Raw genomic sequence first — 250,516 nt, 5'->3', positions numbered from 1 at the left:
GAGGAGGAATTTCCTCCCTACTCCCTCTCTTACCACACTTGCCCTCTTCTTAGTTTAAACCAAATCCCAGCAGCTTGTTCCCAGGCTATTAATGAAAACACTAAACAAGTACTAAACCTGCATTCAAACCCTGCAAGACCTTTAGCATGTTTCCTCCCAGGTGCCTTTGAGCTGTTGGGTTGTTTTCTGGCAAGCAAGGATGCACATGGAGCATGGTGGGATCTGCCTGGATTTCCCTGTGAGATTGACCCACAGCCTGGCCAGCTGGGAAGATGCTGCCCAATGGGAGCAATGTGCTGTGGGATGTCATCGAGCTCTTGCTTGATCATCAGGTAAGGGGTTCTGATATGGTCCTCAGCTAATGGCTTTCTCTTGGAATGACAGAAAAGCTGTCCCCTAATTCCTGCTTGACTTCTCTTCCCAAATGTGAAGAGGAAGACCAGGGGGATTAGAAAGCACTCAGCTGTGCTTTGATGCCTGGAAAGCTGGAGTACAGAGGGGGGGCTTTAAATCCATGTAAGCAGCTGGAAGATAACAAGGTGATAAAAAGCAGCCAGCGTGGGTTTGTCAAGAGGAGATCACATCAAACCTCTCCAATTTCCCTCTTTGAGGAAGAAACTGGCTGAGGGAATGAGGAAGGAGCAGAAAACAGGGTATATTCTGCTTTCAGAAGGGTCTCACATCACATTTGGGGAAGAAAATCAGGGTTTGGACACAGCTCCCACCACCCAGCATAGCTCACCCCAAACATCAACACAAAGCTCCAGCCTTCAGATCCATGCAGGATCTTCCCTTCACGACCTACACAATCCTCCCTCCTCTTCCTCCTGGTTTAGTTCCCTGACTTCAGTCCCCTTGTACAGAGAACATTGTTTCAAAGAGAGGAACCAGTTTTGGTGTTTGAAGAGTCTCCATAAGATTCAGTTTAATCCCAAACACAGGCTCAGGACTGCAGGGAGAGCCAGTGGTTAAATCCCTGGGCAAGGAGCCTGTGCTGGGGTGTCAGCTGTGGGTGAGGAGCTGGGGACCAGGACCGGGAGGAGTGGAGAAGGCTGCCAGTGGAGCAAGAGTGCTCAGGGGCTGGAACAGGCTGCCCAGGGAGGTGGTGGAGTCCCTGCCCCTGGAGATGTTCTAAAAACCTGTGGATGTGGCACTTCAGGACATGGTTTAATGGCCAAGGTGGTATTAGGTTGATGGTTGGACTCAATGATCTTAGAGGTCTTTTCCAACCCAAACAATTCTGAGTCTATGGAATCTAGCAGGAGAATCTGTAGGTGCCTGAGGACCCCAACATACAAATCTCAGTGCTGTCAGGTACCTCCAGCTGAGCCAGGCTTGCTCAGATCCTCATTTACAATTCAGAGGGCAGGTCCCCTGTGAGCCAGGCTTTGTGGATCTGAAGGAGTGATTTGTACCTTCCCTAGCCGATCATCAGTGTGCAACCTTCAGCCTAGAGCCCTCTTCCCTTTGGGAAACATCTTCTCCCACCTGAGTTGACAGCGAGCAGCACTGCGGATGGGGACAGAGCAGCATTCCCATAGCAACAGCCCAGGTGGCTGCAGGAGGAGAGGTATGACTTTGTTCCCTGTGCTGGCACCAGAAGCTGGGCTTTGTGGGATTAGGCAGATCCCAGGTCAAACATCCAGGGTAGCACTGGAGGGAATAAGCAATAGTGATAGCAGAAGGAATGGCTTTTGGTGTAAGGCTCTGACCAAACACTGCTAACAACTCACCTGGTTAAACTGGGTTGATGCTGATGTGCTTTCCATGCTCAGTATGAAACCTTCTGGGGGTTTGGAGCGTGTCAAACTGTGACCACCCAAACCATCATTTGACACAGCTTTCTAAAACTGACTCCTGACCACTCTGATCAAGACAGCAGCAGTGACCAACAACAGGATCCAGCCCCAAATGTTCTGCTCATCACAAGTGCTCTGACACAAGGATTTTGCCTGAAACAGTGGATTTCTGATCAGGTTGTGAGGTGGGGATTGTAAGGGACCTCTGGAGATCATCCAGTCCAACCCCCCTGCTCCAGCAGGGCACCCACAGCAGCTTGTCCAGCAGCACAATGGCCAGGGGGATTTGGAGTCTCACCAGAGAAGGAGACTCCACAACCTCTCTGGGTAGCCTGCTCCAGGGCTCTACACCCTCACACCAAACAAGTTTCTCCTTATGGTCAGATGGAAGCTCCTGGGTTCCAGTTTGTGCCCATTGCCCCTTGTCCTGTCCCTGGGCACCACTGAGAACAGTCTGACCCCATCCTCTTGCCCTTCACCCTTTAGCTCTTGCTGATACTAAGAAGATCCCCAAAACTTCTTCTCTCCCCTTGTTCCTCAAACCGAGCTCCTTCCTCTCAGTTTTCCCTTTTCTCCTGGCTTTTCCCTCACTGTTTCAAGGCCATACTCACCCCTGCTTGTCCCTCTTTCATCCTCTCAGGGTGGCTGCTACTTCCCACCCAGGGCCTATCATTTGCCCCAGCTCATTTCCTTCCAACTCACCACCAATACCAACTTCTCAGCACCACAACAGCCCCAAAACAGCCCCAAAACCCTGAGCCCTGCTGAATTTCCTTCCCACAGGAGCCACCATCCCTGGCCAAACCTTCCTCTGCTCCCAGCTCTCCCTTTCCCAGTATCTGTTGGTTTTTAAGCCATTCCTGCTGGGATTCGATTTCTGTGCAGAATGTGAGGATTTAGCCACACAGCCACGTTAATGCTAACAGGATTTGTGCAGCTAAACCCCAGACCTTCCCCACCAAGCTCACTGCCCCTCCTCATTTTAACTCCTCTGCTGCTCAACAGGTACCCAGCTGATGGCCACCAGAGGATGGAGGGGCAGATGCTCCCCAGCGCCCATGCAAGCTTCAAAATGGAGGTGCTGAGCTCTAATTCATCCCTGCAAGCCATGAGATCAACCAGAAGTGAAAGGGTGATGTCCATATGTGTTTTGCTTCTCCACTTCAGAGCTTTCTCATAGAATCATAAAACTGTTTCAGTTGGAAGAGACCTCTAAGGTCATCGAGTCCAACCGTCAGCCTAGGACTACCATGGGCATTAAACCACGGTCCCAAGTGCCATGGCCATCCACGGTCTTGCTCCTTGTTCTGCTGGGACCTCAAACTACTGCAAATAAGGAGTAAAATACAACCATCAGAGCTGAAAAAAGTCTCCAGGTGGGATACTGAGTAATAAGTGATAGGACGAGAGGATAGGACCTCAAGTTGTTCCAGGGGAGGTTCAGGTTGGGTATGAGGAACAATTTCTTCCCCTTGAGGGTTGTCACCCAGGCTGCCCAGGGCAGTGGTGGAGTCCCCATCCCTGGAGGGGTTTCCAGGCTCTGGAGAGGCAATGCTGAGGGACCTGGTTTAGCAGTGACCTGACACCACCAGGTTAAAGGTTGGACTTGATGATCTTAAAGATCTAATCCAACCACAATGATTCCTCATAGTGCCAAGTATCTCTGGGAGCTTGGGATGAGCTGATGAGGCTGGAGAGAGGCCTTGAGCACAGCCCTGTGAGGAGAGGCTGAGGCAGCTGGGGTTGCTTAGCCTGGAGAAGAGGAGGCTCAGGGGAGACCTCATTGCTGTCTACAACTACCTGAAGAGAGGTTGTAGCCAGGTGGGGGTTGGTCTCTTCTCCCAGGCACCAGCACCAGAACAAGAGGACACAGTCTCAAGCTGTGCCAGGGGAAGTTTAGGCTGGAGGTGAGGAGAAAGTTCTTCACAGAGAGAGTTGTTGGACATTGGGATGTGCTGCCCAGAGAAGTGGTGGAGTCACCGTCCCTGGAGGTGTTCAAGAGGGGATTGGATGTGGCACTTGGAGCCATGGTTTAGTAGTCCTGAGGTGTTGGGTGACAGGTTGGACTGGATGATCTCTGAGGTCTCTTCCAACTTTATTGATTCTGTGAAGCACCCAGCAATGGAGGTTTGTTCCACATCAAATACACATTAACAGAGGCTTAGAACTCCACCAGACCTTTCAGCCTTACAGGCTCGATGGGTGCTGCAGGTTTCCAACCAGCCTGTGCTGGGTCCACCCCAGCAAACGGAGTGGATGCTTTTGGGTCCTTACTGGCCATGCTCCAAGTGTCAGGAAAAGGCGGTGGGACCATGGGACAACACCGGGAAAACCTCCCCAGAGTTGCTGCTGGGGGTGTTCGGACTGGGTGGGGGTCCCAGGGACTCCGCTGCTAAATCCAGGCTTCTTTTCCCTGAACCCCGCCCAAGGATGCACCCGGGGCGTCCACCGCAGAACCCCCACAACGGAGGATGTGTAGCAAAGAAACTTCTGGCTACGGTGTCGGGGGAGCAGAGCCCTCCCCGCTCCCTCGGTCCCCTCCTTAGTCTTCACTCTTCGGGAGGCGAAACCGCCGCCACCCCGCACCCGGCCCCGCTCCCGGGCCGCGGATCGCCCCCGCCCGATCCGGTTCCGCCCCTTCCCCTCTTTGTCCCAGATCTCCCCGCCCCGGGCACCGACGCCTCCCCCGGGCCCTTCTCGGCGCCTGCACCGGCACCGCGGGACCCCCGCCCCGTCCCTATGGAGCATCTTCGTCCTGAACCCCCGGGACCCCCGCCCCGAATCTCCGAGCATCCTCATCCCGCGTCCCCAAAGCATTCCCACCTTGAGAGCCGCCAGTACCCTCTCCCTGCTCGACCTCCCCCCCCGGTCCCCCAAGCGTCTCTGTCCTTTCCCCTGAAGCATCCTCTTCCTATCTCTAGGGACCCCTCCCTGGGCCCCCTCCAGACCGCCAGGAGAGGCTCAGCCCTGCCCACTGCTGCTGCAAAGCCCCAGGCCCTTGGGCTGGCCGGTGCAGCGGCGGGGGGAGCAAAGAAGGGGCCACCCGCCCTGCGTGGAGGGCAACAGGGAGGCCTTTGCTGAGCTTCTTTATTTCAGCTCCTCGGTCAGAATTTGGTTTCTTTACAGCGATTCTGTAGCCCCCCCGCCCGGAGTGTTTTTTTAGATGATGTAGGGGTGATGCCTAGGTGGTGGCACTGACAATGATATTCCTATAGCTGCAGACTTGAGTGGTGCCACCCTCGCCAGCTCAGCTCCGTGAGCCGCGCTGGAGCCGGCCCCATCCATGGCGCTGACAAAGCCTCTGCAGCTCAGCCGGCTGGTTGCTCTTTCACACCCTCTTTTACTGCTGAGCAAAGAGCTGCTGTCATCTCCTGCTCCAGGATCCTGCTGTGGGAGTGGTAGGGACCAAGGTCCAGAGGGAAAAGGCTCTGCAGGGCCTCTCCAGCTGACAGAGCTGCCTTCAATACCACCACACTGGGTAGGACCAAAGAGTCTGGGACAAGGCTGGACAAGTAACAGAAGCCTGAGGTTTGGGGGGCTTTGGGTACTCAGATACTCGCAGTAGGAACCTCCAAGCCCTGACACTGGCTGTGGACCCCTCACTCAGATGATGGTTGTTATCACTGATTTTGTCCCATTGTGCAATCTCATAGAACCATAGAATTGTTTGGGTTGGAAAAGACCTCTAAGATCATCAAGTACGACAGTCTGTCTCCAGGTGCCCTGGCCATACATTTGTTGAACACCTTCAGGGAGGGTGACTCTACCTCCTCCCTGGGCAGCCTGTTCCGATAGCTGACACCTCTTTCAGGAAAGAATTTTTTTCATGCTATCAAACCTAAACCTCTTCTGGCATAATTTCAGGCTATTTCCTCTTGTCCAAGGTCCTCACAGACCCCACCAGGTGAGACTTCCAGGAGTCACTGGAAGCAATGGGTTGTGAGGGGGGTCAGGGGTGGTATTTTTCTCATGCCAAGGTAGCCCCAGGTGCTGCTCAACATGCCTGGAGCTCTAAAGCTTCAATGCTGAGGAAGCTCAAGAGCATCACTGTAGATAAGATGCTTAAGGCAGTTCCATGGAGGACGCATGGTGGGTTTGTCCTCCAAGAAGCCCCATAGCATGGAGTTCTGTGTTAATGAGGACCAGAGACCAAATATGCTCAGTTTACACCCAAATTGTGGTGCACTTGCTCGAATCAGGTGAGCGGAGATCTATTTTAGCTGCATTTTAAATCTTTGGATGTGTCTGAAGCTTGGTGTGAAGCGAGGAGCAGTGGAGGAGGAGCTGCTGAGCAAGCCCCAGGTTTGCCATAAACCACTTTGGGGCTAAATTGCTTTGGAAAGGCTAAGCCACCTTTAGTCAGAAAGCCTGAGGAATTAATCCATGAGTAAGAGCAATCCAGAGATAAATGCATTCCCTGCATGCTCAGCGGGCTGCAACTCAGGGAATAAGGAAGCTGGGGAAACCATCCCCAGCTTCAATCAAGGCTCCAGGATTTCTGAGGCCACCACATGCAAAACTCCAGACTGGATTTTCTCTGAGCTTGAATAAACATCTCCAGTTTCAGAGCTGTAATGGTTTTCATGATGTGAGGGCACTCTGAAGGAGATGCACCACATCAGCTTGGGTTTCAGGGGAAAATCAGCTTCTGGCCAGGCATCAGCTGAGGAATGTCCCATTCCAGGGAGTTTTTATTTCAGATGGTTGTCAAGACCACCTGAATGCAAATGGACTGAAAACTTCAAACTACTTCTAAATACCAGGGAACCATCTAACTCCTCCTGTGTGCAAAGCCTGGCAGGCTCTGCTCACCCCTCTGCTGACATTTCACGGAGTGAAGTCACCTTAGAATTAGTGTGGCCAGCAGGACCAGGGCAGGGATCATCCCTTTGGACTGGGCACTGGTGAGGCCACACCTCAAATCCTGGGGTCAGTTTTGGGCCTCTCACTCCAAGAAGGACATTGAGGGGCTGAAAAAGGTCCAGAGAAGGGCAACCAAGCTGGGGAAGGGTCTGGAGAATAGGGCTGGTAAGGAGCAGCTGAGGGAACTGGGGTTGCTCAGGAGAGACCTCGTTGCTCTCTACAAGTCCCTGAAAGGAGGTTGGTTCCAGGTGGGGGGCAGGCTTGATGAGACAAGAGGAAACAGCCTCAAGGTGCACCAGGGCAGGTTTAGATTGGACATGAGGAACAATTTCTTCACCTTGAGAGTGGTCAAGGCCTGGCCCAGGCTGCCTGGGGCAGTGGTGGATTCCCCATCCCTGAAAGGGTGTCCAAGCTGTGGAGATGTGGTGCTGAGGGTCATGGTTTAGTGGTGACCTGGCAGTGCTGGGGTAAGAGCAGGAGTTTATGGTCTGAAAGGACTTTTCCAGCCTGGGTAGTTCCAAGGTTCTGGTCCCTGAAGCTGTCTGGGCTCAGCCATCTCTCGCAGCTGCTCCTGCGCTCACAGCCACCCAAGCCCTGTCCTTCAGCACTGCAGATGGTCACATAATCACTGCCTGCTTTCCCATCATCTCTTTTTGGGACATGTGTTTTGCATTGGGATTTCTGCAGCCTCCCTGGTTTTGTGAATCACACTTCATCAAGTAATGGCTGCCCAGGGACTCCGAGGCACAGTTCCATTCTTCTCCTGCAGATGAATTTTTCACCACAGTCCTGCTCCTAAAACAGAGTCCTCAAGTTTAATCCTTGCTTTGCAACATACTTAAGCCCACACCTACACTCCCCTCCATCCCTCGTTAACACTTGAGCATGTTTTTAACTCTTCCTCCTGTGATTTTCTGCTTTTATTGAATCCAGATCTCATTTCCTGGTCCTCACCAAGCTCATCTCAATCAGAACTGATCTTCCCCTGACTTTTTTCTCTCCATCAATAGCTATGGTGGATGTGTTCAGACATTTGGAGTCCACATCCCTGGAGGTGCTGAAGAGATGTGTGGCCATGGCACTTTGGGACATGGTTTCATGGCCATGTGGTATTGGGTTGGTGGTTGGACTTGATGATCTTGGAGGTCTCTTCCAACCCAAACAATTCCCTGATTCTGTGGTTCCTCACTAAAGCACTCTGAAGTGTAAAGGTGAGAGGTGAGATAAGAAACAGCACAGCCACTCCCCTTCTCCTGCAGTGCCCATGAGCTGGGCTTCCCTGCTGCTGTGGCTTGGTAGACATCTGACACAAGCAGCACCAACTTTTCTATCCTAAAACTAGAGGGAAACTCAGACTAAAACCCTTACAGCAGCAACAAAGCTAAACCCTTGCAAATTACTCCCTGAGACAAGGAGATGATTGGCACAGGCTGCCCAAGGAGGTGGTGGAGTCACCATCGCTGGTGTACAAGAAACACATGGCCATGGTGCTTTGGGACAGTGTAGTGGCCATGGTGGTGTTGGGTTGATGGATGGACTCAGTGATCTTAGAGGTTTTTTCTAACCAAACATTTCTATGGTTTGATGATATACAGAGAGAAGAGGGCAGAGCCTTCTCAACCCAAAGGAGGCTCCTGTGCAACCACAGCTGGATTGCTGCATCCCAAAACACTGACAGCCAATTTGCTTTTTTGGTGTAACAGAATTCCAAGACAGTCAAGAGAGAGCCACCAGGAGCTGCTGTGGCCTCTGGTAGTGACCAGGTTAGCCCCAGAGCAGGGAAGGAAAGGAGGGGCACAACTCAAACCATCTCTTTTGCCACTGGAGCTGACCCAGCACAAGCAGTTTTCATGCTGAAGCTCAGGTGACTGGGACCTGGGGATACTTCCTTGGTGCTTCCATTTAAGGACCTGGAAAAGGAGCGAGTTGCAGGGGATGCAGCTGACACCTGCTGAAGCAAAGAGGAACTTTGGAATCCAGCCCTCTCACTGCAGTCAAGAGCCACCTAAAGACAGGAGCCACCACAGGGATCCACAGGATGGGTTTAATCCTTCTGCAGCCACTGAGGCTGCCTGGGAAGGTGGGAGGCTGGAGATACAGATCATAGAATCATAGAAAGGTTTGGGTTGGAAGGGACCTTAAAGCTCATCCACTTGTCCAACCCCCTGCCATGGGCAGGCACACCTCCCGCCAGCCCAGGTTGCTCAGGGCCTCATCCAGCCTGGCCTGGAACACCCCCAAGGAGGGGGTAGCCACAGCCTCCCTGGGCAACCTGTGCCAGTGTCTCCCCACCCTCACTGGAAAGAATTTCTTCCTAATACCCAGTCTCCATCTGCAATGCACCATGCTCTGCCCTGCAGCTAAGTCCTTCCTCAAGGCCTGACCAAGGAACCAGTTGGTGCAGGATCCTCCTGACTGCACCAAGTTGTACTTTCAGTGGGTGAGCTCACTGGGCTTAAGCCTGTTGCTTAAGTTCTCTGCCTGGTTGCAAGCTGCCTGTGGAGTGGGAGCTTTCCATGAATCACGGCATGGGTTGGGCTGAAGGGACCTTTAAAGGTCATCTAGTCCAACCCCTCTGCAGTCAGCAGGGACATCTGCAGCTAGAGCAGGTTGAGTCAGCAGCAGGGCTGTTGGCAGGTGCCTGGGGTGGCCAGCAAGGACAACCTCAGCAAGTCACTACCATAGCCCCAGCAATGATGTTGTCCAAAAAATAGATTCACCCACAATTTCACTTGGATCACAATGAGATGGGGAGTGAGGGCTACAAAGGTGCTGAGGGGCCTGGAACATCTCTCTGAGGAGGAAAGACAGAAAGAATTGGGGCTTTTTAGGCTGGAGAGGAGCAGACCAAGGGGGATCTCATCAATGCTGATCAATACTTCAAGGGAGGGTGTCAGGAAGATGGTACCAGCCTGCCTTCAGTGGTGCCCAGTGACAGCACAGGGGGTAAGGGGCACAAACTGGAATATAAGAAGTTCCATCTGAACGTGAAGAGGAACTTCTTTAATGTAAGGCTGGTGGAGCCCTGGTGCAGGTTGCTGAGGCTATTTATTTTAGCTCTGGGGGGTTTTGGTGTGTTGTGGGTTTTTTTCTGCTGCATCACCAAGGATTGGGGTTTGTTTCAGGAAGACTCCTGGTTTATTTCTGTACCATGCTGAGATGCTGCTGGGCACCTCCTCTGTGAGCTATGATGGGCCTCCTCCTCTTCTAGGGCTCTCCAGAAACATGATGGTGGGCACAACTATCAGCCCAGTGCTTGTTCATCCAGATACCATCAGGTACAGACCAAGTGAGCAAGAAAACAGTGCCACGCAGGCTTTTTGCAGTTCAGTTGTGTTTCAAGCAGACCCTTGGGGCTTGGGAGGGGTTGAGTTCATGGAGTTTCTCCCTCCTGTTGCACTTTGGGTTGCTTGTCCTGTATGTCAGTTTCTTACTTCTCAGGAGTTTCCCAGGCTTAAAAGGAAGGGAACAAACAAAAAGCCATTCTGCTGCTAAGGGAGAGGCTTCAGTGGCAGGGGACTGTAGTCCTGACAAAGGTACCACATCATTGCAGGAAGGCTGGGACTAGATGATCCTTAAGGTCCCCTCCAATTCAAACCATCCTGAGATTCTATGATCACTGATTAAAGACTTCTCAAGGCTTGTTCCAGATCCTATGGTTTTAAAAAGCATTTTTCAGGAGAATATGGGGATGCTCTTCTACTTGGGAAGAAGAGGCACCATCCCTGGAGGTGTTCAAGAAACGTGTGGATGTGGCACTCTGGGACATGGTTTGGTGGCCACTGGGTCTTAGGTTGATGGCTGGACTCGAGGTTTGGGTTGTAGGTCTGTCCCAGCCCAAACAGTTCTGTGATTCTACAAGAAATCCCTGTTGTGTCTCAGGCCTCCTGGTGGAATCCATGCAGACCACGTCCTGGTGAGGACTCAACGCGTCCTGATAGGGACAGGCTGCGAGGGGACGCTCTGGGGCCGCTGGTCACGGAATCATGGCCTGATCTGGGTTGCAGTCTCAAGTCCAACCTTGCTGCAGTTGAGGGGGACGGAGAATCACCTGATGGCCTCAAAGCAGTGGGATGCCAACCGGTGCTGAGCTGCTCGCGGAGGACAGCAACCAGACGGGGAGGGTCCTGCCATCCTCGGCTCTCCGGGGACGACGAGGGTGAGCACAACAGGCATCGACCCTCCCGACACTGTCACCATCTCCTCGGCGGTATCTCCCACCGCCCTGCTCCTGCCGTCTGCCGGGACGCCAAACTTTTGCAGAGTTAGAGTGCATCAGCCCGGTTTGGGATGGCGACGGGGAGCACCGGCGGGGTGAGCACGGGGGGATCCCGGTGGCGACGGTGCAGTGGGGCCCGGCCGTGGTCACCCACCGGGCCTCGCAGGCCGCCGGTGCCCAGGCGGGGAGGCTGTGGTAACGACCCCAGGGTGTGAAGGCGTCTCGGGGAGCGCAAGGGAACGGCCGGCGCTCGCCGCGCTGACAGCGGGTCGCCGTCCGGCGAGCAAAGCGGGGCTGCCCTGGTGCCCCTCGCCCGATGTGCCCTCCCAGGGGAAGAAGGGGGCGGCACCCCCGGCACCGCGGCGCCTCTGCCGGTGTCTGCGGGCCGCGGCGTGAGGCTAGGGGCCGGGCGGGGCCGGAGCCGAACGAAGGAGAAGGTGAAGGGGGAAACCGGGACCGGGGCGCGGATAGCGGGGGGGGAGGGAGGTGTGTGTGAAGTGAGCGGGGCTGTGAGGGGGGGCAAGAGGGCGGTGACGTGCGCGGCGATTGGTCAGTGCGGCGGGCAGGAAGGCAGGTGATTGGCTATGTCGGCGGAGCGGCGGCTGATGATTGGCTGTGGACGAGGAAGCAGGAAGGAGGCCGGAGGGGCTCGCGGCTTGCGGGGAGTTCGCGGCGGCGGCGGCTGCGCCTCCTCCTCCTGCTGCCGCCGCTGCTGCCCGCGGCCCCGGCGCCCGCCCCCGCCCGCTCCCGGCCTCTGTGCGCCGCCTGCCCGGGCTGTGCCGGATCACGACGCCCTGAGAAAAGGGCGGGCGGCGGCGACAGCAGCAGCAGCGGGGGCCGCCTCATCCCCATCCCGGCTGCCGGAGAGGAGGCGGTGGCAGCAGAGGAGGAGGGCGGCGCTGACGCAGCAGCGTGGAGCCCGGGAGTCGGGCGCCCCGGGAGGGCTCCCGTCGTTGGATCTCTCCCCAAGCGGGGCCTGCGGCAGCCCAGCGGCGGCGGGAGCGCGCCCCGGTGAGTCCCCACGCGGCAGTGCTCGACCTCCCGGAGGAGCCCCGCGGCGCCGCCTCGTTCCCTCCGCCCTTCCAGTAAACTCCGGCGGGCCGGGAGCAGGTGCTGCCGCCGCAGGGTGGGAGGTGGCGGGGGGGAAGAGAGGCCACCGGGAACTTTCCTCGCTGATGGAGGTAGGCGGCCCCGGCGGCGGTGGGAACCCTTGGGAGGGCACCGCGGGCAGCCGCGGCTCGGTGCCCGGCGGGCAAGCGGCCTCGGCGGCAGGTGAGCCGGGCCGCTCTCAGGTGCGGTCGGCGGTTGGGCAGCCGTTAACTTGCGAAGTCCCGGTGGGGTGAGGCTGAACCTTAACACCCCACACCCCCTCTAGTTCCCACCGGCCCCGCCAAGCTTCCTCCCGGAGCCCAGCGGTTCCCTCCCCTGAGGCGAGCCCGTCCCGGCCCCCGTGGCTCGGCAGGACAAAGGCGGCGGGGCCGGCTGACAGGCGGGGCGGGGGGGCCCGGACCTGCGGGCCGGGCAAGTCGCGGGGGCCGGAACCGGTGCGGGCTGAGGCTAGGGGATTGTTGCCCCCGGGGGTATTGCACAACGGGCAGGGGAATGTTCCGCGGCGCAGCGCCGGCTTTAGGGAGGCGATTCCCGGGGAAAAACGCCGGTAGCGGGTGCTGGTGGAGCTGCTCGCCCCCCGGGCCGGTCCCTCCCGGTGCGGAGTGGGCTCGGGACGGCAGAACGGGCTCTGCCCGTCGGGAAGTTGGCGGCGGTGGGATCGGCGTTCTGGGGGGTCCCCCCACGCCTGGACGTGGAAATACCACCCGCGCGTCCTGGGCGCCGTGAATTGACCGGGCAAGTTCCTCGAGTTTCTTCTTCTCGCTGGCTGCTCGGTGTGGGCAATGTCGTGACTGTCGAGTGTCATGTCACTGTCAGTGCAGGTGCCATCGAGGAGCACGGCACGGGGGTTTGCGTTCCCATCGTGTTTTCATGCCGCTGGCCGCACTTTGCCACCCGTTTCCCGTGGCCATCTCTCCCTTGCCATCGGCAGCTCCCGGTGTCTCGGAGCTTGTTTCCTCTCCTCCTTTTGTGTAGTGGTGGCTCCTAATGGAGGCAGCTCTGCTGGCTCCCTCTTTTCCAGCTGCTTCTACCAGGCGCAGGAGCCAGCACATGTGACTGGGCAGATCTGGGCAGACTGGTGAGTGCTTACCGGGTGACTGCTCCACAGACAGCCACGGCCAGGGGATGTCCGTGCCCCACCACGGGCAGCCATGGGCATCTCTTCTCTTTATCAGGAGCAGCCTTGAGAACTTGGAAAATAGGAGCAATTGGGATCTATTCTCTTTGCCTTCTGTCCCCTGCCCTCCTCGTGTCTCTCTCCTTCCACAAGCCCTTACCTGAAAGGTTCTGGTTTGGTTTTGTGGTGAAGAACACAGCTGCCCCTGGTGCTTGCTTTCTATCTGAAGTCATCATTGTCAACCTGGGAGCAAGAGGCTTGGCTTAGCTGGGCTCTGGCTTGCCTGGTTAATTGATCTGTCCATCAGTTTGCCACAATTAGAAGGTGCTTGTGCCAGACAGGCAGGCTCAGCGTGCTCCTGGGTGCTGTGCTTGCAGGGCTCTGTCCTGGGGGGGCTCTCGGGGGGGTGGTTTGAAGGTTTCCAACCGTTTGGTTGTGAGAGGCAGAGTGACACAAGCTGTGTGATCGACTGATGCTTCTGAAATCTTAATGTGATTTAAATACCAGCATGCTGCTGATGGCTTTAGCAGAAGTACCCTGCTAACATATTCATCCCCAGCCATCCTTCATGTTTGGCATCTCCTGGCTACCTGAATCCTTTGCCAGCTTCAGCTGGAACTGTCTAAATATTTGCTGGTGATGGGAAATGGGGCCTCAGTCTGACTTCACGGGACCCTGTTGGATTTAAGCATTGATTTCTACTTGTTTTCCTAATGAAGTCAGTGCAGGATCTCAAATGGAGCAGCAGCAGAGGTTTCCCAGCTGCTGGTGCTCAGATTTGCTGCCCCAGTGAGGTGCAGCATCGCTTCTAGGTGTAAAATCGGCTGAAGAAGGCCAAGCCTGCAGGTGACAGTGATCCACTTAGCTTTGGGAGAGTGGCTCTGCTCTGGATGCTCTGTTTGCTGTGGGTTGATGGTGGCAGTCTCACGGTACAGCACAGTGTCACTTGGAAATGCAGTGTCTGGGGGAAGCCAGCCAGGGTCTTGGTTCTGTAACAGCAATCTTCTTGTTTCTGAAGCTGCTGAGGTTTCCTCCTCCAACTGCATCAATTAGTCTGCTGGTGGTGCTTTGCCCTTCTTGCCAGTCATCTCCATCACCTTTCTGTCTCCAGTCTGGCAGCTTTATTATTTATTTGGTTATTTTAGCCTCTCTGGGCAGAGTGCTTAAGCTAATTTTGTTTGCTGCGATGGTGTTAATTGCTGCTGTGTGATTGTGGAGCCATTGGGAGTGTGGGACACATGTGCTGGAGCTGGCTGTGGCTCTCTGATTTAGATAGTGATTATTTTGGGGGTAAGACACCCTTCAGCAAATGCTTTTCTAATATTACCACAGCACCAAAATAAGCCCTGAGCAGTAAATCTTTCAAAAGTCAACAAGTGAAAATAATTAGAAATGGTGGGCTGAGGAGAGCTGGCTGCTCGGCATTGAGCTCGGGTCAGGAGAGCATGAATGGATGGTGCTGGCTGCTCCTTCAGGAGTGGGGCAGTCTCGTCAGACCCTCTCACCTGCAGATGCTGCATCCAGAAGGAGATGTATGGGACTTTATTTCTTTATTTATTGCTCCCACCCCCCATCAGGTTAACCACAATGATGCACCCCAGTGAAGTAACCACAGGAGCAACTCCCACTTTGCACCCAACCAGCCAAACTAATAAGTCACAGTTATCACATTGTTAATAGCATGAACCAGCAGCTGAGAGAACTGGGGAATACAGAAAAGATCATGTATATGTATATCTAGTTATAAAAACAACCAAACAAAACCTGGAAACAAGTCATAAAACTAAAAAGGCTTCAAACAGAAGCTGTGTGTTGTGCCGCAGGCTGGGCTGGCTGTGTAGATGGTGGCTCGGGAGGTTTGGTGTCCCCAGGGGCTTTCTGACCCTCTGGTTTGGTCTCCTGCTTTACTTTGTGGTGTCTCTCCATACAGGCAGGTTGTAGCTGAGCTGTGAGTAAATTGGTTGTATGGCAGCTGTAGATGGGTATCCATCTTCAGATACTCCCTCTTGGCGTGATGGCTGTTGGGTGTTCTGGGCACAGCTGTGCTCCTGGGGGCAAGAAAAGGGAGCTGCTTTGTGGCTGGTGCTCAGCAGGGATTGTGCCCCTTGCTTCAGGGTGGGACTGCTGTAAGGCTTGGGGCAGAGGAGGATTTTTCAGGAATGCTGTGGCTGTCCAGCACGGCATCTCTGTTCTCAGCTGGACCAAAGCATGGCTTTTAATGACAGAGAATATTGAAATTCATGGCCATCGAGCTCCTCGGAGTTACCTGTAACGAGACCATGGTGATTTAACCCTCAGAGCTCTCACACTCGCAGCTCCTGTGCTGACAGACAGCATTCCTGATGTGGGGAAGATGCACTGAAAGGTAAAACTAATGGGTTTGGTTTGTTCTCGAGATGGAAAGGAACAGGGTTGTAAAACCCACTGGGACCTGTGCCGGTGGGATGAGGCAGAGAGGTGAGGATGGCAGTTTCCCTGCTTGCTGCTTCCCTCTCGAGGGCAGGAGTCAGCTGGACCTACAGAAAGGACCCTTCACATGCGATGGGCCTTGACCCAGCTACTGTCAAAACTTGATACTGCAGCACAAAGCTTTATCACTGTGACTTTACTTTCTACTTTCATATAATAATTCATGTGACTAAGAAACCAAACCTTCCACTAGCAGAGCAGGACCACAGAAATCTTTCTGTTGCTGTGAAATGAAATGAGAGACTGATGTTATCGTGTAAAAGCTAAAGCAAAGCATGTCATTAAGAAGAATAAATATAAATCTGATTTAAAATCAATTCATTTTGCCCCTGTTCTGTCCTGTCAATATTTGTGCCATTGGGATTTAATTCCTCTTGCCGTGTCTCTTGCGATGTGGATGAAAACCCATTCGAAGCAGGAGAGAGCACGGAGCTGGCAGACGTGGAAAGCACAACTTGAACCTCCTCTTAAAATCCCTGAACTATTGATAGGGCAGGAATATCATTTCCAAAAGAGATTTTGAGTTACATTGTGGTGGAAGCCAGTGGGCTGGGGAGAGCAGTGCTGCTCTCTGGTTTGGATGAAATGCAGCTGAAAAGGAGGGTGACTTGCCTGGAGAAGCAGCTGGTTGTCCCACGCTCAGCTAATCACTGAGGTACCGATGGAGTTTGTTTAGATCTGGCTCATTGCCTTGTCCCACATGTGAAGGGTCCTTTCTGTGCTGTTTGTCAGCACAGGAGCTGCAAGTGTGAGTGCTCTGAGGGTTAAATCACCATGGTCTCATTATTGATTTGATCTCCATTGGAGTCAGAAACAAGAGATGCTTCTGACTTTGGGCTTCTCTAGCCGTGAGCCTGCTGGCAGCTTAGGCAGCTGTTAATCAGGCTTTTACTGATGGGGGACTGGACATAGAACCATGGAATTGTTTGGGTTGGAAAGACCTCTAAGGTCATTGAGTCCTATCATTAACCCAAGACCACCATGTCCATGTCTTGAACATCCTGTGACTCCATTCCCTGGGCAGCCTGTTTCAACACCTGACCACCCTTGCAGGAAAGAAATTCTTCCTAACGTCCAACCTAACCCTCCCCTGGCACAGCGTCAGGCCATGGCCTCTCATTCTGGTGCCAGGGAGAAACATCTTTCCTCAGCCACTTAAATGCCATGGGAGTGCTCAGCATAACCCACCCCAGGCCAGAGGCACTGGACAGTCTCACTGGGCCCCCCAGCTGTGCTGCTAGTGTGGAGCACAGCACATAACCCCCAGGAAGGTGCGTAGAGGATGTGTGTCAGCTTGTGGAGAGCACGGTGTGTCCAGGGCTGTAGCTCTGTGCTTTTCACACGTGGCACAGCCAGAAGTGCTGTTTTTAGCACCTGATTGGCACATTCTGAGATGGTTTGGAGGTGAAGGTGCTTGGTGAGATACTCCCTGAGGGCTGCTTTTCATCTTTGGGTTTGTAGTTCTCTATCCTTTGCTGTCCCAGTGTGTTCAGAGGCAGGCAGTATGGGCTTTTGAGAGGGGTTTGCTGGGACACTTTCAGCCAAGCACTGGGACTAAAAGGTCTCATGGCAGTGGTGTTGGCTCGTCCCAGAATCATAGAATTGCACAATGCACTGGGTTGGAAGGAACCTTCAGAGGACATCTTGTCCAAACCTCCTGCAGTCAACAGGGACATCTCCATCTAGAGCCCCGGCAGGTTTGACCTCGAATGGCTTCATGAATGGGGCCGCTGCAACCTGCTCCTGTTGGGCAACCTGTCCCAGCATCTCCCCACCTTCACTGTGCACAACTTCCTCCTGATGTCAAACCTAAATCTGCCCTGCTCCAGTTCCAAACCATTGCCCCTTGTCCTGTCCCCACAGGTGCTTCTAAACAGCAGTCCCTCCCCAGCCTTTCTGTAGCCCCCTTCAGATACTGAAATGCAGCTCTGAGGTCTCCCTAGAGCCTTCTCCAGGCTGAACAGCCCCAACTCTCCCAGCAGGTCCCCATAGCAGGGCTGCTCCAGCCCTCTGACCATCCTGATGGCCTCCTCTGGACCTGCTCCAGCAGATCCACATCCTTGTGTTGTGAGCCCCATAGCTGGACACAGCACTGCAGGTGAGTACCTGTTGGGGTGTTAGCTTGTGCCATCCCCTGTGTTGGGTGCTGAAGCAGGAGGCTTTAAGGATGATACAGGTTGTGGCTGTCTAAGGGTGTCATGGAGCCCGAGTGGGCCTTTTCCTGCTGCCACATCCCCCTGATCTGGTGCTGTCCTGTGCGTTGTGGGTGTCAGTGCCTCTGGAAACAGCAGATGGAGCAGGTGGCTCCTGCGGGGCTGACCCGGAGTGGGGTTTGTGTTCAGTGTGTGTTGTTCAGGAGCAGGGTGATGCTTTGGTTCAGAGCTGCCAGTTGCTGTACTCCTGGTGTCCCACTTCCCTCGAACAAAGGTGTGACTAAACAACCAAGTGATGATTTATTCCCCCCTCTTTGTAAGCCACATCAGAGGAGCGCTGCTGCACCCATTGTTCTTCAAGCAGTTCGGAAGGGCTCTCTCATGCTCAGCTTTGAAACTCTGCAGCTCAGCAGGCTGCATTTATTTTTTATTATTATTCTTAATAAAAGATCTTGGCTTTTAGCAACTGCATGTCTATCAATATTGCAAATTATTTATGGTGCTCTTGGAAATAAAGAGGAGGCATTTCCCTAGTGTTGATTGGAATAAAAGCACTTGGCCAGCAGCTCATCTGGGGGGGAATTATCATTTTTTAAATGAAATCACAGCACTGGGGAGGCATCGAGATGTGCTGGCATCGCTGAGCTGTGCTGCTTCATCCCTGCACACCATGCATGGCCTTCTATTGTTCCTGGCTGTGGCCTGTGCAGAGCCCCGAGCGCTGCGAGTCTCGCTGCCTTCGCATTCTCCTCTGCTGCTCATTGTGTCCCCCAGCGCCTGCACAAGACCTGCAACAGCCTGGAATTGGCAGCCAAGAAAGGATGGGGAGGTTGGAGGCATGAGGGGGAAGGATGGGTTGAGTTGACTCTTTCTGCAGGCTGCTGCAGGGAGCAGGACCCAGCTGCAGCAGTGTGGTGCCGGCAGAGCCAGGAGCATCTGCCTGGGAAGTTCTTAAACCAAAGAGTCTTTTAACTAAGAGACCCCAAAAGAGAGAAGGCTCAGCATTTCCTTAACAAAGAGGTGTGATGGGAGTCCTGGCTGGGTTAGGGCAGTTGAGCACATTCCTGCTGATTTAGGTTAGGGGAAACCATAAAAAGGGTTTAGTTAGGGGGGTGGAGAGAGGGACTGAGAACAGGTCTGGTGCGGAGCAGCTGAGGAACCTGGGGTTGTTCAGCCTGGAGAAGAGGAGGCTGAGGGGAGACCTCACTGCTCTCTACAGCTCCCTGACAGGAGGTTGGAGCTAGGTGGGGGTCAGACACTTCTCCTTAGTATCAGGTGATAGAATGAGAGGCAATGCCCTGAAACTGTGCCTGGGGAGGGTTAGGTGGGATTTTAGGGGGGAAAAAAAAAAATTCCTACAAGGGTGGTCAGAGCCTGGCACAGGCTGCCCAGGGGGGTGGTAGAGTCCCCATCCCTGGAGGCATTCAAGAAACATAGACATGGCTCTTGGGGCCAGGGTTTACTGGCCACGGTGGTGTTGATGCCTGGACTTGTTGGTCTTGGAGGCTTTTTTCAACCCAAATGATTCCCGGATTCTCTCCCCCACTGCAGGGGTAGGATGGAAAGGAGTAACCAGCAATAATCACAGATGGGTAAGAGGAGAGCACAGGCTTGTGAATGAAACTGGAGTGCAGCAGGAGGGTTTAAATTTAAAACACATCAACAACAGCAAACCCACACCAACCCAAAGCAAGCACCTAAAACCATGCAAGAGGCAAATTTGGGTTGGTTTCTTTGTTTGAGCTCAGCCAAAATCAGTCCATGTGAGCAAGGCTGGGGGTGGCTGAAGAGTAAAATGCCGTGGATCTCTCCAAGGTGAGCAGGATGGCAAAGGCGAAGGGATTTGGCAGTGATAATCAATTTCCTTTTAAAGGCCTGTTGAAAGGGCAGTGTCAGGGCAGGTGTGGAAATCCTGACAGCTCACACAGGTAAATTCCAAACTGGAAATTCCTGAGAGCTGAGGAAGTTGGTTCCCTTCCATTCCTTGTGCAGGCGTTTCAGGGCTTTGTGCCCTGAACAATCACTTATTAACCCCAGCTCTGTCACACAGCCCTAATTAGCTGGGGGTGGTACCTACAATAATGAAGCACGTGCTGGGCAGAGCACATGGCAAGGCAGCACACACCAGGGCTGCTGTCTGCTCTCCTTTCCCCTCGCCAGAGCACTGCCTGCTTGCTCTTCCTTCCTCAGATGATGGGTTTCATGAAAAATCTCTAGGAATGCAGTTCTTTGGGATTTCTCCTGTCCTGCTTGCAAAGAAGTGAATCCTTCCAAATCCTGTTAGAGAAGACAGAGTGCTTGGGAAGCACTGCAAAAAAAAAACCAAAGAGCTATTTCCATTCCTTGCCATTTCCATTTCTGCCCATAAAGTAGAAGAAGAGCCAGGGAATAATTCCCACTGTAGAATAAATCACCAGCTTTGCTGAAATTGCAGCCTTGGCACCTGCAGGGTTGTAAAGCTTTGATAAAGCCTCTGGGTGCTGGGGAAGGAGGGAGCTGCAGGTCTGGGTTGTGGTTTGATGGCCATAGTGGTCTTAGGTTGATGGTTGGACTCGATCTTAGAGGTCTTTTCCAACCCAAACAATTCTACAAGTCTGTGCTCAGGGGTAACCTCAGCTCCTGCCCAAGTGTTGGATGGAAGTAAGCCTAATCCAGTGTGGATGGCACATCCCTGCCTGCCAGAGGCTCCTCTGCGCTCTGCACAAGTGTGATTGGCATCAGTTGTCCTGCTTGAAGCCACTAATGAGCTTAAGAACTCTTGTGTTTGACAAAAATGAAATCCTTCCCTCCACACAAGGTCGCGTGCTCGGCCTGCTGCTTCCGCGCCAGCACAATGGGCAGTCGCTGACCTTGCTTCGGATGCCACCTCCAGGCTCATTGCTGAGTAATTAGGGTAACCTTCCTACGAAGTTTGGGGGGCTTGGGGAGCGCAGAGGGGTGGGGGTTGTGCTGTTAATGTGGCATATCCCAAGACTTGGCCTTGAATTTCAGGCACTGGGCTGTTCCCAACTCCATCTGTCCACTAAGTGAATGTCAATCCAATTTAAGCTTGCATATGTTTCCAGGGAAACCATTGGAGGCAGTGGGGGGAGCTGGACCATGGAGGGGCTGGGAAGAAAGCACAACAGCAGCGTTTGTACTTTCAGCTACTTAAACATGATTAGAAATCTCGCTGGCTGCAGTAACCCTTCCCAGAGCAGTGCTTGCAGGACTCCAAGGTCAGATAGTTCCTCCTGGAGGAGGCTGTGTTCTGTGTGAATGAAACTAGCAAATTAAAACAAACAAAAAATAGAAGGGGACAAAGCAGCTTCAGGTGCTGTCCCTGTGGCCTCATCCCAGCTCTTGGAGCTCTGCACTTTCCCATGCAGAAGCTGAGAATCACAATTCATCTGAATTTTTTGTCCTTCCTAGCAGGGTGGAAGGCTCACACAAAATGCTGCCTGGTCCCACAGCTGAACAAAGCAGCTGTAGATGCCTCTCCCTGTCCCACCCAAAGGAGTCTTTCTACCAATAATTAAACTCCCTTAAAAATATAAATTGAGAGTGTTTAGGTAAACTCAAGATCAGTGTCCTGGTGGCGTGAGAAGAACAGCATAGTGTGTTGGTGCTGTGTGCTGGGGCTGTGCTGGTTTGAAGGGGGGTGTTGCCTGAGTTCCAGGAGATCTGTGGGATGTCTGCTGCCTGAGAGATCTGTTGGGATACCTTTAGTGGTCAGGGACTGGAACAGGCTGCCAAGGGAGGTGGTGGGATCACTGTCCCTGGAGGTGTTCGAGAAATGTGTGGGGACATGGTTTGGTGGCCATGGTGGTATTGGGTTGAGGGCTGGACTTGATCTTAGAGGTCTTTTCCAAGCAATCAAATGCTGTGATTCTGGTCACTCAGACAAGGTGAAGGTGCTGCAGATCTCTGAGGGTTCATCTTGCACTCATAGCATGAGATTCCCCAGACACTTAGGAGCTCAAGGATGCTGAGTCTCCCGGAGGTATGAAAGCAAATGTGTAAGGTCAGACTGAGCATGAGGCCATTTGGGCTTCCTGGTGTTCAGTGTCTTTGGCAGATCATAGACTCACAGAATGGTTTGGATTGGAAGGGCATCCAGTTCCACCCCCCTGCCATGGGCAGGGATGCCTCCCACCAGCCCAGGCTGCTCAAGGTCTCATCCAGCCTGGCCTTGCACACCTCCAGAGAGGAAGCAGCCACAGCTTCCCTGGGCAACCTGTTCCAGTGTCTCACCACCCTCACTGTAAACTATTTCTTCCTAATCTCCCCTCTTCCACTCAGAGCTTCCCCCTTCCATCACTGCAAGTCCTTGTAGAAAGTCCCTCCCCAGTTTTCTTGTAGGCCCTTGCAGGTACTGGAAGGCTGCTGTAAGGTCTCCCCAGAGACTTCTCTGGGCAGATCGTATCAGTGAGGAGAGTCAGCCACAGCAGAGACCAAACAGAGCTCACTGCATGGATGAGAAGCATCTCTCAGCTCTGTGTGGCAAAGCTGTGAGCAGGGCAGAAAGCAGCAGAGCAGCCTGGGGACTCCAAGACAGAATGTGCAGTTGGTTTCTGCTCAGGAGGAATGAGGATTGGTCTTTTACCTCCACGTTTAGAGGAGGAATTAATCTTTACTTGAGAGCTGAGCTTCAGCAGAAGCTGGAACTGTAAGTCAGCCTGGCTTCTTGAAGAGGGCTGCATTTCTGCCTGCTGTTGCAGCCACTAAATGCAATGTTTGTCTTGGTTGTTGAAATGAGTAAGGAGGTGCTCACTTTGGAGCTCTAAAGTGGGAGAGTGTCGTTGTAGTGTCCAGGATGCTGCTGGCATGCCTGGGCATCAGGTGCTTCCCTGTGGCAAAGAGCTGGAGCCAGAGATGAAGCTCTGCTGCCTGGGGACGTCCTGCCTGGGTGCTTTGTGCTCTGACTGCCACATGAGGCAGAAACTCTCAGAATCACAGAATGGTAGGGTTGGAAGGGACCTCTGCAGATGGAGTCCAACCCCCCTACCAAAGAGGCATCACCCCAAGCAGGTCACACAGGAACACATCCAGGTGGGTCTTGAAAGTCTACAGAGAAGGAGACTCTACCACCCCTCTGGGCAGCCTGCTCCAGGGCTCCACTACCCTTAAATTAATGTTCTTCCTCATGTTTAGATTCAGCTTCTGATGTTCCACTCTGTGCTCATTGCCCCTTGTGCTGTCACTGGGCACCACTGAACAAAGCCTGGTCCCATCCTCCTGACACCCACCCTCAAAGTGCTGATCCCCCCTCAGTCTGCCTTTTCCCAGCCTAGAAAGCCCCAGTTCTCTCTGTCTTTCCTCATCAGCTCAAAGCTCACTGCTTTTCTTGCCCAGCATCAGCTCCTCTTTGAATCAACTTTCCTGAGATGTGGGTTGCCAGCAGCAAAAGTGGCTCTGGGAAGGTGGGCAGCAGGCCATGGAGTTGTCCTTGGGGCTGTGGTTGTGTGGCAGCAGGCTTCTTCAGACAGCACAGGGGGAGTTTGTTACACATGTGCCCTTATCGGCTGTTTACCCTGCCCTGTCTGGGCACAGCCTGGGAAAGCAGAGCTTGCTGCAGCTCTCCTGGATCTTCCAGCAGCTCCTGGAAACTTTCTGCCAGTTCTTCTGCCCTTCAGCCAGTAGCTGCAAGTGTCTCCTGCTGCCACTTTGGCTCTGCTTCAGCTGGCAGCTCTGGCAGCTGCAGGCATCCCTCTCTGCTCAGATTTATGGTACTCTAGCTTCAGACTTGGTCTCCTGTACTGCAGCCCAACTGGAGTCTAGCTCTGAACTGCTGCTCTTACCCAGGTGTTCTTGTGCTGGTGGCTGGGATGCACCAGGGCATTTTTCTCCTCCCCATCCATCTGCCCCATATGCTGAACATCTCCATGTTCTCAGGTTCTGTAGCCGATACTCAGGGGGTGATACTGATTATTTTGTTCTTCTACTTGCTGGTGCTGGGAGTCCCTCCAAGGTTTTGCTCTTCTTGTTGTAAATCCACTCTCCATGAAGCCATAGTTGGAGGAAGCAGAGGGGGCTGTCTTCAGTGTCTCAGAGCACCCATCTGTGAGGAGCAGCTTGCACTTGCAGGACTCTTGGTCTTCAGCACTCAACACACTTAGATGTTCTGAACTACAGCCTGACCTCAAGGAACCTTCCTGAAAGTCCAGTTAGGTTGAACTGTTGGAAGGCTCTGTGGTTCCCAAGAGTAAGTTGTAATTATGCTCCTTTGGCAGAGATCTGCTGGTTTAGCCTCTAGAATTCACACTGGCTTCACGGTGACCTGCAGTGATGTGAAAATTGAGGTCTTCAAAGACTTGTGGTTGCTGGGTTCTCCTTGAAAAGAGATGGTGCCTTTGCTTCAGGAGCAGATGGGCCTCTCTGTGGCCTCAGGTCTGCAAGTGAAACGTCCAGGTATGAATAAACATGGGATAACTGTGTGTGAGAGTTGTGCTGGAAGCCATCTAATGAGGCTGGCTTGGTCTCAGAGCAAATTGTGGCTTTTGGTGCTCAGGAGTTTGCAGAGAACAGGTCTGTGAGCTGCTGGGGTTGTTGTGTGAGACCTGGTATGGAGTCAGCGCAGCACTCACTTGGGGTCACCAGCCCCTTTTTGGTGCAGCCTCATGAGAAGTGCTGTGAGCCTGACACCGAGGTGCCAGGTGGATGTGGAAGCTGCAGAGGTGTGATCTGAACCTGCCTGCTCTGACAAATACATGGTGTCAACCTCACTCAAGCTTTACAGCCTCTTCTCCAGCTCTGCGGCCCCACGCTCTGTGCGCAGCCAGGAGGACCTGGGGCGGTGGCGGTCACCCTGCTGTGGGCAGGGGATGAATTACTCCAGGATGCTGCTTGCAGATCTTCTTCACTTTGTGGTTTTTTGTTTGGGCTTTTTTAACCTCAATTTCTGTAGGTAATCTTCTGCTCTTTGTAGCCCAGCAGAAGGCTGTAGGAAAAGACTTCTGCACCTCCCTAAGTGCAGTCTGGGTCCTGTCCTCTCATTCCCTGGAGAATGCCATATCAACATCTTCCACGGTCTGAACTTCTTCCCCACCCTCTTATTTTTTCAATCACATGATGTAAGCTCCTACGCCCTCTCCTTGCCGGTCACCTCCAAGTCCTTGGCTCCTCCAGCAGTACAGAGCAGGACAGACATGGGCCAGCTGGAACCTGCTCCCTCCTGGACTCCTTCCACGCTGCGCAGTGTGGCTGACATGCAGCTCTCTTGGGCATCTACCCCAGGATGATGCTGATTCTTCTCACAACAGAGGGATGTTGTTGACTCATCCAGCTTGTGCTCCTCAGCAAACCTCAGCTGCTGTCTGCAGAGTCCCACCTTGCTTGTTCTGCGTTTGTGTAACTGATGATTCATCAGACTCCAGCACAGGGGGGTTGGAAGGGACCTCTGGAGCTCATCCCAGGCCAACCCCCCTGCTCCAGCAGGGCACCCACAGCAGCTTGCCCAGCAGCACAACGGCCAGGGGGGGTTGGAATCTCTCCAGAGAAGGAGAGTCCATAGCCTCTCTGGGCAGCCTGCTCCAGGGCTCCAGCACCCTCACACCAAAGAGGATTCTTCTCATGGCAGGTTGGGTATTTCTCCCTGTTAATGGCCTTTTGAGACTTGGAATGCTTTTCAGGCCCATCAGGATCATTTGTGACCCCATAGCTTGTCGTCTGACTTGCTTGCTGTCCCTCCTGTGGTACCTGCAGGTGAATCACAGTCACAGTTTGGGTTGGAGGAGCCTTTCCAGGTCACCTATCCCAATCGCCCTGCAGTCAACAGGGACATCTGTAACTAGAGCAGTTTGCTCGGAGCCCCAAACAACCTGACCTGGAATGGTTCCTGTGACCAGCTCTGAGTGACCCTGCTGCAGCAGGGGAGTTGGACCAGATGATCTCCAGAGGTCCCTTCCAACCCCCATCACGCTGGGGTTGTGTGACACACAACATCATCCCTCCCTCCCTTCTTTCCTCCCTCCCTCCCTTCTTTCCTCCCTCCCTCCCTTCTTTCCTCCCTCCCTCCCTCCCTTCTTTCCTCCCTCCCTCCCTCCCTTCTTTCCTCCCTCCCTCCCTCCCTTCTTTCCTCCCTCCCTCCCTCCCTTCTTTCCTCCCTCCCTCCCTTCTTTCCTCCCTCCCTCCCTTCTTTCCTCCCTCCCTCCCTTCTTTCCTCCCTCCCTCCCTTCTTTCCTCCCTCCCTCCCTTCTTTCCTCCCTCCCTCCCTTCTTTCCTCCCTCCCTCCCTTCTTTCCTCCCTCCCTCCCTTCTTTCCTCCCTCCCTCCCTTCTTTCCTCCCTCCCTCCCTTCTTTCCTCCCTCCCTCCCTTCTTTCCTCCCTCCCTCCCTCCCTTCTTTCCTCCCTCCCTCCCTCCCTTCTTTCCTCCCTCCCTCCCTCCCTTCTTTCCTCCCTCCCTCCCTCCCTTCTTTCCTCCCTCCCTCCCTCCCTTCTTTCCTCCCTCCCTCCCTCCCTTCTTTCCTCCCTCCCTCCCTCCCTCCCTCCTTCCCTCTCCCTTCCTGGAGAGTTTTCTCTATCAGATTTCTGATGACACATCATGCCAGCTGCTGGGCACTGCAGATGTTCTTCTAGCTCTGCTTGGGACCTTTGGCAGTGTAAGTGTTGAGGCCCTTGGCTTTCCTGGACTTGGACTACCAAAATCAAGTTTGTGTGGGCATGGTGACTCCTCTGCCTCAGCCAGATGTGGCAGCTGTGGTGGTCAGTGTGGTGAATGGTGCGGAGGCTGTGCTTGGGTTTCTGCAGCCCAACCCCACCTCCCTGATACCTCTGGAAAGAGCCATTGCTGGGCACTTAAACCTGAGAGTGCTAATTGTGAGCTAGTGAAAAGTGTAATCACCAAGTAATTAACTGTAAGCACTTACTGCTGGTGGAGCTTCAGGCTGGTCTGATGAAGACAGTAATAACTTCAGGTTTCAGACTAAAATCTCCTTCCTTTCGTCTACCACTGCACCTTGGGACTTCCCCCACACTCCACGTGGATGTGCTGTCTGTAAGCATCTCCCACCTTTCTCCCCACTCACAGACTGGTCATTGCCTTCATGGAGAATCAGTTAACGAGCTGCTCTTCAAAATCACAGCAGCAGCAAAGCCACCCCAGTCTGAGCTCAGTCCTGCAGGTGAGTGCCTTGCCCCCACCTCAGGGATGGAGAACCTGGTTCTGCCTTGTGAAATCAGGTGCTGCAGCACCGTTCAGTCATGCTTGATGATTTTTTGACTGGCCTAATACATTAAACCAGTTGAGTGGTGACATTGGAAGAGGCACTCCTCTTAGCTGGGACTCATTTGGCAGTACTAGTGTTGTACATTAAAGAGGTGGGGAGAGAAGAGGGCACAGCCATAAGTGTGCTGTCTGAAGATGGGTGGATGTACCCTGGATGGGAGGTGTTGGGTGATGCTGTGTCTAGTGAAGGAAAACAATGATTGCATGTGGATTCTCAAATGCCTTGCAGTGCAAGGCATTTGTGGCCACCTTGCTAATTTTTAAGTGTTGGGATCCAAGAATCCCAGCATGGTGGGGGTTGGATGGGACCTGTGTCCATCCCCCCTGCTCCAGCAGGGCACCCACAGCAGCTTGCCCAGCAGCACAATGGCCAGGGAAGTGGTTTGGAAGCTCTCCAGAGAAGGAGACTCCACAGCCTCTCTGGGCAGCCTGCTCCAGGCCTCCAGCACCCTCACACCAAACAAGTTTCTGCTCATCTTCAGGTGGAACCTACTGGGGTTCAGTTTGTGCCCAGAGCCCCTTGTCCTGTCCCTGAGCACCACTGACAAGAGTCTGGACCCAGCCTCTTGCCCCCCCACAGCCCTTGCTGAGCATTGCTCAGATCCCCTCTGGGGCTGCTCTGCTCCAGGCTCTCAGCCCCAGGGCTCTCAACCTTTGCTCCTCACAGAGCTGCTCCAGGCCCCTCAGCAGTTTTGTTCCTTTAATGGGATGGGAATGGTGTCCTGTAACTTCACACTTCCCAGTCTGGATCTCCCTCTTACAGGACCTGTAGAAGTTCTGCCCAATTTGGTGAAAAGATCTTTTGAGATGCATCCACACCCGAATTTTCACTCCATAAGTTCAGCTTCAGATTCAAGCTCTGCTTAGTGTTCAGTGCAGTGCTGTGGTCTGTAGGACTGAAGGAGAGTGGTTGGTCATAGGGTTCGTGGTGGGAGTGCAGGAGCTTTGTAAAGCCCTTGACTTGAATTCTGGATTAAGACTGAAGCTCTCAAATGGGAAACTGCTCAGCAGGAGTTGTCTTCTGTCCTGTGGCCTCAGCTGGGGCAGTGTGGAGGATCCTGCTTCTGTAAAGACTTTCAAGACCTGTCTGGGTGCATTCTTGTGTGACCTGCCTTAGGTGATCCTGCTTTGACAGGGTGGTTGGACTCTATCCAGAGGTCCCTTGCAATCCCTACCATTCTGTGATTCGATGATGCTGGCAGGAAAGTGGGGATGAAGACACAGAAAGTCTCTTTTCTTTTGAAAGGTCTGCTGCAGTTTGACTGTAAGGAGGAATTCAGACCTGTGGTGGAGGAAATGTGAAATCCCACCAAGGTGTTCTGCTTCACAGACAACTTCCAGAATCATAGAGTTGTTTGGGTTGCAAAAGTGCTCTAAGACCATCGAGTCCAACCATCAACCCAGCACCTCTAAACCATGTCCACATGTTTCTTGAACACCTCCAGGGAGGGTGACTCCACCACCTCCCTGGGCAGCCTGTGCCAGTGCTTGAAATGTGCTTTGTATGTCCCAAGCTGAGGTTGCAGTAACCTTGGCAGTGCTTTAAAAACTGGTTAGAAACTACAGGTTTGTCCAGCTGGGAAGTGATGCTGTCCTGAGGAGTTACTCAGGAGCTGACAATCCCTTCAGATGAGAGTTGTAGGCTGAGGTGGTGCTGGTCAGTGTGGGGCAGCTGGGGATGAGTCAGCAGACAGGAATCCTCACAAATGCTCCATCAATCTCTTATTTAACATAGCCTTTTTTTTTTTCCCTGTTTGCCTGCTTCTGTAAACTTCAGCTGAGGTTATAAACTCAATGTCTTTTCAATGCTAACATCCAGGCTCTCCTGTTCTGAGTGATGAAGGCAGTACCTGCAGCTGCAATGCCAAGTCTTCTGGCACTGAGGTTCTGAGGGATGCTCCAAGCTGAGGAAAAGATGGAAGATTATAGAAAGGGGGGGAAAGCCCCAGAAAATGTAAAAGTTCTTAAAGTTGCCTTTTGGGGTCAGATTTTAAGGGTGGTTAATGCAATGGGAAGCTGAAGGAATGCTTTGTCTTTCCTGGAATTTCCTGCCTTGTTTTTCTCCCCTAAAGCAGCTTTTGCTGAGCACTGAAATGTTGCCTTTGGATCTCAAGGGTGCTCTGCTGACAGTCTCTAACCATCACAGAAACACAGACTGGTTTGGGTTGGAAGGGACTGTGAAGATCATCCAGTTCCAGTCCTCTGCCATGGGCAGGGACCCCTCCCGCCAGCACAGGCTGCTCAAGGCTTCATCCAGCCTGGCCTGGAACACCTCCAGGGAGGAGGCAGCCACAGCCTCCCTGGGCAACCTGTGCCAGTGTCTCACCACTGTCACTGTCAAGAATTTCTTCCTAATCTCCAGTCTAAACCTCTCCTCTTTCAGCTTCACTTCTCTGTCCTTGTGTTGGAGGCTCCAGGTTCAAAAGAGTTGGGAGGTTGGGCTGGATGATCTCCAGAAGTCCCTTCCAACCCCTAACATCCTGGGATCCTGTGAATGTGAGTGGAGACAATTGTGGAGAGAGATGTACCAGAGAGAGGAAAAGGGAAGTCCAGATCTTGAAACAGGATGGCAGTGACAGCTTCTAAGTAGAGAGGAGCTGGCACGGATACACCTGCCCTCAGAATTTCCAGAGGCAGCAGAGTTTACAGGTGTCAGACATGGAGTCATGGCACAGCCTGAGTTATTGAAGCTGAGCAGCTTGGAGGAGGTTCCCAAAGCTGTTGCAGAAGAGTGTGACTGAGACATGGAAGAGCTTTCCTGTTTACTGTAGAGATCTTGCACCTTGCCCTTCAGAATAAGGCCTGGGAAACAATTAGTGATTCCACTTCATCCATGGAACCAGGAGTGGTGCCAGAGCTCTCTGAAGGAAGTGACACATGATTGATATTTTCCCAGACTCAGCGGTCTGAATTTAGTTTGCATTTTGCATTCAGGGAGGATCAGATGAGCTGGGCTGGGTTTATTTTTTGCCATAAGCCTCGATGAGGTTGATTGGCAAAGCTCTGCTCCTTCTCAAGACATGGCTGTCAGGGCTGTCCCAGGATACTCCTGACCTGGGTTTTCAGGCTGCTTGCAGGCATCTCGCAGGGCGGTGCTGGCGTAGCTGGCACAGGGGCAGCTCTGCAGAACCTATTTGAAGTTCTAATACTCAGCTTTTTGGCAGCATGTGGTGTTTCATACCTCTGGTACTTGACCTGTAGTTGCTGCTGCTCTTCTCTGGGGTGTTTCAGAAGAAATGCAAAATCCATGGAAAGTTTGAACCTTTCCACATCTCGAGTGGTCCACTCTGTGCATCCCTAGCCCCCTCCAGGGCACATCTTGCCTGCTCTCTGCCTGCTTCCATTAAGAGCAGATCATGGCAGCAAGGTGTATAAAGCACAGCAGAGACCCAGCAGAACTCATGGCACAAATGAAAACCATCTCTGGGCTCTGTGGGTGTGTTGATGGGTGAGAGAAATGAGGCAGCTCTGCAGCCTAATGAGCTCTGTGCAAACAGCTCTGATGGAGCTTTGGATGGGCCTCAGGAGGAAAATTTGGGCTGGACTCTGGGAAGACAAATCACAGCCTGCAACACGTAGAGGTTTTGTAAATGTTTGGGATTGGGAAGGGCTTCTGCTGCTGGGGCTCCTGTGCTGTGTGGGCAATTCCAGTCGGGATGCCTGACACTGCTCTCATTTATCCAGGCTTCCCAGTGCTCCCAGGGTGCTGCCTTCACACAACACCTTCCCCACAGCACCAGGACTGATCTGCCTGTAAAAGCAGCAGGGAGGAAGGAGCCAATCCTCCAGACACTTAAAGTTTTAGAGCTGTTGTCACAGCCTAAGCTGCACCACTTTAAGTGGATAAAACTTCCCTGAGCAGACAGAGGCTGAGTGTCGGCGAAGCGACGCTGTGTGGAGAGGAAGAGCTTTGTCACCCTCACTCCTGGTGCCTCTCTGAGGTGCCAGATGGATGAGAAGCTTTACAGGCTTTGCATTTCTGTGCTTTTGGCATCATCTCCTTGCAAGGAGTACACCTCTGTAGGAACCACTGGGGAGGAAATAGTGCTTCAACCACTGGCTCCCTCACTCTGAGAAGGATATTGAGATGCTGGAGCAGGTCCAGAGAAGGGCAACACAGCTGGGGAAGGGTCTGGAGAACAGGGCTGGGGAGAAGCAGCTGAAGGGACCTGTGGGAGTTCAGCCTGGAGAAAAGGAGGCTGAGGGGAGGCCTTCTGGTTCTCTACAGCTCCCTGAAAGGAGGTTGGAGCCAGGTGGGGATTCTCCTCTTTTCCCTTGTGTCAGGTGATAGAAGAGGAAATGGCCTGAAATTGTGCCACGGGAGGTTTAGGTTGGAGATTAGGAACAGTTTCTTCACTGCCAGAGTGGTCAGGGATTGGGACAGGCTGTCCAGGGAGGTGGTGGAGTTCCCATCCCTGGAGGTGTTCAAAAAACCTGTCCATGGCACTTGGGGCCATGGTTTAATGGCCGTGGTGGTGCTGGGTTGAGGGTTGGACTCAATGATCTTAGAGATCTTCTCCATCCCAAACAATTTTCTGATCCTAAGGGGTGGTCCCAGACTAGTTTCTTCTAATTTCACTTGTAATCAAGTGATGGAGAGGCAAGACAGATGCTGCAGCTGCATGATTACTGAAGATGCAGCTGTTAACACACTTGCTTATTCTCCTGCTAATGAGGCATCAAGTCTCTCCTGATTCTGCTGCTTGGTAGTGGCTTTATTCTAGCAGAAAATTGGACCAATATTGGGGTCTTTTAATTTTTCTTTATACTCATCTGGTTAGGGTTCAGCAGCTGTCAAGAGAGTTTCTCAGCACTAGTCCACTTTGAGGAAGGAGGCAACAATTCCAGAGAGCTTTGAAATGCTCCATGGGCTCTGGATGAGGGTTTTTAGTCCAATCTGCTTCATTGAACTTGGAGTCATATCTGAGTGTCTTCTCACTGTTAATCCAGGGCCTCAGCTGCAAGCAGTGACTGGGTGGCTCTGGCATGAATATGTTCACTGAGTTCTTTGGCTTATCCTGAGATTTCTTGGAAGCTTCTGGGCACCATTGGGCTTTCTTCTTTGCTTTATGGAGTGATACAAAGATGGAAAGAGGATGCAGAGACCTAGCACTCTGCAGTGAGTACAATGCCTGCTGGAGCCCAGCTCAACATGACTCTGGTTTTGGAGGCAGGAAGCCCTTGGCTGTCAGATGGTTTTGTTGTGAGCAGCCTTCAAAAGGGGCTGCTAGATCAAGGCAAGCCACTTGTCTTATCTGCTCCATGCTTTGTGCCAGGAAGGGAATCACAGAGTGCCGGCTTGGAAGGGACCCCAAGGATCATCTGGTCCAAGCTTTCTATGTAACAGTAGAGCTGAAATGAGATGGAATAGCAGGGGCCAAGCCAGCCCTGCGATGCAGGGGACTTGGGGTTGGACTGAATGATCTCTAGAGGTTCCTCCCAGTCCCACCATTCTGTGATTGATCTTGTAGGCATGGAGAGGCTTCTTGGTAGTCCCAGCATGCTCAGGATGACTTCAGTTCATTACTGCCTCAGTTTGGTCTCTTCTGCAAGAACAATTCCAAACTTGAAGGAAATTGGCTGGCTGACTTGATAAGCATCCTCCCAGTTCAGTTTTCAGAACCTATTTTTCTTCTCAGAAAGACAGAGCTCCTCACAGAGCACTCTCCTCCATGGAATCACAGAATAGCTTGAGTTGGAGGGGACCCCAAAGATCATTGAGCTCCAACCCCCTGTCATGGGCAGGGACACCTCCCACTAGCCTCATCCAGCCTCATCTTAAATGCTTCCAGGGATGAGGGATCCACACCCAAATCTACCCTGCTCTAATCTCAAGCCATTGCCCCTTGTCCTATCAAGGTCAGCAGACACTAGCCAAGGAAGGCTTCCTGTGTGTGACAGGATGTCAGTGACACTTAGTGTCCCCAAAACACGTTGGGACATCAGGGAAAGCTTGTCCACACCACAGGGGCTTTGAGTCGCCGGGTCTCTGGTAGTTAATGCACATATAGACAAGGCAGTTAAACACAGGGGGCTTATTTCAAACAGATAATCTAATTATCAGCTTGATTAACCCTTATCAAATGAACAGTCCTTGGGTTGCTTTGTTCTCAGTGCCGCAGAAGCAGTTGGAGCTTTAATTAAGAGCCTCAGAAGTGGCAGAGCAGTGTGGATGGCAGGAGGTGTGCCAGCAAGGATCTCATTGCAGAAAGGATCAAACCACCCCTAGGTTGATGCCCATGTGAAGATTGACTCTTTGGTGCCAATAAAGGGGATCTGAGTGGTTGATAAACACCATTAGGTTAAGCACTTGGCCTGTCCTGTGCTGCTTTCTCTCATGCTCAGGTGCAGGCTTCATTAATTCTGTTCCAATACCACTCAATTAGGCTGATTGGTAATGTTTATAGGTGGCTCTTATCTGCCTGTCTCCCTCCTTAGCATCACCTACCTGGGTGAGTGGCTGCTCTCCAGACTGCTCGCTTTGGCTTTCGGAAGAGGAGGCTGAGGGGAGACTTCATCACCCTGTACAACAACCTGAAAAGAGGTTGGAGCCAGGTGGGGTTGGTCTCTTCTCATGTGCGGCGACAGCACAAGAGCAAACAGCCTCAAGTTGTGCCAGGGGAGGTTCAGGTTGGATATTAGGAACAACTTCTTCTCAGAAAGGGCTCTCAGGCATGGCCCAGGCTGGCCAGGGAGGTGGTGGGTTTAAAAGCTGCATGGATGTGGTGCTGAGGGATGTGGTTTAGTGGCTTAGCAGCAGTGGTGGCATTGTGAACTCCTGGTGAGCGTCTGGGCTTGATGAGCTCAAAGGTCTCTCCCAAGCTCAAACATCTGACACAAGCCTGCTGCAGGTCATTTGCTGGAGTTGAGGTCAGAGACAGACCACTTCTGTGATGTTCTGGCTGGCTGGGGAGGTCCAGATAGCCTGAAGCTGTCTGGCTTGCCAGGGCTGCTGTTGGGATGCCAGGTACTGGTTTGACAGCCCATGCCTTCAGCAGGCAGTTCCTGGTCCAGGTTCTTACCTCTTCCCATCCATATTTTGTGTTGATTTTCAACAATGACTTGACACAGGTGAAAAGTGAGAAACCTCATGAATAAACCCCCCTAGACCAGTACAGGTGAGGGGTGATCTGCTGGAAAGCAGCTCCAACGAGAAGGACCTTGGTGGACTGGTGGACAAGGTTAATATGAGCCAGCATTGTGCCCCCACGGCCAGTGTGGCCAGCAGGAGCAGGGAGGTCATTGTGCCCCTGTACACTGCACTGGTTAGGCCACACCTTGAGTCCTGTGTCCAGTTCTGGGCTCCTCAGTTTCAGAAGGACATTGAGAGACTTGAAGGTGTCCAGAGAAGGGCAACAAAGCTGGGGAGGGGTCTGGAGCACAGCCCTGTGAGAAGAGGCTGAGGGAGCTGGGGTTGCTTAGCCTGGAGAAGAGGAGGCTCAGGGGAGACCTTCTTGCTCTCTACAACTACCTGAAGGGAGGTTGTAGCCAGGTGGGGGTTGGTCTCTTCTGCCAGGCACCCAGCACCAGAACAAGAGGACACAGTCTCAAGCTGTTCCAGGGGAGGTTTAGCCTGGATGTTAGGAAGAAGTTCTTCCTAGCAAGAGAGATTGGCCATTGGGATGTGCTGCCCAGGGAGGTGGTGGAGTCACTGTCCCTGGAAGTGCTTAAGAAGAGCCTGGATGAGGCCCTTGGTGCCATGGTTTAGTTGATTAGATGGTGTTGGGTGATAGGTTGGACTTGATGATCTCAAAGGTCTTTTCCAACCTGGTCTATCCTATCCTATCCTATCCTATCCTATCCTATCCTATCCTATCCTATCCTATCCTATCCTATCCTATCCTATCCTATCCTATCCTATCCTATCCGGCTGAGAGCCTGGAGAAGAGCAGCCCCAGAGGGGATCTGAGCAATGCTCAGCAAGGGATAAAGGAGCTGTAAGGGACAAAGGGCTGGGGCCAGACTCTTGTCAGTGGTGCCCAGGGACAGGACAAGGGGCACGGGGCACAAACTGGACCCCAGGAGGTTCCATCTGAACAGGAGGAGAAACTTTGGTGTGAGGGTGCTGGAGGCCTGGAGCAGGCTGCCCAGAGAGGTTGTGGAGTCTCCTTCTCTGGAGAGCTTCCAACCCCCCCTGGCCATTGTGCTGCTGGGCAAGCTGCTGTGGGTGCCCTGCTGGAGCAGGGACGTTGGACTGGATGCTCTCCAGAGGTCCCTTCTAGCCCCCCTGTGCTGGCCTTTGGTGAGTGACATGCAGATGAGTATCCCTCTTTTCTATCTCCCTTACATGTATGTTTTTGGGCCTCTCTGCCATGTGTGATGATTTGGTTGCTTCACGTGCACGGTGCTGGTGCAGGGAACCCCAGCAGCCAGGTTCTAAGCTGGATGGGGATTTGCATGTGACCATCTCCTCACGTTGGCAGCTCTCTGCCTCAGCCCAAGCTTGTTTATCACACGAGTAGGTGCTTTTCTCTTGTCTGAGTGTTTTGGAGCGACGCCCAGAGGGTCTGCCTCTGTCGACACACGATGAACACTTGTAGCGTTAGAAACAGCCTTGGTGTAACAGGGAATGTGCTGGGGTGCGAGCTGGGCAGAACAACCTTCTGGGCTGTCCCAGCTGCTGTGCCATTGGCTGTCACCGCCTCGCCTTTCATTGCTCTTGTGTTCTGTGGCCTAATATTGAAGCGCAGCTCATGGCATCCTGTCTCTTAATTGGCTTAACTGGCCAGCACCCAGGAAGACTCAGCTGTGGATGGAAACAAGCTTCCCAAACATTTCCTCATTGGCAGTTGGTGCTTCACGCGGAGATGGCCCTGCGATTGTGCCGGGGAGGGTTCGGTTGGATGCCAGGAACAATTTCTTTGCTGCAGGAGTGGAAGGGGCGGCCCAGGGAGGTGGTGCAGGCACTGTTCAGGAAAGGTGTGGCCGTGGCACCTGGGGACATGGTTTGACGGTCATGGTGCTGGGTTGGTGGTGGACTGGATAATCTTAGACAATTCCATGCATGTGTGGGTCCCTCTTAACAGATGTTTCCTTCTGTCCCTCCCAGGGCCGGACGGTGATCCTATGACGCATGCCCGGAAGAAACAGCTTTTCCTCCTGAAGCACCCAGCCGGTTCTGCTGGCCGCGCTTCCTCGCCGGCAGGCAGCAGCAGGATGGAGAGGGCCGAGGCTGAGTGTGATGAGCAGCGAGATGGAGGCGGCAGCGAGGCCCCAGCCTGTCCCAGCGGCTGCCTGGGCACCAGCAAGGCCAAGGGCCTGCACGAGGTGCGCAAGACCTACCCCCTGCGGCGCCGGCTGCTGCCCTCGGTCAGCAAGAAGACCTGCAAGGTGCTCCTCACCCGGCTGGAGGACGTGGCTGGCTCCCTGTCGAAGCAGGCCCAGACCTGCCAAAACAAGGACCTGCCCCACAGGGTGCAGGGCTTGGCACCCGCGCTGTTCCCCGAGCGGGCGCAGCCCCTGGGTGCAGGGGAGAGCAGCGCCCCCGGGGAGGAGTGCAGAGGGACTCCTGCGGGGCTGGAGCAGGAGCCGGGCGCCGCCGCCGCGGAGCCCCGGAAGCGCCGCCTGGCCTCGCTCAACGCCGAGGCGGTCAACAACCTGCTGCTGGAGCGCGACGAGGCCCTGTGCCCCGGCCGGCGCCTCCGCAGGGACCCGGCCCGGCCGGACTGCGCGGCCAGGGGCTTGCTCTGCAAGCCTGGCGACGGCTGGCCTCCGGCAGGCAGAGCGGTGCCGGCCAGGCCGGGCAGGGGCAAGAGCCGGCACGAGCACGGCCAGAAGTGCAGCAGCTGCGATCGGGCACCGGGCGAGGGCTCGGAGGATGGGGCTGTCCCCTACCATCCCACCCCCAAGAGGCTGGCTAGCCTCAACGCCACGGCCTTCCTGAAGCTGACCCACGAGAAGGACCAACCCCTGAAGCCCAGGAGTAAATCGGAGGGGGACGGCAAGTCTGAGAACCACTGCTCGAAGTCAGCGCTCAAATGGGCCAAAGCTGGTCGGAAGAACTGTGTCAAGGCCAAGAAGGAGGGGGCTGGCTTGAAAGTGGAGGGTCAGCACGGCTGGCAGGGACTCACTCTAGGAGCTTTTGGGCAAGGAGAGCAGCAGGACTCCTCTAGGCTCTATGGGACAGCAGAGCCTGTCCCGTACGAGTCACTGTCTAGCTCCTATGCCGGCACAGAGGGTTTCTACCACAGACTGCCTTTGCTCATGGGTGGCCAAGCTTCCATGAAGCCGGAGTACGGAAGACCTGGAGAGAAGTCGCCGACCCCCAAACAGGAGCTCCATCAGCCTTCCTTTCCCGTGCAGCAGTTCCCTGCCCTGCCCGTGCCCGGCAACCACGCGGACTGTGGCTGCCTCTTTGAGTCCTCGGATCTGCCGCCGCTGAACGGCTTCTACGTCTGCTACGGCCAAAGTGGGTACAGTGGCTACCCCCACTGCTCCCTCAAGGACCAGCTGTCACAGCCTGCTGCCTGCGAGGGGCTCTTGGTGTCACCCAGCTCCTTGCCCTCGGGTGCTCATTTCCAGCCGCTGCACTGGTGTAGCTCCCCGTACTGCTGCGGGGAGGGCACAGCCATCGGCAGCTACAGCGTCTGCGGTGTGCTGCAGGTGCCCGAGGGCAGGGTAGGCAGCCTGCACACAGGGCGCAGCACCTACCCCTACAAAATGCCTTTTGCAGCAGGTAAGGTGCAGAGGCTGAGCAGGTCTTAGCAAGGAGTCAAGGAATGGGTTGGGTGGAAGGGACTTTAAAGATCATCCAGTTGCAACCCCCCTGCCCCAGGGCAGGGACACCTCACACCAGCCCAGGCCGTTCAAGACCTCATCCAGCCTGGCCTTCCATATCTCCAGGGATGGAGCACCCATGACCTGCCTGAGCAACCTGTTCTCACCACCCTCACTGTCAAGAATTTCTTCCTCCACTCCAGTCTCAAATCTCCCCTCTCCCACCATTGTTGCTCTTATGTCACTCGCAGCCCTTGTTCAAAGTCACTCCCCAGCTCACCTGGAGCCCCTTCAGGTACTGGAAGGCTGCTCTGAGGTCTCCCTGGAGCCTTCTCTTCTCCAGGCTAAACAGACCTAACTCTCTCAGCCTGTCCCCATAGGGAAGGTGCTCTGGCCCTCTGTTAATCTTCATGACCTCTCCAGCAGATCCATGTCCTTCCTGTGCTGAGGACATCAGAGCTGGGTGCAGTACTCCAGGTGAGGTCTCACCAGTGGCAGAATCACCTCCCTGGTCCTGGTGGTCAAGCTTCTTTTGATGCAGCCCAGGACACGGTTGTCTTCTGGGCTGCAAGCACACATTGTGCTTTGAGATTTTCAACTGATGGTCCCAAGTCCTTCTCCAGACTGCTCTTGAGCCACTCCTTGCCCAGCTTCTCTTTGTGCTTGGGATTGTCCCAACCCAGGTGCAGGACCTTGCCCTTGGCCTTACTGAACTTCCTGAGGCTGGCATCTTGTTTGATGTTTCTAGGAGAGGGTGGTTGAGAGAGGGCTCTGATTGCCAGGAAGCAGGCTCAGAAAGAATCCACCTCTCACCTCCCCTTCCCCAATCCTGATTCCTGAGGGGTTTTCCCACTGAAAGGTCTCATTGGTGTGGAAAGCAGAGAACTGGTGAAAGGATTTGAGTGGTGAGAAGGTGACTCATGACTTGTCATGTTGGAGCTAAGCACCTAGCTTTGATCTGTGTGAAATGAGTGGGGCTGAGCTCCTGCATGCTCTGCAGGACCCCTGCCCATGCTGCTGTGCTGTTCTGAGCAGAGAGACTCAGCACCTGGGGCTCAGTTTCTCCTCTCTTCCCCACAGCAGGACCAAAGCATCTTTAGAGGGTCTCCAGCGCATGGGGCTGAATTTCTCTTCCCTTCCCTAAAGCTTGCTCTCAGGGCCTTTTGGAGGGCCCTCCAGCAGGTGGGGTTGGACTAGATGATCTCCGGAGGTCCCTCCCAACCCCTACCACTCTGTGATTCCCAAAAGCTTACTTCTGGCACTGAAGCATCCTTAGAGAGTCTCCAGCACACTGGGCTGAGTTTCTCCTCCCTTCCTCAAAGCTCACTCTCAGGACCCAGGTGTCCTTGCAGAGCAGTGTGAAGCAGCAGTGCTGCCTTGGTCTTTAGACTCTTACTGGTGCATACTGGGTGGGGGCTGCAGCCTTGCAATTGTAGATAAGATCTGCAGGGCTGTAGTGGTTCTGTGAGAGGCTTCTCCTTGAGCAGGTGCTTGGATGTCACCCTGGTGATACAAGTGCCAGTAAGGCTGTGGGTTGGGTGAGTGGTGGTCCTGTCTTTGCTCTTGATGTCTGAAAGTGAGACCAGCAATGGTGTCAAGAGGTGCCCCAGCTGCCTGCATCAGTCCTGTCCCCAGCCTGGTTTCAGACTCTGCTTTATCTCAGAGCTTTGCCTTTGCTGGTGACAAATCTCTTGAAACTGGGAGGTGGTTACCAGACACCAAGACGTTGGCTGGAAGCCACTCAGCTGTTGCTGCAGGGCCTGGCCCTTGGCCTCATCCCATTGACCTCAGCCCATTGATTGCAGCCTGGTCAGACCCATGTGCAGAACCTTCTCACCCACCCACGCAATTCAGTGCCATCTTCACACTGGCTGAGGGTGCACTCAGGCCCCTTGTCCAGATCATTGACAAAGACATTGAAGAGACTTGGTGCAGCCAGGAGCACGCAGGTGGTGCAGACCAAGGGTGCCTTGGTGCTCACTCAGCCCTCCCGGTGAGCTCCTGGGCTCTGCTGGTGCTGGCAGGGGCAGGGCTGGCTCCAGGGTCGTGTTGCCTAGCTGGGTGTCACCCTGCTGCTGAGGCCTTCCGTGGCGTGGTTTCCTTCCTGTGAGCAGCTCTGATTTAAAAGCCTGTGACCTCTGAGTGGTGAGGGGATTGAAGTGCACAGGGAGGTCCCCTGGAGCATTAACAGTGAGGAGACATGCCTCTGGAACCACATCCTTCCATAGACCTGCTGAGAAGCTGCTCCAAGGAGAAGGACCTGGGAGTGCTGGGGGACAACGAGTTCACCAGGAGCCAAAAATGTGTTTTTGTGGCCGAGAAGGCAAATGGTCACCTGGGGGGCATGAAGAAGAGTGTGGCCAGCAGGCTGAAGGAGCTTCTCCTCCCCCTCTACTCTGCCCTGGTGAGGTCACATCTGGAGCCTTGGGCCCAGATCTGGGCTCTCCAGTTCAGGAGGGACAGGGAACTGCTGGAGAGAGTCCAGGGGAGGCTCTGAGAATGCTGAGGGGCCTGGAGCAGCTCTGTGAGGAGCAAAAGGCTGAGAGCCCTGTTGCTGAGAGCCTGGAAAAGAGCAGCCCCAGAGGGGATCTGAGCAATGCCCAGCAAGAGCTAAGGGGCTGTGGGGGGCAAGATGCTGGGTCCAGACTCTTGTCAGTGGTGCCCAGGGACAGGACAAGGGGCACAGGGCACAAACTAGACCCCATGAGGTTCCACCTGAAGATGAGCAGAAACTTGTTTGGTGTGAGGGTGCTGGAGGCCTGGAGCAGGCTGCCCAGAGAGGTTGTGGAGTGTGCCTTGTGTGGAGAGCTTGCAACCCCCCTGGGCACTGTGCTGCTGGGCAAGCTGCTGTGGGTGCCCTGCTGGAGCAGGGGGTTGGACTGGATGCTCTGCACCATGCTGGGGTCTGGGGAGTAGGAGTGTGATGTATCTTGGTCTCAGGGCTTTCTTCAGCCCCTGTTGGACAAGTTAGCCTGGTTTGAGGGCTTCCTCGGTGCCTCCTGCAGCCTGTGAGGAGTTCTGAGATGCTTTTGAGAGGCAGCCTCAGCCAGGCTGCTGGTCTGGCGTGGTTCAGGAGTCTGCTGTAGGGACAGGGCTCTGCTGGAGGCAGCAGCCTGCATCATTTTCCTGCCTTCTCTTCACCTTGTTTCATGTTTCTGGAGCTAATTTGGAGAATCTCCTCAGTTTTCCCTGATTAGGGGAATTTGGCTGTTGGAGAGAAGCTCTGGCAGCTTCTGCTGGTGTGGTTTAATCCTTCCCAGCCTTGGGATAAGCCTTTGATTTCCTTTGTGCTCAGTGACAGGCTGGAGCTGCTTGGCGCCTGGCCAGGCTCCCGTGCCGCGCTGGTGGGCGCTGCCCGGGGGACTCGGGCGGCTTTGTTGTGGCATCGGCAGCAGCGTGCTGGAGCGGCTCAGGCTCAGGAATGGCTTAGCTCTGGGAATCCACTGACAGTGCAGAAGGAAATTGCAGCCTGCAGGGTCTTTACTGCTCTCAGAGAACGGTGGGAATGGAAGGGACCTCTGTAGTTCAAGTCCAAGCCTCCTGCCAAGGCAGGGTCACCTCAGGCAGGTGACAAAGGAATGCATCCAGATAGGTCTTGGAAGTCTGCAGAGGTGGAGACCCCACAACCTCTCTGGCAGACAGTCTGTCCAGAGGCTTGACACAGTAGTCCAGCTGTGGCCTCACAGGGCAGAGTAGAGGGGCCAGAACCTTCCTCCAGCTGCTGGCCACATTCCTCATGCTCTGTAAAGCAATAAAGGGAGTTTTGGGGGAAGGTGGTGGGAGTGTTGGACAGCCTGGCTGGCAGTCAGCTGCTGTTCCAAGTGGGATCCCTGTCTCTTCTTCCCTCCTGCCAGAAGGCTGCAAGTCTCTGGACCAGCTGAACCTCACAATCCCCGTGGCAGGACACCCCGCATCACCTGCCCACCCGCTCTCAGGATGTCCTGTACCCAGCGTGCCACCGGCTGCAGAACCTGTCCCTCACCTGCAGACCCCCAACTCTGACCCCCAGACCACGGCCCGAGAATGTCCGCAGAGCTCCAAGCCTCCCAGCGGCTCCAAGTCCGGGCTGCGGAACGCCCCTGGCTGCCTGCACACCGCAGAGAGCAAGGCCGCAGGGGCTCACTGCCACCCCAAGCAGCAGCGCATCGGCAGGAGGAGAGCCACCAACGGCTGGATGCCCGTGGGCACCGCCTGCGAGAAGGCTGTCTATGTGGTGGTAGGTGTCTGGGAGCTGCAGGGCTGAGGTGGCCACCACCAGTGCTGTGTCTTCAGGAGAATAAGGCCCTGAGAGTCTTTTGGGTCCCTGTGTCAGGGTGGAGGTGGCACCTCGATGCCACGTGGAACCTCTTGCCCAAACAGACAGTTTGGGCTCTTCAAGGCCAAACTGCTGTTGGCTTTGCTTTTCTCCTGTGCCCTGACAGTACCTTGCACAGCACGACAGGCAGGGCAGGAGAACCTGCTGCTCCTCTGCTAGCATCAGCCAAAATGTCACAGTGATGAATGGTGCTGGCTTCAGCCTTTGTAGGGGTGGCACCAGTCACAGCTCTGAGTCCATCACAGAGGCTGTCCTCAGCTGCCTCCTCCTGGGTTGTGTCAGACTGTGTGAGAAATGAGGGAGGTTTTGGCCTTGTCAGGGGGAGCACTTGTCTAGAGCTGGCTCTCTTGAGGTTGCTCTTCTCACCGGTGGTGTCTGTCAGCCCAGCATGGATCTGGAGAGCACAGAGGACTGAGGCAGTGTCCGGGCTCCCAGGTGGAATTTTTCTAGTACCTGATGCCTGCCTTCTTGTCTCTTCTCCAAGTATTTTTGGTCTGTGCTTTCCCATTTGCTGTGTTCAGGGGCAGAGAATGGCTCCTGCAAGATGGGACATTGCAAACCTTCCTGGAGGTGTTCCTGTGTGACATCTCCAGGTGACCCTACCTGGGCAGGGGTTTGAAGTAGGTGATCTCTGGAGGTCACTTCAAACCCCTACTGTTCTGTGAAGCTACAGATGAGGTTTTTGCATCCACAGCTAGGATTTTGGCACTCTGGGGGAGCAGCACACCCCTCATTTCCTTAGGTCCTGGCATGTAATGCTTCCAGCTCTGCCTGGCTTGTCTAGCAGAGGTTAAACCTTTCCTGTCAGGCCTCCTGAGATGAGTTTTCAGAGCAAAAACCAAAACAGTCCCCAAAGTGATCATTTTCTAACAGCAGAGGGTACAAAGGCAATGTCAGCAGTGACATCAAGCAGAGCTTCATGGCGTGGCCTCTGCCATTCCCTGCCCAGGTGAAATATTTCGTGGTTCCTTTGTTTTGTGGCAGTGTATCAGTGCACAGCACTGCAGATGTGCCCTTGGAATAGGAAAGAAGTGCAGACCTTGAGGGAGGCAGAAGTGGTGATTCTTCTGAAGGTCAGGGTGGTTTTGCCTGCAGAGCTGAAGGAACCACTGAGCTGTAATTAGAAGTAGAAATCAGAGAGAGCTGCTTGTGAGACCTGCTGGCCTCTGGCAGGCTGCTCCTCCCTCCAGACCGTGCAGGAGGAAGAGTTGTGTCTGGGTTTGTTCAAAAGTGAAGGCCACCTGCGCCCTGTCAGCTCTCAGATGCTGTTCCTTGGTGAACCTTCTTTGCCTGTGATGTTCTTAAAGGGTTTGACATAGAATCATAGAATGGTTTGGGTTGGAAGGGATCTTACAGATCCTTTAGTAAAACCAGGCTGGTGGGAATGGAGGTACCCTGAGTGGTCTCATGCTCCGTGGCTTCTCTTGGAGTGGAAGCACTTTGCTCTGAGGAGTCTTAAGTGTGCTTGCAGCAGAACCAAAGACGTTCTGGGTTGGGGTGGCAAATGATGAGTAACTCTTTATCCAATCATGGAATCATAAAGGTTGGAAAAGGCCTTTAAGATCATAAACCCCAATGCCTCCATGACCCAAAGTGCACACCACTGTTTCTGAGCACCTCCAGGGCTGGGCAGGGCTCGGTGGTCGTGGCAGAGTCGGGCAGGGCTCAGTGGCCGTGGCCAGGGCAGGGCAGGGCTCGGTGGCCAGGGCAGGGTGGCCGTGGCAGGGTGGCCGTGGCAGGGCAGGGCTCGGTGGCTGGGGCAGGGCTGAGCTGTTTGTGTTGCCCTGGTGCAGAACGAACCGGAGCCAGCTGTTCGCAAGAGCTACCAGGCCGTGGAGAGGGACGGGGAGGTGATCCGGGTGCGGGACACTGTGCTGCTGAAGTCAGGGCCCCGCAAGAAGTCCATGCCCTATGTCGCCAAGATCTCGGCGCTGTGGGAAGACCCCAAAACAGGTAGGTGCCTGCTGGGGCTGCACTGCTCAGGGCTTGGTGAGGATGAGCTGGAGCCTTGTTAGGCTGCTCCCCTGCTGCCGGACTGGGAGGTGAAGAGGAAGAGAGGAGCTCTGTGTCACACGTCCCAGGAACTGGAAAGCTCTTTGATCGCCAGCCTGGGACTGCGTGGCAAAATCCTGCTGGTCACAAAAGCTGAGGTCTGCCAAGGGCCCCTCTTGGCAACAGTCTCCTCCATCGTTTCATCGCAACAGATGTCCCAGGAGCTGCTGCTTGCTCACATGCTCCATCCAGCAGCTGGGCTGGGAGCTGGTGTGGAGCACAGGCTCGGCTGCAGAAGCTCCTGCTGGGACCTGGGTGGGGACGTAGTGACTGGAGGAAAGTGGTTTTTGTGTCAAGGTCTCCTGTCTGACCAGTGACACCCGAGCCAAGGAAGCTGTGCCAGGTGAGGTAAAGCTTGCTGAAAAGTGAAACATGAAATAAAGTGAGGTGTAAAAGAAGTGGCCAGCACAGGGTGAAACCCATCCTGGTCCTGCCATCCTGGCACTGACCTGGGAGCTGATGCCACAAGAACCAAGCTCTAGATGAGCATCTCCAGCTTGTGGTCTGAATGGCTGCTGTTGTCAGGTGGAAAATGGAAGAAAGTTGATTTTATTCCCTTTTTTTTTCCATCTTTTTGTGGGATTTTTTGGTGTCTAACTGCCCTCCTTGATGTAACACAAGAAGGGGATGAAGGTGTCGGGGAGCAGCAGCGTGGCTGACTTCACTCGGCATGAAATCTTGATGGTGGCATGGCACAGCTGCCTCTGCCTGGGCTCTGGGGGGTGGCAAGGGTGGAGCAGGAGCGGGGTGGTGCCGTGGGAAACACCAGGAGAAGGCTGAGGCTTGATACTCTTTGCTGGCTGTCCTTGCAGGGGAGCTGATGATGAGCCTGCTGTGGTACTACAGACCCGAGCACACTCAGGGAGGCCGCAGCCCCAGCATGCACCAGGTGAGCCAGCCCGGGGCCTGCTGGGCTTGGGGGTCTGCAGGAGGAGGGATTAACCTGAAGGTCACAGAATCATTAAGGTTGGAAGAGACCTCCAAGACCAAGTCCAACCATGACCACTAAACTGTATCCTGGAGAGCCACATCTGCAGCTTCTGGAACACCTCCAGGGTTGGGGACTCCACCACCTTCCTGGGCAGCCTGTGCCAATCCCTGACCACTCTCACAGCAAAGATATTGTTCCTATCCAACCTAACCCTCCCTGGCACAATTTCAGGCCTGCTGTTTGGAGGGAAGCAGAGCTGTCTCTTGGCTCTGAAGAAGCTGTTCCAGATGTGAGGAGTGGTGGGGTCTTATTCATCGGTCTTTCATAGAACCACAGAACTGTTGAGGTTGAGAGAGACCTTTGAGATCATCAAGTCCAACCTGGAGCTCACAGTGCCACTGCTGGTGCTAAGCCACTGCCACTGAGCCAGGGCCCTCAGCACCACACCCATGAGTCTTTTAAATCCCTCAGGGGTGGTGGCTCCACCTCCCTGGCAGCCTGTGCCAGTGCCTGAGAGCCCTTTCTGGGAAGAAACTGTTCCTAATGTCCCACCTGAACCAGATCTGTTGAGTGGTGGGGTCCTGTTGGTGGCTTTTCCCCTACTTTCTGTCACCTGTGGGAGTTCAGGGCTGTAACAGAAGCTGCTGCATTTGCTGCTTGGCCAACTCTGTTAAGTTTTACTGTTTCTCCCTTAAACTCCTGTGCAGTAAGTGTCCATTTGCTCTGCCTGCTGCTTAAGGGTGAACTTATCCTGCATCAGAACCCAATACCTTCCTGATTCACCCAGGAAATGCAGAGCTTGGTGCAGTCTCCCCCTGCAGTTCTGCAGGACACTGTTACCTGTGTCCTGTGCTGCCTTTTTCTCCTGAGTCCCTTCCTCTGCCCCTCAGGCTCCAGGAGCTTGTTCTGTGCTGCAGTGGGGCTGCATCCTGCTTCCCCTTGCAGAGATTTGGGGTTGGTGACTGGGGGATGCTGTGCCTCTCTAAGACTTTGCTTTCTCAAGGGAAAAAACATGTGGGTCATTGAGTTCTGACCCCTTGCTCTGTTTTGCATGGCCTTGTGTGGGTTGGCAGCAAGCTGGTTTTAAACTGGGAATAGAGAATTTACTGCTGGCTTCCACCCTTTGTGTTTGCACTCTTTAAAATAAAGGGAGAGGAAGGCAGTGAGAGCAGCACCAGGGAGCAGGCAGGGAATGGGACCTGCCTGACTCCCAGGCCACAGAGGAGTTTCTGCACCAAAGTGTAGCCCTCTGGTCCCTAAGCAAAGTGTGACTGCTTCCAGCTGTACTTCAGTGCAGAGCAAGCCCCAGCAGCCTGGCCAGCAGGAGCTCAGCCAGCTTTCTGCACATCTGCTTTGTTGCACAAGACTCCAAGCACTGGGACAGGCTTGCTAAGGATGACTCAGTCCCGATGGAAGGAGCAAAGCAATCCTTCCAAGGAGCAGCAGCAAGGTGTGGCATTTTCAGTTTCTCCCATTAAGTGTCCCCAAACAGTGACCCTTTGGTGAGTCTTCCCTTCCAGCCACCTTCCTCAGGGCTGTGAGGAGAAACGCAGCCTGCAGGTAATGCTTCCAGGCTTGTGCAGAGGTCGTCTCTGCTGATCTAACCACACCTGAAGTTCTGTCAAGTGGCTCCATCTGGGCTGTCCCATATCCAGCAGAGCCAACTTCCCTAAATTACCTGGGAACAAAAGCTGCTGCCACTTCCCTTCCTGAGCAGCCTTTTGAGCTGTGCTGGGGTGAAGAGAGGGGTGGAAAAGGAAGACTTTGAGACTTTTGACATCGAGATTAATTCTTTCAGCTTTGAGATGGAGATGAATTAGAAGGCCTGGTCCTGTGTCACAGGGTAGCAGCAAAGACAGCAAAGTGCTGTTCAACCTCCAGTTCTTAGCTGTAGAAATGATTCAGGAGAGATTCCAGCACAGGAAAGGGAAAATGAGTGAAGAACATCCCCTGGAGACTGGAGGAATGAGGCCCTAATGAGGTCACAGCTGGAGTCCTGGGTCCAGATCTGGGTTCCCCAGTTCAAGACAGACTGGGAACTGCTGGAGAGAGTCCAGGGGAAGCTCTGAGAATGCTGAGGGGCCTGGAGCAGCTCTGTGAGGAACAAAGGCTGAGAGCCCTGGGGCTGAGAGCCTGCAGAAGAGCAGCCCCAGAGGGGAGCTGAGCAATGCTCAGCAAGAGCTAAGGGGCTGTGGAGGGGCAAGATGCTGAGGCCAGGCTTTTGTCAGTGGTGCCCAGGGACAGGACAAGGAGCAGCACTGGGCACAAACTGGACCCCAGGAGGTTCCATCTGAACAAGAGGAGAAACTTGTTTGGTGTGAAGCTGCTGGAGGCCTGGAGCAGGCTGCCCAGAGAGGCTGTGGAGTCTCCTTCTCTGGAGAGCTTCCACCCCCCCCTGGCCATTGTGCTGCTGGGCAAGCTGCTGTGGGTACCCTGCTGGAGCAGGGACATTGGACTGGGTGATCTCCAGTGGTCCCTTCCAGCCCCCACCATGCTGGGGTGCTCTGAAGAGTGTGTGGATGGGTGGTACTCCAGCTGCTGCCTGCAGGAGCATTGCCCACCCAGCTCATCTGCTGGGACGCTTCTCAGGAGCAACCACAAGCTGTCCATCATCCCCAGGGGAAAGAGGCTGAAAGATACAGCTGGTGGTGGCCACATGGCTGAGTGCCTGTCTGATGTTGGCATCTGTGGGAGAGGGAGACTTGGCCTCTCAGTGTGCTGGGCAGTGCTGAATGAGGGGAGAAAGATCTCTTGATGCTTTGCCCACCTGTTGCTGAGATAAATTCTTCTGCACACTGTAAGTCCCGGAGGGTGTCTGGGTTATGTGAAATACTTGTCCTGCCAAAGCAGATCCTCCTTAGAGTCTCCTTTAAGGTGACATGTGAGGGTGTGGAGCTTGTCCTGCCTCTCTGGGGCTTCTGGCCAAGCTGAGTGACCTTCTTCTTGCTGTTGCAGAATGAGATCTTTGCATCCCGGCACCAGGATGAGAACAGTGTGGCCTGCATTGAGGAGAAGTGCTACGTGCTGACCTTTGCAGAGTACTGCAGGTAGGTGGTGCTCTGAACCTGCTGTTCCTGAGCCTGAGCAGCCCCACACCAGCATCCCCTGGCAGTCCTGCCCCAGCCCTGCAGGCCTTGATCGAGCTGCACCTGCATGAGTTACAGTTGCTCTGCGCAGAGGTTTGGAGCTGCAGTCTGGGTGCTGCTTCCCCCCATGTTCACCACGTGTCTGGTTTCTGGGAGATTTGTGCTTCAGGGGGCTCAGAAATGTTTGTTCTTGTGTGACCCTGGTGCCACAGCATGTGGACATCATAGTGCCCAATGCCCATAGCTTGGAGCTGAAAGTGGAGCAAGGCAATGGATCTGTCTGCTGTGGCACACCAGTGCTGAAGCTGGCTGGAAAGCCTGCTGAGATGCTCTTGTCCTTGCTGCTGGACACTGGGGAGGGTGCTCAGTGATCAGAGGTGTTCTGGCAGCAGCACTCAGAGTGCTGTCTCAGGCTTTTCCTGGTAAGCTCTTGCTGATTGAATTGAAACTTCATCAGTAAGAACCTCTGAGCATCCACACTGCAGCATCCTTGGGTGGGTGGATGCTCAGGGACAGGGTGAAGATAGAGGCTGAATGGCCACACAAATCCATACTGCAGAATGGTGCTTTGGATCTCCTCAGCTTTGCTGGGTGCACCTTGTTGACCCTGCAGCTTACCATGGAGAGCTGCTCTGTGGTGCACTCGTAGCCCAGGGCCTTCGCTCTGAGCTGAGTTTGCTCTCCTTTGAAACCTGGGGGGGAAAAAACAAACAGACAAAAATACAGGCTGGGAGAGGTTGGAAGGGACTACTGGAGGTCATCTGCTCCCAAGATACCCAACAGCAGTGCCCAAGCAAACACAGCTTGGCCAAACAAACCCCAAAATGCCAAACAAGCACCCAAATAAGCCTCCCAAAAACTTGTCCAAACAAACAAACATCTCCTGTCCTGGGCAGCCACACCTGCAGCTGCTGCTGCGACAGACTGTGGGGTACAAACAGTGCCACAGACTGGCTGCTTGGGTTGGAAGGGGCCTTAAAGATCATCCAGTGCCAACCCAGCCCCCACAGCTCCCGCCAGCCCCATCCAACCTGGCCCTGAGCACCCCCGAATGCCAGCCCCCCGCTGACTCCCGTGCTGTGCTGTTGCAGATTCTGTGCCTTGGCCAAGCGCCGAGTGGAAGGCATCCCGGGCAGGAAGGCCGTGATGGTTCCTCCCTCGGAGGAGTACTCCACGCCCCTGCACCGCAAGGTGCCCGAGGACACCGACCCCGAGCTGGTCTTCCTCTGCCGCCACGTCTACGACTTCCGTCACGGCCGCATCCTCAAGAACCCGCAGTAGCGCCGCGGGGGCCGCAGGCTGGGGGCCTGGGGACAGCCTGGGGACAGCTCTGCACTGGGGACGCCTGGACCCCAGCTCCCGGCCCCAGAGAGCCCGCGGGAGGCCAGCGGCGCCTGGGGAGCACAGCACTTGCGGAGGGCATCGATGAGAATCTGCACCTCGGGAGCGGTGCCTGCAGAGCTGGGTGCCTGCTGCTGGGGATCTGTGTCTGTGGATGGAGCCAGAGGGGGATGAAAGCCAGGGAGCTGAATCCAGAGCCGTGGCTGGGGGGTGGGACGCTGGGGCGGTGCAGGAGGCTGCTCTGGGGCGTTGGATGAGTCGCGCTGGGACAGCTGGGTGGCTCTGACGTGCAGTGTGAGGCCGAGGCAGAGTCTCTCCTGTGCTCTGCCACAGAGCAGAGTCTCCTCCATCCCACGGGACAGGCTGTGAGGATTCCCAGGTGTAAGAGGAGCTCCAGAATTCAGCCCTTGCTTTGGAAGCTGCCTGGATGTGGAGTGGCCTCGTGTGGTGCTTGGAGAGGTTTTGCTCGATCAGGGGAGGAGGTGACCCTGGTTTTCCCCTCCTCTTTCTCTTCCCCTCACTGCCCTCTTCTGTGATCCACCACCTGGACTGGGGCTTGGCAGCCAGGCTTGGGAACCTGCTGCATAGCAGAGCAGAGAGGGAGCCAGGAGGGCTGTGGGCTTCCCGTCCCAGTGCGGTGTCCCAGAGAGCTGGGTCTCCACCATGGATCCCTGACCTTGCCCTGGAGGATCTCCTTCCCCATGACACAGCCCCAGCAGGCCTGTGTGTCTCTGGAGCTGGAGCACAGCGTGGGCTCCACTGCTGAGAACCATGTTTCTGAGTCTTGCTCTTCCTCTGGTGGCATGGGGGCTGCAGTCACAGAAGTGAGTTTACTCTTTCTTCCCAGTTACTCCCAGTAACACCATTTACAGTCCCTGTTCCACCCCATGCAGAATCACAGAACCACAGAACTGTTGAGGTGGGAAGAGACCCCCGAGATCATCAACCACTTGCCTGGAGCTCACAGTGCCACCACATCTCCAGTGTGAAGCAGCTAGAGGCTGGAGGTGACACAACAAAGCCTTTTCTTGAGTGATTTTTGGCTTACTTTAAATCTTAACCCCCTCCCCTGTAACTCTTCTGACCCTGGTGACACTGAAGCCATCAGCAGTGCTGGCTCACCACTGCCCCACAGCTTCTTCCCCTCCAAACCCCTCATGGTGTCCAGGCCAGCCCACCTGAGTGGCTTTGTGGCTCCTGGAAGGAACTGAGCACTGGGAGGTGTTCTCATGGACAGATGTGCCCCAGGCCCAGCAGCATTGCCTCTTGCCTTAGTTCAGAGCCGAGGTAGACCTTGGTCATCTTCACACAGTCTGTTGGAGGTGATGCCAAAGCAAACCAAAGGACAGCACTAACATCCAAGCCGTTCCCCCCAAGCTGATCCAGGTCTAGATTGCACTATCATGAAGAAGGACAACTGGCAGCACCTTGGCCCACAGCCCCGCTTGTGGAGTTGCTTGTCCAGGCCTGAGATCTGCATCTCTACATCTTTCTGAGGCTCCTGAAGTGGTGGAAGTCTTCATCCTGCTTTAATGTTGTCCTGCCAGTGGAACTAGCACTGCCCCGGCTCCCCACAGACTCCAGCACAGTGGGAATGGCTTCAAGCCTGCCTGGCCTGGAGAGGAACTGCCCCAGCACCAAGTCCCTTAGATGGAGAGAGTTCAGCACAGGAGTTCTCCAGAGATTTGCTCTACATACCAAAGAGGGGAACCTGTCTAGAAGAGAGGAGATGACAACACCTGGCACACAGCTCCCTGGTGTCAGAGGCTGATTCCTGCTCAGTGTCACAGAGTCAGAGTGGCAGGGGTTGGGAGGGACCTCTGGAGATCACTGAGGATGCTGGAAAAGCCCTGTTTGTCCTGCCAGGGGTAAACACCCAGCTCTAGGAGGTTTTATCTGGTGTGCAAACAAGAATGTGTAGGTGAAGCATCTGATTTATACCTCAAGGTACTGCTGGTGTCAAAGGAATTGCTCAGATTTCTCCTCAACAAGTCACCTGGGTACTGGTGGTCCCTTGGAAGGGCATGGTTGGGCTGCTGTGCCAGGATGGGAGCCAGGAGCACTTCCAGGGTTCTCAGGTGAAAGTGCCACAAGGGTGCCAGGGGATGCTGGAGAAAGTGGCCTCTCGTGCTGCTGGGAGGAGATGTTCAGTGGTTCTCTCTCTTAGCAGGGAGAGAGGGCAGGCACTGGAGGAGCAGAGCTGCTACTGCCCACCACAGGAGAGGGGATGGTGGTACCCAGTGTGGCAGGGCAGCAAGAAAGGGGATGGAGCAGCTGCACCCTGGGGCTGTGGCACACAGTGGTAAGGGTGGAAGGTGACAGGAAGCCCTAAATGCACACACTTGAGACTGCAGGGACACCTCTAGCACCCAGCCTGGAGCAGGCAAGCTGCCCCTGGCCACCTTCCTCCAGCAAAAGTGCCCTCAGGTGCAGGAAGCTTTGAGAGCCACCCAGCAGGCAAACCCTGAGCACTGCTGCACAGTCAGGGCAGGGTTTGAACCACAGCAACTCCTGAGCCCTCTCTCCCTCTGCTCCCACCTCTGTCCTACCTCCTCTCCAGGTAGAAGAGAAACTGTCCTTGGCCTGGGTGTGGAACAGGCTTTAGCCCTGGAGAGGGCACCTCCTGCCTCTGCTCATGCTAGAATCTGCTGCAGGCCAAGGCCCTCGTGCAAGGTTCCCGTGGTTGCTTCATGCTGCTGTGCAGGCAGCATGTAAAAGAGTTGAGATGTCTTATCCAGAATGAGAAAATATTTCTTGCTTTTTTAATCTATTAGATATGGAAATATTTTTTGAAGCTGAAGATGCAGTGGGTAGAATTTAAATGGAAACCTTCAGACATGTCAAATATATTTTAGTTGAGAATTTTTGTAAAATGCACTTTTTTGTGTCTCTTCCCTGGTTTCCCAGATCTGTATTTCAGTGTTTACAGATGGAATGAGAACATTCCCTATGCCCTCCTGTGAGAAAGAGATATTAGAAGTAATTCTTAAAAAAATAAATTTGACAAATGGTATTGATTTAGAAACCAGAGCAAGTGCTGAACTCTGCTTCTCCTCCACACCCCAACCTTCCTCCCGCCCCTGCTGGGGCGTTGGAAGCGCTGGGAAGGTGCCGGCCGCGGGAGCGAGACTTGGGGGCTTGGGGTAAGCGAGCTGGGCACAGCCCAGGGATGAGCTGCTCTTGGAGTTTCCAGTGAGAATCATGGAACTGTTTGGGTTGGAAAAGACCTCCAAGGTCATGGAGTCCAACTCTCAACCCAACACCACCACAGCCATTAAGCTGTGTCCCCAGGTGCCATGGCCACAGGTTCCTGGAACCCCTCCATGTGCTGTCACTGGGCACCACTGCCAAAAAGTCCCTGTCCCCCTGCCAGCATCACAGCCTGGCTTTAGCAAGGCCTGAGCTGGACCTCTTCATGGGGTGAGGGTTTCTGCTGGAGGATCTCTGCCTTTTGCACCCACCAGGTTTAATGAGAAGCCTCATTGCAGCACAGCTCCTCCTGGGGACCTCCGGGCAGCTTAGGCACAGGGCTGGAGAACTGAGGCTGGGAAGGGCACCTGGCCTGCTGCTGATGTGGGAGGAGCACATCCTGGGACATGAAGATTCACAGGCCAGTATGGGGTCAGCAGCTGACCTGCAGCCCTGGGCTTCTGCTGAGGAACCAATCTGACCACCTCCAGTTGGATTGAAGGTGACTCAGCTGCCCAGAGGCACCAGCAACCTGTGCCCAGTGTGTGCTCCATGCCTCTGGCCAGCTCCAGCGCTTTGCTGGGCAGGGACAGACACTGGTGAGGGTCAGCTGAGCACCAAGAAGCAGCTTTCCTGTCCCAGCTCTTCCCACATGGGGAGCCATCCTCAAAAGGATAATCTGTGGCTGACTGAGAAGTTGGGATTAATGTCAGGGCAAATTGGATTTGCTGCTGAAATCTGCAGCCCCAGGGAGCAGTGCTGGGTTGCATCCAGCTCTCCTGTATCCCATGTTCAACAAACCTCTGCTCTTGTTCCGTGTCTGATGCTGCCAGGGACTTTCTGCTGCCACAGTGATGGAATCCTGCTGGCCTTGGAGGTGTTGGCAGAGGTGGCCTCACCCAGCTGTGGAGCAGGGAGTTGTGTTGCCAGCTGATTCTGCACTGCTTTGGACAGCTGAGGGCCTTCTGGTGGCTCCAGGTCGGTTTTGATGAGCAGACCAAGGATGATTAAGGTGGTAGGTGATGAAGCCAGACTGCTGCATTACCTCTCCCCTCACTTCCACGTGTAGTGTCTGGAGATGATGGACCATCACCTGCCTTGGGGGAACTGCAGGGGGAAGGTGGCACTTGGGGTGCTGGCAAGGAGCAGTCAGGGCTTGCAGGCACCCATGAAGGCTTCAGGTAAGGTTTGGGCACTGAGATGAGCTTTGAGAATTCAGTCCTTGGAGAAGCAGGGGTAGGTTTGGCTGCATCATTGCTGTGGTTTCTTGCAGCTTGAGAGATGCTGTTGTAGCTCTTTGCTCCATGGCTTGATGCTTGGGTTTGGAGTAGTTCCCTGTGCCAGGAAAGATGCCAGCTGGGCTCCTGGCACGTGCTGCTGTGCTGGGGGGAGGCTTTCCCACCACATGCCTCACTCCCTGCATCTCCCAGCCAAGCAAACCTGAAGCAGCATCTGGGACTTGCTCCACTTGCCAAAGTCTCTTCCCACCCAGAGCAAAAGCCACAAGCTCCTGGTTCCATTTAACTGCTGCTTTAATGTCACTAATTACAGCTGACTGGAACTGTGCCAAAGCCACCCCAGCCAAGAGGCAGCAGCAGCCTGGCCTGTCACACCAAGGTGACAGAGCACTCTGTCACTGTCCCAGCTCCAGCCCTTCACGCTGATGAATGGGCTTCTGGCTGCGTGGGGGTGGCAAGATCAGCCCCCAGCAGAGCTGGGACCACCCAGGGAGCAGAGAGGCACAGCCCCACGTTAACCTGGCATCCCCAGGGCCATTTCCCAGTCTTACTGTGTCCTTCTCACCCCATTAAGACAGGGGTGAGCCACTCTGCTCACCCAGCTGGGGCTTCCAGGGGAAGATACTGGGGCAGACACTCTCTGCCCCTGCCAAGGTGATACCAACTCCGCCACCACAAGGTGAGTTCTCTGAATCCTTCAGCTGGTTGGCAGCAGCACAAGCAGGGTATCAGCCCAGGCTTCATCCAATGGCAGCATCCACAGCCTCTGAGTCACCTTCTGTATTGCTTCTGTGCTGGCTGCTCCTCTTCAGAAGAATGAGGTTGAGCTCTTAATGCTCATCTCCAGCTGCTGCATCCCTGTGCCCATGCTGCTGGGCCCAGGTGTTGAAATGCTTCTCTACAGTGGCCTCAGGCGCTGGGAGGGGCTTCAGAGCTGTGGAGAAGTGGTGCTGAGGGCTGTGGTTTAGCAGTGACCTGGCAGTGCTGGGGTAAGGGTTGGACTCCATGGTCTGAGAAGGCTTTTCCAGCCTGGGTCATTTGGTGCCTCCTTGAAACGTGCAAGGCCTGCACCCCTCTGCTCAGCACAGGATGGAACCTTTGCAGAGGAGCTGCTGTCAGAAGGCGCTGAGCTCAGGACCAGCGAAAGGGAGGGCATCCCCAGGGGAAGGGCTGTAATGGGGATATTGAGAGGGGACATGCAGTGGCTCCTGCCAGGGGTGTTTGTGTCACCTGTTGCTATAGGGACGTGGTGGCTTTTCCGTCAGAGCCCCCAGTGAGAGCTGTTAATCCATGCTGGAGAGGGAAGGATATTTAATAAAGGAAAGCATTTAGACTGGATTTACAAGATAGGCTGAATGGGAGCCCCATTTATTCTGTGGCTCCCTATTTAATTTTAATATCTCTATAAACCTCTCCAGAGTGTTCTGCAAAAACAAGCTGGATTCAGAGCAGCTTCGTCTGCCCAATAAATTCTGAACAGCAAATCAGTTTAACAATGCTGGGGAAAAAGCCCTCTGCATCTCAATGAATGTTTTAATGAATATTTTTCTGCTCTCTGTAGCAGCAGGGGCCCTAGGGCACATATCTTGGAAAACAAACAACCTGCCCTGCTGGAGGGGTGGTTGTGAAAGGACACCAAGCGAGAGCTCAGCAGAGCAGGGTGGGGAGGGCCCAGGTTCAGCAGCCCTGCCCTGTCCTGCCAGCTGGGCAGGATTTCACAGCATGGGAGGGGTTGGAGGGGACCTCTGGAGATCTTTGAGCCCAAACCCTCTGCCAAGGCAGAGACACCTAGAGAAGGTCACACAGGAATATGTCCTTATGGGTCTGGGTGGGAGACTCCACCACCTCCCTAGGCAGCCTGCTCCAGCCACCTACCACCCTTAAAGAAGTTCCTCCTCCTGTTCAGAGGAACTGCTGACATCCCAATCTGTGCCCATTGCCCCCTGTGCACTGGGCACCACCGCTGAACAAAGCCTGCTCCCATCCTCCTGACTCTCACCCTTGAAGTATTGATCAGCATTGATGAGGTCCACCTCAGGCTGCCCTTTTCCAGCCTAAACAGCCTCAACTCTCTCAGTCTTCCCTCCTCACAGAGCTGTTCCAGTCCCCTCAGCACCTTTGTAGTCCTTTGCTGTACCCTGAGACTGAGGAGCACAGAACTGGATATAATACAGAGAAGGGCAACGAAGTTGGTGAGGGGTTTGGAACACAAGCCCTAGGAGGAGAGGCTGAGGGAGCTGGGGTTGCTTAGCCTGGAGAAGAGGAGACTCAGGGGTGACCTTATCACTCTCTACAACTACCTGAAGGGAGGTTGTAGACAGACGGAGGTTGGTCTCTTCTCCCAGGCGGCCAGTACCAGAACAAGAGGACACAGTCTCAGGCTGTGCCAGGGGAGGTTTAGGCTGGATGTGAGGAAGTTCTACACAGAGAGTGATTGCCCATTGGAATGGGCTGCCTGGGGAGGTGGTGGAGTCGCCATCACTGGAGGTGTTCAGGAGGAGACTTGATGGGGTGCTTGGTGCCGTGGGTTAGTTGTTTGGGCGGTGTTGGATTGGTTGATGGGTTGGACGCCATGATCTTGCGGGTCTCTTCCAACCCGGTTTATTCTATTCTACTCCAGATGTGGCCTCACCAGGGCAGAGCTGAGGGGGTGGAGAGCTGGGGAGGGACTTTTGAGAAGGGCTTGCAGTGACAGGATGAGTGATGATGGCTTTGAGCTGGCAGAGGGGAGATTGAGTCTGGAGATTGGGAAGAAGATCTTTCCAGTGAGGGTGGCGAGACTCTGGCACAAGTTGCCCAGGGAGGCTGTGGATGTCCCCTCCCTGGAGGTGTTCAGGGCCTGGCTGGATGAGGCCTTGAGCCACCTGGGCTGGTGGAAGGTGTCCCTGCCCATGGCAGGGGGTTGGAGCTGGATGATCTTGAAGGTCCCTTCAACCCAACCCATCCTGTGAGTCAAAGCCATTCCACAGCTGCACAGGATGGAGCAGGGGCAGTGCAACAAGGCTCAGCTGAGGTCTGTGTGAGTTCAGCAGCTGCACAGCAATTAATTTGCAGTGCAAGATAAGCAGAGCCTTCAGCACTGCATCTGCTTGCAAACAGTGGTCTCTGTTACAAGGCAGACAGACCAAGCCTAGCACAACAGCCTGCTCTGGGTTATTTACTGTATACACCCAGAGTGCTTGACTTGGTCTGGACAGACTTCTGGGCTTTCTCTTTCCTAGTGCTGAGTGAGCCGCTTGGGACCTGGCTTCTGGGCTTATCCACTGGGCTAAGAGGCTTCATTAGACTAAGTTACAGGATAATCTCTGGACACACAACCACAGCATCAGATCTCTTCTTCCTTTGCTTGCCTTACTTTTTGATCCAGAGAAGCTGAGGACCATCCAAGGGCTCTTGTTTGCCTAAAACAGAGAATCAGAGAATGGTAGGGGTTGGAAGGGACCTCTGAAGAGCATCACCACCCAGGGCAGGTGACACAGGAACGCAGCCAGATGGGTCTTGAAAGTCTCCAGAGGAGACTGCTGGAAGGACAGGGGTGTCCCTCAGGCTTCCTCTCTAGGAACTGGCACTCAGAGCTGCATTTCTGAGAGCCAAGGCTGAGCTGCTTTAAACCTGAGCATGCTCCACGATGGTGGTGCTAGGGGAACAGCTCTTTAGTGCATTTTAATGGCATTTTTCTGCTCATGGTAATTAGTGAGGAAGAGGTCTAGAGGACTGTTCAACACCAGCTGGTGGTTCCCTGGGGCTGGACATCTGCTGCTGCTGTGGTGCTCTTAAAGCAAAGGCAAATGTTGAGGTCTGAAAGTGTTTTGAAGTGCTGTGAGATTCAAACCCCTTTCTTATCCCTGTAAGAGTAGTTGTGAGGACGGGGCTGCTGCTGCACCCCCAGGTAGATGAGGATCACCCTCAGATCTGGCAAAGCATCTCCATGGGGAAGGTTCTGCAGGTTTCCCATGTCCCACATTGCTGCAGGTGTCATGGGTGGTGGAGTCTCCATCCCTGGAGGGGTTGAAGAAATGTGTGGCCATGGTACCTGGGGCCATGGTGGTGTTGGGTTGATGGCTGGACTGGGTGATCTCAGATATCTTTTGTAACCAAAACAATTCTATGACCTTAGGGGTGGATGGTCCAAGAGAGGACAGGTGGTGCCAGGCTAATCTGCCTTCCAAGAAGCAGAAATCCACTTGGCTGTGCTGGCACCAATATGAATGCCTGTGCTGGACCTACTGTGCAGAGTCCTTCAGAGGAAGGCTTTGCCAAAAGGTCTGATTCTTGTCTGTGTGCCACAGGTGCTATAGATTGGTGCAGCTTCAGCTTATGCTGGTGCTGGCTGAGAACAAGATCAGGTCCTTGGACCTGCCCTCAGGAGCCAGAGCAGAAAGCTGACACCACCACAGAGCGTGCAGCTTTACAGCCGTGCTGCTGGTGGCGGGGTAGAAACTGCCATCCCTTCCTAGAGCTGCTGCTCTATTTACATCAAAATAAAACTCTGGAACATGAAATAATCTTGCTGCAGGCTCTCACGCTCTACTACCAGTACTTTGTCTGCCTTGGCTGACAAAATGCTCTTGGCTTTGCATCAAAAGAAACTAAGTGGAGGCTGGTTCTCTATTGATGTTGAGAGAGCTTTTGACAGAGTCCCTGCAAGACTACTGAAGAAGCAGAAGCCTCCTGGTAGGCTCTGAAAACACAGTGAAGGGAATTATGCAGAAGGATGGCAGAGTGAATGATTCCTGTTCCAGGAAGGGCTGTCTGTAGATGTGGCATCCTTACACCGATGCCATGGCTGGCGCTGCCCAGGCTGCCCACCTGGCTTCAATACCAAGCTGCTGGCTATAGCTTGTTGCTGCTTTGGCCAAAGATGCAGCACCAAATGGTTTGCTGTAACCAGAGGTGGTGGTGGAAGAAATCCACTGGAGTCCTTCCAAGACAATGGCTTGGGGGAAACACTGACCAAGTTTTACAAGTCCTTCAGCTTTCAGAAGGTGGCACAGCCATCCTCAGCCCAACTTGCTGTGGCTCTGTGCCCACTCACCGGGGAACTCACATCTCCTCCTCTGGGCTGCTCAAATGTGCAGAAATAAAGTGATAACCAAGGCAGGTTTATCCAAGTATGGCAAAAGTGCTGTGGCCACGTAATTAAAGCCTGTGGCACTGGGCATGGCACAGAAGAGCCAACAGGAGCTGGGAAGCACTGGGCTTCAAACTGTGCTGTGAGCACAGCAAACCCTGCAGGGGTTCCTCTCTTACAGGTCTGGTGAGGACAGGCTCAGGGACTTGAGGTTGTTCAGCCTGGAGACATTCTGTTGACTTTTCAGAACTTAAAAGGGCCAAGAAGAAAGTGGAACAGACTTCTAGCAGGACCTGTTGCAACAGGACAAGGGCTCAGGGGTTGAAGCTGACAGAGGGAGATTGAAAAGAGAGAGCAGGAAGACATTTCTGGCACTGAGGGTGGTGAGACCCTGTCCCAGGCTGCCCAGATGGCTGGGAGCTGCCCCATCCCTGGCACTATTGCAGATTAGGTTGGTTGGGGCTCTGAGCAACCTGCTCTGGTTGCAGATGTCCGTGCTGCCTGCAGGAGGCTGGACTAGGTGAGCTTAAATCCCACCCAAACCAGCCTGGGATTCTATGAGATTATCTGAGTTTCTTCCGCTTGAGGACTGTCAAATGCTGGCCCAGGCTGCCCAGGGCACTGCGCCCCTGGACGAGTCTCCAAGCCGCGGAGATGTGGTGCTGAGGGGGATGGTTTGGCGGCGCGCTGGCAGTGCAGGGTCGCTGGTTGCAGTCCTTGATCGGAAAGGTCTCTTGCAGCCGAAAGGCTGAGTCCGTGCTACTAGGGTGACATTTAAACCGGCCCTGGGGAGAGAGGGGCGCAGGGGACTCCTGCCCCTTGCCCTGGCCGCGATGGCGGCGCCGGTTAAACATCCCCCGGGCTCCCTCCTGCTCACGACGCCACCCGAAGACGCCGGGCCGGGGGCGAGGCGGTGTCCGCCCTCCCCCCGCGCCCTTCCCCGGCAGTCCCGGGGCGAGCGGCGAGGCGGAGCCGCCGCGAAATGGCCACCGCCTCCCGCCCGCCCCCCGCGCCCGTCACTGCCGGCGCGGCCGCCCCGCCTCGCTCCGGGCCCCGGCAGCCGGGCGGCAGCCTCGGCCCGGCCCCTGCTCCCCTGCTCCCCGGCCCCTGCCCCGGCTCTCCTGCCCCGGCTCCGCTATGCTGCCTGGCGGCGGCTGAGCCGCCGGCTCCGACGAGGCTATGCTGCCCCGACCGCCGCTGCCCGCGGAGGGCAGGCGAGCAGTGCCCGCGGGCCGCAGCCGGGCCCGGCCGCGGGGCGCCGGCGGCACGGTGCTGCTGCCCTCCATGCTGATGTTCGGCGTCATCCTGGCGTCCAGCGGGCTGCTGCTGATGATCGAGAAGGGGATCCTGGCGGAGGTGAAGCCGCTGCGCCCGGCCGCGGCGGAGACGGCAGGGCCGGGCCGTGGCGGCGGCGAGGGCGCCCACGCCGAGCTGGAGCTCCAGGTGCTGCGGGACATCCGCAACCGCACCATCCGCAGCGTCTGCGGGCAGCGCGCCATGCCCCGCAGCGTCTGGGACCTGCCGGCCGGGCAGCGGCGCACGGTGCTGCGGCACCTCCTGGTCAGCGACAAGTACCGGTTCCTGTACTGCTACGTGCCCAAGGTGGCCTGCTCCAACTGGAAGCGCATCCTGAAAGTGCTGGCCGGGGCGCTGGAGAGCGTCGACGTCAAGATGAAGATGGACCACAAGAGCGACCTGGTGTTCCTGGGGGACATGAAGCCGGACGAGATCAGCTACCGCCTGAAGCACTACTACAAGTTCATCTTCGTGCGGAACCCTATGGAGAGGCTGCTGTCAGCCTACAGGAACAAGTTTGGGGAGATCAAGGAGTACCAGCAGAAGTATGGGGTGGAGATCGTCAGGCGCTATCGGAAGAGCGGCGGGAGCTCGGCAGGAGACGATGTGACCTTCTCCGAGTTCCTTCGCTACCTGCTGGACGAGGACGTGGAGCGGATGAACGAGCACTGGATGCCCATCTACAACCTGTGCCAGCCGTGCGCCGTCCGGTACGACTTCATCGGCTCCTACGAGCGCCTCAACGCCGACGCCAACTACGTCCTGGAGCAGGTCCGGTCGCCCTCCTCCGTGCGCTTCCCCGAGCGGCAGGCGTGGTACAAGCCTGTGACGGCCGAGACGCTGCAGTACTACCTGTGCAGCGCCCAGCGGCGCCTGCTCAAGGAGCTGCTGCCGAAGTACATCCTGGATTTCTCTCTCTTTGCCTACCCCCTCCCCAACATAACCAGCGAGTTCTGCCGGCAGTAAGGACACTTGGGGATGTGGCTTAATGCCCGTGGTGGCCTTATGCTGACGGTTGGACTCAATGGCCTTAGAGGTCCCTTCCAGCTGAAACAATTCCCTGATTCAATGACTCTATGAGCTCTCCCTTTTGGGACCTGCTGTGCATCACAGAATGCATCAGGTTGGAAGGGACCCTTGAAGGTCATCTTGCCCAAGCCTCTTGCAGCTGGTGGGGACACCTCCATTTAGGTCAGGTTGCTCAGGACCCCATCAGGTCTGACGAGCTGTCTGCAGGGATGGGGCCTGCACCCTGCCATGGCTGCAGGGAGTAGCTGAGGGGTTGCTGCCAGCCATGCACTGCTGCAGGGGCTGTGAGGCACACTCTTCTATGCATTACTCCCTAAGTTTATACTTCTCAAACCCTGTTTATATGAAATATTTTATATTGCCTTCGCTACCAGAATCCTTTTTGTACTGTTCTGCTTTTACTGTGAACAGAACGCTGCTGGCTGGAGCCCAGTAGCCTTTTGTATATCAATTCTGCTTGAAGTTCTGTTGGGTTTTTTAGGGTGCAGCAGGGAAGACATCTGTAGGGAACCTGAGACGCTGGCCTAAGGATTCTTTTCCCCTTTTTCTTACTGGTGGTTGGGACTAGAGTTGCCATCGTGGCATAGAGGCTGATGCGCTGACAGTGAGCGCTGTTGAACCTGCTCCTGGGTTAGTTCTGTGGGGTATGGGTAGGGAGAAAAAAGGCTTTCATAAACCAGGCTGTGTTTGTCCTTCATGGTGGTCACATGAAACTGGTCTCTCTTTTTCCTGTGACAGTAGTACCTCTGTGGGTTATTATTAATTATTATTATTTACCATGGAATTAGAACTAGTGCTGGGACAGTGTTCACCTTCTTGTGGTTCTAAGGTTTGAAAGCCCCAGCTCTTTACCCAGCACCACACACCAGATGCAATATCAAGCCATAATAACTTGTTCTTCCCTCTCTCTCTCTTGGAATTCAAGCAATACCAACTTCTGATGAGATCAAAACCCATCCTGGGACAGAAAGCCACAGAAACAGAAAGCCCCCACAGGGTACCAGCTCCCAGCCTTGTCAGGTGTCTTGTATGCCCACCTGCCTGCAAGCCACCCTGGAAAAATGCTTTCTGCAGCCATGCTTGGAACAATGGTGATTTGAGGATTGGTTCTCCCTCCTTTGCATAGCAATCTTGTAGCTCCCTGTATTTAATGATGGCTGTTAAGCTGTGAAAGTTTGGGCAATGAGGTGAGCTGTTGTTCCCAGGGGGCTGCAGTCTCCTTTCTAATAAAGTTTTGTATTAATTGGCCTGTTGCTTAGTGCTCCTCCTTCTGTGTTAGTGTGGGTTGGCATTCATGGAGCAGCCTTCTGCCCCTCATACTAAAGCAGGGTGTGGAGGTGTGATGACTGGGGGAGGTCTGCCTTGATTAATTTGTGTTTGAAGAGCCAGAGCAGCAGCAGCAAGTGGAGGAAGAAGCCCCCAGGCCGAGATGACTGCGTGACACAGGCAGCAGCAGGCAGCAGCAAAGTGGGGGCCTCATGGTTGTGGAGGGCAGCTGGTGGTTTCCTGGGATTCATCCCCAGAAAAGGAGAAGCAAAGCGGAGGAGATTGCTTTAGGATTTGGGAAATTGTCTGGAAGAAGGGCATGAAGCCAGGTCCAGGCAAGGTGAAGCGGTGGGGTGGGAAGTCCTGCCCAGGGCATGACTCAAGGCACTTTATAGATTCACTGTGTCTATAACCCCCTGGAAGGAGCCCATCTCCCTCTGTAGAGTCAGAAGCCAGGAGCACCTTGAGTTGGGTGCCCTTTGCCTTTGATAACAGGAGTGTGGTTGGGCACGAGAGCAGCAGCTGGCGGCTCCTGCACTTCAGCTCCTGGCTGCACTCTCCCCTGCCCTGCACAAAACCGGAGGCTTTGCTCTCCCTCTGCGTCTCTCTGTCCATAACTATGGCACCAGCACAGGAGCGCTTGGTGCCCAGAGCTGGAAGAGATGGAGATCTGTCTTATTCTCAGCCAAAGGCACCAGAGACCAGCTGGGAATCTGATTTTCATTTATAAACCAGCTGCCAGCGGTGGGGTGGTCTGAGTTTTAATTAAGCCTGACCTTAGGCTTAATTAAAGCTAAGAACAAGCTGGTTGGGGTTTACCGTCTTCGCCTGCTGCTGGGAGGCTGAGGGAGCCGTTCCTGCTCGTGGAGCGACCGGGTGTGTAATTAAATGCTCATTTCTCAGTAGTTTTAGAGGTTTGTGCTGCTTGTTTGTTAATCTGCTGCAGCTTCTGTTCCCTACATTAAGTTTTCTGTCATCCCCTCAATCAAATTTATTGCACACAGGAGGATTTTCCTTTTCTTTGACTGTCTCTCATTCTCTTACACGATGTCATTGATCACCTTATTAAATAGAAGCAAATGGCCTCCCAACTGCTGTACCCTCCTGTAAGGAGAGGTGCCATGCAGGAAAACCCTGCAAAACCTCATAGCTGGGGCACAAGTTTGTCCCATGCCTGGCAAAGAATGTATGGAGTGTGGGAGAGTCCCCCCAAAGCTGAAGTGGGGGCATTAGGTCACATACCCCTAAGCCCTCTTTCTCTGCCTTGATGGAGGCCATGGCCTCTCTTTGGTTCTCTCTCTTTACTGCAAGCCAGCAAATGAGAAATCAGTGAGGTGCTGCCCTTCCTCCCTGGCCCATGACAATTTCCTGAGAGTACAGCTCCAGCAGCTCTCTCCTTTCTGTCTTTCAGGTGCTTCTCTGCTGTGGAATAAATCAGGAGCAAATTCCCCAGCTGACAGCAGGTGCTGGAGGTGAGAGATGCTGAGTGGGATCCAACCCTGCCTCTGTGGGGACGTGGGGAGCAGGGAAGGGGCTGAAGTCCAGGAGCACAGAGGGGATTTCATAGCAGCTCAAGCACAAACAAGGAGGAAACTATGAGGCTATCAACTGTTTTGGTTTAATCAAACTCTCTTAACATTTTTGCTCTGCTCTGCTCCAGCTTGGCAGCTCCCTTCCCTGCTCTTCCACCTCCACACTTGCAGCCAGCCAGCAGCATAAAAAGGTGATTTCTTTCCTCTTGTTTTATCTGCAAAAAACATCACAGAGGCTTTTAGAGCCCTTTTGTGTGTGATGACACTAGCCAGGATTTGCCAAGCCATGGGGCTGCAGTACCACGCTCAGACCCACAAAGCTGCCAGCAGAGCCTGTGTTGGAGGCTGTAGGAGAGGTGGTGGGGAAGGGTGAGGTGTTCCAAGCTCTGCTTTGTCAGGCTGCATCTCCTGGGTCTTTTCATTCTTCCCAGGATTAGGATGTCACAGATACTTCATTGCACTTTTCTGGCCAGGCTGGATCCAGGGGCTGAGGCCAACAGGATGAGACCCAGCAAAGCCAAGTGTCGAGGGATGCACCTGCAGCCCAGACAGGTTACAGCCAGCTCTGTACTGCTTCGCGTTGGAAGCTGGCAGGAGAAGGGCTTCAGGGCTGCTCCTGGCTCTGGGCTGCTGCAGAAGTGAGTGGTGACAGGACTGGATGCACGAGCATGAAATGCTTCTTGCTTTGGCTTTTCTGATGGACAGTCTAATTACTTGGGCAGGCTTTGAAGGTAGGTGATCCTGCTCTAGCAGGGGGATTGGACTAGATGATCTTCAGAGGTCCCCTCCAACACCCACCATGCTGAGATTCGACACCCACCTGCCTGAGGAAGCTGGGAAAAGCTGTTTGAGGTGAGACCCAGAGAGGAAGCTCTAGGCTGAGATTTGGGAAGGGCTCCCATCACGTCCATGGACTTGGATCTGAGAAGGAGCCAGGTATGAGATGGTGTCCCTCTATCCCAGCAAGGAGCAAGGGAAGGCAGGGGAGCAGATGTGAGCAGGAATCTGCCATGTCCCAGCAGTAACAGCCCTGAGGGCTGGCAGAGGAGCAGAAGTGCTAAGCTGTGTCTCTTGGGCTGGAGTTTTGCTGTACCAAGTGCTTGGCAGCAGCACTGGCACCTGAAGTGTCCTTTCCCTGTGGGGTGGCACAGAGGATCTCCCATGGCACCTTTCAGGCTTGTTGAGAGCTGGGCTACAGCATGATGGATGCTGATGCTTCTTGTGAGAAGGGGACAGGGAGCAGAGGACCCCTTTGGGCTAGGAAGGGGCTGGGGGCTAGGAGGCATCAGCCACATTCCCAGGAGACCCCAGGGTGGTTTTGACAGAAGCAGAGCAAAGCTCCCATTGAGGCAAAGGAGCCTCCTTTCACCGAGGCCAGGGAGATCTCATTCAGGCACATACCAGCTGGGCCTGGCATTGTCTGAGTGCCCCAGAGCTCACCATGGCTCCCACGAGTGCCACGGGATGAGGTTCTTTCACCAAGCAAAGGAGGAAGGGCTGGATGAAAAGCAGCATGCCCAAGCCATGCCCCCCCAAGCACCCGTACCCCCCAGCTATTATTGCAGCTATTTTGCATCTGAATCAGAACTTTCCCCTCTGCAGCTCACTTCTTCTGGGGCTTGAATTGGCAAATGGAGCTGTTAAAAACATCTCCAGCCTTGAGACCTGACAAGAGATGGTTGCCATGGAAATAATGGAAGTTGCATCATGAGCAAAATATCTTCAGGCCCAGAGCCAGCAGGAGGGAGGAGGGGGACACCTCGCTGGTCCACAACTTCTGCAGGAGCCCATGTGCCTCCACGTGATTCTCCTCTTGGCACTTCGTCCTGTGGCTAAAGAAAAGCCACAAATGCAGAAATGGGAAATACCAGCTTCAAGGAAAGGGCTTGCCCAGGCCTCAGCTGCTCTTTCTGCAGTGCTGGGCCACCACGTTCAGCAGAGCTGCCCTGCAGGCAGCTTTCTCCACCATGACCGGCTGCAAGTGCTGCCTGTGCTGTCTCCTTGGGGTGCACTAGCCAAAAAATCTCCAGCATGCAATCACTCAATCCCAGACAGAATTGGGTGGGAAGGGACCTCTAAAGCTCATCCAGACCAACCCCCTGCAGGCAGCAGGGACATCCCCAACCACAGCAGGTTGCTCACAGACAACCTGACCCGCACTGGTGCCAGGCATGGGGCAGCTCCCAGCTCTCTGGGCAGCCTGGGCCAGGCTCTCACCACTCTCAGTGTCAAGCATTTCCTTCTCTCCAGTCTGAATCTCCCTCTTCTAGTTTCAAGCAATGTTTGGGTTGGAATCCAGTAAGGAAAACACAAAAGTTGATGTAGAGACCAGAAGAAGCACTTGGCAAAGCAAGCCAGGCAGTGCTGGGAGCTGTTTGGGTCTGGTTAAACTGGGGCTGCGGAAACCTCACTCTGCTGCAACAGGGACTGGGAGTGATGCACTCTTCGGTACGTGGGGTCTGCTGGGAAGAGCTTGCACAGGGAAAGAGATGAGGAACCTTGGGGTGTCCTTCCCTTCTTTTCCCTCCTGTCCCTCACTGCTGGAGTCCCACCTTCCCCTCCTGCCCCACCACACCAAGTTCTTCACCCTAGAGCCATTTCTGGCCCCTCTCTGTGTGCCCGAGGGCACTGCCCAGCCCGGAGGTTGTTCTGTGCCCCGGTGAATCACCCCTCAGTTCCCAGCCCCCTCTGCCCCTCCAGGGTCCCTGCCTCTCTGCAGCATTTGAGCTGCCTCTCTCTACCCCACCCCATCCCACCCCCTCCCTTTCCCGCGGGTTACTGCTGTTCCCCTGAGGCCGCTTGACCAGGGCAGTGCCTGTGCTTGTCCCCAGAGCGGTTGGAACTGATCCCTGAGCTCTCTTCCACCTGAGATTCTTTCTTGCCGGAGCTGCTGTGTGCTTTGCTGGGACTCCTGCCTCTCCTACTGGGACCAGTGCACATTTGCCTGGGATGGCTGCATGTTGTTTGGCTGGGATCAGTGCATGTTTGACTGGATGCAGTCCATATTTACTGGGATCAGTGCCTGTTTTGCTGGGGCTGCTGCTTTCTTTACCAGTTACTGCACATCTTGCCAGAGCCACTGCCTGCCTGCTGCCTGTTCCTGGCCCTGCTTCATGAGTCCCCAGCCCACCACATGTTTGCAGCTCTACCACATGCTCCAGCAGGACCACCACAGATTTTTCAAGGCTCTCCCCACATTTCACCAATCACTGCACTATTTTTTTTCCCTCCCCTCTGGAATTTTTGCCAAGCTGCTGCACAAAAGAAAAAATTCTTCCCAGAAAGGGCCCTCAGGGACTGGCACAGGCAGCCCAGGGAGGTGGTGGAGTCTCCATCCCTGGAGGGGGTTAAAAGATGTGTGGATGTGGTGCTGAGGGATGTGGTTTAGTGGCAGTGTCTCAGCAGCAGTGGTGGCATTGTGAGCTCCAGGGGAGTGGTTGGGCTGGATGAGCTCGAGGGACTCTCCCAACCTCAACAAACTCCATAGTTCTGTGATTCTCTGACTCCATGATTTTATGATTCTCTGTTTTCCCAGGTCAGTGCATTTTTCCTCGACCATTTCCCATGGATGCTGCAGGGACCATCCCTGCAACCTCTCCCAGCTCCCAGGATCTGGCCCTAGCTCTGTCAGGAGCAAGCACACTCCCCTCTTGTTGACTCCGAGTTGCCAACCCCGAGGCTGCTCTGACACAAAGGCAGCGTGGCAGGGGGGTTCTGCCAGCTGCTTCCTCCCATCCACACACAGCCCTGCAGGGCTCCAAGAGATATTGCAGCCCACAGGGATTGCTGGCAGGAAGCAATCTGGCAGACAACATGTTTAGAGGAGACTAATGTCTCCGAGCCACTGAACCATTTAATTGCCAATAAACACAGCCCACGTGGAAATAATTACAGAGACCCAGAAACTGCCTCATCTTCAGGGAAGGGAAGGAGCCTGCAGCCTCCCTGTGGCAAGTGTATAAAGGAAGATTTCTTGTTAATGCAGCAGGAGCCTGCCTGGGTGCCTTGTGGTGTTGCTTCAGGCTTGCAGTGGCCCAGGAGGATGCCAGTCCTTGCTGGGTGAGAAGGGTCAAGCTGTGCCCTTGGCTCAGCTCGAGGGCAAAGCTTACAAATGTGTCTGGCTGCCAGACCAGGCTTTGCCCAGGCTCCTGCTTCAGTCCAGGGTGGTTACTGCAGCACCTTTCTTGTCCTGTTTTGGGGCATCAAGAGCTGTAAGGACCTTAGGCCCAAACTTTGGACCTCTATTAGCATCCCATTCATGCTGGCAGCAAAGACAGAGCCCTGATAAACCTTCAGTGACCTTTCATCCACTACCAGTCCCCGGCATCCTTTTCACTGGGTCCCCTCATGCTCTGTCACCTTTCTCTTCCAAATCCTCCTCTTTCAGGACATTTAAGGAAACAGCAGCAGGAACACCACTGCCTGGGACCCCCATGCTGCTTTTGCATCTTCTTTGTCTCATAGGTTGCATCTGGCCTGCCTGGGGCTGGGTGCAGCAAACAAGGGGGATCTGGGCATGTTTTGGGGCTGGATGCAAGCAAGCAAGGTGAAATTTGGCAAGTTTTGGATTGGATGACTTCCAGAGGTCCCTTCCAGCCCCTCCATGCTGGGTTTTGGTGATTCAGCCTCCCAGGAACTCAGCAGCAATGCTGTCCCTCTCACAGCTCACCCTGCTGGTGCAGGGCATTGGCTTGCTGCTGAGGAGATGACACTGGGGACGTGGGTGGGGAAAAATGAGCTCTGAGACAGGGAACCAGGAGGTGTTGGCACCAACTGGCCAAGTGTGTCGTTCTGCAACTTGATGGCTGCCATCCTGCAGCTAACTAGGGAGCCAGGAGCTGGGCTGTGCTGGGACAGCTCTGATGTTTGACTGACACCTCAGGAATCCCTACAGGGAGGCTCCCAGAAGAGAAGCTGTGACTGCCCTGAGTGCCCGGACAGCTGCAGGTGATGTGGGGCAATCCCTCAGTGCCTGCTGAGTACTTTGTCCCTCTGCATCCCTCTTTGGCACAAGAGCCTCAAAGGTTTTGTCATTCAATTAACCAACAGCCTCCCCCCGGAGGGGGCAAACCAGAGGCCCAGCCGAGGTGGGTGGGAGACACCACCCCAGCTGTGTGTGTCCTGTGGCTGTCAGGGAGCTCAGCAGCTTGCTGCAGGCAGGAGGTGTGTGGAGAGAGTGACTGGGAGGCAGCTGGAGCTGGTAGTGGCAGGCAGGGCAGTCTCTGAGCAGCCTGACCCAGCGTCCTCCTCCTTTCTGCAGAAGCAGGAGCAGGGCTGCCAAGTCCCACAGGGGCTGGCAGAGAGCAAATCTGCTGGAAGAGGAGCTCGACAGTGTGAGATGGTCCAAAGCCAACGTGGCTGCTGATGCCAGCTAAGCAGGAATGTGGCCAACTGGCTGCTGGAGGGGTGATCTCCTGGAAACTTCAACCCTTTTCCTGACTGAGCCTCTTGCTGGAGACCCTTGCAACCCTTGGAAGCTGTAAAGAGAAGCAAACTGTTATGGTTTCTATATGACTCTTCCTTCTTCACCCCTGTGAGATGGGGAGAAATTACTTCAGGAAGCAGCTGCTGGTGGCTGAGGGGTGTGCTGGCTGGCATTGCTGGTGGAGCAAAGGTGCAGGACCTGAGACTGTGGCCTTCCTAGGTCAGGCCTGAGCCATGCAAGGTGTGAGATTAATTTTTGGCAGAGCAGAATCACACACTCAAGCCTAAAGAACAAGAGGACAGACCTTGTTGGGTGGAGCCCCAGTGAGAAGTCACCGTGGCCATGATGGATCTTGTCCTGGGCTTACTCCTGTGGCTCCTTAGAGGTCTCAGTGTCATTCCTCCTGCTGCTGCCCACCTTAGCTATCGTTCTTTCATCTCAAGATAGTTAAGTGTGAATTAAGGCTCTCAGCCTTTGCTCCTCACAGAGATGCTCCAGGCCCTCCAGAGGATGAATCAACAAATTTATCCCTTTTATACCCCCTGGTTTCTAACCACATCTTCTTGAGGAAAGCTCTGCAGAACATGTTTTGATCACCCATTTATCTCATTTCCTTTCATTAAGCAGGTAAATGGTGTTCTCCTTCCTCCAGCCCTGTTCCTTGAACCAGGGGCTGCAGCTGCTGGGCTGCTGAAGTGGCTCTGAATTTGTTCTCAGAAGGCACTCAGGTTTTGGCTCATTCTCACAATGAGCATTTTCCCACTCCCTGTAGGTAATTTAAGGAGATGAGCAAAGCAATTTGGTGGGGAACCTGGGGGTGGAGGTTGCTCAGTGATTAAAGTTTTGGATGAGGAAACCTTCTGCCTGCTGTGGCTTAGCTGGTAAATTGTTCCAGGTGGTGGGAAGGAAAGGGTGGCTCTCATTTTGTGAGGAAGGAAGGGTGATGGGTCTCCTCTTGCAGGGAAGGAAAGGGTGATGGGTTCCCTCTTTCCAGGAAGGGAGGGGTGGGGGTCTGAGCCCAAGCTGGGAGAAATAAAGGCCAAGAAGAGCTATTTAGGGCAATTTAAAGGGTTTTAATTAAGAGTGAGGTAATGGAGCTTGTGTTGGGAGGAAATGAAGAGAGAAAGAAGCAACAGTGGGCAGGGGCTGGTGATTTCCTCCTTGGCTGGCAGGAGGACTGAGAGCCCAAGGCCATCTTTGTAGCTCAGTTAATGCTCAGTGGGAGAAAACAGCAGGACCTGGCCTGATGCTGCCAGCAGGAGGGACTGGAGTCCTGCCCCTCTCCCCTCCACTTTCTGGAGTTATCTGCTGCCTATGGACAACTATGGAGCTGTGGCAGAGCACATCTGTGGGCTCTGCCCACGCTGCAAATGTCTCAGCTGATTCGAGGCTGGGGTGGATACCTTGGATTCAGAAGAGGTGTCTGGGACTTGGAGGCCACAGAGACCTTTATCAGATGGGGAAATGAATAAGGAAAGGGACCTGCTGGGGAGGAAGCTCCTCTTCTTGCTTGCTTTGCCTGCTCTCCAGCAGGGGAATCTCATTCTCCTCTATGACCCTCCTAGGGAATTGTTTTGCATTTCTCAGCAGCCTTTCAGAAGAAATGGATTTGCATCTCTGGCCACGTTTCCATCCCCTGAAGATGCAGGAGAGCAGCGAGGAGAACAGAGAATGTCACAGGATTCAAAACACCACAGTGAAAATGAACTCCTGGTGAACCTCCAGCCTGGCTTGGCTGTCACACAGCCCTTGTGTGGATGCAAGGACATCCTCTGGAAGGGTTTGTGCTCTGCTTGTTTCCATTTCTCTCCGTGGTGGAGCCCCTCCTGACCATGGGGTGTGGGAGGATGGGTGTCACCCCTTCAGGGACACCACGATGAAGAGGTGAGCTTCACATCACAGCAGCCACCCAAGATGGCTTTGCTAACCCCCAGATCTTAAATGAGACACTGAGCAGACCAAGATTAGCTAACAAAGGATCGTTCCCAACTCCCACGGAGCCCACTCTGAACGAGGTCCACCTTCCTCCCCCTGCAGCCTGAGCCTGCATCTCTCCTTGCTGCTCCTGCCCCTTCTTGTCTCTTCTGGTTTCTGTTCAATGTAATTGAAACCGTTGGGGCCCGCAGCAGCCCCAGCCTGTCCCAGCTGCACCTCTCTTCCTTTGCAGCTGGGTGGTGGTGGAGGAGGGGTAGTTAAACCCAGGCTGATGCTGGAGGGAATTCCTCGTTTCAGACTTCATGCTGCAGATGGTCAGAGCCTCAGCGTTTGTCTGCTCTGCATCTTTAGCCAAAGGTCAGAAAGATTTTGGGTTGGCTCTTGTTTGTTGTGAGACCAGAGCAGAGCCTGGCTCCTAAAGCCCCAAAGTGCTGCATGCTGATGGTGTTCTCCAGACCCTTTCATCCCTCAGGGAGAAACAATCCCTGTAAAGCCCAGAAAAGCTTCTTCCTGCCTCAAAACAACAGCACGGGCAAGGAACACATCTGGCAAGAGATGCTTCAACCTCCTTCACCTCAAGGTGACTTTGGCTTGAAGGATCTCTTATGACTTTGGCTGCAGGTCCCACAGCCTCAGCAGGACCTCAAGTTTGCCCCCAGCTTCCTCATTGGCTCCTCTGGAGGGCAGAAAATTAGAACTGCCCTTGGCAGGCACACCTGGGCTCTGCTGCAAGAGCTTGGGAGGCAGCAGGCAGGGAATGCAGCAAGCCCAGGCTGGGCACAGCGTGGGGGTGGGGAGAAGATCCTCCCCCACCATTCCCACAGCACTTAATGAGGTGGAAAGGTCGATGAAAGGTTGAGCTCCGCTCCTCGGCTAAACGAAATGGGATTTGGGGATTTCTGTGCAGTGCTGGCAGGAGGAAAGCCTCCTTCCAGCAGCTCTGCAGCCCAGCCAGGTGTGGTGAGGTAAGGAGAGCCCTGTGCCACCCTTCCCTCTCCTGGGGACATTCCCCAGCACAGGAAGTTGTTCCTGCTGAGGACAAGACTTCAATTAATATTTCTTTAAGCTGAGCCTCAGCTGAATTAAAACCAGCCAGAGGTGGGGGTGATATGTGGACACTTTGATTTCCCTCTGGGGCAGGTAAAGACAGGGATGGGCTTTGACAGGGGAGTCTCAGAAGATCTGCAGGCACCACGAGGAGGGGATCAGGAGGGGTCAGACCCTGTGACTTGAAAGGGAAAAAGCTGGAAAATATGAGCTGAGGAAAGGGAAAGGAAGAGGCTCCCTGGCCCCAGGGAACTTCCCAGGGCAACCAAGCCCCCGTGGGGAATCCCATCTAGAGGACCCCCTGCTAAAACCTCAGCAGGTTGCCCAGGATCCCAACATCCATGTGGGTTTGGAATCTCTCCAGAGTAGGAGACTCCACAGGATCTCTGGGCAGCCTGCTCCAGACATGTCCAAGGTGGTTGGTTTCCTGGGAGGTGATTAAGCTCCAGCCAAGAACAGCTCATTTCTGCGGGTTCCAATCAATACACACACACAGCCTGAGCTTTGCAAGCTTTTATTAGAGGGAAGGATGAGCAATGAACCTTCTGCTTGGCTTTGCTCCACCAGGAGGAGTGATCCAACCCTGGGGACAGCCCTGCACGGACACGAGAAAGCTGCGAAGCTTTGTGGGTACAGGACCAAGGTCACAGCCACCCATAGGCACTTTGCCTCTGATGGGTCCCTAGCTCTGCTGGCTGCACCACAGAAGACACCATGGTCCCTCAAGGACCTCCACAAAGGGCTCAGCAGGAAGGTGAGTTGGCATAATGAGGGCAGATAAGGGATCCTGTCAGGGTCCAACCAGTTGTGTTTGCACCTGAGGATGCCAAGCCGATCTCTGGCAGCATGAGTGACAGCCAACACCAGGGAGAGCTTGCGTGTGGTGGTGAGGACTTGTTGCCATTGGGCTTTAAGGTCTTGTCCATGAGGAGTGGTGGTATGCACATGGCTCAGCCACATGGAGCACAGCAGCAGGTGGTCAGCCCAAGGCATGGCCTTGGGCAGCAGAAGCTGTCACAACCCTGAGGCAGTGGTGTGGGTGTCTGTGGGCTGCAACCAAAGGCTCCTCCTCAGAAATGAAGCTATTCAAACAGGGAGGCGCTGGGTGCAAGGAGATGTTGTCAGTGCTTGCATGGACCCAGCTGATGGAGTCTGGAGACAACAAGCAGCACCTGGCTAACAGCCCCAGCCTTCACCCAGCAGTTCCTGGTTGGAGCAGTTCATCACCAGGACTGCAGCCAAGGAGCCTGAACATGACCTGGGATCAGAGGCAGACATCTTGCCCAGCAGCTCGAGATCCTTCTGGGAGCCCCATCCCCTTGGGTCCTTCTCATCTGTGAGAACACTTTCCCTGATGTATCCAGCTCTGCCTGCAAGCTGCTGGCTGGACCGACAGAGCCTCCAGGCTGCTTGCACCAGAGGCCAAGCAGCTCACGAAAGGCAAGCGGTGTGCCCGCAGCAGCCACGTGCTCCCCTGGCCTCCAGCAGGAGAATGCACAGTCTGAATGCACTTTGTCCTCTCCACAATGAGCTGTAATTTAAGAGGAGAAACAGAAAATTGAACCACTCCTGGGAGAGCTGCTGTTGGTCCTGGTGGTTGCTTAGGAACAACCTCCATCCCACAGCGTGCAGACCTGCGCCGTCCAGAGAGGGGCCTCGACGTACCCAGTGTGTGTTTGTCCTGTTCAGCAGCTGAGCCACCTCCTCAGGAGGCAGTGGGGAGAAGTCCCTGTGCCCCACACACAGGCTGGAGACTGCTCTGGCCAGCTGTGGGTCAAGGTGTGGGGCAGGGGCTCCATACTCCACTATGATGTGAGACGTGGGGTGGATGTCCTACGGCCACCGTGATGGAAGGTGTAGGTTACAGACCCCCCGTGGAGAGGAGCTCCACACCCTCGAGCTATAGGATAGAGACCTCCTAACCAGCCGTGGGTTGAGATGTAGGCTACAGACCCTATGACCAGGCACAAGGTGGATGTAGGTCATATGCTCTGCCCCCAGGCAGGACTGGTGGCACTGTGAGCTCCAGGTGAGCAGTTGGACTTGGTGGTCTCAAAGGTCTCTTCCAACCCCAACTGTTGTATGAATCTGTGCTGAAGGTACAGGACATAATGCAGCCCCACACCCAACCATGAGTCAAGCTGTGAGGTGTAGTGTGCAGACCCCGTGCCCAGCCTCAGCATGGGGTAAGGTCTGTAAAAGCCTTGTGGGACAGTCACTCATGCCAGGCCCTCTTCACTTCCCTGCCCCACTACCCCAGCAAGACCTGGAGCTGCCAGAACGTGGCTGAGATGTTGCTCCTCACCACGCAGAGTCACTGAAGCAAAGTTCACACCAGGTCTGAAAGCAAAACTGATCTCTTGGGGTCCTCCAGTGAAGAGAACCTACTGTGCAGAGCTATCTTGTCCGAGAGCCCGGTGGGAGCATCTGCCAAGGTGGAGCAGGTGTTGAAGCGAGAGGCTTTGCAGGACCTGGTGCTGCAGCTCTTCCTCTTGCGGTAGAAGCAGCTGCTGAGGTGGAGCCAGAACTTGTCGTGGAGGGCGGCGTAGATGAAGGGGTTGTAGCAGGCAGAGCTCATGGCGACCAGGTGGCACGAGACCTGGATGACGTTGACATACCTCTTGTCCAGGATGGTGAACTCCTCGTCGATGTCTCTGATGAAGTTCACCACCTGGAGGGGCAGCCAGCAGATAGCAAAGCTCAGCACCGAGACGGTGAGCACCCGGAAGGTCTTCTGCTTGGTTTTGGTCCATTTGTCCTGGCAGGGACAGGCGGCACCCGGGACGCTCCTCCTCCGCAGGTGGTAGGAGATGGCGCAGAAGGAGATGGAGACGGCCAGGAGTGGGAGCAGGTAGGACAGGAGCAGCAGCAGGCAGGAGTAGAGCAGCCGCGCTCGCTCCTCCTGCTGCCAGAACTCCTCGCAGATGATCATGTCGTGGCCGATGGCGTTCAGGTCCAAGTAGTGAGTGTGCAGCCAGGTGGGCAGGGAGGCCAGGAGGGAGAGCAGCCAGATGCAGGCCACGAGGCAGACGCAGGACCTGCGGCTCACCCTCCTGCGGAGGGGGTGGGCGACCACCACGTAGCGGTCGATGGCGATGGCGGTGAGGGACAGCACCGAGACGAAGACAGTGGCAGCCTGCAGCAGGGTGACAAAGTGGCACAGGAAGGTGCCAAAGAGCCAGCCCCGCACCTCGAAGGCGTAGGAGACTGTGAGGGGGACGCAGGCCAGGCACATGATGAGGTCAGCTGCTGCCAGGTTCCCAATGAGGAAATTGGTGGTGCAGTGAAGCTTCTTGGTGAGAGCGATGAGGAGGATGAGGAAGAGGTTCCCTGTGCATGCCACGGCCACCAGCATGGTGTAGAGAGGGATGAAGAGGGGCTTCAGCTGCAAGAGGAGGTCCAAGCCAGTGAAGAGAGGATCTGAGCTGTTGTGCCAGGAGTCATTGGGCAGCTGGCTGTGGGACATGCTGTGGTCCTGCAGCTGGTGCTGCTCCCTCTTGCTTTGAAGTCAAACCAAGATGAGACTCTCAGTCCTGGAGATGAAAGAACCAAGCTTTGGTTGTGCTTCTGGGCAAAAGAACTCGTCCCCAGGGCTCAGGTCCTCTTGCACAGCCCCGCAGTGATGGGCCAGTAGAGCTAAAGGACACCCTGATGGTTTAAGAGTGGCCATGGCCCGTGGCAGATGCAGCAGAGCTCCAGTGCGGGGAGGACAGGGAACTGGCTCTGGAATGGTTAACCAACCCAGCACGGAGCTGCAGGACCAGGAAAGGAGCTCAGGATGTCTCCTGGAGGGTAAGTCAGGAGCTGTGCCAGCATGAAGCATGGAGAGAAGGCACTCCTGCATGTTTGCTTTCCATTCTTCTCCTGCCAGCACCATCCCAGCCCCACCACTGCCCTCCAGCCCCCTGCTCTCCCACCCACCATTCTCTACTCCATGAGGTTATTTCCCCCTCGGTTATTTCTCTACCACCCATGGAGCTCAGGTGTCTCCTACCCAGCTGGTTTTCTTCCCAGCAAGAGGGAATTTGTGGCGCTCTGAACATGTCCACAGACCTCAGAGCAGCGGGAGGGGGAGTAAGCCAAACCTATTCCAGCAGAAAGTGGGAGGAAATGCAGAAACACCCCCCCTAGGATCCTCCTCCCAGTGCCCACAGCATCAGGCTGAGCATCTCTGTCCCTCACCAGCGCCTGGACACTCTAGAAGCTCTTTCCTGAGTGTCCACGGGGGCATGGGGAGTCAAACCAGCAGTAATTAAGTCTTCCTAGTAATTAATCGGGGGGATGTTCTGGTTCCTTACCTCAGGGCTGCATAAGCTGCAGGTGATGCAGCTCCAGGTCCCCATGTCCTGCCCCGGGGCCAATTAATCATCAGTGTCTGGAGTTCCACCTCACCCCTCTCCAGGAGCTGGGCCAGCCCCTCTGAGCATCCCCAGGCTCCTTCTCCAGCAGCTCTGTGCCACTGGGTCCAGCCGGGACCAAGCCCAAGGCTGGGGCGATCGCACTGACCTGACCAGGGGTGGGGGGCCGTGGGCGGCTCCAGCCTCGCCGGTATTCCCGGGAAGGAGAGGAAAAAGCAAATCCTTCCCAGAGGTTCTTCACCAGGAGCTCCCCGGCAGCCCCCGCTCGCAGCTGCCTTCTCTCGGGTTTGGGTGGGATTCGGGCTGCTTGGGGCTTTTAAGGCGTGGAGAATCAGGACATTCCCACCCCCCGTGCTCGGCGTTCCCGGTGTTCCCGGCGACGCGCGCATCCCACCCTGCCCGCCGCAGGCACCCACCCCACAGCCACAGCCCCGGCGGCTCGGGGGGCGGCGGCGCTGCGCGGGGTCCGGGGGAGATCCAGGAATGGTCTGGGATGCTCCGGGAATGCTCCGAGATGTTTCGAGAGTGCTCGGGGGGTGCTCCAGAGCTGCTCAGGGATGCTGCGGGATGCTTCAGAGTTGTTTCGGGGATGATCCGGGGCTGCTGCGGGATACTTTGTGGGTATTCTGGGGATGTTCAGGGAATGATCCGAAGATTCTCCGGGATGATCCGAGAGTGCCCCGGGATGCTGAGAGATGCTCCGGGATACTCTGGGAATGCTTTAGAGGTGCTCCGAGACTGCTTCAGGGATGCTCCAAAGATGATCCGGGGCTCGTTCCCCGCGCCCAGCTAATCCCCTAGACCAGCTTGGAACCTCCGGGAAATGAAGGGAGAGGAGGAGGGGGCGCTGGCAGGGGGAAAAGGGAGGGCTAGGGGGGGAAAACGGGGTGGGCGGGCACAGAGACCCCGCGGAGCTCCCGGTCAGCGGCCACAGCTGCCCCTTTGTGGGGTGCCAGCCCTGGGGAGCAGAGAGGGGACAACAGAGTTGGGGGACAGCAGCTGCGGGTCAGGGGGGCGAAGGGCACCCAAACAACTGGGTGCTGGTAGCCCAGCTGTGGGGCAATGGGTAGCTGGCCATGGGGTGAGGGTGGTCCAGCCATAGACCAATGGGCACTGAACCACAGGGCAAGCATGGCCCCAGTGATTCGAGACCCCCAGACAGCCGTGGTGTGGGGACAGGTGTGGGGCACGGTGTGTGCCCCGTGGAGCTGAACTCCCCCATGCACACTGCCCCCAAACCAAAGTGAATTCTGCTTTGGGGCTGGGGGCAGGGGAGCTGATTGTTGCATGGAGCCCCCAGCACTGCAGAGGGATTAGATTTCCACTTTTCCTTTTATTTCCTGGGGCATAAGAAAAACTCAGGCCAGGGCTGGATCCCAGCTGCCAGGAGCAGTGCTGGTACCACCAGCCTGGAAGATTCTGGCTGCTCCCTGTATCTACCAGCCCCAGCCCCACTTTCCTGCCCCTGGGAGATGAGGCAGAACTGCCCCAAGTGCAGCCACCAGGTCCCTGTCCCTCTCTCCAGCAAGCCACCAGCTTCTCCCATGGCCCAGGAGTAGCTCAGGTCACCCTTCATGGTGGCTGCTCTGGAGACGTTCGGTGCTGGCAGGATAGGCATGCAGGGGCACCAGGAATCTGTCTCCCTTGCAACCCACAAGTGTTTGCCCTCGAGGGAACATCAACAGAGAGATTTGCAAGCGCTTGGTTAAAGAAGCTTTGGCACTAAAATGCTTTCTGCACAGGCACTTGACAAAGCTTCTGAGATGGGCACTGAGTGTTTGGGGACACACAAGAACCAGGATTAGGATTTCCTTGCTTGACTGCTCCCTCCTCTGTGTGTTTACAAACAACCTCCATGTCCTTAAACCCAAGTGAAAGCCATCTGCAGCACTGCTGCCGCTCAGGAGGAAGCTGTGGCAATTTCCATGGCTACTGTGTGATTCTGTTATTGATTTCCCCCCAGTTTCTCTCCCTTTAGGCTGCGAGTCTTGGTTCTGGAGACAGCTGAGGACATCTGGAGCTTTGGAGTACAGGCTGAGGACATCATCCAGCAACACAATCACAGACTCACAGAACTGTAGGGGTTGGAAGAGACCTTTGAGCTCATCAAGCCCAGCTGCTCCCCTGGAGCTCACAATGCCACTGCTGCTGCTGAGCCCCTGCCACTAACCCACACCCCTCAGCACCACATCTATGCAGCTTTTAAGCCCCTCCAGGGATAGAGACTCCACCATCTCCATGGGCAGCCTGTGCCAGTGCCTGAGAGCCCTTTCTGGGAAGAAATTTCTCCTAATATCCAACCTGAAGCGCCCCTGGCACAACTTGAAGCCATTTCCCTTTGTCCTGTCACCTGTTGCATGTGAGAAGAGATTGTCCCCTCCTGGCTCCAACCTCCTTTCAAGGAGTTGTAGAGGATGATGAGGTCTCTCCTCAGCCTCCTCTTCTGAGGAGACCTCATGGCATCCTCCAGCCACAATCCAGAGTGGGTTTTGGGTTTAGGACAGGCAAGCCCCATACAGCTTAAGCCACCAGAACTCTTCCTCTGCTCAGCCCAGCAGGTGCCTGGCTGTGTGGATGAGCGGTGTGGGCACAGCCCCAGAGGTGGCTTTGCTAAAATCCTGCAGTGGGACCCCCAAGAGCTGCTGGGGCAGCGAGGCCAAGGCTTCAGCTGTGCCCACAGCAACCACAGGTGCTTCAGGAGGTGAAACCAATTCCCCAGTTAAGCATAAATTATCATACCAAGCCTTTTTCAGGAGGGACTGCTCGTGTTCAGCAGCTCTTCCTGCTCTGCAGAGCCCAGCAGGCTATTTGCTAAACTTAGGAGCAGTGATTTTAGTGATTCACAGAACCTGGGAAAGCAAAAAAGATACAGTGAGTAAAAAACCCCAAACCAGGTTTGTTCTGCTGGCTGGGAGAGGGAAGAGCTGCCCGTGGTGGTGAGGGGGTTCCACCTCCTCTGCCTGGAGGGATAAAGGTGCTTTGGTTCCCAGGGAAAAGCTCTGTGGCACCGATCCTGCACCGTGTTCAGGGCAGAGGTGAGGAGGGGCTTGTCCCTATTTTTATTTACCCTTTTTTCCTTACACCTTTGTAACCTTCTTTTGCTCAAATGCCTTTTCTGTTTTGTTAAACTTTCCTTCTAATCTTCCACATCGATGTAAGACTCTTTCTCTGGCAAGTTTACCTCTTTTCTCCTCCTGCCTGATTTGCTTTTCCCTGCAGGGAAGAAGGGGAGAGGGGAGGCAACCCAGATCTGTTCCGTATGGGGCTCTGGGGCTAGCAGGAAAGCTTCGACCACAGCACCCTTCAGGACTGGAGACCCCCTGGAGGTGCGTGTGGAGAAGGGGTGGGTGACCAACCCCTGATCCTGACCCTGACCATCAGGGTGGCTGCTGCAAGTGCTGCTCTTTGCAGGTTGCATCCTTCCCTCTGCTGTGCCCACACAAGCTGTGGTTTCTCCTCCATCCTCTCTCCCACCCCTTTGACCACCTTCTGGTGCCACCTCAGCGCTGCCTTCTCCGTGCCGGTATGGTTTTTTCCTTTCAGAAAGGTTTTCCAGCTCGTTTCAAGTCAGGGAGCTGCCAGGTGGGAGGCTGGTAGGGAGGAAAGGGCTCTAGACACAGGGTCCTGCGAGAAGTAAGCCTTAATTGGGCATTTATTAGTGTAAGGGAGCTGCCTCCGGTGACTGAATGGAGGAGCAGGAGGAGGGTAATGATGTCTGACTGCTGCTGAGGCGCGAGTGGCCAACTCTAACCTCGATGGCCGGTGACTGCAGTAATGACTCCATTTCCATGACATTATGCAGGAGTGCTCTGCCAGGCTGGGTGGTAATGAGCTGAAATTAACCCTAGGGCTAATTACCTTGCTGCCCTGAGCCTGCCGTGATGCTCAGGCAGGGCAGGGCAAGACCTCTATAAGGCTTTGAGCCCTTTGGGTTGGTTTTCAGCAGGGAGGGAACCCACAGCAAGCAGTGTATGGAAACCCACCTCTGTACTGGGACAAAACTGCCCCAAAAGGAGCCCAGAAGCTGTTCATGGCTGGCACAGACCCTCTCCATCCCAGCTCCTCCTCAGCAGCAGCTCTGGTTGTGCCCAGGTCTCCCAGGGGCAATCGGTGTCACCAGAATCATAGAACGCTGTGGGTTGGAAGGGGCCTCTGGAGATCACTGAATCCAACCCCCTGCCAGAGCAGGGGCACCCAGGGCAGGGCACAGCCAGATGGGGCTGGAAAAGTCTGGGCAGCCTCTCTGGGCAGCCTGCTCCAGGGCTCCAGCGACCTCACAGTGAAGGAGTTTCTCCTGATGTTGAGGTGGAACCTCCTGGGTTCCAGCACTCCACACATTCAGCCCTGGCAGGTAACCTGGCATGTGGCTTTTGGGATCATGATGGAATGTTCCTGAATCCCCCACCCCCAAATGGCTCTGATCTGCCTGGGGAATGGTGGAAGTGCTGACTAGGGGCTGTGGGGGAGGTTTCTGGGTAGGGTTTGTCCCGGCTGGGCAGGGCAGGAGGTGGTCTCTGAGATAACTCAAAGCAGAGTGAAAACAAAGCTGAAAGTGTTTGGAAGTGCAAGTTGGGAAATGGCCTCCCTGGGCAGCCCAGGAGGCTGAATTTCCCATGGACTTGCTGATGGGTTTGGGTCACTGAGGGCAGAGGATTACAAAGGTACTGAGAAGGCAATGAGCACCCAGAAATCCACCTGGGCTTGCAAAGTTCGTCCCAAAAGACATGAGAAGCTGCTTTCCCCAGCCACAAACAGCATCTTGCAGCTGGAATTCTGTGGTGAAGCTTTTATCAGAGGTGTCAGGACAAACACTGCAAGGATGAAGCTCTTGGCTCTTCAGAAATCTGCCAGGGACCTGCCTGGGAGCAGGGATTGTCCCTCCTGAGCAGATTGAGGCTTTCTCACCTTTATCTTTCATTTTCTCTGTTCTCCTGTGGAAGGAAAACCAAATCTGTGCTGCTCCAGCAGCCTGGCCTGGGGTCAGAGGAATTAATTACTGTGTGCCCCATAAGCAGGTGGGGTGGGGAAGGTTAACCGGGCTGCCAGGTCCAACCTTGCCCATCAGCTCCACCTTCCTTGGGAGCCTTTGATTCCACAGCCGACCAATTTTTCATCTTTTGCTTAAGAGCTTACTGAAAGGAGGGAAGAGTACAGATCATCAGCCCCAGGGATGGTTTTGGGTAAGAGGAATGGCAACTGTCAGAAGTTCAATTTGGTGAGAGGAGGCTGTGCCTGTGTCTGACAGCTGAGGGTTGGGGTTATTAAAGCTGGCTGAGAGCAGACTCAAGGGGCAAGTTCTGATCACAGCAGGACCAAAATCATCTTTGCCTCCACATCAGAGTCTGGCTGAGAGCTGCTCTTAATTTCAAAGAGCAGAACAATCTGATAAGGGAAGCAGAAGCCTCTTGACAGATCACTTGAGAAGAGAGATGGAGTTTGAATGTGACAGCAGAATGGTGAATCATTGGGTGCTGGGGCAGAGCACATCCACCCTGAGTCACTCTGAGCACAGACATGCCCTGGCCAGGGTAACCCAGCAGCAATGCTGGGAGCTGCTTATTCTGACCTCAACTTGCTGCTTCCAGACACCCCACTGAACTCCCTCTCATTCCAAACCTCCTATTGCCCCACACCAGGACTTGTCTCTGAATGGACCCATGGATTAGAAAGCTGCCACCTGCTCTGCTGCCCCTCAGCCTGTGAGCACAGTGCTTGAGGCACCTGCTGTGACATCCTGGTGTCCATCCCACTCCACACAGATGATGACCAGGAACTGGAGTTTGCTGTGAGTTTTATCCCTGCTTTGTGCTTTTAGTAGCAACCACAGGTTCCTGGCTTGGATAAGCAAAGGTGGCCAGCAGGGCCAGGACAGGGATTTGCCCCCTGGACTGGGCACTGGTGAGGCCACACCTCAAACCCAGGGGTCAGTTTTGGGCCTCCCACTCCAGGAAGGACATAGAGGGGCTGGAGAATGTCCAGAGAAGGGCAACAAAGCTGGGGAAGGGTCTGGAGAGTAGCTCTTGTGAGGAGCAGCTGAGGGAGCTGGGGCTGTCCAGTCTGGAGTAGGCTGAGGAGAGACCTCATTGCTCTCTACAGCTCCCTGAAAGGAGGTTGGAGGCAGGTGGAGGTCAGGCTCTTCTGCCAAGGAGCAAGTGACAGGACTAGAGGAAAGGGCCTCTCAAGTTACCCCAGAGGAGGCTTAGGAAAGGAACAAGTCCTGTCTCTGGAGGGTTGTCAAGGCCTGACCCAGGCTGCCTGGGGCAGTGGTGGAGCTCCCATCCCTGGAGGGGTTTCCAAGCTGTGGAGATGTGGTGCTGAGGGACACGGTTTGGGGTGCCCTGGAAGTGCTGGGGTAAGGGCTGGACTCAAAGATCTTGGAGGTCTTTTCCAACCTTTGTGATTCTAACATCAGCATTTTTAAACAGAGAGACAGGAGACAAGGATCTGCTTTAAAAAATGCATTTCCATACAGGTAGGTGATGAGGATGACTCCAGGCTGCAAGAACTGCCAGAAGCACTTCTGCAGCTCCTGCCTCCACGAGCTGCGGCTGACAGGAGGTGGCTGCTGCCTCCCTCTATCGACCTGCAGCGCCACCGCCGAGGCAGAAAGCACAGGCCAAGGGAACAACCGGTTTTGTACAAGCAGAGGATTACAGAGTTTGGTTAGAAATGGAAAGTCTGCAGAGGGGAACAGGATGGAAAGCCATTCAGTACCAGGACATGTTCGAATCAGGTGATCCTGTGAGAGTCTGCGGTGAAAAGTTGATTGTAGCCTCCTTGGCTGTCACTCCTGGTTTCCTGATACAGAAGCTCATCTGAGCCCCTTTTGGAAAGGCTGAAGGAGATAAAGACAGGTACAGAATGACCAACAGGAGGGGAATTACTCCTCCTCCTCCAGCATATTCTGTAATAGTTTGGGCAATGGAGTACTGCACTACAGAGGGGAGTGATACACAGTGACCACCAACTGAAGTGCCTTTAGCCTCCAGATGCAGGGAGGTGGAAGCTGTCTCCTTCAGCTCAGGGCCAGCTCAAGCTTCAATAGCCCAGAACTGCAGCCACCACCACAGTGGAGTTTGCAGGAAAGAACCAAGAATGCCCAACTGAGTAACAACAAAGGTGCAAGACAGGTGGTGTTCTGGTTTAGACCAGGAGGCTTTGTGGTGCTTCTGAAGAGCTTTTTGCTGTCTCACAGCTCCTGATGGATTCCACACAGCTCACACTCAGACTGGAATGATCATGTTGCTAAAGGCTGGGAGCAGATCAAGGTGAGGTTTCGGTTCAGTGTCCCTGGTGCTCCACTCCTGCCCTTAACAAACACCAGCTGCAGTGTCTGGAGCCCAGGGGGGGTTGGTGTGTTGGGGTTTTTGTTTCCTACAGCACAGACAAATGACATTTCCTCCCCTCCCACCCTGTTGCTGCTGTCAGCAGGGTTGGACAGGAGGCAGCTCCTGGCGTGGCTGGCGTGTATCTCACTGCTCTGCAGCTAGAGGCTCTTCCTGGGGCTCCTGCTTCTCTGGCTGAGGCTCTGGAGGGATGAGGCACTGCACCTCCTCGCTGTTGATGGCCACTTTATCCGGCTGCAGCCAGCGCTTCAGGTGCTCCAGCGTGCTGCGGGGAGCAGAGACACAGAGTGAGGAGGACAGCAACAGAACCTCACAGGAGTGCAGAACAGCACCTGCAAACCCCTCTGCTGTGTGTTTGACTGCTGCAGGCTCTCCTGCTGCTGCAGGTAAGATCTATCCTGAGCCTGCCAGAGCAGGGGGCAGAGTATTTCCTTCCCTGAAGGCATTCTGCTGTAGCTGGGCTTTTTAACCTGTGCTTAGAAAAGCTTTACTCTGAGTTTTCTTTAGCAGGTGCAGCAACCTCACCTCTCATCAGTGTCCTGCCCCTCGAGGTAGAGCTCAGACTCCAACTTCTCCTGCAGGAACCTGTCCCAGCATTCCTTCTTGGCCTGGGAGAGTGTGTGCAGCATGTCCTTGGAGGTCAGCTCCTGAGACAGGCCTCTGATCCTCATCAGCCTCCTCTCTGGGAAGGGGCAAAGGAGGGGTCTGGATTAGCTCTTTGCTATGTTCTTCTAAAAAGGAAGGTAAGTAGCACCTAGATTTTTACACCCAAAACTCTGCAAGACTGAGGTGTATCTTGCCCAGAGATGTGGTTGAGGCTCCATCCCAGGACACGACTTGCTGGGGCCCTGAGCAACCTGCTGTAGATGGAGATATCCCTGCTGACTGCAGGAGGCTGGACAGGATGGCCTTTGAGGGTCCCTTCCAACACGATGCATTCTGTGATTCTATTCTATGATTCTAAAAGGAAATTTTCCCCCTGGATTTTAAGCCCTTGACTAAATGCACTCCAGACATAATCTAGGTGAAGGAAATAAGGTTTTTGGAATCACTCAACTCACTCCATGCTTACTGTTCAGCCTCCATCCAATCACACAGGAGAATTCAGAGCTCACAGGCATGAAGTTCCCATGCAAGCGGGCATGGACACAAAGGACACGGACTGCAGTGTGGCTCCAAACAGTGCCCAAACTGAGGGCAAAGGTGAGTGCAGAGTGGTACAGCTGGCTGTGTCCTACCAGCAAAGATGATCAGCGTGATCTGTCACCTTGAAATACAGATTCTAGCTGAAGAAGTTAGGACTGTACATCTCAATTCCACCAATGCACTGGCAGTAAAGGACTCAGATGCTCCATGAAACAGTTGGAAGGCACCTTCCCAACCAGAGATGTGAGCACCATCATCACAGCTGCACAGACAGGAGCCACAGCTGTCACCAGGCACCTACTCAGAGAAATCGAATACTTAGTAGAGACTCACCCAGGGATGCTAAATACACCTCTGAATCGTTCAGGGGGGCCCAGGGCTTCAGGCTGTTTTGGGAAGAGCCATCTGATCCATTGCCCTGGCTGCCTCCGTCAGCACAGGAGTCCAGGAAGGAGTCTGTAAAAGCAGCGCTGGCATCCTTCTGGTCGGGATGAGGCAGACACGAACAGATTTCAGCCCAGAGGTCTTCGCTGGACCTGGAGCCCACGGAGTCCACGCTCTCAATCATTCTCATCGTGAAGTCCTGAGGTGGGGGAAATTAAGCGATCAACAGCGAGCAGAAAACCCTGTCCCAGGCCTTTCCCTGTCTACTCCCCGCTGCCCAAATCATCAGGCGTCTCAGGCACCTCTCGTCCCACCTGGGAAGCGTGGGCTCCCTCCGAGCGCCCCGCCAGCGTGTCGCGTTTGCACCCCGGGGCCCAGCGAGGGCCTGCGGGAGCGCGCAGGGAGCCAGGCCGCGCTGCCCCTGCCTGCACACCGCCCGCTCCGCCCCTTCCCCCGCAGGCCCCCAGCACCAGGCTCCCCGGCGCCGCCCGAGCCTCTTCCCCAGGGACACGGAGGAGCCGCAGCGGCCCCGGTCCCCGCACTCGCCTCGGCCGCTGCTACCCGCACCGTAACCACCGCAAGCCGCGACAGCTGCTAACCACGCATTGATTGACACCTGAACTGACCACTCACCACGCTCTCCCGGCGGAGGGCGGGCGCCTATTAGCCCGCCGCCCAGCAGAGGGCGGGAAATTAGCTGTATGCGCGCCGGAGACTGAGGCCGCTGCGGCGCCATCTTGGGGAAGGGCGGAAGGTTTCCGGCGCAGCGGCGGCGAGCGGGCTGGCAGCGCGCCGCGGGGCTGCCTGCGGCTGCGCGGTGAGTCCGGGCGAGCGGGTAAGGGACCGGCTCGGAGCGGGCCAGGTGGGGAGGGGGAGTACGGGGACTGTCTGTGCCCTCCGGGACCCTCTTTCCCCGGCAATGCGGCGGCCGCCCGGGACCCTCTGTTCCTGTGGGCTCCAGCGGGGCCTTGCCCCGGCGCGGCCGGGACCCAGGCTGCAGCCCGGGGCGTGCAGCGTTGCCTGGAAGCTGCCCACCGCGTCGGGCGTTTCTCCTGCTGAGCCTCCGCCCCCGGCGCCGTAGGGTGACTCCAGGGTGGGCGGGCGTGGAGCCGCCGCTCTGGCTGCGGTGTGCGGCGTCACGCGTGGTGGGTGCTGACAGCGCCGGCCGGGATCAGGGTCGTGCAGTTGGTTCCCTAGGGCTGCTGGTCTCCCTGTAACGTGCGAGCTCTGTCGTGTTTCAGAGCTGCTGAAGGGCCTGGAGAACAGGTCTGGTGAGGGGGGACTGGGACTGTTCAGCCTGGAAGAGCAGGCTGCGGGAGACCTCATTGCTCTGTACAGCTCCCTGAAAGGAGGCTGGAGCCAGGTGGGGGCTGGTCTCTTCTCCCTGGTATCAGGAAATAGCTTGAAATTGTGCCAGGGAAGAGTCGGCTTGGATATTAGGTAAAACGTCTTTGCTGCCAGAGTGGTTAGGGGTTGGTACAGGCTGCCCAGGGAGGTGGTGGAGTCCCCATCCCTGGAGGCATTCAAGCAACCTGTGGCCGTGGCAGGGCTGTGGTTTAATGGCCATCATGATCTTAGGCTGACTCAGTGATCTTAGAGGTCTTTTCCAACCCAAACAACTCTATGGCTCTAACTAGTACCCTGAGTGCAAGGTTAAGGAGAGGTCAGGTTCTGGGGTGTCAGTCACTTGTGGGTTCCCTCTCTGGGCAGGCTGCTGTCTGTCGCTGTGGGATGAGCTGCCTGCTGCCCTGCACTGTGTTTGCACTCATGGGACTGCTCTTCGCCAGGACCATGGCCTGGACCTCCAGTGGGAAGACTCACCCAGAGCTGGTCAACAACCTCTACAGTGAGTACCAGCTGCTGATGGCACCTGTCAGCACCACAGCAGGAGGTGGTTTGGTGTCAGGCAGCGGCACATGGTGATGCTGTGCACTCGGGGAGGTCACCTTGCCTGCGTTTGGGTGTTTGGCCCTGTCTGCACTTGTTCTATTTATAACTGGAAACAAGATGTTATGCCAGAAGTGGCAGGAAAGACTATCCCCAGGCTTCCTTCCACTCCTGGAGTGGTAAATGTGTCTCACCTTTGAAATGCTGCATAGCGTGACATCACTGGGGGCTTAGTGGTCTGTGCTCCCCCCTGGTCAGCTGCCCTGGGACTGGAACACAACTGAAACCAGCTCTGAACTTCCCTAGCTGCTGAAGCTGGTTCTGTCCCTGTCAAAATCAGCTCTGAATCTCCCCTGCTGCTAAAGCTGATGGTCCTGCTGTAAGAGCTGCTCCGGGTGTGAAGGATGCTGAGTGTTGTCACAGTCATTGCTCTCACTTTCGGTTTTCTCAGGGCAGTGCCTGTGCTCCTGAAACCTGAACCTGAGTCTCCTCTTTCAGGAGCAAAAGGGTGGCTCAATTTCCCTGTCACCCTGCTTGGCAGCCCCACAGATGTTGTGGGTGTCAGCCACCATCCCCTGAGTGTGAGCTGATGGTTGGGACCACAGTGTGATTCAGTGCAGCAGAATCTGAGCAGGACATCCTTCCATCTGGGGCTTTGTTGTCTGTCCCGTCTCAGGTCGCTTATTAAGCTGAACTCTCCCTGAAGTCTTGTTTCCTCTTCCAAACCTCTTGCTACAGTCCCCAGGATTTAAGTCCCTTCTGTCTGTTCCTTCTTCCAGAGAAAGGAATCATTAAATCCCAGCGTGTCTTTGATGTGCTGCTGGCTACTGACAGAGGTCACTACATCAAGTATTTCCCATACATGGATTCTCCTCAGTCCATCGGTGAGTAACTCGTGTGGTGTGCCCAGAGCCCCTTCTTGTGGTGCTGGCAGAGGGGCAGGGTGGTCTCTGAGTTTCACCACAGGTCACATAGATCAAACCCCATCCATATTTCACCTGTGGGATGCAGAGGAAAGCAGAAAAGAGCTTTTCCACACTCAGAATGTTCATTGCTTGTTCTGAGTCCTGCCTGGGGAGCAGAAGCAAGCTGTGCAGCTATCCTGCACTCCCTGGTGATCCCCCAGCAGGAGGGTGTAAGTCAGTGAACAGAAGAGTGTGGTTTTAGGGGAAATGGAGAAAATTCCCTCTGGTAATGGTCTCTATCACATAACTTGTGCCACCCTTTCCCTTTCAGGGTACAAGGCTACGATCAGTGCACCGCACATGGTAAGGTGAAGCCCCTGCCACACAAATGGAGGCCATCCTTTGCCTTCCTTCACTGCATTTCTTTCTTTTTCCAACACTGAAGCAGAAAGGTGAAACATCCCATGGGGGTGGTTAGCAGGCTTGATTCTTCAGACACTGTGTGTGAAGCTTTTTACTTTTAAGAGGATCTTTAAGCTGCTTATAAAATGCCCTCAGATGGGAACCCTGCACAGCTGAGGCCAACAGCAGCGTTGTCCAGTTTTCACACAAGGCCTTTTCACTGCTGCTTCACCTCTTTGGACATTAAGGTTGGACACAAGGAAGAGTTTCTTCCTTTTGAGGGTTGCCAAGGCTGCCCAGGCAGTGGTGGAGACCCCATCCTGGAGGGGTTTCAACGCTGTGGAGATGTGTTGATGAGGGACATGGTTAGGTGGTGATCTGGCAGTGCTGAGTTACCAGTTGGATTCTATGACCTGAAAGGTCTCTCCCAACCAAAATGATTCCATGATCTTAGTACTGAAGCTCTTCCCAAATCCTGTTCCCAGATGAAACCTTCTAATTCCTCTCTGAATGTCTCAGACAAAATGCTCAGTGTGCTGAGCTTAAACCAGAGCAGGGAAAAATGTAGCAGAGGAAACTAACCTGGGATGTTTCACACCTCCTTGTGCTTGCTGTCCATGCAGCATGCCCATGCACTGGAATTGCTCAAGGATCAGCTTGTGGAGGGTGCAAAAGCTCTGGACGTTGGATCTGGAAGCGGATACCTCACAGCTTGCTTCGCCAGGATGGTGAGACCCAGGACTCTGGTTCTAGGAGGGGGTGGGTTTGTTTTTCTGGGGAGAGAAGGGAGGAGTAAACTCCTCACAGACCAGCTTGTAGGAAAACCCAGTGCAGTCATTGGGGGAACCTAACTGGATGCTGTCTGCTGTGAGGTGTTCTGTGTGTTAACCCTGCTCAGACTGAGAGGAGAGGGTTCACCTGCTGCACAAATCCATGGCAGGTTCTTTATAGTTTGTTTCTGCAGTAGCCACAGCCTCTTTGTTATCTAACCTCCTGTGAGGTGCTGGGAAGCTGTTCAGGGTACTCTGCTCCAGAGCTTGTTCAGTCAGGAAATGGCCAAGTCATGGAAGCTACCAATTCAACCAATGTTCCTTTGGAGTCAAAGAGTTACTGGGATTCCCATAGCCAGGGTTTGTGTACCCCTCAGGTAGCTAATACAGCAGGGGCTACTCCACCTTGAACCCACAGGATCAGAGCACTTGGAAATTCTGCCTCTAGCAGCATGCCCTGTAAAACACATCTCTGCACACACAGGAGGTACAGAGGTGTGGTCTGCTTCTTTCCAGATGGGCCCCACAGGGAAAGCTGTGGGCATTGAGCACATCACAGAGCTGGTCCATGAATCCATCAGAAATGTCCAGGAAGATGATCCAACTCTGCTGAGCTCTGGCCGTGTGAAGCTTGTGGGTGAGCTCTCTGCTGTGGTCACCTAGCTCGGGCTGCCTGCAGAGCTCTGCTGCTCAGGGCAGTTAGTCTGGGTTGGGTAGAGGCTTTTGCCACGAACAACTGGCTGAGGGAGGCCCACCCTGGGCTGACCTGAACCCTGCAGTGCAAGCTGGAAGTATGTAATGGTACAGGCAGTCTTACCATGCACCACCTCAAGTGTGCAGTGACTGTCTTAGCTCAGAGACCCTCCTCAGAGCAAAGTGGTTGTTCCACAGTGGGGCTCAGTGTGAGTGGGTCTGCACACATGCTTTGGACTTTTTGGGGAGGATAATTTGAGTCAGCTCTTCTGCACCTGGAACCACAAGCCTGCACAGAGCCACTGTGTGACTGAAAGGTCCTCTTGTTTCTTCTGGCAGTGCTTAGTTCCAGGAATCAAGAGATTTCCCCTTTGTAAAGCAAGGCTAAAGCCACTGCTTTGATATGGGAATTCAGGTTATCATCACAGTCTCTTTATGTGGAGTTTCCATTTAGATTTTGACTGAAGGGAAGTAAGAATTATTGTTCTGTGGGGCTGTTATGAGAACAAGTCTCTTCAGCATGCTTTCTCCTCCTGCAGTGGGAGATGGCAGGCAAGGGTACCCTGAAGAAGCTCCTTACGATGCCATTCACGTTGGAGCAGCAGCAGCAGCGGTACCAAAGGAGGTAAGAGTGACCCTGCTGGGTGGCTGCTGCAGGCTGCCTGCATCCTCGCTGTGGAAAAAAAATAACTAGGGAAACACTGAAAAAAACCAAAAGTACCAACTGGGGAGTGACTGGAAGCTGCTTGTTTGCTGTTCCACACAGAGCCCAGCTCATGCTTACCTAGGGGTCCTGACCCTCACAGCTTATTTCTCTCCTTTTTGTGGCTCTGCTGACTGTGGTTGCTCTGCTCCCCAGCTGCTGAATGAGTTGAAGCCAGGGGGTCGGCTGATCCTGCCTGTGGGGCCTGAGGGTGCCAACCAAGTGCTGATGCAGTACGACAAGACCAGCGAGGGGCAGATCGTGGAGACGCAGCTGATGGGAGTCATCTACGTGCCCCTGACAGACAAGGAGAAGCAGTGGCCTCGGTAAAAGTGCTCTCCTCTGAGGAACCTTTCTTCTGTCCCTCTGAGCCTGCTCTCCTTGGCTGCTGGCTTTGCTGACAGACAGAGTCCTGGATTCCTAGCCGATGCTGTTTGTAAAGAGAGGAGGAGGAGGCTTGGCTGTGGTAGGGCACAGCAGAGCAGAATGTGCTTGCTAGGTGAGGCTTGCAGCCTGAGGACTGATCTTTCTGCTTTTGTCTCTTTTGGAGCCTGTGCACTTTCCTAAGCACCACAGCCATGCCGATTGCCTTGTGGAACTGAAGGCCACCGATAGTAACTGTTGGTTTTCTTTGCCTCAGGGATGAATTCTGATGGATGGATATCTCTAAAGTGACCTCAGAAAGCTGAATGGGACTTTAAGACTGTAAATGGTCTGCATGGTTTTGCTTTTGGAACAGAACTCTATCAGCAGAGGTGCTCACGAAGGCAAGTTCTGCTTTAGCAGAGCTCCTTATGGAGGAAGGGCCTTTGACCAGGAGCAGGGGAAGGCTCTTGAGGCCATGTGAGCGGTTCCAGGTAACTCCAGCTGTCCTCTCCAAGCTGCAGATAACATCTATTCACAGAGAATTCCAAAAGCAGACAGGAATACTTAAAACCTCACTAAACCCACTCTTTAATACTGACTACTCTGCCTAATGCTTGAAGATGCAATTACTGCTTCAGAGCAGCGATCAACCCTCGTTTGTCAACGTTTAACTACGAGTGCGTGTTCTCTTCCTGTCTCCCAACAACTAATTTAGCGTTCGAGAGTTTGGGGGTTAAGAAAACTTCAGGGCCCTGCAGTGCTCTTCCTCCTCCCCCTTGGCCGCACGGCCGGCTGCAGCGGGAGGGCTGGGAGAGGCGGGTGGGCCGCGGGGCGGGGGGATTCAAGGCGCTCTTCTGGAAGCGTTTGAGGGAAGAACGGCCCCCTTGTGCTGGTAAATAAAATCGTTCCCTGCCCCGTCGTCCGCTGCAGCCTCCTTCGGGGGCCGAGCCCTCCGGCGCCGAGGGGAAAGCGCGGGCAGAGCAGGAGGCTGCAGCGCCGTGCGTCTGCGTCACGGCCTGCGTCCTGCGTCACGGCCTGCGCCGCGCGTCACGCCGTGCGCCGCGCGTCACGGCCTGCGCCGAGCCGGCGAGGTGTGGGCAGCGTGTCTGTGCCTGGAGGTGCGGCGAGGAGCCCGGCCGCCGCGTCTGCTCCTGCCCCGCAGCTGCAGCATGGCGGAGTCGGGCTCAGGGGACAAGGAGGAAGCGGCGCCGGCCCCGAAGAAGCGGCGGCTGGCGGGCGGAGAGCGGTACGTGCCGCCGCCGCGGAAGCTGAGCACGGGGGTGAGTTTCGGCATGGAGCACTTCGCTGAGACCTCCTACTACTTCGAGGGGGGGCTGCGGAAGGTGCGACCCTACTACTTTGATTTCCGCACGTACTGCAAGGGCCGCTGGGTTGGCCGCAGCCTCCTGGACGTTTTCAGCACCGAGTTCCGCGCACAGCCCATCGATTACTACCGCGCTGCCGCCCGCGCCGGCCGCCTGCGCCTCAACGAAGAGCCCGTCCGAGACCTGGACATCGTGCTGAAGGTGGGCACCCACAGACACACCGGGGCTGGTAGTAGTAGAGCCCTTGGAGGGATCTGGATGATGAGACAGGGGTGGCTAGCTGGGAACCCAGGATGGGAGAGCTTGGTTCGGCTCTTAGTTTTTAAATTATAAAAGGCTCTGGGTTGGAAGGGGCCTTTAAAGCTCATCCACTGCAACTAGAACAGGTTGCTCAGAGCCCCACACAACCTGACCTGCAGTGGTTCTACTTGTCAGTAGTCTCTAGTTAGGCATGGAGCCGATGACCAGAACTCTTTGAGCACAGCCACCCAGCCCATTCCTTATCTACTCGGTCCAGCAAATCCATATCTCCATTTGGAGTTAAGAGTGTTGTCTGGGAACAAGGATGTTGTGCAGGCTGTAGTGATGAGTATCACCCTGATGGTCACCAGCAGAAGGAAATAACCTTGTGATGCTGAAGGGGAAGTGTGTCTCCCAGGGAGTCCTTACTCCAGGAAGGGCAGCATGCCTCCCAGTTTCCTGCGTGGCCCCTGTGAGCAAGTGAGATGCAGAGAGGTGACCTCGGGCAGGTTACTGGGTTCAGGCAATGGTGTTCAGGGTTGTGCTGATTGCTGGACTCCAGCACAAAGGCAGTTTCATTTTTCCCCCGTCGTGGGAGGTCAGACAGGCTGCAGGCTGCCATTGTCTGTCTTTCCCACAGAACAATGACTTCCTCCGGAACACCGTGCATCGCCACGAGCCCCCGGTCACCGCCCAGCCCATCCGCGTCCTGGCGGAGGACAGCGCGGTGGTGGTGGTGGACAAGCCCTCGTCGCTGCCCGTGCACCCCTGCGGCAGGTTCCGGCACAACACAGTCATCTTCATCCTGGGCAAGGAGCACGGCCTGAAGGAGCTGCACACCATCCACCGCCTGGACCGCATGACCTCGGGCGTGCTCATGTTCGCCAAGACGCTGGAGGTGTCCAAGAGGATGGACGAGCAGGTTCGGGAGAGACAGGTGAGAGCCAGGGGCTGGGGGAGGCTGGAGCTTTCTTGAACCGGGTCCAAACTCAGCCAGAGCTTTGCTCTGAATGGGCACAGGTTCCCAAAGCAGCTTGTGTGAAGCCTGAGATACATAGAATAGAATACATAGAATACATAGAATAAACCAGGTTGGAAGAGACCTTCAAGATCATCGCGTCCAACCCATCAACCAATCCAACTCCGCCCAAGCAACTAACCCACAGCACCAAGTACCCCGTCAAGTCTTCTCCTAAAAACCTCCAGTGATGGTGACTCCACCACCTCCCCAGGCAGCCCATTCCAATGTGCAATCACTCTTTCTGTATAGAACTTTTTTCTAACATCCAGCCTGTATCTCCCCTGGCGCAGCCTGAGACTGTGTCCTCTTGTTCTGGTACTGCTTGCCTGGGAGAAGAGACCAACATCCGTCTGTCTACAACTTCCCTTCAGGTAGTTGTAGAGAGTAATAAGGTCACCCCTCAGTCTCCTCTTCTCCAGGCTAAGCAACCCCAGCTCCCTCAGCCTCTCCTCGTAGGGCTTATGTTCCAAACCCCTCACCAACTTTGTTGCCCTTTTCTGGACTCGTTCCAGCAAGTCAACCTCCTTCCTAAACTGAGGGGCCCAGAACTGGACACAGTACTCGAGGTGCGGCCTAACCAGTGCAGTGTACAGGGGCAGAATGACCTCCCTGCTCCTGCTGGCCACACTGTTCCTGATGCAGGCCAGGATGCCATTGGCCCTCTTAGCTGCCTGGGCACACTGCAGGCTCATGTTCAGTCTACCGTCGACCAGCACCCCCAGGTCCCTCTCAGCCTGACTGCTCTCCAGCCACTCTGACCCCAGCCTGTAGCTCTGCATGGGGTTGCTGTGGCCAATGTGCAGAACCCGGCACTTGGATGTGTTAAATCTCATGCCGTTGGACTCTGCCCATCTGCCCAGCCTGTCGAGGTCCCTCTGCAGAGCCTCTCTACCCTCCAGCAGATCAACTCCTGCATCAAGGGGAAAAGGCTGGCTGAAAATGGAACTGATTTCTGGCAATATTGGACTGACAGAGATCTCCTGCCCTCGGGGACTGTGCAGGCTGACTGGGGTTGTGCAAAGCAGTGTTACCTGTAGTGGGGACGTGTCAGTCATCCAGGACTCATTCCTTCGTAAAAGCTGTGGGAGCTGTTTTGCTTCTCCAGTGTCTCCTGACCCAGACAAAACTGCAGCTACCTTCTAGGGATTCCCTCAAGACCATAGCCCCTGAAAGGTTCAAGCTGGCTCTTGAATTCAAGGAAGACAGCCCAGGCCTTTGTGGGGTTCTTGGTTTTTTCCTTGACTAGTTGGAAAAGCATGAGAGAAATTTGGGGTTAAATAGCTGATTGTGTTTCTTTTTCCCCCTTTCTTGTTCAGTTACAGTGAAATTTGGGTAGTGTGTTGCCTGCAAATCACAGGAGGTTAGGGGTTGGAAGGGACCTCAGGAGATCATCAACTCCAACTCTTCTGCAAGAGCAGGACCCTAGAATCCAGCACAGGGCACACAGGAATGCATCCAGATGGGGCTGGAAAGGCTCCAGAGAAGGAGACTCCACAACCTCTCTGGGCAGCCTGCTCCAGGGCTGTGTGACCCTCACAGTGAGGAAGTTCCCCCTCATGCTGAGGTGGAAGCTCCTGTGCTGCAGTTGATCTCCATGATCTATTTACTTGAAGGCAGCAGCCGGGGGTTCTGCTCTCTCAGTGAGTTTCTCTTTGCTGCAGCTGGAGAAGGAGTACGTCTGCCGTGTGGTGGGGGAGTTCCCGGAGCACGAGGTGGTCTGTGAGGAGCCCATCCTGGTTGTCTCCTACAAAGTGGGGGTGTGCCGTGTGGACCCCCGAGGGAAGCCCTGCCAAACCTTCTTCCGGCGGCTGAGCTACAACGGCAGGAGCAGCGTGGTGAGGTGCGTGCCCCGCACCGGCCGCACACACCAGATCCGAGTCCACCTGCAGTACCTGGGGCACCCCATCCTCAACGACCCCATCTACAACATGGACGCCTGGGGCCCCCAGAGGGGCAAGGGGGGCAAGGTGGACAAAACGGACGAGGAGCTCCTGAAGGCGCTGGTGGAGGAGCACCGTTCCAAGCAGAGCCTGGACATCCTGGGTGTCTCGGAGGAGGACTTGAGCTCCAGTGCTGAGGGTAAGGATCGTGATGATCCAAGTGACCGCTCAAAGCCTGCGCAGGCCGACCTCGTCAGCACGAGCTCCTGCCCTGCCAGGGATCCCCAGAGGGGTGCTGAGGATCCTGAGAGGAATCCTGCTGGTCCCCTTGGCTCTAGTGCCAGCCTGGAGGTGCTTGATAAAAAGGAAGAGCTCGGTGCCAGCGAGACTCAGAGCAGGCAGAGGGCAGAGGAGGCCTCAGAGGAGAAGGACCCTTTGTGCCCGGAGTGCAGGGTCACCAGGAGGGACCCATCTCCCAAGGAGCTGGTGATGTACCTCCATGCCCTGCGCTACAAGGGAGCGGAGTTTGAGTACTGCTCCAAGATGCCCCAGTGGGCAATGGAGGACTGGGAGGAATGACCAAGGACATCTGACACCTTTGGACGCCGTTGGCCAGGGAGGTGTCTGGTAAAGACCCAAACTGGCTTTTGCCCATGTGATCGAGGTGGACAAAGTGCCTGTGACTTGAGATAGGGTGGGAAGCATTGTTGGGGCTGGGGGATCGTGCTGACCAGGCTGAGCTGGAGCCCCTTCTTCACGCCTCTTAGCTAGAATTATGCTGTCCTTTAGAGAACCTGCAGCTGAGGGCAGCAAACACTGCTCAGCAGGGACAGCTTTGCCTTGCCCCTCAGCCTGCGCCGCAGCTGAGGTCATTCTCCACACAAGATACCTAGCAGACAATTCTTGGCTCTTACTGTGAGGGCTGCTGGAATGTCCTCCAAGATGCTGGATGTCTGCTGATACAAACCTGGGGTTACTGTTCCTTGTCAGGCTGAATCTGGAACTCAAACGTGATCTCTGTAAGGGGAGCTCGGAGCACTGTGAAGCTGCTTTGTGTTGTGCTTCCTTTATCCACGAGGCAGACGTGGCTTTGGCATCGCTCTTTCAGTCTTCATTCAAAGAAGTGCTCAACATCAGTAACTGCAGGGACTGACCTCTGCCTTGTGCCTGTTTTGGGAGGTGCTAGTCCCCAGATTTTGTCTTTATCAGATTTATGAGATGATTGAATAGGGTTTTTCATTTCCTGTCTGCTCTGTCACCTCCCCTGTGCCCTGTCCCCTGCCTTCTCACAAGCATCTGGTTCCTTGCTGAGAAATCCTCTCCGTGCCTGAGGAGAAAGCCGAAGCAGAGGTCCCTCAGCCCACTTCTGCTGTCATTAAATTGCACTATGGGCAGGTGGCTCCTGGGGACTGTGGAAGTGTTCATGTCAACTGCATTGTGACAATCCCTTTGAAGAGACACAAAAGCTGGTTTAGAGCCAAAAGACATTTTTGTAGTGCATTTTATATGCCTGTGTGTCCAGAATGATAAATATCACCAAAATTCTTACTTTTATCAGTGTTTGTATGACCTCTTGGCCTCTGGGAGGGTTACTGCAATAATTCTGCTGTCTCAGGTTCTTTTGAAAGGTGGAGAAAGGAACCCAGAGGATCTGGTACTGTTGAGAGGTGACACAGCCTGTTGGGGCATGGTCCCTTCTCCCTCGGTGCTGTGCTCACAGGAGCTCTGGCTGCTCCCCAGCCTCCCAGGATGCAGATCTTCCATTACCATTTTGCCCATTTCACACAGGTCACTGAAGGCCTTGCTGCTTCCTGGTGTCTGTGTGAGATGCTGGAGTTCTCAGGTTGGCCTGGCCTCAGGAGTGCTTAACTTCCTTCCTCCTTAGCAAGGCTCCTGAGGATGATGTGTACCAAAGCAGAACAAACCAGCACTCACTTCCCATAGCTCCAAGCAGCCAAGGGACCTCTTTCTCCTCTGGATCACCCTGCTGCCATGTTGAATGCTTCCAGTAACGTTCACTCAGGCTTCAGCTTTGCTCTTCCACATCCTGATGAGGGTCTCTCATGATTCTGACCCAACCAAAGACAGTATTTCTTTTCCTGCCATCATGTATTAAGGCTAGTCCCAGTTCTTAGCTACAGGCAGCTTGCTAAAGAGGAGGCCAAAGGTGCCCTGGGAGAGCTGACACTAATACTAGAGCCATGCAGAGTTTTCATGCCCTGAAATAGGTATTTCATGGGACTGTAAATGAAGCTGGGGCACTTTCAGTGCATAAATAAGGGTGACTGCAGCTGTTCCCATCAAGACTGTTCCCAGCTGCAGACACAAGACCAGGGTGGTAGATTTATGGGCAACAGTTTTGGATTAGATTTTTGTCCCAAGTTCTATTGTTTGGGTTTCCTGGGTTTGTTCTTTTTTCTAAGAACTAAGCATCTGGAAGGGATTTTACTGACTTGTGCCAGCAGATAAAGTGGCTCAAGTGGACCAAGGTCAGTGCTATGTTTTTCCTGGCTGTGCACAGTGACTGCACTTCACAGCTTGTCATCATCACACTTTGCTGAGCAGGGGCAGCCTGATCTTGCAAATACCCAAAACTCCCACTGAGGACCAGGCCAGCCCAAAGACAGCAATTTGTTGGGACTGCAAGAAGAGATTCAGAACTGGTTTGCTCCCAGCAGCATTTGCAGCTCCAGAGCATGACTGGTTTCTAAAGAGAACAGCCAGAAGGCAGCTTACCCCCTGACAGCTCTGCCAGCCCCACAGGGCCACAACACCTCCAGCCCTGCACACCATCCTGGCAGTGACATAGCCATGATGGCTGCCCCAAGTGGCAGCTTTGCTTCCTTCGGGTTAAAGGGGAGGTAGGGGCCTCAGGGGCGACCCCTTGGGATGCAAGCTCAGCATGGGGCTACGCCTAAAGGCTGTCCCACCTGTGAATGGTGTCCCCCACCTCTCAGGTTGTCCTACCCCTGAGGGCTGTCCCCTACCTCTAAGGGTGTCTGGATCCTGAGGGGTGTCCCCTGAGGGGCATCCTGCCCCTGAGGCATGTCCTCTAAGGGGCATCTCCCGTGCCTGAGGGGCATCTCCTAGCCCTGCGCAGCTCCCACCTGCAGCCACTGCCTTCCCTCACACCCTCCCCTGCCCAGCCGGCCAGAGCCCCCCAGGCTGCTGCCAGAGGGTAGAAAGGACAGAGGCAGAAAGAGGGCGAGAGCTCGGCAGTGCAGAATGGCCTCGGCCTGACCGGCCTGGGAACCAGCGGCAGCAAGCGCCCAGGTGACCGAGATGGGGGTAGGAAATAAAAAGAGCTCGAGGAGAAAAAGACAATCTTTTCGACGAGGATGGGATTCGAACCCACGCGTGCAGAGCACAATGGATTAGCAGTCCATCGCCTTAACCACTCGGCCACCTCGTCGCGGTAGCTGTGGCTCTCGCGCAGCCTGTAAGGAAGGATAGCCACCGTTCCGGGCATCCTCTCGCTGCCTTCTTTTGCTGCGATGTGGTGCCGGCTGCTCGGCCACTTTCTCGCACAGCGCAGAGCGAGGTTATTAAAAACGAACGGAGCAGCCCTGCGCGGGTCGGGCGGTACTGCGCCAGCCTCACCGCTATTGCTGTGCGGCGCCCTGGGTAGGAGGCTTACTGAGGTGCTAGGAGAAGCCTTGATTAGAGGAGGCCGCCATGTCGTACGGAGTGGCTCGGGGGCCGCCATGCTGTACGGCAGCTGCTGCCCAGCGCCGCGCTTCCGTCGTCACGACGGCGGTTTGGCGCCAAGCGCAGGCGCGGCGGTTGGGTTTAAATAGTGGAGCGGCGGCGGCTCTGCCCCGGCGCAGCGGAGGAGCCCTGGGGGAGCGGGGAGCCCCGCCGGCGGCAGCGGGCTTGAGGGCCGAGTTCGGAGCGGGAGGTGAGAGCGGCTGCGGGTGGGTCTCGGCGGGGATAGGCCGCGTCGGTGGAGCGCGGGAAGGGCCTGAGGCGACGGCCGTGGCCTGTCGGTGGGGCGGATCCTGCGCGGCAACGAGCCGGGAGGGGAGGAGAGCCTTCCCGCAGAGCTGGTACGTTCAGGGGCGGCGGGCTGGGGCCTGAGCAGCTGGAGTCGGCCTGGGAGCGTGAGGGGAACGTCCTGATGAACTGAGCCATAAAGGAGTCCTAACCAGTGTGAATAATCCTCTTCTGGGAGATCAGCGCTCTAAATGGGGACGAGGTGTAAATAAGCGTTCAGAGGCTGGCCAGCGCTGCCAGCCCTGCAGGGCAGCAAGGGAAACCACACCTGGGACCGTGATGGAAATGGCTCGAGAAAGAAAAAGAATAGCAATGAGATTCACTGCTCTTCTTAGGGAGCTCATTAAGAAGGCTTCTTCCTTCAAGGGGGGAGCTGAGAGTTCCCCAGCGAACGGAAAAACTTCCTGCAGTGATTCCTTGTGTTCAGAGTGTGGAACTGGGAGCTGTTCAGCTCTCAAATAGGAGAACAACAAGAGGAGATCTTTCACAGAGTGAAACAGGAGTCGTTGCCACGCACTGCCATATGCTCTTGCAGGCTGAAGATGTGCAAATAGGTGCAAGGAAGGATCAGGGAATGATGCTGAGCATGGCAATTGGGATGTGAACTCCAGATGAATGTGCAGACTGAAGAGGGTTTCACAGAGCCACCATCTGCTCTGCTGCCCTTCTTCAGCCATCTCTGTTGTCACTTCCTCATGTCAGTTAGCAATTATGGAATCATAGAATTGTTAGGGTTGGAAGGGACCTCAAGGATCATCTAGTTCCAATCCCCCTGCCATGGACAGGGACCCCTCACACCAGATCAGTTGAAGAGTTTGCTCTGACACACAAGACATCAGACAATGTGCTGTGTAAGGTCTGATCACATTGATTTCCAATAGAATAATAAAATCATTGGGGCTGGGAAAGCACTGCCAGGTCACCACCTAGCCATGTCCCTCAGCACCACATCTGCTCAGCTTTGAAACCCCTCCAGGGATGGGAACTTCACCACTGCCTGGGCCAGGCTTTGACAACCCTCAAGGGGAAGAAATTGTTCCTCATGTCCAATCTAACCCCCAACCCTGGGCAAACTTGAGGCCGTTTCCTCTTGTCCTTGGGAGAAAAGCCCAACCCCCACCTGGTTCCAGCCTCCTTTCAGGAAGTTGTAGAGAGCCAGAAGGTCTCCCCCCAACCTCCTCTTCTCTAGGCTGAACAAGCCCAGGTCCCTCCTCAGCTGTTCCTCACCAGCCCTGCTCTCTGGACCTGCTCTGGGCAGGTCCTTCTTGAGTGAATCATAACGTGAAAGAGGAGGACTCCTAATCAGTAAAACTCAAAAGTGTTCACTCAGCTGGTTTATAATGTGAGCTTTAACAGGAAAACATGGACTTGAGAGGCCTGTTGCATCTTGTGAGTTGAGAACTGTGGAGAGAAAAATTACATCATCCAAGGCTGGTATCTAGTTGTGGCTGTATGGACTTCTCCTCCTGAGCTGCATTAATGGCTTTGGGTTTCAGTTCTGTCTTACAGCAAAAGCACATCCTTCAGACATGGAGAAGATTTACACAGACCCTCATATGGAAAAGTGAGTTGAAACCTTCTGTTATGGTATAAATATCACCCACAGGCAAAACCATTCTCAATCCCTGCAGCATGCCTTGAGTGAAATCTGGGTTTGATTGTGATGAACAGGGAGGGGGTTTTGATGTCATGTAGGAAAGTGCTAAGGAGATTCCTTGAAAGTGAGTTGCCTGGGGAGGAGCATGGGGTGTGGAGAGCACTCTGATGAAGTTTCCAAAGCTTATTTTTGGGATCTAGTGCTGGAATTCATCCTCTGTCTCAAGGCAGCTTGCTGATGTAATTCCATGCTGCCACACAGTGGAGCACTGGGCACAGACCCATGGCACTACTGCTCCGTCCTGGTTCCAGGTTATGCTCTCAGAGCTGTTTCCCTTTTCCCTCCCCAGCAACAACACGGAGCACGTCAGAAGGAAGCAGCTGTCCTCTGTGAGTAACTGCAGGCATTTGTGAGAAGGAAACTGTGTGAGTGAGTGAAGGAGAGCAAGGGGAGCTGTGAAGAGTTTGTGTTCTCATCACAGTGGCTGAAAAGCTTCTGCGAAGCAAAGAGTGAGCCTGGGAGATTGCTGTGGCTGGGCGCTGGTGGCTCTTACAAACGTTTTCCAGCCAAGTTATGAGTTCTTGTAGCTGGAGCTGATATTCTCAGCCATGGCATTTTCTTTCAGATTTTAAAGGCTCCACGAAATCCTCTTGATGACCTGGGAAATGGGAATGAATTGACACAGGTAGGTCTGTTAAGTCCTCTCTTGCCAGTGCTCTTAACATCATTGCTTGTGACTGACTACACTGTGGCACCGGAGTAATGCAGGTGTAAGCACTCTTGTGCCAGCTGCTGAGGAGGATAGTGCTGGGGGTTTCCCTTCTGTTCTGCATCAGATTGTTCCCTTTGTCAAGAGAAGAGGCATAAGCTGTCATTCACAGGCATAACTTGCTCTTGCAGTAGTGCATTTGACTTGAAGCTTGGGGCAGCAGTGTCCAGGCTGATAGCTCAGGAAGGTGATTGAAGAGCAGCCAGCCTGACAGTTTATGTACAGTAAAAGCTAAACAGGAAATATTTCCTTCCAGCAACACACAGAGTGTATTTCACAGTACAAAGTATGTCATGCTTAGAGTGTCTGTTTCTCAGAAGCTGTAAGTCTAAAGCCTCTTCTCTTGGGCTTTCTCCAAAGCCAGCAAAGGCCTCGGTAGGAAAGCAGAGACCTTGCCTCTGTCCTGAATCCCTCCCTCTCTCCCAGAAACACAGCCACTATTCCTACTTATTTCCCAGTTCTTGTCATGGAAAACTAAAGGGGGAAAAATCCTGCAACCCTTGCTAAGCAGCTGGCATGCTAAACAATCCTGATAACGGGAATCCTGCTGCTTGTGCTTGGAAGCATCAGCCTCAGTGATGGTTTCGAGCCTGCTTCTCGTGAGATGGGAGTCCTGGTGTCAGGAGAAGCAGGGAACTGGACACTGCTTCAGGGATAAAGATGTCTTGTAACATTTCAGGGAAATACCTTGCACTTGCTGGGCTCATAGATAAACCTGAGGGGGATGTGTGTTCTTGTTCCATGAAAAGCTGCCTCTTGAGGGCTAAGAGCAGTTCTCTCTTGTGGTCTCTGTTCCCAGGGGGTCAGCACAGAGAAACGCAGTAGGACCTCGCGCCGAGTCAGCTTTGCCAACACCATCAAGTGAGTTTGAGCTGAGAGGTGCAGCTCTGCTGCCTTTGTTGTCTAGGTGACAATCTGTGACCCCTAGTCTTGCTGTTGGAATACATCTGTGGGTATTCAGTGAAGTCAAACTGGGCTCTGTTGCATCAAGGTGATTCTGAGCTCCGAGAGTCATGCCTTTGCCTAGCTAGGAAACAAAAGATGTTTTCAGCAGTGCAATACAATGAGGAATGTCTGTTTCCCATTACTGTTGACATTTTAAAGTCATTTTCACCTCCAGTGTTATAGTGCTGTGGTAGTTTTAGGCTGTATCTTTAAAATTTCCCACAGATCTTGAACAGAAATGGTGGAGTGTAAATAAATCACTCTTGGTGTAAGAAGGAAAATAAAGATAAGTTCTAAACACCACCACTGGATGGATAGCAAACAGAAGCTGGGTGTATAGGCTAACTTTATCTCTTTGGCTTCCTTGCTCTGGGAGACACTAACTTGCTTCTGGCTGGCTTTGCTGACTTTGGCTGTGTTGCTTTGTTTTGGTTGAGTCTAACAAAATGGCTCTTTTCTCTTGTTCCTCTGTGTCCAAGGGGGTCAGGAGGTCATCAGGGAGGGGGAAGCTGTTGCTGGCTCCCCTGGTTTTTGGCCAGGGGGTTCTTGTGCTGTTTATAAACTGCAAACACCTGTCCATATGGTGAATGCTGTATATTTCTACATATTCATTGCACTTCATTGTAGATTGTGGTTTGTAAATACAGCTTCATTTGCTTCCAGCTGGGCTGGCAATTTGATGCTGGGAAGAAGTTTCACCCCACCACAAGTGGCATCTTCCTGCTGGAGAATATGGTTGGGTTCAGTAAGGTCTGGCTTTGATGCCTCAATTCAGACTTAGCAGGTGGAAAAGGTCTAAATTAGGGGCAGTTTTTTACTTTCTTTTCTTTCCAGGCAGACGTGCTTGTGTTTTCAAAAGCTGGGTTTCTAATGCTTTGTTGTTTGGGTTTTTCCTTAGCTGCAGAGTCTTTGAGCGAGATCTCAAGAATAACACAGAAGGTGGCACAGGTAAAGCTCCTTTCTGACCTCCTGATAGGATCTGCAGCCTTAGCAGTGTGATTTTTAGCCTGAATTTAAGAGGTCAGGTCTGTCAGCCACAGGCAAGGAATGGTGTGGGCAGCTCTTTATCTGTTAGTTACTGGTATTGGAGACTTTGTAGCTCAGAAGAAGGATTTTCTCAGGCAAAATCCACCTAGGACTGAAACTGCCTTGGGGAGTTAGATCAAAAGAAGGCCGAGCAGAATGTCATGTTCACTGTCAAAGATTGCCTAGGGGGAGACTGGGAAGCTGCTGTGTTTCCAAGGCCTCTCTGGGGCTTTGCTGTAAGAAGGCAGCACGTGAAGAGCAAGAACTTCAGAACGTTCTGTCCTGTGCGGTTCGCTCTTGTCTCTGAATGCTTTGGTTGTGCATCTCCCTTCTGATGTGTTTTTTTCTTCCCTGTTTTCAGGGGGTGCAGCAGATGCAGAGAATGATGTCCTGCCTCATCAGTAAGTCTGAACAAAATTCCCATCACTACAGAGTCCTCAAATACTTTTCTTCACATGATGTGCAGCCGTCACAAAACTGCTCCTCAGAAAGGCTGTGGATCTAAAACTGCTCAGTTCTGTTGACTGGCAAAGAAGAGATGCAGCTAAAAGCCCTGTGGCTCTAAAGGGTCACTCACAACAAGGCAGTGGATTCTGAAAATGTGAGCAGTTGTGGCTTGAAACTGCTTCCACTCAAAGCTGATTGCTTGGGGATGTTTCCCAGGGAAGGCCTCCCAGCTTCCACATCTGATAAACAGCAAAGACCATAAATCCCCACCCCCAAGGCAGGTAGAGTTATTCACAGTTCCTGTCCAGACCAAACACAGGGATAGGATTTTTTCAGTTACAATGGTCTGGTAAATAAGAGATTGAGACAGTTTCTGTGAGTGGAGGGCAATTCTTACTTTTATAATCTAGCAAGGAAGCAGCTTAGGTACAGCTGTGGTAAAATCCTGCCCTTAAAGGTATCAGCTCGGTGTAGTGGTGAGTGTGTGTGTGCAGGGTTGTATACAGCTGTACAAAATAACAGTTCCCTGGCTGAGGTGTCTTGGTCTTCAGAGAGCAATCACTGAAAGAGTGGAGAGCAGAAGGCATTCCAAGTTACAGACAACCACACAAGCTGTATCTGGCTTTTTGCTGTACAGAGAAATTGTTTCAGGCTTTAGGAACATGGCTTCAGCTGCAGAGGGGAAGAACTAAATGCAGAAGGTCTGAGTTTTACTGGTCACTGAGGGATTAAAATGCCTCCTGTGTGGTGCACAGTGGCTTGTGGCACGCTGAGTGGGGAACCTCATGGGACAATGAGATGACAACTAAATTAGAATGTTTTGAAGACAGATAAGTGGTGTCTGGTACCTGCTGCCCCATCCTGCATGAGCTCTGCAGATCGCTACCTTTCCACTGTAGTGCTGAACGTCTCTTTTGAGCTCCTAACAAACTCTTTATCCAACCCACCTCTTGTAGATCTGAAGAACCTGGAGCTGCTTCATGTGAGATCACTGGTAAGTTTGGAAACAAAATTATTCTAATATACTGATTCTGTTTGCATGACTCTAACAACATCCACAATGATCTCCCTGAGGCTGCTGCTGCATGGCCTTGAGGCTGTTCCCAGTGTTGTGCTCCAGAAGCACAGCTGCCTCCTCCACATGCCGAAGCAAATACTTTTCAGGATAGATTTGGGTTTAATTGTACTTCCTCAGTGCTGTTTGTGAAAGGCATAAATTATCAGCTCAGAATAAGAGAGTGCAACAAATGGAGTATTTCCTTTTCTTTTGCCAGGGATGAACACTTTGCTTCATGCCCCAATCCAGGCACTGGTGCAGCAGACTGAGGTATGTGGAGGCTTTGATGCTGAAAATGCCAGTGTCCCAAATATATTCCAGTGATTTGTGCAGTAAGGCTGAAAAGTGTGACTCAGCTGCCTCAACAAGAAATCCTTTTATCAGCTTCTTCTGGAAGCAAATCTCTGAAGTGTTTCCCTCACCCGACAGTGCAGTGAGGATAAAGACTGCAGGCTGGCGTCGCTGTCCTGAGCTAGTTAATTCTGCTGGGCTGTCCTCTAGGAGTGTGGAGGGAGCTTATGTGCACATGGGGCTGGCTGTGTGGCTTTTCTCATATCCTACTCTCTGCTTGTGTACTTTGGGCTTTTTTATTTCCATGGTTAGAAAGGATATGCACAACTCTGCTCTGTCCCTGCTGCTAAAAGGCTTTAGACAAACTGCACTGATCAGCATGAGAACAGCTGAACCAAGCAGCAACACCCACAGCTCTCAGCTGAGACCTTCACAGGCACAGCTGCACAGAAACCCTGCACTCTGACACTTCAGCAGTGATGTGCTTAAGGAGTTGTTCAGGGGATGATTTGAAACTGGAGCAGGGCAGATATAGATTGGACACGAGGAGGAAGCTCTGCACAGTGAGGGTGGTGAGACACTGGAACAGGCTGCCCGGGGATGGGGTTGAGGCCCTGTCTGTAGAGACATTCAAGGTTGGGCTCGGGGTAGCCCTGGGCAGCCTGATCTAGTTGGAGGTGTCCCTGCTGACTGCTGGGGGGTTGCACGAGATGCTCTTTGAGGGTCCCTTCCAACCTGATGCAATCTGTGATCACTGACTGTTCTCAAAGCAGTTGTCCAAAGCCTCCCTTCCTGCAGTGGCTGCTGGCTTCTCTCTGACCTCAGCTTTAACAGCAGCTGACGTCTTCCTTTTTCCTCTCTCAGGCTCAGGATGGGGACAGCAGCATTCACAGAGCAAACAGGCAGGACACCACCCTGCTCCTTCCAGAGGATAGCACGATGGACATGACAGCATGTCACACAGCAGTGATTGCCCAGGACCTGGGAAGCAGCCAGGCTGAGCAGCCCGAGATGGACATCACCTCACTGCCGCCTGGGGGCGACCGCAAGGAGGCAAAGGCGGAAGCCCGCGCTCGAGTTCGCTTCTCTGACCTTCCCACCCTGTCCTGTCCAGATGATGGCCAGCAGGAAGATGCTACTGCTGTAAAAAAAATTAGTTTCACTGAATTTTTCATGAGCTTTAAGTCAAAGAGGACACTCAGGTCTGCTGAGGGCCCTCAGTCCACCTTTTTCCCCCCTTCTCAAGCCTCAGAAGATGCAGCACAGTCCTCAAGGGAATTTGTGTGTTCCCATGAGCAGCTGGATAACTGTGATGTGACCAGGGTCTTTGGAGAGCAAGATGATGGGATGGAGGTGACAAAATGCCAGGCCTCTGCTATTAGAGCTGTGTTCCCTGCTCCGTGTGAAGCTCCAGCACAGCAGCTCCCCTGCGCAGAGGTCACCAGCGTGTTTGCAGACAATGAGATGGACATGACAAGCAGCCACACTGTAAAAGTGTCTTTTCCCTTCACTGTTGGGAATCAAAATCTGAACTTCCCAAAGGATTCCCCACCCCCAGAGGCAGGTAATTCTATGTTCAAGAGAGCATCCAATCAGCATTTAACTGCTCAGCATGAGCAGCTCTGTGCAGACAGGAAAGTGGCAAACGCTGAAGACAGACAAGATCCTGCAGCACTGCAGGCTGCTAGACAAGAGGCCAGAGGGATGGCTGCCATCCCAGGATCCATTTCCTCTGAGACTGTCTTCCGAGGGGGACCTCCTCCTGTGTGTGAAGACATGAAGATTACTGGGGATTACACAGGAGTGATCTCTGCTGACCCGAGCGGCTCCCGCCGCCAGACCTCGGAGCAGCCAGCGAGCAGGTGCCCAGCACATGGTGACAGGGCTGCCCCAGGGAGTCAGACAGCTTCAGACAGCCCAGCTCCTGGGCCCTGTAAACCCCTTGAGCTGTCTTCAGGCTCAGATGGACGACTGGAGAGGGTGACCCAAGGTCACAGCACCGCTCCAGGGAATGCTTGGCTTGACTCCCGCAGAAGTTCAGTGTCTGCTGGTGCTCCTCAGAGCAGGCTGCAGCCCAGGCTGAGCTCTTGCCTTGTCTCTCTGCCCACTGAGAAGACACTGATACTCTCTGAAGATACAGACTTGACTAAAACCTCTGCTGTCAGGGGTGATGGAAGAGATGCTGAAAATGAATCTCCTGTTGGAGTGCTCACTTCTGTCACCTGCAAACCTCAGTTTATTGCTGACAGAGCTACATCTCCCAGTTTAAATGAGCAGGAAGAAATGGAAATGATTAAATGCCATGTTGTCAGTGATGAGCAGTGTAACAGGGTAACTACAGGAGGAAAAGAAATGCATTGTGAGATAATTCCAAGAAAGAACCAGAACAAAACTGTCAGTGAAGGTGCAAGTCCTTTGGATGTGGACAAGGAGAATGTTGAGGTGCTTGGTGTTGATGGGAGCCTCAGAAGAAGCCAGGCTGTGGAAATCAGGGCTAAAGGGCTTGAAGTGATGAAGGCTGATAAGCTTTGGAGAACAAACTTCCAGGCAAGTGGTCCAAGTTCCTCTGCAAAGAGTGTGTGCTCATTGCAAGAGCAAAGGAGAGAAGTCCCTGAGAATGCTGTCACCAGCACCTCTGGGTCTGTGTCCTTGCAAAGTCAAAAAGTTATGTCACAGCCTTTGGGAAGAAGCCTTCTGGAGGCTTCAGTTTCTAAAGGCACCATGAGTGGCTTCAAAGCTCTGCCCTGTGCAGGTGAGAAAGCCACCACCTTCTCAGCAGATGCTGACATGGACATCACCAGGAGCCATCCAGTTCCAGCAGACTACAGGAGGGTCTTGCAGCACAGAAGTGCAGATGAGGACTCACCCTTACCTTCTGGAGATCAGACTTGTGTGTTTACCTACAGTGATGACATGGAAATGACTGCACTCAGTGCTGTTGATGAACCTATGGAAAAGGCTGTGCCCCAGGGGATGCTTACCCTGGCCAGAAGGACAAGGAGGAAAAGCTTGAAGAAAGCAGCAGGGGAGGAAACAGTTTGTTTCTCACTGGATGATGAGAACAATGACATGGACATCACCCAGAGCCACACCGCTGCAATAGGCCATGAGATTCTCTCCCAAAACAAGGGAGGGCTTTGCTCTGTCTCTTCAGCTGGTGCTGTTAACCCCATCCTGTTCCCAGGCAGCCAGGCTTGCTCTGGTGCTCCAAGCACCAGCCATCTTTGTGCTGACAACCCCAGCCTGGCTCAGGAGGCTGGCCAGCAGGCACGTCCCAGCAGTGAAGCTACTGTGTTAGCTGTGGACAGCAAAGAAATCACCACAGCCCTTAACCTAACTGTGGAAGAAAATGCCCTGCCAAGTGCACAGCCTTTGACTTCCTCCACCATCGTGTTTCAGAGTTTCCAGGCTGACATGAGGATGACCCAGTCTCACTCTCTTGGGCAAAGTATCAGGAGAGCCTTTTGTCAGGACAGAGCCCAGCTGGCCAAGCAGGAGGCTGTTCCAGGTAGCAGGACCATCATTTTTTCTTCAGCTGAGGACATGGAGATCACCAGAACTCACACAGGTGTGCTCAGGGGTAGTGTGGGTGTCCAGGTCAGAGAATCCACTCCAGCCACTTCTGCAGTTCCTGCTGATAAAACCCTTGTGTTTGCCCACAACCAGGATGACATGGAAATAACCACCTCCCACACCACTGCTGTTAGCAACATTCCTGCCTCTGAGAACCAACCAGCGTCACATCAACGCACCCAGCAGCCAGACTGGCATCATGGGGTGTGGGGTTCTTGCAGAGATAAAAGAGATTCCTCACACAAAGACCCAGATGGTGAATATCACCCAGACTCCAAGCTTGAGCCCAGCACTCCTGCTTCATCAGCCTCAGCATTTCCTGCTGAGAAGGGAGCTGCCCAGGTCCCCAGGGGCACAACAGCAGATTCTGTCTGTTCTGCCTCCCTTCCAGAAGAGGCTGTGGTTGTGCAGGCACCCCAGGATCCTCCCCCTCCTGTGGATAACCCTGCCCCTGGAAGCTCACAGCAGGATCTCATACCCCAAGAAAGCCTGAAATCAAAGGAATTGTCTTTCAGGCTTCCAGGTAACAAGCCTGTGGATCACAGTGAAGAAAGTGGTGATTTGGTATCTCGCATTGCACCTCCCCTTCAGCAGCCACAGCCTCTGGTGGCTTCTCCAGATGCATGTAGCACTCAGGGAAACCAAGTGCTGAAAGGTTATTTATCTCAACATGAGGATTTGGCTGCAGATTCAGGCATGGCTGGAGGTCCAGCTTCCAACAAGGAATCACAGGAAGATGAGGGGCTGTCAGCTGGAGGGGAGGCACCTCCAGAAGATGTTTGCATCAGCTTGGAGCACACTAAGCAGCTTCTGGTGAGTGACAGCTCTAGAGACCCAACAGAGCCTACCCTTGCACCTGAGTTATCAGGCATCTTAAATATTTGTTCCAAGCTGGAAAGCATTAGAAGGAAATCCACAGTTCTCTCAGTTTCTGAAACAGCTCTTGCTGACCAGTTGCCCAAACCATCAGTCCAGCCAGAGGATACCCTGAGGCTGGGAAAAAATCTGGTGAAGGAACCAAATCATTTGCTCTGCACCGGAGAGCAGGAGGAGAGGTGTCGCGAGCCTGGAGCTGCTCCCAGGGATGCAAGCACAGGCATGGCACCCCAGGATCAATACCAGGGAGTAAAGGTGTCTCTGGGTATCTTCCAGCCTAAGTTACCCAACAGAAGAGCTTCTGTCTCTAGTGTGCAGGACACAAATGCAAAGTCCTCTGCAGACAAAGGAGAAGCAGCAGCAGCCTCAGACACGTGTGTGAGGAGCAGTGAGAGCCCCGGCAAGCCTGGCAGGCAGAACTTCAGCCCTTCCCGGTTTGTAGCAGAAGAGTTTCTTCCTGTCTACCTGGAAGAGATGGATCCAAATGAATCTGTAAGCTGTGAACTCATGGAAAGTGCCTGCAGTGAGAGAAGCAAAAACCCAGTCCCCCACAATGAAAAGAGTCCATTTGAGAAGACAAAAACTTGCAGTAAACCAAAAAGAGCTTTGGAACAAGATGAGGAAGACCTTCAAAGCCCAAAGAAGGTCAAGAGTGATGAAAACTTGCATGCTGAGGCCTCCTCAGACTTGCAGGTGAGCCCAGCCCCTTGCTGTAAGGGTAAAGTGAGCTCTGACAGGGCTTGGGTTTAAGTTGGGGTTGCTGGTGGCTTTTGTTTCTCTCAGGCACCATGTTGCTGTGCCATGCCCTGGGCTTTCCATCACTTTGCTGAAAGAGGAAACTCAACACGTGCAGTGTCTCTGAACTGTGCAAGCAGTCTGCCAGTTGAAATCATTCTTTGAAGTATCATTTTAATCCTTTCTTGGCCAAACACTCTTGGTCCCCTGGACTAAGCTATTTGCTAGCTTAGGTGTTGCTTAGGTGCAAGGATAGAGTAAAACCTGAAGCAACTGGTGGAGATCTAAACAAGGGTGTTTAGTTCAAAGGAGTTTGTTTATAGGCAGCACAGATTGCAGCTGAATCCAGAACATCTGGGCAAATATGGAAGAGTCCTCTGACCTTAGAAGTTTGTAGTTTATCAGTGAAAGCTTTCTAGTTCCAGCAGCTGGAAGAGTGCTGTGGTGGGTACTGCTCTGACCGAGAAGTGAAGGGGTTTGCAGCTTTGCTTCCCCTGTGTCATCACAGGAAATGGCTGAACTGGGCACATGCTGGTTTGTCATGGTGATGAGATAGAAAGGGGACTGATATTAAAAATAAGCCAACCCTGAATGCCAAGAAGCAGCTGCAGTAAAGTGTCTTACACTGTTTGCTCTAACTCTCAATGTCAGGTTACTTCAGGTGCTGTGTCTCAAAGCCAAGCAGAAGTTCACAAAGGCGAAGATCCTCCAACCCTATCAGCTCAAAGCCTGGACTGCACTCATGCCAGCACCAGCAGCTCCCTGGATTCTGTCAAGGCTGATGCAGAATTAACAAGTAAGGCTTCTCTTATGGTAATGCTCTGACACCTCATGTCCTTCACTCTTAACCAAGGAAGAGCCTCACTCGTGCCATATACTCCAGCTGGGAAAGGCCTTGGATACCTGTGTCACAGCTTCCCACTCAGCATGCTCTTGTGTTCTGAGTAAGAGCCCAAGGGGAAAAAGAAGGGAAGCAAAAGGAGCAGAACTGAAGCACAGCTTTGTTTCCAAGGCAGGTTGGGCTGATGAGGCAGCTGAGTTGCCTTAGCACACAGCAGAACCCCGTCCTGAGGCTGGTTCTGTGATCTGAAACTGGTTCTGTGCCGTTCAGTCTGCATGCCTCAGCTCTGCACTCTGGGATAAGGACTCCTCAGAGTGCATTTCAGACACAGGCTCTGAAAGGCTTTAATTAGCTCTTCCTTGTTAGCTGATGCCTAACTCTGAGGCAGAAATCTGCCAGCTATCTGATAAGTAATGACTTGCCTATCATTCCAAACCCCATTCCAGTTTTGGCTCCTGCAGCTGTGCAAACTGTGCCTTGTCTGGTGGAAGCTGGGCACTTCCCTTTGAGTGGGAAGTAGCCCTTGTAGCTCAGAACTTGAATGCTACCTTGGGACCCTGTAAGTTTGGTGTTTGCCTATGTAGGATCCCCTGTGAGCTGGCTGGAGTCTCTCTGTTTTATTCCTTTTTGGTGTATTACATAGGATTTTCCTCCCAAAGGAGAGTGAGCTCTGGCATTTCACTGCCCCTGCCACAGGCTTTACTTTGCATTACATTAGGAGGAAAATAGTTCTCCCTGTTTCTCCCCAGCAGATGGTTCCTCAGTTACTTCATTCAGCACTGGAAACACCTGAAGGTCTAACTGTACACTGCAATTCCAGTTCATTTCTAGGGCTAATGAGCTTAGGTCCATATCTCTGTAAGAAGAAATAAGGCTTCACCTTTACCTGGTCAGGCATGGAACAGGTGCCCAGGGAGCTGGTGGAGTCACCACCCCTGGAGTGGCTCAGGGGGTTGTGGATGTGGCACTTCAGGACACGGTCATGGAGGTATTGGCTAGAAGGTTGGACCCGATGATCTTGGAGGTCTTCTGCAGTCCAAATGACTCTGTGCCTCCAGGAGCAGTGCTGACCCCAGCAATATCCCCTTCTTGTCTTGCTAGTTCAGCGGAGCAGCCAGGTGGAGTCTCAGCTTCTCATCTGCGAAGACAACTTGAGGGAGGTATGTAAGCACCTGGAAGGTGCCAGCTCCTCCTAACAGGAAAATGGCTTGTGTGTGTAAATGCAAGCAAATGTTCTTGCTTGGAAAGTGCTTTGCCTGTGTGTTTTTCCTGATCTTTACAGAAATTCCAGAGTGGTCTCATCACAGTTGGGGAGTTCCTGACTCTTCTTCAGGTCCACATTCCAATTCAGAGGCCCCGGCACAGCCACATCCCATCCAGTGTGAGTCTCTCTGCTGTGATGTGTGCAATGTAACTGACCTGAAATAATATTCCTTGCTCTTCTGAAATTTCTATCAACTAACCAGTCTGCACTAGAAGCCTTTGAGAAGGTGAAGGCAGGAGTCAGTTCCACCTTGCCAAGTGTGTCAGACACCCTTTTGTCCCAGGGCTCCCTGACCTCTGATTGGTCTGATCCCTCTTTCCCCCTCCCTGCTGAAAACCAGAGCAGATTTCAGTCTCTTCACCAAGTACCATCTCTTCTGGATGATCTGCTCTTGGGTGAAGCTGCTGAGTCTTGCTTTCCTAACTTGCTTTGAGGATGCTCAGTTTGAAAGTAAGAATTAGAAGTTCAGTCTAACCTTTTCACTTCATCTGCTTACTGTGCTCATCAGCCACTGAACTCAGAACCCTGAAGTGCTGCTCTGCCTCCTGCTATCTGTGCTGTTCCCTTCACAAGTGCTTCTCATGACATGACTACTCTTTATTTCTTCCCTTGAAGTCTGCCAGTATCCCCATCCTGAAAGGTTTGCAGGACTAGTCCTGAATGAAAGGTGGTGGAGGTGTTCACTGGTGGAGCAGGTGTGGCACTTTGGGATGTGGTCTGGTGGTCATGGAGTTGTTGGGTGGAAGGTTGGACTTGATGCTCTTAGAGATCTTTTCCAACCTCAATGATTCCATGGGAACTGGCTCCTCAGGCTGCCTCTGTTAGGGCTGAGCTTTATTCTTCTGGTCAAAAAGAAAGCTTCCAGGCCTTTTGCTGGTTTCTGGCTGTGTGTGGATTGGAAGTTACTGTTTCTGGGAAGCATGCAGTGTGTGATTTTCCTTTCTTCACCATTTTCCCTGTTCTCCTGCAGGGTGCAGTCAGTGCCCCACCCACACCAGAGGACCTCCTCTACTGCCAGTACATTCTTCGGCCCAGGCTGCACGTTTATGAGGAGGATTGCCAAGCCCTTGCTCAGAAGATAGAGGAGTAAGTGTGCTTCCACTCCCAGCTCTGGCTGTGTGCAAAGTGGCCTGGAGACAGTTAACACATGAAAGAGCAATCACTCAGAGTTAACCTGCCTGGTGCTGGTAACCAGCTGGTTCCAGATCCAGGCAGCTCAGGACTAACTCTTGGGCAGGAGTTATGCTCAGGGAGGTAAAGTTTGAGTTTCCTCAAGTAATTAATCTTTTGCTAATGGAGTGTTTCAGCTGCACATCACAGGAGTAAAACTGATCATTTTTGATACAAAACCAGAAGCCAAACTCCAACACCTGGGTGTTGGTTCCCATATCCCAGTGTTGATTAGATTAGGCTGGAGATCAGGAAGAAATTCTTTACAGTGAGGGTGGCCAGACACTGGAACAGGCTGCCCACAGAGGTTGTGGATGTCCCCTCCCCACCCTGGAAGTGTTCAAGGCCAGGTTGGATGAGGCCTTGAGCAGCCTGGGCTGGTGGGAGGTGTCCCTGCCCATGGCAGGGAGGTTGGAAATGGATGATCTTGAAGGTCCCTTCCAAACCAAACCATTCTGTGATTATGGTTCATTTGCTCATCTTAAGGACACTTCTGATCTGCTTCATTCTCATTTTTACAATTTCTGTGCAAAATGAAGCTTTTCTGTTAAAATACAAAGTCAGTTCATATTTTCCCCAGCCTCATGAGCTCCATTTCCTATTTCTTTGATTCTAGCTCTCCAACTCCTTCACCAGCTTCCTTGCCCTTCTCTGGACTTGCTCCAGGACCTCAGTGTCCTCCTTGGAATGAGAGGCCCAAAACCCTGCTCAGAAAGGTCCTTCTCCACTGGGCAGTTTTCAGCCACTCTGCCTCCCAGCCTGGAGCCTTCATGGGGTTGTTGTGACCCAAGTTGAGAGTCCAGCACTTGGCCTTGATGAACCTTGTCCCATTGACCTCAGCCTTTCAATCCAGCCTGGCTAGATCTCTCTGTAGAGCCTCCCAACCCTCCAGCCACTCACATCCACTTGGTGTCATCTGCACCCAACAAAATAAAACTCTTCACATTTCCAGGTGTTAATTAGGAAAAGGGAATTAATTGTACAACTCCCAACCTGCTGCTTCATGTGCTGGGTGCAGTTGCCACAAGACTTTCTTTCAACTTCCCCCCCACCCTTCAGGTTAAAATTGCATGTGAGTGTTCAGGATCAGCTCCTGGTGAACTTCAACAGGACTCTGTGGGAAGTCATGAGAACCTGCTCTGATGAAGAGGTAATGTCCCAGGAACAGATGATGTTACTCACATAGTGACAGAGTCAGGTTAATCCATGTGCTCAAATAAAGTGAGAGCCAGAATGGTCACAATAACAGTTGGCAGGTAGGTGATAGAAAGCAAAATACCTTCTGCAGGGAAAATGCTGTGAGAACTTCCAGCATGTCAGGAGAAAGCAGGGAGAGCTGCACTTTAAGATAGGTTAAAGGAGCCTGCTTGCTAATTCCAGTTGGTAACTCAGGTTAGTTGAGGGCAGAAAAGAGAAGAGAAACTTCAGACAGGCCTAAAGAGTGCAGTTTTGGATGGAAGATAGAGCTGCTGATGCTGCAGAGATTGTGTTGCTCCACTGGTGGAGCAGAACTGCCCACTGGCCCTCTCTTTAGTTCAGAGAGACCATGTTGCAAGGGTGGACAGAAAATGTGGCACTGCACAAAAATGAAACTGCATAGGGGAGCAGTGCTGTCACATGGCACACAGAAAGATGAGGCCAGGAGGTATTTGAGGCAGAAAGGTGATGATAATGAGCACAAGACAGCAAGGGGCAATGGTTTGAAAATGGAGCAGAGCAGATTTGGGTTGGACATCAGGAGGAAGCTACTCACAATGAGGGTGGTGAGACACTGGAACAGGCTGCCCAGAGGCAGTTTGAGGCCCTGTCCCTGGAGACATTCAAGGTCAAACTTGATGGGGTTCTGAGCAGCCTGATCTAGCTGGAGATGTCCCTGCTGACTGAGAGGGGGTTGGACAAGATGACCTTCGAGGGCCCCTTCCAACCTGATGCCTTCTGGGATGGGAAGCAGCTGACAGACAGTGAAGGAGCTCTGGTCTGGGTAACAGCAGCTCTATAGTTATCTGTGCAGCTCTCTGTTTGAATAAAGATCTTGTTGGATCCAGCAGAGGAAACCAGTTACTGTAGTAGGTGACTGTGCTGGGATTAACAGGGGCTGTCCAGGCTTAAACCTGTCCTGTAATGCTGCTGCAAGAGAAATGAGGTATTGGGAGGAGCAGGGAACGGAGCTGAAGGCTGAACAACTTTTCTTGCTTGTTTCCATTCACTTCTGTATTTTTCCCTCTCTGCAGCTGAAGAAGTTTGGTGCAGAACTGAACCAAATGAAGTCCTATTTCACCAAGGAGAGTAAAATCCTGGCTCACAAAGAGAAAGCAGAACTGTACAGCAAGCTGCTGCAGTGTGTGCAGGTAACGTGGAGGAGGCTGCAGAGCTTTTGCTCTGCCATGGTTCATTGGTCTGCTAGGTGTGGGAGCCTAATCACTGTCTGTAAGCCTGCTTTGTCATGGAACCTTCCCACTGCTAATGCACTTCCCTCATCTTTACATGCAAATGTAAACCATGCTGGGACAGCTACTTTCTTGCACTTACACTACAGGAACCTTCTGCTTAGAGGGTTTTGGCAATTAAACTGAGTGGGAAATGAAGTATTAAAGGGAACACCATCAGAAATTAGCTCTTTATCTGCAGCAACATCAGAATTAGTAACTAACAAGGGAATCTAACTGAGAGACCTCTCTGTTAAAGCTCTGATTATTCCCATGTCTTATCTCATCCCTCCATAAGAAAAGGCATTAAGAAGACACCAGTTAAGGATCTTTTATTTTATTACCTGTGGCTGCTGCCCTAGTGGCTGTCTGCCTCTGCTCTAATGAGAGGTGACATTGCATTCCTTAGCTTCACAGCACAGATCCTCATGGTGGTCTCAGGAGCCAGTTCAGCTGTTCAGAGCCTGTCACTGACTTGAGCACAATTGTTCCCTCTTAGGAACAGCAGGGAAAGATACAGTCCAGAGCAGAGGAGCTGGAGAAGCTGCTGAAGGAGGCAGAGAGCTGCCTTGGTGCTCCAGGAGCAGGTATGTCACCAATTCACCGATTTCTCTGTTTTTCTTCAGAGTTGCTGCTTTAAATGGTCACTTCAGGCTGCTGTGTTGGGTTGCTTGGAATTGTGCACCCCCTTTGCTGCAAGTATTTTTTCAGTTCTAATTGTGAAGCCCAACAATCTCTATGCTGGAATTCAGGGTTATAATTGGAGCCCTGAGCACCTAACCAGGCTGGCTCCATCTGCTAGCAGTGGCAGTCCAGCTGCTGGCAGCACACAGTTCAAAGTGGCTTCCAAACCTCTTGTGACCCTGCAGGCAGGCAAGGCTCAGCTGTGTGCTGTGGGGCTCAGCATCACAGCTGGATGATTTCAGACTCTCAGCTCTCTTCACACAAGCTTCAGTCTGCACTTGGCATTGCTGCCTGAAAATGCTCAATGTATTTTCACTTCTTCCAATGCTTTAAGCAGAAATCAAATTGCACAGTAGCAGCTTTGAAACAATGCAGTAAAAGGAATTCTCCTTCCTATCTGTTGCTTTTGAGGGCTTTAGTAGCTACCCTTCCAGCTTTTCCTACATTTTCCTTAGTTAGCTTTGGAGCACTAAGAGTTATAGACCCAACAGGCAAATAAAATGGAATCTAAGTATTGAATCTGGGAGCTCTGCAGAGACCTAATGCTTCTTTCCCCTAGATTCTGCCTGGGAAGAATGGGAAGCAGAGTGCAGTGATGAAATGCCTGGAGTGAGTTGCCTGGAGAGAGGTAACAGCCCCAGCTGAACAGCTCTTTGTTTGAGTTCAAATGCTGGAGAGGGTGATCCTTAGCCCCCACCCTGGCAGAGTCACTGATGTGGACACAAACACCACTGCTGCCTCTTCTGCCTTGATACAGCTGATTGCACAGATGTTGAACTATACAAAGGAACATTATTCCCCTGGAAAAAATGGGGGTTAGAGCTTGGTACAGTGTGACTTGAAGACCATGTGCTGGCTGTCTCTGATGCTCAGCACCTCTTCAGTAATCTCTAACCTGTGCTGGCCAGATGTCTGTGTCCAGGGAGGAGCAGCAGCCATCAAGCTGAGCTCTCTTTGTTTAGAACAGTGACTGCAGCAAGGTCAGGCTTGGGGCTTTTTTGCTGCCTTTCTCTCACAGTTATTTCCTCCCTTTCTCTTAGAACTGGAAAGCATCAAATCCCAAGAGGAGGAACTTCAAAGGTAAGATATCAGAGAGGATCTCAAATACCACAAGAGGTGGTGGCCTTGAGCTGGAAGAAGGAAGACTTACATTGGATATTAGGGAAAAAATGATGAGGGTGGTGACACTGGAGCAGGTTGCCCAGGGAGGCTGTGGATGCTCCCTCCCTGGAGGTGTTCCAGGCCAGGCTGGATGAGGCCTTCAGCAGCCTGGGCTGGCGGGAGGTGTCTCTGCCCATGGCAGGGGGCTGGAACTGGGTGATCTGTAAGGTCCCTTCCAACACAAACCGTTTTGTGACTCTGTAGCACAGGCAGACCCAGGGGGAGGGCTGGTGTCTCTTTAGCCTACGTGCCACATCTCACACAGCAGCTGTATCTCTGCAGAGAGCTCTCAGATCTGGAGGCTGAGAACGAGCAGATGCTGGTGAGGATGGAGCAGCTGAAGGAGGAAGAAAAGCACTACCGGGAGCTCCTGGAGCACTCTGAGTAAGGAGACCACCTGCAGGTTTTGTTTTTATCAGCTAGCTCTGGGGCCTCACATTTGTGTGTACATGGGATTTGGGGTTCCTTGTTCTTTGCTTTGGGAAGCCTTTGGATGCCCATCTCCCAGCCCAGGGTAAGCAGTGAAGCCTCAGGGAGGTTCCACAGGTGATGCACAGCTTTTCTATTATGTTCAGTCCTCCTAGGTCCAGCTCTCTTCCAGTTCCACAATGAACATGCTTGTGTTCCCAACAGATCCTCAGAGCTGCAAGTGCTCTTCATGCTCTGATCTTTGCCCTTCAGGTGGTTGTGTTGGCTGAACCTCAGGCTGATGGGCAGGTGTTTTTCTCCTCCTTTCTAGACCCACTGAGTGGGACCTGATTGAGTGGAATGAACAGCAGGGAGTCTTCAGCTTTCTTTATGACTCTATTGAACTCACAGTGGTCTTTGAACCCCCAAGAGGTAAGGCACAAAATGGGTGGGTTTCAGCTGTATGAATTTGAAAGGTTAAATAAATATATAATAGAAAACTAAACTTTTAATATGTGAAGATCTGCTCCAAGGAAACAGAGCACAGCAGGAGCCTGTGGGCTGGGAGGGGTGGCTCTGAACATGTTTATCAGTGTTTGCTGTGAGAGCTCAGGAAGTGTGTGATGGGTGGCTGTTGCTGCAGAGGAGGAACTCCAGAGCTGGATGTGGAAATCACTACTCCTTGGGGTTTGTTTTCCTTCCTCCCTTCCCAGATGGTGATGAATTTGGTACAGATCCTTCCCGGAAGATCCTTAGCCTGGGCTTTGAGTCTCTCTTGGATGGTGAGATGTTTGTCAAGCAGCTTGAAAGCAGCTGCCCTGCTAGCCTTGGGAAGGCATCAGCAGATGGTGTGAAGGAGCTTTCTGGCAACGTGCTTTCCTTTTGTGTTACAGAAGCAGCAGCTCCCCCCTCCTCTCATTTAGTCCACAGGCTCATCTTCCAGTTCATTGCTAGCCAGGGATGCTGGCAAGAAAAGTCTCCCACACTGGACCACCTGCCCCAGGTAATGTCCCAGCAAAGTCTGTAAGGTTCTGCAGAAACTTCTCTGTCCCAGAGAACAGGGCTGACAGAGCATAAATATCTCCATCAACGCTTCAGCAGTGCAAATCAAAACCTGCCTCATGAGCATTCTGAGGTGTGGGGAGAGCTGTACCTGGCCCTGCAGGCAGGAGACATAAAAGCTGTGCTTTCTTAGTCATAGAACCACAGACTGAGTTGGGTTGGAAGGGACCTTCAAGACCATCCAGCAGCAACCCCCTGCCATGGGCAGGGACACCTCCCCCTGGCCCAGGTTGCTCAAGGCCTCATCCAGCCTGGCCTTGAACACCTCCAGGGAGGAGGCAGCCACAGCCTCCCTGAACAACCTGTTCCACTGTCTCCCCACCCTCGTGGGACATCCAAGTGTCTAACCTACATCCAGTTTCTTCCAGTTAGAAGCCATCACCTCTTGGTCTTTGTAAAAGGCATTCCTTGTGTGCTGTGTTTATGCCTACCTGCCTTGGTGGTCTCTTTTTTCTGTTAGGAGAAGCTGAAGAACTGAGCTGAAGGCCATTCTGCTCCAAAAGAATGAGGGGGTGAAAGGGTTCAATTGCCAACCCACACTTGGTGCTCCAGCCTGGCTGTGTTACCACACTGACCAAACTCAAGAGAGAAACCTGGAGCAAAGAAATGTCTTTGCTGCTGTCTTGTACAGCTTCACCTGCAGGTCCAGACTGGGATGGCAGCTAAATGAGCGTTGTGGAGAACTTTGCAGGACAGTCTGTGTGCTCAAGTGGCAGTGTGGCAGCCACAGTGCCAAGCTGAATTCTTCTCCGCTTGCCCACTTAGGGTCTTCGTGAGCTCTCTTCAGTGGTGAGCAACTGCAGGATCCTGGGAGATGAGGTTGAGTTTCTGGAGAGATGGGGTGGAAAATTTAAACTTCTGAAGACAGATATCAGTGACACAAAGTGAGTAACTTCAGCTGGAGTTCACCCCTGTGAGTGTCTCCAGATAATCTGAAACCAAAGGCTGAAGAAACTTCAGTTTAAACCTGAGATTTTATGTCACTACTACTTAACAGCAGTCTAATTTATTGTGACCAGTGGCCTCCTGTGGGGCATGATGAAGCGTGTGGCCTGCAGGTCCAGGGAGCTCCTCCTCACTCTCTACTCTGCCCTAGGCAGGTCACAGTTGGAGTCCTGGGTCCAGCTCTGGGCTCCCCAGTTCAGGAGAGACAGGGAACTACTGGAGAGAGTCCAGGGGAGGCTGCAAAGCTGCTGAGGGGCCTGGAGCAGCTCTGTGAGGAGCAAAGGCTGAGAGCCTGAAGAAGGGCAGCCCTAGAGGGGTTCTGAGCAATGCCCAGCAAAGGATAAAGGAGCTGTGGGGGGCAAGAGGCTGGAGCTAGGCTCTGCTCAGTGGTGCCCAGGGACAGGACAAGGGGCTCTGGGCACAAACTGGACCCCAGTAGGTTCCACCTGGAGATGAGCAGAAACTTGTTTGGTGTGAGGGTGCTGGAGGCCTGGAGCAGGCTGCCCAGAGAGGCTGTGGAGTCTCCTTGTATGGAGAGCTTCCCACCCCCCCTGGCCATTGTGCCCCTGGGCAGGCTCCTGTGGGAGCCCTGCTGGAGCAGGGGTTGGACTGGGTGAGCTCCAGGGGTCCCTCCCACCCGTGCTGGGGTTCAGAGGTTAGTGCAGGAGGTAACTTGCTGAAAACTGCAGGGATCTTTAACTCCCTGGGAGAATATTTTATGTGAAGTAGAAGACATGCTCTTGGTTACTAATTTGTGTGACTGCCCTGGTGTTCGACAGGTGCTGTGAGGGGGGTCTGTGGTGACTGCTTCTGTGGGGAAAGGTGGGGGTCTGTATTCTTGGTGTCGGGGGGAAGGTTAACCTCATTTCTGAAGTTGCTGCTACTCTCTGGAACCCTTTCGAAGTCCTTAGGCTTGTTGCATCAATTAGCTTCACTTCTGGACCCCACCCATGAGTGTTGTGCTGTTTATTTCCCCCAGCCTGACGCTGGTGTTCTCCTCAGCTGCTGCTTTTGCCAAGTTCCAGCTCACCCTGTCCCTGAGCGCCAGCTACCCTAACGCTCCTCTGCCTTTCACAGTCCAAAAGCTCATTGGCAATGTTGGGTGAGTTGAACAGAACCACCAGGGATGATGTTCCAAAGCTGGGGCTGGGAGCTCAGCCTCTCTCTTCCTTACCCCTGTGTGCTCACTTTGCCTTTCCCAGGGAGGAGGAGGTTTCTGCTGTCCTCTCCACTGTACCAGTTGGTCTCAACTACCTGCGGCGAATAGTCAGCTCTCTTCACCAGGACTTGCTGCAGGGGCCCAGCTGATGGAGCAGCCTCTCTGCAGGGCTGAGGCGCTGCAGCTGCAGCTGCAGGGCCCTGCTGCAGGCTGGGCTGGGCCTCCATGTGTATTTTGTGTATTATGTATGTATATGTAACACTTCAATAAAGGTCAGAATCACCGCTCCTCGCTCCTCCCCCTCTGAGGGCTGGAAGGCACCGCTCGGGTCTTGGGAGTCCAACCCTTACCCCAGCACTGCCAGGTCGCTGCTGCCCCCCGCCCCTCAGCCCCACAGCTTTGCCTTTCGCAGGGCCTAAGTGGAAAGCGCAGCGGCGCTGCGAGGAACGGCCACCACCGACACGGAACCTGCGACGACCCCCGGGCGCGGCAGGCGGCGGCCGGAGCCGCCGGCCCGGGGCGCGCTGCCCCTCCCGGCGCGCGCCGCCCGTCCGCACGCGCAGCCCCGCCCCCGGCGCCGCCCAGCGCGCGGGGCTGGCTCGGCGCGCGGCCGCCGTCACGTGACGCCGCGGCGGGCTCCTCGAAGCGGCGGCGCCTGCGGACGGGACCGGGAGGGGAGCGGGAGCGCCAGGCCCGGCCCCGCCGCAGGGTGAGCGACCGCGGGCAGGCCGAGCCCCCTCCCCTGTGCCCCCCGGGCCGGGGCGACACCGGGCTGGGAGCCGGGGCCCGGCCGGGCCCGGAGAGGCAGGGCGCGGGCGCCCCCGGGCGTGCGCGGGGAAGCGAGCGGGAACGGTGACGTGAGGCACGGAGAGAGCGAGCGGGGCGGAACCCGCGGGGCCACAGCGTGTGGCGTGCGGAGGAGGCCTTACGGCCCGGGCTGAGCAGGACGTCCCAGTCGGTGCAGTGAGGCCTGGGGCCCTGTGCCCTCTGCCCTGGGGCCTGCCCTGGGGCCCTCTGCCCTGGGGCTCTGTGCTGCCTGCCCTGGGGCTCTGTGCTGCCTGCCCTCGGGCCCTCTGCCCTGGGGGCCTTTGGCCTTGGTGGCCGATCCTGGGCTCATCAGCCCAGTGCTCACTGCTGCCTCTGCCTGTGGCTCTCCCAGGTGGGCAGCTGGTGGTACCTGGGAGGTGCTAGGAGTGTTTTCAGTATCTGGCCTCTGCTGAGCCACCTGAGGAGCACTGTTGCACAGGAGCAGGTAAATGCCCTCATTTCCCTCTGTTTCCCTCAGCTGTTGGGGCTTCCCACCGTGCTCCTCAGCTTGCTCTTCAGGAAGGCAGCACAGATGTGTTGCAGCACTGGCAGGGCCCACAGGGAGAATCTCAGGTCCCTTTCAAAGCCCCCAGGGTACTGGCAGCCTTTGCCCATGTTGTGAGGGCAAAGCTGGGACATCAAGGGCCAGTTCCAAGCAATCTGTCTTTTAGTGTGACCCCAACTGCTTCCTGCTAAAGCGAGGCACTGCTTATGGACATCTCTTACTTTTTGTTAATTATAGCTCTCATCTTGTGGGGCTCTGTATTAAGCTTCCCACTGTTCTTTACCAGGTAATACAGAGAGTTGTTTGGTTTGCCTCTTTGTTGTTGTTTTATTGTTTCCTATGTAGGGAAGCAGACAAAAGAGATCTCTTGCAGTACCTACCACAGCTGAGAGATCTGGGAGAGCAGAAACCCATCCCATCCTGCTTGGGATGATCAGTTCATCCATTCTGCAACACCTCAGGAGTGTTCTGCTCTGAGTGGTGGACACTCTGCTTTTCTTGCAGGGAGGCTGCTCTGAACCCTTGGTGCAATGGCCATGCAGATGCAGCTGGAAGCCAACGCAGACACCTCAGCAGAGGAGGAGAGCTTTGGGCCACAGCTCATCTCCAGGTTAGAGGTAGGTAAGGAGATTCCTCTAGAGTAAGTTTCCAGTCAGTCTGCTGGTCTGCTCCTTGTACACAAGGTGTAGCTGAAAATGGCTGCTAAATTCTTGTGTTCTGTCAGGAAAAACAACAACCAAATGAAAACAAACAAAAGCTGACAAGACCTGACCCTGCCAAGATGTTCTCTTGGAATCACAGAATGGGTTGGGTTGGAAGGGACCCTGAAGATCATCCAGTTCCAGCCCCCTGCCATGGGCAGGGACACCTCCCACCAGCCCAGGTTGCCCAAGGCCTCATCCAGCCTGGCCTGGAACACCTCCAGGAACACCTCCAGGCAGCCACAGCCTCCCTGGGCAGCCTGTGCCAGGCTCTCCCCAGCCTCACTGTGAAGACTTTTTTTCCTCATATCCTGTGTAAATTTCAATCATCCAGCTCAAAGCCATTTCTCATTGTCCTATCCCTACAAGGCCTTGTCCAAAGTCCCTCCCCAGCTCTCCTGGAGCCCCTTCAGAAACTGGAAGGTTGCTCTGAAGTCTCCCTGGAACCTTCTCTTCTCCAGGCTGAACTCCCTCAGCCTGTCCCCACAGGGGAGGCTCTCCAGCCTCTGATCATCTTTGTGACTGCTGGACCCACTCCAACAGATCCATGTCCTTTTTTTGTGGTGGGGAGCCCAGAAGGAGGGCTGTGTGCCCTGTCCTGACAGGCACTGGTCATCTCCAGCACCTGTCCAGACAAACAGAACGACTCCTTCTGCCTGCTCTTTGCCATCTGTAGCTCATGCAAGCACTGCCCTGGCAGAAGGAGTTCGTGGTTCTTTGCATCAGGGAACAGGGAGGTAACACTCAGTATGCTGATTTGTGCTCACAGAGTTTGATCCAAGGCTGCTGAGGACAGCTGGAAGCATTCAGAGGCAGAGATGAAGGAATTTGTGTCTCAGCTTCTCTTTTTGTCTCCCTCTCAGCAATGTGGGATAAATGCCAACGATGTGAAGAAGCTGGAGGAAGCTGGATTCCACACAGTGGAGGCTGTTGCCTATGCACCAAAGAAGGAGCTACTGAACATCAAAGGCATCAGTGAAGCCAAAGCTGACAAGATCTTGGTGAGGGTGTTAACCCAAGATGTTCACCTGAGGTTTATTGCTGCTGCCTTCAAGTGTTCTGGTGGCTTTGGTAGCTCTCCATTAGGGACACACTGAGAAGGTACTAGAGACAGTTAGAGAACGGTGCTGAGCAGAGACAAAAGCTGCTAGGGCCAGCTTCAAGAAGTGAAGAGGCACCATTAGGAAGGTCTCTAAGGATCATGGAGGGTCTGGAGAATATTCCTGAGGTGATGACCAGTTCCAGCTCAGTGCTTCTCATGATGAGCCTACAGCAAAGAAACTGCTTTGCCATGCCAGTTGCAGTTGAGTTGCAGACACCTTCTCCCAAGACACTGTGGCCATCTGGAGCATGAGTTGTTTAAAGAGGGACCAAGTGCAGTGTTTGTGGGGTAACACTCAGACCAAGCAGCTCACTAGCTGAACCCAGAGGATCTGCCCCTTACCCCTTGCTTTGCCCCACTTTTGCACCAAGCACCCACTGTTGGCAGTTGCCAGGGCAGAGGATCCTGGGCCATAACAACTGGGCTGCCCCAGCAGAGCTGTTGTGCTGCTGTGTTGTTCTGAAGCATGTGAGCTGTGTACCTCAGGCTTTCACCATCAGACCTGGCCTTGACTTTGGGGAGTGAAGCTGGAGCTGAAATCTCCCAGCATCTGCCAGCTCAGAACAGTTCTCAGTTATCAAACTCTGAGCCAGTGCAGGCTAAGCTCCAGTAATTCCCTGCTTCGTGTATGTACTCACTGTTGGGAAGAGCATTCCCAGTGGCTGTGTGCTCATCCCCAGCAAGTCAGGCTTCACAGGGACAGAACTGCACCAAAGCAGGGGGGGTCAGCCACTGGAGGAGATTTCCATGCAGTACACAGAATGCTGTTGAGCAGAATTCCAGCTCCCTTCAGAGGTACCAGCTGCAGGCAGTCCATGAAGTTAGATGTCTGCATCCAATTCCATAGGTGCTTCTCAGCTTCACAACACAGAAGCTACAGTATTAATTACAAGAGGGAGTAAATGAGTGGCTTGGACTCACAGCTTGCTCTGGTTTTCCTCAGGCTGAGGCAGCTAAGCTGGTTCCCATGGGCTTCACCACGGCAACAGAGTTCCACCAGCGAAGGTCAGAGATCATCCAGATCACCACTGGCTCCAAGGAACTTGATAAGCTCCTTCAGGGTAACAACTTTGCTTCTCTTTGCTGAATAATCTCAGCTACCTGGTTTCTGTTTGTGTTGCCTGTGAACATAACTCTGTCCAAGAGTGGTGTGAGACACACAAGTTCTCGTGGGAGGAAAGCTCCCCTCAAGTCCTGCTCCCTTGTATCACAACTGATACTAGAGCTGTGCAAACAGTCTGACAGCCTTTTGCTTGTGATGCAGTGCCCAGAGCTGTTCATTTGGGGTGATTCTAGTGGAATCTGTGGCTAATCTCCAGCAACCACACTGAAGTGTCACCTCCCTCCCTACTTGTCATCAAAAACCCACCACAAATCATCTCAGCTCCTCAGCCTCTTCCAAAGCACAGCCCCCAAGCCTCTTACCTGCAGCGTGAAGGCTCCTCAGCCTGGAAGCCACTCCTGCAGTGGGAGTTTTGAAGCCTGTAACCAAAGGAAGTGTTTGAGCAAGGCTCTGTAAGCTGAGTATTTGCACAGGGCCTTTTTCTCACCTTTGTGAACTTTGGTTTCTTCCTCCTTTCCCCTCAGGAGGAGTGGAGACAGGCTCCATAACAGAGCTCTTCGGGGAGTTCCGCACCGGCAAGACACAGCTCTGCCATACGCTGGCAGTGACCTGCCAGGTGAGCTTGGGCCAGGTGATCCCTGGGGGCCCTTCCAACCTGGCATTCTGTGAGTGTGCACTGACCCAAACCAAGAGTTCAGACAGCTCAGCTCTCGGGCAGCCGCTGGTCTGTGCTTGTCCTCACCCTGTGCAAGGGTGATGCATGAACAGCTGCACACAGCAGGAGGATTTGCAGCACCCTGGGCTGTCCCTGCAGCTTTCCAGGACCTTCTGTTCTGTGCTTTGCCTGCCTGCTGGGATCACTTCAGCAGCAGTTTGGTTTGGGGTGGGGTTTTGCCCATGTTTGACATGTCCTGGAGACCTCACCACAGAATTTAACACACATTTGCCTTGGAGCATAATGCTAGGTCTTACATGCAGAGAAGCTTTCACTCTTTCCAGGTGTTCTGGACTGCAGAGAAACCTTTCTTATCACCAGGAGTGCTGAAAAGAGAGGAGGAGTTCTGCTGGGTGTGAGGTGCTCCTGTGACTGGGAGCCTTCTGTCCTGACCTATCCTGAGGTCACTTCACTTGGCTTTTGTAAAGGTGCTATCAAACACTAAATCAGCTGGGGAGATCCTTTTCACCAGCCTTAGCTGAAACAGAGGATAGTGTGTGTTACTTCCTAATAGTGCTCTCATAAAACAGCAGAGGTCTGGGGCTTAGTATGGTCATGTAGAGACACCCTGCCACCCCCTGAGCTTCCCAGCCCAGGCACTGCCAGCAGGAATCTTGCTTTTCCCAGCCCAAGTGACTTCACCACAGCATCTTGCCTGTCACAGCAGTTGAGGCAGAAGGCAGCAGCTGGGTTGTTTGTTGATGCTTTGTTTCACCTTTCATTCCTTCTCTCCTCCCTCAGCTCCCCATTGACCGCGGTGGTGGCGAAGGCAAAGCTATGTACATCGACACCGAGGGCACCTTCCGCCCAGAGCGGCTGCTGGCTGTGGCCGAGAGGTCTGTGCCTGGGGCTGGGGTGAACTGGTAGCTGAAGGCAGGAGCACATCCCTCATGGACCCCTCAAGGACCACTGTGTAGATCAGCCTGGCTCCTTAAATTCATGGGCTAGACCGCTCCTGCCCCTGAAGCCCAACCAGCCCCTGCCTGCACACAGCTCAGAGCACCTTGCTGAGCTCTCTTGCAGCCAGCCTGCAGGGTTAAGCACAGCAGCAGCTCTGTCGTTGTCCCCTGTGGATGATGCCTGCACTTCTTACCTGTGTCACACACTAGCAGTGAAACACATTCCAGGGCTGCTCTTGAATTCTGCCACTTGCACTACCCTGAAACAAGGATTCTTTGGTCAAAGGTTGTGGCACCTGCAGCTGGAAAGAGTTTTGTTGGGAACTGATGCTGAGAGCAGCTGAAAAAGCTCTTTTCTCCTCTCCTGCCTCTGCCTCAGAATGTCCTGACAAGTTTTTTACACCAATTAGGAAGTAAATCTTAATGACCCAAATGAAAACTGTGCTGCAGAGAGTCTGCTAAGATCTAAAAGCCTGAAGTGCTGGCTCTCTGCTCCAGAGGAAGGGAGGCTTCTGCCTTTTGTGATGCTTTAGACTTGCAAACTTGCAGCTGCTTCTCTGGGCCTTAATTCTGTGCCTGTTTCAGCCACAGACCACAGGATTTCTGCAGCCCCAGCGAAGGATTTGTTTACCCTGCAGTGTTTCTCAGACACTGAGGCTGTGCCAGCTTGAGCAGGGAAGCAGCCTTCTCCCAGCAGTCTGCCTCTTCATCCTCGTTTGTAGGTGACCCAGCTGCTGCTGCTGTCACTTAACGCTTGGACCTTTTCCCCGCCGGCTTCTCCAGGTATGGCTTATCCGGCAGCGACGTCCTGGACAACGTGGCCTACGCCCGAGGCTTCAACACAGACCACCAGACCCAGCTCCTCTACCAGGCCTCTGCTATGATGGCTGAGTCAAGGTGAGGGCTTCTGGGGGGCGCTGGTGCTTGTGCAGCACAGCCTGGTGTTGCCAGGTGACCTCTGGAGGGTGAACAAGTGCCAGAGCAGTGCAGAGTCCATCAGTGTGGAACCTCGTTGCTTGCCTCAGAGACCAGCTTTTCTGCAGCCTGCTTGGCTTCTTCAGTGCTTGGCTCTGTCAGATCAGGTTCTCACAGAATCCCCCAGTCCCACCCTGCTGGGGGCTGGGAGCGACCTCTGGAGAGCATCCACTCCAACCCCTGCTCAAGTAGGGCACCCACAGCAGCTTGCCCAGGAGCAATGGCCAAGGGCAGGGGGGTTTGGAAGCTCTCAGGTGAAGGAGACTCCACAACCTCTCTGGGCGGTCTGCTGCAGGGCTCCAGCACCCTCCCATCAAAGCAGCTTCTCCCCCTCCTCACCTGGCCCCTGCTGTGCCCCCAGGTACGCGCTGCTGGTGGTGGACAGCGCCACGGCGCTGTACCGCACGGACTACGCGGGCAGGGGCGAGCTGGCGGCGCGGCAGATGCACCTGGCCCGGTTCCTGCGCATGCTGCTGCGCCTGGCGGACGAGGTACCCTCGGCTGCGGTAACCCGAGCCGCCCGCCCCCCGCGGCGGGGGGGGGTTGTCTCCCTCCCCTCCTGGGTGGGTTCCCCCCTCCTTCCCTCCCCTCCTCGGGCGCTCTCTGCCCCCCCAGCCCCCGCGGCCGCTGACAGGCTGCCTGTCCCCGCAGTTCGGCGTGGCAGTGGTGATCACCAACCAGGTGGTCGCTCAAGTCGATGGAGCAGCCATGTTTGCTGCAGACCCCAAGAAGCCCATCGGAGGAAACATCATAGCCCACGCTTCCACCACCAGGTGAGGCAGCAGGGCAGCCCTCTGCTGCCCTTGGCTTGGAGGTTTTGTCGAAGCAGCTGAATCCCCTCCGAGTCCTGGGCTTCCAGGCCGGGTGTGACCAGCCCAGGCCCTGCTGCGCTGAGCCTCCTGAAGCTGCAGCAGAGCTGCTGCAGCCCTGCCAGCAGCGCTGGCCCTGTGCTAGCACTGTGGGCCCTGGCTGTGGTGGTGTTTCACCGGGATTAAGCTTTACTGCCTCTCCTCCCTGCCAGGCTGTACCTGCGCAAGGGCCGGGGCGAGACCAGGATCTGCAAGATCTATGACTCCCCCTGCCTGCCCGAGGCTGAGGCCATGTTTGCCATCAGTGCTGATGGAGTGGGAGATGCTAAAGACTGAAGGCTCCATTTCATCTCCTGCCTCATCCATGACCAGGTGCCCATGAAAGGCTCCTTTCTTCATGGCACCTTCTGGATGCTTTCCCACTGCGGCTGCTGAGATGCTGGCAGAGGAATCCCTTGGGGTTTGGGGAGGTCCCTCAGGGGCAGACAGCTTGAGACACAGCTGGAGGTGTTGCTTGGAGACCTTCCCTTAGTCACCTGTTAATGTGGCTGCTCGAGGACATTTGGGAGCACCACAACACGGCTCCTGTTCCAGCTGGGTTCTGCCAGGGCACACAGCTCAGCCCCAAGGCTGTGGCTGTGCTTCATCACCTGTGGGGCTGGGGGAGCAGCGGGGGGTCTGGCCAATAAAAGAGGTGAGTTCCTGATTCCTGGGTTGCTGTAATGAGCAGGGAGCTGGGCAGGGTGACCACCACCCCTGGGCTTGACCTTCAAGTGGTTTGGCTTCTACAATCTGTTGCACTTGGGGAACTTCACCTCTCACTGCTGACCTCCTTTTCCTTTCAATTAAATTAAATTTTACTTTACTTCATTAAATCTCTGTGCCAGGCTGGCTGCTGGGGGCCAGCCAGCGTTAGTGCACAGCAGGGTGGGTTACCCCTGCAGGGAGGAGATCCATCACCTGCCAGGCAGGGGGTGGGGGGATTCTTACTGTCCCAAGGTCCTTTCCGGTTCAAGGGGTGCAGTGGGACTGTGCTGAGTGCCTGCAGCTGTCCCTCAGAGTGCTTCTGAGGGTGAGAAGGTTCTTTTCCAGTCTATTTTGATATGAGCTATGCTGTTGTGAACTCTACACTTGATTAAAGAGCAGAGTGCCCTAGTGGGGGTTGGAATATCCTCCTTGTTCTTTTCCTCTGGGAGAAGTGAGGGAGAGGCAGAGGGCTCCAGCTTCTCTTCCCTGCATCCCGCAGCCCCCATCCTGCCCCAGCCGCTACCGAAGCCTCACCTCTGGCCCCCTGGTGATGCTCGGAGCAGGCAATGCCCAGGACCAAGGGCAGGCTCCGTCGCTATCCAAGTCTGGAGCTCCAGCCGAAGCGCCGGGCCGGGCGCTCAGGCTCCACCGCTGCCGAGGAGCTTCTGCAGCCGCCCGGGCGGCTTTGGGAGGGGGTTAGCCCTGGCTGTAAGAGGAAATGGGTCAGGCTCCAAACTCCCCTACCAGCCCCACCGTGGCTGCTCGCTTGAATCCGCTTGCGTGCCGCTGATGGCACCGAGCCCAGCACAGCCTCCTTCCTCCAGTCCCCCCGGCTCCTGGCCCCTACACCCCCACGGCTCTGCCCGGCCCCGTGATCCCCGTCGGAGCCCACTCCCCCCAGAACCCCGGGTGGGCTCTACCCGGCCCCATCCGGAATCTGGGGAGGGGATGGAGGCTCCCTCCCGCCTCGGAGGCGGCCATAAAGGGGCTGTGGGCGGCAGTGCGGGGCAGAGGGGCCGTGAGCGCTGCGGGGTGTCCCGACGGGGCGGCCATGGGGCTGCTGCTGCTCCTCGGCACTCTCTTGCTCCTCGGCGCCCTCCTGCTGCTGGTCGGGACCTGTCCCCACATTGGGGCCAAGTTGGGGTGGTCAGGGAGGCGGAGGCCCCCGGGCCCCTTTGCTTGGCCGCTGGTGGGCAACGCGCTGGAGCTGGGCGCCTGCCCCACGTAGCGCTGGGGCAGCTGGCGCAGCGCTACGGCTCCGTGTTCCAGCTGCGGCTGGGGCAGCGCCGGGTGCTGGTGCTCAGCGCCGAGCCGGTCATCCGCCGCGCCCTAGTGGGCTTGGGCAGCCGTTTCGCCGGCCGCCCCGACTTCCCCTCCTTCCAGCTGGTGTCCGGAGGGCGCAGCGTAGCCTTCGGGTCCTGCTCGCCGCGGTGGAGGGCGCAGCGGCGCCTGGCCCACGCTGCCCTGCGCGCCCACGCCACGGCCGGCGAGGTGGAGCGGCAGGTGGGGGCCGAGGCGGCGGAGCTGGTCCGGCTCTTCCTGCAGCACAGCCACGGAGGTGCCTACTTCGAGCCCTCCCCGTTCCTGGTGGTGGCCAACGCCAACGTTCTCTGCGCCCTCTGCTTCGGCCGCCGCTACGGCCACGCCGACGGCGAGTTCAGGGCACTGCTGGGGCGCAACGACCGCTTCGGGCAGGCGGTGGGGGCGGGCAGCGTGGTGGATGTGCTGCCCTGGCTCCTGCTCTTCCCCAACCCCGTGCGGAGCATCTTCCGCGACTTCCAGGCCCTCACCCGGGAGCTGCACGGCTTCGTGCGCGCCGGGCTGGCACAGCACCGCCAGACCTTGGACCCCCACGCCCCCCGCGACATCAGCGACGTCCTGCTGGCTGCTGTGGAGCTCGGCGACAGCCCCCCCGCGGGCCTGGGCTCCGAGGACGTGGACGGTGCCATGACCGACATCTTCGGCGCGGGGCAGGACACCACACCCACGGTGCTCTCCTGGGTCCTGCTGCTGTTGCTGAAGCACCCCCGGCTGCAGCGGGAGCTCCAGGTGGAGCTGGACCGGGTGGTGGGACGCTGCCGGCTGCCCACAGCCGAGGACCGGCCGCAGCTGCCCCTGCTGGAGGCCTTCATCTACGAGACGCTGCGGTACAGCAGCTTCGTGCCCATCACCATCCCCCACGCCACCACGGAGGACGTGGAGCTCGAGGGCTTCCACGTCCCCAAGGGCACCGTGGTCTTCATCAACCAGTGGGCAGTGAACCACGACAGCAGCAGGTGGCCTGACCCCCAGCGCTTCGACCCCCGGCGCTTCCTGGACTCCCGGCGGCGCCTGGACCGGGACCTGGCCAGCAGCGTCCTGATCTTCTCGGCGGGGCAGCGGCGCTGCATCGGCGAGCAGCTCTCCAAGCTCCAGCTCTTCCTCTTCACCGCCATCCTCCTGCACCAGTGCTCCTTCCACGCCAACCCCGCGGAGCAGCTCTCCCTGGCCTGCAGCTATGGGCTGGTGCTGAGGCCGCAGCCGTTCACTCTCACCGTGCGGCAGAGGCAGGCTGCGGGCAGCCAGCCCTGAGCACCTGCCGCGGGGTTGGTGGGACCCAGCTCTGCTGCACCCAGGCGGCTTGGAGCTGGCAGACCCGGGGTGTGGGGGGCAGACCCGGGGTGTGGGGGGCAGACCCAGCTTTGTCCACAGGAGTCTTGCTGCAGCACAGCCCTGTCCCCGTTTGCAGGGTGAAGGGCAGCAATAAAGACCTTTGCCCTGGGACCTGGCTCTGCTGCTTTTCTCCAGGGGACTGGTGCCTGGAGGCATCACTCACACCTGAGCTCCTGCCTGGCTCCTCCTTGTCCTGTCACAAAGAGGCCCTGCTCGAAGTCTATCCCCAGCCTTCTTCTTGGTCACTTTAAGCACTGAAAGGCCACCAGAAGGTCTCCCCAGAGCCTCCTGGTCCCCAGAATGAGGAACCCCAACGCCCTGAGCCTGGCCTCACAGGAGAGGAGCTCCAGTCCTCCCCCCTGCTGTGGCTCCCCTGTGTTGCCAAGAGCATGACCCCAGCTCTGCTTCCTGTGCTGGGGGCAGGAATCTGCTCCCCTGTTTTCCTTCAAGGATTGTGCAATGCTTGACCACCTCCTTCCTGCAGGGACTTCCAGAGGCAGAAGCCAATCCTGCTTTATTTCGGCTGAGCCCTCTCAGAACTCTCTGAGACCTACAGCGCCTGAGCCATAGCAGAGCCAGAGAAGCTCTGCCTGTGTCCAACCCCTTCCCCTCCTCCCTTCCCCATAGCTTTTCCCTCAGCTGCCCTTCCAGTGAGAACATCTCCCCCGTCAGCTGTCCTGGTTCCATGACACTTAGCACACAACACTCACTGCCGGCCCAGGCCGTTCAGTAGATCCAAACAAGGCAGAGCCAGGCCCTGGCCCACCACAGGCTGTCTCTCCAGCCCCCTGGGCCTGGGCAGCTCTGGCTCTGCCAGGGGATTTCCAAGGAATCATCAAGCCCCTGAACCAAGGAAGATGGCTGCAGCAGAGCTGAGCCAGGCTGGGAGCGGGAAGGAGCGTCCTGCTCCTGGGAGGAGGGAGGTGGACAGTTCCAGGAGCGAGTCAGAAGTTTCCAGCAGCACAGGGAGAGGTGCTCCTGGCTCTGGAATGCTGCAGTCATTCAAAGCTTGGAGGTGTAGGAGAAGAGGGGCAACCCCTGGGAGACTCCAGGCAAGGCACCAGGGAGAGGAGGCAGCTTCACCATGCCCCTGAGGAACTGAGAGGACAAACAGCAACACAAACCAAGTCCCTCAGTTACACATCCAGCAGCCAGAGAGGGGCAAGGAGCCCTGCACAGACACACAAGGATCAGCTCGAGGGTGCAGCAAGTCCACTTGCAGCACAGAAAGCAAATCCCACACTCTCCTGGAGCTCAGCTCAGCACCAAAAGTTTAGAGACTTTAATCTGGGGTGAAATAAAAAAGCCAAAAAGCCAACAAGGGGCAGAGGGATCACAGGGGACCCTTCAGGGTCATCTCACAAGGTAGAACTCCACCAGTCCAACACCCCTGGGCCAGGGACTGAACCAAAGGAGACTGAGGAATGTTTCACTCCTGCACCCCACAACCACCACACGAAGGCAGGACACAACTAGCACTGAAGCCCAAGCACCTGGTTAGCTGCCAGCTGAAGTCTGCAGGGCGATCAGCAAAGCCTTGGGGAAACTTCTGAGGTGGTTTTTGCTTCCCCTTCGCTGTCAGTGCTCAGCACTGGAGACTTCTGGTACCCAGGATCCATTAGAGGGAATGTCAGCTGCTGGCTTCACCTCCTTGGTGTCACCCAAGAGGTCAGGAACTGGCAGAGGAATGTTGCAGGGCAGCATCAGCTTTGCCTCGGGGCACTCCTGGTGCTGTCCCCTGTGCTTCACTGATCAATAGCTTCTCACACCAGGGTATTGCATCTAAACCACAGCAGGGCAGCTTAGAGGGACAGCAGTTTCCAGCTCAAGGGAGCAGCACCCCTGGGAGAAGTCCTCAAGTTTCAAACCCTACTGCTTGCTTCCCTGACAAAAGCAACCTCTTGGAAACAAAGTCTGGGGCCTGGAGGGGCTGCTGCTGCTCCCTGGGAACCTCCCACTGCAGGGAGCAGTCCTGGCTCCCCCCCGGGGCAACAGCAGCAAGGCAGCTCAGACAGCGGGGCAGGACAGCAGGAGTGTGTCAGGCAGCAGCAGCAGCAGCGCCCCACGGCAAGGGAGCAGGAGCTGAGCACTCCCTGACACTCCCTGTGCTCTCTTCCGCCTTCCTTTCTGGTTTTGGCAGCTGCCTTTTGTCTTTCTTCAGTCACAAACTCTGTGCCTGGCTGAGCAGGCCGAGGGCACAGGGCACATCCCACCAGCCAATGCCAGCAGCAGGCTGACCACCCAGCACGGGGCTCGGCCTTGTCTCTCACCCCACTGCCAAGGGGCAGCTCAGCAGGCAGCACTCCACTGATTCACTCCACAGGGGAGGGAGAAAGTCAGCCTGGGAGCAGTGCAGGCTGGAGACTCCTCAGGGCCCGGGGAGAGGCCACTGAGGCTCAGGCTGGTAGACAGCTTGTGAAGTACAGGGGTGCGTACCCACCACACTTACACCTGTGGCACATGCCCAGCACAAATGCCAGCTGCACCCCACCTCCCCCAGGCTCTTTTTAGCAGTTTGCCATCTTTTAGGGATTTTTAGCCCAAACACCTGCAGTGCTGTAAGAAGGGAAAGGACACAAAGCTCGAGCCTGGTTAAACCCCACCAAGGTCCTGGTGCCCCAGCACGCAGAGGCAGCTGGCTCCTGGCTCCGGTCAGCTCTCGTGGTTGCTCCGGGGAGGGCAGTCGGAGGTGCTGGGCTCCTGAGTCCCTCCAGCTGGGAAGCTCTCTGCCAGTGCAGCCCCAGGGGAAGCAGCTGCCAGGGGCTCACTGCTCCCAGCCCGAGCGCAGCTCTTCCAGCTCCCTCTCGCTCTCTGCATCCTGGAAGGGGAACAAGAGCAGAGCTGAGCCTGCAGCCTCCAGCTGTGCAGGAAGAGAATTTCCCTTTCCTTTGCCAATCCCACACCAGAGAACCCTGGAGTCACAGCCTGGCTGGTGCTGGAAGGGACCCTCGAAGCTCATCTCATTCAAACCTCCCTCCAGGTAGCAGAGACCTCAGGGACAGCTTCCTGTGTGACCTGCCCTGCAGGGGGCTTGGACACAGGGATCTCTGGGGGTGCCTTCCAACCCCCAGCATTCTGTGATCTGCAGCTGCATCAGGCTGTCCAGAGCCCCAGACAACCTGCCTTTCAGTATGCCCCCAGCCTCCCATTTCCCCTCCTCATGCTCATTTCCCCTCCCAAAGCCCTCTTTGAAGCCTAAGTTTTCCAAGCATCAAAGAGCTTCTCCTCTGTTGCCTTTGGAGAGACAAGGAAGCCAAAGCAGCAGAACCCCCCCTCCCCCAGCCTGGATAAATGCCTTTGCCTTCCTCTCTCACCAGGCTGGGAGTTATTTGGCTGATGATGAGAACCAACATTTGCAAAGGCTCAAAGCCACTTGAGCTCTGCCTTCCTTACCCAACCCCCACTTTGCATTTCAGAGCAGGAGAAAGGATTCACTGCCATGGTTCTTGTGCCTGTGGCAGGAGAGAGAATCAGCTGTCCATGATCCTTCTGCCTGCAGCTCTCTCTGACAATCCCAGAGCCCTTCTGAATAACCATTCCCCCTCCAACACAAACTCCTCCTCCTCTCTCCCAGCCACCACTCCAGCTCCACTGGATGATCTCCAGAGGTCCCTTCCAGCTGGGAGCTGCACCCTGAGCCCCTCTCAGCTTCTTCACACTTTTCATTACTTTGCTGAACTGCTTCAGGCATTTGGCTGAGAGGTCCCCAGAGGAGAAGAGAGTCCAGGCTAAGCAGCAAACCACTTTAAACCTGGGGCTGACAAGCTGGAACAGCTTCTAGAGAGCTGCTTCCTCTCTGGAACCATTCTGGCTGTGCTCACCACCAAGCTGTGCTCACTGAGCCTGGTACCTCTTTTGTGCTAGCTGGCAGCTCTGCAGCAAGATTCATCCAGAGGACAGCTGCAGCCCTGTTGCCCAGGTCCCTGTAACACTGTGAAATAAAGAGGACAACATGAGAAGAGTTAAACAGGGGGAAAAGCACCAAAATATCTTAGTTATGGATCCCAGCAACTGCTGCTGAGCTATTTTTGCCTCTCAGCCACTTGCACTGAATACTTTCAGGCTTCTGACTTGTTCTCCATCCCCAAAGCTCACTGAAGTCAATTCTGCTCCCAGGCTCCTGGCAGCAATGATGTGCTCCAGACCAAGCAGACCTGGCAAGCAGCCCTGCTAAAAATCCCATTCCTTGGACAGTGGGAGGCCAGGAATTGCACAGGGGATGGCTGCAGCTTCCCTGGCTGAGACTCCTAAAGCTATCTGGGCTTTAAATCCTTCTAGACTCCAGCTGGAGGTTGCAGGGATCAAGCAGTAAGAGTCCAAACCAATTATTGCCTCAATGCAGACAAAAGATCTTTGAGCTCCAGCTCCTGGCACTGGGTGTATTGACTCATCATCCCAGACTCCCCTCTGTCTGTCAGAGGCAGACTTGATCCTTGGCTCTTCTCACCACCAACACAGACTCCCATGGTGCTGGTGAGCTCAGACTTCCTCCCGGTGCCTTACAAGCTCCCAGTGTTGCCTTATGCAGAATTTGCTCTCTTGAGCCCCAAAGAGGAGGTTCCACTGGCTGTGCCCTGCCTGAATTTTGGTGCCTCTGCTGCAGGTGATTTGGCCTCCTGTGGACAGGTCACCCTCCTGTGAAACCTTGCCTCTGCAGAGGTGTGCAGCACTTCCCAGATCATCCTTTAATGCAAACATTGCTCACCCAGCAGCACAGGAGGGGACTAGAGAGAGCCCCACGTGGTGCTCACCTTGGCAATGTACACTCGTCCTGCTTTGGAAAATCCTGGGCTCAGCTCCTCAACCTACAGAGGAGAGGGGAGGGAGAGGCAGAGGACAGCAGGCATTAGGACACAGAGGACACAGTTAATGCCTGTACCAGGCTCACTGCAGCTCAAAGTGAAAGCAGAGCAGCTGGATGACTCTGCTTTTGTGAGCACCCAGGGCAGTGCCAGAATGTGTCATGGGCTTGCCTGGCTGGGCTAGCAGAGCCCTCAGAGTGCCTGGGGCTCCAGGAGGGACTTTCAAACTCCCACCTCAGTCAAGTGTCATGAGGGAACAGGGAGGTGGAGGAGCTGAGCACTGGGAAGCCAAGGGAAGCTCAGAGCCAGGCCAGCAACCTCCACCACGCTTGGGTGAGCTGTGCTTAGCCTCCCTGTCCCCTCAGCCTCACCCACTTGGGCTTCCTCAGATACACTGCTGCCAAACCTCAAGAGTCTTCCCCCAGTTCTGTATCCTCTCCTTCCTGTCTGCTAATTCCCAGTGTCCTGCTTACATCCCTCTGCCTTCCTCCACTCATCCCAGTCAGAAGTCATCACTCCCTAGGCAGCTTGGTTCCAGGATGTTCCTGTTAGGAGCCTTTGGCTTCTCTCCTATCCCATCTGATTCCCAGCCCCTCAGTGTGTTCAAGCATGAGCCCAGACAGGGAGCACACCACAGACAACATTCCTCCTCTTCATCCTGCTGCCTGGCCTTAGACCTTCAGCCTGTGACCAGCCCAGAGCTGCAGAAGATTTCTGCTCCCCTGAGAGAATCCAGCTGTGGCTAGGAGCTGAAGTGGACTCTGTGGAGCACGGGGGCCACGCAGGGGCTCAGGGCTAATGAGCTTCCAGAGGGATGGTTTTGTGTCCTTGTCAAACTCTCTGACCAAAGCTAAACCTCAGAAGAATGCAATTTCCTCCTGTTCCCAGCTCCAGCTTACCCCCACAGGGGACAATGACTCTGTGACAAGCTCCTTTTCTTAGTCATGACAAAGACACAAACCCCTCTGCCCCGAGCCTCCAGAATGAGTTCATCACTGTGGCTGAGAAGTACCTTGCTGAGGGCAGACACCCACAGGAGCTTCCCTCTCCAACAACTACACTGAAGTTCAGTTTGCTGTTCCCTGAGCCTGTGGAACTGGCCCCACCTGGGAGCTCTGGAGGGGTAGGACAGTTTGTTTCTGCAGCACTTCAGAGGTGCTGAAGAGTGGTTCCCACAGGCACAGCCAAAGGCAGGCTGCAGAACTCCTTCCTCCTTGCAACAAGAGCTACAGGATCAACAACTGTGGCTCAGGTGATGCCCTAAAGCCACTTTCATCAACAGCACCAAAATAAAAGGCCCTGAGGGCTGCAGGAAGCACTTGAAACCATTTCTGCCTAGAAGTACCTAAGCAAAGTGCCCCTGGAACCTCGGAGTGGTTCCTCAAACCTTTGGCGGAGTCTGACCCAATCGGCCAAGCTTTTAATGAACAGGTCAGGATCTATCTGTGCAAATGTTCCCAGGGAAGAGCTCAGAGGGACCTTACAGACCCTGAAAGAGCAGAGACCTTGTGCAACCATAGCAAGAAATAAGTCACTTCACAAACCAGCCTTTGAAACAAGCCCCAGGGCCCTCAAAACCAGTTCTGGACACTTTGGGTCTAGTCCTGAGGCCCTTGAGATGATGTCCCTCTGCCTGGCCAGTCAGTAGCAAACTGCCTTCCCTGGGTTCTGCTCAGGGGAGATGTGCCACGGAGCACTGGGGGAGGGAGGAGCTCCAGCAGGACACAGGCCCTGAAGCCCTGGGGAGAGCCTTTGGCAGGCCGGTGCCCCCCAGGCCGCGTTACCCGCAGGAAGCTCTGCAGCGCGTCCTGCACGGTGGCTGTCGGCGGCGCCTCAAACAGGGCAGCAGCAGTCTTCTTCTCAAGCCATCCCAGATGGGAAACCTGCAGACAGCGAGGGCAGACTGTCACACCCCTGCAGACAGCACGTGGGAGCACACAGACAAGGAATGATCCAGCTTGATGTGCCTGGGAGGCAGCCCGGGGTCCCGCTGGCGGGGATGGATTTGGGATGCGCGTCCAGGTCCAGCCACGGAACGGAACCTGATCTGCTTCTCCTTGCTCCTACCTGACAGTTCAGGTCAGCCTTTGCAGCTCCAGACACCAGCTGCCACATGCACAATGCTCAAAGTGAGATCTGTCTCTGCAGCTGAGGACTGCATGTCCCAGGCCACGGCATCGCCGCCGCAGCGGCTCCGGGCAGCTCCCACCCGCGCCTACGGAGCCCTCCTGCCCCCGGGCTGAAGGCTGCTCCAGGAGCATGTTCTCACCACACAAAGCTCTCTGCACAGAGGCAGGCTGAAGCCTTCCCACCAACACACACTTTAAGAAATAGGCAGCTGCAAGGTGAGCTCAGCTTGGAGAGCAGCAAAGCACTTCCAGAAGCTGAAGCTCTCACACCTTTCACAGGCACTAAAGCTGATTTATGGTAGCTGGCTCCAAGCTCTTCCCTGTCAAGAGGCAAAGCAGCCAGCACATGGCTTCCAGTACCTCCAGTGCTCTGTGTGGCAAGGGCAGAGGAAACACATGCAGGGGATTAGAGGTAACTGCATGCAGCAGCTCCTGCCAGCCCTGCAGTGGCCTTGATCACATCCAGCTGTGCCTGAAGGCAGCTTGTTGCTGGCTACAGCACAGGGGACTGAGCTGGTTTGCAGCAAGTGCCCTTCCTGAGCCACCCTCGGCCATTTCACCTCCCCAGCTGCCTGCCAAAACCAAGGTTTCTTTGAGCCCCAAACCCTGCAGAGCTCCAGTTCAGAAATAACACTTTAAGGGTTTCTAGATCCATGCAAACACAACTCCTGAACAACCTCTCCAAGCACCTGGGGCACTTCCTGCCTGTGCTTTCTGACAATCAATCTGAGTTCAGCAGCTAAAGAGTGTCCTCAGCCATCGTGGCTGGTGGTCTGAGCCCACTGCTTTCATGCAAAGAAGGAATTCAGTCCCCAGGAGGAAGCAGTAAGTAGTAATGAACTATGTTACCTGGTAACACCACCTGCCCAGGAGGTAGTAAGCCTTTGGGTCCTCTGGTTTCAGCTCAATTGCCTTATCGATGTGTTTCTGTGGAGAAGCAGAGACACCTGAGCCTGGCTCCAAGCCACCACAGCACCCACGAGGGCAGGAGGACAAAGGTGGGAAGAAGAAAACAAGTCTGCAGTTTCAGGGTGGACTCCAAAGGGATTCCAAATGCTCTTAAATGGTTTCTGCTGGTTCAGAAACCCAGCATCTCACCAGCCTGAGAGCCAGCAATCAGCACACCCCACCGAGCCAAGCGCTCTCATTCTGTTCTACACCCAGAGCCGTGCCAGGACCAACTCACCCCTCATGTAAGGAGGCAATAATTACACATGGCCTCTGCTGGGGGCATTGTTCCAGGTGCCTCCTCCTACCCTGCACCATCCCACTGCAGAGGAGAGACAAACAAAGGAATAAAAGAACTGCTTTGTGTCTCTGGGAGGGTGCAAACATCAGAGTTCAGCAACTGAAGTGTCCTCAGCCATCATGGCTGGGGTTCAGGCTGGTGCTCTCCTGTAACTCCTGCCAGTATCTTCTGTCTTTAATATTGTGTCATTCCTACACTGCAGCCAAAGAGGTTGGCCAGGCCTGGCCAGGCTGCCCAGGGCAGGGGTGAAGTGCCCATCCCTGCAGGGGTGCCAAAGCCGTGGAGACGAGGTGCTGAGGGCCACGGTCTGGTGGTGCCCTGGCAGTGCCCCTTCTTCCCACAGAGTTTCTCCTGCTGCAGGCTCTCAGTCTCACACCACACAAACATTTTATCTGCAGGACTTTAGCTTCTGAGGCCACTGTGCAGAGGTGCAGAGCCAGACCTTCCTCACGCTGCTGCAGCCACCTGCCCCAGCCCCCACTCCCCGAGACCCACCCCCTCCCTGGTAAGAACTGGAGTCAGTCCTCCTCCCTTGCTGCTGCAGAGAGGAGCCCAGGCCGGGGCCGGCAGCCCCTCGCTGCTCACCTTGAACACAAACCCGCTCTGGATGCGCTTCTGGATGCTCTCGTGCTCCGACAGCTGCCCGCACAGCACGGCGTACCTGCCGGAGAGGCCTGCATGGAGTCAAACCCTCCCAAGGGCACACTACAGCCCTGGGAGATCTCCAGAGGACAACTAAGTGCATCAAAGCTCCACAGCTTATGGGGGAGCCCAGGGAGTAGCACAGAGCTTGTGCAGGGAAAGGACAGTGAGAGTTCAGGCTGAAGGACCCCAGCAAGGCCACAGCGCTGGCTTGGTGTGGCACCGAAGCTCACGGAGCTGCTGGCTGGGAAGCCTTCTCTCCACAGGCACACTTCCACACTCCAAACTCAACCACCCAGCAGCTAGGCTGTGTCCAGACACAGAGCAATGAGGAGCAAACACGACTGCAGCCAGAGCAGAGCTATGAGAAGCTCTAAGGGCCCAGAGACCCTCCCCACATGAGGCCCAACCTACAGCTCAGGGGGTGTCTACCAAGGGAAACACTCCAAACCTACCTGGTCCTGCAGCCCCACATGGCCACCAGTCTTGGGAAGCAAAATAAGATGTTTCAGTGTTGTGAGGGCAAAGACATTTAGTTTTGTTCAGGGAGAGGCTGTAAATCCTGCCCCTGAGAAGCACAGTGCCTGGCAAAGCGAGCTGTGAGCCAGAGAAGGTTAATCACCCATGGATTTAGAGCTTCCCACCTCACAGGGCTTCAAACCCCCTCCTCCCCCCCTGCAGGAACTGCAGAGGGATGCCAGGGCACTAAACAGAACCTGTGAACTTCAGCCACACTGCTCTGGGCTCTGCCACCCAGCTGAGGTGGGAGCTGTGGGGGTTCAAGAGGGTCCCCCTCTTCCCCCAGTTCGGCTCAGGAAGGAGTTGGTGAGCAGCAAATCAGCAGCACAAATCTCTTCCCTTCAAAAGTAAAGCTGGAAAGGAGAAAGGTTCAAGTAAAGCTCCCTTGAGAGTCCTTTTCCTGCCCCCTGCTGCAGGGCTGTGGGAGGTACTCTGCCTCACTTTGCCACACCATATCCCCAAGCACCCCTGGTGATGGCTAACCACGGCAGATGTTCCTGCAGCCAGCTGCCAGAAGGCTTCTGGACCCCCAAGCACACTTCCCTCAGTGTCAGGAGAAAGGCCACAGGACATTTCACACCTCATTGCTCTTGCCTGAGCTGAACTGCCAACATCTAAGTTACAGCCCTGAGCCCTTCCAAGGCCCTCATCAAATCTCCTTCCCCCAAGACGTTCACTTCCTCGTGCAGAAGCTCTGGTGCAGCTCTGAAGCTCTCATTTGTCATGGCACTGGAGGAGATGCTCAGACCAATGTCTTCACTGGGGAGAACCTCCTCCTGCCCCAGCAGCACTGCCATGTGCAGCCCAGGAAGTGCTCTGTGAGGAGCTTCTCCTGTCACAGCACCAGCAGCTCCTGCCTCAGCCACACCAGGGCTGGGCTGTGGGAGCACAAGCCCAGAGGAGGCTTCTCTCCTGAGCTCACAAGATGCAGTGCTCCTGTGCTAGCATCATGGGGTCTGCAGCAGCTTGCCAGAGCACAGCTCCCACACTGGTGCTGCTCCCCAGCACGTGGGCAGGCATCAAACAATTTCTTCACTGCAAGAGTGGTCAGGGACTGGCACAGGCTGCCCAGGGGGGTGGTGGAGTCCCCATGCCTGGAGGTGTTCCAGAACCCTGTGGCCATGGTTTGGTGGCCAGGTGGGGTTAGGTTGATGGCTGAACTCAGAAGTCTTTTCCAACCCAAACAATTCTCTCATTCCATGATTTTAGGCTCTGGAGGGCTTCAGTCCCTGACTTCCCTCCCTCCCCCAGCTGTGCCAGCAGGGCTCTGCTGTGATTGAGCTTGGCCTGTGGCAGCTCTTTGCTCCAGCTCAGGCCAGCTGGCCCCAGGCTGAGGGTCAGGAGTGACTGGCAGCAACAGCAGAGGTCAGAAATAGTGAGCCAGGGAAGGGGACTTCCCCCCTCTGTAAGCGAGGTGGAAGCGCTGAGGCACTGCTCAGGTCGAGGTCTCTGCAGTCAGCCAAACCCTGCACTAAGATATTGCTCCACTCACTAGTAACCAGAGCTGCTGACCCCAGCCAAAGTGCCAGCTCCCAGAGGGACCTCAGCCAGCAAGGACTTCCCCTAATAGAAAACAAACTCAGCAGGCAGCAGAGGAGAGACTCAGCTTAAGCCCCTGAGCTGGGACACAGCTCCGGGGAGCTGCACTCTGGCTGCTGCTCTCTGGCTGACTCCCACCACAGCAGCACACAAAGCACACAGCTCCATGCAGCCCCAGGCCTGGGTGCTCTGCCAACCCAAACAGCTCTTATCTCTTTTAACTGCTTCAGAGACTGGCTGGCTGAGCCTGCTGGTGCTCCTCTCTGCAACCAGCAAACTCAGAAGAGATGGTGAGGCAAAGGGCACTGGAGGGGGAAGGGAGAGCAGTGGGGAGAAGCAGCTGCCTTGAAGCCAGCTGATGGAAGTGTCTTGGGCAGTGCTGCCAGCACAGCCTGGCCACTGGCCCCAGCAAGAAGCCAGGAGAGTTCTTCCCTTTTAATGACATCAAAATGCCCTTCATGCATGTTTAATTATTGCTAACAAATTAATGAGCTGGAACATGAATCATGGAGTGGTCTGGGTTGGAAGGGACCCCCAAAGGTCATCTGGTCCAGCCCCCAGCATGCTTCTGTTCCATCAGAATCAGCTGTGAGCTGAACAGTCACTGACTTGTTTGGGTTGGAAAAGATCATCAGCTCAACCATCAGCCCAGCACCACCACAGCCATACAACCATGGCCCCAGGTGCCATGGCCACAGCTTCTTGAGCACCTCCAGGGACAGGGACTCCACCACCTCCCTGGGCAGCCTGTGCCAAGGCCTGGCCTCTCAGTGCCACTGCAGCAGCACTGCCAGTAAAGCAGGAGAGGTTTTGTCACACACAAAGCAGCTACAGATGCTTGCCAGAGCTCTGTTTCAGTCAGCAGAGCCAGACAAGGGGCTGGCAGAACACAGCCTGAGGCAATCAAGTGAATGATCTGCAGAAGCAGAGCTCCACAACAGCCACCTCGGTGAGGAACTTGCAGGTTTCCCCAGTACCTTCTGAGCACTACCACTTGCTCTGCCTTCCTGTGCAGGGAGCAGATCTCTGCTACTCTGATCACTGGAGGAAGGGAAGGAGGCAGATCAACTGGCATGCAGGTACCTGACCTGCCTCCAGCAAGCAAAGGAAAGGGGCTGCAGCTGAGCTGCCACACAGTTGGCTGCAGTTTGCTGGAGGGTGGGAGGTTCATCGATGGAGTCTGTCTAATCAGGACTGGAAAGTGCCCACCAGAAAGCAAATGACTCTGTCTGGAGTGAACACATGACTGAGTCTCCTCTGTCCTCATCTTCCACCATTAACTGCTCTTTGGAAATGGCTGTGAAGGACTGGACACTGAATGGAGCAGCAAAGAGAACCAGCCCTGGCAACCCTGATGCTATGAAAGAACTCCCTGAAGCTGGGCAATGTAGCAGAGATTCCATTTAAACAGGCTGCAGACCAGCCCATGCTGGAGCACTCAGCAGCTACGGGGGTGGCTGCAGAGAACCCAGTGTCAAGGCTCCAGGAGATGATGAGCAGCCTCAGGCAGCAACATGATGCTGCTCCAGCAAGCCTCAGCTAAAGCACTAAGCCCAGCTTTGGAGTAACAAATTAAAAAGGATGAGCTGGAGAGAGTCCAGGAGGCAGTGCTGAGACCAGGAGGTTCTGCCTCTAAGCTGCTTCTCTCTGCTCTGCTGTGGGAGGTGGTGACTGCCCTGTGCCCAGCACTGCTGAGGCTGCACCTCACACCCTGGAGCCACCTTTGGGCCCCTCACTCCAAGGACATTGAGGGCTGGAGCAGGTCCAGAGAAGGACAATGAAGCTGGGGAAGGGTCAGGAGAACAGGGCTGGGGAGGAGCAGCTGAGGGACCTAGGGGTCCTCAGCCTGGAGGAGGCTGAGGGGAGGCCTCACAGCTCTCTACAGCTAACTGGAGCCAGGAGGGGGTCAGGCTCTTCTCCCTAGTGTCAGGTCTAGCTGGACATGATGTCTACCTGTTCAGAGATCTTTTACATTGCAGAAGAGAACAATTTTGATGAGCCAGGTAATGATAAAGCAGAGGTACAGAGGCATTAAGAGCCCTTGATGGTATATCAATGAGTCTCAAACCCTTAACACATCCAGCACTCTGCTGTGTTTCTGTGTTCCTAAGTGGTGCTCACAAGGTGCTCACAGCCAGAGAGCAGCTCCTCTGCACAAAGTGCCTTTGAGCTGTCTGTGTAGCCCTGGTCACACCCAGCTCTGTGCAGATGGCTCTCCTGGGACCAGCTGACTTCCAAGAGCAGCGACCACAGCAACAGCTCAGTACCAAGTCTGGTGTCAGGAAGACCCAAGAGATCCCTGAGAGGCCTCTCTGTGCTTGGGCAGATCCCAACTCCAGCCCAGACAGAGCCCCAGACACTCACTGCTTGCTTTGTCATTCCTCAGAAGCCACTTGGTCCCAGCTGCCAAAGCCCCCAAAGCCCCCAAAGCCCCCAGCACAGGAGGCTCCTGAGCTGCAGCCAGCCCTGCGCCAGCACTCGCAGCCTGCTCCTTCCCTCAGCCACTTCCTCTGTGTGCAGCCCTGACTGCAGGCTCTGAGGGGCACTGGGAGAGGGGAGAAACCACCTGCCTGCAGTGATGGCCCTGTGCAAAGTGCCTGAAAAGCAGAGCTGCTCCTGGGTGAGTGGTTGGACTTGCTCTTGGAAGGCACATCCATCAGCTCCTGCCACAAAGCCTCTGCAGCAGAGCATCATCAAAAGGTCACCAAGGGAGTGAAACTCAACCACTAACCCAGGAGTGCTGGAGGAACACACAGGAAAAACCTCATTCACCCTTCATCTGTAACTCTCAGGACTCTGCCCCCCAGCTGTGCAATTTGGCTTGGAAGGCTACATATATCACTCCCCAGGGGGCTGAAGAGGGGCCAAAGGAAAGAGGACTCAGGGAAGATCCTGCAGAGCCTGGGGGTACTGAGCTCTCAAAGGCAGGAACTGCCTTCTGCAAGCTCTCTGCATGGAGCATGCTCCTTGGCAGCCCCTGCCCCCAGCAGCTCACTCCCATATGCCCTTTCCCAGGGGCTGCAGTCAGAAGTGACACTGATGGAGCTCAGATGCCTGCCCAGGCACACACACAGCTCCAGACCAGCTGCTGAGCAGAGCCTCCTCCTCCAGGCTCAGAAAGGGAAGCTGCAGAGTGCCCAGGAAAGCTTCTGTTGAAAAGGGAAGTTTGTTTAGGACACACTGAAGCTATGAGGAGCCCAAAGACACTGGCACAGGCTGCCCAGGGAGGTTGTGGACATCTCCCTGGAGGTGTTCAAGGCCAGGCTGGATGAGGCCTTGAGCAGCCTGGGCTGGTGGGAGGTGTCCCTGCCCATGGCAGGGGGCTGGAGCTGGATGATCTTCAAGGTCCCTTCCAACCCAAAGCATTCTGTGATTCTAGGAATAAGGATTTAGTCTGCTGGGGTCCTCCTGGTGGACACCAAACAGAGGTCACTGCACCTCCCTCAAACTCTTTTTGTCAGTAGCTTGTTTCTCCAAGCCCCATCCAGAAGTTCATCCTTCACTACCATCACCAAAGCTCATCAGATGTCAGGAGCAGACTCACAAAAGCCTTGACAAGAGAAGTTTGTTGCTCTGTCTTGTGCTCCAGAGTGCTGCTGGCCACCCTGTCTCACAGAAATTCACCACTGAATGGCACCAGCACAGCAAAGTTTGTTGCTGCAGCCACAACCAAACCTACCCTGTGCCAGTGAACCCAAGCTGTTACAAACGGCTGTGCAGGGAAACCACCACCAGAGCAGCACACAGCTGCCAGGAACAAGCAGCTTTTCTTTGTAAGCAGCTTTCAAAGGCAGCTCAGCTGACAGCAGTCTCCAAGCCCTCTTCCTGTGCTGCTTAAAAGCAAGAGGTTACTTACCACTGATGGCACTCAGCACTTTGGTCCCATTTCTGCAAGGCCACTTCCAGCTCTTCTTTGCCTGCAAATAAGCAGAGAGGTGAAGAAGTTCAAGCACTTGAAGTCAGTCTGTGTCTGCTAGAGCACAGTATGAGAATGGCATAAGGGACACAGATTTTGGCTTGAAAATGTCCCCTCCATAACCTCCTGCTTGTGCAGTGCTGAGGAGCATCTCAGACCACTCAGAGATGACAACAGACCTGCAGCACAGTGACCAACTCTGCTGGCCTGCGGCGAGGCTGCACCTCTGTGGCAGCACCATCTCTGGTAATGACAACACCTTCCACACCAGCTCAGGCCAAGGGGATTAGAGCATTCAGTGGGGTGGTTTGGATGCCTCTCACAGCTAGGGCTCTCCCCCCCACTCCTCAAGTCTCAGAGAGCTGAGGAGGAAGCACCTCCTGAAGGCTAAAAGGCCTGCACCAAAACAAAGCTTGAAATGGCACATTGTCAGTGGCCACACTGATTGCCAGGAAAGAATCACTTCACTCTGGTTTAATTAGCTACACTGACTCATGAGCAACACGAACAGGAGAGCAGTGGCTTGGAACAGATCTTCTGCTGGGCTCTGCTCTATTCTGACCCATCTGCAGTCAAACCACATCCAAGGCAGAGAGGAATGAGACCAGAGTGGCTGCTCTAAGTGAAAACACATTGAGCACCATTTGCTTGTTATTTCTGCTAGAACAATGTAAGTGTCCTGCAGCAGAAGTGTGCCTCCCTTCAGAGCACAGGGGCTGTGGGGAGGGCCTGAGAAGCAAGCTCCGACTCCTCTGCCCGGCCCTCAGCCTGCCCTGCAGCGAGCAGCGCCCCTACCGCCGGCCCTGCCCGCCGAGGAGAGGGGCTGCAAGGCCAGAAAGAATCCAGTGAGGGGCTCATGAAGTGTGGTGGCAGCTCTGAACACCCCCTCCTGCCCCCCAGCCAGCCACTCCTCACCATCAGAGGCGTAGGATCTCTTCTCCTCGGCGTCCTCTGCCGCCTCACACATGTCGCTGTGCGCCCGCGCCAGGCGCCACAGGAACTCCTCCTGCTCCGCGTACTGCAGGCACAGCAGACAGGCTGAGCTCAGGACCCATCCTGCCCCTGACAAGCAGCAGGACAAAGGAAAAGCAGGCCAGGGCCTCCACTGGAAGGCACACAGGCTGAAACCCTCAGAGGCTCCACCTCTGTGGGAGCTGAAGCAGCACCTCAAGGGAGCCAGCTGGGTGGCCAGGTTTGTCATTCAGCTTATCAGGAAGCCTCAGTGCTGCTGCCTTCTAAGCAGGAACCCCTCCAGCCCCAGCCCAGCCTGCAGGCAGCCCAGCAGCCTACTAACCTCCAAACACCCTGAAGCTCACCCCCTCATCAAAAATCAATCAGCCTTTTTCCAGGCTTCAGTCCACATCCACAGAGCTTCCTGTGCCGCCTGGCTCCTGCGCCCAGGGCAGCCCTGCAGGTGCATGGCCACAGCTGAAGTGCAGTGCTGACCACTGCAGAAAACTAGAGCACAACCACCCAGCTGCCTGGCTTCTTTGCAGGTGGCAGCAGCTGCAGTGCCACATTTCAGCACCTGTGTGTCCACTGCCTGTGGCCAGAGGTCTGAGCTGCCTGCAGCAGCTGGGCAGAGCTGTCAGTGCCCCTTGCTAAGCTCCCACACCTCAGGGTCAGCATTCACCGAGCCAGGGACCTGCCTGCACAGGCTGTATGAGACAAAAGCACCCTGCACCACCCAGCTTTCCCATCTCATGGACCAAGATCCACCTCGGTGTTGCCCAACCCTCCTGTTTGGCCATGTAACTTATTTGTTCTGTGGGCACACGTGCCCTGGGCAGTCCTCACCCAGACCAAGCTTCCTGCACACAGCCTGAGCCACTGCCTGCAGGGGGAGGTCAGTGTTCCCAGAACATCTGCTGTTTGCTCTGCACACAGCCCTGCTGCCCAGCACATGCACAGGGACTTCACTCAGGGGAAGTGGTGAGAGCAGGAGACAGAGTCCCAGGGCAGTGAGCACCTGGGAACTGGCTGCCACTGCCCAAACAGTTTTGGCTTCCAGCCCGCTCCCAAGCTGCTCCTGAGGAAGGAGGCCACTGGAAGTGGGCCCAGTTGCTGTACAGGTACTGAACCCCACCAAGATGTGCAATTTCCTCTTTCCCAGCCCTTCAGCTGAGGGCACAAACCACTGCTGGAAATCAAAAAGGCAACTTTACCACCAGCTTGTTGTTGAGCAGCAGCTGGAAGCCTTCTCTCCTCTCCCGCTCATCCCCGCTGTGCAGGCGGTCAGCCTGCTGCAGGAGCTGACCCAGACCTTCCTCCAGTGAGGAATCTGAGGCTAAGTGAGAGTCATCCTCGTGGACAAGCTGCAGGGAGTCCCTCTGTGCAGTCCTCACTGTCTCACAGCTCTCTTGGTCCTCCCCTTCCTCGCTCTCCCGCTCGGACTCTCGCTCGCAGTCGGACTCGGCGTTGGCTGTGCTGTACCTGTGGCAAACAACCCAGAATGAGCCTGAGGACACTCAGCATCTGAATGAGCCTGAGGGCACCACAGCATCACTGAGTGCTCTTCTGGCCTGGAAGGCACCTCGAGGATCACCTAGCTCCAATCCCCTGCCGTGGGCAGGGACCCCTCCCGCCGGCCCAGGTTGCTCGGGGCCCTGTTCAACCTGGCTTTGAATGCCATCCACAACCTCCCTGGGTAACCTGCTCCAGTGCCTCACCACCCTCACTGCAGAGTTTCTTCCTAACAGCCAGTCTAAGCCAGCTTAAATCCAGATGCTGTGCAGCCTCTGACAGATTCATACAGAAAGGAACATCCCTTCCCCATGAAGGAAAAGCAGCATCTTGGCTCACCGTGGAGACTCCGAGCCTCTCACAGCAACCCTCACTGCTCACCTGACACAACCTCAGAACTCAGGCCCCAGTGTCCACATCTCACCTGCTCACCAGCTTCTCTTAGGCCTTCTATCTTCAGTGCAAGAGAACAGCTAAGGGCAGAGCAACAAAATTCAACACCAAAATCTGGCCCCCTGCTCCATGGGGGAGATACAAGCTGAGGATTTCAGCCTGTGCCAGGAAACGTCAGCCACAAGAGCTGCTCTGGCAGGGCCTGCTGTCTCCATCATCCTGTCTGAGCTCTCAATGAGAAACAGCTTGGTCACTCTGACATGGGAAAAGGTGCAGGACAGCAGCAGAGTGATCAGAACTGCTCCACTGGAGCAAGGGGCCCAGCAAGGAGACAAGCACCACATGGACAAGAGCCCAGGCAGTGAGTGATCTGATCAATGGTTCTGAGCATGGCTGTAACTGAGCTCCCCAAACCATATACAGGCAGCCAAGGTGGACATTTAACACCACCTTACCTATGGACTGACCCAGCTGCAGGAGAGTGTCCACTTCCAGAGCTCCTCTCTGTTTAAAGAAGGCTCTGCTTGTCCTGCTGGCCCTCAGATGAGGAAGAGGCACAAGCCAGGCAGCAGTTCCAGAACTGCACTGTTATACTTGGATCCTGTTGGGTTTTCTGCACAGAAAGCTCTCTTCCTGAAGCAGGCTCCTTCAGACCCCACACACACTGCATTCCAGGGCATGTCTGTAATTACTGCCCAATTAAACTGTGCCCAAGCCAACCTGGCAAGCTCTGCTCCAGCTCAGAGCCACTGCAGTCTGGGGGCAGCTGCACTCCCTGCTGTCCTGGCTCAGGTTCTCCTCCAAGGCAGAGCAGAGAGCTCTGCATGTGAGGCTGCCTTTGTCTGGAGACACAGATATGTGACCCCAGCCCTTATCTGAAGCAAGCAGTTACAGCAGTCTGGCCTCACAGATAACAAGGCTCATCTGGCTCTCCAGGCTTCAGGTTTCTGAGCACCATCACTGCTCACATTGCCCTCTGGCAGAGGCTGCACAAACGCTCACACAGCCCCCAGCCCTCAGCCACACCTCTCAACAGGCACCACTTGGTACTGAAACCTTACAGACAAGAACTAGAGTCAGCCTTATGACAGCAAGGCAGTACAGGAGGTGCTGGAGGTCAGCACTCAGTTCATGGGCAAGGGAGCAGCATGGTGCCAGCTGGCACAGATCCATTTCACATCCAAACCTTCATCTCTTGCATTTTTCTTCAGCTCAGTGACACTATTGGCTCCCCAGACTGCTTCACTTTTGGTAATTCAACACAAACTGCTCAAATTCTCTCATTTCCCCTCACAGCCTACTGTGCAGCTCAGCTGTGGGCTGCTCTCTCACACAATGTCTGCTCCTGGCAGCTCTGCTTTCCACGTGGAGGGCTCCTGCAACACAGTGTGGCAGAGATGGATGGCTCCTACCCACAGCTTCTCCTCCACCACAAAGATGCCTTCTCCAAGGCAGCTCCCAGGAGATGCTGCCAGCTCATCAGACAAGTGACACTCTGCATAGCTTCAGAGTCCCTCAGCAGGATCAGGGGATTCAGCTGTTATCAGTTTGTGGTGATGGACAGCTCTGAAATGCTGCAGTGTGCTGAGGGCTGTGGCTAACAGACACCCTGAAGGGAAGTGGAAACAGACTATGTGGAACAAGGAAGCACACAGCCAGAGGAGGCAGAAAAGCCCCAAAGCCTAAGGCAGTGCCAAAGCAGCACAGGGAAATTGCACTGCTGGAGAGCTTGGGATGGCTGTGGAGAGCTGCAGCTGAAGTGGGAGAAGATGCTTTTGCCCATGTGGTTTTCCAAACCAAGCTGAAATGTGAGCTCTGCCTGCTGAGTTCCATTAAAAGAATCCAACTGCCAGAGTGAGCTCACAGCTGAGATCTGTGCAGAATGGTCTCATTCTTCCTCCCACCGGCTGATAAAAAGCTTCAAGCCCTTTCCAAATTTACATTCCCTACCCCAATTAGCTACCAGGAAATGTTGGCATTTGCATCTGAAAAGACAACACTGCTGCTCCCAGCCAGACTGATGTTTGTAGAGGAGCAATTCCCCAGCGACAGATGACACTACTCCATGTTCTTCACATCAGATGAGAGCTGCTTACCCAATAATTATCCCCCCCCAAGTCATTAAGCCTGATTGCAGACGTTAAATACAACACAAGAACCACCCCCAACCATCACCAGGCTCCCAGTAAAGCACTGAGCTTGAGCAGCTAAAGGCATCCCTGCTCCCCAGCTCCCCTCTGCAGCAGGCTTTACAGCTCTCCTGGCAGCCTGATGGCTCAGCCCATCTGCTGACACTGAGGCAGCAAGGTCTTGTCTGCAGAGCCAGATGAAGTCTGTTCTGCAGCCCACTTGCTCCCCCAGTTCCCTCTTCAGATGAATGAACCTGAGTGAGATCACATCAGCTGCTGCCTGCTCCGACAACTCCATCTACCAAACCGACTTCCACGGTGATCATGGAGCCACATTCCTGCACATCCATGTCCTTTGTTCCAGAAGCTGCTGCAGTGACAGCTGCTTTGTGCCCTGATCACAAACCCTGCTGCCAAGTGCCAGCCTGCACCAGCTGCTGGTCATTCAGCTGCTGCCCAGCAGTGCCGCCCCTAACCTGCCTGCCTGCCTCTCAGTGCTACCATCAACTGCTCCTTAAACCATCTTTCATTTCAGCTTCCCTGTGAAAGCACAGAGCCAGTGCTGCCTGGTTTGGAGCACCCTGCCACAGCTCCCCAGCTACAGAGCTCTCCAACCCATTCCTGCATGGAAGTTTCATCTCTGAACCCTCTCACTAGAGTCCCAGGATGGCCTTCTACCTTTCTTCTCCCTGCAAGGCTCTCCAATCACATTACTGCTTTGAAAACACCCTCCAAAAGTGTCTATTTCTTTTCTTTCCCTACAAGTCAGAGTTGTTTCACTTCTCTCAGTGTGGCTCTGGCAGTGGTAGACAAACAGTAATCAAAGCAAATAAAGGGAGGATAGAACACCCTGCCCTTTCTGGTACACACTGCCCAGAGATAAGGAAGGGGGCACCAGGGGCCCAAAACTGCTGCTGACCTGGTGCTCTGCTTACCCTCCTTCACTTTCTCCATCATCTGTATTGGCTGCTCCTGAACTGGCAGTGAAATAAATGGAGCTGGAGCCTGTGGAATCGCTTCTTTCCCTGGGGAATGGGAACCGCCTCCGGCGAGACACCTTCTGGGTTTCCTCCAGGTGGGCTCTTTGGGGAAGGAAAAGAGAGAAACAATAAAGATTTGATGGCTGTTACTGCTCTTCCCTTCTCCCCTCTAGCCAGCTCCAGAAAGAATTCACAAGGGGACTTCCTCTTGCTTACACCACCCCCCTGCTGCCACGAGTCAAAACGTGGTGCTCCGAAGCAGTCTGCAGCAGCAGCTCTGACCCCAGCCCTAGTCCATCACAAGCACCACACACAGAGGTAACTGTGGCACATGCTTCCCTCTGATGTCCTCAGTGAACAAGGCAAAAGAAACCTGAAACCACTTTTATTCTACATCAAAAGTGGCCTGCAGCTGGCAGCAAGCAGAGTGGAGGCAGCAGTGACAAAACACTTACAGCCCCAGCACCCTTCCCAGACCAGAGCACAGCGTCACTGCTGGGTGCTCCCCAGGGAAAAAGCCAGCCCTGGCCAGCTGGACCCCTGGGGGCCAACATGTAACCAGAGCACCACTCTTCCCACTTCTGGGATTAAATCCTCCCCCCTGGTGCTGTGCAGCAGGAGAGCAAGGTACTGGGCAGGAGAGCAGGGGGCTGGGTCTGTACCTGACTTCCCCCACGATCTCAGCAGCCAGGCACTGCAGGCTGCTCCGCAGCTCCTCCACTTCTCTCCTCAGCTCTGAAATGTTTCTCAGCACAAAGTCCAGGCTCTCCAGCACGTCTGCCTGCTCCTCCTGCCTCAGCAGAGGGGTGCACACAGCACCACCAGGCCCCTCCATGGGAACTGGCACCCTGGGCACCACTGGAAGAGAAGAGATGAAGTTGATGAGGTGTAGATGGGAAGGGTTTGCCAGGGCAGATCTGGGTACAGCTTGGTGTGCAGAAGGTGGAGGACACAAGGCCTGGGCTTGAGTACTGCTGCCTAACTTGGCCTGAGGCTTTGGGTTCTTCAGATGGATTACTGCTCCCTTCAACAACAGCACCCACACTCTGCTTGTCTCCTCAAGTGCAATCAACTCAGGTGGCCACCAGCCAGGAAAGCAACCAGCTCACACAACCTGTGACAATGGAGGAGGATAATGGAAGCTAATCTTAGCCAAAAAAGGAGACCTATTCTTTAAAAGGAATACAAACACCCCCCCCTAAGCTGTCTGCTTTTACTCAAGGGAAACACTCCCACAGAAATCCACAGAGGAGACATCAGTCAAGGCCACCTGAGTCACACAATGTGTCACTGCCTTCTCCTGAGCACCCAGAACCTTCACCTGTCTCAGGTACCTGCAGGACAGCCTAAGGAGCAGCAAAGGTCCTTCCCAGCCTAAACACTTCTGTGACTGGATGATGCAGCAAGATCAGCCAGTCTGTAAGAGCACGTTTACAGCTGGGGATTGCAAATAGGTTAATATTACAAATGAAAATGCCACCAGTGATGCCAGTTAGTTAAGAGACACTCCTCTGGTACAACAACAAAGCCACTCTGCATCAGGCAGGCAGAGCTGAAGCAGAAATGAAGGCATGAATGCATCTAAACTCGGTGAGAAAAGTCTCATTAAATAAAGAATTATTGTGATCTCTTCCCCATTCTTCATTTGCTTCCCTAAAACCACACTGCCCCCCTCGCTGTGCCCTCAGGAGGGGGCTGCTGCCCGGGGTCTCAGTGTGTTCTTGTCAAGCCTCTGCCCCAGCAGCACTTCCCCCTGCTCCCATTGCCCCAGCAGCAGAGGCCGACACCTCCTACCCTCCTGTTTCTGCCGTCCCAGGGTGAAGCCCTGTGAAACTGGATGAGCCGATTCCTTCTACGGCTCACGGCCAGCAACCAGGGGCGGACGCCCACAGGGGCGGCAATAGTCAGCAGCCTCTCAAAGCCATGTGGCTCTGTCTGCTCTCCTGTCGCTGCCACCGTGCTCGGGGGCGCGTCCTACAGCGTCGCAGCGAAATAGGCAGCTGCAGGTACATCAAGTCTGGGTCCGCAACACCACCGGTTAAATACTGCTCACAAAGAAGTCCCGTCCCAACACAGGAGAAAAGAGAAGCCATCAGAGCGCCGAGGGACCGCGGGCAGGACGGGTCCCAGCTCCCTCCGCCCGGCCCGGTACCGCCGCTCCACCTTACCCTGGCTCCGGCGCTCTGCAGCCGCCTCTTGCTCCGCTCCCCAGCCGCTGCCCCGCCGGTGGCGATGCCGTCGCAGCTGCATCAGGCAGAGCAGGCCCAGCCCGGCGCCCGCCGCCGCTCCCAGCGCTACCCCCAGCGCCAGGCGCCCCGGGCCGGGCCGCGCCATGGCCGCGCCGGGCGGCAGCTGCGGCGGGCGGCGCGCGGCAGTGACGGTAGCAGCGGACAGCCTATGGCCGGGAGGTACGTCATCAACGCGCGCCGCGCGGGGCCGCGCCTGGCGCCAAGGGCGGTGACGTCACAGGGCACGTGCCCCTGCCCCTGGAGCCGGAGCCGGACCTGCGCAGCGTCCCCGAATCCCCAAGTCCCGGCATCTGGGGGCGGGAAGGGGCCTCGGGATCGCCCCGTCCAACCCCCAGCTAAAGCAGGGCACCCACAGCGCCTTGCCCAGGAGCACAACGGCCGCGGGGGCTGGAATCTCCCCAGCGAAGAGGTCGCAGCCTCTCTGGGCAGCCTGCTCCAGAGCTCTGCACCCTCAAAGTGCAGCTGTGCCTTGGAGGAAAAGAAAGGAAAAGTATCTACACCTGCACCTGCACCTGCACCTGCATCTGCACCCGCACCTGCACCTGCACCTCCATCTGCACCCGCGTGTAGAGCTGTACCTGAACTTCTGCCTACAGCTACACCTGCGCCTGCACCTCCATCTGCACCCCAATCTGTACCTGCACCTACCCCTGCACAGGGGCTACCTGCCGCACCGCCACAGCCGCTGGCACAGCAGCCATGGGTGTAGCACTGCAGTTGCACCCAGTGCAGAAGCTGTGGGTCCTGGGCTCTGGCTGTGGTGGTCTCAAGGCAAACACCACAACTGCCGCTGGCTCTTCACCGCCTGACAGCCTGTCGCTGTCCTCTGCAGCTGAATGCAGCCGCAGGGGCACGGTGACAGTGCCTCGCCGTGGGGGCTGGGGGCACCGGCTGCCTCTGCGGGCGCGGTGACCGCATCGGGTGCTGCTGCCCGGATATTAAAGATGGTATCTGGTAGCTCTCTGCCAGCCTGGCTGAGGTTCCCCCCGCGGCGGTTATGAGAAGCAGCTTTATGAAGAAAGTAATTTCCGGGCAGAAGAGAAGCTGGGCTCCTTCCCTTTAACCCCTTGGGCACCCCACGCTGACGGGCAGGTGGGGCTGACACCCCCACGGGGGTGGATGGTTTGGGTTTATCTCCTTGCCCCAAGCAAACCAACCTCCAAACTGTGCTGGCACGTTGGTGACTGGCACCGAAGTGCTGTGCAGCAGCAGCTGGGGCAGAGTGGTCACAGCATCCCCACGCAGCCCCCACGCCTGGTTGTGAATTCTCTTGGCTGGGGCTGGGGGGAAGGACAGGGCCAGCCAGAGGTTGTGAACAGCACCAGTGCTGCTCTGAAGCCCCTGCAGGTGCCAGGGTGCCTGCCACCAGCCCAGCCCCGTCAGCACTGGGGCACAGGGGGCTGCTGGGCTGAGGGATTTGTTTTGCCCACGATACCACAGAATGCATGGGGTCAGAAGGGACCCCCCCAGGCTCATCCTGTCCAAAGCTGATCACAGTTCAGTTCATCCCCAAGAAGCAAGCTCACTCCTCAGGTCCCTGGGCACTCCTCCCGAGGGGCAGCCCAGCACCCAGTGAGCACCATCCTGGGCAGCAGCTCTACTCAGGTCCTGCAGCGAGAGCAGGCTGTGGGTCAGGAGCCTCTGCCGTGGGGAGAGGAGTAACAAAGCTCTTCTGTGAGCCTCCTCCTGAGCATGGGTGGCAGGGGCAGGGTTTCTGGCAGGGCCAAACGACCTCTTGCTGGCTTCTGAATTATTGTGATAGGATCACAGAACTGTTTGGGTTAGAAAAGCTCTCCAAGGTCACCCAACCCTCAACCCAACCCCACCATGGCCACCAAACCCTGTCCCAGTGCCATGGCCACAGGGCTCTGAACACCTCCAGCCTTGGGCACTCCACCACCCCCATGGGCAGCCTGTGCCAGGCCCTGACCCCTCTGGCACCAAAGGAATTGTTCCTGAAGCCAACCTCAGCCTCCCCTGGCACAGCTCCAGGCCAGTTCCTCCCCCTGCTGCCAGGGAGAAGAGTCTGACCCCAGCTCCCTGCAGCCTCCTCTCAGGGAGCTGCAGAGAGCAAGAAGGTCTCCCTCAGCCTCCTCCTCTCCAGGCTGCACACCCCCAGCCCCCTCAGCTGCTGTCCCCCAGCCTTGTTGGGAGTCCTGTGGCTACCCAGCCACAGCTGGGTGGGCTCAGGTGGGTTCCTTGCCCTTAGCTGTGCTTGCCCAGCCAAAGCCAGGCTTTCACAGGGAAGAGTAAGAATCCTGAGCAAAGGTTGGGGCTGTGCTGGCTGTGGGGAGTTTGGGAGACCCTCCTTTGGATGTGGGTGATGTAAATGAGCTGCTCTGTGACCCACGGAGCGAGGTGCCCCACACACAGCCCAGCAGGAGTATTCCAAGGTGTTTGGGGCATGTTGAGGAGGGTAACACCACCAGGCTCTGCTCTTCATTTCCTTTTAGCACTCCAAAACAGCCAGCAGTGCTGTTTGCAGCCCCAGCTGCAAGGCCTGGGTCTGTGGGAGCCTCTCCTTTGGCCCAGTTGAGCAGAAGTGTTGATTTTCTCCCCTGCTCCCTGTGAGGGTTAATCAGTAACTGAGGGCAGCCCGGGGAGCCCAGCCCCAGGGCACACAGCATGGTCCCAGCTCCTCAGCAAGGAGCCTCCTGCTGCTTTCTCCTGCAGCTTCTGGAGGCTATTAGCAACTCGATTGATTAGGGCTTGTTAATCATGTCTGCCCAGCTGCATGGAGAGGCTCCTGTTCCACTTTTGAGGCTGGGAGCTATGATTTGCTGTTTACAGAGTCACAGGAAGGTTGTGGCTGGTTGGAAGGGACCTCCAGAGATCATCAAGCCTGAGCCCCCTGCAAGGCAGGGTCGCACAGGAACACGTCCAGGTGGCTTTGGAGTCTTCCCATCACCTCTCTGGGCAGCCTGCTCCAGGGCTCCAGCACCCTTCAATTGAAGTTCCTCCTCTTCTTATGGTCCAGTTTGTGACCATTACCCCTGGACAAAGCCTGGTCCCACCCTCCTGACACCCACCCTTGAGGTATTGATCAGTATTGATGAGATGCCCCCAGCCTGCTCTTCCTCCTTCCCCCTCACGGAGATGTTCCAGGCCCCTCAGCACCTTTGCTATACCCTCTCCAGAAAGATGATTTGTTCTCCAGCTGCCAGGGTGGGCTTGGAGGGGGGAATTACCCCTTCAGCACCCAGAGAGGAAGTCTGTCTGGTCCCTGTCTCAGCAAATGAGCTTCTCCTCGGATTTGCCAGGGGTTTCATGCCCATGTTCCCAGCTCAGCAGCCCCCCAGACAGAGACTGCCCCCAGTAAGTGCTTTGGGGGAATGTTTGGAGATGACCCAAGGGTGGTACCTGGGATGCTCTGCAGGGTCCAGTGCCCCCAGCTGCCTGGCCTCTGGCCCACCACCTCCCACTCCTCATTTCCCTGGCCATCATTTCCTTTGTCCCCTTGCTTTGGTCCTTCCTCTCCTTGTCTGTTTTCTGCTGTTTGTTGTCTCCTGGTTCTTCATCTCCCTGCCTGTCATTCCCCTGTCCATTATCTCTTTGTTCATTGCCTCACTTTCCATTGTCCCCCAGCCCATCCCCCTCTCCATCCACTGCCCCCTGGTCCTTCATATCCCAGTCCATCATCCCCTGGCCCATCTCCTCCCAGTCCATCTCCTCCCAGCCCATAACTTCCTGGTCCATTTCTCCCTTATCCATCATCTCCTGTCCTCCATTGCCTGTCCCTCACCCCCCTGCCCATCTCCTCCACCCTTCCCGGGAAGCAGACCCGAGCCCCCCGGGGAGTCCGACGGCAGGCAGTGCCCCACGGGGCCGCGTACCCATCCCAGCCCCGGCGGGGACGGGCTCGGTGACCCAGCGGGGGCCAAAACCCACTCCGAGCGCCTTGAACACCCCTAGGAGTCCACTCGGGCCCCGGCCCCGCCGTGGCCGCAGCCGGGCCGGGCGGGTCCCAGTGCCCGGTGCTCGGGGGCGCGCCGGGGCGGGGCGGGAGGCTCGGGGCCGCCCCCGGGCACGGCCCCCCAGTAGCGGCGGGAGCGGAGCGGGAGCGGCGGGAGCGGACCATGCCGTACCTCTTGATCAGCACCCAGATCCGCATGGTGAGCCCGGCCCGGGCGGGCACCGAGGGGCACGGACGGGGCAGGGGGATCTGCCGGCGGGACGGGAGCGGCGGGGCACGCTCTGCACCGGGCACCGCTGCTTCGGCAGCCCCCGGGGCTGTGCTGCTGCTGGGAAGATGTGAGGGGCTCCGGGGGCGATGCCCAGCAGATTTAGGGGGTCCCCAGCACGGTCATGCTGTGCCCCGGTGCGAGGTGCCCGGCACGGCAGAATCACCCTTGCACCTCCACCACGCTCATGCCTCCACAGCCCCACACCTCCATCACCCCGTGCCAAAGGGCAGAAGGTGCCAAGGAGTAAGAGAGTCCCTGGGGTTCCGCCCCACAGCTCCTTTCCCATGAACCCTTCCCAGCACAGAATTCAGAACTTGCTGCCGGAGCTGAGGAAGCTCAAAGGAACCAACCTGGGGCTGCTTGTCCTGGCTCCTGCTTTTCACTCCAAAGTGGTTTCAGGCTGGGGAACACCGACGGAGCGGGAGGGATGGGCACTGCTGGCACTGCTGGCACTGGCACTGCTGGCACTGGCACTGCCGGCCGGGGCTGGGCTGAGAGCTCTCTCTCGAGCCCCTTGTGTCCCCTGAGGGCACGCAGGAGGAACTCTCTTTTCCTGCCCTCGCTGGTGAGGAGCTGATAGCTGTGGGTCTCGGGGGGCTTATCCTTTGCCCAGCACAAAGGAGAGCCACAGTAGAGGGGTGTGGGTTCGTGGTAGGAAAGGGAGTAACGGTGAAAAGAAGCAGCTGGCACCCTGCTGGGGGTTGGTGAAGCTGCTGAGCTGTCCCCTCACACATCCCACGCCCAGGGAGCTGGGAGCAGGCACCTGATGCTGGCAGCGAGGGCTGGGGCCATGCCAGTGGATGGAGACGTTGCCCCTCTGGAGCCTTGGGAAGCTGCTCTCCAGCAGGACATAGCAAACACCCCCCCTGAAAGCTGGCACCGGGCCCTGGCTGGGCACAACCCAGCCTGGCCTTGCTGTAGGCTCAGCTTTGCTGCTTTCCCGGCAGTGCCCCAGGGCAGGGATGTGTCACTGCCCCCTGGCACATCTCCCGTGGGGCTCCCAGCGTGGGGCAGCAGGCAGCAGAGTGCCCTTGCCAGCTCCACAGAGCCTGGCACTCGATCGCCAGCACTGCACAAGTGTGTCTGCCCGGGATGGGCTGGGGGCTTGGTGCTGTCAGGGGGCAGACCGCCCCTCTCTGCGGCTCCCTTCCCCTGTCCTGCAGGGCGCTGGGCACAACTGGCGCGCAGGAGGTTCGGTCAGCTCTCCTGCGGACCTCCCGGGGGTGGCTCCCGGAGGAGCGGAGCCGCCGAGAGCTCAGCCAGCAGGTGGCCCCCCAGGAGCAGAGCCACCAAGGGCCTCCCCGGGGCCGGGCAGGCGGCTCGCAGCGACCCCGGCCGCAGTGAAGCTCCTCCTGGAGCCGCAGCGGGGAGCGGGCCGGGAGCAGCCGTGCTGCCCGCATCACTCACCGCCGCTTCCCTGCAGGAGGTTGGCCCCACCATGGTGGGGGATGAGCACTCGGACCCCAGCCTGATGAGCTTCCTGGGCGCCACGAAGAGGAACATGCTGGGGAACAACTTGTAAGTGCTCCTGGGTGACACTCCAGGCTCTCTGCTCCCCTTCCCCACAGAGCACACAACATCCCCACCCCTCGTTCCCTGCGGCACCTCCTGGCTGCATGCTTAATCCCGGGACTAGCTGATGGTGGCAGGACCTTGCCCTGCCTGCTGGTGCTCACCGAGGGAACACTGCCCGAGATTTCATTCAGTTCTTTCCTTTTCCTTCCTCTTTTTCCTTCCACTTTCAGCACCTGACCTCCCCTCCTTCCCTGCCCCGGGGCGCTGGGGGTCTCACCTGGCATGTCCTGGCACAGTCAGCATTTGAGTCTCTGCCTTCATCCTCCATGATCCTGAAGGTCTTTTCCAGCCTAAATGGTTCTGTGACTCATCCCACCCTTGCTCCTCACAGACAAACCTCCTCTGCCTCACTACCATCTCCCTCTTAGTGCCCCCTCCAGCCCTGAGGTGCTCAGAAGCAGACGGTGCCATCCCATCCTGCTCTGGCTGGGGCTGCTTTTGGTCCCCAGCCACCCAGCACTCTCCTCCACAGCCTGTCCCTTCCCATTCAGCTCTCCCCACTGGCACTGGGAGGTTTCTCCCCATTCTCTGCCATCTGAGCCAGCCCCTCCTGAGGCTCTTCTTTGGGCTGTTGATCTGAGCTGGAGCCACTTCCCACCACGTCCCTTCTCACCCCAGCCCATTGAACTGTCTGTCCCCAGCCCCACCTGGACATTGTGACCCTGGGCAGCCTCCTGTGGGTGACCCTGCTGGAGCAGAGGGGTTGGACTAGATGATCTCCAGAGGTCCCTTCCAAGCCCCACCATGCTGGGATTCTGTGGTGAGAACCCTTCTGAACACAAACTCAGGGCACTGCCAGCTCCCCACTGCTTCAGGGAGGCTTGGTGCCAGGCCCCTTGCCCTGCCCAGCAGCTTGGGGTGGCTTTGCTGGGCTGAGCCATCTCCTGCTGCTGCTCCCATGCCTGTGGGTGGGCAGGAGATTGGCAGCAGAGCTTTGTGCTGGTGCCTGCCAAGCCCAGCCTGGGAGCAGGCAGGGAGTTATGCAATGGGAGAGAGGAGACCTGAGGGGGGACAAAGAGGCTTCCAGAAGAGAGAAGGGAGATGGCTCCTGGGAGATGGGATCAAGGGTGCCTAGGACTGGGATGGAGGAGAAGGAGATCAAACATGGCTGTGGGGACTGCCCCAGCAGCCCAGGAGGTGCAGCACTGTTAGGAACCATTCTGCTTGCCTGGGAGAAGGGATCTGAGCACTCCATGGGATTTGCTGAGGGACTCCCCACCTTCCACCCCTCCCTGTGGCCTGGAGCGTTCTGAGCTCCACCTGGCACAGCCTGTGGCAGGGCAGCTCCGCGGTGTCCCCCTGGCTCTTCTTCCCTGTTTGAGCAGCTGGGGTGGAGGAAATCAGCTGGCTGGGCTGTGGCTGCTGACAGCCCAGGGGCAGGGCAGCAGGCCAGGAGGGTGAGCTCCAGCTGCTGTGCTGCCAAAAATCCAACCAGGGATGGAAGCTCCAGCAGCTGCCCCATGGCCCAGCAGGATTTTCCACCCACCCCAGTTCAAGGCTTTGCCAGCAGCCAGCCTGGCTGCAGGATGCTGAGGATCTTGCCCTTCCTGGAGCACTATGTGCCCCAAAACCTTCAGCGGGACCTGGGGGAGCCTGGAAGGAAAGGTCTGGGCAGCAGGGACCTGCTGGGGCACACTCAGCCACAGATGAAGTACTTGCAGGCAGTAGTGCTTAGCTTGCCCCTCCCCACAGCAAGGACATGGAGGGGCTGGAGGGTGTCCAAAGAGGGCAGAGAAGCTGGGGAGGGGTCTGGAGGACAGGGCTGGGGAGGAGCAGCTGAGGGACCTGAGGGTGTTCAGCCTGGAGAAAAGGAGGCTGAGACCTCCTGGCTCTCTGCAGCTCCCTGAGAGGAGGCTGGAGCCAGGTGGGGGTTGGGCTCTGCTCCCCAGGATCAGATGACAGAAAAGAGGCAATGGCCTCGGGGTGTGCCAGGGGAGGCTGAGGTTGGAGAGGAGGAAAAATTTCTTTGCTGGAGGAGTGGTCAGGGACTGGCACAGGCTGCCCAGGGAGGTGCTGGAGCCCCCATGCCTGGAGGGGTTCAGGTAATGTGTGGCCATCTCTCCCCTGTGCTGTGCCCCTGCTGGCACATTCCCCAGGGCAGAGCCAAAGCCCTCCCCAAGGAGCTAGGGCGGCTGGGCAGGGGTCCCCAGCTCACCGGCCCCCTCCCTAGCAAAGCTGCATGTGGAGGATGCCACTGCCCCAGCTCAACCCCATCCCCAGGTGCTGAGCTGGGTCCCTGGCTCTGGCAGAGGTGGCAGCAGGGCAGCCAGGGCAGGGGTTCAGCCGTGGGCAGTGTCCTCTCCAGCCTCGGGTGGCTTTTCTGTTCCCTGCTGGCATTTAGCTGCGGGGGAAAGCTTTGCAGATGCTTCCAGCCACTCCACCCCGACCCAAACTGGTCCCACGGGGAGACAGCAGCATATCTGATGGGCAAGGCATGCAGCCCTTTGTCCCTGCACACGAGCTGAAGCCCTGGGCAACTCCTTCCCTGCTGCCTGCCGCTGGGATGTGAGCCTCCTGCAGATACCAAACCAACCCCTCCTGCCCAGCTCCCTGCTCTGCACGATGGGAACAGCGTTCACCAGCCCCAGCGGGGCCCAGGGGGATGTGGCAACCCTCTCGGAGGAGGAATTAAGTTCAAAGCCACTTCTAATGATAGCCATTATCTGCACCCCACATCTGTAATTACAGCTAAGTATAGGCTGTCCCGGGAAGCCGGAGCAAGCTGCTCCATCCTGCTGCCCTCCCGGCCGCAGGGGCGCTCCCGGCCGCGGTGTGCAGCCGCAGCCGCCCGGCAGGGACGGGGGACCTTTGCCGTGAGGGTGAAAACGAGGAGAGCCTTTGTTGAGGTGCCCAAACGAGGTGGCCAAGGCTCCTGCAGCCCATCATTATCAGCCTCTCCAGCAGAGTGAGTCACCCCAGAGCTGAGCTCTTCTGGAGCTCATCCCAGCTGCTGGAAGAAACCCTGCAGCCAGGAGCTCTGCTGCAGGAACAGGGAGGTGCCAACCCCTGCACCAGCCACTGCAGCTCTGCTGCCTGCCCACCTCACTCATAGGCTCACAGACTGGTTTGGGTTGGAAAGGACCTCAAAGCTCATCCAGTTCCACCCCCCTGCCTTGGGCAAGGACACCTCCCACCAGCCCAGGCTGCTCAAGGCCTCATCCAGTCTGACTCTGGACACTGCCAGGCTTTGAACCTCCACAACTCCTCTGCCCCTCAGCACCCTCACGGGAGGAAATTTCCATCCCTTTTTCCTTCAGCCCATTCTGCCTCTGTGGTGCTGCCCTCCCCCTCTGCAGTCAGCCTCTCAGCTTCAGGGGAGGAGCAGCCTCGAGGGGTCAGGACAGCAGACACCAGAGTATAAAAGCTGGACAACGATGCCAGGTGCCAGCTCTGGACACCCACAGCACAGACTGCCAGGGCAGGGTGCTCCACCTCAGCCAGAAATGAAGCCCTTGGAAAACCAGGAACATCTTATCCCAATCCCCACACTCTTAGTACAGGCTTTAAAAGCAGTCTCAGACTGGTTTGGGTCGGAAGGGCCCCTGCAGATCACCCAGTTCCAAGCCCCTGCCCTGGCCCTGCTCTTTGTCGTTTCTCAGCACACCTGCACCCTCCTCCCGTGCTCTTCCCAGGGATTTCTGCCTTCCTTTTCCTGTCAGCTGCCAGCTGTGGATGCTGGTGAGCCCTCTGCTGCAGCTCCAGCCCAGCTAACCAGGCAGCACTTGGCTTTGGCCGACCAGTCCTCACACCACGTTCCAGCTGACCACAGCCCTCCCCTTTGGGCTGAGCTTTCTCCTTGGCCGGGTGGCTGTGGAGCTCTGGTTACCCAAAGCACTGTGCCACACAGACACGGTGCCAGCTGTGGCTGCTGTGGCTCAGCAGAGTCCCTTCCCCCAGGAGACTCTGCTCCCTTCCTGCCCAGCTCAGGTTTCCTCCTCCTGCCTGCTTGCAGCTCGGAGTACTACGTGCAGGAGGCGCCGCGGGTGGTGCTGGACAAGCTGGAGAGCTGCGGCTACCGCGTGGTGGCCATGACCGGCGTGGGGCAGACCCTGGTGTGGTGCCTGCACAAGGAGTAGCAGCAAGCCTCCTGCCAACCTCCTGCCTTCCTCCTGCCCCACAGCCTGCTGGACATCACCCACACAGCACGGACACCAAAGCTCTCCCTGCCTTTCCTTTCTGTCCCAGGCTCTGGGGCACGGGGGGAGGAGTGGTGCAGAGGCACAACTGGACCCGGTGCGAGGTTCCCATCCTGCTCCTTCACCACTGGGAGGAAGGAAGGGCTGCCCAGTCCAGATGGAGTCAGGCACTGAGAGCAGATGGCTCCACCTCTGCACTCAGTGCCATCTCTTCACACCTTCACCATCTCCTACTTACTGCATGCTGGAGGAAGCTCAAACAGTCCTCTGCCTCTTCCTCAGGGCCGCCCCAGGGAGGTCCACGCTGGGCTGCGAGGTCAGGGTGTGGGAGGAGGGAGGGCAGCCAAGCACGGATGGCATCCACCTCCTCCCTGAGGTGTGAGCAAGAAGTGCCCAACCTACCCTGCTCCCCTTCACCCAGCAGCAAGCCTGCTTCCTCTCCACGTGCTTGTGCTTGGCAGCAGCCTTCTGCCCCCAAGGGTGCTGCTGAGGTGTACCCTGAGCCTGGAACAGCCTGAGAGCAGCAGAGGAAGGGCTTGGGGACACGCTGGGTACAGGCTCTGTCACCTCAGCTGAGCAGCAGCCACGCTGGATGGTTTGGGTCTGTGCCTGGGCTGGGGTGACACCAATAAAATTCCTCTCAAGAGATCTTTCTGGGCATTGTCTTAAATAACCAAAACCTTCTGGGTCCGTGGCTCCTGAACAAGCCAGGAGGAAGTCAAAGCAGCTCCAAGGTTTGGTGCTCACCCCTGGGCAGGCAGCTGCTCTGGCACTGCCCAAGAGGTTAATGCACTCACTCTGCAGCCTCTGCACCATCTCTGCCCCCACACTGGAAGGGGGTGAGGGCTGCACTGCGACAGCAGCTTTAGAAAAGGAGATTTATTGGCTTAATTAAGAGACAGCTCTGGAGAAGAAGAGTGCTGGGTGGGGAGAAGCCATGCTCCGGGGCTAGGTGTGAGGCTCCTCCTCCTCTTCCCGCCGGAGCTGCTCAATGAGCTGCTGCCTCTCCGCCGCCTGGCGCAGCCTCATCATCACCAGGCTCTCGTAGTCTCGCTCCGACACCACCGAGGCCTGGGGGCAGCAAGCAGACACAGCCTGTCACAGGCAAGCCCCCAGCCCCTGCACCACCCTCAGCACCAGGAAGGTTGACCCCAGAGACCAGAGAATGGGTTGGGTTGGAAGGGACCTGAAAGACCATCCGGTCCCAACCCCCTGCCACAGGCAGGGACACCTCCCACCAGCCCAGGTTGCTCAAGGTCCTGTCCAGCCCGGCCCTGAAGCCCTGCATGGAGGGGGCAGTCCCAGGTAAGGTGCCCAGAGCAGGAGCTGCTCCAGAGCTGCTGGCAGGCAGGAGTGGGGCAGGCAGGCAGCACCATCGGCTGTGCCTGCTGGAGCAGCCAGGCTGGGTGGGGAAGCAGAGCGGCCTGGCTGTGGCTGGGCACTGTGGGCAAGCAGCCTGCTCTGCAAGTGCAGCCCTGGTGCCCCAGCTCAGCACATGCTGCACCCCTCAGACAGGGGTAATGAATACAACCCACCAAAGCTCCTGAGGCTTGGCCCTACAGCCAGAGAACAGAATCTCTGGGGTTGGAAAAGACCTCTAAGGTGATCAAGTCCAATGATTCCCTGACTCTGCCAGGGCTGGGGCTAAGCCATGGCCCTCAGCACCACATCTCTGCCTCCTTTAAACACCTCCAGGGATGGGGATCCGACCACCTCCCTGGGCAGCCTGTTCCAGTGCCTGAGAACCTTTCACTGAAGAAGTTTCTTATGTCCAACCTGAACCTCCTCTGGGGCAGCTTGAAGCCATTTCACAGAATGCCAGGTTGGGAGGGACCCCAAGGACCACCTGGTCCAACCCTTCCAGGCTCCATCTTCCCAGTGCCAGGCAATTTCCTCTTATCCTCTCACTTGTTAGCAGGGAGAAGAGACCAAATGCAAGTGGCTGCAGAAGGAAGCCCACCAGCTCTGCTCCTGGAGCTGACACAAGGATGCTTCAGACCCCAGCAGCTCTTGGAGCCTCTGTGCTGCGTGTGGCAGCAGCTGACAGCTGCTACCGTGCAGCAAAGTGGTGGGTTTGGCACTCTGCTTGCACAAGCCACTGAACATTAGTAGGTGGCCTCAGTGTTTTGGAGGTGCTCAAAGTGCTGCAGTGCTTGGAAACATCCATCTCCTCTGGCTGACAGCTCAGGTGGAGCTAAAAAGAGTCTTGACAGGGTGAATGAAAAAAGAATCTCCCATTCACTGCTCTAGGAACTGGAGCTGGCTGTGCTTTGAGGACACCTGAAACAGCAGGGACAAAAAGGCAACAGAGCAGCTCAGCAAGGCCTTCTCTAGGCTGGAGAAGAGCAGCCTGAGGGGGATCTCATCAGTGCTGATCAATACTTCAAGGGTGGGTGCCAGGATGGGACCAGGCTTTGTTCAGTGGTGCCCAGGGACAGCACAGAGGGCAGTGGGCACAGACTGGAACATCAGAAGTTCATCTGAACATGAGGAGGAACTTCTTTAATTGAAGGGTGCTGGAGCCCTGGAGCAGGCTGCCCAGAGGGGTGGTGGAGTCTCCATCCCTGGAGAGATTCCAGACCTGCCTGGATGTGTTCCTGTGTGACCCTCTCTAGGTGACCCTGCCTTGGCAGCAGGGTGGGACTCGATCTCTGGGTCCCTTCCCCCACTACCCCTCTGTGACTCTGCATGAAAATGGGGCAGGTGCAGATCTGTTCTGCTGTGCCCTCAGACCAGCTCCTCCAGCTGTGGGGCCAGAAAGAGAAGCTCACAAGAGATGGGGAATGAGGAGACCAACACACCCTAAGGGGCATTTGGGGAGTCCCCGTTCAGAGCTGCAGCAGTGTGCACTGTGGCTGAGAAAGCAGCAGACTGCATCAGCCTCCAGAGGCAGAACCAAGCTTCAAAGCTGCTGCCCACCAACCACAGAGCCTCACTATCATCTCCCTGGCTGAATGAAGCAGCCTAGATGAGACTCATGCAGATGAATCACCCATCCAAACCTGAATCACCACCTCAACACTCTGCATTTACATTTAAAACAGACAAGAGATTATTTCTGGCCTCCTTTGGGAGCTCTGCTGATCCAAAGAGCCACCAGGAGAGCACCAGGGGAAGCAGCAGACAGATCCAAGATGGGCTACCAGTCCCTGAGAGCTCTGCAGCAGGCTGGGTGCTGCTAGGGAGCTCCAGCTCCAGCTCTTCTGCTCCAGCAGAGCGTGGGCTGGAGCTCTGCTGCTCCACACACCTACTTCCTGCAATCCTGGCAATTACCAGCAGTGTAAAGCCCAGGTTCTGACGTGGCTGACTCAGCAAGGGCTTGGCTCAAAACAAACACTTCCACACAGAGAGCTGCAGCCTGGGAAGCAGTGACAGGAGGCACCTGAAGGGAAGGAGGACTTGGGGATTCTCAGTGCTCTGGGTCCCAGCTGGCTGCACCCTCCCTGGGCTTGCTTCTCCCAGCGCTCCGCTCCCTGCCCGAGGTGCTCACGGCTCTCCCAGCGCTCCAGCGGCTTCTCCTCGCTGCCTGGTGGACTTGGGTGCTGCTGCCACACAGAGTAAGTTTATTTTCCCTTCAATTCCCCAAGGTTGGTCTTCCCCACCTGCATTTTGCTGCTTTTCAGCTTCCTCTGGAGCGTGTTCCATCGGCTTCCTCCGGCGGGACTGAGTCACCATCTCCCTTCCTGCCACCCACGGAGCTTTTGCGGTGCCCTTCCCCGAGAAGGTGGCTGGTTACCATGGCACCCAAGTGCCCTTCTGTTCTAGATGCTGGATCGAGTCTGTTCTCATGGTGACTGTGTGCCTCTGCTGTTCCTCACCAGCTCGCTCCTGAAGCGGATTCCCTACCCTCAGCCGCTCCTGCTCCCGCTCCCTCGCGCCGGGGCAGGCGCCCAGCACCTAGGGGGAGGTTTGCATTTCCTGCACTGCCAGCCTCTGCTTTCCTTACAGCCAGAGAAGAGGGAAGAAAGAAGCTGTTCCTGTTGGGTGACTCGCTGCAGGTCCTGCAGCTCCAGCCCAGCACCTGGCTGTGAGGAGCCAGCAGCCTCCTCCTCCCTGCTGCTCTCCACCAGCATGGACACGTGGCGGAGAGGCTCCATTAAGTCCACGACCTTCTTCAGACGCTTCTCACTCAGGAGGCACAAAAAGCTGGGCAACCAAGTCATCCTCTTGAACCAGAACAGCCACACTCTGGACAGTGATGGACAGTGCCAGAAGAGGGAATGCCTGAGGGACCTGAAGGACAAGTCCGATTACCTCTCGTGCCAGAGCGAGCAGAACCTGGCCAAGGCGCAGGCGCCTCCCAAGCCGCCCCGGCTCTACCTGGACAGCTCCAGCTGCCCCAACATCATCGACCACACAGACTCCCTCTCCGACATCTCCTTCTCTGGTGCTGCTCAGCAATACCACAAAGCCACTCAGACTCAGTTCCACAAGGAGCAGGCTACAGACTGCGGGAGCCCGGAGGCAGGCTCCCGGCACGGCAGCGCTCTCCCCGACCTCTCTGACCCCTTCCTGTCCTTCAAGGTGGACCTGGGGCTGTCGCTGCTCGAGGATGTTCTGCAGACCCTCAGGAAACAGAACCCCAGGGATTATGCCATTTGAGGGGCTTTAGCACTGAGCACATTGCCCTGCTGCTGCCAGTTTCTCCAGCCCTAGGAGGAAGGATGCTGCAGCACTCCTGCTGTGTGTGGCCTGTTCTGTTGTCCTCACCTCACCCCCCACAGACTCTCCTTGTCCTCGCCAAGGAGCCCTCTGGAGCAGAGCTCACAGGCTGCGTGCTCAGACCAGAGCTCAGCCTGCTGGAACCTCGTGGGCAAGCTTCCCCTGTGCACACCTGACTGCACATCTGCTCCTCATGGACAAAGGAACCGCTTGGCCAGAGACTTGCTCAGGGGATGTGGCTGTGACCCTGCGGCACAGGGACAGCAGGGCACACGGCACAGCCTCTGTGGGTAAGCAGCTGGCACAGAGACAGCAGCACTGCACCTCAAAGCCATAGCCACAGTGAGGACTGAGACACAAACTCTTCTTTCTCCTCCCACCATGTCTGGATGTGAAAAATCAAAGCTGCTCTTCTTTTCTCTCTGTTGTTCTTGTGGGTTTCTCTTCCCCCAACTCCAGTGCAGTTGGCACTCCCAGCCTGGGCACAGGTAAGCACCCACCTAGGTGGTTTGTTTACCCTACTGGCAGGAGAAGGGATGCTTCCAGATGCTGCTGCTCGAAGCATGCACTGATCTATCAGCTGTACAGATGTGGAGGAATAAATGTCTGTGACTGGAAGTGTCTTGTTGCCTCATTTCGCTGGTAGCAAGCCAGGAAGAGCCCAGGCACCAAAAGCACAACTGGCAGTAACCAAGACCTATCCTCCCTGGCTCTGCCAGAGAGCTCTGAGTGAGGGTGGGAAGCAGTGTGGCTGTGCTCTCTGGGCTGGGAGAAGGCTGGAGCTTGGTCTTGCCTCAAGAAGTGTGCACAGCTCGGGCCAAGTGCCAGCTTGCAGAGGAACAAATGGCTCTGTACCCTGTGAGCTGGGCAGGGGAAGGGCTCTGCCAGGCAGGGGAAGGGTAAGCTGTCCAAAGGACACTGCAGGAAGTAAGGGGTCACCAATTCCTACCTTTTGTCACTGCTAGATTAGGTACCAGAGCTGCTCTTAACCCACTGAAACCTCCATGCACCCAGCTAACCCCAAGCTGGCTACACTTCAGAGAAGGCACAGGTGGCTCCTGAGCTGCTGGAGTCACACCAGAGAACAGAACCCCAAACCTTCTGAAACCTCAGAGCAGCTCAGAAAAGATGCCAGTGCCAGGCAGGGAAGAGCTTTCCTCTGTGTGACTGAAGGGGTGGCCCCAAGCCAGCCAGGAGCACGGGCAGGGGGATCCCCGCACTGAGGGATCCCAGCAGGAAGACCTTGTCAGCAGCCAGTGCTTTGTGATGCTGCTGTGGCAAAATGTGCTCTTCACAGCTCTGTACAGCTGTGGTGTGCTCTGCAGAGCTGCAGCCATCAGCAGCCTTTGCCCTTTAACAGCTCAGGGCAGCACTGGCAGCCAGCAGCTTTTGGGCATCAAGCAGAACTTGGCTCCAGCAGCTCTCCAGGAGCTGCTGGACAATGCACACCCACTGCTGCAGAGGGGAACAAGCCAGGCCTGTGGGGCAAGTGCCTGGCACCCACTGCCTCCTGGCAGCACCACTTCTCCCCAGCCAGCCCTGCTGCCAACCCCCCCAGGCCTGGCTGGCAGGTGGCTGTCCTTCCCTGGAAGGCTGTGGAGCACACTGCTGGCTGAGCTGCCCAGGCAGGGGTGAGCAGGGTGCTGTTGCCATGAGAACACTCCTGAAGCAGAGCTGCATTTGCAGGCTGGGAACAAACCAGGGGGTGGCTACAGACAGAAATAGGAACAACCTGGAGGGAGCAGCAAATGGAAAGTGAGGGCAGCCTAAACCAGGATGAGATGACTGCAGCTTGAAAGCAAGAACATGGACCCTGGTGTCTGGGAAGCCAGGCAGGGTATGAAGGAGGAGGCAGGGAAGGGCTTGAGGCACTGGCAAGTGGCATCTGAAGACCTTGCTCTGTGTAGTCCAGAGGTAAACAGCTGAGGACAAGGCAGCTAAAAGCCATACAGTCAAGAGGAGCTATGACTGGATCCCAGAGTTTGGAAGCACCCCAGTGGAAGCAGAGCAGCTTGGAGACCTCAGCCTGGACAGCAAGAGTGCAGCTAACACAAGGCAGCAGAAAGGACAGAGAAGCACCAGCAGTGCAGCTCCTGGGGAAGGAGGCAAGCCACTGGCCACAGCCCCTCACCACTGAGGGCTCACAAGGGGCTGAGGAGGCTGTGCTCACCTGCTGCACACACAGCACCTGCATCTGCTGCTCCACCAAGCTAACCTTTCTCAGCAGGCTCCACACCAGCCATAGCCAGGGCTTCTGAACCCACAGAAGCAGCTCCAACTGCACCATCCCAACTGTGGCACCTCACCTGTGATGCCCTGGGCTGAGTGGTGCTGTCAGAAAGCAGAGTGCTGGGACTGCTCTGGGGCTGGCCCTCCAGCCAGGAAATCTTGAGGGGGTTATTCCTCAGGCCAACTTCATTCTTCACAGCCATCTCCTGAGAATGAAACCATTCTCCCATCAGCCTCTGAGCCTCAGACCCCACTCCCCCACAGGGCACTACCCACCATGACTTTCTCCACCTCAGCCACACAGAGCACCAACAAGGAAGGTTTCACAGCTGCCCTGCACAAGCAGCAGCCTCTGAGGGTCACAGCTGCATCAAGCACAGACAGAATCCACCCCTGTCAGTCACATCTGACCAACAGCCACAGAAATGGGGGGGGGCTGTTACCTGGATGTGAGGAGAGAGCAGTGGCAAGAGGAGAGGCTGCTGTGCAGTGTAAGTTCAAGCTGCTGAAGCGCTGCCATTAGGGCAGTCAGTGAGCTCTGCTTCCACAGCCACACCAGCTCTCCAGAAGGAGCCTCTGCACCTCACTGAGCACATCCCCCAGAGAGCTGAGTGAGCAGCTCAGGGCCAGCTCTCAGAGCAGTCTCTCTCCCCTCTCCAGCCCCAGCCAGCTCGCTTTGTGCAGGGCCTGCACTGGGCTGATGCCTCCAGCTCTGCCACTCCCTTCAGCCACCTGCACCTTCAGCCTCTCACCACCCTTCTCCCCTGCCTGACTGACCAGGCAGCATCTGCAGGCTGCCAGCTGGGCAACCCCTCCCTCCTGCAGCACCCCTGCTTGCCCACTCTTCCCACACACACAGGGAGTCTCTGCCAGACTTACAGCAGCCTTAACTGAGGCAAACTCCACCACTGCACTCCCAGTCCTCCTGCTGGAGATCAGCAAGTTGAGCACATCTCCATACTGCTGAGACAAAGGGAGAGAGGGAAGTTAATTACAGAGCCAGAGGAGATGTCAAGTTCATGCCTGGCATGAAGGCAAAGAGCAGACATGTGTTTCCACAAACAGGAGGCTTCAGCTGACACCCTGCACGGGGCTCCCACTGATCCCAACCTGTCAGAACTCCTGGCCCTCCAGGAAACAATCCTGGGGAGGCATGGAGCTACACACTGCTGCCAGCAAGCCCCAGTGCAAGAGGGCTGCTCACTCAGAGTGCTACAGGAGGTACCTGGGTGAAGGGAAAACAAAGACCAACGCTGGGATTAGTCAGATCAAAGGTCTGCTCCTGCCTCTGACTTCCCACAGCAGCCAACATCCAGTGCTCTGAGGGAAGGCAAAGATGGACACAACCACAGAGCCAGACAGGGCATGAGCCATCAGTGGGAAGGCTCTGCATTTGCTCTGCCTCAGCAGAGGTGCCAGCTGGGGGATGCAGCAGGCAGTGCCCTCTGCAGATGGCAAGAGAGGGCTGAACAGGAGAGAGGAAAATCAGCCTCTAGGGGTTTACAGCCCCCCAGCATCTCCTGTCCTTCCTTACACTCTGAGCAGGGGAACACCAAGGAGGAAGAAAGTGCCAGACAGGACCTTTTGCAGGATCTGCAACAGAACTTCCTCTGTGTATCCTCCTCTGGTCTCATCTTCTTTCCTGCATTTCCATTTTAGCTGGAAAATAAACACAAGAAGTTGGTTGTGCCCATTTCAGGGTCTGCTGCCATGCTCCATGCAGCTCCTGCCACCTGCACAGGACCTGGGTTTGCTGTTCACAGCAACACTCCAGAAGTGCCAAGGCAGTGTCAGCAGCATCTCAGTGTGCACAGGGAACACATCCTTTGGGGAATAGAGAGAAACACTGCTCAGTGCAGCAGCAGAGCTCAGACTGTACCAGGGTCATGAGCAGATGCTTTGCCAAGCTTGAAGCAGAGGCAGCTCAATTTCAGGCTCCAGAGCAGACAGTAGAGAAGAGGGTGAGGGAGGAAGGGTAAGGCAAGGACAGGAGCATGATGCACACAGACAGAGCTGATCAGTCCCTCCTGCTTTCCCAAGCTGCATAATGTGCCACCAGCTCTCACCCAGCCCAGCTGTGTCAGGATGTCTTACTTTGAGTTTAGGAGTTACTTTGTCTTCTGCTCTGCTTCTGTCTTGCTTGCCTGGAGAGGGAAAAGGAGAAGAGGACAAACCAGCAGATGAGTGAAGGCTCCTCAGTTAAAGAGCATTTAGCACAGACCATGGCAACAGCAAACACTCCTGGACTGCCACCACAACACTTCAGCCCCTAAAGGCACCAGAGGATGAGGCTCTGGGATTCTCCCGAGTGGGAGAGGCTAACTGCAGCTGCTGAACTACTTCAGACGCGGGAGCTGCCTGTTGCTGTGTGGCAGCACAGAAGGCAGAGGTTTTCCAGCCCAGTCTGTGCTCATTTCCTGACACTGCTGCTGCTCTTTGTACAAATTGGGATGAAGGCTGTGTGTGCCCAAGGAGCAGGAGAGAATCAAGGCCCAGAAAGCAAAGCCTCAGCAGCCACAGGTTAAACAACACTTCCTTCTCCATGCCCAGCCCCTTGTGGGTGGCAAGCACTGGGAGCTTTCTGAGGTGGCACAGAAGTGGTAACAATGACAACTCCATTTATGCAGACTTGGACCCCTCTCTGCTGCCAGCCTTCCACCCTGAGTGCTGCAGCTGTGGCAGAGGCCCCAGGCTCCCTGCAGCAGGCCATCTGGGGAAGTGCTGAGCAGCAGCAGCAACGAGGTGTGGAGGAGCAGGATGGGACCTCTAAGCAGGCAGCTCCACAGAAGCTCTTCTGGCTTATCTCTGAGAGAGGTGCTGAGCAGGATCCTGTACAAGGCTGCCACAGAAGAGCTGGAGACTCAGTGCATGCTGGCTGAGGGCTCCAGGCTCACCCCCTCTCACCTGGCAGCTGCTGCTCTCTCTCGAGCCGGATCTGCTCCCGGATGAGCCTCTGCTGCTCCTCCAGCTGCCGGGAGCCCTCCTCCCGCAGCCGAATTATCTGCGCCAGAGGAAGACCACAGATGGCTGAGGGTGCAGTCCTGTGCTTGGCTCATCACACCCAGGCTGCCAACAAGAGCTTCTCTTTCCACCCTCCTGCTTCTCCTGGGACAGCTGCACTGCGTGCCCCAAACCGATGCCCACGCGCCCAGTCCCTGTCAGCCAGCGCAGGACCCATCGGCCGCTGTGCCACAGGGCAGGCAAAAAGCACAGCCCCAGGCTGCCCCCACCTGCCAGGCTGCCCCCACCTGCCAGGCTGCCCCCACCTGCCAGGCTGCCCCCACCTGCCAGGCTGCCCCCACCTGCCAGGCTGGCCCCACCTGCCAGGCTGGCCCCACCTGCCAGGCTGGCCCCACCTGCCAGGCTGCCCCCACCTGCCAGGCTGCCCCACCTGCCAGGCTGCCCCCACCTGCCAGGCTGCCCCCACCTGCCAGGCTGCCCCCACCTGCCAGGCTGCCCCCACCTGCCAGGCTGCCCCCACCTGCCAGGCTGCCCCCACCTGCCAGGCTGCCCCCACCTGCCAGGCTGCCCCCACCTGCCTCTCTCCCCAGCAGGCTGAAGGAAGCAGCTGCAGAGAGAGCTGCTGCATCTCATCCCATGTTTTCATCACGACTGTGAGGACTTCCAGCAGCTCCTCCCCAGAGGAGCAGGGAAATGTAAGAATTCCTCTTTACCTCCTCTTCCAAAGTTCTTCTTGTCTTGACCTCCTCCTCCTCACTCTCCTGGGCCTGGGCTTCTCGTTCTCTGGCCTCCAGATCTGCAGAGAAAGAGACAGAACTAAAACAATCCAGAGAGAGCAGAGCTGGGGGATCACAAACGTGGGCACCTCCAGCAGCTCCAGAGCAGAGTCCTGACAGCTCTGCTCCATCTCCCCTGCCCTGCACATCAAGGTATCAGCAGCCTTGGCAGTCATTAAATGTCCCAGCTCCTTCCCACTGACTGTGGGAGATCTCAGAGGGCTACAGCACTGCACTGGCACAAAGGAGGCTCTGGCAGGCAGCAGGCTAATCAGTGGTGAATTCATAGGATCAGTTTGCTTGGGAAAGACCTCTGAGATCATCAGGTCCAACCCAGCACTGCCAGGCAGAGAGAGGTCTCTCCTCAGCCTCCTTTTCTCCAGGCTGAACACCCCCAGCTCCCTCAGCTGCTCCTCCCCAGCCCTCTTCTCCAGACCCTTCCCCAGGTTGGCTGCCCTCCTCTGCACCTGCTCCAGCCTCTCAATGCCCTTCTGGGAGCGAGAGGCCCAAAACCAAACCCCAGATTTGAGCTGTGGCCTCTCCAGGGCAATTGCAGCAGTGGAAGGAACACCAACATGCAGCCAGCGATGCCTTTGACCCAGGGGGAAGGAAGGTTTCTGCTCCTTACCAAGCTTCACTTTCTTTCGCCTCTCGTCGAGCTTCTGCGTCCTCTCCGCCGCCTGCTTCTTCGCCCTTCTCACTCTGTCATAGGCTGCCTGGCAAAGAACCAGCACACCAGGGTGAGCAGGGGCAACGTGGGAAGTGCTGAGCAAGGGCAAGATCAGACACTGCAATGCTGCAAGCAGGGCTGAAGCAGCTTCTGCTTCTCGCTGATGTTCCTCCTGGGCGTGCTGGAGCTAACACAAAGACCCTGAAAGCAGGAGGAGAAGCCAGGGCTCTCCAGATGGAGCCTGAAAGGGTGAGGAGCTCCAGAAGTGACTGCAAAGTGTACTGGAGAGAGTCTGGCCCATCTTTGGCAGGGGGAGAGAACATCTTGGTCTCCTGAACATAGCAAAAGCAGCTTTAGGGGTCCTGGTAACAGCCCAGGCTGGGTTCAGAGCAAGGCTTTGTGACCAAGAAGGTCTATTGTATGTGAAAGGTAACTTCACAAGGCAGATGTCTGACTCCTGTGGATGTGAGAGATCAAACTGCACAGCAGCAACACATCAAGGGGCACTATGCAGACCTAAGAGCTGGGGTAAAGAGGCAATTTCACCAGCACCTGTTTGAAGCCTGCCCAGCACTGCTCTGCAGTAGGTGAAGCCCAGAGCAGCAGACAGGCTCAGGCCCTACCTGCACAGCAGCTCCTGCAGAGGGGAGCACTGCTCTGCATTCAGCAGCCAGAGCAGCTGGGGCTTTCCCTCCCTGCATGGAAAGGGTTTGCTCAACACTTCTCCCTTTTTGAAACACAGAAGCCAAAGAGCTGCTGGATGCCAGAAGCTTGACTGCCCCATGGAGGGGAGCTGAGAGGCTTTGCTGGCATTTGAACAGAGTCATTCCAGGTTCTTAGAGCTCATCACCTGCACTGGCAAGGTCTCTCTCTGGAGTTGCTTGCTCATTGTTGGCTTGGTTTTTGTTCCCTCCCTTCACATGTCCAAGGACTTTCAGGCCCGGAGCAGAAGGCACTCAACCACCTCCTCATGGCAAGAGGAGAGCTCAGCCTACACCTGGCATCCTGCAGAGCTCCTGCAGCAAAGGGACAGAGTCTGTGATCCAGCTTTTTGCTTTCCCAGTCTCTGGTGCCCCATGGAAGGGCTCCAGGGCTCACATTCAGATGTTACTTATGTGTCAGACCTTGGCTTCAAGGAGCTGCCAAGGCAGTGCTGTCACAGGGGTTTGGAGCCCCTGGGCCAGCAGTCATTTATCATTTCTCTGTCCTGTGCCTGACACATCAGTAAAGACAGTATCTCAGCCTCCCCACAAAGAGGCAGAGCTACTCCCAGCACATCTCATCAGACAAAGAGCAGTGCCCAGGTTTGTATCTGCTATTTGATCTCATGGAGAACCAGAGGGAAAGCAGACAAGACTCACATTCACAAAGTCACCACTGGAGAAGGGAGCAGGACAGGCAGGGAAGGAGCTGCCAGTGCTTCTCCAGCATGTTTGCTGACAGTTACCCCCCACCAAGGGACCACCATCCTTACCCTTGCTGCTGCATCTGTGAGCACAGCTAAGGCCTGGGAGAGCTGGTGAAAGAGCTCCGCTGGGAACGAGAAGAGAAGAGAGTGAGGTGCAGAGAGCCAGGCTGTGCCCTGCAACCCCTCAGGGAAGGGAGCTGCAGAGCAGCAGAAAGAATCACCTTCCCAAAGCATCCCCAGGCCACCCCACAGCCAGGGTCAGCTCAACTCAAACCTCAGTGTAACTGAAGGAACAGAGCCTGGAACCATTGGCTGCCACAGAACCCTGGGCACCGTGCATCCAGGATCAGCCCCTCAGAAACGCTGCTCAGCCTGCAGCTCCCCACGGCAAACAAGTTCTCCCTTTCATCACCTGCAGCTTTGCAGCCTGCCTTTCACACCAACACTGCTCCCTCCCCTGTCACACCCATGCAGCCTCCCTGCATGCTTCGCTTCTCAGGCTCCTGCAGCTACCACTCCCTGGCTTTCCTCTCGCTGCTGGCTGCACTGTGCTGCAGCCCATCCAGCTGGCAGAGGCAGGATGCAGAGCGTCATTTCAAGGAGTCCTGGTGAGCACCCTTCCTCTACTTACCACCACTGCCTGTGGCTCCAAAGCCTACACCCAGAGCAGCTGCAGAAGCCAGGCTTTGCTGGCAGCTGAGGTGGCACTGCTCACAGGAAAGAGGGTTTCATCTTCTCATTGAAGTTGTGACTGCAGGAGGTAGGAATCAACCCAGCGAGCAGCCAGCAAACGCTGGGCACAGCATGGCTGCGGGGCTGGGATTCATGCACCACGGGGGAAGGCTTTGAGAGGCAGATGTGAATCTCAGCACTGGTTTAACCCTGCTGCCTCTAACTCCAGGTGTGCAGGGTCAGCCCTAGAGCCCAGAGCTCTCTGGCAGCAATGAAAACAGCTTCTGGCCCTGCATTTGTGCAGCTGCCATGACACAGAGCCAGACACTCCCTGCAGCAGGTGCAAAGGCAGAGCTGCAGTCAAGCAGAGCCACCTGCAGACGTGAGGACAGCCAGGAGGAGCTGTCTGTGTCCCCAGCTCACCTGCTCTGGGGTTGTCTGGGTTCTTGTCTGGGTGGCAGGTCAGTGCCTTCTGCCGGAACGCTGTCTTGACCTGGGGGAGACACAGGAGGTTACTGCCAGCTGGGAAAGCAGCCTGGGCAAAGAGAGACCCCAGAGCACTGCAGAGCAAAACCCCCAAAGCGTTCTGAGGGGTTGTTCTGTTGTAGGCTGTGCTGACATGAGCAGCAGGCTGTGGCTGAAGCAGCATCCATTTGCATTCTAGCTCCCCCAGGCCTGGCAGAAAATAAGGACCATGCCTGGAGTTCCAGCAGCTCCATCACCCCCTGGCATTGGCCTACCAGTAAGCTCTCCAGGGGCCAGCAATGTGCCCCTGTGGCCAAGAAGGCCAATGGCATCCTAGGGTGCCCCAGGGGGTTTGGACTCGATGAGGTCCTTTCCAACCCCTACCATCCTATGACTGTCCCCAAACAGCAAGAACCTCTGGAAGGCTGAGTGCTGACCCTCAGGGCTGTGCTTTGCAATCTCACTGTGCTGCAAGGACAAGCACCTGGGGCCAGGACACTGGGCAGGCAGGCAGCCATAGTTTGGGGGACTCCAAGCTTTTCAGAGCCGCAGCTTTCACTTGCAGCTGCTTTGTGTTACTGCAGTCAAACCTCACCACCACGAGAGTCAAGTCCGGCTCAGCAGGGCAGAGGGACACCGCTCCCTGCGCCATTCACTGGGCAAGTGCTGAGCCTGGCAAGGGGAAGAATGTTTGACCACGGGCTGCTCCGTCTCCTCTACACCTCGCGGAAGGATCAACTCCCTGAGCAAGTCACTGCCCCCGCAGAGCTGCGGCAGGGACCCAGCGGCAGCAGGGCAGCCAGGCAGGAAGAGCTACTCGGCACTGCCCAGCGAAAGGAACGAGCAGGAGCCTGGCCCCACCTGCTGGACAAAGCCTGGGCAAGGGAAATGGGCAGCTAAACCTGGCCTGGCCTCTTGCCTAAGCCTCCAGAGCAGACCGAGGTCGTTCAGCTCCCTGCGGCTCAGTCACAAGCGGCACAAGAGCCCTGGCAAGCTCCGGAAAGGCTTCTCAAAACAGCAAGGTTTCATCACTTGATGATGAGTCTTGCCCCACTCCCCTCACAGCTTGGCCATGCTGCTCTGCCTGCCAAGGGGCCTCTGGGGGGCTGTGTCATTCCACACAAGGATAAGCACCCTGTCCATTTGCAGCATCTCATCTGCCACCTTTTCCTTCCCTTAGACTCACAGGACCCAGTCTCTCCTTTCCCCAGTGCCTTGCACCTGGGTCATCACCGTGTGGAATTTCCAGGCAGCTTCCAAGCTGCTTAGTGCAGACTGCAGCTGCCCAGCTGTGCCCTGCGGTGCTGCTGCTGCTCTTTGCTGACAGCCAGCAATGCAATCTCCCTAAGGGGGAAACCGAAGCTTTCAAGTTAAACTTTGTACACTTACTGATGGTCTAACCCAGAGCCTTACATCCCTTGAAAAGTCGCTTTCCCAGGCCAGTTGCCAGCTCAGATCTCGTGTGCAGCGCTGACCTACCAATTACATATTACCCCCCAGACACACGTGTAACTTCAAACCACAGAAGGGACAAGATGACCTCTGGGGACCTCCAGCAGCTACAGCAAGCTCTAACGAGTGGGGTTCTGCTAACACAAGAAGCTTTCCTCCTGCAGGCACACACACAGACCAAGTGAGCGCAGCACGGTCGGATGCGAGCGCTGTAGCTCTCCCCCAGACGGTTCCACGCTCCGCCAAGCCAGGTCGTGCCCCCCAGGCTCCAGAGGAGCCGAGGGAAGGCCGGCAGCAGGAGAAGCTTCCCCAGCTGCGGCCCAGGGCAGCGCAGCCAGACTGAGGCAGCGCTTGGAGCGATGCTGAGCGGAGCGCCCGGAGGGCAGCGCACCCCGCGCCGCGCCCCAGCCGCCCCCCGCCCGCGGCCCCGGGGGCAGCGCTGCGCCGGGGAGGGGAAGGCCTCGCTCCGAGCGGGCCCCGGGAAGGCTTCCGGCCCGCGGCCCTGACCTCCTTCTCCGATGCCTTCTCGCCGACACCCAGCAGGCCGTAGAGGTCCAGCTGCAGCAAATCCTTCCCGACCGCCATCCCGAGCCGCTCCGCGCCGCCGGGCAATGCACTCCCGGTGTGTGCCGTGCGCTCTGCGCAGGCCCTGCCCCAGCCCCGGCCGGGGGCTGCCGGGAGATGGAGTCCTGTGGCGGCTGCTGCCTGCAACCTGCGGCCGGCGCGGGCCGGGCTCTCCCTTCCCTTTCTCCTGCTCTTCGCAGCAGTTAACTACTCCCTGCCGCAAGCAACTCAGGGCCACGCTTGGAGCAGGTCCTGGAGCACGGGGGGCTGAGCTCGACGGGAGCAGCAGAGGAGGGCCGTGAAGGGTAGGGGTGAGATCTGAGCCCCCAGGCAGTCAGTGTGTCCTGGGAGAAGGGGGCTGCAGGAGTGGGGAGCGGCGCGGGGCAAGCAGCCGTCTGCAGCGAAGAGCCCGGAACCAAGCCGGTGCTTGTCCTTCTGGCGGTGTCCCGGGGGGAAGTCCCAGCATGGCCCAGCAGAAGGCTCCAGCAGGCTGCTCCACAGACCCAGAGCGCCACCCCTGGGATCCCGCAGCCCTGTCGGGTGCAGGCATTGGCACATTCTTGAATGGCAGCCCTGACACACCAGGGCTCCAGCCCTGGAGCATGCTCTTGCACGGCGAACCTGGAAGGCATCACCACAGAGCCAGCCCAGCAGAGCCTGCAGTCAGTGCTTCTGCTGGCGACCACTGACAGGACATTGGCCACCGGCAGGCCACCGGCAGGCAACCGGCAGGCCACCGTGTCTTGCAGCACCGCTGTGGCCATGTGGGAGGTGCTCTTCTTCGTGGCCCAGAACTTGGAGCTCTTAAAGGAGTTCCCCTCTCTTCCACTGGGCAGTCCAGCACTGGTCATAGCCTGCTTTCCAAATGGGGCTCTTGTTCCCCCTGAGGCTGGAGCCTGTGTCTTCTGCATGTGGTGCCTGAAGGCCTGGGCCTCCGCCACGGAAAGCTCCTTCCAGGAGACTTTGTTTTGATTATCCCCAGCGCTGGGATGCCAAAAGTCCCCAGACAAACAGATCCCAGGGCAGTGCAAATCCCCGGAGCGTGTCCCCGCGGGGGCAGCTCCCAGAGGACCGCGAGCCCTAAGCGGAGAGGCGATGGCGCAAGGCGCTGCCCCCAGAGCCAGGCACCAGCCGCGACCGGCGCAAGGCACTGCCGCGGCTGCCCCGCGCCTCGCTCGCTCCCACCAATGGCAGCCGAGCCCCGAGGGGCGGTGCCTCGCTCGCTCCCACCAATGGCAGCCGAGCCCCGCGGGGCGGCGCCTCGCTCGCTCCCACCAATGGCAGCCGAGCCCCGCGGGGCGGTGCCTCGCTCGCTCCCACCAATGGCAGCCGAGCCCCGCGGGGCGGTGCCTCGCTCCCACCCACCAATGACAGCCAGCTCCCGCGGGGCGGTGCCTCGCTCGCTCCCACCAATGACAGCCGAGCCCCGCGGGGCGGTGCCTCGCTCCCACCCACCAATGGCAGCCGAGACCCGCGGGGCGGTGCCTCGCTCGCTCCCACCAATGGCAGCCGAGCCCCGCGGGGCGGTGCCTCGCTCTCATCCACCAATGGCAGCCGAGCCCCGCGGGGCGGTGCCTCGCTCGCACCCACCAATGGCAGCCCAGCCCCGCGGGGCGGTGCCTCGCTCGCACCCACCAATGGCAGCCGAGCCCCGCGGGGCGGTGCCTCGCTCCCACCCACCAATGGCAGCCGAGACCCGCGGGGCGGTGCCTCGCTCGCTCCCACCAATGGCAGCCGAGCCCCGCGGGGCGGTGCCTCGCTCGCTCCCACCAATGGCAGCCGAGCCCCGCGGCGCGGTGCCTCGCTCGCATCCACCAATGGCAGCCCAGCCCCGCGGGGCGGTGCCTCGCTCGCACCCACCAATGGCAGCTGTGGTCGGTTGAGAGCGGGCCTGGCTCTCCCTGCCCCAGAGAAGCCAACTCCCTCGGAGGAGCAAAGCTGGATTTACAAGCGTGTGTGGAAAGCAGGTTATATAGAACGCAATCTATACAGAATTTACTATACGGAAATATACAGCAGGGAAAAATAACACAACAAAATTCCCTCCCCGGGGAGGGTTTCCCCCCCTGTAACCCCCTCTCCCCCCCCCGTAACCCCCTCTCCCCCCCCCGTAACCCCCTCTCCCCCCCCCCGTAACCCCCTCTCCCCCCCCTGTAACAGCTTCTCCCCCCCCCGTAACCCCCTCTCCCCCCCCCGTAACCCCCTCTCCCCCCCCTGTAACAGCTTCTCCCCCCCCCGTAACCCCCTCTCCCCCCCCTGTAACCCCCTCTCCCCCCCCCCGTAACCCCCTCTCCCCCCCCTGTAACCCCCTTTCCCCCCCCCGTAACCCCCTCTCCCCCCCCCGTAACCCCCTCTCCCCCCCCAGTAACCCCCTCTCCCCCCCCGTAACCCCCTCTCCCCCCCCCGTAACCCCCTCTCCCCCCCCCGTAACCCCCTCTCCCCCCCCGTAACCCCCTCTCCCCCCCCCGTAACCCCCTTTCCCCCCCCCGTAACCCCCTCTCCCCCCCCCGTAACCCCCTCTCCCCCCCCAGTAACCCCCTCTCCCCCCCCGTAACCCCCTCTCCCCCCCCCGTAACCCCCTCTCCCCCCCCCGTAACCCCCTCTCCCCCCCCTGTAACCCCCTTTCCCCCCCCCGTAACCCCCTCTCCCCCCCCTGTAACCCCCTTTCCCCCCCCCGTAACCCCCTTTCCCCCCCCCGTAACCCCCTCTCCCCCCCCCGTAACCCCCTCTCCCCCCCCCAGTAACCCCCTCTCCCCCCCCGTAACCCCCTCTCCCCCCCGCCTCCCTTTTCCCCCAAAAGGGGCTAGAGAGAAGGGCAGTCAGTAAGGAAAGGAGCTGTTGATAGGCTTCAGAAGCACGTGCGGGACGGGTTTGCTTGTCCGGAGGTCAGCTCCAGCGAGCTCGCTGAGAATCGGGCAGGCAGAGGCAGGGCAGGCTGGCAGAGGCAGGGCAGGCAGGCAGAGGCAGGGCAGGCAGGCAGAGGCAGGGCAGGCTGGCAGAGGCAGGGCAGGCAGGCAGAGGCAGGGCAGGCTGGCACGGAGGGCAGGCTGAAACCCGAACTGAGAAAAATTCCAACGGCCCTGAAACTGCAAGGTGCATTCTGCCCCTCCAGCAGTGAAATCCCTTTGGAATACCAAAGCGCTTTCGTTCCGGTACCGAAAGATTCAGCCAGAGCACTCCCGACACTGTCTCTCTCTTAAAGGCGCAGCCTCAAACAGCCACAGCAGCCCAGCCCCGAGGCAGCTCGCACCCACCAATGACAGCCAGCTCCCGAGGGGCGGTGCCTCGCTCGCACCCACCAATGACAGCCAGCTCCCGAGGGGCGGTGCCTCGCTCGCACCCACCAATGGCAGCCGAGCCCCGAGGGGCGGTGCCTCGCTGTCATCCACCAATGGCAGCCGGGTGCCGAGAGGCGGTGCCTCGCTCGCACCCACCAATGGCAGCCGAGCCCCAAGGGGCGGTGCCTCGCTCGCACCCACCAATGGCAGCCGGGTGCCGAGAGGCGGTGCCTCGCCCTCATCCACCAATGGCAGCCGGGTGCCGAGAGGCGGTGCCTCGCTCGCACCCACCAATGGCAGCCGGGCCCCGCGGGGCGGTGCCTCGCTGTCATCCACCAATGGCAGCCGGGTCCCGAGGGGCGGTGCCTCGCTGTCATCCACCAATGGCAGCCGGGTGCCGAGGGGCGGTGCCTCGCTCGCACCCACCAATGGCAGCCGGGTGCCGAGAGGCGGTGCCTCGCTGTCATCCACCAATGGCAGCCGGGTCCCGAGGGGCGGTGCCTCGCTGTCATCCACCAATGGCAGCCGGGTCCCGAGGGGCGGTGCCTCGCTGTCATCCACCAATGGCAGCCAGGTGCCGAGGGGCGGTGCCTCGCTCTCATCCACCAATGGCAGCCGAGCCCCAAGAGGCGGTGCCTCGCTCTCATCCACCAATGGCAGCCAGGTCCCGAGGGGCGGTGCCTCGATCTCATCCACCAATGGCAGCCGAGCCCAGAGGGGCGGTGCCTCGCTGTCATCCACCAATGGCAGCCGAGCCCCGGGAGGCGGTGCCTCGCTCTCATCCACCAATGGCAGCCGGGTGCCGAGAGGCGGTGCCTCGCTCTCATCCACCAATGGCAGCCGAGCCCCGAGAGGCGGTGCCTCGCTGTCATCCACCAATGGCAGCCGGGTGCCGAGAGGCGGTGCCTCGCCCTCATCCACCAATGGCAGCCAGCTCCCGAGGGGCGGTGCCCCGCTGTCATCCACCAATGGCAGCCAGCTCCCGAGGGGCGGTGCCTCGCTGTCATCCACCAATGGCAGCCGAGCCCCGGGAGGCGGTGCCTCGCTCTCATCCACCAATGGCGGCGGTGCCCTGGCGGTTGCCAACGGCAGCAGGAGACGCCCTGCCCTCCGTCCCGCCCCTCCCCGGCGCGCTCTGCGCTTGCGTGGTGCGCGCGCTCCGGGCCTACGTGGGGTCGCGTCGGGGGGCGGGGCCCGGTGCGGCGCGCGGGGCCGTGGCGCGGGCGGTGCCGCCATGAGGCGCGGCGAGCGGCGGGGCCCCGGCGCCGCCCTGGGCAAGGCTGCCCTAGAGGAGCAGCAGCCCCCGCAGCAGCCCCCGCAGCAGCCCCCACTGCCCAACGGCGGCGGTCCCGCCGCGGCCGCAGAGCGGCCCCCGCCGCCCGGCGCTGAGAGGGACGGCCCCGGCCTGCGCCGCAGCACCGAGTCCGAGGTGTACGACGACGGCACCAACACCTTCTTCTGGTGAGAGCCGCCCCCTCGGGCCGGGGAGCTTCCCAGGCGCCGTACTGACCTGCGGTTCCCCTCCCCACGGCTTCCCTTCCCCCTGCTTCCCTCGCCCCGGAGGCTGCCGGCGGTGGAGGGAGCCTTGGGTTCCCGTCGCTCCGGTGCGAGCCGCCGCTCGGCCGTGCCGGCGGAGCTGCTGGGGCGGGCCTGGGGCTCCGGGACGGGAGGGGAAGAGTGTTGCGCCTTAGGGGCGGCTCACGGGACGGCGGCGGCGCTAGCAGGGGGAGCCGGGGCTGCGTCTGCAGGCGGAGGCTCCGTTATTGCCGTGCAGCTAATTATCTCCAGGCAATTAACAGTGATTTGGTGCCGCCCCTGGGCTGCGGCGCCTCCCTTCTCGATCCGGTCAGAGCTCCAGCGGCGAGCGGCTCGGTGAGCGCCTCCGAGGTGCCCTCTGTGCCGCGATGGAGCGCCCCGGGCTGCGGGCACGCAGTCGCCCGGGGCAGCCGAGCCGCCCGCAGGCGCGTCCCGGGCCGTGGGCATCACACTCGAGGTCAAGGGGAAAGTGCTGAGGAGGGGGTCTGCTGCCTTGGGTCCTTCCTTCTGCTCCCAGGGGCTGCCCTCTGCTCCCCCGACGGGCTGCGTGTGGCTGTGCCTCTGAGCTTCGTGGTGACGCTGGTGTCAGCTTTGTTCAATCCATGCTCGCTGCAGCCTGGGGGCTTCCCTCCTTTGCCCAGCTCCCCTCCTCTGCTGGCTGGGGGTTAGGAGGGCACAGAGCAGCTGCTGTAGCTGAGCTCCAGGGCAGGTTCTGGCACTGCAGGAGCTCCCTGCCTGTGGTCAGGATGCTGTGCTTGTTTCTGGTGGTTCATATAAACTGCTGCTGCTTCTGCCCCCTCCCTCAGCCTCGGGTGAAGCCTCCTCTGTCTCTGCCCTCTCCTGCAATCCCAGCAGAGATGAGGTTCTGCTGGTCAGGGGGCTCAGTGGCCCCGCGGCAGGCCGGTGCAGAGCCCAGCAGGGGCTCTGTGTGTAGCTGGGGAGAGGCACTTCTGAGCCCTGCCTTCGCTGGAGCTGTTCCAGACCCCCCTCAGGCACAGGGGTGTGCAGCTCCATGGCCTCTCTGGGCGTCCTCCTTGGCTGAGGAGGCCAAGCTGCCAGCCCCTGCTGTGGAACACGAGCTGAGGGCAGGGAGCTTTGGCCTCAGCTGGACCTAGGGAGCAGAAGGGGAGGGCCCTTGGCGCTGGCAGCAGGGCGGCTGAGGCTGTTGATCTGGGTGCAGGTGGCACTGCTGCCAGGGCAGGCTGCGGAGGGGCACCGGGATGCTGCCGGAGCCTGGGGGCTGCAGGCGCGGCTGAGGGCAGCGCCGGCAGGAGGCCGTCCCTGGGGGCGCTGCCCGATGGAGGCTGCCGGAGCCGCCGGAGCCTGCCGGAGCCCTCTCGCCGATGGAGAATGGGTAAAGCTCTGCTGCCCTCACTGCCTGCCCCAGGTGCCAGCTGTCTGGTGGTGCTCTCGGGGCACCTCCTGCTCCTCTCTGCTGCTGGGGGCCGGGGTGCAGGCTGCCCCCGTCGGCCCGAGGGGGCTGCCTCCGCGGCAGTCCCAGAGGGTCTCCCCGTGCAGCAGGGCCCTGGGGCAGGGGTGCTGGCAGGGTGCTGCTGAGGGGCGTCTGCTGCCTTGTGCTGGCAGCCAGGGCTCTGCTGCCTGTGGCAGCCTCAAGGCCTGGCCTCGCTCCTCGCCGGGTCCTGCGGCTGGGCGCAGGGCGCCGCTTGCTCCCCCAGCCCCTGGTGCCCTGCTGGTGCTGTCTGCTGCAGGGCTGGTCCCAGGAGCAGGCCCAGAGCGCAGCTGTGCCTGTGGGCAGGCACGGGGGGCAGCTCAGGAGCTGGGGCAGGGTTTCCACGGCCGGCCTGGCGGGAGCTCAGCCCCCCGGGGCCGCGGGCATGGCCAGGAGCTGTTCAGAGCTCCCTTGCAGCGGTGACCTCTCTGTGAGTGTGAGCCTGGGGCAGGGTGGTACCCCCAAGCTGTCTGCCTGCTGGCTTTCACCCCTGTGGGGTGCTGTGGGGTGCTGTGCTCTCCAGCACGGGGCTGAGCAAGGCTGCTTGAATGAGCTCCTGGGACCTGCTCAGGCAGCCCCTCCAGAGCCCTTTCTGAGCTGGGGAAATGTCAAGGCAGGGAGCAGGCAGGAGCTCTGTGACACAGCCTGGCAGGCTCTGTCTGTTACCCCTGAGCTCCCTTCCAAGCATCCATCCCTGCTGGCAGCGAGCTGGAGCTGCTCCAGCCTGCCTGGCACGCAGCTCTGCCGGGCACTCTGCTTCCAACACCCTTGACTGCTGCCCCTCTGCCTGCAGTCAGCTCTCCCAGGGCACACAGCGGGGCTCTGGCTCTGGTTTGATGTGCTGCTCCTGGCAGGGTGTGCAGCACAGAGGGTTTGATCCTCTTGCCAGGCTAGCAGGGGGGAAACACCACTGCTGTGTCCCCAGCACCCCTGGGCCCTGCTCCTGGGAGCAGCAGCAGAGGAGGGCTCCTGTGTCCTCAGGCTTCTGTTGCTGGGCTTGCTGCTGTGTGGGGAGAGGTGAGCCCAGGAGGGCCTGGGGGCTGGTCCCCTCTGAGCAGCAACCACAGCAGATGCCTCAACACTGCAGCTGGGAAAGGAGGAGTTGGGGGGAGCAGGCAGCTGCCTGCTGTGCCCTCTGTGACAAGCATGGAGGTGTTAGTGAGGAGGGAACCCCCTGCCCCCCAGCAGCCAGCGAGGGGCAGCAGGGAGGGCCCTGCATTACCACTCTGGGGTCATCCTGTTCCATCCTGGGGTGGGCTTTGTCCTGAGGCCTCTGTGCTGCCCCAAGGCCCTGCCTGCATCTCCCAGGGGGGTTCAGCCATCAGCACATCTGCCAGGGAGGCTCCCAGTGCTGCTCTGGGGGCGCTGGCAGCTGCCAGGTGCTCCTTGGCTCTCCTGTGTCTCTCTGGGTTGATTGCTTTCCCTCAGCCTTGCTTCAGCTGGGCTTTAGTTACCCCCAGTGCTGCTGGGGGGGGCTGCTGTGGTTTGTCTCTCACCCCACAGCTCCTCAGTGCCCTCAGGTGGCTCTGAGCTCCTTGCTGAGGTCGTGGTGTGGCAGCAGCCAGCTGTGCTCAGGAGTGAGGGCAAGGGGGAGGTGGGTGGTGGGACCTGGGCCCCACTCCAGCTGTGGCAGGAATGAGGTAGCTGAGCCTGCAGGCAGCACAGCAGGGCAGCAGCTGGGGGAGCCTCAGCCTCCTCCTCCCCTTCCATTGGGTGTTTTTTTGGGGAGCATTTCCTGCTGGCCAGGACAGGCACAGCCCGGGGGGGGGCTGGCTGGGGGGGCTCTGCTGCTGCCCTTGTGGGAGCTGTTGGAGAGGCAGCAGCTCCTGGCCAGAGGGGCAGGGTTGCTATTCTGGGGTGTCACAAGGACCTGCAGAAACTCAATCAGCGCTGTGGAGATGTGCCCAGGCCCTGTCCTGCTCCAGGAATAGGACCTGGGATCCTCCCTGGGGGTCTGCACAGGTCAAGCACAGCCTCAGCCCCACAGCCCTGCCCCTGCTGTCACACATGCAGTGCCTGCAGCTTCCTTGCACAGCAGGCACAGCTCCTGCTGCACCCGGCTGGGAGGGAGCTCTGGAGAGCATCCAGCCCAGCCCCTGCTCCAGCAGGGCTCCCCCAGCAGCCTGCCCAGGGGGGGTTGGAGCCTCTCCAGAGAAGGACACTCCACAGCCTCTCTGGGCAGCCTGCTCCAGGCCTCCAGCACCCTCACACCAAAGTTTCTCCTCCTGCTCAGATGGAACCTCCTGGGGTCCAGTTTGTGCCCCGTGCCCCTTGTGCTGTCCCTGGGCACCTCTGAGCAGGGCCTGGCCTCAGCCCCTTGCCCCTTACAGCTCCTTTATCCCTTGCTGAGCTTTGCTCAGATCCCCTCTGGGGCTGCTCTTCTGCAGGCTCTCAGCCTTTGCTCCTCAGGGATGCTGCAGGCCCCCCAGCAGCTCCCCAGCCTCACTGGCTGGCCTCTGGAGCTGTGTGCCTTGGGGAGCTGGCAGCCAGGTGAATCAGTGCATGCTTGGGATGCTCCTGATGGCTGGGGTTGCATCACTCACACCAAACAGGAGCAGTGCAGGTGTGGTCCTGCTCACCTCACCTGATTGCAGTTTGTGCTGGAGGGAACCAGGTCATCCATGCCCACCCTGTGGGCTGCCCCTGGCAGCTGCTCTGGCCTGGCTGCCCCAGCAGTTGCCATAGGTCAGCTCTGGGCCTGTGCTTTGCTGGCAAAGCCAAAGCCCTGGTGGTCATTTTCCAGGTGGCAGAGCCCTGGGCAGGCTGCCTGTGGGCTCTGCAGTCTCCCTCTCTGGAGGTGCTGAAGGGTCCTGTGGGGGCTGCCCCAGGTGGCCCTGCTCTGCAGGGGGCTTGGACTGGGTGAGCTCTGGAGGCCCCTTCCAGCCCCTAGCATTCTGTGAGCTGGGCTGGGAGCTGAGCCCCTGCTGGGACAGCCCCAGGCTCTGGAAGCTGCAGGGCAGGAGTGGTGCTGGGCCTGGGGGTGCCTGAGCTGCTCTGCCTTGCTGGGTGGGTGGGCTGCAGGGCAAGGGTCTCCTGCAGAAGCAGGGCTGGGGTGGTGTCACCTGGCTGGGGCAAGAGCCAGGAGTGAGCAGCAGTCAGGCAAAGCTGAGTCCAGAGGCAGAGTCCATCTGATGTGGCAGCTTGGCAGCAGCCTGGGGGGGCTGAGAGTTCTCTTTGCCCCCCTGCTGCCCCTGCCCTGTGCACACTGCTGCTGGGCCCTGCTCTCCCCTTGCTGCAGCTGCAGTGCCCAGGCTGCTGTGTGGTTGCATGGGCAGCTCCCAGCCCTCTGAGCCCTTGCTGCAGCTGCAGTGCCCAGGCTGCTGTGTGGTTGCATGGGCAGCTCCCAGCCCTCTGAGCCCTTGCTGCAGCTGCAGTGCCCAGGCTGCTGTGTGGTTGCATGGGCAGCTCCCAGCCCTCTGAGCCCTTGCTGCAGCTGCAGTGCCCAGGCTGCTGTGTGGTTCCATGGGCAGCTCCCAGCCCTCTGAGCCCTTGCTGCAGTGCCCAGGCTGCTGTGTGGTTGCATGGGCTGATCCCAGCCCTCTGAGCCCTTGCTGCAGCTGCAGTGCCCAGGCTGCTGTGTGGTTGCATGGGCTGATCCCAGCCCTCTGAGCCCTTGCTGCAGCTGCAGTGCCCAGGCTGCTGTGTGGTTGCATGGGCTGATCCCAGCCCTCTGAGCCCTTGCTGCAGCTGCAGTGCCCAGGCTGCTGTGTGGTTGCATGGGCAGCTCCCAGCCCTCTGAGCCCTTGCAGGCTCCCCAGCTGCAGTGCCCAGGCTGCTGTGTGGTTGCATGGGCTGATCCCAGCCCTCTGAGCCCTTGCTGCAGCTGCAGTGCCCAGGCTGCTGTGTGGTTGCATGGGCTGATCCCAGCCCTCTGAGCCCTTGCTGCAGCTGCAGTGCCCAGGCTGCTGTGTGGTTGCATGGGCAGCTCCCAGCCCTCTGAGCCCTTGCTGCAGCTGCAGTGCCCAGGCTGCTGTGTGGTTGCATGGGCTGATCCCAGCCCTCTGAGCCCTTGCTGCAGCTGCAGTGCCCAGGCTGCTGTGTGGTTGCATGGGCTGATCCCAGCCCTCTGAGCCCTTGCAGGCTCCCCAGCTGCAGGCCAGGAGCACTTAAGCCTTCCTGCATAATTCCTCTGCTGCTTACCTTGCTGCCATGCTCTCAGCCCCGCTGCCTTCCTCTTGCTGTGCTCCCTGGGTGTGTGGAGGCTGGAATAATCCCTCCTGATGGGCCCTGACCCATCCTTCCTGACTGACTCACTCTGCTCTGTGCTGGGAATGCTCCATGGGCTGTTTTGTGGCAGTCTTTGCAGGTTCCTGCTTTGTCTTCTCGAGCTGTGCAGAGTTTGCTTTGTGTCTGGCTGTGGCAGGTAGGTTTGTGTGGTGCTCTGCTACCTCTGGCAGCTGCCAGCACTTGGTCACTGCTGGTCTGGTCAGCCCTGCCAGCTGACAAACCAACCCAGAGGTCTTTCCTCCTGGCTTCTGTGCTTGGGTGACTTCACCATCTTGAAAGTTTGGTGTGAGAGGCTCTGGCTGGAAGTGGAAGCTGGGGGCAGGAGGAGGTGCAGAGCTGCTGCTTGCCCCAGGGGCAGGAGCTCCTGGGCTGGATGGCTGCAGCACCAGAGGTGAACAGAGGCAGAGTGAGAGGGTCTCAGGCACTGACTGATCCCTGCTGCAAGCTGCCAGGGGCTGGATGGGGCTGGGGGGTTGGTGCCAGTCTGGCAGCCTGCGCTGCAGCCCCTTCTCTGAACCAGCCCAGGTGCTCAGGGCTGCAGAGGTGGCAGGCAGCCTCCCTGGAGCTGCTTCAGTAGCCCTTGGGCACACAAGTGAACGGCAAAGCAGGGCACAGAAGCACAGGCAGGGCCCTGCAGCTGCTGTGCCCCTGGCCTGGGGTTGGTGTCCGCAGCACACAGCGGTGCGGGGAGCAGGGCCAGGGCTGGCCTGGGCGGCTCAGAGCTCAGCCAGGCCCCTGCTGCACTCCACCTTCCACAGGGCTGTGGGGAGGGCTTTCTGAGCTCCTGTGGGTTACCCAATCAGCTCCACAGCCTGAAGTGGGGCTGAGCTATGGGCTGAGTCACCCGGGGCTGGCATGCTGGGAGGATGCCTCTGCAGCGGGAGGCTGGCTGCTGCCCAGCCCCGCTGTGGGGCTGTGGCACTCTGGCTCCCTGCTGCTCTGCCACCTGCTGCTGGGCCCTTCTCACTGGCTGTGCCTGGGGCAGGCTGTGGGTGCCCTGGGCAGGCTGAGGCTGTGTGTGCCCTGGGCAGGCTGAGGCTGTGTGTGCCCTGGGGCAGGCTGTGTGTGCCCTGGGGGAGGCTGTGTGTGCCCTGGGGGAGGCTGTGGCTGTGTGTGCCCTGGGGCAGGCTGTGTGTGCCCTGGGGCAGGCTGTGTGTGCCCTGGGGCAGGCTGTGTGTGCCCTGGGGCAGGCTGTGTGTGCCCTGGGGCAGGCTGTGTGTGCCCTGGGGCAGGCTGTGTGTGCCCTGGGGGAGGCTGAGGCTGTGGGTGCCCTGGGCAGGCTGAGGCTGTGGGTGCCCTGGGGGAGGCTGTGGGTGCCCTGGGCAGGCTGTGTGTGCCCTGGGCTGGAGCAGGGGCAGAAGAGGATTGCAGCTGCTTCTGAGGCAGTGCCTGTGCTTGCCAGAGGGATTAGGAGGCTGCTGTGGGAAGTGCCTGGGGTTTGGGTTAGGGTGGAACTGTGGTTCAGAGTGGCTCTTCCCTTAACCCTGGGAGCAGTTTGGGTGGTTTAGTGGATCTGATCCTCACAGGCAGGCCAGTGGCCATGCTGGAGGGCCCTGCCATGCACACACTTTGGGCATGCAGAGGAGGGGCAGTGCTGGGCTCTGCTCCACCGACAGGAAGGGAGCAGCTTGCACACATCCCTCTCACACAGAGCCACTTTCACCCTCAGCCTGCTGGGCTTGGGTGATGCCTGGCTGCTCCAGCTGCTGTGGGGCCCTGAAGCAGGGCTGCTGGCTGTGTGGTGCCTGTGCTTCCCAGTGAGGTCAGAGGAGCTGCACCCTCAAACAGCTCTCCTTAGGAGGGGGATTTGCAACTTGAACCAAAGCAAGCAGCAGAGAGCAGGGCAGGGATGTTGTGCCAGAGTGGGCTGGCAGTGAGTGCCAGGAGGAGCTGTGGCAGCTCCAGCCCTGCCTGCTGTGCTGCTCCACACCAGCAGGGCTCTGGGTGGGGAGGTGAGGCCGTGGCCCCTTGGCCCTGCTGGTGCTCTGCTGTAGCAGTGTCCCAGCAGCGAGCTGCTGCTCCAGCTGTGCACAGCAGCCACCCCTGAGCTCTGCTGTGCAGCTTTGCTGCTGTGGCCCTTCCAGAGCCCCCTGGGCAGGGGGAGCTGTGCCCAGTCCTGCGGGCACAGACCTTGCCAGCGTGCTGTGCCCTCCCTGCAGGCCTGGGATGAGTGCTGGGAGTGAGGCAGAGCTGCAGCTGGGCTTGCTCTGGCTGCTCTCCTGCCAGGTGTCACTGCCCTCTCTGGGGATGCATTTTGGTCAGGGGCCTTGGAAACCCTGCAGAGTACCCCTGGGAGAGGAGCCTGGAGGTCTTCAGAGCCAAGTGTTAGCACACAGCTCATTCTTCCCAGGCTGCTGTTCCCCTGGCAGGTCTGCCCAAGCCTTGCCTTGGCTCAGGAGCTCTGGTGGGGAGTGGGCAGCAGGGTGGTCCCTGAGCCTAGCAGCACTGGGGACTCCCTCTTCTCTGCTGAGCCTCTCTGGGCTTGCTGCCCCAGCCCTGTGTCTGACTTGCTGAGGCTTCACTGGCAGTGAGGTTCTGTGCTCTCTGATGTCTCTCTGCTCTGGGTTCCAGGAGAGCTCACACCCTGACAGTGCTGTTCATCCTCACCTGTGCCCTGGGCTACGTCACCCTCCTGGAGGAAACCCCCCAGGACACAGCCTACAACACAAAGAGGTAAAGGGGGGAGGGGGCTCGGGAGGGGTGTGTTAGACCAGGGCATGAGCAAGCTGCCCCCTGGCAAGGCCTCTCAGAGCAGCTCTGCATTGCCTTGCTCCAGTGCCTGCACCCTGGGGAGTGACAGAACCCAGCCTCTGAGCTGCCTGGGTGCTTGAGTCTCACTTCTGGCCAGCTCAGAGTCTCTCTGTGGTGCTGAGGCTGCTGTGTGTGTGCTGTGCAGCCAGACACAGCTCCTCCTGGAGCCCCAGGGCCCTGGCAGGGATCCTGCCTCCTTCCTAACCAAACCTGCTAAGCTCTGTGAACTCTGATGACGTTTTTCTGACCCAAGAGCTTTTTGGTCAGGGTTTCAGTGCTGCTGAAAACTGAGTTGAGAGCTTGCAGCCTGCAGAGAGGCTCCTGGGAAAGAGGGAGGAGAGGATTGCTGCCTGTGTGCTCTGCTGCTGCTGCCTCCACTGCAACTGATGACATGGGGCTGCATCTCTTCTCCTTTAAGAGACACAGTGGGGAGCAGAAGGGGGCAGAGAAGTGTCTGTGCTGATTAAATGTGGTCGAATTTCTCCTCCTCTGAAAGAGCCACAGAATCTCTCTGGCTGGGAGAGACCTCCCAGGCCACCCAGCCCTCGCCCCAGCACTCCAGGGCAGACACTCACCAGGGTCCCTGTGTGCCAGGGCCACAGGCTGCAGGGACTCCACCTCTGCCCTGGGCAGCCCACTGCTGCTGGCAGAAATGCAGCAGAGAGCAAAGAAGGGGAAGAAAAGTTGGGCTTTTAAAAATCTGAGTGTTTGAGGAGGTAAGGGGGGGCTGGGGGCTGCAGTGTCCTTGCTGTGAGCAGGAGGAGCAGCTTGGCTCCTGCCCTCCTGAGCACCAGGCTGTGTTCTGCCTTTGGCTGGCAGAGGCTTTCTTCCTGTTTTTCCCAGGTGCCTCAGGATGCAGCACTCCTTGTGGAGGAGGGGCAGGAACTGGGCTGTTTCCTGAGCTGCTCCTGGTGGCTCCCCTCAGTCACACAACAGGTCACACAGGAGCCTGCTTTGCCTGCGTGGGGTGGGCTGGGAGCAGCTGGGGCACAGTGCCCTGGCTGGAGCTGGAGCATGCCCACAAGGCTCTGGGGTGCACAGAAATGCCATCTTACTGCCAGGCTGGGGAATGGGGGTGTGGGATGGCCTCTGGGGCAGCAGCAGCAGGCAAGGGGAGCTGAGAGGAGCACTGACACAGGGCAGGGGCTGGCACGGGCCTGGGGTGACTCAGTGGAATATCTTACTGGGATTGGAGCCTCCACTGCTGTGGTGGAAGCAAAGCCAGAGCAGACTCAGCAGCAGCTCAGCCTGTCCTGCATGGCACAGCAGCTGCTTTCTGCAGGCTCAGTGGGCAGTTGTTACAACCCATGGACAGCAGTGCCCCAGGCAGTGGGCAGCCAGTGCTCCTTGGCCACTTCTGCTCCTCTGTGTGTGGGATTCTGGCTGCAGTACCTGGCTGAGCAAGGCCTGGGAGCTGCAGATGGCTTTGTTAGGGCCCATCTGTTCCCACTCCTGCTGCACCTTAGTCATTCAAGCACCATGCCCAGCTCCCCAGTGCTCATCAGCTCCACCCAGGCTGGTTCCAAGCTGAAGATCAGCACAGGCAGCACAAGTCCTGTGGCACTTTCCTAAGCTTCACCTCTGCCTTACCCTGACTTGCAGCAGGGGTGGAAGTGGCTGTGGTGCTCAGTCGGTGTTCAGGGAGCTCCCAAAGGTTCCCTTAGAGCCACAGAAGGGCTTGGGCTGGGAGGGACCACTGCTTCAGTCCCTGGTTACAGCCTGAGACCTTGCTGCAGTCCTTGTGCAGAGCTGGTGTGTGCTCTGGTGCAGAGTGCTGGCCTGCAGGAGGCAGTCCCTGGGAGCTCCTGCCTGCTAACCAGCAGGAGAGGGCTGTGGGCAGTGTCTCCAGCTGTCATGCCTTCTTATTTCCAGCTCCTGCACAGTGGAGCAGTGCTCCTGTGCTTAGCTGCACAGCCTGAGTGCACTTGCAGGCAGCTGAGCTGCCTCTGCTGTCAGGCCCTGGCTGGGAGGTGCCAGACTGCCTAGGAGCTGCAGTGGGTGCTTGGTGCTGAGCATCAGCAGGAGGCACACAGGCTCCCCTGGCTGCCCCTGCTGTGTCTCCTGGAGCAGCTGAAGCAATAAGGAGACCCCTGGGGCTCTGAGGGTAGCTGCCACCTGCAGAAGCAGCTGAGAGCAGGGGCAGAGGCTGGGTTCATGCAGTGAACCATCAGGGGGGTGATGCACAGAAGCCCAAAGCAGGGCCTGGACCTCAGGGGTCTCGGGGTGGGGGTCTGCAGCGCAGACTTGCATTCACATCTCTCCATAAGCTGGTCTTGCAGGGCCCTTTGCCTTCCTGCAGCATGAGGGCAGTGCAGGAGGAGCATTCAGGGGTAACATGTTCTGTGACTCCCTGCTCAGTCCAAGGTCCTTGGGGTCAAGCCCAGAGATGTGAGGGGTGGGATCAGACACCGCTGTGGTGAGACAGCTGAGCATCTGCTGGCCCAAGAGGCCCTGAGCTGCAGAGCCTGGCTGATGAGGCCCTGTGCACATGGCCCCCCCAGCACACAAAGCAGCCTGCACACAGTCCCTGCAGTCTGGCAGCTTCTCCTCTTCCCTTAAGCACCCAGGAGGAGCTGACAGGACTGAGCTCCAGCTCTGTGCATAAAGACTCAGCAGCCTCCTTTGCTGACAATGGCTGTGGCAGAAATCCTTCTCTCCCAGGGACTCTGAGTGCTGAGCAGGGCTTCTGGGCTGGGGAAGTTAATGCCACCTGAAAAAGCACCTTCAGGCTTTGGAAGATCCTGTGTGCACTGGGCTTCAAGCCCTGACACTGCCCCTCTCCTCTGGGGCAGTAAATGAGCACTGCTCAGCCATGCTCACAGCCCCAGGGGGTGTTTGCAGGTGGATGGTCTCCAGCTCCCATCCCTCAACACCCACAGAGAGAACATGGTGCCAAGGAGGCAGGGCTGTGTCTGCCAGGCCTTCAGCTTGTGAGCCCAGTGAGGGGGTGGTGCCAGCCCTGCTGCTGCAGCTAGAGCCAGGGAGGGGACAGGGAGTGGGAGCCCAGAACAAAGGAGGGCACACAGAGACTCCTGGACAAGCTTCATTGTCTTGTGTCTCTGAATCAACTCCTAAACCAAGGCAGACAGAGCTTGTTTGTGCTGACCAGCAGCTGCCCTGCTCTCCCCTTCTTGGCTGGTTAAGAGCTGAAACTCTGCAGGTGCACTTTGGTGTCTTCCTGAGCGGCTGCTGATCAGCCAGGCTGTCTGCAGGGGCAGTCTGAAGGACCCCCACCCCCACTCTCAAATCCTTGAGGCCTTCCCACCCCAATTCTTGAGAAGCCAGCAGCCAGGCTGGGGGTTGGGGAAGCTGCATGAGGAAGCAAAGTGATGGTGGTCAGAGGAAATGTAGTGGGAGGTAATGGAGCTGGCACGGTCCTGGTGCAGGCTTCCCAGGTACCTGCAGGCAAATGCTGTGGCTGCAGCTGCTCTTTGCCTGGGCCAGGGGCTTAGCTGCAGGAGTGTAACTGCTCAGTCCCTGTGTGGCACAGGCCCAGCTTCTCTCCAGGAGATTCACCCTCACAAGGCTGGAGGCAGTGGGCTTGGGCATCTTGGCTCCTGGCTGGGTGCCCAGCTGCAGAGTGCTCCTGGCCTTTCCAGGTGATGCAAATCACAAGGCTCTCCTCACCTGAGACCAGCTGCTGCCTTCCAGAGGAGGTGCCAGGAGCCATCTCTGATGGCCATGCCTGGTAGCCCAGGCACACAGCCCAGGCCTCTTCTCCAGCACAGAGCAGGACCTGAGCTCCCCTGGGAGGGGCCAGCACTCTAACCCCCTTGTTCTGTCTCACTTGCAGAGGTATTGTTGCCAGTATCTTGGTTTTCCTCTGCTTTGGAGTTACCCAGGCTAAGGATGGACCATTCTCAAGACCTCACCCAGGTAATGGAAGCTGCTGGAGTCTCTCAGGAGTTTCTGGTAGATGGCATGGGGGATGGTGAGCCTCAGTCTCTGTTGCTTGGGGAGTGGTTCCTTGTCACTGCTCAGCCCTCAGGCAGCCTCCCCTGAGCCCTGCTGAGCCTCTCTGCTTCCAGTCTCCATGGAGCACAGGCTTGGTTTGGCTTTCTGGGGATCTCCCTGGCTTAGCTTCTGTTGCCAGCAAAAGCTTTGTGTGAGCTGCCAGATTCTGGAAGCCTTCACTTCCCTTGCTCACCCTTTTTGTTCTCCCTCTGTGCTGTGATGGGGCTGCACCCCTGGCCCTGTGCTGGGCTGCTGGAGCCCTCTGCTCCCTTTGCTCTGTGCCCATTATCCACATCACCTGGGAGATGAGGAGCCCTTGGGTTTGATTTCAAAGCTCTCTAGTAAGTCTTGAAAGCACAGCACAAAGCCTCCTCCAAGGAGCACTCCCTCAGGTGGAGATGCTGCAGTGCCTGTGGTCTGCTGCCTCTTTCAGGAGTGAATCACTGAGAGAGTTTGCACAGACTGGCAGAATACTGCTGAGAGCACAGGAGCAGCAGGCATGGCCCAAACCTCACCCAGAGCAGAGGCTGCCCTGGGGCAGTGCCCACAGCTCAGCTTTTGTTCAGAGGTTTGCATTTCTGTTGCTACAGAGCAGCTCCTCATCTGCTGCAGCTGATCTGGCTCCTCCTGGAGGGACTCCAGGATGCCTGGGTGCAGTTCTGGAGCACCCAGGGGGTTTGTCTGGGCAGGAGTTGCTTCTGTTCCTTGCAACAACTTGGACAGGGAAAGTCCAGGAGTCAGAGGTGTCTCTGGCAAGCTGCTCAGGTAGTGAGCCAACATCCAGCACCTCTGTGCCTCCTGTCTGGGGAGCAGCCCTTGCTGGACTCAGGCCTCTCCCAGCAGTGTTCTTCTCCACGAGCAGCGTCTCCCACACTCAGTCCCTTCCAATGCTGCCTCAGCATCCTCCTTCCTCTCACCACTGTCAGGGCATGACCTTCCCAGGGGTGGTTTGCAGGGGCTGTAGCAGCTGTAGGACAGCAGGAGCAGTCCCAGCAGGCATTTGGGTGTGCAGCAGCCTTTGTTGATGCCTGCTGTGGGAAGGCTCTGGCAGGGCACAGCTCTGCACCCCCCGAGCGTCAGTGTGGGCTCTCCGGTTACAGGGGGAAGTCCCCACGAGGCACTTGTCTCTGACCTTGGCTCTGGGGTGCTGTGCCAGGAGGAGGATCTCATCTCTGAGGAGCTGGCAGCACTGGTGTGTGCTGCTTCCCTTTATAGGGCAGAAGGAAGCCCTGGGTCAGGCAGGTGGCTGCCAGCACTCAGCCCCAGCAGATCTGTTACATGAGCTCAGCAAGCTCTGTCTTAAGAGTGGCTAAGCTGCTTGTCCTGCTGCTGGGGTTTGCAGCCCTCTTCAGCCTCTTTGTGCCCATTTGACCAGCCCAGGAGGAGGCTTTTGCCTGCTGCTGTTGTGTTTCAGTGACTCTTCTCTCTCCCTGTGGCTCACCTGGGCTGTGTGCACACAGCTCCCATCTGCCTGCCCACCACCAGTGCTGCTGCAGCAGCAGGCTGTGCTTTCAGTCTCTCCCCTCACTGGCAGTCTGCCTTCCTCTGCTCTTCCTTTCCACCAGTTAGCTTTTTGGGAGGCTGAGGTCAAACTCAGCCCTTTGCTGGGTGCAGGTGAGGGGCTGCTGTGCAGGGGTCCCTTGTGCAGTGTTCCTCTTGTGTTCCAAGTGTCCCAGCACCAGCAGCAGTGCACTGCTGGGGCACAGCCATCACTGAGCTGTCAGCTGTGTGATTAGCTGAAGCATCCTTCAGCAGGGGCAGAGGCCTGATTGGAGGGAGGGTGAGAAGTGCATTTAAGGGAAACAAACAGCAGAGGCATGCCAAAAATAACTTGAGAGCTGAAGGCAGTCCAGGAAGAGAGAGAACACAATGTCTGTACAGCTTGGAGAACATCTCCTTGCTGCTGTGCAAGATGGAAAGGAGACTTCAGAACCTCTTGGGTACTTCTGCCAGCTGGGGAGGGAGCACTGAATCATCACCAGGTCTCTTGGGCTCTGCAGTGTGGCTGAGGCTGCTCTTGCCAGCACCCTGTGTGTTTGTCTGTAGCTCAGATGAGATTTCCCTGCTGTCTGAGCTGGCTGTGCCTCAGCACCAGAGCGTGGCTGAGCAGTGTCAGGTCTGCCACACAGCCTGGCAGGGCAGCAAGCACTCAGCATTTGCAGAGCTCCTGGTCTGCAGAGCTCCTGGTCCTGGTGATGTTTGAAGGAAACAATGCTCAGTCCCTGTGGGAGGAGTGTGCTAATGAGAGGTTAGCTCTGCTGCCTGGAACATGTTTACCTTCAAGCTGTGTGGTCATGGGGCAGGGCAGAAACCACCACCTCAAAGACAAAGCCATTCCTTGCATCACTTCTGTCAGCACTGCATTTCTGGCCTGCAGCCTCTCAGGTGGTTTTCAGCAGCTGCCTGGTGCCTGTCTGGGGACAGGTTCCTCTCTCCCTGAGAATCTCTGACCAGCACAGGGTGGGTTTGCTGCTTTGTTGTTCCTAAGCTGCCTTCTAGCCAGACTGGAAGGTGCAGGCAGCCTCTGGCAGCCTGCCCACGGCTCTGGGAGTCTCTCAGGTCTGAAGGAAGGACAGAAGCCTCAGGAGCTGCTCCAGAGGCTCTGGTCACTGCCTCAACGAGGGGCAGGTAGGCTGGACCCTGCTTTTCCTTTCCCCAGGGAGACCAAGGGGCAAAGCCACCTCAGGAGGTGTTGGGAGGTTGGCCTGGGCCTGGTTTTAATGCCTGGCCCTGAGAAGGCACTTCCCTGACTGCAGAATTAAGGCACCACAATCATGTCTGCAGCTTCAAGTGACACCCTTGGGGGCTCCCAGTGGAAGCTGTTGCACAGCTCTCAACTTCTGGCATCCAGGCCACAGCTGCCCTCTTGTTTGCCCTTTTGTGGTTGGTTTCCCCCTGGGAGTGAGCAGGAGGCTGTTGGGGTGCAATGAAGGCAGCAGTTCTGCTGTTGGGCACAGCTGCTCCCCTCGCAGTGTCTCCTGCTGCTGTCAGAAGCAGCCTGCCAGAGGCTCCCTGGGCAATGTGGATTCTTTCCCCCTGATTTCTGCTCTGTTTGTGATGTTTGGGGTTGGGTTGGTTTGCCTTTGCTCCCTGCAGCCCACAGGTGTGTGTTTCAGGGGTACCCAAGCCTCTGGGCAGCTCTGCAGCCCCGTGGCTGCTGGCTTCTGGGCTCTGAGCTGACACCAAGCACGTTTGCAGTGCCCTCGGCCCTGCTTTCAGCACACAGCCTCTCATGCTCCTGCTTTACCCTGAGCCTGTCTTGCAGTGAGCAGGGACAGATGCCCAAACCAGGCCTGAGGGCTTCTGGCTCTCTCCCTTTGTGGCAAACCACATCCATGGGATCCATGCAACCTAAGGGCAGCTCTCTGGGCTCCTCCCTGCCCCACTCCAGCTCTGCTCACCACCCATGGAAGGAGGGCTCTGCTTGACAGGGCTGGGGGCTTCAGTACCCACTTGGAGTGAGCTCTGCTGGCTGACTGCAGAGCAGCCCCTCTGGCTGTATCTTGTAAGGAGGATGGGGACCACCTGAGTGCTGGGAGCCTCCCCTCCTGCCATGGTACCAGAGCAGGTGACTCGTCGGCTGCTCTGTGCCTGGCCACTTGCTGACCTCCCCTTGGTCTCTTTCTGTAGCTTACTGGAGGTTCTGGCTGTGTGTCAGCGTGGTGTATGAGCTCTTCCTCATCTTCATACTCTTCCAGGTAAGTAGCTTGGCCCTCTAGCTGCTGGAAGGCAGTTCCATGTGGATATAAAACCCTTTGTGCAGTTCAGTGTTCTCACTGACTGCAGGAGATGCTTTCCAGGGGTGTGAAGCTGCTGCATGAGGCTGAGGAAGAGTGGTCAGAGAAGGAAGGGGCCTCTGGAAGTCACCCAGTCCAACCCCCTGCAGTCAGCAGGGACATACCCAGCTAGATTAGGTCCCTGGGAGCCCCACCAGGCTTGACTTTGACTGTCTCCAGGGACTGGTCTCCACCAGCTGCCTGTTTGTGTCTCACCACCCTTCCTCCTAGTGTCAGATCTAAATCTGCCCTGCTCTAGGTTCAAATCATTGTCCCTTCTCCTGGCACTCCCAGCCCTTGTCCCAGGTCCCTCCCCAGCTCTCCTGGAGCCCCTTCAGGTACTGGAAGCTGCTCTAAGGTCTCCCTGGAGCCTTCTCCTCTAGGCTGAAAAATCCCAACTCTCTCAGGCTGTCCTCACAGTGAGGTGCAGGGAATGGAGCTTCAGAGTGCCCCTGGATCTTTCCTGGTCCAGCAGGTGCCTTGTGCCAGAGCTGCAGCCATCCAACTAAACCTTTCCTGGCTCTCTGCCTGCTTCTTCCTCAGCCTTCCCAGACTCAAGGAGAGAGAGGAAAGGCAGAAGGGGCAATGGGAAGTGTGCCACAGAGTGCTGGGGTCTTGGGAGGGAGGAGGCATGGAGGAGTAGGTTAGGAAACAGAGTTGAGGATCTCTGGTTCTTCACCTGGGGGTTTTGTTTAGCATCAGAGGCCCAGGAGGTGCAGGAGGTGGGCTGGCTGATGCCTCTGGCTCTGGGGGTGCCAGACCCACCCCAGCCATCTGAAGATGCAGTGCTGGCTGCAGTTGCCTCCTGTCCCTGCTGCAAGGGAGAGCCAGGCTTTGTGTTGCTCCCACAGACCGTGCAGGACGGCAGGCAGTTCATGAAGTACATTGACCCACACCTGGGGGTGCCCCTGCCAGAGAGAGACTATGGGGGCAACTGTCTCATCTATGACCCTGGCAATGCAACTGATCCCTTCCACAACATCTGGGTAAGGAACTGAGCTCCTGGCTGGTGAGTCTGACTGGGTCTTGGTAAAAAGTGGTTTCACTGAGCCCTTCAGGGGGCAGCCAGGAGGCTTTCTGAGTGCTGAGCAAGAGAGCAGTTGTGGCTGACTTGCAGCTCTCTCATTTGTCTCCTCTTGGCCTTTCCTGTTGGTCAGGGGAGCTGTGGCTCTGTACCCTAGTTCTGGAGCCCAGGAGAGAGGGCAGAGTGCTTGCCAGCTGCCCTTTCTCAGGGGACTGATGCAAAGCCTGCTGCTTGGGTTGGTTTGTGTGCTTACAGACTCCCCTGCCCTCAGCCCCCCTGAGCACAGGGGTCACAGGCTGCATGTTTCCCAGCAGTCCCTGAGCTGCACTTCCTGACCAGCAGCAGCCATCAGGTTATTGTGTCTTGCTGGCAGACAGAAGGCTTCAGGCTCAGGGGTGAAGGAAGTTAGGTTATGTGCAGCTCCCTCCCTGGGCAGAGCTGTCTGTGGCTGTGTGGGGAGCAGCACTGAGTGCTTTGGGTCTGCCATGGCAGGCCTGCAGTGCATCAGGAATAAGAGAGGACAGTTACAGCTGTCCCTTTCCAGCTGTGCACCGAAGGTGGGAGGAGAGAAAGCCCTCTCTGCCCAGGGCTGGGTGGTGGCAGGGCTGGCAAGATCTGAGCACCCTCCTGGAGGCTGCTCTGATGAGGACATGCATGCTCCTGCCCTGGCTGCAGCACGTCCTGCTTCGGGCCCCTCGGCAGCAGTGGCTGTGCTGTGTCCTGACCCCTGTTGCTGCCCTCACATTGCTGCCTGCCCTTGGCAAAGCCTTTAGGTCACTGTGCTTGAGAAGCAGCAGACTGGTGAAGTGCATCTGGGGTTGGTGTGGAACTCCTGCAGTTTGCTGCTGCATTTCTCTTGGGAGCACTGAGCCTTGGGAAGGAGCTGCTGCTGGCAGTCCAGGTGACCTGCACTCTTCTTGGCCTTTAGGACAAACTGGATGGCTTTGTTCCTGCTCACTTCTTTGGCTGGTACCTGAAGGTAGGAAGATCTTCAGCTACCTTTCTGTCAGAGTGCTTTTGAAGCTTGAGCTGTGTCTGTTCTAGCAGTGCCAGTCAGTGACACTGGAGCAGCCCAGCTGTTCATGGTCACAAAGGGCTTTTCTTTCTCCCCCCTTCCCCTGTCCATGCTGGGTCCCCTCACTGCATTCCCAAGTGGCACTGCATTGACAGCCTCCACTCTCCACCATGCCTCTGAGGTCAGATCAAGGGCAATGGAAGCCTTAACTGCTGCAGCACAATACATGCTGGGATGAGCTCTGGATGTGGGGTGTGGGGAGGAGGGCATCCAGGGGAGGTGTGGAGTCTGTGGTCAGCCCAGCACAGAGGCAGGATGATGTCTACCACTGCTCTAAGGCAGGCTGTGCCCAGGGGCAGCCACCTCAGGACCCTTTCTAGTCAACACCAGCCAGCTGTGGAAGGAATTCCAGTCCTGCTTGTCCCTGGCAGAGCACATTCAGCATGGTCTAAATATTAGCTCTTTAAACTGAGGAACTTAGTAGCCAACTCTGGACTGCCCTTTGCACTTTGCTCTTTATTTAGAGGTCTTGTAGGTAGGAAAAGCACAACTGGAAAAGCCCAGGCTGTCTGCAAAATGAGCTGTGTTCCCAGCAGTGTTTGGGGTTGGTCTGGCTGTGCTGGGCATGGGGAAACTGACTTCAGATCAGGCTGGTGCTGGCTGTGTCCAGAATTGCCAGTCTGAGGGCCCTGGGCAGCAGGGCAGCATTTCAGTCCCAGCTGCATCTATTGCTACAAATCATGTCAGACTGAAGCAGCTTCTCAGGAGACTCCAGAGCCTCTTCTGGATCCTGGAGGCAAGCTGCTGGCCTGCAGGAGCAGCCAGCAAACAAAGCTCACCAAAGACTGCAAGGCTTAATTGTGCTTCCTGGAGGGAATAATTGCTCCAGGCACTTCCAAACCTCTGCACCTGAGCAGAGTGTCTCCAGTACTGCTGGAGCTCTCTGTTTGCATCTCCAAAGGGCTTTAGGGTAAGTGGGGTCTGGTTCTGCTCAGGCTGCTGTGCAAGGCCTGGTTTGGGGATAGCTGTGGGTCCAGGGGTCAGTAGCTGGTGGTGCAGTGCTACTGCTGTGCCCCTGTGGCTCCTGGAAGGCCTCTCTGTCTCCCTCTGCAGACGCTGATGATCCGGGACTGGTGGATGTGTATGATCATCAGTGTGATGTTCGAGTTCCTGGAGTACAGCCTGGAGCACCAGCTGCCCAACTTCAGTGAATGCTGGTGGGATCATGTAGGTACTCCCAGCTGTGCCCAGAGCAGCTGTGGCTAGCAAGGGAAGTGCTGAGGGCTGAGCTCTCTCTTGTGCTTGTGGCCAGAGGGGAAAGTGGCTGCTGTGGCCCAGCAGCATCCTTCCTTCTCCCTGGTGCCTGTGCAGTGGCTTTGTCACGCTGGGCTCAGGGGCTCAGCCCTTGCCTGGGCTCATTCCACAGCAGAGAGAGAATCCAAGGCTTTGCCCTCACACTTGCAAGCATCTGGTGATGGTACAGAGCAGAGCACCTCAAGTCAAGAGGGAAGTAAACCTTGACAGTCTCAGATGGGGATTTGGTTCTTGGCTGCTGCCACCCCAGCCCCAGCCTCGGTGCAGTCTGTGTCCAAAGTCCATCTCCACTGCTCTCCAAAACACTCTTCAGAGCTTCTCTTGTGGTTTATAAAAGCCTTTTAAGAGGTAAACACTTGGCCCTGCTGAAGGCTTTGCACAGGACCAGATGTAGACATTCTTGTCCTAAAACCCTGCTGGTGTCTGGCTTCTCAGGCCAGAGGGGGCAGGGCTGGTTCTCTGTGCAGTAAAGCAGCTCTGCAGGGGCACACTTGACTGTCATTTTCCTGAGAGATGTAAATTGGTTGCCAGAGCAATCAGAATGATCCCCATCCAGGGCACACAGCTTTGATTCTTGCTTGGGTTTGTTCTTGAGGCACAAAGTCTTTGCCAAGCTTGCAGTGATTGTACAAAAGAAAATGCTTCCTGGTCAGAAGCAAGCAAAGCTGTTCTGCCCTGAGAGGTACTTGCTAGGAAGTTACCACTCAGGGTCCCCTGCTCTGGAGCTGGGGACAGGCAGATTGGTGCCAGCTCAAGAGCTCCATCTGCAGAGTGAGCAGCTGGCAATGAGCTCAGAGCATGGGCAGGAGTCCTCTGTTTATCTTCACATCCTGAGCCTGCAGGGAGGCCACTTCTGAAGGAGGCAGCTTGAAGGCTGAAGAGGAGGTGAAGGTATTGGGCAAAGCAGAACCTGGGGACAGGTTTTGACTGGGTCCTGGTGTGGTCCTAAAGCCCTCACTCAGCAGAGTACAGCTGATGTGAAATGAGGCCTGGTGTGTGGCAGAGTTCCAGCAAGAGACTCCACAGCCATCTTCTGTGGCTCTGCCTTGGGCAGCTGAGGCACTTCCTGACAGCTCCTGCCCCCCTCTTTGGGCATGGCCAGGCCCTGTCTCTGAAGTGTCCCCACCTGTACCCCTGCCTGCAGTGCCTTCTGCAGCTTCTCCAGCATCACTGTTCTTCTCCTTCCAGTGGATAATGGATGTGATCTTATGCAATGGATTAGGAATTTACTGTGGGATGAAGACTCTGTCTTGGCTTTCCCTGAAAACCTACAAGTGGCAAGGCCTCTGGAACATTCCTACCTACAAGTGAGTTGGGGTAGCCAGGAGCTCCATGAGCAGTAGCACAGGGACAGCAGCACCACAGGGGAGTTTGTAGCCCTTTGTGGAGACCCCCTGAGGGTCTGAACTCTGCCACTCCCAGAAGGATCTCCTGGCCCCTTGTGCAGATAGTGCACAGCTCCCCAGTAACCACAGCTCCATGGACCCTTCATGTATGACAGCCCCCAGGCAGCCTTCTCCCAGTGGTGACCCATCCCTGGCTGTGGTGTCTGCTGGCAGAGCAGGCTGAGGAGCTGCTCAGCTGAGTGGTGCAGCTGGCAGGGGCAGTGCAAGGAGCAGGCTGCCCTGGCTCAAGCTCTTCATCTCCTGGAGGAGCCTCTTCCAGGGAGGGAGCAAAGGCATTTCCCAGCCCTGCACCGGTGCCTCAGTCAGAGGCCTCAGCAGGTGTCCCTTATGTCCTAAAGCTACCAGGATGTGCTCTGCTTCTTGTCAGGGGGAAGATGAAGAGAATTGTCTTCCAGTTCACCCCCTACAGCTGGGTGAAGTTTGAGTGGAAGCCAGCGTCCAGCCTGCGCCGGTGGCTCGCGGTGTGCGGCATCATCTTTGTCGTAAGGAAACTTCTGCCTTGGCTTTCCCTGCCCCTGCCTGAGTGCTCTGGGACCCCTCAGCAGCTGTGCAAACAGCAGCTTGGGCTGGAGCTCTGTCAGGGAGACGTTGTTGTGCTTGAGGCCGGCAGAGATGGCTCCCAAAGGTGTCTGCTTCCATGGCTCTGCTCCCTGGCGGGATCAATCACATCAGTATTGGCTCTTGCCTGCTGAGCAGCACTGCTTGGTGTGGAGAGAGCTACAGATGCTTCAGCAAGGGCCAGAATCCCTGCCTGGGGGTGCAAGTGGCTGCTTTCTCTGGATCTGCAGCTGGAGGGGGCTGTACCCAGTGCTTCAGGCAGGTTCCCTGAGCAGCACATTGCTTTGCCTCAGGTAATGTTCTGTTGTACAGACTTCAGTTCACAGAGGCACAGAAGATCTTGAGTGGGAAGAGACCCACAGGGATGATTGAGTCCAGCTCTGCTCCTTGCAGCACTGCCCTGCTTGCCCTAGGTTTATGGGGTGTAATGTGGCTTGACTAGCTGAGGCCAAGGGACCCCCATTTAGACACCAGAGGAAGCTGGCTTGTCCCAGCAGGGGGACAGGCTGCCTGCTCCACCCCCTGAGGGGCTGGAGCTGTGCTCTAGTGATGCTTCACCTCGGGTTCCCACCTTCCATTTCAGTCACAGGAGTCCTGCACATGACTGATCAGGAGGAGCCTGGCAGCTCAAGTGCTTTTCCACCACTCCTGCTTCTTGGCACCTTTGTGCTGCCCATGGGATCTCATTTGGCTCTGTGCTGAGCAGCTCCAACTCCCTTCAGTTCAGCAGCTGTGGAGTTTAACCAAACCTTGAGACCCTTGCAGTGACTCCAGAGCCAGTGGGCATCAGCCAGTTCCTGTGCCACTCCTGGGCACAGGCCACAGCTGTGTGTTGTCATCAGCTGCTACAGCAGCATAACTGCAGCTCCTGGACATGCAAAGCTGCTTGTAAAGGTGAAGCTGTAGAGCACCTTGCACCACGTGGGCCGTGGAGCCTGCTGGTGGTTTGTCTTGGGGTCTGTCCAGCAAAGCTGCCTGTGATGCCTGGGGCTCAGTACTCAGCTTGGCAAGACTCCCCCCTCTAATGACCCTGCAGTGAGTGCTGCTGTCAGTGGCAGAGCTGAGTGTGCCCTGGGGACAATGCACTGCCTGTGAGAGCACAGGCAGCACACAGCAGGGCCAGCAGCCAGGGCCAGGCCGTTTGCAAACTCAGCCACTCCAGTCCACGTCACTGTCACCTGATTTCTGCTCCAGACCCCCCTTGCCAGCTTCCCCTGGCACAGCAGATGTGCCCAGCCTCCTGCAGCCCACGGGAGCTGCGAGGCCAATGTGTGTGCTGAGAGGAGAGGCCTTGCTGCGGCTTGCTGTGTGCACAGCCCCAGGCTGGCACCGCGGAGGTCTGGGGCTAGGGGCTGGAGCAGACTCTGCCACAGAGAGTCCACTGAATGGTGCCAGGCTTTGGCAGAGTGGTGCTTGTCTCAGCAAGGCCTGGTTCCAGCTGAGTTTGTGAGCAGCTTCAGATACTGGCTCACGCCCTGGGGTCAAACCAAGCTCAGTGCCTTTGTTAGAGCTGCTTTTGAAGCGAGAAGCTTCTCTGCTTGCTCAGCTGCCAGGGCAGCTCACAGGCTCTCAGGGTGTGACCAGAGCTTCCTGCCCCTAAGCCAAGCCCCAGGCTGTCCTGCTGGTGCCTCCTGAGCTCCCTGGGTCGGAGCTGAAGTGCTGCCCAAAGGACAAGCTGCAGCTGGGGAGCAGTGGTCCTGCAGCCCGGTTGAACCCCCAGGCAGTTCTTGGCCAGCTTTCTGCTGGGGCATTTTGCCATAGCCCTTCCAGCCCACAGGAGACTTCTGAAAGCAAACTTCTGGGCAGTTCTTGGCCAGCTTTCTGCCGTGGTGGTGGCTGATACACCCAGGAGGCCTCTAAAGGCCCAGGCTGGGCATGGCTGCAGCGCCGCGCAGGAGCTTGTGCTGCCGGGGGGAGAGGGGGGTGCCCAGGGCCGATTTGGTGAAGTCTTTGGAGTGTAACTGGAGTGTCCTGTTGCCCAGTTCCTCTTGGCAGAGCTGAACACCTTCTACTTGAAGTTTGTGCTGTGGATGCCCCCCGAGCACTGCCTGGTGCTGCTGCGCCTCGTCTTCTTCGTCAACGTGGGCGGCGTGGCCATGAGGGAGATCTACGACTTCATGGATGACCCGTGAGCCCCCTGCCCAGCCCCCTGCCCAGCCCCCTGCCCCCGTGCTCCAGCTGCTTGCCTTCCCCTCAGGGCAGCTTTCCAGCGTGGCAGGGGCAAACAGACCCAGCCCCAGAGCATCTGCTTTGCCTTCCCGTGGCTGGGAGGTGGAATCCTGAGTGGGGCTGGTGAGGGAGCAGCTGTGCCTGAGGCTGTTCTGCCTCAGATCTTCTGCAGGGCTCACTCTTTGGAGCATGCAATGGGCACAGTTGGACAGTTTTGTGTAGCTTGGGCTTGTGCTGTGGTGTGGAACACAGCTCTGAAGTCTAAGAAACTGGGGGGGGGTGCTTGACTCTGGCCCCTGGACTCAGGGCTTTGGCCAAAGGGAAGAATACAACTTGCAGCAGCTTGTCCTTGCTCCTTCCCTCAGGCAGCACTAAAACCTCGCTTCAGAGTGAGATGGGTGATGGAAGGGCACAGATGTGGTCTGTGAGGTGGGCAGTGATGTCCTTGGCTCTGCATGGTCAGATGGCACATCTGCAGGAGGCAGTGGTGCTGTCCTGGGCAGCCCCTGCAGTCAGCTAGGGGTGAGGCCTGGCCGTGGCAGGGGGTCTGGGTGTTTGCAGAGGACATCAGGGAGCAGAGCTCCTGTCTCATAGCCTGCCCTGGGCCTCAGCTGATCCCAGGCTGGTCAGACAGTCTGAGGAGCATTCACCAGTCCCCTGACCATCAGGATACTTCTTGCATCGTATGAGGATGAGGCTTAACCCTTCCTGTGTTCCTGGAGCCTCTGAGGGGACACTTCAGTGGCACCAGCACGGGAGCAGTGGGGCTGCACAGCCTCGGTGTGCCTCACGGCTGCAGCACGGCCTCGGCTCAGGGCTGGGGGAGCGGAGCCCCCGGCTGGCCCTGGGGGCCCCGGCTCAGGCTCAGCTCTCTCTCTGTTGCAGGAAGTTCCACAAGAAGCTGGGCCAGCAGGCCTGGCTGGTTGCTGCTATTACTGCCACCGAGTTCCTGATCGTGGTGAAGTACGACCCCTACACCCTGACCCTCTCTCTCCCCTTCTACATCACCCAGTGCTGGATCCTGGGGATCATCCTGGTGCTCACCTGGACAGCCTGGCGCTTCTTCATCCGGTGAGCACGGCCTGGGGCTGCCCTGCAGGGCATTGCTGAGTGGGGCCCCTGCAAGTCCTGACTCTTCAGCCTCCTGAAGGTAGATCACAGCTTGGTTAGGTGCCAGAGCTGCAGGGGGCTGTGTCAGAGCCACGAAGTGAACGGGGAGCTTCCCCTGCCAGGTCCTGGCAGTTCTCTCTCTGGATCAGGCCTCTGGGAGCTTTGCTCTCTGTGGGAGCACTTGGGGCAGGGATCTGTAGAAGCAGCTGAACAGGCAGGGGCCTGGCTGCTGCTCATCTGCCATCCTCACTCACCTGGGAAGATCTTTGGTTGGAACAGATCTGCAGGACCATGAGGTCCAGCCTTTGACCCAGCACTGAAGCATGTCCCTAAGCCCCAGCTCCACACTGGTGAAGCACCTCCAGGCATGGTGACTCCAGCACTGCCCTGGGCAGAGCATTCCAATGCTTGGTGACCCTTTCAGCAAAGAAGTATTCCCTGATACCCAGCCTAGCCCTCCTGAGCTGCAGGGAGGGATGCACAGCTTGCACCCTGAGCTCCTGTCCCAGAGTCAGCAAGGGGTGAGCCGAGGTTCAGCTGTTTGGTTTGGAGACTTCTCTGAGCACAGAAGTGCAAAGCAGCTGCCTGAGGCTGGAAGAACTACACTGAGCTAAGGATCAATCTCTCTGCTGCAGGAGTGGTCAGGGACTGGCACAGGCTGCCCTAGGAGGTGGTGGAGTCACTGTCCCTGGAGGTGTTCCAGAAGCCTGTGGCCATGGCAGCTGGGGCCATGGTTTGGTGGCTGTGGTGGTGTTGGGCTGATGACCTCAGAGGCCTCTTCCAGCTCAAGCACTTCTCTGACCTGTAGCTGGAGGCCCCTGCCCCTGCTGGCTCCTGCTGGGCGTGCTGTGGGTCACACCTCAGAGGTGATGTTGGCCTCTGCTAGCACCGAGCACAGGGTAGAGGTGGATCAGTGCCACCAGAAGCCCCCAGCCAGGGGGCTCAGGGGGGTTGGGTCCCTCCAGGAGCACAGCTGCCTGAGTGCTGAGGTGGTCTGGCCGCAGCAGCAGCTCTCTGTCTCTCCCTGCAGGGACATCACGCTGCGGTACAAGGAGATCCGGAGGCAGAAGCAGGAGCACAGGCAGGAGAAGGAGAGATGCCTGAGCAATGGGGATGGACACCCAGCAGCGCTGCAGGAGCAGGCTGGGAGCAAGCCCAGGGAGAGGAAGCTCTGAGCCACAGGCAGGGGGCTGGAAGGACCTCGTAGTGCTCGGTGGCTGGTGGACAGTCCAGCTCACCCTACCTACCTTGTCATTGTTGTTAGCTTCCCAGCAGGGGGAAGGAGGTCTCTGACCTGCACAGCCTTGCTCCTGCACACCGCTGGGCGCTGGAGGAGGCCTTGTGGAGGGAAGTCAGAGCCCACAGCGCTGCGGCCGGATGGGACCCTGCAGACCTCTTGCTTTGTCTTCCTGGAGAGCAGGGCTGGAGACAAGGGCCTTTAAACAAGGTGCAAAGGGAATCTTGCTGCTCTCTCCAGCCCACTGAGAGACCTCCATGGTGACCTCTGGGCATTAGGAACCCCTCCTCTGGAGTGTGCAGCTGCCAGAGACAGGAGAGGAATGGCTTGGTTTTTCTCTGCTGGAGCCGTGGGTGAGGTGGTGCCAGGTGCTCAGCCACCAGTTGCCAGGACTGAGGCCGGTGCAGGTGACCTGAGGTGTGTGAACAAGATGCAGAAGTTGCACAGGAGGCACCACAGCACACTGCTGCTCCTGCCCCTGCAGCTGGGGCCGCTGCCTTCCTGCAGGCCTGGCTCGCAGCAGCCTGGAGAGGTCTGCAGCAGCTCTGAGGCCTCCCAGCTGCAGGGAGGGCAGCTGCTCCTTAGCTCTGATTTTAACCTTTCTTTTAGTTTGGTCATCTCTTGCAGGGAGGGGAAGGTTCAGTGTGGAAGGTCAAGCTGCCTTTCCTTTGCTCCATGGAGTAAAACCTACTACATGCAGAAACCTGGGAGTTGCTCCATTGGTCTGAAGTTATTTGCCTTACTCTCAGCTTTTAGTTTGCTTCCCAGGAGGCTTTGATTCATTCTTGGTGTCTGCTCTCTGGGGCACATCAGGTTCTGCTGCCCCTCACGGCTGCCCCATCCCTCCCCAGGTGCCTCCAAGCCCAGCTGGGGAAGGTCTCTCTGCAGCCACTCACAAAGCCTCTGTCCAGCTGCTGCCATCCCTGCCCCAGCACCCTGCTTGCTGGGGGGCTGCAGGCAGGGGTGCAGCTGGGGCCCTGGGGAGGAAACTGGGAGCCTGTGCTGGGGGGTTGGGGGTGGTTATTCCAAGGTGTAAGTGCAGCACCCACTCTGCAACCTCTGCTGGCAGCCTGGGGGTGGAAGGCACTGCTGCAGCATGTCCTGCTCACCTGTGCTGCCCTTCCCCTGCTGCAGAGGCTTTGTCCAGGGCAGAGCTTCAGCACCACCAGGAGCACTTCAGCTTTTGAGGGGCAGGAGTGTTGCTGAGCTGCTGCCCAGCAAACAGCCATGGCTTTGGTCCTCTTTGGTCTCACAGGTGACTGACAACCCAGCCCTGCACTCCTCCCACCTTTACAGTGCCCCAGGTGCTTCCCACCCCTGGAGAGTGGGCACTGAGCAGTGGGGCAGGCTCCAGCAGCCCAGCACTTGGCTTGCATCTGAAGAGCTCAGCAACCAAAGCAGTTTGTGGGCCAGGGGGTGCCTGGTGGCTTGGCAGCTGCAGAGGAGAGTGAGCAGTGTCAGAGGTAGGATCAGGCTGCTTCCTCCAGCATGCCCAGGCTGCAGCTGCTCCTCCCTGGGGAGGAGGTTGCTGCTGTGAGGGGGCAGCTTGGGGCTGTGTCAGTAGGTGCTGACCAGTTGGTAATGGGCAGAGTGCTGAGCTCAGCCTATTTCTATGCCTTTCCACCCAGAGCTGTCCTAATTCCAGCTCCCAGCCAGCCCCACCCCCTGTAACCTGCTGCTGTGATGCTTGTGTGGCCCCAGCTGGGCAAGGCTCAGGTCAGGGGATCTCCATTCCACCTGTGCTGAGGGCACTGTGCCCCCTTCTCATCTCACCACCCAGCTGGTAGCAGGCACACCTGGGGGGCTCTGTCACTGCACTTCCTCCTCCCTCCCTCCCAGAGCCCCCCTACATTTCAAAGCACCAGTGAGGAGCAGCAGGGGCTGTGGGTGTGCTGTGTGTGTTCCCTGGTGCTGCCTGGAGCTCTGACCCACTGCACACCGCTGACTTTGTCCCCACCCAGCTGAAGAGCTTCTGTGGTTAGCCTGGAACCTGCCCCTGTAATAGGGCAATGGTTGCTGCTTGGTGCAGCCTCTGCATGCCCAGGGGCTGGTGCTTGTACCTTGCAGGTGGCACTGGGGCCTCAGCTGCCTTGGTCACAACTCCCTTCTGTAGAAAGGCCTCAGTCATAGTCTGGGTTGGAAGGGACCTTGGAGATCGTCTCAAGGATCATTTTGGGGTTGGTAATCAGTTGGCTTCTGCCTTGAGGCTGTTCAAACCTTCAGCTGCCAGAATGGGGCCTCTGAGATGAGCAGAACTCAGCCCAAGCCAACACCCTTGGGAGCAGCTCTTGCAGCTGCCTCTGCCAGGGGGCTGGAGGGAGGGTGGCCCTGACCTGCCCCAGGCAGGGCTGCTGGCCTGGGCTGTGCCAGGGAGCAGGGGGCCTGGGCTGTGCCATGGCAGTGTGGTTCCCAGCCTCTGCTGCAGCTGAGGCTGGGAGCTGGAGGGCAGCTGGGGCTTGCTCCCTTCCAGCTGCCGGTGCAGGAGCCCAGGGCTGTGGTCTGGCAGCTGTGCAGGGGAGGTGCTGAGTTGTGGCTGGGCTCAGGGAGCTGAAGGCCATTTCCAGCCAGCTGCTGCTGTGACTCTGGCTGCTCCACAGCAGTGCTCTGGCAGGAGGTGGCTGAGAGCCATGGCCATGAAGCCAGGGTCAGAAAGGGAAGTGTCCATTCCCCTCCCACCTGCCTGATGCTCACTTTGTCAGGGGGGGCACAGAGCTTTTGGTCTCCCAAGTGCTGGAGAGGCTTTTTGGGGCCAAGTTGGCCCTTGGTGAAGAGGCTTCACCTGCTGCTGACCTGGGAGGGACAGCAGAGCCCAGGGGGCTGCTGGAGGGAGACCTTGCTGTGGAGTGGCTCCAGTTCTACCCAGGTACTTGGGTCTCTTGGTGCTGAGCCAGGGAGGGGAGCAGCACCCAGGGAAGGGGCAGGGGGGCATGCAGGTCTGGGTGGAGGGGGTCCTTGGGGCGGGGAGGGAGGGCTGAATGTTTAGAGGGGCTGCAGGAGGTGGGAGAGGAACAGGGGCTGGGTCCCTGGGCGGTGAGCTGCAGCCAGAGCAGAGGTGGGGGAGCCCCGAACCCAGCAACCTGGAGCTGTCCCCGGCTCACCCTGTTGTGGGGGGGCCGGGGGTGGGGCCGGGCTCCCCTCCCATCCCGGGGCCCGCCCCCCCGTCCCCGCCCCCCCCGGGAAAAGCTCCGGTTTCCCCCAAAGCAGCGGTGAGTCGGGGCCCGTCGAGCCTGCCCCCCTCAACTCCCCTCACCCCGGCTGCCACTACCGGGGGCGGGGGTGGGGTGGGTGACGGAAGGGGACAAGGGGAGGGGTCGTGATCCAGCCCGGGGGATGCGACAAGGGTGACAGTGCGGGGGGCGGGGGGGCGACCCTGGCATCATCCCTGCTCGCTCCTTGGGAGGGTTGCGCAGGGGATTTTTAAGGCAACTTCCTAAGGGGAATCGCCAGCGCCCGAGAGCCCGGGAGGGAAAGCAGAGGTCCCCCGGACCCTCCCTCGGCCTGCGGCTCCCCCCGCACGGCCGAGCGGCGCCATCGCTCCCCCGCCCCCGTCCAGCCCTGGGGTCCCTTTGGCCGGGGGGAATCGCGCTGCCCACCCGGCCCTGCTCGCTGCGGGGCGGGGGAGAGGCTGTGTGCGAGAGAAGATCTTCCGGGGGGGGTCTGGGCAGCTGCAGGCTCTCCCGGGAGGGGGCAGAGACCTCCCCGCTCATCGCAGCAGTGAGCGGAGGCTGGGGGCCGATCCCGGCAGCTGATGCCGCACCTCCGGCAGCGATCCCGGAGCCGTCCCCGCTTAGCTCGGAACCCCTCGGGAGCGCTGGGAGGCGAGGGGCTCCCAGCTGGATCTGGGGGCTCCCTGGGACTCGCTGCTGCCCTGCCTGGATCCGCTCGGGAATCAGCTCGGGAACTGCGGCATTCCTCTCCCTGCGCCCGGCCGCTGCCCGGCGGATGGCAGGAAGGGCTCCGCTCCCCGCAGCCGACCCCTGAGGATTGCCTCTTGGCCCTGGGGCTTGGATCTGCCCAGGTGAAACTGCCGGGGACGTGGGGAGGGTCCGGCGCGGGGGAGGGCTGAGGTGCCGGGAAGGGTCCAGCGCTGCAAGGGGCCTGAGGCTTCCCGTGCCCGATCCGGCCATGGGAGCCACGGGGGGGCGCAGGGTCCTTGTCTTTGGGGGCAAGGCAGGGGAAAGGGGGGTGCCGCATGGCGCCCCAGTTGTGGGTCTGCTGGGGAGGCAGCTCCAGAGGTAGGGTGGGCAGAGCAAGGGCTGGGAGGGGTTGGGGTGGACCGCGGCTGAGGTGCAGAGCCCAAACCCGGATGGTCTGACAAGTTTGGGGAGAGGCTTTGCTGGTTCTGACAAATGTGGTGGCAGCAGAGTCGCTGCCATGCTCCTGCCGTGCGGGTCGGGACCGGGCAGGGCTCCCCTGTGCAGGAGAAGGAAGGAAAAGCCCCGAGCAGAGCCCGGGCTGGGGCTGGCAGAGAGCAGAGATTGCTGGAGGGCGCAGCTCAGCAGCGAGAGGAGATCGGTCCCGCCTCAGCCACCCCCCGGCGCTGGGCACTGGCACCCCCCGGCGCTGGGCACTGGCACCCCCCGGCGCTGGGCACTGGTGTCCGGGCTAGGGCAGGGGGAAGGAAGCAGCGCGGGGGCACTGCTGCACTCTAGCTCCAAGCGGTGCCAGAGGGTGCCTGCAGGAGCCGAGGCTGTGACCAGTACCCAGGGTCTGCCCAAGCTGTTTCAGGCCTCGTGTGGGCACAATGCCAAAGCAGAAGGAGGTGTCCGTCCCCCACAGCCTAGGGGTGGTTGCCCCTCTTTCAGAGGGGACACACACAACTTCGTTGCCATTTGTCTCCCCAGACTGAGCTATTTTTTCACCCCCCCCCAGCGGGAGAGGGTACCCTGAGCTCTGCAGAGCCCACAGGCAGACTGAAGCTGCTCCATCCCTCTGCACCCCTGAGCAGGGACTCTGCCAAGCCTCGAGATCTCCCCAGGGAAGAAACCAGACACCCCCGAGCCCAGAGCAGGGCCAGTTCCCTACTAATCGCTCAGATTTGATCTCCCTCGAAGGGATTTGACACGGGGATGAGAGCCTGGTGGGGAAGAGCTGGCAGGGAAGAGCTTCATTAGCACAGAAAGTGCTAAATCCCTGCCCCGAGCTGCTCTGCTCGCTCAGGAGAGGCTGGTGCTGGAAAACAGCCCCAGGCTGAGCTCCTGCGCTGGGCACCGCGGGCAGCCAGGGGCTCTGGATGGTGCCTGGGACATCTGCTTCAGTCGTGCCTGGGACTCCTTGGAAGGGGAGAGGAAGGGCAGGGGGAGAGGAAGGGCAGGGGGAGAGGAGGGGCAGGGGGAGAGGAGGGGCAGGGGGAGAGGAAGGGCAAGGGGAGAGGAGGGGCAGGGGGAGAGGAAGGGCAGGGGGAGAGGAAGGGCAGGGGGAGAGGAAGGGCAGGGGGAGAGGAGGGGCAGGGGGAGAGGAAGGGCAGGGGGAGAGGAGGGGCAAGGGGAGAGGAAGGGCAAGGGGAGAGGAAGGGCAGGGGGAGAGGAGGGGCAGGGGGAGAGGAGGGGCAGGGGGAGAGGAAGGGCAGGGGGAGAGGAGGGGCAGGGGGAGAGGAGGGGCAGGGGGAGAGGAAGGGCAGGGGGAGAGGAGGGGGTTTTTAATGCGGTGTTTATCCTCCTGCAGAGAAAGTTGGTCCTGAAAGGTTTTGTGCTTGTGTGAAGCCCCTCCAGGGCACACTGGCAGCGAAGGAGCTGCTGCTCCCTGAGGCACTGTGCTGTGCCCAGCACATACAAAGAGACTCTCTAGGGTAAACCTCCAGGGTGCTGCGCTCTTACGGTGCCCATGTGCTCGCCCTGCCCTCAGCACCAAGGTGTCCCTTAAGCTGAGCTCAGTCCATCTGTGGCACGAGTGCAGCTGGTTCTCAGATGCGGTGCCACTGAGTGTTTGTCCCTCACACAGAGAGGTTTGTGCCTGAGGAGTGATGCTGGGGACAAGGTTGGCATCTCCCAGCCCTGTCCCCAGCCTTGCCATCATTTTAGGTTAGTGACCTGATTGCATTCAGAACCCCTCCTCCTGCTGCTGTCCCCTGGGGGTGGACAACAGGGCCCTGCAGAGGGGTGCCAGGCCAGCAGCTGGCTGCTTTGTGCTGTAGTGTGCTGCAGCTTCAGCCTTTGCCCATTAAAATCCAAGCAGGGGTGGGCTGGGGGGGGGCTGCTTACCCCCTCAGTGCCTGGAGCTGGGAGGTAGCACCTGAGTATTGAGGGACCACCCACTCGAGGCAGGTCCAGCTCTTCCCCCGTGGGGAGCCTTGGGGCTGTGTGGGCTTTGCAGGGGGGCTGTGGCTGCTCCCATGGGGAGCATCTAAGTGCAGGTGATGCTCAAGGTGAGGCCTGGGCTTGGGGGCTGTGGCCTGGGGCTTGCACAGGTGGATTGTGGTGCAGCATCCCCTGACATAAAGGCTAGGCAGGAAGGGAGGTGCTGGCCCAGTCCGTGTTGGATTGGCTGGCTGGGTGTTTGGGGGGGATCCCAACCCCCCTTGGCATGGGAGGGAATCCCTGGCTTGGGTGAATCCCCTGTGCTGGGATCCCTGGGATGAGCAGCTCCTTAGAATGGATCTCGCGTAGGACTCACCTGGGAAAACCCTTCGGGGGGGGAGGGAACCTGGCTTCCCTGCAGCGGGAACTGGCGCCGTCCCAGCCCTGCCCCACGCAGGAGTCAGGGCTCTTCTGGCACGGGGCAGCCCCTCGGTGAGGCTGGGGATAACCACGGGAGGCAAAGACGAGATCCCGGATGGAAAAGCGGCAGAGAGCTCCTCGGTCCTCTCCCCGGCTCCTCGCCCTGCGGCTGCGATGCTTCAGTGCTCACTCACTCGGTCCCTGGGAGAGGAGCCGAGGCTGGGAGTGTGCAGGGCGGGCAGCTGCTTGCCAGCCCCGCTGGGAGAGCAGAAGCAGTCGGTTTTCCCTTTCCCTCTCTCCTCACCTGCTGTTTCCCCATGCAGGCCGGGCGCCGGCAGGAGCCTTTGCCATGGACAGCAGCCATGGAGGCAGAGACCTGAGTGGTGAGTGCTCGGGAGGGACCTGGGGAGGGGGCCGGGCCAGGGGGAGCCTTGATCCTTCCCCTCTTGAGAGGGATTCCTGATGCTCACTGCTCCTCCGTGGCGCACACAAGGGGTTTGGCTCCCCTCTGCTTTCTGGCATGAGCTGCTCAGCCCTGCAGCAGGAGCCAGGAGAGGGTTGGTTTGCCCTGGTTTTGCTCCTCTGTGTGAGCTCCTTGGAGCTGGACAAACCAGAACCCCTCTACCGTGGGAGCTCCGCGGGAAGCTGGATGCTTTGCTGGTATCCACAGCCAGGGATGCAGGGGATCAGCCACAGCGGAACAGAGAGCTTTGGGTTGGGGTGGAAGAAGCAGGACCTGCTCCTTCCCGGGGTGTCTCCTCTGCGATCCCTTGGGCATGCTCCCGGCCCTCTGGAGGGATCCAAACCGTCCTCCGTGGATGGGAAGAGCTGAGTGCTTCTGATCCATCCCCTCGCTGGCTCCTGCCGGAGGTGATTTAGGGCGGGGGGGCGCAGCAGGTTCCTCTGCTCGGTGTGGGATGGATCTCGGCCTGCTCTGGGCTTTTCCTGGCTCCGGAGCCGCTGCGGAAGGAGGGGGCCGCGGCGTGACGCGGGAGGGCTCTCCGGCGGCGCTCGGCAGCAGGAATCTCCTTTCCCCCTCATTTGTTCCGCTGGCTCCGTGGCGGTGGCTGGAGGCTGGTGCAATGCAGCAACTGCTCGGCCCCATCGCGGGGATGCATTGCAGGGATGGCCTCTCCTCCAGGAGCACGCCGGCAGCACCTGGGGGGCCGTGCCCTGCTCCAGAAGCTTTTGTTTGCTTCTTGATGGTTTTCCCCCTTTGCCGCCTCCTCCGGGCAGCCCCAGCCCGCGGGCATGCAGGCGGCAGCAGCGCGGGAGCTCCCTGCACGGAGGGGGCTGCAGCTGTGTGCTGAGCACATCTGTACGGGTGGTGGCTCTGTGGCTGGCGAGAGACTCCCTGGCACCCCCGAGGTGCTGCGGCAGTTCGCTCTTCCTCCTTGCTTGTTGGGATGCTGCCACTCCACCTCCCGGGACAGCCAAGCCAGGACCGTGGCTTCTGCCCTGCAAAGCTGCTCCTGAGACCACCACGACCCCTTCCCCCCCCGCCCCAAGCTGTGGTTTGTGCCCATCCCTTCCTCCCGGCTCAGAGCTGAGTTTCTGGTGTGGAGGCAGCAGGGGCTGAAGCCTCTGCCTGGGGTGGTGCAGGCTCACGATGCCTCTTGTCCTCTCGCAGTCACTAGGAGCCCACCGCAGTGGGAGATTGGCATCTACGTCGCTGGTGCCTTGGTGCTGCTGGGGGTCGCTGCTGCCAACCTCTGGAAGCTGTGGCGCTCTGGCAGCTACCCAGCACCTTCCCCCTTCCCCAACTACGACTATCGGTACCTCCAGCAGAAGTATGGAGCAGCCTATTCCGATGTCAAGCACAAGGTACAAGGGGGGGAAGTTTGGCTCATCTGTAACCCGAGAGCTGCTGGGGGGACCTCGAGTTGCCCCAGGGGAGCTTCGAGTCGGACATGAGGAACAATTTCTTCCCCTTGAGGGTTGTCAAGGCCTGGCCCAGGCTGCCCAAGGCAGGGGTGGGGTCCCCATCCTTAGAGGGGTTTCACAGCCATGGAGATGTGGTGCCGAGGGCCGTGGGTTGGGGGTGACCTGGCAGTGCTGGGGTAAGGGTTGAGCTCAAAGACCTTCAGGTTTCCTCCAACCAAAATGATTTGATGGCTCTGTGATTCTAAAAATACCTGCTGCAGGCTCTCGGGGGCTGGCAGGGGAGGGGAGGGAGAAGCCAGGGGCAGCGAGGTGGTGCTGCTGGGGTCTGGGGGCTCAGCGGGGAGCTGGGGAGCTGCGGGAGGTGCAGCTTTGCTGCCGCCGCAGCTTGAGGTCAGGCAGGAGCCGAGAGACGTCCAAGCGGCGCCGGCGCACCGCAGCTGCCCCTGGCTGCGTGCGGAGGGCTGGGGTGAGGCGGGCTGGCAGCTCCTGGTTTTCCTTCCCCTGTCGGCAGCGAGGGCTGGCCCCGGGCTCGCAGAGGGCACCGGACAGGAGCTCAGGCAGCCGCAAGCACAGCCTGCAGGCAGAGGACACCTTCGAGAGCATCGCCGAGCTGGGCAGCCTGGAGCTGATGAGCAGAGACTTGGCCCACTACGGCCCCCTGAAGAAATCCATCTCGGCAGACTCCCTCAACTCCATCTCCTCCATCGGGAACAACTTCGGGCAGGATTTCACGGTGGGGCAGGTGGAGGTCTCCATGGAGTACGACTCGAGGGCAGCCACCCTGCACGTGAGGCTGCTGCAGGGCAAGGACCTGCTGGAGAAGGAGGAGGTTCGCTTCGAGTCCTGCTTCGTGCGCCTCAGCCTGCTCCCGGCCGAGCAGCTGGTTGGCATCTCCCGGGTAAGCTGCTCGCCCCCTCCGTGCCAGCCCCCGCGGGTGGTGGCCTTGCTCCTCCAGTGCCCACTGCGGCCTCTGCCCCGGGCCAGGGCAGCCCCGGGCCAGGGCAGCCCCGGGCCAGGGCAGCCCCGGGCCACGCTCCCCGCGGTGGTGGTGGGGAGCCGGTGGGGCTGGGGAGGATCGATACAGGAGCAGCTCACCTTGGTCCGGGGGCAGTGTGCTGGGGAGGGGGTCCCGGGGGGGTTTGTGCATCAGGGACCTAGCAGAGGCAGAAGTGTCTCCCTGCTGACTGGGCTGTGTGGTGACCTTGCCTCTGGGCACGGCTTGTGGCAAGATTTCAGGCTCAGCTTTCGCTGCTGCAGGAGGTGGAGGAAGTGTCTGGGGGGGGTCTGGGGAGAGCTCTGGGCGTGTGCTGGTGTCCTGCACTTGATCTCCACAGGGAACCTCAGGCTTCTCCCCAGAGCCCCCTGCAACAGCCACAGCGTCTTCCCTCCCCACTCGGGATACAGCAGCCAAAGGTCTGGGCAGCTGCCCCAGCAGCAGCAGGGCCAGGGCCGTGGTGGAGCCTCCCTTTTTAAGCGCCCTAAAGGCAGCTGTCAGAAAGCAGCAGCCTCAAGTTCCCTCCGGCAGCGGCTTGGTCAAAGCCCAGGGCCAGGCATTGTGATTCAGGATACTGCAGAGAGGAGCAGAAAGCTTCATCCCCCGAAGGGAACCACCCCAGGAGCACAAACCTGCTGCCTGGAAGGCAGCTCCCCAGCTGCCTTTGGAAGCCTTTTCCCACCCCAAGCTCAGGCTCTTCCTCGACGCTCTGGAGAGGCTGATAGTTGAGCTCCAGCGCTGATAATTCCCCAGCGCTCTCTTGCTGTCCTGAGACAAGTCCTGAAGATGCACTGCTCGGGGGCTGGGGGCTGCTCTGCCCTCGCCACCCCAAAGCCGGGCGCCCCTGGCAATTCCCACGCGCGACAGGGGCAGATCGGGGGTGCGGCCCCAGATCGCGGCGTGGATCTATGGAGGCAATCCCAGCCCTTCCCCGTGGCAGATCCAGCGGAGCGCCTACGCCGTGGCCTTCGACGAGCGCTTCTCGGTGCCGCTGCCCCCCGCGGCGCTGGAGGAGCACAGTCTGCGCTTCTCCGCCTTCGGCATCGACGAGGACGAGAGGAAGGTCAGCGCCGGCGTGGCCGAGCTCAAGCTCTCCGACCTGGACCTGGCCACGCGGCCCTTCAACGCCTGGCTCTACCTGCAGGACGTGAACAAGGTGGCAGCGGGGCGCGGGGGGATCGCTGCTCCCTGCCGGGCGGGGGCCGGGGCTGACGGGAGGCTGTGTCCCGCAGGCGGTGGACACGGTGGGGGAGATCCTGCTCTCCCTGAGCTACCTGCCCACGGCCGAGCGCCTGACGGTGGTGGTGGTGAAAGCCAAGAACCTGGTGTGGAGCAATGGCAAAGTCACCGCAGGTGAGGAGGGGGCTGCTTGGTGGGCACGGGGCCCTTCGGTCGGCTGCGGGCTGGAGGTGAGCTCCCTCCTGCTTTGTCCTACTCTGCTGCACCATCGTGTCCGGGAGTGGCCCCCACCGAGCACAGCCCCTACCAGGAGTCCCCTAGGGATGGTTTTGCTCCACGGTGCAGGGGAAACACAGGACTGACCCCCGGGTTTCCCCCCCCCGCTCGGGGCAGACCCTTTCGTCAAGGTGTACCTGCTGCAGGACGGGAGGAAGATCAGCAAGAAGAAGACAGCAGTGAAGAGGGACGACCCCAACCCCGTGTTCAACGAGGCCATGATCTTCTCGGTGCCAGCCATCGTGCTCCAGGTCTGCCCCAGCTCCGGGCACCCAGAGAGGGCTGGGGTGGGGGAGCAGCCCCTCGGTCCCCGGGGTCCCCAGATCCTTGCATTAGTGAGGACCCCCCCTGAGGGTGGAGGTTCTGGGGGGGGCGACAGGGTAGGGGGATGTTTAATGTGGTGGGGGTATAAGGATATGTATCTGTAGGGGGTGGTTGTGTCCAGGGCTGAGATCAGCCTGCAGGTGTGGGAAGGAGGTGTCAGGGGGTGGGAGACAGGGGGGGGTGTACGTCTGGGTACAGCTGGGCCGGGGGCTGTGTGCCCGGGGGGGCTACGGGGGCTGTGTGTCTGGGGGTGGGCTACAGGGGCTGTGTGCCCGGGGGGGCTTACAGGGGCTGTGTGTCTGGGGTGGTAGGTTTGTGTGAGCCTGGCTGGCTGGGGGGCAGCCATGGTGCCCGTCTGTATCCATGGCGGTGCCGGTGCTGGCAGCGCAGCCCCCCGCCGTGCCCCCCGTGATGGGCTCCCGCCCGCAGGAGCTGTCGCTGCGGGTGACGGTGGCGGAGTGCGGCGGGGACGGCCGCGCCGAGCACACCGGGCATGTGCTGATCGGGCCGGCGGCCGGCGGCATGGGCATCACGCACTGGAACCAGATGCTGGCCACGCTGCGGAAGCCTGTCTCCATGTGGCACCCGCTCCGCAGGAACTGAGCCTGCCGCCGGGGGGGCCCCCGGGGCCCCGCGCCCCGCCACCGCCTCTGCCCTGGGGACTGCGGACGCAGCGGCGCTGCCCGGCTGGCCGCTCGGCCGGGAGCTGCTGGCACAGCCTGGGCAGGGCTGAGTGGGGCCCACGGCGCCGGCAGGGCAGAGCTGCCGGGACCCCTCGGCTGGGGCAGGTCGCTGCTGCAGGACCGAGGATGGAGAAGCTCCTCGGCCGCGTCCCTCCCTGCCCACGTCGCCCTGGCGTGTGCCGGGGGCTGCCAGGGGACCCGCTGAGAAAGAAGCCTCCCTCTAAATGGACCAAACCCAGCAGCTTCCCCCCCAGACGCCGCTGCCTGGCCACCAGCTGGGCTCCCGGAGGCCCCTGGCACCTCCAGCGCGGGCCCCGAGCGCTGCCGGGGAGGGAGGGAGGGCTCTGGCCGACCGCGGGGGATGGAGAGGGGCTGATAAAGTGCCAGCACGGCCTGGGGGCTCTTGGCGTGTGTGGGTTCTGTGGGGGGTCAGAGGGGGCCTGGGGTGCTGGGAAGTTTCCGAGGAGAATGGGGAAGGGCAGGAACAAGAGCAGGAGCCCAGCGGTGGGGGTGGTTCCTCCTGCCACAGCAGTCAGTCCCTGCCCAGCTCCGCTGGCTGAGCCGGGGCTGCGCTCGCCCAGTGGCTCACGGCTGAGGTCGGCTCCGTGCTGGGTCGGCTCCGTGCTGGGTCGGCTCCGTGCTGGGTCGGCTCCGTGCTGGGTCACCGCCTGAAGATCCAGCGAGCAGGGTTGGCTTTTCCCATCCTGGCTCTGTGTCCCAGCCCTGAGGGCAGCTCAGAGCAGCCAGGTCCTGCTCTTTCAGCACGGAGCTCACCACTGAGGCTCACGTCACAGCCCCTGGTCCTGGGGCCAGCCTGCACTGTCTCAGCCCAAAGCTTGCTTCAGCCGAGCTCTGGGAGCAGAGGGCAGCACCGTGGCCCCATGGCCAGAGGCAGACACGAGACACCCACCCCCAACTCCAGTTCCTGAGGGAAAGGAGAGGAGAGGTCTGCTTGACCCCTGCCTGCTCGTGGGCTCCTGGCCCAAGCACAGAGCAGCTCTTGGGTCAGGTCTGGGGGAGCTGATGCCCACTCTTTTCTGCAGGGCTCTGACAGAACCGCCCCAGGGCGCAGGCTGGGGGGCACAGGATGCCGGGCACAGGATGCCCTGGGGATGGCTCTCGCTGTCTTGGCCTGCAGGATGCTGGTGGGAAGCCAGGCAGAGAACCCTGGGGGTGCTTGGGGGCTGTTTGCCAGGAGGCAGCTGCCACAGGGTGAGCATGGTCAGGGAGGGCTCATGGGAGTGGTTAGAGCAGGGGAGAGCTGTGCAGGAGCCCTTGAGCCCTGACTGGAGGCAGCACCATGCCCAGCTGGCAGCACCATGCCCAGCTGGCAGCACCATGCCCTTGCTGCTCACCTCTGCTTCGCCCAACCTGCTCTGGGGCCAGGCTGTGGTTTCCTGCAGTCTCCCCTGGTGGGCACCACTTGGACTCTTTACCCCTGCAGGTGCCCAGCACTGCTCACCAATGCTCCATCTCCTTCTCCCCACCCGTCCCCTCCATGTCCCAGCTGCTGGCACAGAGCTGCTGGCACAGAGCTGCTGGCACAGAGCTGCTGCCATCCCTCTCGGGGCCCAGGCCTGAGCCAGGTGCTGCTGGGAGGTGCAGGCAGTTGGGGCTGGGATCTTCTGCAGGCTTTCTTGGGAGGTGCCCACAGCTTGTGCCAACAGGCACTGAGGCTGGGGGGGTCTGCTGATTAGCCTCCTCCTCAAGGACTGGAGAAGGCAGACAGATACTTGGCTGCTTTGCAACCTGCTGAGCCTTGGGGCAGGGCGAGGTGAGTGTTCCCTGGTGCCAGAGTCACCAGTGGGCAAGTCTGTGCTGCTCAGCCCCACCAGGACAGGGCAGGTGGGGCCTGGGCCTTTTTGTTGTGCTCTTCTCCAGCTGCTTCCATGTGGAGGCCTCTCAGCACCTTGTCCTTCACCCTGGGCCTGGAGTGCCACCCTGGGGACAAAAAGTGGCTGCTGGAGCTGTGCCCCAGCAGGGCTGGACCCCTGCACTGCTCCCTGCTTGGAGGCAGCAAGGAGAGGGGACAGGGCAGGGACAAGGTGTGGGTGACCAGAGAGGCTCTGGAGAAGAGCAGACAGAAGAGAGTGTGGGAACTGGGCTTGGTTTGGAGGCACAGGAGCAGGGAAAGGAAGGGTGATGCTGGGCTGTGAGGCTCCCCTCCTGCCTGGGGCTGCTCAGCATGGAGAAGAGCAGCCCCAGAGGAGAGCCTCTCAGTGCTCAGCAAGAGCTGAGGGCTAGGGCACAGGAGAATGGGGCCAGGCTCTCTTCAGAGGAGGGCTGGCTCACCCCCTGGAGCAGAGGGGCACCACAGCTCCCTCCCAGCTCCTGCTCAGACATTGCTCTCTCCTGCAGCAGGGCCCAGCAACGCCAGAGGGACAGCTGCTGGCTTGAGGTGTTTAATACTGGCTTTACTGGCACAGTGTGCCCATCCAGCACCTTGGCAGCAAGAGTGGCAGGGACAAACCAAGCAGCTCTCCCTCAGCTCTGTGCTGTAGGGACCCCCAGTGACCTCTGCCACCCAAAAAGGAGAGCTCCTGTGCTCCCCTCCAGGCTCAGCACAGTCCTGGAGCTTCAGCAGCATCTTTGGTGGGTGGTGCCTGGCCTGGGGCTTCAAGGCTGCAAGGGAAGGGTTTGGAGCTCTCATTTCTCCTTCTCCCTCCTCTTGCCCTTCCTCTGGCTGGTCAGCTCGCTGAGCTTCCTGTCGAGGCGCTGCTGGAGATGAGCTCTCCTGGCTGGGTCCAGGGCCTTGTCCTTGCAGCCACTCCCAGGCTGCAGGATCCCTTCTCTGCTGAGCCTCTGCCGTGCCTGGGCCTTGGCCTTCTCCCCACAGCCGTGGACCTGGTGCAGAGGAGAGAGCACAGTGACCACGGAGGGGGGAGCTGGCAGCGGCTCCTGCTTCGAGCTCCCTGCAAGGAAACCCTGCCCGGGCAGCACTCCCACCTTCAGCCCGAGCTGCTCCGCCCCTGCCCCTGCTCCTCCTCCCCCTCCCCGCCCCCTCCCTGCTCGCAGCCCGAGCCCAGGCACCTCGGGGATGTGGTGGCTGAGGCAGTAGCGCCGGCGGCAGTGGGGGCAGAGCTGTCCCAGGACCGTGACGCTGGCTCTGCAGGGGGCGAAGCCGCAGGTGCTGTCGGCTCGAACAGCAGCAGAGATCAGAGCGTCGATGTCCTCCTCTGCCGCGCTGCCTGCGCCGCTCCTCGCTGCTGCCTTCCCTGGGGGCAGAGGGGACGTGGCCACCACCTGCCGAGGAGCTCGGAGCAGGCTGCAGCGCTGGGGAGCTGCTGTTTGCGGCCCGGGGCTGCAGCCCCTGCCAGCCCCAGCGGCCGCTGAGCTCTGGGCTGTGCTCAAGGCCCCCACCCGCGGCATGCCTGGCTGCCTCCCTGGCTGCCTCCCTCCGCTGCAGGGCAGCTGGGCAAGAGGAAGGGACCGAGGCAGGGGGCAGCAGCTCCGGGCTCTGTGTTTAGGAGGAAGCTGCATCCTTCAGTGTGAGCCAGGCTACTCCTGGCTACTCCTCTGAGCTCCTCTCCTACAGCTGGGAGCCTCTCTCCCTGGGAAAGGGTCCCCAGCATCTTTCCCTCAGCGTAAGAAATGTGCCTCCAACCCAACCCTCGCCCCAGGTGCTGCACATCTGCTGCCCAGCCTCACTCCTCTGCAGCAGAAGCACCAGAGAGCTTCCCATGCTCCACAGCCAGCTCCCCAGGCCTGGAGGTAAACCCAGGGGCCTGCACCGCAGCAGGGTCCATCAGGTGAGCTGGTGCACAGTGCCCTACCTTTGGCTTCACTTTTGTCTTTCCTCCTGCTGCTGCCCCGGAGGCTGGCGCTGGGCTGCGGAGCCTTCCCGGCTGCCTCCTCCTGCCTGGCTTTCTCCCGCGGAACCCTCTCCAGGTGCAGGGTTTTCAGGTCCACCGAGGCCTCGCTGCTTCCCCCCGGCGCAGGCAGCGCGGGTTCCTCGCCGGGCGGCTGGGGAGGGGGCGGTCGGCTGCTGGGGGCGGGCTCGGAGCGCGGCGGGGGCTGGCCGGGGCGGCTCTTGCGGAGGCGCAGGTAGCGCTGCCTGCCCTGCCCGCTGCTGGCGTGCTGCAGCCCCAGCTCCTCGGCCAGCAGGTGCAGCTGCAGCCGCTCGTGGGAGCTGAGGCTCGGGGGGCAGTCCAGCTGCTCCTCGCCGCTCGCCAGGAAGGCCTCCAGCATGGCCCGCAGCCGGTCGGCGCCGTCCCTCGGCCCCGGGCTTCCTCTCCCGGCGCCGCGGGGCGCTTCCGGCCCGGGCGCCGCCGGCTCGGAGGCAGCCGCGGCCTTGAGCTTCCTCCCCGCGGGCTTGGGGCCAGGCGCCGCAGGAGGCTTCGCCGCTCTGCCCCGCTGCCGGGGGTAGCTCTGGGGCACGACGTCGTCGAGGTACTGGAAGGCAGAGCGCACCTCCCCGTGCCGGCTGAAGTGCGCCAGCAGGCGCTGCAGGAAGGGCTGGCAGCCGGCGGTGCGGCTGTCGCACACCAGTGCCACGTGGCGCCGGGCGCGGGTCACGGCCACGTTCAGCCGCCGCTCCTCGGCCAGGAACCCGACCTCGCCTGGGGACACAGGGGCTGGGCTCAGCCTCTGCCTCCCCCAGGGGGCTCAGCCTCGCCTGGGGACACAGGGGCTCGGCTCAGCCTCTGCCTCCCCCAGGGGGCTCAGCCTCGCCTGGGGACACAAGGGCTGGGCTCAGCCTCTGCCACCCCCCGGAGCCCAACCTCGCCTGGGGACACAGGGGCTGGGCTCAGCCTCTGCCGCCCCCCGGGGGCTCAGCCTCGCCTGGGGACACAGGGGCTGGGCCCAACCTCGCCTGGGGACACAGGGGCTGGGCCCAACCTCTGCCTCCCCCAGGGGGCTCAGCCTCGCCTGGGGACACAGGGGCTGGGCTCAGCCTCTGCCGCCCCCAGGGGGCTCAGCCTCGCCTGGGGACACAGGGGCTGGGCTCAGCCTCTGCCACCCCCCGGAGCCCAACCTCGCCTGGGGACACAGGGGCTGGGCTCAGCCTCGCCTGGGGACACAGGGGCTGGGCTCAGCCTCTGCCTCCCCCAGGGGGCTCAGCCTCGCCTGGGGACACAGGGGCTGGGCTCAGCCTCTGCCTCCCCCAGGGGGCTCAGCCTCGCCTGGGGACACAAGGGCTGGGCTCAGCCTCTGCCACCCCCCGGAGCCCAACCTCGCCTGGGGACACAGGGGCTGGGCTCAGCCTCTGCCGCCCCCCGGGGGCTCAGCCTCGCCTGGGGACACAGGGGCTGGGCCCAACCTCGCCTGGGGACACAGGGGCTGGGCCCAACCTCTGCCTCCCCCAGGGGGCTCAGCCTCGCCTGGGGACACAGGGGCTGGGCTCAGCCTCTGCCGCCCCCAGGGGGCTCAGCCTCGCCTGGGGACACAGGGGCTGGGCTCAGCCTCTGCCTCCCCCAGGGGGCTCAGCCTCGCCTGGGGACACAGGGGCTGGGCTCAGCCTCTGCCGCCCCCCGGGGGCTCAGCCTCGCCTGGGGGCACAGGGGCTGGGCTCAGCCTCGCCTGGGGACACAGGGGCTGGGCTCAGCCTCTGCCGCCCCCCGGGGGCTCAGCCTCGCCTGGGGACACAGGGGCTGGGCTCAGCCTCTGCCTCCCCCAGGGGGCTCAGCCTCGCCTGGGGACACAGGGGCTGGGCCCAGCCTCTGCCACCCCCAGGGGGCTCAGCCTCGCCTGGGAACACAGGGGCTGGGCTCAGCCTCTGCCTCCCCCAGGGGCTCAGCCTCGCCTGCTTTCCTCAGGCAAGGGCCCAAGGCAGGCTCAAGTGCAAGCATTAAGCCCCCCAGGAAGGTCTCTTGTGACGAGTATCAGGTGACAGAAGGAGAGGAAATGGCTTAAGTGTGCTCTCACCTTTCTTGTTGGATCTCACCAGGGACAGGACCACTGCCTCCTTCTCTCTTCCCTGGAACCCATCCACTGACTTCACCTCCAGCTCTGGGTACTTGTGGCAGAGGTGCTCCCTCAGCATGTCCACCTGAAAACCACCCAGAGAGACCTTCTGAGGAGCAGCACAAGGTGAGAAGGGTTAAGGTGGTGCAGGTTTGGTGGAGCTGCCTCCCAAAGCCACCAGGATGAGCACCCACACCTCCTGAAGGTGAGCTCCTGGGGCTGGGGAACACACATTGCACATCTTCCTCCTGGGCCTCAAGCTGCTTAAGCCTGCTGAGGCTGGCCACAGATGCTGATCCAGAGTCAGTGTGGCTCTGCTGACCTCCACCTTCACCTCTCTGAGGGCATTTTGGTCTCACTGCTTAAGATGCCAAGGCTTGAGCCCACCCTGCTCTGTGTGCACGCAGAGGGGCTGCCAGGCTGGGGCCATCTCACCTGCAGGTTGTAGGGAGCTATGACAGCAATGTCTTTGGCCTTCACACCAGCTTCCACCAGGGCCTGGATGTGCAAACCAGCCAGCTGCACCTCCCCTAGGGCAGAGAGCAGAAGGGTGATGGGAGCAGGCTGGCAGTGCCCCAGCTACCAGCCTGGGCATGCTGCAGCTTGAAGACATTTGTGCACCTCCACTTCAGCAAGAAGGAAAGGGTGAGGGCAGGCCTGAGCTGCACTGGGCTTGCCTGGCCAGGTGGGCAGCCCCCTGGGCAAGGGGAGAGGACTCTGGACTGGAAGAACCTGGATTTACATCAGACATGAGGAAGAAATTCCCCCCCAGGAGGGTGGTGAGGCACTGGGACAGGTTGTCCAGGGAGGCTGTGGAGGCTCCAAGGCTGGAAGTGTTCAAAGCCAGGATGGATGTGGCCTGGAGCAAGCTGTGCAGCAGGAGACGTGCTCCTGCTCTGGAGGGGACACCTCTGGTCCGTGGCTCAGCTGGGGCCGTGGCCAGGGCCACAGGAGGCTAAGGAGGGCCTCAGACCATCGGTTCTGGCCCAATAAAGGTCGCAAAGCTCAGTACCTGGATTGCCCTTGGACTGCTCATCCTCCAGCTCCAGCTCAAAGAGGCCACAGCCAGCAGTGTCGATCAGCAGCAGGGGCACGCTGGTCTCCTCTGTCGAGGCCACGCCGGGCAGGTCCCTGCACAAGGAGGGGGGAGGGGGCCGGGGACCACCCCCGGAAGCGCCGCTGAGGGATGGGCAGCTGGGGGGCGCTGCCCGCCCCCAACAGCGCTGCCAGCACGGAGGGCAGAGCGCTGCGTGCGGGCGGGGCCGGGGGCCGCACCGGGGCCGCAGGGCTCACCGGGGCCGCAGGGCTCACCGGAGCAGGTGCTGCGCCACGCAGGGGTGTGCGGTGAGCTGTCCGTCGTAGAGCTCCGCCGAGGCCCAGCTCATGATGGCCTGGTGCATGCGGTACTGCACCCGCAGCATCCGCACCGCCCGGCCGCCCCAGCGCCGCGCCTGCCGCTCCAGCAGGCTCTCGCCCAGCCCCGCCGCCGCCGCCCTGCCGGCACAGCGCCGAGGCTCAGCGACCGCGGCTGCCTAGCCTGGCGGCGGCCCTCGACAGCTACCTGCGCCGAGGCTGCAGCCGGGTGGGGGGTGGGCTCCCAGGCACCAGCACAGAACAAGAGGACACAGCCTCAGGCTGTGCCAGGGGAGGTTTAGGCCTGAGCTTAGCAAGGAGTTCCTCACAGACAGAGATTGCCCTGGGGATGTGGTGCCCAGGGAGGGGGTGGGGGCAGAAGGGCCTGGAGGAGGCACTGGGTGCCGTGGGCTGGCTGACCAGGTAGGGCCGGGGGCTTGCTTGGGCTCGGAGGTCTCCCCCAGCCAGGCTGCTGTGTGAGTGCTAAGGGCCTCCTGCCCCAGAGACAAGGAGGGCCTGGGGCTGCTCTGTGCACTGTGGGGGCTACCAAAGAGCCCCAGCAATGGTCACTTGCTCCTCAGGGACAAAGCAAAACCCTCTGGGCCTGAGGTGCAGATCAGCTGAGCAGGGAGGAGCAGAGGGGGCTTTGGGCTGGGGGCGACCTCTAGACTCCCTGCTGCCCCACCCTGCAGACCCCTCCTGTGCTCCTCTCAGCAAGCAGCTGAGAGCAGAGGGCTGAGAAGGATCTGCAGACAGCTGGGGGCTGCAAGTACAAATCAATGAACCCAAGCCCTGCTGCAGAGAGAAGCTCATCAGCAGGTCAGAAGAGGATGGGGTGAGGACTGAGATGACAGCAAGGAGAACAAATGTGGCCCTCAGGGAGCAGAAAGTGTCCTGGGATGCCCTCTGGGGCCAGGCCAAAAGCCCAGCAGCAGGCTTGGAGCTGCTGCCAAGAGGGGAGCAGCAGGGGGCTGGCACTGGCCATGGCTGGGAGGTCATCCAGCACGGAGAGAGGACAATGCACTGCAGGTGTGTGTGGGGATGCCCTCTGCAGCCTGAGTCTGCCACAAGGCAGGGAAGAGGAGAACCCCTCAGCACCCCCAGCTGTGCCTCAGGGGCAGCCACAGCTGGTGGCACTAACTGCTCACAGCTGACTCCATGCAGGAGGGAGCAGCTACCAAGGGGGCAGTGACAGCAGGCAGGAGCCCCACAGCTTGTGCCCACAGCTGCAGGGTGGCTCCTAAAGGGATCAAAGTGCCCTGCTCAGAGAGCCTCCCTGCTTCACACCCTGTAGTAAGAGAGGAGCCTGCTGCTGGCCCAGATTCATCCCAGCTAACTTTAGGCCCTCCACTGAGGCCCTGAAATAGGAGTCCACCCACGCCAGGTCTGCTGTCATCAATGGAGCAGAAGAGGAAGGTAGGTGGAGGGCTTGGGGCCCCTGCATGACTCATCCCTGGCAATCACTTCAGGTTTCCCACTGAGCACAAGGGCCTGGGGGGACTCTGCCTCCCTCCACCCCTGGGAGCACCTCAGGAGCTGGAGCAGAAGGGAGCTGCCTCTGAGGCTCCCCTGGCAGCCTGTGGGAAGCACAGAGCTGTGCTCCCCAGGGCCTCCTCTCTGCATGGAGCAGGGGAGGTGCAGTGGGGAGCTGGGCTCTGCACCTCCTCCCACCAGCAAAGGCTGTGCCTGGGCAGGGTTAGAGGCCAGGGATCAGCCCTGGGAGCCAGGGAGCTGCTCACTCCTGAAGGTCTTTATCTGAAGGGTGACCAGGTCTCTCCAGAGAGGCTGTCCTGATCAACACCACTTAGCCTTTCTTTTAGTTAGGAGGCTCCTGAGCCAAGCTGGACCCCACTGCACCTCCCCACCCCAGGCTGGCTGCAGGGCTCCCCCAGAGCAGCACTGAGCTGGGAAGGGAAAAGCTCTTTCAGCACAGGCAGGTCTGTGCCATGCCAGCTGTCCCCTGCAGGACAAACACTGCTGTGGAACCCTCTGCAGAGCCAGAGGGGCTGCCAGGGGGCCTCTGCTCCACAGGGACAGGTGGCTGGGCTGGGAAGGGAAGAGGGAAATGTTGCTGCTCTCAGAGAGAGGCCAGGACTGGAGGGGAAGGCTCCAGATCAGCTGCTGCCTGAGCAGCACCCACTCCCCTCTCTGTGCACAGCTAACACCCACAGTGTACCCAGCTGCAGTTCCACCCTGTGGGGCTGCTCCCACGGAGAGGGAAGGTAAGGCCAGGAATAGCTCCAGCAGCTTCACCTCCCCCCTGCTCCCCTGCAGTCTCAGGCTCCCAGCAGGCATCTCCAGGCACTGGAGCCATGGGGAAGGCTGGGGGGAGGTGGCAGCCTGCAGAGGGGAGGGGAAGGACAGGGAAGATGGACTCAGGCCAGGCTGGGGCTCAGCACACCCTGCCCAGGCTGAGAAGCCACCACAGGTTTGCTCTGTGGTGTGGGGCTGGGCTGATGGTTGGACTGGATGAGCTTAGAGGCCCTTTCCAACCCCCCCAGTTCTGGGGCTCCAGGACTCCCAGGGGCTGCTCAAGCCCCAGCAGCTCCCAGGCCTGTGAGCAGCTCCTTACTTGTGAGAGATGATGGTGGGGGGCAGCTGCTTGTGGTCCCCAGCCAGGATGCACTTGGGAGCCTTCAGCAGAGGGATCCAGCAGCTGGCCTCCAGGGCCTGAGCACACTCATCTATCACCACCAGGTCGAAGTGGTCCTCAGGAAGCAGCTTCAGAGGGCCATCAGAGGAAGCCCCTGGTTGAAGGACAGGGTGCAGGGCTCAGCAGGGCAGCAGGCAGAGCACAGCAGCTTCAGCTGGGGCTGGGGCAGGCCAGGCCAGGCCAGGCCTGTCTGCAGCCCACAGCACACACTGTGAGCTGTGTGGGGCAGAACTGGCTTTGCCTTCTCTGCCCTTCTGTCTTTTGCCCTGGCACCTGGTCCCAGAAGCCTCCAAGTGTCTCTGAGGACCAAGCAGGAGCAGCTCCTGCAGTGCTTCACCCAGAGCAGGAGCAGAGCAAGCAACATTCACCTCAGATGCAACCAAGAGGTCTCAGCAAGGCTGATGGGCTTGGCACTCCCCTCAGGTCAGTGGAGCCCCTGCTGCCCCTGGCTGTGCCCTGGGCAGCAGCAGAAGGGGAAGCACAGGGACTGGAGCCAGAGGCCTGCCAGGGGCTGCCTCCTTACACCAGATGTGCTGCAGTCCAGCCATGAGCACACACAGCTGGGACTGGAGAGGCTCCAGAGCACCACCACAGGAGGGGTGCAGGGGGGGTGCAGGCAGGGAGAGCTCTGTGCACAGCAGTGCTGCTGTGCCACTGCAGGGCAGCCCTGGCAGCAGCTCTGCTGAGAGCTGACCTTGCTTTGCCTCCCCAGCTCTGCACCCCTGCAGCTCACACTTGCTCACCTCAGCTGTTTGGTTTCCCCCTTCAAGCATCCTTCCCAGCCCCTGTGAGAGCAGCCTGCTAAGGGGGGGCACAAAATGGGACCCTGACTCTTGCCATGCTGCAAGGCAGCAAGGCTCTGCCTAGCAGAGCACCCCAGCCTGGCCTGGGGTTTGCCTCCCTTGCAGCCCAGCCTGAGCTGATGGAGCTGCCATGAGCCAGAGGTCACTGCTGGCCCTGAGTGCTGCCAGGCTGGAGCCCTGCCTCTGCTGAGCCTAGCAGCAGAGCACCCCCAGCACAGCTGTGCCCCCACTGCTGGGCTGAGCAGGGCACAGCCCCCAAGGCCCTCTTTGCCTGCCCCCTGTCACGGGAGCAGGACTGCACAGACCCCCAGGAGCAAGCCCCCAGCCCCCTCAGCATCCTCTCAGGCTCCCCTGGACTCCCCCCAGCAGTTCCCTGTCTCTTGAACTGGGAGCCCACAGCTGGACTCAGCACTCAGCTGTGGCTTGCCCAGGGCAGAGCAGCAGGGGAAGAGAGAGGCCACATCTGCACCTCCTTGTGCATGTGCCCCCCTGCAGCCTGCATGCCTGCTGCCTGCATGCCTGCAGCTGCCCCCACACCCCTGGGGCTGCCTTGCCTGGGGCTGGGCTCTGGAAACCTGATCAGCAGCCATGGAGACCAGCAGCAGCTCCAGGTGCCTGCAGAGCCCCACAGCAGGCTGCACAGCTCCAGCAAAGGGCCCCTCCAGCCCCACACTGCCCAACAGCAGCAGGGGCCTCAGCAGGGCCTCGCTGGGGAGCAGCTGGGGCCGGGGTCGAGCCTGGCTGCAGCCCCAGGAGCTGGAGGCAGCTCCCTGCAGGGCACAGCCGAGCAGCAGAGCCTCTCCCACCTGCATTGGTAGCCAGGACAACGCTGGCCTGGGTGAGGGCTGCAGCCAGGGCAGCTTCCTCCCTCTGCCTCAGCTCCTTCCTCAGCAGCTTCACCTCCCCGAGGCAGCGGCTCCGCTCCCCCTGGTCCTGAGCTGCTCTGCTCCCGGCCTGGGGAGAGCAAAGCCAAGCAGAGCTGAGTGCCCCGGCGGGCACAGGGCCTCCTGCTGCCTGCCAGGCAGGGCCTGGCACAGCCCACGGCCCCCCCTGCCAGCCCTGCCCCCTGCCCCGGGGCAGCCTTTCTGCTGCCGGCTGACCGGAGGGGCCCGGGGCCGGCCCGGGAGCACGGCTGGGGGCCCCGGTGCCCCGAGCCGGCCGGAGCCAGCCGGGGCCAGGGCGGGCTGCGGGGGGGGGCCCGGGCGGGCTGCGGGGGGGGGCCCGGGCGGGCTGCGGGGGGCCGGGGGGCACTCACCAGGGCCCGGTCGATGTCCCTGCGGATGTCTGCCAGCAGCGGGGCCGCGTCCCCCCGCGCCAGCAGCGCCTCCAGGCAGTGCCGGCGGCCCCGCGGCAGCAGCCGCGCAGGGTGCCCCAGGCGCAGCAGCGGCAGCCCCCTGCCCCCCAGCCGCTCCAGCAGGTTGTCCACGGCCACGTTGGAGGGGGCGCAGCACAGCACCTGCGGGCGGCAAGGCGGCCGGGCACCGCCGGGGCAGCGTGCTGCCAGGGCAGGGGCGCCCGGGGGGCAGAGGCGAGGCCGGGGGAGGGGGCTGGGGGCTGGCACCGCCCAGGAGAGGGGTGAGGGGGCTGGCACCGCCCAGGAGAGGGGTGAGGGGGCTGGCACTGCCCGGGTGAGGGGGCTGGCACTGGCCAGGAGAGGGGTGAGGGGGCTGGCACTGGCCAGGTGAGGGGTGAGGGGGCTGGCACTGGCCAGGTGAGGGGGCTGGCACTGCCCGGGTGAGGGGTGAGGGGGCTGGCACTGGCCAGGAGAGGGGTGAGGGGGCTGGCACTGGCCAGGAGAGGGGTGAGGGGGCTGGCACTGCCCGGGTGAGGGGTGAGGGGGCTGGCACTGCCCGGGTGAGGGGGTTGGCTCTGGCCAGGAGAGGGGGCTGGCACCGCCCAGGAGAGGGGTGAGGGGGCTGGCACCGCCCAGGAGAGGGGTGAGGGGGCTGGCACTGCCCAGGAGAGGGGTGAGGGGGCTGGCACTGCCCAGGTGAGGGGGTTGGCACTGCCCGGGTGAGGGGTGAGGGGGCTGGCACTGCCCGGGTGAGGGGGCTGGCACTGGCCAGGTGAGGGGTGAGGGGGCTGGCACTGCCCGGGTGAGGGGGCTGGCACTGGCCAGGAGAGGGGTGAGGGGGCTGGCACTGCCCGGGTGAGGGGGCTGGCACTGGCCAGGAGAGGGGTGAGGGGGCTGGCACTGCCCGGGTGAGGGGTGAGGGGGCTGGCACTGCCCGGGTGAGGGGTGAGGGGCTGGGGGTGTGCAGCCTGGAGGGGGGGAGGCTGAGGGAGACCTCCTTGCTCTCTGCAGGGAGCTGGGCTCAGACTCTTCTCCCTGGCAGCAGGGGGAGAAGCTGGCCTGGAGCTGTGCCAGGGGAGGCTGAGGTTGGCCTCAGGAACAATTCCTTTGGTGCCAGAGGGGTCAGGGCCTGGCACAGGCTGCCCAGGGGGTGGTGGGGTCCCCGTGGCTGGGGGTGCCCCGGTGCCTGCTGCGGCCCTGCCCCTGCTGCTCACCTTCAGGCCCTGCTGTGCAGCCTGCAGGATGATCTCCAGCAGGGTGGAGGTCTTCCCTGTGCCAGGGGGGCCGTGGATGATGGCAAGCTCCCTCTGTGCCAGGGAGAAGGAGACAGCTTCCCTCTGGGAGGCATCCAGAGAGTCATTGAAGAACTTCAGAGGCTCTGAGGGGGCAGCAGAGAACTCTCCTGGCTCCCAGCCCTGCCTGCTGCTGGCAGAGCAGCCCTGAGCCAGGGACACCACCAAGGAGCTGGCCCAGAGCAGCTTGGCAGGGGGCAGGGGGCTGCCCCCACTGCCACCCAGGTGAGCTGGCACAGGCTGCCCAGGGGGGCTGTGCCCCCTCCCTGGAGGTGTCCCAGGCCAGGCTGGAGGGGTCCCTGCCCGGGGCTGGGGGCTGGGGGGCCACCCCTGCAGAGCCAGCAAGGGGAGCAGGCAGAGGCAGGGCCTGGGCTGCAGGGCTCAGGGAGGAGAGGGGAAGTGGCAGGGGAGGGGAGGGGGCTCCAGCAGCCAGGGCTGAGGGCTCTCAAGCTGCTCCTGGCCCCCAGGCTGCTCTCACTTCAAGCCACATTTGTTCCCAGCCCCCACAGGGCTGCTGCTGTCCCTGCTGCTGCTGCTCCCTGCTGCTGCTGCCTGCTGCTGCCTGCTGCTGCCTGCTGCTGCTCCCTGCTGCTGCTGCTCCCTGCTGCTGCTCCCTGCTGCTCCCTGCTGCTGCTGCTCCCTGCTGCTGCTCCCTGCTGCTGCTCCCTGCTGCTGCTCCCTGCTGCTGCTCCCTGCTGCTGCTCCCTGCTGCTGCTCCCTGCTGCTCCAGGGCGTTCAGCACAGCAGAGGATGACTCACTGCAAGCTGTGCCCACAGCAGCTTATGTAAGGCTGGCCCTGGGCACCTCCTGCTGGGCACCCCCCTGCTGGGCACCCCCCTGCTGGGCACCCCCTGCCCCAGCACCAGCTCTGCCCTCAGGCCTTGGCTCCCAGGGTCGCTGCTGGGCAGCTCCCAGCTCACCCCTGGCACTGCCCTGGGCAGCAGCAGGAGGAACAGAGGCCCCAGGGCAGTGGGAAGGGGCTGGGTGAGGGGGAGCAGCACTGCTGCCCCCTGCCCCACACTGCCCCCTGCCCCACACTGCCCCCTGACCCCTACTGCCCCCTGACCCCTACTGCCCCCTGCCCCCCACTGCCCCCTGCCCCCCACTGCCCCCCGCCCCACACTGCCCCCAGCTGTGCTGAGCTCTGGGAGCAGTCCCAGGGAGCATCCCATGGGGAGGAGCAAGAGGCAGGCAGAGCTCAGGGCCTGCAGCCTTGCCCCTGAGCAGCAGCTGGGCTGTGGGAGCCCCTGCTGCCCCCTGCCGCCCCCCTGCCGCCCCCTGCCCAGCAATGAGCTCAGGAGCAGGCTTCCCCCCCCCTGCCTCCCCCTTCCCTCGGCCTGCCAAGAGCTGCTGTGTGGGCAGAGCCTGCTGGGGCTCCTCCAAACTCTCCCCCAGCCCCCAGCTGGGCTCTGAGCAGCCTCCCCTGGGGGGAGGCAGCTGCTCCCCCAGCAGGGCCAGGAGCCCTCCCTAAGCCACCAGGAGGGGCTGCCAGCAGCCAGCCCTCTGCAGCCTGTGGCCGGCCCTGGGGCAGGAGGCAAACAGAAATGCCTCCAGCTGCACCAAATCCTCTCCTCAGCTCCTGCCCCTCTTGCCCAGACCCTGGCAGCTTCCCTCCAGCCAGGCCAAGGCCTGCACAGGCTGCCCAGCAGGAGCAGCGCTCAGTGCTGCCAGCTGTGCCCCCCCATGCTGCTGCCCAGGCCTGGGGCTGCCCTGAGCAAAGCTGCAGGGGGGCTGTGGGGAAAGGCTCTGCAGGGTGGCAAAGGATGCTCTGGAGCCTCCTGCCCTGGGCAGCCCCAGGGCCTGAAGGGCTGGGGGAGCAGTGTGGGGAGGGCCCCAGGCAGGGCTCTGGCTCCCTGCTCTGCCAGATGTGGCAGCTGAGGAGGGGAACCCCCCCTGCCCGGGCAGGCTGCCTGGGGGGGCCTCCAGGCCCCACTGCCCCCACTGCAGCACTGCCTCTGTGCTGCAAGGCAGCCTGAGAGCAGCAGCAGCACAGCAGCAGCCCCAGCCCGGCCCCAGCAGCGCCCTCTCCAGTCCGTCCGAGGAACTGCTCTGCAGCAGCCTCGGCACAGCCTCGGCCGTGAGGCTCCCAGGGGCCTGAGCCTGAGGGGGCAGAGCTCTCCAGCCAGAGCAGCAGCTGCCCCCAGGCTGCCCCCAGGCTGCCCCCAGGCTGCCCCCAGGCTGCTCACCTGTCTCAGGGGCTGCCCTGGGCTCAGCAGAAGAGCAGAGGACGTCGATGAGGCGAGCGGCCGGCCCGGTGCGGTACTGCCCCAGCGCCTGCAGAGCCCTGCCGGGGGGGGAGGCAGCTCAGAGGCACAGCACGGCCCCCCCGGCCCCCCCCCCGGCCCCCCCCGGGCGGTGGGCACAGCTCCAGCTCCTCCCCAGCTGGAACAGGTAAGCCCACCCCAGACAGAGCCTGGCTGCTGCACCCCCCCTGCTCAGCCTCCTGCCTGCTGCTGAGGGCAGCTGCTGCAGGGCTGAGGGCAGCTGCTGCAGGGCACAGCTGAGGGGGCTGGGGGTGTGCAGCCTGGGGAAGAGGAGGCTGAGGGAGACCTCCCTGCTCCCCACAGCTCCCTGAGAGGAGGCTGCAGGGGGGTCAGGCTGCTCTCCCAAGGGACAAGTGTCAGGGTGGCAGGAAGGGGCCTCCAGAGGCCCCAGAGCAGGTTCAGGGTGGGCATGAGGAACAATTTGTTGCCTTTGAGGGCTGCCAAGGCCTGGCCCAGGCTGCCCAGGGCAGTGGAAGGGTTTCAAAGCTGTGTGCTGAGGGCCCAGGGCTGGCCCTGACCTAAAGATCCTCTGCAGCCAAAGCGGCTCAGGGCCTGGGGCTGAAGGGGAGGAAGCAGAGAGCTGAGGCCTGGCAGCTCCCAGCTGGCTGTGGTGCCCCTGGGCTGGCTGCAGCCCCTGCCCTCACCTCTTCATCCTGCTGTAGGTGACGTCGTTGGCCAGCTTCAGCAGGCGGTAGGAGCAGGCTGGCTCCAGGCTGGGCCCCTCCTGGGCCTCCTCAAAGGCCACAGTCACAGCCCTGGGGGTGACCTCGGTGACAATGCCTGTGCTGAGGGGCTCCCCCTGCCCAGAGGAGCTGTACAGGCCCACGATGTCCCCTGCAAAGGCAGGAGAGCAGGGTGAAGCTGCAGCAGCTCTGCTGGGGAGAGCAGCAGCCCCTGGCCCCCTGCCCCAGGCAGCAGCCCCTGGCCCCCTGCCCCAGGCAGCAGCCCCTCTCCCCCTGCCCCAGGCAGCAGCCCCTCTCCCCCTGCCCCAGGCAGCAGCCCCTGGCCCCCTGCCCCAGGCAGCAGCCCCTGGCCCCCTGCCCCAGGCAGCAGCCCCTCTCCCCCTGCCCCAGGCAGCAGCCCCTCTCCCCCTGCCCCAGGCAGCAGCCCCTCTCCCCCTGCCCCAGGCAGCAGCCCCTCTCCCCCTGCCCCAGGCAGCAGCCCCTGGCCCCCTGCCCCAGGCAGCAGCCCCTGGCCCCCTGCCCCTCTCCCCTCCCACCCCAGCTCTGCCATCATTGCTCCTGCCAAGGTCAGAAGCTGTCCAACCCCACAGGGAAGGGGAAGCTCCTCTGGGCTGGCAGAGGGCACTCAGCAAGAGGGAGCAGAAGGACAACCAGCAGTGAGAAGCTGCCAGGCAGCCACTCCCCAGCTGCCTTCAGAGCCCCACAGGGCCCAGGGTGAGGGCCAGCAGTGTCCCATGGCTGCAGCTGCTCAGCCCCCACAGCCATCACCCTGGCAGGAGCCAGCAGCCAGCTCTGCCCTGCCCCTGCAGCAGCCTCACTCACCAGCCCCAAAGCTGTTGCAGGGCAGCTGGCTGCTGGCCCCAGGGCTCCTGGGCTGGAAGGTGACCAGCAGCCGCCCGTAGAGCCCGGTCCTCTGGCTGGCAGCCTGCAGCTTCAGCAGGCAGACTCCCCTGTGCTGCAGCTCCTGCAGGGACAGGCTCTCCTGCCAGGCCCTGGGCACACACAGAGGGGAAGGCTTTGTGGGGCTGAGCCTGGCTTCAGAGCCTCAGCTGACACAAGGGCAGGGGAGGAGATGGGGCAGGGGAGGAGATGGGGCAGGGGAGGAGATGGGGCAGGGGAGGGCAGGGGAGGGCAGGGGAAGGCAGGGGAGGAGATGGGGCAGGGGAGGGCAGGGGAAGGCAGGGGAAGGCAGGGGAGGGCAGGGGAGGGCAGGAGAGCCATCAGCTGCTTGAGGCATTGCCTGAGGGGCTCTCTGCAGGGACACAACTGGGCTGCCCCCACAGGCTTGTCTGGGGCAGAGCTCACATCTGCCTCTGAGCCTTGCCCTCTCTCCTCCCTGGCTGAACAGGACCTGCCCAGCTACCCCCCCAGGAGAGAGTGAGCTGAGGTCACCAGCAGGCTCCCCCCAGCTCCAGGGGAAGGAATCCCCCAGGGGTCTGCCTGTGCCTCCCAGAGGTGCCTGCAGGCCCCGCAGGGCTGTCAGCAGCTGCCTGCAGGGGGAGGGGGCTGGGCAGGGGGAGGGCGCTGGGCAGGGGAGGGGGCTGGGCAGGGGGAAGGGGGCTGGGCAGGGGAGGGGGGTTGGGCGGGGGAGGGGGCTGGGCAGGGGGAGGGCGCTGGGCCGGGGGAGGGCGCTGGGCAGGGGGAGGGGGCTGGGCAGGGGGAGGGGGCTGGGCAGGGGGAAGGGGGCTGGGCAGGGGAGGGGGGTTGGGCAGGGGAGGGGGCTGGGCAGGGGGAGGGCGCTGGGCAGGGGGAGGGCGCTGGGCAGGGGGAGGGGGCTGGGCAGGGGAGGGGGCTGGGCAGGGGGAGGGCGCTGGGCAGGGGAGGGGGCTGGGCAGGGGGAAGGGGGCTGGGCAGGGGAGGGGGCTGGGCAGGGGGAGGGCGCTGGGCAGGGGGAGGGCGCTGGGCAGGGGGAGGGGGCTGGGCAGGGGGAGGGGGCTGGGCAGGGGAGGGGGCTGGGGAGGGGGAAGGGGGTTGGGCAGGGGGAAGGGGGCTGGGGAGGGGGAAGGGGGTTGGGCAGGGGGAGGGCGCTGGGCAGGGGAGGGGGCTGGGCAGGCGCTCCCATAGGCCAGGGCACGCTCCGCGGGGGCCCGCTCCGCAGGTGCCCATCGGCACGCTCCGCTGGGCCCCGCTCCGCGGCTGCGGGCAGCTTCCCTCAGGGCCGCGGGCGGTGCCCGGCAGGGGCCCGGGGCCGGCGCTCGGCCGCTGCGCCTGCAGCTGCCTGGCCCTCGGTACCTGCTCTGGGCGAGCTCGGCCTCCCGCTCGTCCCGCAGCAGCCGCAGCTGCCGCTCCGCCGCCTCCGCCGCCATGGCCTGGCCCCGCCCTGGCCCCGCCCCCTCCGGGGCCGCTTCCGCTTCCGGGGCGGGGCCGCGGGGTCAGCGCGATGGCGGCGGCGGGCGCGCGGCGGGCGACGGGTGAGGAGGGGGCGGCCGGGGAGGGGCCAGGGGGCTCAGGACCCTCCGGCAGCACCGGGAGCCGCTCAGAGCCCCCCCGGGAGCCGCTCAGAGCCCCCCCGGGAGCCGCTCAGAGCCCCCCCGGGAGCCGCTCCGCTCCGAGCCCCCCGGGAGCCGCTCAGAGCCCCCCGGGAGCCGCTCCGCTCCGAGCCCCCCCGGGAGCAGCTCCGCTCCGAGCCCCCCCCGGAGCAGCTCCGCTCCGAGCCCCCCCGGGAGCAGCTCCGCTCCGAGCCCCCCCGGGAGCAGCTCCGCTCCGAGCCCCCCGGGAGCAGCTCCGCTCCGAGCCCCCCGGGAGCAGCTCCGCTCACAGCCCCCCCGGGAGCCGCTCCGAGCCCCCCCGGGAGCCGCTCCGCTCCGAGCCCCCCCGGGAGCCGCTCCGAGCCCCCCCGGGAGCAGCTCCGCTCCGAGCCCCCCCGGGAGCAGCTCCGAGCCCCCCCGGGAGCAGCTCCGCTCCGAGCCCCCCGGGAGCAGCTCCGCTCACAGCCCCCCAGGAGCAGCTCCGCTCAGAGCCCCCCCGGGAGCCGCTCAGAGCCCCCCGGGAGCCGCTCCGCTCCGAGCCCCCCCGGGAGCAGCTCAGAGCCCCCCCGGGAGCCGCTCAGAGCTCCCCCAGGAGCAGCTCCGCTCAGAGCCCCCCCGGAGCAGCTCCGAGCCCCCCCGGAGCCGCTCCGAGCCCCCCGGGAGCAGCGCAGCCTGCTCCCTGCAGGGGGGCCGGGGCCGGGGGTGCTCCACGCTGCACTCTTGCGTCTGGCCTGGGTGCCGCCTGCAGCAGTGTGTGCAGCAGGAGCCCTTCCTGCGGCCCTGCCCGAGCGCTGCGCCCCCCAGGGCCGCTGCCTCGCCCTGGGCTTCGTTTCCCTTCCCTCTGCCTCTCTGGGCCCGCGGGGAGGCAGGAGGAGGTTCGGCGGCCGCGGGAGCGGAGCCCCTGGGGCCCCGCGCCCAGCCGCCGCTGCCGGCTCTGATTCCCTTCCCTCTCTCCCTGCAGCCCTGCTCTCGTCGCTGGTCCGGCACCGCAGTTCCCAGAGCTCGGCCCCGCAGCCAGGGTAATGCCGCGGACGTCGCACTGCTGCCCCTGCAGGGCCGGCCTGGGGGACGCTGCTCCTTGTCTGAGCCTTGCTCAGCTGCCCCGGGACGCTGCTCCCCTCGGTGCCCCCTGCCAGGAGGCTGCCGCAGGCGCAGCCGAGCCTGGGGCGCTGCCCCGTGCCGAGGGCTCCCGCCGCGAGCTCGGCTGCAGGCAGCAGAGCCCCTCCGGCCAGGACGCTGCAGCAGGGGCTGCAGCTGCCCCTCAGCTCTCTGGGTGCAGGGCATCTGCTCCCCAGGTTCAGCTGCTGTGGGGTCTGTGGTGCAGCCAGCAGCCTCTGCTGCTTTGTGCCATTGCTCTGCGTTCTGCTGCGCTGCCTCCCGGGACAGAGCTGCTGCTGGCTGCTGCTGCTGTCTATGCTGGCTGCTGCTGCTTGCTCCTGCTCCTGCTGCTGCTTGCTCCTGCTGCTGCTTGCTCCTGCTGCTGCTGGCTGCTGGCTGCTGCTGGCTGCTGGCTGCTGGCTGCTGCTGGCTGCTGCTGCTGGCTGCTGCTGGCTGCTGCTGCTGGCTGCTGCTGGCTGCTGCTGTCTATGCTGGCTCCTGCTGCTTGCTCCTGCTGCTGCTTGCTCCTGCTGCTCCTGCTGCTGCTGGCTGCTGCTGCTGCTTGCTCCTGCTGCTCCTGCTGCTGCTGGCTGCTGCTGCTGCTTGCTCCTGCTGCTGCTTGCTCCTGCTGCTCCTGCTGCTGCTGGCTGCTGCTGCTGCTTGCTCCTGCTGCTCCTGCTGCTGCTTGCTCCTGCTGCTGCTGGCTGCTGCTGCTTGCTCCTGCTGCTCCTGCTGCTGCTGGCTGCTGCTGCTCGTTGGGGCTGCTGCTGCTGGCTGCTGCTGCTGCTCCCTTCCCAGCCCACCCTGCTGGCAGTGCTGCCCTGCAGAGGCTCTGGGCCAGCACTGCAGGTGCTTGGTGCCTGGCAGGAGCTGGAGCTGCAGGAGGGCAAGGGTGCAGTGTGCAGCTCCTGGCAGTGTCTTGGTGCCAGGGCCATGGGGGCAGCAGTGCTGGTGCCTGGGGGGCTGGGGGCTGCCCTCTGCCCTGGCATCAGGCTGAAGTAAGGGGAGAAAAGTGAAGCCATTGGTGCAGCCTGAAGCTGGGGCAGTCTGGGGGCACAGCAGCCCCAGGCCCTTGGCCCTTCAAGCCTGCTGCAGCACAGGGTGGTGCTGAGGGGGGAGCCCTGGGGGCAGAGGCTCTTTGAGCTGGGAAATGAGGCCAGGGGCTTGCTGGGTGGCTTTGAGCAGCCTCCTTGGCAGGCTGCAGCTTCCCCTGCCCTGCCTGAGTGCTTCTGCCAGGCCCTGGGAGGAGGCTCTGGGGGCTTGGCCACATCCAGTGTGCTGCACTGGCCCAGGCCCTGGGGGGCTGCCAGGCTCCTGCCTTGGCTGTGGCACACAGGAGGAGCAGAAGAGCCTCTCCTCACCCATGAGCTGCCCCAAGGCAGGCTCTGCCAGGGCACTGAGGCTGCTGCCTGGCCTCTTCCCAGTGCAGAGCTGCCCCATCTCCAGCCCCCTGCCTGGGGCTCTGTGCTGTGCCTCTCCCACAAGTGAGTTTCACCTTCTCCTCCACAGCCTTGTGGCCAAAACCTCTCTGACTTCCCCCCCCTGGCCTGAGGTGAAGCTTCCAGACCCAGTGGAGGAGGCAAAGCATCATGCAGGTACAGGTCTGCAGGGCAGGAGCAGTGCTCCAGTGCTGCTCTTGGCCTGGCTGAGCTCCAAGCAGCGTCCCCAGGGCTGGGGCTGCCTTCTGCTCCCCAGCCCTGGCTCTCCCTCCTGGCCTCTCCTGGTCTCTGCAGCTGCTGGGGGTGGGTGCAGCAGGGGTCTCAGAGCAGCCTCAGCTGATGGTGTGTGCTGCTTCCCAGGGCAGGGGAGAAGCCTCCTGGAGAGGAGCAAAGGGTTTGCTTCCCTTCTGGTGGCCAAATGCGAAAGGCAGCAGCAGGAGGTGGGGGCTGGGCACGGCTGAGAGCACAAAGCACAGCCCTGGAGGCAGCAGCAGGGGGGTGGGCACAAGGCAGAGCTGCAGGGGGTGCCATGAGGCACTGGGGGGCTGGGGGTGGCAGTGAACATTCTGCTCCCCACAGGCAGGCAGGGGGCTCCTGGCTCAGCAGCTCAGAGCTGAGGCCCTGGCAAAGGGCAGAGCTTGGTTGCTGCTCTGAGCTGCCTCACTGCCTCCTGGCTGTGCTCCCCCAAAGCAGAGCTCTGCCTCCTGCTCCCTGCTGAGCAGCAGCCGTGGGCACAGGGCTGGCAGCTGCAGGGGCCTTGGGGAGGCTCAGCAGCAGCCTCAGCACCCAGGCACAGGCAGCAGGATGCTCACAGTGGTGCAGAGCTGCAGGGCCCTGCAGGGGCTGCTCAGGGCAGGCTGCAGCCCAGCCAGGAGGACATCACAGCGCTGCAGCAGGGCCAGAGGGGGGCAGGAAGAGGAGCAGAGGCTGGAGAGCCTCCCCCAGGGGGGCAGTCTGGGAGAGAAGGCTCCAGGGAGACCTCAGAGCAGCTTTCCAGTGCCTGAAGGGCTCCAGGAGCTGGGGAGGGACTTGGGATGAGGGCTGGGACGGGAAGGAGGAGGGATGAAGGCTTTGAGCTGGGAGAGGAGAGGCTGGCAGTGGAGATTGGGAAGAAATTGTGCCCAGGGAGGCTGGGGGGGGCCTGGCACAGGCTGCCCAGGGAGGCTGGGGGGGGCCTGGCACAGGCTGCCCAGGGAGGCTGGGGGGGGCCTGGCACAGGCTGCCCAGGGAGGCTGGGGAGGGCCTGGCACAGGCTGCCCAGGGAGGCTGGGGGGAGCCTGGCACAGGCTGCCCAGGGAGGCTGGGGGGGGCCTGGCACAGGCTGCCCAGGGAGGCTGGCTCTGTGCTGCAGGCTGTGTGCTGCAGGCTGTGTGCTGCAGGCTGTGTGCTGCAGGCTGACTCTGTGCTGCTCTCCTCCCCAGCCGTGGTGCAGAAGGTGCAGCAGCTGCTCGCTAGGGGGCGCCACGGGAGGCTCTTTGCCGTGGTGCACTTTGCCAGCAGGCAGTGGAAGATAAGCTCTGAGGACCTGATCCTGCTGGATACTGAGCTGCAGGCTGAGTGTGGGGACCGAATCCGCCTGGAGAAGGTGAGCTGTGCCCCCCTGTGCCCCCTCTGCCCCCCTGTGCCCAGGCCCTCTGCCCCCTGTGCCTGGGCCCTGTGCCCCCCAGGCCCCCCCAGGCCCCCCCAGGCCCTGCAGGGGGAGGTTGGCAGGGGCTGGCTGAAGGTGTGCCAGGCTGTGCCCAGTGGCCAGGGAGGCTCCCAGCAGCCTGGGCTGGCTGTGCCCCTGGGCTGGGCACTGGGGGCGGCTGGGGGCCCCTGGCTGCAGGGACACCCAGGGCTGCAGCAGCTGCAGAGAGGAGCAGCACAGCTGGGGAGCAGGCTGGGGGTGTGCAGCCTGGAGGGGGCTGGGGGAGACCTCACTGCCCCCTGGGAGGAGGCTGCAGCCAGGGGGGGTTGGGCTCTGCTCCCAGGGAGCCAGGGATGGGAGAGGAGGAATGGCCTCAGGAGGCACCTGGGGAGGTTTGTGTTGGGCAGGGGAGGAAACCTCCCCCTGGGTGGGCTCTGGAGCTCTGGCCCAGCCTCCCCTGGAGGGGGGAAGGGGGCAGGGAGGTGGTGCTGAGGGCCAGGGCTCAGGGCATGGCTGGGCTGGAGGAGCCTGCAGGCCTTTGGCAGCCAAGGCCTGCACAGCTCTGCCTGCTCTGCCCTCCCCACTCCAGCTGAGCTGTGCTGTGCCTCTCCCTGCTGGGAGGGTGCTGAGCTGAGCTGTGCTGTGCTGAGCTGTGCTGAGCTGTGCTGAGCTGTGCTGTGCTGTGCTGAGCTGTGCTGAGCTGAGCTGTGCTGAGCTGAGCTGAGCTGTGCTGAGCTGTGCTGAGCTGTGCTGAGCTGTGCTGAGCTGTGCTGAGCTGTGCTGAGCTGTGCTGAGCTGTGCTGTGCTGAGCTGTGCTGTGCTGAGCTGTGCTGTGCTGAGCTGTGCTGAGCTGTGCTGAGCTGTGCTGAGCTGTGCTGAGCTGTGCTGAGCTGAGCTGTGCTGAGCTGTGCTGAGCTGTGCTGTGCTGAGCTGTGCTGAGCTGTGCTGAGCTGTGCTGAGCTGTGCTGAGCTGTGCTGAGCTGAGCTGTGCTGAGCTGAGCTGTGCTGAGCTGTGCTGAGCTGAGCTGTGCTGAGCTGAGCTGAGCTGTGCTGAGCTGTGCTGTGCTGAGCTGTGCTGAGCTGTGCTGAGCTGAGCTGTGCTGAGCTGAGCTGTGCTGAGCTGAGCTGAGCTGAGCTGTGCTGAGCTGTGCTGTGCTGAGCTGTGCTGAGCTGAGCTGTGCTGAGCTGTGCTGAGCTGTGCTGTGCTGAGCTGTGCTGAGCTGAGCTGTGCTGAGCTGAGCTGAGCTGAGCTGTGCTGAGCTGTGCTGAGCTGTGCTGTGCTGAGCTGTGCTGAGCTGAGCTGTGCTGAGCTGAGCTGTGCTGAGCTGAGCTGAGCTGAGCTGTGCTGAGCTGTGCTGAGCTGTGCTGAGCTGAGCTGTGCTGAGCTGAGCTGTGCTGAGCTGAGCTGTGCTGAGCTGAGCTGAGCTGAGCTGTGCTGAGCTGTGCTGAGCTGTGCTGTGCTGAGCTGTGCTGAGCTGAGCTGTGCTGAGCTGAGCTGTGCTGAGCTGAGCTGAGCTGTGCTGAGCTGTGCTGAGCTGTGCTGAGCTGTGCTGAGCTGTGCTGAGCTGTGCTGAGCTGTGCTGAGCTGAGCTGTGCTGAGCTGTGCTGAGCTGAGCTGTGCTGAGCTGAGCTGAGCTGTGCTGAGCTGAGCTGTGCTGAGCTGTGCTGAGCTGAGCTGTGCTGAGCTGTGCTGTGCTGAGCTGTGCTGAGCTGTGCTGAGCTGTGCTGAGCTGAGCTGTGCTGAGCTGTGCTGAGCTGTGCTGAGCTGAGCTGTGCTGAGCTGAGCTGAGCTGTGCTGAGCTGTGCTGAGCTGAGCTGTGCTGAGCTGTGCTGTGCTGAGCTGTGCTGAGCTGTGCTGAGCTGTGCTGAGCTGTGCTGAGCTGAGCTGTGCTGAGCTGTGCTGAGCTGTGCTGAGCTGAGCTGTGCTGAGCTGAGCTGAGCTGTGCTGAGCTGAGCTGAGCTGTGCTGAGCTGAGCTTGCTGCAGGGCAGGGCTGGGTGCTGGCAGCCCCTGGCAGGAGCCAGAGCTGTGCTGTGCTGACTGCACCCAAGGAATCCCAGCCCGCAGCGGAAGCTGAGCTGCAGCTCCCAGAGCCAGCAGCTGAAGCCTTCTGCTCACCTTCAGAGCCACCCCCAGGGGGCTGCCGGGGGGCTGCCCCTGCTCAGTGCTCTGCAACAGCCTTCTCGGGCTGGGGCCTGCAGGGGGGCTGCCAGGCTGCAGCTGATCTGTGCTGGGCCCTGGCTGGCTTGCAGGCACCTGCAGGCACCTGCAGGCACTCACTAACCCGAGGCTCTCATGGAGGATTGCCAAGTGAGGAGCTGCAGGCTCAGGGTGCTGCAGGCTTGGGCTGCTGCTGGCTGCAGCTGCAGGCTCGGGGTGCTGCAGGCTCAGAGTGCTGCAGGCTGCAGGCTCGGGGTGCTGCAGGCTCGGGGTGCTGCAGGCTCGGGGTGCTGCAGGCTCGGGGTGCTGCAGGCTGCAGCTGCAGGCTCAGGCTGCTGCAGGCTCGGGGTGCTGCAGGCTCGGGCTGCTGCAGGCTCGGGCTGCTGCAGGCTCGGGGTGCTGCAGGCTCGGGGTGCTGCAGGCTCGGGGTGCTGCAGGCTCGGGCTGCTGCAGGCTCGGGCTGCTGCAGGCTCGGGGTGCTGCAGGCTCGGGGTGCTGCAGGCTGCAGCTGCAGGCTCGGGGTGCTGCAGGCTCGGGGTGCTGCAGGCTGCAGCTGCAGGCTCGGGGTGCTGCAGGCTCGGGGTGCTGCAGGCTCGGGGTGCTGCAGGCTCGGGGTGCTGCAGGCTCGGGGTACTGCAGGCTCGGGCTGCTGCAGGCTGCAGCTGCAGGCTCGGGGTGCT

The 250,516-nt window shown here is 58.1% G+C and overlaps 16 protein-coding genes and 1 non-coding gene across 23 annotated transcripts; 11 read left to right on the top strand and 6 right to left on the bottom strand.

The window, feature by feature from the left end:
- Nucleotides 1–11,594: 11,594 nt before the first annotated feature.
- BAHD1 (bromo adjacent homology domain containing 1) lies at nucleotides 11,595–52,382 on the top strand. The gene is made up of 7 exons (XM_054171727.1): nucleotides 11,595–11,892; nucleotides 35,984–37,609; nucleotides 41,505–41,866; nucleotides 43,759–43,918; nucleotides 44,830–44,906; nucleotides 47,904–47,995; nucleotides 49,126–52,382. The coding sequence occupies exons 2-7, from the start codon at nucleotides 36,001–36,003 to the stop codon at nucleotides 49,313–49,315; spliced, it is 2,490 nt and encodes an 829-aa protein (XP_054027702.1). The 5' UTR covers nucleotides 11,595–11,892; nucleotides 35,984–36,000; the 3' UTR covers nucleotides 49,316–52,382.
- Nucleotides 52,383–59,981: 7,599 nt separating this feature from the next.
- On the top strand, nucleotides 59,982–61,671 carry CHST14 (carbohydrate sulfotransferase 14). The gene has a single exon (XM_054171564.1). The coding sequence runs from the start codon at nucleotides 60,053–60,055 to the stop codon at nucleotides 61,133–61,135; it is 1,083 nt and encodes a 360-aa protein (XP_054027539.1). The 5' UTR covers nucleotides 59,982–60,052; the 3' UTR covers nucleotides 61,136–61,671.
- Nucleotides 61,672–74,724: 13,053 nt separating this feature from the next.
- On the bottom strand, nucleotides 74,725–75,920 carry LOC104298398 (prolactin-releasing peptide receptor-like). Its single transcript, XM_009898458.2, has one exon. The coding sequence runs from the start codon at nucleotides 75,867–75,869 to the stop codon at nucleotides 74,733–74,735; it is 1,137 nt and encodes a 378-aa protein (XP_009896760.2). The 5' UTR covers nucleotides 75,870–75,920; the 3' UTR covers nucleotides 74,725–74,732.
- An 8,190-nt stretch (nucleotides 75,921–84,110) lies between these two features.
- On the bottom strand, nucleotides 84,111–86,201 carry CCDC32 (coiled-coil domain containing 32). The gene is made up of 4 exons (XM_054171570.1): nucleotides 85,952–86,201; nucleotides 85,587–85,836; nucleotides 84,633–84,789; nucleotides 84,111–84,372 (listed from the first exon to the last, which is right to left on the bottom strand). Exons 2-4 carry the CDS (start codon nucleotides 85,825–85,827, stop codon nucleotides 84,234–84,236), a joined length of 537 nt encoding a protein of 178 aa, XP_054027545.1. The 5' UTR covers nucleotides 85,828–85,836; nucleotides 85,952–86,201; the 3' UTR covers nucleotides 84,111–84,233.
- Nucleotides 86,202–86,330: 129 nt separating this feature from the next.
- LOC104298389 (protein-L-isoaspartate(D-aspartate) O-methyltransferase) lies at nucleotides 86,331–91,816 on the top strand. Of its 4 annotated transcripts, none has more exons than XM_054171566.1 (9): nucleotides 86,331–86,454; nucleotides 87,348–87,483; nucleotides 88,304–88,408; nucleotides 88,761–88,792; nucleotides 89,455–89,559; nucleotides 90,118–90,238; nucleotides 90,834–90,919; nucleotides 91,154–91,323; nucleotides 91,638–91,816. In XM_054171566.1, exons 2-9 carry the CDS (start codon nucleotides 87,369–87,371, stop codon nucleotides 91,648–91,650), a joined length of 747 nt encoding a protein of 248 aa, XP_054027541.1. In that variant the 5' UTR covers nucleotides 86,331–86,454; nucleotides 87,348–87,368; the 3' UTR covers nucleotides 91,651–91,816. The 4 variants fall into 4 exon arrangements, with proteins under 4 accessions (XP_054027541.1, XP_054027544.1, XP_054027543.1 ...); XM_054171569.1 differs by lacking the exon at nucleotides 86,331–86,454 and adding an exon at nucleotides 86,456–86,472; XM_054171568.1 differs by lacking the exon at nucleotides 86,331–86,454 and adding an exon at nucleotides 87,000–87,077.
- A 660-nt stretch (nucleotides 91,817–92,476) lies between these two features.
- Nucleotides 92,477–97,186, top strand: RPUSD2 (RNA pseudouridine synthase domain containing 2). Its single transcript, XM_009898457.2, has 3 exons — nucleotides 92,477–92,889; nucleotides 93,569–93,865; nucleotides 95,611–97,186. Exons 1-3 carry the CDS (start codon nucleotides 92,533–92,535, stop codon nucleotides 96,406–96,408), a joined length of 1,452 nt encoding a protein of 483 aa, XP_009896759.2. The 5' UTR covers nucleotides 92,477–92,532; the 3' UTR covers nucleotides 96,409–97,186.
- Nucleotides 97,187–99,159: 1,973 nt separating this feature from the next.
- On the bottom strand, nucleotides 99,160–99,241 carry TRNAS-GCU (transfer RNA serine (anticodon GCU)). Its single transcript has one exon. It is a non-coding gene; the product is annotated as a tRNA-Ser (tRNA).
- Nucleotides 99,242–99,504: 263 nt separating this feature from the next.
- On the top strand, nucleotides 99,505–122,428 carry KNL1 (kinetochore scaffold 1). Its single transcript, XM_054171721.1, has 25 exons — nucleotides 99,505–99,875; nucleotides 101,769–101,808; nucleotides 102,045–102,104; nucleotides 102,988–103,049; nucleotides 104,032–104,081; nucleotides 104,521–104,560; nucleotides 105,563–105,600; nucleotides 105,881–105,933; nucleotides 106,819–111,096; nucleotides 111,790–111,934; nucleotides 113,081–113,139; nucleotides 113,262–113,360; nucleotides 114,214–114,329; nucleotides 115,473–115,563; nucleotides 116,645–116,761; nucleotides 117,339–117,426; nucleotides 118,083–118,151; nucleotides 118,564–118,603; nucleotides 118,967–119,068; nucleotides 119,424–119,524; nucleotides 119,806–119,874; nucleotides 119,986–120,095; nucleotides 120,920–121,038; nucleotides 122,079–122,201; nucleotides 122,302–122,428. Exons 1-25 carry the CDS (start codon nucleotides 99,505–99,507, stop codon nucleotides 122,405–122,407), a joined length of 6,546 nt encoding a protein of 2,181 aa, XP_054027696.1. The 3' UTR covers nucleotides 122,408–122,428.
- A 1,669-nt stretch (nucleotides 122,429–124,097) lies between these two features.
- RAD51 (RAD51 recombinase) lies at nucleotides 124,098–130,358 on the top strand. Its single transcript, XM_009898449.2, has 9 exons — nucleotides 124,098–124,187; nucleotides 125,135–125,272; nucleotides 126,317–126,434; nucleotides 126,961–127,052; nucleotides 127,893–127,987; nucleotides 128,834–128,947; nucleotides 129,387–129,516; nucleotides 129,677–129,798; nucleotides 130,047–130,358. The coding sequence occupies exons 1-9, from the start codon at nucleotides 124,101–124,103 to the stop codon at nucleotides 130,168–130,170; spliced, it is 1,020 nt and encodes a 339-aa protein (XP_009896751.1). The 5' UTR covers nucleotides 124,098–124,100; the 3' UTR covers nucleotides 130,171–130,358.
- A 1,274-nt stretch (nucleotides 130,359–131,632) lies between these two features.
- On the top strand, nucleotides 131,633–133,152 carry LOC104298395 (cytochrome P450 1B1-like). The gene is given in 2 exon segments (XM_054171720.1): nucleotides 131,633–131,795; nucleotides 131,798–133,152. Coding segments are annotated over 2 exon segments (1,518 nt in total).
- Nucleotides 133,153–135,653: 2,501 nt separating this feature from the next.
- Nucleotides 135,654–156,348, bottom strand: RMDN3 (regulator of microtubule dynamics 3). Its single transcript, XM_054171594.1, has 12 exons — nucleotides 156,163–156,348; nucleotides 154,657–154,852; nucleotides 153,950–154,096; nucleotides 150,195–150,462; nucleotides 148,945–149,047; nucleotides 147,970–148,030; nucleotides 141,999–142,074; nucleotides 141,014–141,091; nucleotides 139,820–139,918; nucleotides 137,985–138,038; nucleotides 137,084–137,164; nucleotides 135,654–136,051 (listed from the first exon to the last, which is right to left on the bottom strand). The coding sequence occupies exons 1-12, from the start codon at nucleotides 156,326–156,328 to the stop codon at nucleotides 135,998–136,000; spliced, it is 1,383 nt and encodes a 460-aa protein (XP_054027569.1). The 5' UTR covers nucleotides 156,329–156,348; the 3' UTR covers nucleotides 135,654–135,997.
- A 3,951-nt stretch (nucleotides 156,349–160,299) lies between these two features.
- On the top strand, nucleotides 160,300–166,100 carry GCHFR (GTP cyclohydrolase I feedback regulator). Its single transcript, XM_054171598.1, has 3 exons — nucleotides 160,300–160,355; nucleotides 161,851–161,945; nucleotides 165,955–166,100. The coding sequence occupies exons 1-3, from the start codon at nucleotides 160,320–160,322 to the stop codon at nucleotides 166,076–166,078; spliced, it is 255 nt and encodes an 84-aa protein (XP_054027573.1). The 5' UTR covers nucleotides 160,300–160,319; the 3' UTR covers nucleotides 166,079–166,100.
- Nucleotides 166,101–167,022: 922 nt separating this feature from the next.
- Nucleotides 167,023–182,050, bottom strand: DNAJC17 (DnaJ heat shock protein family (Hsp40) member C17). The gene is made up of 11 exons (XM_054171596.1): nucleotides 181,941–182,050; nucleotides 179,940–180,009; nucleotides 178,911–178,969; nucleotides 177,395–177,482; nucleotides 176,704–176,786; nucleotides 175,934–176,030; nucleotides 175,124–175,173; nucleotides 174,611–174,688; nucleotides 173,909–173,989; nucleotides 173,107–173,235; nucleotides 167,023–167,209 (listed from the first exon to the last, which is right to left on the bottom strand). Exons 1-11 carry the CDS (start codon nucleotides 182,016–182,018, stop codon nucleotides 167,087–167,089), a joined length of 936 nt encoding a protein of 311 aa, XP_054027571.1. The 5' UTR covers nucleotides 182,019–182,050; the 3' UTR covers nucleotides 167,023–167,086.
- Nucleotides 170,005–171,638, top strand: C22H15orf62 (chromosome 22 C15orf62 homolog). The gene has a single exon (XM_054171597.1). The coding sequence runs from the start codon at nucleotides 170,210–170,212 to the stop codon at nucleotides 170,738–170,740; it is 531 nt and encodes a 176-aa protein (XP_054027572.1). The 5' UTR covers nucleotides 170,005–170,209; the 3' UTR covers nucleotides 170,741–171,638.
- A 4,409-nt stretch (nucleotides 182,051–186,459) lies between the features above and the next one.
- Nucleotides 186,460–212,776, top strand: PTDSS2 (phosphatidylserine synthase 2). The gene is made up of 12 exons (XM_054171593.1): nucleotides 186,460–186,736; nucleotides 195,060–195,161; nucleotides 199,033–199,115; nucleotides 202,824–202,891; nucleotides 203,821–203,955; nucleotides 204,922–204,972; nucleotides 206,122–206,235; nucleotides 207,511–207,629; nucleotides 208,096–208,210; nucleotides 210,269–210,414; nucleotides 211,341–211,526; nucleotides 212,596–212,776. The coding sequence occupies exons 1-12, from the start codon at nucleotides 186,510–186,512 to the stop codon at nucleotides 212,738–212,740; spliced, it is 1,491 nt and encodes a 496-aa protein (XP_054027568.1). The 5' UTR covers nucleotides 186,460–186,509; the 3' UTR covers nucleotides 212,741–212,776.
- Nucleotides 212,777–215,974: 3,198 nt separating this feature from the next.
- Nucleotides 215,975–225,116, top strand: SYT12 (synaptotagmin 12). Of its 4 annotated transcripts, XM_054171591.1 has the most exons (9): nucleotides 215,975–216,008; nucleotides 216,569–216,820; nucleotides 219,782–219,841; nucleotides 221,089–221,282; nucleotides 221,854–222,240; nucleotides 223,277–223,492; nucleotides 223,569–223,689; nucleotides 223,909–224,042; nucleotides 224,545–225,116. In XM_054171591.1, the coding sequence occupies exons 3-9, from the start codon at nucleotides 219,808–219,810 to the stop codon at nucleotides 224,716–224,718; spliced, it is 1,260 nt and encodes a 419-aa protein (XP_054027566.1). In that variant the 5' UTR covers nucleotides 215,975–216,008; nucleotides 216,569–216,820; nucleotides 219,782–219,807; the 3' UTR covers nucleotides 224,719–225,116. The 4 variants fall into 4 exon arrangements, with proteins under 4 accessions (XP_054027566.1, XP_054027567.1, XP_054027565.1 ...); XM_054171592.1 differs by lacking the exon at nucleotides 216,569–216,820 and having other exon boundaries at nucleotides 215,985–216,008; XM_054171590.1 differs by lacking the exon at nucleotides 215,975–216,008 and having other exon boundaries at nucleotides 216,416–216,820.
- Nucleotides 225,117–227,192: 2,076 nt separating this feature from the next.
- IGHMBP2 (immunoglobulin mu DNA binding protein 2) lies at nucleotides 227,193–243,360 on the bottom strand. The gene is made up of 15 exons (XM_054171599.1): nucleotides 243,278–243,360; nucleotides 241,868–242,037; nucleotides 241,007–241,196; nucleotides 240,285–240,382; nucleotides 238,020–238,183; nucleotides 236,767–236,967; nucleotides 236,318–236,465; nucleotides 234,628–234,802; nucleotides 232,014–232,196; nucleotides 231,715–231,833; nucleotides 231,138–231,232; nucleotides 230,664–230,787; nucleotides 228,572–229,357; nucleotides 227,829–228,013; nucleotides 227,193–227,642 (listed from the first exon to the last, which is right to left on the bottom strand). Exons 1-15 carry the CDS (start codon nucleotides 243,349–243,351, stop codon nucleotides 227,445–227,447), a joined length of 2,910 nt encoding a protein of 969 aa, XP_054027574.1. The 5' UTR covers nucleotides 243,352–243,360; the 3' UTR covers nucleotides 227,193–227,444.
- Between the last annotated feature and the right edge of the window lie 7,156 nt (nucleotides 243,361–250,516).

This window comes from Dryobates pubescens, chromosome 22 (assembly GCF_014839835.1).
Source record: "Dryobates pubescens isolate bDryPub1 chromosome 22, bDryPub1.pri, whole genome shotgun sequence".
Taxonomy (NCBI): domain Eukaryota; kingdom Metazoa; phylum Chordata; class Aves; order Piciformes; family Picidae; genus Dryobates; species Dryobates pubescens.
The sequence above is the reverse complement of the archived record's forward strand: the minus strand, read 5'-3'. Positions and strand labels throughout refer to the sequence as shown.

Excerpts from the sequence above, each read along its gene's own strand:
- SYT12 (XM_054171589.1), top strand. The coding sequence starts at position 219,574 with ATGGAAAAGCGGCAGAGAGCTCCTCGGTCCTCTCCCCGGCTCCTCGCC. Across the intron at positions 221,283-221,853 it reads ATTCCGATGTCAAGCACAAG|CGAGGGCTGGCCCCGGGCTC; the intron begins GTACAAGGGGGG and ends CCCTGTCGGCAG. Across the intron at positions 223,493-223,568 it reads ACCTGCAGGACGTGAACAAG|GCGGTGGACACGGTGGGGGA; the intron begins GTGGCAGCGGGG and ends TGTGTCCCGCAG.
- RPUSD2 (XM_009898457.2), top strand. The coding sequence starts at position 92,533 with ATGGCGGAGTCGGGCTCAGGGGACAAGGAGGAAGCGGCGCCGGCCCCG. Across the intron at positions 92,890-93,568 it reads ACCTGGACATCGTGCTGAAG|AACAATGACTTCCTCCGGAA; the intron begins GTGGGCACCCAC and ends TCTTTCCCACAG. Across the intron at positions 93,866-95,610 it reads AGCAGGTTCGGGAGAGACAG|CTGGAGAAGGAGTACGTCTG; the intron begins GTGAGAGCCAGG and ends TCTTTGCTGCAG.
- DNAJC17 (XM_054171596.1), bottom strand. The coding sequence starts at position 182,018 with ATGGCGGTCGGGAAGGATTTGCTGCAGCTGGACCTCTACGGCCTGCTG. Across the intron at positions 174,689-175,123 it reads AAGTAACTCCTAAACTCAAA|CTAAAATGGAAATGCAGGAA; the intron begins GTAAGACATCCT and ends TTTATTTTCCAG. Across the intron at positions 173,236-173,908 it reads TTGCCTCAGTTAAGGCTGCT|GAGATGGCTGTGAAGAATGA; the intron begins GTAAGTCTGGCA and ends TTTCATTCTCAG.
- LOC104298398 (XM_009898458.2), bottom strand. The coding sequence starts at position 75,869 with ATGTCCCACAGCCAGCTGCCCAATGACTCCTGGCACAACAGCTCAGAT.
- CHST14 (XM_054171564.1), top strand. The coding sequence starts at position 60,053 with ATGCTGCCCCGACCGCCGCTGCCCGCGGAGGGCAGGCGAGCAGTGCCC.
- GCHFR (XM_054171598.1), top strand. The coding sequence starts at position 160,320 with ATGCCGTACCTCTTGATCAGCACCCAGATCCGCATG. Across the intron at positions 160,356-161,850 it reads TCAGCACCCAGATCCGCATG|GAGGTTGGCCCCACCATGGT; the intron begins GTGAGCCCGGCC and ends GCTTCCCTGCAG. Across the intron at positions 161,946-165,954 it reads AACATGCTGGGGAACAACTT|CTCGGAGTACTACGTGCAGG; the intron begins GTAAGTGCTCCT and ends GCCTGCTTGCAG.
- C22H15orf62 (XM_054171597.1), top strand. The coding sequence starts at position 170,210 with ATGGACACGTGGCGGAGAGGCTCCATTAAGTCCACGACCTTCTTCAGA.
- RAD51 (XM_009898449.2), top strand. The coding sequence starts at position 124,101 with ATGGCCATGCAGATGCAGCTGGAAGCCAACGCAGACACCTCAGCAGAG. Across the intron at positions 126,435-126,960 it reads ACTTGATAAGCTCCTTCAGG|GAGGAGTGGAGACAGGCTCC; the intron begins GTAACAACTTTG and ends CTTTCCCCTCAG. Across the intron at positions 129,517-129,676 it reads TGCTGCGCCTGGCGGACGAG|TTCGGCGTGGCAGTGGTGAT; the intron begins GTACCCTCGGCT and ends CTGTCCCCGCAG.
- KNL1 (XM_054171721.1), top strand. The coding sequence starts at position 99,505 with ATGTCGTACGGAGTGGCTCGGGGGCCGCCATGCTGTACGGCAGCTGCT. Across the intron at positions 111,097-111,789 it reads AGGCCTCCTCAGACTTGCAG|GTTACTTCAGGTGCTGTGTC; the intron begins GTGAGCCCAGCC and ends TCTCAATGTCAG. Across the intron at positions 114,330-115,472 it reads CTTGCTCAGAAGATAGAGGA|GTTAAAATTGCATGTGAGTG; the intron begins GTAAGTGTGCTT and ends CCCACCCTTCAG.
- LOC104298389 (XM_054171565.1), top strand. The coding sequence starts at position 87,261 with ATGGCTCTAACTAGTACCCTGAGTGCAAGGTTAAGGAGAGGTCAGGTT. Across the intron at positions 88,409-88,760 it reads GGATTCTCCTCAGTCCATCG|GGTACAAGGCTACGATCAGT; the intron begins GTGAGTAACTCG and ends TTTCCCTTTCAG. Across the intron at positions 88,793-89,454 it reads CGATCAGTGCACCGCACATG|CATGCCCATGCACTGGAATT; the intron begins GTAAGGTGAAGC and ends CTGTCCATGCAG.
- IGHMBP2 (XM_054171599.1), bottom strand. The coding sequence starts at position 243,351 with ATGGCGGCGGAGGCGGCGGAGCGGCAGCTGCGGCTGCTGCGGGACGAG. Across the intron at positions 241,197-241,867 it reads CTGCAACAGCTTTGGGGCTG|GGGACATCGTGGGCCTGTAC; the intron begins GTGAGTGAGGCT and ends CTGCCTTTGCAG. Across the intron at positions 228,014-228,571 it reads AGACAAAAGTGAAGCCAAAG|GGAAGGCAGCAGCGAGGAGC; the intron begins GTAGGGCACTGT and ends CTCTGCCCCCAG.
- RMDN3 (XM_054171594.1), bottom strand. The coding sequence starts at position 156,328 with ATGGCGCGGCCCGGCCCGGGGCGCCTGGCGCTGGGGGTAGCGCTGGGA. Across the intron at positions 154,097-154,656 it reads GAGATCGTGGGGGAAGTCAG|AGCCCACCTGGAGGAAACCC; the intron begins GTACAGACCCAG and ends CCTTCCCCAAAG. Across the intron at positions 139,919-141,013 it reads TGGGCAGGTGGTGTTACCAG|GTTTCCCATCTGGGATGGCT; the intron begins GTAACATAGTTC and ends CGCTGTCTGCAG.
- CCDC32 (XM_054171570.1), bottom strand. The coding sequence starts at position 85,827 with ATGAGAATGATTGAGAGCGTGGACTCCGTGGGCTCCAGGTCCAGCGAA. Across the intron at positions 84,790-85,586 it reads GGTGTATTTAGCATCCCTGG|AGAGGAGGCTGATGAGGATC; the intron begins GTGAGTCTCTAC and ends GCCCCTTCCCAG. Across the intron at positions 84,373-84,632 it reads GGGCAGGACACTGATGAGAG|CACGCTGGAGCACCTGAAGC; the intron begins GTGAGGTTGCTG and ends TGCTCCCCGCAG.
- PTDSS2 (XM_054171593.1), top strand. The coding sequence starts at position 186,510 with ATGAGGCGCGGCGAGCGGCGGGGCCCCGGCGCCGCCCTGGGCAAGGCT. Across the intron at positions 186,737-195,059 it reads GGCACCAACACCTTCTTCTG|GAGAGCTCACACCCTGACAG; the intron begins GTGAGAGCCGCC and ends TCTGGGTTCCAG. Across the intron at positions 208,211-210,268 it reads TGTGCGGCATCATCTTTGTC|TTCCTCTTGGCAGAGCTGAA; the intron begins GTAAGGAAACTT and ends CCTGTTGCCCAG.
- BAHD1 (XM_054171727.1), top strand. The coding sequence starts at position 36,001 with ATGACGCATGCCCGGAAGAAACAGCTTTTCCTCCTGAAGCACCCAGCC. Across the intron at positions 37,610-41,504 it reads CAAAATGCCTTTTGCAGCAG|AAGGCTGCAAGTCTCTGGAC; the intron begins GTAAGGTGCAGA and ends CCCTCCTGCCAG. Across the intron at positions 47,996-49,125 it reads ACCTTTGCAGAGTACTGCAG|ATTCTGTGCCTTGGCCAAGC; the intron begins GTAGGTGGTGCT and ends GTGCTGTTGCAG.